Source organism: Emys orbicularis, chromosome 1 (assembly GCF_028017835.1).
Source record: "Emys orbicularis isolate rEmyOrb1 chromosome 1, rEmyOrb1.hap1, whole genome shotgun sequence".
Classification (NCBI taxonomy): domain Eukaryota; kingdom Metazoa; phylum Chordata; order Testudines; family Emydidae; genus Emys; species Emys orbicularis.
Genome location: NC_088683.1, coordinates 311,429,349 through 311,717,706, shown reverse-complemented (window position 1 = coordinate 311,717,706; position 288,358 = coordinate 311,429,349). Strand labels below are relative to the sequence as shown.

Genomic DNA, 288,358 nt, shown 5'->3' with positions numbered 1-288,358 from the left:
TTTGATTCATTTTCTTTTCTATAAACCCCTGAGCGTCTTCCACATTCCTGTGGAAGCTGCAAATATCATCTGATGTTACCCGAGTGAAGGATCCACAATACAAACCACCATTTTTCTGGGCGGCCAGGCTGGATGATTTTCATTATAGCCTGTGGAAGTGACTCCTTGATCAGCTGTAGAAGTCACTGGTGAACAATGGTAGGCACTTGCCCCCATCGGGGCTGCTTGTGTTGTCTTTGCAGCGCTCGCGGCCGCCGGTGGTCTGGCGATTAAGGCACTGATCCTCAAAGGTACTTAAGTCTTGCTTCACTCAGTATTGTAACCCCTAAGCAGTCTGCTGCCTAGTGGTGTCCTCAGCCTCCAGCAAGCTGCCTAGGCACCCATACAATGCATGGGGAGAGCTAGATGCCTAAGAAAGGGATTCTCCGAAGCTGACGAGCTGCCTAAGCTCACCAGAACGGACATCTAGAGGAGACTGGCTTAGGCACCTACGCAGCTGACTTGGCATGTCTGGCTGATGAGCCTCCCTCTGCTCAGGATCCTCAGCTACAAGCCCTCTCCTGGAATTAGGCACCTACGCCAGGTCAGTCACTTACGTAAGCCATGTCCTAGCAGCCGAAACAGACTTTGTCTCTCTCACATGTGATAGCTCTCTCACACTTGCCCTATGTTTCTGTGTGCCCACAATTCTTTTGTGTGCTGTCTTTTGTGCTATGCCTCCCCTAATGGTGGCCTGCATCCAGCCCTCCTGATGCAGGGTCTGACAATTATCAGGTCATATGTTACTCCTGGGGGAATTCTGTGTCACTGACCATGTGCAGAATTAATGGACCCTGCAGACCTTTTTCCTCTGCAGAAAATACATTCTACTGGAGAGGCGCTGCAGTTATGCCTTTCACCCACCAGGGGCTGCTGTGGCACCAGAACAGCTCACTGTAGCAGCCAGCAGAGAGGAGGAGAGGCTGCATTCCTCACAGCACCCTGTCCGTGGGGCCAGGTGAGGAGGCATAGCATATGGGGGGGGGGACAAACTGCAGGGGGCATGGGGCTGCTAAGGGGGGATCACATTGACTGGGGTTCAGAAGGGCTAGTGGGGGGGACAGACTGGGGTGGGAGCTGAATGGGAGTGGCGGTGCAGGGACACTGTGGAGCAGGGGGATGCAGGACCACATGGTGATGGGGCATGGCTGAGGGGGTGCAGGGACACATGGGGACAGAGGCAGATGTGCCTGACTGAATGGAAAAGGCCAGGGGTCAGTCAGAATCTGCATGGGGGAGGTTCTCCTACTCCCTAGCAATTTCTCCCCCTCCCCCCCCCAAAAAAACACCCTATTCCATACTTCTCCCACCCACACCCAACAACCGTCCAGGTTCACTCCCAGGCTCCTTCCCAGCACTTACTTCCCTCTCCCTAAGCTCCTCCATTACCCCTGGCTCCTCCAAGCCTTTGCACTGCTTATGAGGGGTGCGGGAAATATGTTTCTATATTGAAGTTTAAATGAATTATTACTCAGAGTTCTGTATTAACATGCCTAGTAAAGAATCTATTTGTCAAAAACATTTCCTGGATCTTTTTTGTTGTCTGTATTGTTACAGACATACTTGCTGACAGGTATTTTGAAACAAATTACCAAAATAATTGAAACTGGCGTGATTATATTGTGTTATTTCTGACAAATAAAATATGCAGAATTTTAAAATATTGTGCGTGGAATTTTTTGGTGCAGAATTTCCCCAGGAGTATTACATGTGCCCAGAGCACACCTACCAGTTTGGGTGCCACTGGTGAGACTGGCTTTCCCCTGCTTAGTATGAGAATCCTACTGTGGGGCCTCTGGGACTTCAGCTTGAGCAAGGGCTCCAACCTGCTCATTAGCTGTGGGGTGGTGTCAGGGTTTAGGTGGCTTTGCAAATGCTGAGTGGCAGAAATTTAGGCACCTTAGGGATTTAAGCGCCTATGGGATTAGCCAGCAGTCAAGTGGTGGGTTTGAAAATGTCGGTGGCACCTAAATAGGTAGATAGGCCCGGAGTCTAAAAGGCACCTAAGAGAGTAGAGGCTAGGAATGAAACCCAGATTTGATGCAGAGGACTGCAGAGGACTATAAGGCCAATCAATAAATATTTTGTTAAATGCTAATGGATCTGGGAATACAACTCTTGGTACTCACGTGCTCCTATCGTCTTTATTCCTGCACATCTTCTGTGTGGCTTGATGGTACAAGTTCATTCTATCTAGCCAGGTTTATGTAGCATTTTATAAGTTCCTCTAAGGAAGCTGAAATACACATACAGTAAGTGAGGGTGGGGTTTCTACAAATGCATGAATAACTGAGTATTGCAAATATGCTGCAATGGGTCTCTATTGCATCATCATCTGGTATGCTACAGAAATAGGTATCGTCTGAAATATGGGTGAAATAAATCCAGAAGAGCCAACGTCACTGGGATACAGATGTGGGGAAGACACTGTACAAAATGATATTGTATCAGAATCTGCTTAATTATATATCGTCTCTCCCAGCAGCAAAATGCAGAGCATAGGATTTAAACAGTACAGCGATGGGCCTTAGCCACAAAGTTCAGATCTGGATCGAAACACTCCCCAAGTTCAGGGAGTGGAGACATGGATCAGGTGTCATCTCTTGTAGAGTCAGATGCCAGCTGTGCAAGTTTTGAACTGGAGCCAGACTTCCTAAGGTCTGGGGATATTAGTATCTTGGGGCGGGGTGTGATCTGAGAGAAGCTTTCCAGGCTGAACACACAGACAGTATTGTGAACATCATCTCCCCAAGAAGTCTGATGAACAAGAGGAGTAATCAATAGAAAGCAACCAGGTGGAGGGCCTGGCTCTAAATTGCTTGCCCCAATAACATGGTCTCAGATGTCATTTCAACTGGATCATGATATTTTTACTCTCTAAAATTCAGAGTGTATTCCCATTTTTAGGCAGTTTCCGGAAGATAATGGGAAGAAAGTGTCAAAACCAATTTCAAAGTTGCAGCTACCTGCCCTATCTAATGATATGTCCCCTCCCACCCACACATACACAGCTGTCGTATCTGACCAAATGTGGGAGTGTTCATGAAACTCGTGTCTTACATTTGCATGTGCAGCAGCTATTCATGCCGCAAGTACGTGCATTTTCATCCAATCAGGGCACAGAAACATTACCCTGGGATGTGTCTGGTCAGTCACCCCAACCAAGCAGCACAGCTCAAATTTTAAATGTGTCATATTGAACATTCACAGCAAACTGTTCATAATAAAGCCATAAACTAGGAAATCCCACCCCCTAGAAACATCATTGACTAAAGCTGAGTAAATCTCTCTTTGCTGGCAGGTATTCTGCGAGAACACTAGATAATTAATGCAACTCTGCAGCTCCCCTTTCTGCATTTTCTTAGCTCTTCGTCCCTGGGCTGTTGCCTGTTCTATCCTTGCCACTCACGCCAACCACCTGTGCACAAACCCACCTGGCACAGTCTATTCCATCCCCCTTCTCTGCTTTTTTCATACCCTTGTAAGGATCCAGAGGCCTGGAACATGGGTCTGCAGGGCTCCAGCTGACTAACACTTCCATGCTACCATCTGGCAGCCATGGCAAAGCTACAATTCATGCACTATCAACCCTGGAGGGAACTAAGCACCACAGGAAGTGCCACCCACAGAAGACCCAATCAGCAGGCGCACTATTTAAGCATGGAAGGTGTTCCAGGAAGCTCTCTATGTGACCTAGCAATACCTGTCCTGTTGCTACAACAGTCCCTGCTTCGGACTCCAGATATGTTCTTCGGCTCTGATTTCTGGCTTGCGCTCTGCCTCTGAGGCTGATTCCTGATCCCTGACTAGACTCCTGCTGTCTGACCCCTATCTCTGACTCCTGATCCTACCCATTAGGTCAGAGTGCCCACATCCCAGTCACGACACCTTTCTCCCACAGAACACCACACAGAGTCTGTTGTGTGATCCCTCCTCCACCAGTGTTCGGAGTGAATGCACTACTCTTCTAAAAGTCACCTTGCAGGAACAGCAGAGCACTTTGGAGCAGAGTGGCTCAGCATGAGGTAAACAAGTAGTGGAGGAAGGGGGATCTGCAAAGCTTAATTTGTGCCAGGGCTTGCCAGCCCTGAGCCCCAGCACCTCCAGGCTTGTCAGTTCATAGCTCCGGCACCTCTGGGTTTGCTGCATCCGTTATGAATCTAAAAACATTGCTTGAGCCCCGGCACCTCTATCATTACAAATTACGCACTGGGGAGCTGGCCTGTTGGAGTGAGATAGTGGAAACATACAGGGGAATGGAGGACAAGTCCCTAACAGAGAGACACCAGCTCCAGGTGGATACAATCAGAAACAAATACTTTCTATAAATAATATATAGTTACATGTCTGTTAAAAAATAAATAAAAAGCAGATGAGACCAGCTCTTTGTGAGTCTAGACAGACATCTATTACCAGAAAAGAAAAGCTATGCTATAAATAATTCAGAAAGCCCATCATTGTGTCCAGAAGTGAACATTGCTACATTCAACTGCTCCTATGAGGCATTATTTTCCTGTGCTGTGCATCCTAAGGTACATAGGAACAGAAACTGCCGTAGCTAATTTTGATCAAAAACCAAAGGGGGAAAATTCAGATGTTTACATTTGATTTTATTTCAGTTTACAAAAGTGTGCTGATCCAGTGCTCTGGCTCACTGACATTCATTATAAAGAACAACAAGTAAGCCCAATGTCCTACAAACAGAACCCCACCCACCTCCTCCAGATCTCTCTGTAACCCTACCAAAAAAGCCCGAGGAGACAAGTGGGACTTGCAGTATGAAGTATGGGTCAACAAATATACGCTCTGGAGAACTGACAAAGGAGAGCGAATGGGTCAATTGAGGATTCCTCACTGAAAACATCTTGTTTCCTCTTCCCTCAGGGTTAAACCATGAGGCCCTTCGCATGAATGCCTCAGTTGATCTCTGCTACTGTGCTGTCACACAGGGAGAGACAATCTGAGCTAACCAGGACTGCTCCAAGAAAGTCACTGGAAGCCAGTGCTGATTGTGGAGCACAGGTATGATATGTTCCTGTCAAAAGCTTCCCCCCAAAAAATCAAGGCAGAAGCTTCCAAGTTGGTAATGTGTGACCCTTCCAGTTAGTGAGCTAATGTGCACTATAGATAAACAGTTACTACCGCTCCCTCTCTCTTAATTCAAACATGCCATGACTTTTGCATCAGAAAGGAACATTAATGACAGATGAAAGCTTAGTTTTACTGAGACTGAAACCAGCTGATAAATTTTAACTTAAAATGTGAGCAGATTTTCCTCCAACAACTGATTATTTCTTCACAGATGATGGTATTTTGGTTTACATCCAAAGAGTTCTAAGTACTTTACAAAGATTACCCAAGTGATTTTCACAACACCCTTGTGAAGTAGATATGGAGAAATATGATAAAGAGTGATTGCTTTCCCCTTTCACTGTCACCTCAGGTAGACCGCTGCTGATTGCTGTATAGTGTAACGGCTGCAAAGGAGATAATTATCTATGTTGAATTAATTCCTTTTTGAACTAGAACATACTTTTTATTAAGAACATATTTTCATTATAGTCTGTGAATCTATAATTACCTAAACTGTCTGGAATTTGGCCAGGACACTGGTTCTCTCTCTAGACTTGCACATCCAAACTATCCCTCCCATGGGGGAGGGATAGCTCAGTGGTTTGAGCATTGGCCTGCTAAACCCAGGGTTGTGAGTTCTCAATCCTTGAGGGGGCCACTTAGGGATCTGGGGCAAAATCAGTACTTGGTCCTACTAGTGAAGGCAGGGGGCTGCACTTAATGACCTTTCAAGGTCCCTTCCAGTTCTAGGAGATGGGATATCTCCTTTAATTTAATTTTTTTAATGTCCAGATTTTACTGCTCCTTCCTACATAACATATCAAAGCTCCAGTCTTTTCTCTCTGTATCACCAAAATTCTTATCCAGGCCCTATAGTCTCACATCTTGACTACAGCAACCTCTTCCTCTCTTGCGTCTGATGAAGTGGGCATTCACCCACGAAAGCTTATGCTCCAATACTTCTGTTAGTCTTAAAGGTGCCACAGGACCCTCTGTTGCTCTTCCTCTCTGGTCTTGAGTGTCACAACTTTGCCTCCTTCAGGTCCATTCAAAACTCTGCTGCTAAGATGATCTTTCTTGCCCATTCTGACCAAATCAGTCCTTCTCTCTGAGTTCCTCTACTTGCTTTTCCCTGCACAATTTAGCCCTTCTGTGCCTATTTGCTCTGTTATCTTCTCATCAACTCCAGCATATCAGACTTCATCACTTCTTGTCTATTTCTCTTACAAGTACCTTTCTGCTCTTTTCCATGCCACCCATTATACACAGAGTGCCTTCCCTCCAACCTAGTATACCCTTCTTGAAATTCCTTCAGAATCACAGCTATCATGATGCCTACAGCATGTCTCCATTAATAGAACAAACAAATGTTCTACCCCCTACAAATTGTTCACACAAGTAGCCTATGCCAAAATGTGCTCAAATTACCGTCATCCCATCCTCCCTCACCTCTCCCACCAATGGCTCACCCATCTGTTGCATCTTGTCTTAAACTCAGAATGTAATATCTTTGGGGCAGGGATTGTCTTTTGTTATGTCTGTACAACTCCCATTAAAATGAACCCTTGGCCATTTTGGGGGGTCCTCTAGGTGGCATGGTTGTAATACATAGTTGTATGCATAGCCACAGGAGACAGGCGGGGACCTCTTGATTTAATGTCCGAGGCTATCTCAAACAGAAAAGCAATATCACCTAGCCCAAAACTGCTGCCCTGCAAATTCTGCATTGGGTCTGAGTATAACCAATGAAGTTTGCACATGGTGCATACATTTTCTTTCAGCTATAACACTGTTGTTGGTATTCTTATCCACTTTTGTACAACAGGATGCACTCAGCCCTATAGCGTATCAAGGAAGTCTTATTTAATTTAGTTAGTTAGTATTACTACCACTACTGCTTAGTTTGAAATGAGTCTAAACTTAAATCCAATTTCCAATAAACAAAACAGTGGATGATACTTTCATTTTTGATCTTACACCTCAGCCAATATATATATTTATGATTACCATATACATGTTGTACAGTATGGTCCCCAGTATTGAAAGGTGGTCCATTCAAATAATTGGAGTGTAATCCAAAGGCTATAAAAATGTGTGAATTAAAGTGTAATATATGAAATGGCACTTAGGGAAATATTTCCTGTCATTAGTTGATGTTTGATTGGATCAATCGCTTCTACCCATTGTCTGTTCAGCTATCACCAAGTCAAGGAGATCTTGTTACAATGTGGGTAAAATCTGTAGTTTTAATGGGTCTGAACTGTTTCTCTTAGACTAGGCAAAAGTTATCCAACTATAGAGACCCAGTTAGGTCCCATTCATGCTACAATTTTAACCATGCTTCAGCTTGGACAGGGAATGCTCTTACAACTGTAACATAGAATGAGGCCTTTTCATCTCTACTCTACCCAGCCCCCCTCATTTCTTGTATTAAAAGAGAGCTAAAACCAGCTCTTGTTGAGTGAAAAATAATCAGATGACTTTGTTTTCCATAATATGAGAACATGGGATATGACAAAACTGGAGGGCAACAAGATTTAAAATAAATAAAATGAAATCTTTTTAAAAATGTGGCATAGGTACAAACTATGAGAAGTTACTGAGGGAGCAATGGGGTAGATTGAAAAGGCATTTGATATTTATGCTAAGAGGGATAACACTGATGTGCTACCTAGACCAGAAATTTACAAGGATTCAGAATATATGGTGTTAGTCTGTGGGGCCTGGAAAAGAGCCCCCTGAATAAAGCATTGCACAACTAGCTGATGCATAGTTGGAGTTCACCTTTCTCTGAAGGATCAAGTATAGGTAGGACCCTACCAAATTCACAGTCCATTTTGGTCAATTTCATGGTCATAGGATTTTAAAAATCATAAATTTCATGATTTCAGCTATTTAAATCTGAAATTTCATGGTGTTGTAATTATAGGGATCCTGACCCAAAAAGGAGTCGTGGGGGGAGGGGTCACAAGGTTATTGTAGGGGGGGTTGCGGTACTGCTACCCTTACTTTTGCACTGCTGCTGGCGGTGGCGTTGCCTTCAGAGCTGGGCAGCTGGAGAGCGGTGGCTGCTGGCCGGGAGCCCAACTCTGAATGCAGAGCTGCCGCTAGCATCAGCATAGAAGTAACGATGGCATGGTATGGTATTACAACCCTTACTTTTGCACTGCTGCTGGCGTGGCACTGCCTTCAGACCTGGGCACCCGGCCAACAGCTGCTGCTCTCTGTCTGCCCAGCTTTGAAGGCAGCGCAGAAGTAAGAGTGGCAATACTGTGACCCCCTCCCCTAAAATAATTTTGCGACCTCCCTGCAACGCCCTCTTGGGTCAGGACCCCCCAATTTGAGAAAAGCTGGTCTCCCTGTGAAATCTGTATAGTATAGGGTAAAAGCACACAAAAGACCAGATTTCATGGTCTGTGATGCGTTTTTCATGGCCGTGAATTTGGTAGGGTCCTAAGTATAGGCCAGGCCACTATTATTAGATGCAGGATTCTGGACTCAATGGACCAATAGTCTGTTCTTGTCTTGTCTTAAATTAGATGTTGAGATCCACAAGGCAGAATCTGTCCTAATCTGTGCTTGTACTGCACCTAGCAAAGTTACCCAATCTAGGCACTACTATACATATGCACACATCTGCACCACCTAGAATAATAATGATGAGCCAATACAGTAAACTCTTCTGCAGCTGCTAATGCTGTGGAAAGTTGACATTCAAAAGTTGGGGGGTAACTTTATTAATGTACTTTGAATTAGACTTTACTTGCACATACAGAATACCCGGGAGAAAATGCTGTATTTGGCCCTGTTCGAAGGGCATGGGAAGAAACATAAATTACAAAGTGCAAAACAGGCCAGCACATACGAATCTGAAAACTTGGTTCATACAAACAGCCAGAGTTCTGATAAATAGTAGAGTCACAACATTTGGATCCTAATCTGAATGTCCCCAATATTTAGGGATTTTGGATCCAGGGTTTTGGTTTAGGGCCATCCCTTCAGATTATATAATAATTTTATTTTTAGTTTCCTTCTTACTACTTTAGCCTACATGATCAGGATGTTGTACAACAATAAAGGGAAAGGGTCTATGTAGAGCAGGGGTGGGCACACTACAGCCCACGGGCTGGATCCGGCCCGCCAGCTGTTTTAATCTGGCCCTCGAGCTCCCGCTGGGATCTCTGGCGCTCCAGCTGGGGATCAGGGTCAGGGGCCGCTCCATGTGGCTCTCAGAAGCAGCGGCATGGCCCCCCCTACGGCTCCTACGCATAGGGGCAGCCAGGGGCCTCCGCTCGGCACACTGTCCCCACCCCAAGCGCCGCCCCTGCATCTCCCATTGGCTGGGAACTGCAGCCAATGGGAGCTGCAGGGGCGGTGCCTGCAGACGAGGCAGCATTCAGAGCCACCTGACTGTGCCTCGGCTGCTTCCGGGAGCTGCTTGAGGTAAGCGCTGCCCGGAACCTGCACCCCGAGCCTCTCCCCGTGCCCCAACCCCCTCATCCCCAGCCCCACCCCAGAGCCCGCACCCCCAGCCGGAGCCTGCACCCCTTCCCGCACCCCAACCCCCTGCCCCAGCCCCCTCCCACCCTCTGAATCCCTCAATCCCAGCCCAGAGCACCCTCCTGCACCCCAAACCCCTCATCCCCAGCCCCATCCCAGAGCTCACACCCCCAGCCAGAGCCCTCACCCCCCCTGCACCCCACTCCCCCGCCCCAGCTTGGAGCCCCCTCCTGTACCCTGAACTCCTCATTTCTGGCCCCACCCCAGAGCCCGCACCTCCTCCCGCACCCCAACCCCAATTTTGTGAGCTTTCATGGCCCGCCATACAATTTCTATTCCCAGATATGGCCCTCGGGCCAAAAAGTTTGCCCACCCTGATGTAGAGAGTTATTCATAGATAATGGAAATAGCCACTAAAATGAGAACGCCAACTCAATTTTTAATTCCTTCTTGACCAATAAGATAGAAGAAAGCAAACACATGAGACTCAGTGTTAAGAAACTGCATTTCTTCTGTTTTACCACAGAGTGTCACCCTTATTCCACATATTTTTCAATGAGACACAATCTCTAAGGGGTAGGAAAACTGTTCTTTAAAAGGAACCAGTTTCAAATTTCAGTGACTCAGACCTTGTCTACACTACAGGTTACTTTTGTATAACGTACGTCACTCAGAAATGTGAATAAGCCACACCCCTGAGCGACATAAGTTATACCGACCTAAGAGCCGGTGTAGACAGCACTATGTCAACGGGAGAGCTTCTCCCACTGACATAGCTTCTGCCTCTCGCAGAGGCAGGAGTTATTAAGCAGACGGGAGAGCTCTCTCCTGTCATCTTAGAGTGTCTCCACCACAAGCGCTGCAGCTTGTAAGTACTGTAGTGTAGATGTAGCCTCAGAAGAGTGTTCATTCTAGAGATCAGCCTAGACCCAGGGTATCCTTCCTCCTCACCTGAGACATATGGCAGGGGTTAGGGATCACTGTGAGATTACGTCACACATTCCTCTCACATCACACTCAGAGTTCTGATGTGCACCTGCTCCTCCACCGCCAGCGCTTTTTTCTGTGGTTGTCTCACAGGGATACATTCTCTCCCCCATCCTGTTCAATGTCTATATAAAGCAGCTAGTGAAGATTGTGAAATAGGATGGATTAAAATGGTATCAAGATTACCCTCACTTCTACATCATTTTCATATCAGACTCAGATAGCACCATTTTCCAATTATGATTGGGATCTGCAACTGGATGAAGATTAGCTGGTTGAATCCTGGAAAAACTCTGGTGACACTGGCTAGGGAATAGAGAAGCACTTTAAAGAATTTTCCACCTTTATTACATTATCCTCTTAGAGGGTGTCTGCCCGTCCATAGCCTTGATGTTCACTGGGACTCCTCACTGCTTCTGGATACCCAAATAGCCATGGACACAAAACACACCCTTTTCCATCGACAGCCCACAAAAGATTGTGTCCTCTCCTGTTGAATTTGGATCTAGTCATAGTGATTCACACATTCATGATCTCCAGGCTTTATTAGTGCAAAGTTCTGTACTTAGGTGTGAAATGGCTGATTCAAATTGCCTTTGGGCTTCTGGGTGGAATTCACTATGTTGATATTAACCTTTGAAGTCACCAGTGGTTTGAGTCTGGGTACCCGGGAGAGCATCTTTCTTCTAGTACCATATTGCTCCAGCTGTTGTCAGCAGAGTCATAAGCTGGAGCTCTCTCAATACAGGAGCTGAAATATTTGAGCTAAACTTAGTTGAGGTTTTGGCTGCACTTTTCCCCACACCTTCTCATTTATGCCCTCTCTGTGTGTGGCCCCACAAAGTTGCAGGACCTACTTGTCAACCTCCTCCTGGTGCTGGCCAAGATGGCCATCCAGCAATCCAGGAGGAGGAAGCTCAGCAGAGAGGTTCCCTACAACTGTGGGGGTTACTTCTGTTCCTTACTCATCTCACATATCTGGGGACATTTCCCCTGGACTGCATCCAGTCACTCCTCAAACTCTGCAAAGCTCTGGGCACTATCTGGGGTTCTCTGCTCGGTGTCCCCATCTGATTCCCTCATTTTACACCTAGATCCTCACTCCTGTATGTGTTTTTCCATTTCTGTCCCCTGCAATCAGTTGTCTCCTAATTCCTGTGGCCCCTCCCTCATCTGAGGGGGGCAGGCCCTTAGTGCTGGTAGGCTCCATCCACTGCTTGAGGATTCAAACTTGCATTGAAAACAGCCAATCCTCTGCTCACCACTAGTACTGTGTTTCCTAGCCTGCCTTATGATACCTTATCAATAGAGGTAGCGTGGAAGCAATCCCCTTCCTTATTCAAAATGGTTTATTCTAGACTGATCTAATTCCAGATAGCAGCTTCTCCATTACGAAAGAGTTCCTTTGGGATATTTGGTGTGCTCCTTCTTTCTCTGATCCTTCCAGAGAATTTGGGGCTCTAGCACTGGATCTACAGGTATAAATGCAGAGAGAAACGTAAGGGTATGCAACTCTGTATTAACTACCACTTAGCAAACAGACCAGAATGCCTGACGTACTATATATAATGGAGAGAGAATTGTCCTTCTAGTCACTGAGGCAAGAGGGAAGTTCAGACCTCAGGGTCTTGTAACTACAGCCAAGGAAAATGTAAATAGGGGTTTTAAAAATCTCCACCATTTCCCCCTCAAAGACCACAATCTTCCCACTCAGAACTTGTTTTCCCTAGGAAATTTTATCATGCTTCATCATGAACACAGGGAGCTGAATTAGATAATACAATACCAACCATGACTGGTCAGGACAAAAAAGAGAAGCTGTGTTCATATCTCATCTAATTATGCTGTGTGAAGGTATAAGGGATACCATTCCTCTGGGGTCAGAGGCCTGCAGCTGACAGGCTGGCTGATTAGCTCTGCTGCTGCACCTGAGAAAAAGAGCTGGAACTTAATTGGCTGATCTTCATAGAAGAAGGCAGCAGGAAATGGAGAAAGAAACAGCAATTCCCTCCAGAAAGCTAAGGGGCTAGTTGCTGTGCACCTAATGGGCTGCTGCTAGAGCAACTGTATCTCTGGGGCTTGGAGGTAAGGGCCATACAATTTGGGTTGATGAACTTACTGGTGTGAGGGGTGGAGTTGGGGAAGGGACTATTCAGCCTGCACAGACTTTGAAGGAAGAGTTTGCCTTTGCTAGGCAGGCTTGAAATGAGGGGGGAACAATTAACTTTGGAAACTGCTTACCTGGATTCTGTGACAGAGCTTCAGACAGAATTACCCCAGGGAGTGAGCTGGCTCAGTAAGAGCAAAACTTGGTCCAGTAGGAAGAGGTGCTATAAGATAGGCCACAATATTTTACAGCAGGAACTAGGGTTTACCCACAGTTAGCTGATATGATGCTGAACTCAGTATGCCCTGACTTATAAATTAAGCAATCAGCATCATACTTGCTAACTTGACTCTTCGTGGTTGTGTTTTAACATGACAACATTTCCTAATAGAGACCAGCTGTTTGCAAGATTCCATTGTTACCCACCCCTAGATATATTCTGTTGAGGTTAGTGTTGAGTTACATTGATTGGATGACACGAGGAAGCCTGTATCGCCACTGCTTGTGTCTCCTCCGTGGCTAAACAGACAGCCTCATTTTTTCAGAATTGTCAATTTATCACATTTAGTCAGTATGAAATTCAGGCACAAAGGAGATGGGGAAATTTTAACAATATTCTAATATGCACTTCTTATACATCATCAAAGCTTTGCATGGTATTTCATAGCCAGATAAAATTATAGGTACCAGCTGGCCCCTCTGAGTCCCATTTTAAATCCCAATGAACAGTTTGAGTGCCAAGGCTCCTTAGATTTATGTGAGTTATAAACTGAGTGCTGGATCCTCTTGTCCTAAATACAAACCCGACCTAAGCTGAACACAGCGGTGGCTCCAGGCACCAGCGCAGCAAGCGCGTGCCTGGGGCGGCGAGCCACGGGGGGCGGCCTGCCGGTCCCTGTGAGGGCGGCAGTCAGGCTGCCTTTGGCGGCATGCCTGCGGGAGGTCCGCCAGCCCCACGGTTTTGGCGGCAATTCGGCGGCGGGGACGCCGAAGGCGCGACACCGGCAGACCTCCCGCCGAATCCATGTTACCAGCGAACCACCCGCAGGTGCGCCGCCGAAAGCTGCCTGACTGCCGTGCTTGGGGCAGCAAAAAACATAGAGCCGCCCCTGGCTGAACAAAAAACATTCCAACCAGATGGTAGGTGGGTCCTATTTCAATCAGGCTTAGTCCAAACTCGTGTACAGCTCCTAAAAACACAGAGCCTTTCCGACGTGCTCCATGAGACTATGAAAGCTAAACATACTTCTGTCCTATTTCCACTTTGAGGCCCTAGGAAATTGCCAAAGGATCCACAGAGATGCCTTGCCTAGGGCTAGCCTGGAATATATCATAGGCTCTACTATGTGTTGGTACTAAAATCAAATGGTGTGCATTTTTTGGAAAATGATTTCCTGTTGATATAATGGCATGATCAACAGCTTGAGCACATCCCTTTGAATTTTGAGGCCATGTCTACACTACAGAGTTAAGTCGACTTAAGTTATGTCGACGATCATAAACCACTATAATTACATCACTTGTGCATGTTCACACAATGCTCCTTGTGATGGCGGAGCACATCCACAGGTGGTGCTCTAGCACCAACAGAGAGCAGAGCACCATGGGTAGCTATCCCACTGCCAATCGCCACTTTCTCCCATTAGGAGTTCTGGGAATGGATCGCAGTGCATCTTGGGGGTGGGATCACCATCCCATGATGCAATTTTCTCCATCCCATAATTCTAAGGGCTTCCAATTGCGTTTCACACGGTTTTTCAACTGCCCCTGTAAACCTTATACCCACCATCTCTGCCTTAAAGCATGGATCCTGCACAGCTCACCAGTCTTGTGATAAGTGTTATCAGGGCCAGCTCTAACGTTTTTGCCACCCCGGGCAAAAAAGAAGAGCGCCGCCCCGCCGTAACACCCCCCCTCCCGAGTGCCGCGCCGCCGACCCCCCACCCCCAACGCCGCGCCGGGCCGCCCAAACCCCCGCCCCCCCGATTGCTGCGCCGGGCCGCCCAAACCCCCGCCCCCCCCGAGCGCCTTGCCGGGCCGCCCAAACCCTCGGAGCACCGCGCCGGGCCGGCCAACCCCCCCCCCCCCGATTGCCGTGCCGGGCTGCCCAAACCCCCGTCCCCCCGGAGCGCCGGGTTGCCCAAAACCCCCGGAGTGCCAGGCCGGCCAAACCCTCGGAGCACGCCCAAACCCCTGTCCCCCCCCCAGCGCCGCACCGCACCCCCCAAACACCCCCCCTCCAGCGCCGCGCCGGGCCGCACCGCCCAAACCCCCGGAGCGCCGCCCAAACCCCCGGAGCGCTGCGCCGCGCTGCGCCAGCCAAACCTCCGCCTCCCCCAGCGCTGCGTCGGGCCGGGCCGCCCAAACCCCCGAGCGCCGCGCCAGGCCGCCCAAACCCCCGCCCCCCCCCCGGAGCGCCATGCTGGGCCGCCCAAACCCCCGGAGCGCTGCGCCGGGCCGGGCTGCGCCGCCGAAGCCCCCGCCCCCCCCCAGCGCCACGCCACTGAAACAAAAAAAAAACCTCGAGCGCCACCCTAAAAACAAAAACACCGCGAGCACCCCCCGCCACCCTAACATTGGCCGCCTCTTATAAGGTGCCGCCCCAAGCACATGCTTGGTTGGCTGGTGCCTGGAGCCGGCCCTGAGTGTTATGAACAAAATGCGACTGATCCTGCAGTATTTCATGAGCTGAGAATCTGAACAGGAATCTGTGCTGCCTGCCGTGCTGTGTACTATGGAAAGAAACAATTCAAGATTGATGTTGGCATTTATGGAGCAGCAGCTGTACACAGTGGACCGTGGTTACTGGGCTCAGGAAATAAGCACTGAGTGGTGGAATCAGATTGTGATGCAGGTATGGGATGATGAGCAGTGGCTGCAAAATGTTTGTATGCACAAAGCCACCTTCCTGGAACACTCTGCGGAGCTCACCTCTGCCCTGTGTCACAAGGACACCAAAATGAGAGCTGCCCTAACAGTGGGAAAGCATGTGCTGATCGCTGTGTGGAAGCTGGCAACTCCAGACCGCTACCAGTCAGTTGTGAATCAGTTTGGAGTTGGGAAGTCCACCATGGGGGTTGCCGTGATACAAGTTTGTAGGGCTATTAATCGCCTCCTGCTATGAAGGACTGTGACTCTGGGCAATGTGTGGGAAATAGTGGATGGCTTTGTGGCAATGGGATTCCCTAACTGTGGTGGGGAGATAGCACGCATATCCCAATTTTGGCCCAGACCATCTTGTAATGGAGTACATCAACAGAAAGGGCTACTTCTCCATGGTCTTGCAGGCACTGGTGGATCACCAGGGTCATTTCACTGACATCAATGCGAGCTGTCAGGGAAGGTGCATGACACACACATCTTCAGGAACATGAGCTTGTATAGAAAGCTGCATGCAGGGACTTTCTTTGCAGACCAGAAGATTCCAATAGGGGATGTGGCAATCCTAGTGATCCTGGGAGACCCAGCCTACCCCTTACTCCTGTGGCGCATGGAGCCATACACCAGAAACCTTGATAGTAGGCTCAGCAGGTGTAGAATCACTGTAGAATGTGAGTTTGGCAGATTAAAGGGTAGGTGGCGCTACCTTTTTGGCAGACATCAATGAGGAAATTATTCCCATGGTCATAGCAGCCTGCTGTGCTCTGAATAATATTTGTGAAGCCAAGGGGGAAAAGTTTCCGCAGGGGTGGAGCATTGAGGTGGACTACCTGGCAGCTGGTTTTGAGCAGCCAGACACCAGAGCTATTAGAGGGGCTCAATGGGGGGCTAGTCAAATCAAAGGACTTTGAAGCAGCATTTTGACCATGAGCCCCAGTAATGCATTCTTCTGCAATGAATTGAGCCAGGCATTATTTACTTGCCACATTGAATGTCTCCTGTAATGATTCCTGCTGAGTGTTAATTGTAGTCTGCAAATGTGCCGATTGCCACTGTGTATGAATTTCTGTTGCAACCACACTGTGTAGGTGACAAATAATCACTGTCTTTGTAAGACTAAATTTTTATTAAACATCAATACACAGATCATGGACGACAGATGGAGCCCCCCTGTGGGGAGGCTATCCGCTCCTTCCCCCGCCTGAAGAGGCCCCTCACCCCGGCCGCAGGAGCCCCGGGCTGGCTGAAGTCCTGAGCCCCTCCACCTGCCAGGAGGAGCCTTGGGCCACCTGCAGCCTGGAGCGCCCCCCTCCCCGCTGGCTGGCTGAAGCCCCGAGCCTCCTCCCCCCCGACCTCACATGAAGGAGCCCTGGGTTGGCCGAAGCCCTGAGCCTTCCCCCTCCCTGACCTAGAGGAGCCCAGGGCTGGCCAAAGCCGTGTCATGCCTCCCCCTTCCCGGACCCAACTCGCCCAGGGGAAAAGTGTCTGTTAGAAGATACTTTTGATATGCCCCATGCAGGTTCTGGGGCAGTTAAGGAGGTAGTATGTGCCTCCTCTGCCACCCTGGAACCTGCATGAGGCATAATAAAGCAAAAACTTTGCCGCCAAACCCTGCAACCAGAGGTCCAGCAGCTATGACAGCACTAGGGGAAGCAGAGCCTCCCCTGGCCTATTATACCCACTGCCCATGACACAGATTAACATTTCTTACAAGGGACATGACAGTGAGCAGCACTCTCTGAAGTGAGGAACTCACAGCTGTGTGTAAGTCCAGCTGTCGTTATGGAAAATGTCCCTGGGGTGGAGTGCAAGGGGTACTGTGACAGGCTGGGAATGTGAGAGGAATGTGTAAGGGGAGTTTGGGGAGGGCAAGGAAGGCAGTTCTGTATGGGATGCAGGGGGAGTTGAGCATGCATGTGTTCCACCTGCAGCACAAACAGGGACCTCAGCAGCTCTATTTGGTCCTCCATGAGCTTTATTATTCACTCCTGATCCTGTATTATCTGCTCCTGGCCCAGTCTCCTCTCCTGGCTATCCGTTTCTTCTTTATTGCCTCTCTCCATGCTCTGTGCTCACTATCAGCCTGATCTGATGATTGCAGCACTTTGCAAAACATGTCCTCCTTACTTCTCGTTCGCCCCCTTATCTGATGGAGGCACTCTGCTGGTGTGTAGGAGATGGCCTTCAAGGGCACATCTGCAGAATCAAAAGAAACAATACACAGAATCAGTATTGTGTGTGCACTCACAGTCTTGAATCATAAGAGTTATATACACCTCTTTCTCACTTTCCCTTGGCAAGCATGCAGCATGGCCAGAGGACTAAAAATATTGAGTTCTGCCTTGGGGGTGGGGGTGGTGCAAAACGGGAGAAAGGGTCTGAGTAGTTTCAGAAGGGGATCAGTAAAAAGGCTTATGGACACTATGCTGAATACTGGCACAATTTTACATAGGTGGGGGTGATCAAAGCTGAAATCACACTACTGAGGGTAACTGAAAATGCAAGGGTGCATTTCCTGCATGTGAGCAGCTTCAGACCAGGTCCGTATGCTGCTTTGGTTCCTCCAGAAGTAATTGCCGATTGGCGTGGCAACATTTCCTACAACCGGGGAAGAAACAAAGCAACTCTGCTAAGTAGTCTTCAGCAGAGGATTGCAGAGTATCTGCAAGAAAGTTTCCTAGTTATCTCTATAGATAGGATTCCCAGGAGATCTCGGTGTCCATTAACAAACTTTTCCACAGGGCTCTGCTGTGTAGCTGCATATGGGAATGGTTCCCATATGGTTACAGAACTGCAGTAAAGTGAAACAATTTTCAGCTTGTGTGATTGGAGGATAGCTGGATGCATATTATAAGACTGTCCTCCATAAATGAGGAAAAGTTGAGGTGCCTTTATTATTCTTTTGTTCCACTCTTTTTTTCTATGGGGAATTTGCCAATGCAAACTGTCTTCCTTTTAAACAAACAAACAAAAAGGCAATGGCTGTTGAAAATAGCAATTCCAGTCCTAATAACCACTGGGAAGCATTTCTTGCTCAATTTTATCCTACTTTTTCTACAGCAAGTTACAGTGGATCAGTATATTTGATTTGGGAGAAATGAAGTAACAGCTGCCCAAACTGAGCTTGAGTACTCCTGAATTTTGAGGTGTTCAAATCTGGAAGGCAGGTGCTGGGGAGGGTGGGAGGGGGCTGTGGCTCCGCAGGGGAGCATGGCAGCATGTATGCAGCAGCGTGTCTGGCGCTGTGCGAAGCCAGACACGCTGGTCTGAGTGGCACGGTAAGGGGACTGGGGGTTTGGAGAAGGGGTAGGGCGTTGCAGGGGGGCAGTCAAGGGACAGGGAGCAGGGGGGGTTGGATGGGGCGGAGGTTCGGGGGGAAGTCGGGCAGGGAGAAGGGGGGGTAGATGGGTCAGGGGTTTGGGGGGGCACTCGGGACAGGCAGCAGTTGGATAGGCATGGGAGTCCCAGGGGTTTGTCAGGGGACAGGTGGGGGGGTCTCAGGAGGGGGCAGTTGGGGACAAGGAGAGGGGAGGCTTAGATAGGGGGTGGGGTCCCGGAAGGGGGCAATCAGGGGACAAGGACCAGTGGGGCTTAGATAGGGGGTAAGGTCCTGGGGGGCAGTTGGGGCAGGGGTCCCAGGATGGGGTCATCAGGGGACAGGGAGCAGGGGGGTTGGATGGGTTGGGGTTTCTGAGGGGGGCAGTCGGAGGGAGTGGATGGTGGCAGGGTGGGGCTACCCTCCCTCCCCGTGGAGTGTTCTATTTTTTGAATGTTAAAATATGGTATCCCTACCCTTCCCAGTGCAGCTCACCATTCAAAGCAGGCTGTAGCATGAGGTCTCAGCTTCCTCCCTCCCTCCCTCTCTTTCCTGTTGGTAGTGGCCAAGGGAATGCTGGGAAATGTAGTTCTTTCCCTGCTCCAGGGCTGGCTCTATAGGCAGGGAGCTAACCAAGGAATTACAGCTTCCAGGGCCCCCTGTTGGTTCTCAGCTCCCATGCTGGATCCCTGCCGCCCCTGCAAATGGGCTGCCCCAAGCACGTGCTTGCTTTGCTGGTGCCTAGAGCCGCCCCTGCAGCCAGGTGTCAACAAGATCAAGTGGACCATCATCTGATTCAGTGGCCATTCTTCCACAGGAAAGAGGGTGTAGGCAAAAAGTCTACATTTTGACAAAGAAGCACCTTAAGGTTCCTGCCCACACAGACTTTCCCAAGATGATTCTTGTGCAAGACAAAGTGCTCTTAGAGGAGAGGACAGCCACCCCAAATCATCATTCCCTTTCTCTCTACTAATGGCATCAACACTTGAAAGGAAGCAGCACTGGGCTGGGGGTCGATCCTGACTGAAGGATTCAGCCAGTGAAGACTGTTGGAACTTGTGGTGAGAGAGACCTTTGCTTAAAATTCACTTAGCTTGTTAAGTTAGATATTAGTTGCATTTTATCTTTTTATTTCTTAGTTTTTAAGTGATTACAAATAATCTTTCTCTAGTTAATACGTTTGTTTTATCTAAACCGGTGTGTTTGGAAAACTTCATTTGGGATAACAGGATTTGTGTATATCATTTTCTATTAATTAAATGATTAACTTTATATGAGCTTGTAGTGTCCAGAAGGTTGCTAGGCAGTACAAGACATCCATTTCTGGGGGAAAGTCTGGGACTGGGAGTTTGCTGGTGTAATTCAAGAGGCGCTGGCTATAGCACTTCTACAATATAGAAGAGTGATTTACATGTTGGAGGCTGTGTGAGCAGACCAGGAGTGGTTGCTGTCTGTTAAGCAGTGAGAAAGGCACCCCATGTTGGAGAACTGAGCTGTCCATCAGTCCAGATTGTTCCCTGCATAATGTCACCGGGTTTTTGGTTTTAGAAAATGTTAACTTTCTAAGTAAGCAACCACAATGTTGCTGATGCTATATAATGTTGCTGAGCTCTGCTCAAGGTAGAAGGCTGCTAATTTACCTCTGCAGAGGAAGCCAAGCCGCCTTCAGTCTGTTTGCTCTTGCCCAGGCTGTTTGCATAGCAGCCCAGTGTCCAGGAGGAGCTGTTCGGGGAGGGGGACGTGCGTGCAGAAGAGGACAGAGCAGTGCAGCGCGCTTTCCCCACCGCCACTACAGCAGCGGGGCACAGGGCTGGGCACAGCCAAACGCCGGGAGCTGCTCCAGCCCCGCTCTGCTGCCTGACCGGGGCCGGCTGCAGGGAGATGGCTGGCGCCTCTCTGGCCCCGGGGCTGCCCCGCGGAGCGTCTGAAGGGCTCCGTAACCTGTAACCACCGCCTAGTAGGCACAGCACCTTCCCTCCCCCCCCATCCACCGCCCGTCTCCCCCCTGCCTCCGGGTTCACTCCCCAGCCACCGCCCGCCGGGCCCCACCTTCACTCTCTCTGTCCCCCACCTGCAGCCCCGCCCCACGGTTGCGTCCCGCAGCCGCCGCGGCCACCAAGGAAGTGGGGGCGCCCCTCCCTCCCCGCAGAGCGAGCGTCAGGCTAGCGCGGGGGCGGGGCAAGGGTTATTCGCCGGGCACGCGCTGCCCCTGGCCAGCTCGCGGTGCGCAGATCTTGGTTCCGGTCTCCAGACTACATAACAGCGGCGCCTGCGAAGAGTGGGTCCGTTACTCTCCTGCTTTAGGCCTGTCAGAGCCCGACACCGACGGCCAATCAGAGCGCAGCGCCTCAGTCTCGTCAGCTTCTGAGTCCGGGGCAAGCACCCAATGGGCGGTGAGAGCGGGCGGGACCTGTCACTGTCCGCGTGAGGCCTGAGAGGAGGAGTTAAGTTCGTTGCACCCGGATCCCGAACGGGGAAAGGGGCGGAGTTTGGTAGCACGTGACGAATGTTGGGTTTCTCGTTCCCTCCCGTCACATGATCTGGACCGGTCGCGGCAGCGTCCCGCACACTCCTAGCTTCCTGCTCCGCGCGCTGCCGGGGTGGCCGCGTCCAGGTGCCCCGTGGGGGGTTCGGGGCAGCAGCGACCCTGCCCCCCGCCGCGGGCCGGCGCTCGGCCGGGCAGGACGCTCCTAGCTCATCTCCAGGTATTCGGCGGGGCTGCGGGCGGCTCCGGCTTCCTAGTGCCGCTAACGGGACCGGCGCAGTGCCGGTGCTAACCCACGGGCGGCCCTGAGCAGGGATATTTACTGGGGGTCCCCTCTGCACACAACACAAATTAATAGCCCCCCCCCCCCCCAGCTACTCGGGGCCCTAAGCAGCTGCTTGGTTTGCTTCTGCCTAGCGCTGGCTGTGGCCCGGCCGCTGCTCCGGAGGGCAGGGGGCTGGCTCTGCTCTAGCCGGGAGCGGGTGGAATCAGGCTTCACTCCTGGGGGGTTTGGGGTGATGGTGGGGAGAGCGTGGGAATGGGGTGGGGCTAGCTGCTGAGGGCAGAGCCTTTGACCGCGGGGTGCTCTGTGTGGGTGCTGACCCCCACCCCGGCTCTATGTGCGGGGCTGATCGTTGCCTGGTGCCCTGCCTGTAGCTCTCTCCCGGCGTTGGCTGCTGTCCCCAGAGGTGGCTGCATTTCAGCGCTGCTGTGTAGAGAGCCGGTGCAGCGCGCTACGGCTCCCGCGGGCAGGGACCTCGTTATTACAGATGATCCGTGCTCCGGAGTGACTCCCGGGCGGGTTGAATGGCCTATGTCTGGCGGGTCAGCGCTCGAGGCGCGTTCTGTCTACCTGGGGGTTTGGGTGGGTTGCCCCCTCTTCCCAAATTTGTGCGGCACACATGTAAGAGGGGTTGTTTGCTTTGGATCTTTTTGCTGTTTCTTGGATGCTCAAGTAAAACTTAAGAAAAAGGGGAAAGAAAAACATTCCACATATTTTTGTGCTTAAACTCACGGGTGAACAAGCATCTGTTAATGCCCAGGGCTCTTTTCAAGAGACTGTCACAAAAGAAAAGCAAGAACTTGGGTTCGTATGATATAGTTGACCGAACTCAATGAAATTCAAATTGAAATTAAGGCTGACACTCTGCCTAGGGCACTGCAGCTATACTGTATTGTGTAGCCATTTTAGCATATATGGTATAATCAGGCCATGCACTGTTCTGAGATCTCCCCCATAAATAGAGAATTGTACTGCCTTGGAGTGAGTTAAAGATGAAGTGACAGCCTTTACCCTTTCACTGCACTGCAAGACCGAACGTTCTTAGAGTTTGTAATGCTTGTTTGAAGTCCTTGCACTTTTCTGGAATGTGAATGTCTTATGAAATATCTGTTTTTCTGGGGTATCCTCTGCTTCCCTCATTGAACTTTAAGTACTGCCCTTTCTGTTCTCTCCCTCTTCCCACTTTACCTTTCTCTCCATCAAGGACCTCAATTCTTGTACCCTTCTTTCTTCAGAGAACTCCACAGGATTGTTCAGTACTTGCTAATGCATCTTCATAGATGGATGAAATAAATGACTTCTTCACCCTTAAGGGATGAATGTTCTATGACTGCAGTACTCTTAATTTATAAAGAAATAGGCCAGGAATCAAACTGGGATTAGCTGGATGGCACTGCAGAACACTAGTAAGCTAGCTTCTGTCAGAAACCTGAGTAATTCTCCAGTGATTACGTGAAGGAAAGATCAGGAAATACTTAATGTGTCAGAATGTTCTACTAGGGGAATGTTTTCTGAAAGGAGAAGGTACTTCATTCAGTACTGAAGAGAGTAAAGCTGGAAATTAGTCACAGAAAGGTAGTTGACACTAACAACCATGCTATTTTGCTGTGATAGTTACATTATTATTTCCAAATCTGAGTAGTAAAGATAATGAAATATGTCATCATTTAGAGTGCTGCTGTTGTATAAGATAATGAAACCATTATATTTACTGTACAGACTCTGCACTGTATTAGCCAGTATAGAAGCATATAACTTTTCCCCCAAAGAGTCCTATAAGAGTGTAGGGTTACAAAAGTCCTGGGAGGTTGTTCCCTTGTTCCTGGTATGCAAGCGTCTTAGAATCATAGAAGATTAGGGTTGGAAGAGATCTCAGGAGGTCATCTAGTCCAACCCCCTGCTTAAAGCAGGACCAACACCACCTAAATGATCCCAGCCAGGGCTTTGTCAAGCTGGGCCTTAAAAACCTCTAAGGATGGAGATTCCACCATCATAGGATTCTTACTCTAATCCTATGAGCACAGATGCTTTTTAAATTAAATAAGAGTTTGCTTTCTATAGTGCTGGTACTTAGATTGGTAACATGCTCCAACCTTCTTGAATTTTTCATTTATGCTGGAAGTTTCCTTCACAATAGTTCTTCCACCAGTCTTTTCCCTATCTCTGCTAGCTAAATATTTTTGTTCAGCTCATCCTTCTTTGCTAATAATAGCGGGGCTTGCTTTCTTTCCTGCTCCATGGAAATAGAGAACTAATTTCTTAAGAAATTTGGACTTTGGACATTTCTGCGATAACTCTGTGTCTTCAAGTGACATCTCTGATGTAGTGGTTGTTGACCACCACCTTCCATCTCTTGCAGTTGGGACAGAGTTGTAAAACTTTCACTCAAGTGGGTAATTAAGGTTTTTAGATGCTTTCTAATGTAAACCCTTAATCTAAGGAACAGGATTTTTTTTTTCATATAAAAGTTTTTGGGATCTTACTTTTAAAGAATCTTAATATAGAAGTGAATGCAGAGATGACCTGTAACATCTGTATCATTATAGCTTTCATTGCACATGAAAGGATCCTAACAAATTAAATATAAAAAGAGCCTTGTGTCTCCCTCATATTTACACAGCAAAGGCTAGGAGAAGTCTGGGGCACGCAAAAGTTTTTGAAGGAATGTAACATAAAAGTGGGGATATTGCACCCTTCTAAACTACAGGTAACCATAAACAGACACCTGTATATTTTGAGAACCAAATCCATCATTGACCCTCTTGGGAAAACAATCCATAGAAGGGACAAACAATAAGTTTAAAATGACTTCCTCTGTGTTTAGCTAAATTGAAATAGATATTGTCTTAGGAGCTGTTTAGGATAATTGGTCTGCTTCAGAAGTAATGATAATTCAGCTAAACAAAAATCAGCATATTGTAGCCATAATACTATAAAAATGTTTGGCATTCATTGTAGTACTTAAGTACTTTACATAGTTAAAACTGTTTAGAGATAATAACCTAGGATCTAATGATGACCCCATTTTCTCTATCTTTCTGGCAGTTACTCAAGGCAAATAGTTAGAAATGTTTAATCATTGTAAAATTAACAAACTCCTTCCCCAAACTGGTTAGTGGAAGATATTCAAAAATAAAGCAGCAATGTGCAGGGATTTAAACATAAAGGCAGTTACTATAATACAATTGTAAGGCCTATGTTAGGGACACACAAGAAAAGAGCCTTAGACCAAACATGTACACTTGGAAAGAGTATAAATTAGTGGTATAGGAGAAATTGAATGCTTTAAAAAATATCTGATTCAAATGTCTAATGGCAATCTTTGTGTTCTTATTGCTGTTTCTTTGCGTTTATGTTGCTATTATAAAATTGCAAAAGTAAGAAATGCCAAACGTGACACTGACACTCTTTAAGCTTGAATTTTCACATGTTTGTTGGTGCATCCCTAAAAATATTACCTTGAAACTTAATTCTTTTAAAAAATTGGTTAAAAGTTTCAGTTACTGCACTTGCTCTTGAGTCCCCCTGCCAACTCTTATGGTTTTACAACCAGATTTTCCTGTTTTGGTTTTGTTCTGGTTTTTTAAAATGTTTCTTTCCCCTGTTAATTTATGAAAGACCTATACATCTAGAGGAAACTGACTAAAATTCTGATCCTGCAAATTTTTCTCTGCAGATGCAGGGCTTTGCCTGTAGGAACAACTGTTGCAGGATTGGGGTGCAGCTGAGGGAAACAGTGGAAGTGGCTATACCCAACAATACGCTAGCAAATGCTCAAAGTAAATACGTTTTAAGAATAGAAATATTTTTCTCTGAACTTGTTCAGTTTGTCCGCTTGGGTGTTACTTGTAACGATAGTAAGTACACCATTTCATGCAGAAGTGTGTTTAAGTTGATTTTGTCCTTTTAAGCATAATTTAATTAATCTGGATTCTAAAATAATGTTAGGAATAATTTAAAAAAATCAGTTGAAAGCATTTTGTAAATATTTCCTTTTATTGACTTTGTAAAGGGATAGAGAGGGAATCCTAAATGATCTTCTCCACATCCGTGACAATCAGCTTGCAAAATGTTGCTGTGAAAAGCAAACTAATGAGGGGAATTCATGAGCAGTTCAATCTGTTCAGTTTTGTTCAATCTGTACAAATCTGGATCTCCCCCCCGCCCCCCCCCCCCGATGTTAAAGATGCTGGATTTAGCTTTTTTGATGTTTTTTAATTTTTTTATTTTCAGTACGATGTGTAAAAGTTCAGCTTTATTCCCCACCAGTCTCCTCCTTTTGTTTTATAAACACTTTCGTTCATTTTTTATTGTTTCAGTGAAGCTGAAATTAATATGGCTCTTTGTTTTTGTCCTTGTTTGAGCACTAGTACATTGGATCATTTCAAAGATGTCATCACAGCCCTGGGAATGGGGTTAATGGATTTATGCTCCCTCTGCTGGCTAGTTCTGTCATAGTGGAACACAAAGCATTGCAGGTCCTGTGTACTCTTATTTTAAATTGTTTGTCAGTGGATCAGATATCAGGAATGAAAATAGATATTTGGAATCTGGAGGACATTGCTCTGAATTATCATTGCTTGCCATCAATTTGATCTTTTGAGAGGGCCTAGAAATGAAAATACTAACTTGTTCATGTGCTATTTTTCCAGGAATACACCTCTGCCTCGATATAACGCTGTCCTCGGGAGCCAAAAAATCTTACCGCGTTATATTGAACTTGCTTTGATCCGCCAGCGTGCGCAGCCCCGCCCCTCCGGAGCACTGCTTTACCACGTTATATCAGAATTCGTGTTATATCGGGTCGCGTTATATTGGGGTAGAGGTGTATTTTGGTATAATTTTTAAAATGTGCACTTCAGGGATGCTGAATGTGATACACGGATGAAGTTCAGAATCTTCCTAGATCCTCCTTAAAACTGACCTCTTCCATGATGCCTTCAAATCCTGCCCTGTCTGTTTTCACCTGTTTTGTCTTCTCTTATACTTAGAATATAAGCTCCTCCAGGCAAGGACTGTCTTTGTTATGTTTGTATAGCGTTTAGCACAATGGGCTGAGGCCTCTAGGGGTTACCACGATGCAAATAAATAATAATCAAATGTTACCTTTCTGATGAAAGTGGACCTGGAAAAGATAACCAAATAAGGTAGTGTTATCCTGTTCCACAGTTTGTCATAGTATGGATGGATTCTGAAGGATGAACATTCATTCCTACGCTTTCATAGCTGTGTAGTTTCCTCTGGGCTGTTCCTGCAAAAATAATAAATGATTTGCACAGAGAGCCTTGCACAGGAATCTGAGGTTATATTTAGAACATGGTGAGGGGTGGGACAAAAATAATATATTGCAAATTGTATAGTTCCTGGAAGGTTTACTTCACCCACTGTCAGAGAATTCAGAAACTAAGTGGGACATTGCTTTGATAACAGGTGTAACTATAAGCTAACATCTTTCCAAAACAAGTTTTTATTCCCCTGTATGGAAGTTTTCTACTATCTTTAGAGAGGAAAAGGATGGACCTATGATCAGGTTGGGAATTAATTTTCCTTCGACAACAGAAGAACTTGTAGTGTACAACTAGCAGATTCTAAAACAGTTGGGTGCTCTTAAAGCTGACCGCAGTAGGTCAGATATTGTGAAATAATGAGCTTCAAAGGATGTTTGATTAATTTAGACTTAATCAAAAACAAAAAGAGCCCCTGATATTAATGTAAAAAATGCCAATTCATAACAAAATACTGTAGCAAACTACACCATCTACTGGCAATAGCTAACCACTGCAGTGGGGGTGGGAAACCCACCATAATAAAGAATACTGTACTCTCGTAGCACCTAGCAGGCAGAAAGTGGTTAACTAGGACATCTGTGAATTTTTCATTGGTCACTACATTTCAGAGAGATTTGAGTATTGTGAATTGGTAAACACAATTTCATTATAGCAAAAGGTCAAGAAAGAAACTAGAAAATTATAGGCAAAAGACTCATTTGTGATGGGTGGAAAAAATAATTTTTGAAACTATTTTAAGTAGTATAATGGTAAGCCTTGGACAATCACAGCTTTAGAGTAGCCACCATGGCTTCAGGTAGAGGGAAGTCGTATTTGAATAACCTGCTGGAGTTCTTGTTAAATACTACCACTGTGGATGAGAAATACAGTGACTATAATAGAGCTAGATTTTTTTTTTTTTCAAGTATTTGACAAGATCCCATGTCAGAGATCAGTGGGTAAAATCAGATTATATGATGTGGAATAGAAAACTAACCTGAAGATCAAGAGAGAAAAGGGAACCAGTTTTGTTTGTTTGTTTTTGTTCTTTGTTTTTTTAATCCACAAAAGCTTATGCTCAAATAAATCTGTTAGTCTTTAAGGTGCCACCGGACTCCTTGTTGAGTAATGTATGGTATCTTTCTTGCTTGATATGGTCAAGTGGGATACATAAGGAGTCCATTTTAGGACACTGTTTCCAACATATAGTAAAAGTGCTATTAACCATAATTGCCCATCTTAATGGCCAATGAATTTTTAGTCCTCCTGAGAGTGCATGTTAGTCACACTGGTGTCTTCAGTTAATTGCTACAGTAGCCAGAAAAGAAATATCGATGTTAATAGATTTCACTCTAAAATAAGGGTTTTAAAATGAGACTTCCAAATTTACAGTTAATGTTAGGAGTAGTACAGTTAATAAAAAAAAAAAAACAATGTCGCTGTTCTTTAAAATATTTTGATCATATAGGTGGTAGCACCATTAGATGGTAAATAAAGTGGTTACTTGTAAAAATACTAAGTATAGGAGCAAGGAGCTAGACAAAGGCTTAGTCTGCACTTAAAAATTAGAAGAAAAATTTCACCCCATGAGCACCATAGTTAGGTCAACCTAACCCCCAGTGTAGACGCAGCTAGGTCAACAGAAGAATTCTTCTGTTCAACCAGCTACTGCCTCTTGGAAAGGTGGATTAATTATATCCACGGGGAAAAAAACCCTTCCCTCATAGTTGCAGCTGTGCTGCTGTAGTGCTTGTAGTTTAGACGTAGTCTTAGGCCTGGTCTACACTGGGGGGGGGGTGTCGATGTAAGATACGCAACTTCAGCTATGGGAATACCGTAGCTGAAGTTGACATATCTTATTCCAACTTACCTCCCGTCCTCACGGTGCGGGATCGACGGCCGCGGCTCCCCCGTCGACTCTGCTACCGCCACTCGCTCCGATGGAGTTCCAGAGTCGACGGGGAGTGCGTTCGGGGATCGATATATCGCATCTTAACGAGATGCGATATATCGATCCCCGATAAATCGATCGCTCCCCGCCGATACGGCGGGTAGTCTGGACATACCCTTAGAATATAAAGGCTGCTAAGAGGTGTACTGACAAAACAATGGACAATCAATCCTGGGCATGCAAGGTGAATCTGAAGTTTCACTGAGCTCAGATACCTTTCTTAGCTATTATTGTGTAAAAAGTTGATCTCAAGAGATTCCTTCTACTCTTGAAAATAATAGACTCAGGGCCATCCCTAGACATTGTGGTGCCCTATGCACCCCTCTTCCCCCTCCCCCCCCCACATGGGGGGGGCTGGTCCCAGGCCTCCATGGGGGGGGGGGCATCCCCTGGCCTCCGCAGGGGGCGGAGGGGTGGGGCTGTGCCCAAGGTCTGTGGGGGGGGCAAGAGCAGGCTTGGGGGGTAAGGGGGGGACCACCCCCCCAGCACGAGCCGGCGGAGCGGGTTGGGGCCGGGTCGCTCCACTTCCTGCTGCCCAGTAATTGCAGGGCGGGCTCGACTCCGCACTCATAGGGCGGCGGGAGCTCTGCTCCCCTGGCTCCCAGCCTTGGGACTTGGGGGGCCAGAGGGGTGACTGCCCCCCAGCCCTCACCGGCGGCGCAGCTGGGAGCTGGCGGAGCGTGCTGGGGCCAGGTCGCTCCACTTCTTGCCGCTTGGTGAGTGCAGGGCGCGCCCGACCCCTGCTGCAGTCCCCCGGGACGTAGCTCAGGGGAAGGGGTGGAGTGGGGGCAGGACTGGGGCAGAGTGGGGTGGGAAGGGGTGGGGGCAGAGCAGGGGCGGAGGCTTTGGCATGGGGGCTTTAGGGAAGAGGCGGAGCAGGGGCGGGGGCAGCTTTCCTGGCTAGCTTAGCCGGCCGGGGGATTGGGCTGGCTGCTGGAGCAGCGCACAGCTGTGTAGGGCACCAGGAAATTTGGGGCAATTTGGTGCCCCACATTTCCTGATGCCCTTCACAGCTGCATAGTTTGCATATGGGTAAGGACGGCCGTGGGCGGGCTTAGCTTTAATTTCATTCCTTGACAAATCTGTTTGTAATCTCTTTTCCATAGCACTTCATATCTTTGAGTAGGTTCCAGGTCTTGTATTGCTCAAGCTTGTCTGTATTCTTATAGTGTTCACCTCCAGTCTTTTTACTTCTGTGTGCCAAATAGAGTGTGCACAAGAGTCTATCTCTTGAATCATGTGGGTAGTTAGTCTGCAAATATGCCAAGTAAATTCAGAGGTCAGCCATGAATTGCTAGGAATTCTAAGTGTATATTTACACTGCAGAAAAAGACCTGTGGAAATAAGTCTCTGCGTCCGGATCAGCCAACCGGAGCTCGTGCTACTGGGCTTAAAATAGCAGTGTAGACATTTGGGCTTGGGCTGGAGCCTGAGCTCCGAGACCCTCATTTCCTCTCCTCCCCTCCCCCCCCCCCCCCACTTCCCCACTGGGTTTCAGAGCCCATCCCCAGCCCAAACATTTACACTGCTGTTTTTAGCCGGGTAGTGTGAGCTTGAGTTAGTTGACCCGGGTTTAGAGACTTGCTGCCTTGAGTTTTTGTTTTTTGCAGTTTAGGCATACTTTCATAGACCACCATTTCACAGAAAGCAACATGTTCTGGGTTGAAATTATGTTTGTTGCTGTGAGCCTCATAACTCAAATACATTTAAAGGTAGTAACACATTTACTGAAGAAAGATTTTAACCAAAAAAAAAAAAAAAAAGCTTTCCTAATGACTTGTCCATGGAATATACATGATTGCCAAATTTGTGCATATAGGAGGAAATCCTAATAGATTAAGGCCAGAAGGCTCTGTTATGATGATCTAGTCTGACCTCCTGAATAACACTAGTGAACCCAGCATTCCTGACTCAAAATCCTCTGAGCTAACGAGTTCTTCATGTTCCTCTCCCAAAGCATGTTGCTGAACTAACCTTTTTGTCTATCAGTCCTAAAGCACTTGTAGTGTAAAACAGTGGTTTTCAAACTTTTTTTCTGAAGACCCAGTTGAAGAAAATTGTTGATGCCCACAACCCAACGGAATCGGGGATGGGGGTTTGGGGTGTGGGAGGGGCTCAGGGCTGGGGCAGAGGGCTGGGGTGAGGGCTGCGGGGTGGGGCCAGGAATGAGGGGTTCAGGGTGTGGGAGGGGGTTCTGGGCTGGGGTTGGGGTGCGGGAGGGGGTCAGGGCTCTCGGCTGGAGGTGCAGGAAGGGGCTCCAGGTTTGTGGGGGGGCTCAGGACTGGGGCAGGGGATTGGGGTGCGGGCTTAACTTGGGTGGCTCCTGGTCAGTGGTGCAGTTCGGGTTCTAAGGCAGGCTTCCTGCTTGTCCTGGCACTGCAGACTGCGCTGCGCCCCGGAAACGGCCAGCAGCAGGTCCGGCTCCTAGGTGGAGGTGCGTAAGCGGCTCCTCGCAGCTCTCGACTGCAAACACCACCCCCCCCAGCGGCCAATGAGAGTGCGGAGCTGGTTCTCGGGGTAGGGGCAGTGTGCGGAACCCTGTGGCCCTCCCCCTCCCTCCACCTAGGAGCCGGACCTGCTGCTGGCTGCTTCCGGGGTGCAGCGCGGTATCAGAACAGGTAGGGACTAGCCTGCCTTAGCCGGGCAGCATCGCCAACAGGACTTTTAACGGCCTGATCGGCGGTACTTACCAGAGCCGCCGCGACCCAGTCATGACCCGCAGTTTGAAAACCACTGGTGTAAAAGTCCTATATGTAGTTGTTTTTGTTGCCACTTTGTATCTAGCAGGAGCTGATTCTTTAGTTGGGAGCAAATACAAATAGCATATCCTCTCCAGCCGGAGAGGTCTAAGAGCGACATTATCCTCTGAATAGACCTTTGCTCTCTTCACATAGAGTAAACAGGATGTTGGACTGCAATGCTAGAGGAATTCAGTATAAATCAAAGTAGGTGGTGTTCAAAGTCAAGGTGATGGTTTATAAGAAATGGTGTGATTGTAAGTATGGTGCTGTGTGTGCAGTCTAGGTTAAAGATTTGTCAAAGTTGGTAAACATTGTGGGGGTTTTTAGATCTTGGCAACTAACTAGCTTCCAATAGATAATTGTTACTGATTAAGAGAGTCTAAATGCAAGCTCATTGTTTAGCTGTATAAATTACAATAATGTGTAGGTCTTTCTGGTGTTTAGTTTTGAAAGAACTTTGTAAACAAGCTTTTGTGGAATGAGTAATAACTATATAGAGACTATATACCAAGGGTGGCCAATCTGTGGCTCTGGAGCCGCATGTGGCTCTTCAGAGGTTAATATGCGGCTCCTTGACTCTGGGGCTGGAGCTCCAGCCCCAAACTTTCCAACGTGCTGGGGGGTGCTCACTGCTCAACCCCGTGCTCTGCCCCAGGCCCTGCCCCCACTCCATCCCTTCCCCCCAGACCCCTGCCCCTTCCCCCCAGCCTGCCATACCCTTACTCCTCCCCCTCTCCCACACAGTCTCCTGCGCATGTGAAACAGCTGATTGCGGGAGGCGCTGGAGGGCGGGAGCTGATGTGTGGGGGGGGGAGGCTGCTAACGTATTACTGTGGCTTTTTGGCAATGTACAATGGTAAATTCTGGCTCCTTCTCAGGCTCAGGTTGGCCACCCCTGCTATATACACATGAAACCTAGGTCACAGATTTCAAATATAGTGGCCTGAATTTAGGCTCCTAAATCCATATGTGGGCACCTAGGTTATTTTTCCAAGAGTGCTGAGTATGTAGCAGCCTCCTCTTGGGTGCTCAGCGCTCTTGAAAATGAAGTAGGTGCCTTAGTATGAATTTGGGAGCCCAACTTTAGGCTACTATTTTTGAAAAATCTTTGCTGTCGTCAACTTTAAAAAATGAATTAAAAGTAGTTTCAGGTACTAAATTTGCTGCTGAGAGGTCTGCCAACTTCTGCCTTTTTAAAAAAGGTCGGAAAACTGCTAAATGTGTTTATTCCTGTTACTGTGTGAAGATCCAGGAACACAAAAGGAGGAACTGCCTATACTGAAAGTACTGTCACAAAGTAAACAAATAAAATAAACACACAACTTTTTTGCTCTTTTATAATTTTAGGTGGTGGTTGCATTATTAGTCACTTTTCTTTTCTTTTTTTACCTGATGTTGGAGATATCCCTTTAAAACGTGTACATGAATACTCATGATTTTATAGCCTTTCAATATCTTGTCAAAGATTTAGGGATAAGGTTGTCATGGTTTCATAGCTTTTTTTACCTTAAAAAAACAATAACAAAAACAATTTGCAGTAACTGAGTGTTGAAACTTGTCACGTGCATTGCTCTGCAGTTTAGTGTCACAATTTACCGAGGATGGCTACTTATTTAGGACTTGTCTGCATTAAAGAATTCCACCAAAACATTTCCACTGGTTCAGCTGCATTGATGACAGCCCTCCCTATAGGTAAGGTAAGGATGCCAGAAGCTACCATCCGCGCCAAACTAGCTCCTGCAGCTGAACTGATAGTATCATCAATGGAGAACTTGGTGGTAAAATTCTGTATCATAAATGTGGCCTTTGGTTCACTAGAGTTCCTCTGTTTGGTGATTCTTTGCTTCCTCACCCATTGTAGGCTTTCTAATCTTTTTGAGTTAATGCTCTTTAATTATATTGCTCAAGTGTTTTTTATTGGAGATAGAAATGAAAAGAAATGTAAGCCACAATAGCTGCATCAGTTTTAACAATCTAAGTTAACTGTGTGTGGGGAGGAAAATGTGTGAAATATTTTCACTGCAGACTAATGAAGAGTAATCCTACCAATATTCATACACTTCTATGAAAGTCTTCATTATTTGTATTACACTAACATCTAGAGGTCTGACCTAAGTTTGGTGCCACATTGTGCTAAAGACTGTAGTAACATAGCATAAATTCTTTGAGGTGAGGACTGTCTCTCAAGCTAAGTAGACAAAGGGGAAGCAAAGTCTCACAGATTTGAAGTGACAAGCCCAAGGTCACACAGTGCTTCAGTGGCAGAGTGGATCTTATGTTTTTAAAAGTTCTATAAACTGTCTGGTCAGGGTGGTAGATGACACTTGCATTCCTAACTACTGAACTACTGATATGCATCTCCTTTTCATTCATTCTTCCATTTTGAGCCTACAAAAGGTCCTTTGTGGACAAAGCAGGCTCTTACATGTGGGCCTTTTCTCTTGCATCTAAATTAATGTAATCTTTCCTTTCCAGATCTTGAGGATTTTTTGAGGTTTTGTGGTAAACTAGCTCTGATAAGAAGAGTTTGCCTAAGATAACTGTAAACACAGAATGAAGCACAATAGTATAGTCGACTCTGAGCATTCAGATATCGTGTCTGGCCCCAACCAATCATGACATTAAAAAAAGGGGTTCTTTATTTGTTTTTCAAGCATTTAGTCTTGGGTCTCATTTTCAGGCTTTTCTGCACAACTGTGCGGGCTAGAAACTTTCATCTTAAAAAGCTGAGATTCTCATGTAATAGCTTACATTCTCATGTAATAGTTGAATGTGGGGCTTCAAGAAAAACACCCAAGTGTGAGATTTTGCAATATCCAGAATAAACTTTCCAGATTTGTATTTTGGTACTTGACCATGTGCTAATGTCATAAGCAGCCAGTCCAAATAATTTACATGACTTAGCTTATAGTGTTAATCTCACGTGAAAGAGCTAAAAATTACTTATATAGCACTTCATTGTTTAGTGTTTTGAACATTTAACTCATCATTCCCCATGTGGCAGAGGCAAGTGTATTCCCCATTTTACAACCACATAAATTTAATTCTGAGTACCATCAACTTCTGTCACTCTGGCTCCTGATTAGGAGAATAGTCTTCCTGAGTTGGAGTCGGTAGTTGATGTGTTACTCTTGTCAAAGTTAGACTCAGGACTCATAGTTTGTCAGACCACTCTGTTTTATTAGCACAGCGCTCTGCTAATACATTCAGATAATGTGAGCCCCCATGCAAGATTCAAACAGTCTTATTTATACAGATAAAAGGGTGCGAACTAAACAAAGGGACAGAGAGAGCAAAATTGTAAAATTTGCATGGGGCACAATATGCATATCCTGCTTCCTTATTAACTTTTATCGATCTAAGGCTAATGCTTCACCAATTGCCCTTAAGTGGGGCAATTCATTAAGCAGTTAATGTCTGCTTTCCTGCCACATAAATTGCAGCATTTCTCATTTCTACTTAAAGGTACATACAGCATTCTTTAATTCATTCTATTTCTTTAATATAATTCATTTCACTTTCACACTCTGCACAGGCAGACCCTGTGTCCATATAGTCTTCCGTTGACTTCATTGAGGTACCATACAGATACGGGGGTCTGCTCACTCAGAGTGACTTCCTGGATCAGAGCTCTAGTTGATTATAGTCCATCACAAAAGTTTCACAATTGTGCAGCTCTCAGTTATCAACAATACTGCATTTAACAGAGTGCAGCTACGCAGTCTGATTTAGTGTGATTTTTTTTTTTTAAGTGTAATCTCATGTTTTATTGTAGGCTGAGCTTGTAGCACCAGCTATAGTTAAGGTTGCCTGATACTTGACATTATAAGAACTTGATTTCAGTTGCTTGTAACTCTTGCAAACTTTAACTGTTCATTGAATTTTTGAAAAATTTCAGTTAGAGCAGTTAATTCATTTCTAAGTATGAGTTGAGCAAACAAGATATCTCTCCGTAATATTGGAAAAAATGCTTACAACAGTTTCATTGAGAAGCTCTAGCACTTCTTTGCGTTGGAGTAGACACAAAATTTGGCAGTGAGATTGTGTGGTGTCATGGGAGGTGCCTTTTCTTCAAGTGTCCTGTACATATTTACACCCTTGAGATGCACTGACCCATGCAGCTTGGACAGTGCAGTGTTCTGGTTGTAGTACGGGTTAGAATGTTCACAAACCCCTCCCCTGCCCTGAATATTCTAACACGGGTTGGCAACCTGCGGCACGCGAGACGATTTTTACTGTCACGCTGGCCGGGGTCCCAGATGCTGCCCCTGCTCAGCCCGCTGCTGGCCTGAGTGAACGGAACCCCAGTCCGGCAGCTGGCTGAGCGGGACCTGTGGCCGGGACCCACCGCCAGTCTGGAGTTCTGTCCACCGGTGTAGCATATTAAATTTCTCCCCGTAGGAATGTGCTACTTGCGGAGCACCGGGACTGGCAGTCGTAAGTAGTACACCGTAAGTAGCACATTCCTACAGGGAGAAATTTTAATACAGTACACCCAGGTAGGGAAGGAAACAGCCCGCCCCCTAACTGCCCCCCTCATGACACATCCAACCCCCCCCCACACTCCTTGTCCTCTGACCACCCCCTCCCGGGACCTCCTGCCCCCTGATTGCCCCCCTCAGAACCCCTCCACCCAAACCCCCTTGCTCCTTGTCTCCTGACTGCCCCCTCCCAGGACCCCCCACCCCTATCCCTCCCAGGACCCCACCCCTGCATCCAAGCCCCCTTGCTCCCTGTCCCCTGACTGCCCCAACCCCTATCCACACCCCCGACCCCTGACAGGCCCCCTGGGACTCCCACGCCTATCCAACCACCCCTATTTCCTGTCCCCTTACCATGCTGCTCAGAGCATCAGAACTGGCAGCCCTAAGTAGTACACTGTAAGGCCTGGTCTACACTATGACTTTAATTCGGATTTAGCAGCGTTAAATCGAATTAACCCTGCACCCGTCCACACAGCGGAGCCATTTATTTCAAAATAAAGGGCTCTTAAAATCAATTTCTGTACTCCACCCCGACGAGCGGAGTAGCGCCAAAATCGATTTTGTCAATTCGAATTAGGGTTAGTGTGGCCGCAATTCGATGGTATTGGCCTCCGGGAGCTGTCCCAGAGTGCACCATTGTGACCGCTCTGGACAGCAATCTGAACTCATAGACTCATAGACTTTAAGGTCAGAAGGGACCAATATGGTCATCTAGTCTGACCTCCCGCATGATGCAGGCCACAAAAGCTGACCCACCCACTTTCCCTTGAAGTCTTTAAATTAAGTCGCAGAGAATCCTCCAGCCTGCGACCCCTGCCCTATGCTGCGGAGGAAGGCAAAAAACCTCCAGGGCCTCTGCCAATCTACCCTGGAGGAAAATTCCTTCCCGACCCCAAATATGGCGATCAGTAGAACCCCGAGCATACAGGCAAGATTATACAGCCGGACCCTCATTTTACCAGTGCTGGCACGTTAATGCTTAATTGACTAAAATCACGTTATCCCATCAAACCATTCCCTCCATAAACTTATCAAGCCTAATCTTGAAGCCAGAGAGGTCTTTCGCCCCCACCGTTTCCCTCGGAAGGCTGTTCCAAAATTTCACCCCTCTGACGGTTAGAAACCTTCGTCTAATTTCAAGCCTAAACTTCCCCACGGCCAGTTTATATCCATTCGTTCTCGTGTCCACATTAGTACTGAGCTGAAATAATTCCTCTCCCTCCTTGGTATTTATCCCTTTGATATATTTAAAGAGAGCAATCATATCCCCCCTCAGCCTTCTTTTGGTTAGGCTAAACAAACCGAGCTCCTCGAGTCTCCTTTCATAGGAAAGGTTTTCCATTCCTCGGATCATCCTAGTGGCCCTTCTCTGTACCCGCTCCAGTTTGAGTTCATCCTTTTTAAACATAGGAGACCAGAACTGCACACAGTACTCCAAATGAGGTCTCACCAGCGCCTTGTATAACGGAAGCAGCACCTCCTTGTCCCTACTAGAAATACCTCGCCTAATGCATCCCAAGATCGCATTAGCTTTTTTCACAGCCACGTCACATTGCCGACTCATAGTCATCCTGCGATCAACCAGGACTCCTAGGTCCTTCTCCTCCTCCGTCACTTCCAACCGATGCGTCCCCAGCTTATAACTAAAATTCTTGTTAGTCATCCCTAAATGCATCACCTTACACTTCTCACTATTAAATCTCATCCTATTATTACTACTCCAATTTACAAGGTCATCCAAGTCTCCCTGCAGAATATCCCGATCCTTCTCCGAATTGGCAATACCTCCCAACTTTGTGTCATCCGCAAACTTTATCAGCCCACTCCTACATTCGGTTCCGAGGTCAGTAATGAATAGATTAAATAAAATCGGACCCAAAACCGAACCTTGAGGAACCCCACTGGTGACCTCCCTCCAACCTGACAGTTCACCTTTCAGTACTACCCGCTGCAGTCTCCCCTTTAACCAGTTCTTTATCCACCTCTGGATTTTCATATCGATCCCCATCTTTTCCAATTTAACCAATAATTCCTCATGCGGCACAGTATCAAACGCTTTACTAAAATTGAGGTATATTAGATCCACTGCATTTCCTTTATCTAGAAGGTCTGTTACTTTCTCAAAGAAGGAGATCAGGTTGGTTTGGCACGATCTGCCTTTCGTAAACCCATGTTGTAATTTGTCCCAATTGCCATTCACCTCAAGGTCCTTAACTACTTTCTCCTTCAAAATTTTTTCCAAGACCTTGCATACTACAGAAGTTAAACTAACAGGCCTGTAGTTACCCGGGTCACTTTTTTTCCCCTTTTTGAAAATAGGAACCACATTAGCTATTTTCCAGTCCAACGGTACCACCCCCGAGTTTACAGATTCATTAAAAATTATCGCTAAGGGGCTTGCAATTTCTCGCGCCAGTTCCTTCAATATTCTCGGATGAAGATCATCCGGTCCGCCCGATTTAGTCCCATTTAGCTGGTCAAGTTTGGCTTCCACCTCTGATACTGTAATGTCAATCGCCCCTCCTTTATTCCCCTCTGTCCTGCTCCCTCTATTCCTAAGCCCTTCATTAGCCTTATTAAAGACCGACGCAAAATATTCATTTAGATATTGTGCCATGCCTAGATTATCCTTAATCTCCACTCCATCTACATTCTTCAGTGGTCCCACTTCCTCTTTCTTTGTTTTCTTCCTATTTATATGGCTATAAAACCTCTTACTATTGGATTTAATTCCCCTCGCGAGGTCCAACTCTACACGGCTTTTGGCCTTTCTCACTGCATCCCTACATGCTCTGACCTCAATAAGGTAGGTTTCCTTGCTGATCTCTCCCCTCTTCCATTCTTTGTACGCTGTCTGTTTTTTCTTAATCGCCCCTTTGAGACGCCCACTCATCCAGCTAGGTCTAATTCTCCTGCCTACTAACCGTTTTCCCTTTTTCGGGATACAGGCCTCGGACAGCTCGTGCAACTTCAGCTTGAAATGATCCCAGGCGTCATCTGCCTTTCAATCCCTAAGTATGTTAGCCCAATCCACTTCCCTAAGTAGTTGCCTTAATTTATTAAAGTTGGCCTTATTGAAATCGTAAACCTTAGTCACAGTTTTATTTCTGTTAATCCTTCCATTTAGTTTAAACCGAATTAGCTCATGGTCACTGGAGCCAAGGTCGTCCCCTACAACCATTTCCTCAACGAGGTCCTCACTACTCACCAGCACCAAATCTAAAATGGCATCCCCCCTCGTCGGTTCAGTTACTACTTGATGAAGGAATTCATCTGCTAGCACGTCTAGGAACATCTGAGCCCTATTATTGTTACTAGCATTTGTTCCCCAATCTATGTCCGGGAAGTTAGTCCCCCATGATTACACAGCTCTTATTAGTTTTTACTTCCTTAAAAACATTAAATAGTTCTCTGTCCGCATCCAGGCTAAATGCCGGTGGTCTATAGCACACCCCAAGCACTATCCCAGGGGAGGCTCTAGTAGGTCTTTTACCCAGTGTAATTATTGCCCATACAGACTCCGTCTTATCTATTCCATCACTTATTATTTGTTTACATTTTAGCTCATTATTGACATACAATGCCACACCCCCACCTTTACCTTTTTTCCGGTCATTCCTAAACAGCACATACCCTTCTATACCTGTACTCCAGTCATGACTACAGTTCCACCACGTTTCGGTTATTCCTACGATATCAGGTTTCATTTCTTGGACCAGGAACTCCAATTCCTCCATTTTGTTACCTAGGCTTCTCGCATTCGTGTATAAACATCTTACTGTATGCTGTCTATCTTCTCTCCCATTAGTTATGCAATTTGGTACGGACTCCGTACTGTCCATCCGCCCCCTCCTTCTTATGTCCAATTCCCTACCCCTACCTATATCTGTGCTTATCTCTTTGCCCTCTTTTTCAGTGTTGGAATCTGGCGTGGAGATTAACTGGACATCTCCCAACCGTCTCCCCCAAGTTCCTAGTTTAAAGCCCTTTTGATGAGATGAGCCAGCCTCCCTCCCAGAAGTCTATTTCCTTCCCTACTCAGGTGAAGTCCATCCCGTGAGAATAGCTGTCTGTCCCCGAAAGCCTCCCAGTGGCCATACATCCCAAAGCCCTCCTTATAGCACCACTCCCTTAGCCAGCTATTTATCCTCACAATTCTGTCTGCCCTTTGCTGCCCTTCTCTAGGAACAGGCAGAATGCCACTGAAGATAATCTGAGCCTCTACTTCCTGAAGCGTCTTCCCCAGCCTGGCATAATCTCCCTTGATTCTCTCTAGCGAGAACCTAGCCATGTCATTCGTTCCTACGTGAAGGATGATCAAGGGGTTCTTACCTGCTCCTTTTAGGATCCTTTTCAACCGCAGGTCCACATCCCGTATCTTAGCGCCCGGCAGACAGCACACCCTTCTGTTTTCTGGGTCTGCCCTGGTCACAGGCCTGTCTAACCTCCTCAGTAAGGAGTCTCCAATCACATAAACCTGCCTTTGCCTGGTGGCAGTGCGATCTCCTAATCTATCCCCTGTTCCCTGCAGTCGTAACTCCTGTCTGTCTCTATTTTCCCTTATAGTCCCCCTAGTGCCATCCTGTATCCTCCTGGGGCCGAGTATTGATGCTGTTTCCATCAACTCCTCCCCCCTGTCTATTGGACTAGCTGCCCTTCTTTTCTTCCTCTGCCTCCCACCATCAGTTACTGTCTGCTGTGTCCCCTCCTCGTTATCCAAACACCCAAACCTGTTCCTGAGTTCTATTTCCCCCTCACTAGCCCTCCTTTTCCTTGGCCTGCTTCTCACGGTCACATGCTTCCACGGCTCTTGTTCTCCCCCGGACATTCCCCCCTCACAGACCATAGCCCCTGCTTCCACCTGCACCCCTGGGCATTCCCCTTCAGTCACCCCTTGCCTTTGCTCCATTAGCTGCTCGAACCCCCTTCTAAACTCTACCAGGGTCTCTACCCGCATCTCCAACCCTCGGACCTTTTCCTCTAACAGGTCTATTAGGCGGCATTTCATACAGACATACCTCTGGTCAGGAGCTACTGCCAGGACCATATACATACCACAGCTGCCACATGCAATAATCTGCATTGTGTCCCCAGCTGCTAGGCTCATGGCCGCTATGGTCTCTGCCTGCAGCCTCTGGGGAAACAGAGCACACCGACCACCGCGCTCTCCTGCCTCCCCTTCCACCTCCCACTTAAACTCCCCTGTTAGCAGCCCTGTTTGCCGGCTCCTGGGTGCCGCTGCTCGCTGCTTGTGCCGCTGCTTGGCTGGGAGGCCTCTTTTATAGGCCCCCTAATCAGGGCTCTGGGCTCAGCACACTGCCCCTACAGGCCACTACACATACAAGCACTACAAAGACAGACGCAAGTACAGATACCTTCTCCTCCAATGAGACTCACTCCCACTTAAACTCCCCTGTTAGCAGCCCTGTTTGCCGGCTCCTGGGTGCCGCTGCTTGTGCCGCTGCTTGGCTGGGAGGCCTCTTTTATAGGCCCCCTAATCAGCCAAGCTCCGCCCCCTAATCAGGGCTCTGGGCTCAGCACACTCCTGGGTGCCGCTGCTCGCTGCTCGCATGCACTGGCCAGGTAGACAGGAAAAGCCCCAGGAAAATTTGAATTTCATTTCCTGTTTGCCCAGCGTGGAGAGCACAGGTGACCACAGATACCTCAGCTCATCAGCACAGGTAACCATGCAGGCTGATAATCGAAAAAGAGCACCAGCATGGACCGCACGGGAGGTACTGGATCTGATCGCTATATGGGGAGAGGATTCAGTGCTAGCAGAACTTCGTTCGAAAAGACGAAATGCCAAAACTTTTGAAAAAATCTCCAAGGGCATGATGGAGAGAGGCCACAATAGGGACTCAGATCAGTGCCGCGTGAAAGTCAAGGAGCTCAGACAAGCCTATCAAAAAACAAAGGCGGCAAACGGTCGCTCCAGGTCAGAGCCGCGGACATGCCGCTTCTACGCCGAGCTGCATGCAATTCTAGGGGGGGCCGCCACCACTATCCCACCTGTGACCGTGGATTCCGGGTCGGGGATAGTCTCATCAGCTACACCTGAGGATTCTGCGGATGGGGAAGAGGAGGAGGAGGAGGAGGAGGAGGAGGACGAGCTTGCAGAGAGCACCCAGCACTCCGTTCTCCCCAACAGCCAGGATCTTTTTCTCAGCCTGACTGAAGTACCCTCCCAAGCCTCCCAAGCCAGTAGCCAAGACCATGACCCCATGGAAGGGACCTCAGGTGAGTTTACCTTTTAAAATATAAAACATGGTTTAAAAGCAAGCGTTTTTTAATGATTAATTTGCCCTGAGGACTTGGGATGCATTTGCGGCCAGTACAGCTACTGGAAAAGTCTGTTAACGTGTCTGGGGATGGAGCGGAAATCCTCCAGGGACATCTCCATGAAGCTCTCCTGGAGGTACTCCAAAAGCCTTGCCACAAGGTTTCTGGGCAGTGCAGCCTTATTCCGTCCTCCATGGTAGGACACTTGACCACGCCATGCTTGCAGCAAGTAATCTGGTATCATTGCCTGACAAAGCCTGGCAGCGTATGGTCCCGGTGTTTGCTGGCATTCAAGCAACATCCGTTCTTTATCTTGCTGTGTAATCCTCAGGAGAGTGATATCGCTCATGGTAACCTGGTTGAAATACGGGAACTTAATTAAGGGGACAGAGGTGGCCATTCCTACTGGGCTGTTTGCCTGTGGCTGAAAAGAAATCCTTCCCTGCAGTTAGCCAAGCACAGGGGGGGGGGGGGGGGGGAATTGGTCCTGAGCTTTTCGCGTTTGGCTAGCAGGGATCTTCCCTGTTACCAGCCACGCGGTCGGGGGAGGGGTACATTGATCATCCCAGGGAATTCATGGCGGGGGTGGGGGTGGGGGGGTTAGTTTGGTTTCTGCAGGGATCTTCCCTGTTACCTGCCACGCGGTGGGGGGAGGGGTACATTGATCATCCCAGGGAATTCATGGCGGGAGGGGGGGGGGCGGGGGGTTAGTTTGGTTTCTGCAGGGATCTTCCGTGATACCTGCCACGCGGTGGGGAGAGGGATAAAGCGATCATCCCAGAGAATTGGATGGTGGGGGGTTAGTTTTTCTGTTGCTGAAGGTTAACAGGAAAACCGCAGCAGTCAACAGGCTTTGCTTGGTATGTGGGAAAGGAGGGCGCAGAAGCCGAAAGACAATGGCTTACCATGGCTGCCTGCAAGCTGAATTCTGTTGCCCGGACCTGTGTCTGTGATCTCTAACACCAAAGCCACAGGCACTCAATATTAAGATGGAAAATGCGACCTTGTACTGAAATCACATGTGCTATGTAATGTGAATAGTGTTTTTCACCATGAAAGAGTATAAGCATTGTTCTGTAAAATGTATCCGTTTAAAAACTTCTCTCCTTTCTTTCAACCCTCCCTCCAGCAGCTGCAAATTTTTCAAGCCTCCCTCCTCCATCCCGAAGGCTATCTCAGATAAGGCGGCGTAGAAAGAGGACGCGAGACGACATGTTCACAGAAATAATGGAATCCACCCGCAATGAAAGAGCTCATTTGAATGAGTGGAAGGACACTGTATCTAAATTTAGGAAAGATGCCAGTGAACGTGAGGTCTTGAGGGACGCTCGAGATGAGAGGTGGCAGGCTGCAACGCTGGGGCTGCTGCGTGAGCAAACGGACATGCTCCGGCGTCTGGTGGAGCTTCAGGAACGGCAGCAGGAGGATGACAGAGTGCCGCTGCAGCCGCTGTATAACCTCCCTCCCCCCTCACCATGTTCCATATCCCCCTCACCCAGACGTGTAAGAACGCGGGGGGGGGGAGGCTCCGTGCACCCTCCCACTCCACCCCAATGGACAGCCCAACCAAAAGGCTGTCATTATATTGAATTTATTCAGTGGCCTTTTACTTCCCTCCTATCCTCCTCCCAAACCTCACCCAGATTACCTTCTTGGTTCTCTACCTATGTTTATAATCAATTAATAAAGAATACATGATTTTTAAACGATAGTGACTTTATTTCCTTTGAAAGAAAGCTGGGGGAAGGGGGAGGGTGGGTTGCTTACAGAGAATGAATGAGTCAATAAAGGGGGCTGGTTTTCATGAAGGGAGAAACAAACAGAAATTTCACACTGTAGCCTGGCCAGTCATGAAACTGGTTTTCAAATCTTCTCTGATGCACAGCGCTTCCTGGTGTGTTCTTCTAATTGCCCTGGTGTCTGGCTGCGCGTAATCAGCAGCCAGGCGATTTGCCTCAGCCTCCCACCCTGCCATAAAGGTCTCCCCCTTACTTTCACAGAGATTGTGGAGCACACAGCAAGCAGAAATAACAATGGGGAGATTTCTTTGGCTGAGGTCAGAGCGAGTTAGTAGCGATCGCCAGCGACCTTTTAAACGGCCAAATGCACATTCTACCACCATTCTGCACTTGCTCAGCCTGTAGTTAAACAGCTCCTGACTCCTGTCCAGGCTGCCTGTGTATGGCTTCATGAGCCATGGCATTAAGGGGTAGGCTGGGTCTCCAAGAATAACTATTGGCATTTCAACATCCCCAACGGTCATTTTCTGGTCCGGGAAGTAAGTCCCTTGCTGCAGCCCTTTAAACAGAGTAGTGTTCCTGAAGACGCGAGCATCATGAACCCTTCCCGGCCAGCCCGCGTTGATGTTGGTGAAACGTCCCTTGTGATCCACAAGTGCTTGCAGCACCATTGAAAAGTACCCCTTGCGGTTTATGTACTGGGTACCCTGGTGCTCCGGTGCCAAGATAGGGATGTTGGTTCCATCTATTGCCCCACCACAGTTAGGGAATCCCATTGCAGCAAAGCCATCCACTATGACCTGCACATCTCCCAGAGTCACTAGCTTGTGTAGCAGCACCTCAGTGATTGCTTTGGCTACTTGCATCACAGCAGCCCCCACAGTAGATTTGCCCACTCCAAATTGATTCCCGACTGACCGGTAGCTGTCTGGCGTTGCAAGCTTCCACAGGGCTATTGCCACTCGCTTCTCAACTGTGAGGGCTGCTCTCATCCTGGTATTCTGGCGCTTCAGGGCAGGGGAAAGCAAGTCACAAAGTTCCATGAAAGTGCCCTTACGCATGCGAAAGTTCCGCAGCCACTGGGAATCGTCCCACACCTGCAACACTATGCGGTCCCACCAGTCTGTGCTTGTTTCCCGGGCCCAGAATCGGCGTTCCATGCCTATAACCTGCCCCATTAACAGCATGATCTCCAAAGCACCGGGTCCCGCGGTTCGATAGAATTCCATGTCCATATCCTCATCACTCTCGTCGCTGCGCTGCTGTAGCCTGCTCCTCGCCGCCTGGTTTTCCAGGTTCTTGTTCAGCATAAACTGCACGATAAGGTGCGAGGTATTTACAATGTTCATGACTGCTGTCTTGAGCTGAGCGGGCTCCATGCTTGCCGTGGTATGGCGTCTGCACTGTTCACCCAGGAAAAAGGCGCGAAACGGTTGTCTGCCGTTGCTTCCTGGAGAGGGGGGAGGATATACCCAGAACCACCCGTGACAATGTTTTTGGCCCCATCATGCATTGGGATCTCAACCCAGAATTCCAATGGGCGGAGGAGACTGCGGGAACTATGGGATAGCTATGGGATAGCTACCCACAGTGCAACGCTCCAGAAATCGACGCTAGCCCCGGTACATGGACGCATACCGCCGAATTAATGTGCTTAGTGTGGCCGCAAACAATCGAATTTATACAATTTGTTTCCCAAATTCGAATTATATAAATTCGGATTAATCCCGTAGTGTAGACATACCCTAAGTAGCACATTCCTATGGGAAGCAATTTAATACACTACACCCGGCTCCGCTCAGCCAGCTGACGGTCTGGAGTTCTCAAAATATGTTCTGTAGCCCTTATCAAAAATTACACTACAATTAACTTAAAAACTTGAAAACTTAAAAACTTTGTATACTACAGTAATTCTTAAATGTATAATGTTAATAAATACATATGTTTGATGAAACAAAGTAGTTGTACTTACATGCCTGTGCTTAATTTGTGTTTTCGATGATTTACTTTCAAAAATTTTTCGCATGTCTCGCACCCCCAGAAAGGGCATCTTGCACCGCAGGTTAAGAACCACCGCACTAAACTGATAACATCTACATTTTAATTTAATTTTAAAAGAAGCTTCTTCAACATTTTAAAAACCTTGTTTACTTTACATACAACAATAGTTGTTATATAATATAGACTTATAGAAAGAGACCTTCTAAAAATGTTAAAATGTATTATGGCATGCAAAACCTTAAATTAGAGTGAATAAATGAAGACTCGGCACACCACTTCTGAAAGGTTGCTGACCCCTGCTGTAACACATTCTGAGGGTATGGCTATAAAAGGGAGCATGGCGCTGGTTGCTGTCTCACTTCCTTCCAACTGCAACAGTGAATGTACACAGACCTCTCCAGATTGCAGGGATATAAAATCTTTCCATTCTTAGATTAGTTAGTAGTTAATAGTTTTAGAGTAAGCTAGCTTTAGAAATAGATTTAGATTAACTTTCAGTTTAAAGTAAGTTACTTACACAATACCATGGCAGATTTCAAGATCAAGAAACACTGTTTTAAAGGGTGTTTGTCATGCCTGGCTGTCTTTGCGGCATCCAATGTGCATGTTCAGTGCTGAAATGCCTAGGAGAAAGCACAATACGAACAAGAATGCCTATTTGGGGCTCTCCTCAGGCCCACATAGCTAGACAAGACTTCAGGCTCTTCTGTTACAAGAAACGTTGCCGGTCCAGCCTCTTGGATCAGATACTTCTAAATAGATATCCGATACCTCACTTCAGGAAGGAATCTGGGGTAACTTAAGACTTTGATGTAAATCCGTGTATAAATTTACCAGTATTCTTTCCCAAACCATGGGCACATAAAGGCAAATCTAAATTACATTCTTTAGACACAGAGAATGCTTTCTGATCGGAACAGAACTAAAGACTTTAGGTCCTCTGCTACATTGTTTATATCATATGTTGGTCAAGCTGTCTCTGCCCATTCCCCATCAGTGGGTCAGATAGTGTATATAGAGGAGAGTTATAAAAGTTCTTCACTCTCTCCTCCTGCAGTTCTTAGAGTTCATTCTGCCAGTGCAGTTGCTGCATCTGTAGCATGTGGTAGACATGTTCCCATTATTGAAATATGTAAATATGGAGTTCAGGTCACACTTTCTCTAAACAGTGTGCCTTTTTAGATTTGGCAGCCAGATCTGATGCACAGTTTGGCAAAATGATACTTCAGTTGTTGCTGTTGTTTAATTAGGACTCAGTGTTCCTACATCCACCTTTTACGTACTCCTTGCCAAACTATCCCAAGAGTGGGAATATTCAGAGGACTCTTGAAGAAAATGGAGGTTCCTTGTAACTGTAGTTCTTAGAGATGGACTCTACATATTTCCACTCCCTGCCCACCTTCCCTTCTTCTGTGGAGTCCCAATTAAGGTTATCACTGGATTCTGTAATAGGGGTGGAAGAAACTGAGCTGCTTGTGTCACCAAGCCCCTTTGACAGCCATGCCCTCAGAATGGGCTAGAATGTTTAGGGAAGTGGGGAGAAGGGTATGTGAGCATTCCAAGAGTGTGAATATGCAGATTTCAGAGTAGCAGCCGTGTTAGTCTGTATCCGCAAAAAGAACAGGAGTACTTGTAACAAATTTATTAGAGCATAAGCTTTCGTGGGCTACAGCCCACTTCTTCGGATGCATATAGAATGGGACATATATTGAGGATATCTATATCTATATCTATCTATCTATATATACACACACATACAGAGAGCATGAACAGGTGGGAGTTGTCTTACCAACTCTGAGAGGCCAATTAAGTAAGTGGGGAAAAAAAACTTTTGAAGTGATAATCAAGATAGCCCAGTACAGACAGTTTGATAAGAAGTGTGAGAATACTTACAAGGGGAGATAGATTCAATGTTTGTAATGGCTCAGCCATTCCCAGTCCTTATTCAATCCTAAATTGATTGTATCTAGTTTGCATATCAATTCCAGCTCAGCAGTCTCTCGTTGGAGTCTGTTTTTGAAGTTTTTCTGTTGTAAAATAGCCACCCGCAGGTCTGTCATTGAATGACCAGACAGGTTAAAGTGTTCTCCCACTGGTTTTTGAGTATTATGATTCCTGATGTCAGATTTGTGTCCATTAATTCTTTTGCGTAGAGACTGTCCGGTTTGGCCAATGTACATGGCAGAGGGGCATTGCTGGCACATGATGGCATATATCACATTGGTAGATGTGCAGGTGAATATGTGAATATGCAGAGTCAATCACCAAGAACTATAGTTGCAAGTAACTAACCTTCATTTACTCTGTGTGGAAAATGGTTAAAACTTGGCCAAGTTATACATTTTTGAAAAAACTCAGACTTGTAAGAGTTTGGAAGCTAAGTTTTCTGAAGATTCTTTATGCACTAAGCATGCTCCTGCTAAGGGCTGCAGGGACTGAGCAGGACTTTTCATGCAATTGCTCCTCTTGGTATGGTGACCAGATGTCCCGATTTTATAGGGACAGTCCCGATTTTTGGGTCTTTTTCTTATATAGGCTCCTATTACCCTCCCACCCCCGTCCTGATTTTTCACACTTGTTGTCTGGTCACCCTTCCTCTTGGTGTCCTGAAACACTATGGTATCAGGAACTGGGAGTAGGGGGATTCTCTTCCCTGCTCTCATTGCTTCTACTTCTGGTGCCCAGGAATCATGGGCGGGAGGGGGAGAAGCCTGTCTTGAATTCAGAGGGATGAGAAATGGGAGGGGCGGGAGAAAGTGGGGTTGCAGGGTGGGAGGTTGCAGGAGCCAGAAAGTGAGGGAGGGAGAAAGGGAGGAGCTGGAGGGGGTTGGATAGGAGCTGAGTGGGACAGGATATAGGTTGCACTTCTTAACTGAGTGCTTGACTCTGCAACTTTAACTATCTTTTAACATAGTCTTTTAGATATAATAGATATTATGTTAACAGTATATTATTTCTACGTGACTGTACCCAGGGTCGTGAGGCACCTCCCCACCATCTGCCCATAGTGTGAGGAAGTGTTGTCTGTTCCTTCTGTGGGTCAGCTCCTTGAAATCACCAGCCTCTGGCAATGCAACCACTGCCTTCCAGACCTCTTCAGGCCTTGCTGTCTCTGTACAGGGTAGTTATAGGCATACATCAATCCCTGAATCTTCTGAGCATTCCCTGTAGTGCCCAGCCCCTTATCCACTGAGCACTCAAAATTACCAGGCCTGCTGTTCCCAAAGGAACAGTAAACACCAACTTACTACTTATACCTTGCTAAACACTTAATCTTTTTCACTATAAATACATCTATGTTTATTGTTAAAGAACTGACATTCAAGTGAATAAGAATATTGGAAACAAATGGTTACATATCAAACAAAATCATAAAACGCTTTCTTGAGACTAAACATAACTAACAGATTAACATCTTGTTTAAAGAAGCTGGTCGCATCCAAGGTTCTTTCCAGTGTTTTCAGCCAAGTGTGGTTGAGATCCCTCTTTCATGAAGCAAACTCATTGTCCATTTGCTTCCATAGGGAAAGATGCTAGGGTGTCTTCTTTGTCCCCCAAATTACTAGAGCAGCCCTTTGGTGTGCGGGTCAGAATAGGGTTGTCTCCCCGGCTCTCCCGCTGCTTGCTTCCTCCTGTTACTTTTGTCTTTTGAATTTTTCACAATCCTTCATTAGCATTCAGTTTAGACTGGTGAGAAGAGGCCCTTTGTTTACATGTAAATTAAGCATTGTATAGTTCAGACCGCTAGATAACAATTTCTCTTCTGACAGAACCTGTATTTCATCTTTGCTGGTGATCAGTTCCTAAATACAGACCTTAACATAATTGTGTGTGTGCGTGCGCGCACACACACACACACGTATGTAACTCCTTAACAACACCCATATATGTTTAGAATGTATATTCCGGACCCAGGAGGTCCCTGTAACATCTAGGCACCCCTCTGTGTCCCTTTCTAGTTGGCACTAAGAGGTTCCTGGGGCTTTGTCTTCACTACCCGCCGATCCGGCGGGTAGCAATCGGTTTATCGGGGATCGGCTTACCGCGTCTAGTGAAGACGCGGTAAAATCGATCCCTGATCGCTCTGCCGTCGACTCCGGAAATCCACCTCGGCAGGAGGCGGCAGCGGAGTCGGCGGCAGCGCGGCAGCGGTCGACTTTCCCGCGTCCTCACCGCTAGGTAAGCCGACCTAAAATACGCAACTTCAGCTACGGTATTCACGTAGCTGAAGTTGCGTATCTTAGGTCGGACCCCCGCTGTAGTGTAGACCTAGCCTTAGTCATACATGACCAATGCATACCATAGTGTTGTCATTTTATGGAATGCTCTGGTGAGAGCACAGATCCATGCCAATGAAGGACCAGCCTATCACATAAATGTGGACAAGTACTAACAGCAGAATATCTTTGGAGCATCAGTGCTAACATGACTTTTCTTGTGTCAGGCCTAAAAAATCTTACATAGTTGCTCTTTTTTTGAGTCTTTTTATCTCCTCCTTGAATCCATTCAGTTTCCATGCGCAAGCTAGAGGTGATGAGGATGGCAGAAATTTGTAAATTATACACAGTGATATTGTTTCTCTGGCAGATTTGATGATACTTTTATCTTTTGCTCATCGTCCAATGTTCTAACACAATCCAAAGTGTTTCCCAATTAACCAATAATGACTAGTTGCTCTGCACTGAGTTCGCCAACAGTTTTCATTAAGTAATCTGAAGCAAACAGATCATGGTTTTGTGCTATAATTCTCTCATGCTCAAAAATAGTTATTTTTGTCCACAAGGAAAGTTTTAAATCAGCCCCTGCCCCCTGGACATCCCCAATACTTTAACAAAAAACCCTAACAAGCTGGCATCATGTGCTACTTACATATATTGGGATTTCACTCTGTCCAAAATTAAACTGGGATTGCACACTAGTTGGAGGAGACAGATATTTTATTTTAAGACCGGGGTGGGCAAACTTTTTGGCCTGAGGGCCACATCGGCGTTCCGAAACTGTATGGAGGGCTGGGTAGGGAAGGCTGTGCCTCCCGAAACAGCCTGGCCCCCACCCCCCTCCCACTTTCCACCCCCTGACTGTCCCCCTCAGAACCCCCCCCTGCTCCTTGTCCCCTGACACCCCCCCGGGATCCCTCACCCCTAACTGCCCCCCCAGGACCCCACCCCCATCCAACCCCCCATGTCTTTCCCCCCTCCCCCCCAGAACCTCTGCCCCATCCAACCGCCCCCTGTCCCCTGATGGCCCCCCGGAACCCCCTGCCCCTTATCCAACCCCCCCGCTCCCCGCCCCTTTACCATGCCTCTCAGAGAAGCAGGACTGGCAGCTGCGCCGCCCGGCTGGAGCCAGCCACACCACCATGCTGCCCGGCAGGAATTCGCAGCCCTGCCACCCAGAGTGCTGGTGGCAAGTGAGCTGAAGCTGCGGGGGAGGGGGCTAGCCTCCCCAGCCCGGAGCTCAAGGGCCAGGCAGGACGGTCCCACGGGCCCTAGTTTGCCCACCTCTGCTTTAAGATCTGCTTGTCTTTATTTAAATGGAATATAGGCTTGGAATACTGTTTCACATTTACAAGAGAATTGAATGTAATACAAAAGAAAATAAGATCCAAAATATAGCTCAGAAATCTACTGCCACTGAAAGGCAACATTTGCTAGGTAACAGGTTGCATATTTATTAACAAATGGATTTTTTTCAAGTAGAACAGTGTCTTTATCTGTTTTTTTTCAGTAGTTATTAATTCAAAGTAGCCCAGCAGATACTTGTTTTTAATGACATTTCTCTAATATCCTGTCTAGGACTAGCTATTTTTGTTCTTCCTTGGTATGGTGTATGATTACACATCTTGTATAGGAATAGAATATTCATTCATCAGAGAGACTAATGTCCCTGTAGTTAAGTTTTGAGTGCTTTTCTTTTCTAAAGAAGAATATCTTGTGCCTTTTGTTGAAAACAAAAAATAAGCCTTTTTAACAGTGGTTTTTTTTCCCTTATTACCGCAGAAATGTCAACTTACTTATAGGAATTATATGAAACCCAACATAGTCATGGTGGATGTAGGAAAGTGGCCAATATTTACCTTGCTTTCACCTCAAGAAATAGCATCTATTCGGAAAGCATGTGTATTTGGCACATCAGCCAATGAAGCTATATACATAACCCATAATGATGAGGTAAGTGTATAAGGAAATGAAATACCTGATCTGTTTTGGGATGTAATTCTAACCCCTTTGAATGCCTGTAAATAAGCAGCCTACAAAAGACACTATGCATGAAACTGTGTCCCAGTCTGTGAATGAATGTGGTGGGAATGAATTGCAAATATTTGAAATCTTGCATCAGGACATAACTGGGAAGAGAGTAAAAGGATTCACAATAAAACACTCTTAACAAAAATTATTTTCATTACTATTAATGTCATAGATTAGTAAAGATGAAAAAATAAAAACTTGCTACATAAACGGAGTCGCTTTACATTTCATTTCACTTGGACAACTGAACTAGACTGGTCAGTTTCACTTCTTGGATCTCTTACACTAGCAAATATTTAAATATAACCGGACAATTATTATGACAAATGTTAGAACTTATTATACCCAATAGTGATATAAAGGATAGCAGCTGTAATAAAAATGAATCTCCAGTCCAGGATATGCCCCCTTTAGAGGTATCCGTTTAAATTTAAGTAACTTTTTTCTGAATCAAAATAGAATTGTCACAGCTTTTTTATGGAAAGAGAAGTAGTGCATTGCCCTAAATAAGCCTAGGCACCCAAAAGGAGGAGATATTTGGATGCCTGCCTTTAAAGCGTACAAAACACACAATAAAAAACTTCCGTAAACTTTTAAAGACCTATGATTTCAGTAGAATTATTTCCATTAGGGTTCGTAAACCTTCCTTCTGTGTGTATTAAACAAAAATCTAAATTTTGAATCTAGAACTAGTTGTAGAACCCTTTGAACCAGCAATAAAGTCCCATGGATGAAATCTTTGCCCCATTGAAGTTGATGGCAAAACTCCCATTCACTTCACTAGGGCCAGTTTTCACCCTATATATCTATATTTCTGTCTATCTCCCTCTCCATAAATATGAATCTAAATAGTTTAAAATGCAAACTGTTTTGTTTTTTTTCCCCCCAGGTGTTTGTGTTTGGACTAAACTGTAGTAATTGTTTGGGGACTGGAGATAATCAAAGCACAATAGTACCAAAGAAATTAGAAGCCTTATGTGGAAAGAAGATTAACAATCTCAGTTATGGAAGTGGACCACATGTTATACTTAGCACTGAAGGTAGAAAACATTTAGTATGTGAAATAATCAGTTACATATTCTATCAGGGTTAACCAAGAATGGAAGTGGAGATATGTTGGTAGATTGCTACTTGGCCAATGTGCTGGGTTTGTGTTGCTCTTCTGGAAATTCTGATCCTGGGTCAACAAAGTTCAAAGGCCAGATCTCTCAATTTACATAGGTCATAGCTTTGCTGAAGTCACTTTACACTAGCTGAGGAATTGGCCCAAAGCATACCATGATGGTAACATGCTTAGTCTTCCCTCTGGGATGGAGGAGCTATGTGAATTACCAACTATCAGAACTTAATGATCAGATAACATTTTCCAAACCTGGTGGCCATCAGAATCAAATAGTATGTTCTAGTTTAGTGGCCTTCTAACCAACCAACTTTTACAAAAGGAAGAACGCAGGTTATTTCTCAACACTGGGTGGGTAGTAAACAGTGGCAAGGGAATGAATGCATTTTACTTTTTGAACATAAAATTGGAAACCAGACTCCAACATGAAGTAGTAAAGTTCATTGGCTGACTAGCGAGGCAGTGCTGGTTAAAAGGGTCTGGACTTAATGGCTTCAAACCCTAACATTAAACTTTTCTTTGTTTTTAAATAGTTGTTTTGAGTTAAATTTGTCATAGTCTATTCTTATGTGCTTGTAGCATGTGGCTTCAAGCTTCTGAAATATTAGGAATAAAATGACAGACTGCTCACTTTCTCCTCTAAATTGTTTGCCTGGTTCCTTTCTTTAATGTTGGATTATGAGCACATTGAAACACCTTGCTCAGTTTTTTTTCCTGGGAAGGGGATATTAAAAAATAATTAACATCAAAATTAGTTAATATGGACTCACTGGACAAAGCCTTCTTTGCCTTGAATTGACAAGAGGCAAGATAGAATCTGTTTAAAGGAAGTCTGGGGAAGGCAGAAAGTCAGAAGAGCAGAGAGGTTGCTTGAGAAATTCTCAAGGTTGAAGAATGCTGAGTCCAAGGAAGGGAAGGAAACTAAATGGAGTTCAGGAAATGTCCACTCAAAGTTGCTTCCTAAATGGCTTCCCTTATAGAATAGTGAATTCATATAGAAAGCTGGTTTGGTTTGGGGAAAATAGCTTTTGTCTGTATTGTCTGATCAGACAGCTGACATCAGTTTTAAATAGTTAATGATATTTACTGCCAATTATAGTTGGGTGCGGGGGGGAAGCATTTTAATTCTGCAATAAGGTTAGTGAAACCATTTGTTAATGTCCTCCATTATATTCATGTGCCACCATTTATCTCTCTCAAATAACCCAGAGCTCATGCTATGGTATAGTTAGACTTGAGAAGGAAGGCTAAAAACTGTACAAAGAATAAACTGTAGAACAATTACTACACTAGTCTCACCACTTAGTTATTCTACTCTCACTTTCACTTATAGCTCTGTACTTATGCTTTTATAGAAGTTAAAGATAATACAGTGTTTGAATCAATTAACATCTCAATTAGTTTGGAATTGGTGGGGGTGGTATCATAAAAATGCATATTTTGTGCAGATGGTGAAGTTTATGCTTGGGGACATAATGGATACAGCCAGCTTGGGAATGGAACAACCAATCAGGGCATTACTCCTATTCAAGTCTGTACCAACCTGCTAATTAAGAGGGTGATTGAAGTAGCTTGTGGCTCTCATCATTCTATGGCCCTATCATCTGATGGAGACGTAAGTCTTATATTTTCTTATTTAACTTTTTCAATAAACTTGGAATTCCTGAAAGGAATCAGATTGATAACTTTGGAGACTGAAGTCCTTTCTATCCACAGTACAGGTACAAAGTAACCTTACCCATGCTGTCCTACCAATGTGCTTCAAACCCAAGGCACCTTCTCTCTAGGGGTGGGAGGGATAGTTCATTCTCCAGGCCAATTTTAATTCTTCTTCCCTACTGCGATTTGAAAATTGTGGCCAGTGAGTATTCTTGTGGGTTTTTTGTGCATTGGACACCTATCAATAAGTCTGAAACTGGAAAGAACACTGCATCTAAAAAGCAATGTAATTTTGAAAGACTTTTTTTCACTAGTATTCCCTATCTGTATAATAGAGAATTGTACCAGAAATGGTAGAATCTTCCAAAAGATACAAATTTAAAGTTGCCCTCTGTGTGCGCTGTCCTAGCACTGACACGGATGGGTCAGTCTGTGGAAGTGTTTTGGTTCTCTTTAATACTGTATCTGATTGATTGCTGCATTATTCATTATTGTGGAAGTATTCTGCTCTATCCACCTTCACATACATTGAGAGGGATTGGGCATAGTTGGTTTTATATCAAAGTTCTGCTTTATGCTACATATGTTGTAGAAAATATATCCCTGCAGAAATGAGTGGAGTCAGGCTTGATTTGTCCATGTCTAGTTACCTGGAAAGTGTAAATCACAAATTTCTTTATGTACTGCTGACTAGTCAATGTTTCCTTTTTAATGAGCGTAAAAATGGTATTTTTAGACTGTGAGTAATCAGCCTGATCTAATGCTGTTTTAAGGCTTCATCTGAATTGTTTGATTCTAAAATCAGCTTAAAATAGTTACGATGAGGAATTAAAAATAGGCATAATTCTGTCTATGTACTGGGCCCCCAGAACCATAATATCTGAGCACCTCCATATCCTGTTCTAATACAAAATCATACTACTGCCATTATGACACACAGTAGCACATCAATGTCTGTAATGAGGGGGAGGGAAAGTAGATTCAGAAGCTAGTTTTTTGCTGATAATGTGCTGCTTTTGAGAGGAGCTTGTGCTTAGGAAAGATCTTGAGATTTTTCATTTCTTTGCCTTGCATAGGGTATGAAATTTGGAAGTGTAGTGCACCTCGTTAAGCAGCAGTGATATGGTCCAAACAAGATAAGATGAGAAATAGGAGAAAGGGTGTTCTACAGGTGCGAAGAATGAGACCTATAATGCATATTTTGAATATAATGTATATTTAAACTGTACTTAATTACAGTGCTAACCTCCTGAAATTTAAACATTTAGTTTGACCTATATTATTATGCATTCTCTTAGTGTTTGACTGAGGCTTTGTAGTTACAAGATATATAACCCTAATTGTACAAAACATAAGGGAATGTGTTATGGAATAATATTTACAGAAAAAATTGGCTGCAAAAGTAAATGACTTTAATCTCTGGAATTTCAGAAGGTCTTTGAAGTGTCACATGACACTGTTCTTGTGGCATTAAATGATGAGCTCTAGAGTAGATAAAGGTAGGTGAAGGGCAAACAAACCATCAGCAATTGCCAAATTGAGAGAACTGTTGAACAGATGAATAGAGGCAGCTAGTTCATTTCATGGTTTAAAGAGCAGAAGCTGTAATCACAGGTGGCTGTCTTATATGAGGAAACAGTGGCTTAAATTTCACATTCCTGTGGTGGTTTGCTAGGAGGAGAGAAAATATGCTTAAGTTTACTTGCAATTTAACCTCTAGGAACCTTTAAATTTAGAGGCTCACTCTTCCATTATAATTCTGAAAAATAAAGCTGGTAAATCTTCTTTGAAAACGTCTTCATTATAGCTTAACACATAGAGGATGTTAGTTATACAAAGGATACATTTAATACAGTAGAATCTCAGAGTTACGAACACCAGAGTTGTGAACTGATTGGTAACCACACACCTCATTTGGAACTGGAAGTATGCAATCAGGCAGCAGCAAAGACCCCCCCCAAAAAAAGCAAATACAGTACTGTGTTAAACATAAACTAGTAGAAAAATAAAAGGAAAGTTTAAACAAAAAGATTGGACAAGGTAAGGAAACTTTCTGTGCTTGTTTCATTTAAATTAGAATCATAGAAGATTAGGGTTGGAAGAGACCTCAGGAGGTCATCTAGTCCAACCCCCTGCTCAAAGCAGGACCAACACCAACTAAATCATCCCAGCCAGGGCTTTGTCAAGCTGGGCCTTAAAAACCTCTAAGGATGGAGATTCCACCACCTCCCTAGGTAACCCATTCCAGTGCTTCACCACCCTCCTAGTGAAATAGTGTTTCCTAATATCCAACCTAGACCTCCCCCACTGCAATTTGAGGCTATTGCTCCTTATTCTGTCATCTTCCACTACTGAGAACAGCCGAGCTCTATCCTCTTTGGAACCCTCCCTTCAGGTAGTTGAAGGCTGCTATCAGATCCTCCCTCACTCTTCTGCAGACTAAACAAGCCCAGTTCCCTCAGCCTCTCCTTGTAAGTCATGTGCCCCAGCCCCCTGATCATTTTAGTTGCCCTCCGCTGGACTTTCTTCTTCAATTTGTCCACATCCTTTCTGTAGTGTGGGGCCCAAAACTGGATGCAATACTCCAGATGTGACCTCACCAGTGCCGAATAGAGGGGAATAATCACTTCCCTCAATCTGCTGGCAGTGCTCCTACTAAAGCAGCCCAATATGCCGTTAGCCTTCTTGGCAACCAGGGCACACTGCTGACTCATATCCAGCTTCTCATCCACTGTAATTCCCAGGTCCTTTTCTGCAGAACTGCTGCTTAGCCGGTCGGTCCCCAGCCTGTAGCAGTGCATGGGATTCTTCAATCCTAAGTGCAGGACTCTGCACTTGTCCTTGTTGAACCTCATCAGATTTCTATTGGCCCAATCCTCCAATTTGTCTAGGTCACTCTGGACCCTATCCCTACTCTCCAGCGTACCTACCTCTCCTCCCAGCTTAGTGTTGTCAGCCAACTTTCTGTGGGTGCAATCTATCCCATCATCCAGATCATTAATAAAGATGTTTGGGCACTCCGCTCGATACCAGCTGCCAACTAGACATCGAGCCGTTGATCACTACCCGTTGAACCCGACAATCTAGCCAATTTTCTATCCAATTAAATTAAGATGGTTAAAGGCAGCATTTTTCTTTTGCATAGTAAAGTTTCACAGCTGTATTGAGTCAAAGTTCAGTTGTAAATTTTAGAAAGAACCATAATGTTTTGTTCAGAGTTACAAATGTTTCAGAGTTACGAACAACCTCCATTCCCGAGTTGTTTGTAACTCTGAGGTTCTACTGTACCTTGAAATACACCCCCCCACCTTCCATATATTCAGTAGGTGTTTAGTTTTAGATGAATTAGAATAGTTAATAAAAGCAAAGGATGTAATATAGTTATGGACAAAGAACCTCATGCTTTTTATTTTTTTTCATGGTGGTAATGTTATAATGTGTGTGGCTGGTGCTTTTGCACAGTTTTTCTCCATTTATCTTCTATCAATAAATATTAAAGTAAAGCGATCAATTAGCACCAAAAAGGATATGTAGAATTTATGCAAAGGCAACCTCAGTCTTGCAGTTGCAGTCAGCAGCATGTCTGGTAACATCTTTTCCATAGGGGTAAATTTAAAGCAGGACAAAACACTGGATAGTAAACTGTAGGAAATATTCCTACATTTGCCTCTGGGGATGGACTAGATAACCAAATATGAAATAACATATATTAGAAACTTTAGAGGCGGGAAAAAAGTCTCCTGAGGGAGTATATATTTCAAGATCTTTTAGGATTTTATGAACACAGACATCTTGCTTTCTTAATTTGTGACATTTTCAATAGCAAAAAATTCTTGTACAAAACAACTACCAAAACCAGTACTTCCCTTCATGCAATTTCTATCAAGTATCATAGCTGCTGAAACTTGTACGGTGAACCAAAACTTCCCCATTCACAAGCTCCAACGGCAGGTTGGGGGAAATAAGGAACCCCAAGGACACTTTTTAGACCCTTATCCACGTGAAACAGACTGCTAAGAAAAGTGAGAAGGGGGGAAGTCTGTAAAGCTGGAAAATAAATGACATCCTTCACTGTATTCCCTGTTATGCTTAACTGTCTTGAAATATATTGGAAGGGGTGTGTTCAAATTCAGCCCACAAAGTTGTATATGTCCTACTGCCACCTTTATCTTTTATACTGGAAATATGTCCCTTACTTTTGACAAAATTTGGATGCTCCTGTTTTGAAATAAGTAATTGAAAAAAGTGCCATGTTTATACAGTACCAGATCTAGCTCATAATATTTAAATTAAAAGAAAAAGTCAGTGATTTGGATTTAACTAGGGTTGGGCGAGTCCTATTTCTTCAGAATAACCTAGTAGCAAAACTAAACATTTTAGCTCTAAACTATTCAGATATGTATCTCTCTTTTCATGGGCAGGTATATGCATGGGGCTATAACAACTGTGGTCAGGTTGGATCTGGATCTACAGCAAATCAGCCAACTCCTCGCAAAGTCTCAAATTGTTTACAGACTAAAATGGTGGTCAGTATTGCTTGTGGTCAGACCTCCTCTATGGCTGTAATAGACAATGGTGAGGTAAGCTTTCTCCACTAACCTAATATTATAATACATTGTTGTCTGCTTATGACTGAATAGAGATGAGAAATGCTGACATGGAGAACACTTCAGTTACGGAAGATACATCAGTAACTACTATGGAATTTTATGGTCCACAAGAAATACCTTAGTATAACGGTTCAACGGTCACAGCTTGAGCATGAACAGTAGGAAGTATCTGCTAAGGGAGAGTTAATTGCATACTTGTCCAAGCTGTTAACAGGGTTTTTCACTTAACAAAATTCACAGAATGGATTACTTTTTTATAGAAGTTATTTTAAGTCTCCACCTCCTAGTTACCATTCAGGTGCCTTCTTTGCAATAAGAAATAACTTCCAGATGTGGCTCAAAGGTTGAGTAACCAGTTTCCAGTCTCTAAAAGATATATTGATCTGTTTGTATTGTAAAGTATCTTCTGTATTTTTGTAACCTGAGAAAACAGAAAGTCACAGGGTGTGAAAGTCTGCAAATTTATAATACCTAGTTCTATGAGACTGGCCATACAAGGTCAAAGCAATGGTCCATCTAGCCCAGTATCCTGGCTTCTGACAGTGACTGGTGCCAGATGATCTAGAGGGCATGAACAGAACAGGGCAATTTATCGAATGACCCATCCCATATCATCCAGTCCCCGCCTCTGGCAGTTGGAGGTTTAGCGACACCCAGAGCATAGGGTTGTGTCTCTGACCATCTTGGCTAAGAGCCATTGATGGGCCTATCCTCCGTGAACGTATTTAATTCTTTTTGAGCCCATTTATACTTTTGGTTTTCACAACATCCCCTGGCAACTTAGTCCCACGGGTTAACTGTGTATTGTGTGAAGTAGTACTTCCTTATGGTTCTTGAGTTATATGTTACTATCATATACTCTCCTTAGTCATCTCTTTTCTAAGCTAAACAGTCCCAGTCTTAATCTCTCCTCATCTGGAAGCTGTTCCAGACCCTAATCGTTTTGGTTGCCCTTCTTTGCACCTTTTCCAAAATAATCTTTTCTGAGATGCGGTGACCAGAGTTGCATGCAGTATTCAAGATGTGGGCGGACCATGGATTTATATAGTGGCATTATGATATTTTCTGTTGTCTTATCTATCCCTTTCCTAATGGTTCCTAACATTGTGGGTTTTTTTTTTTTTTTTTTTTGGGGCAGGAGAGAATTATCGCTCTTTCTTGAATGGTAACAGCTAATTTAGACCCCATCATTTTGTATGCATAGTTGGGATTATGTTTTCCACTGTACATTACTTTTCATTTATCAGCATTTAATTTCATCTGCCATTTTGTTGTCCAGTCAACCCAGTTTTGCGAGATCCCTTTGTAACTCTTTGCAGTCAGCTTTGGACTGAACTATCTTGAGTAGTTTTGTTTCACATGCAAATTTTGCCATCTCACTTTTTAACTCCTTTTTTCAGTTAATTTATTAATATGTTGCACAGCATTGTTCCCAGTACAGATCTTTGGGGGACCCTGCTATTTACTGGTCTCCATTGTGAAAAGTGACCATTTATACCTACCCTTTGTTTCCTATCTTTTAACCAGTTACTGATCCATGAGAGGACCTTCCCTTTTATCCCATGACTGCTGCCTTTGGTGAGGGACCTTGTCCAAGGCTTTCTGAAAGTCCAAGTCCACTATATCCATTGGATCACCCTTGTCCACATGCTTGTTGACCCCCTCAGAGAAGTCTAATAGATTGGTGAGGCATGATTTCCCTTTACAAAAGCAATGTTGACTCTTCCCCAAGAAATCGTGTTTATCTCTGTCTGATAATTCTGTTCTTTCCTATAGTTTCAACCAGTTTGTCTGATACTGAAGTTAGGCTTCCCGGCCTGTAATTGCCAGGATCACCTCTGGAGTCTTTTTTTAAAACTTGGTGTTACATTAGTTATTCTCTGGTCATCTGGTACAGTAGCTGATTTAAAGGATAGCTTACATACCACAGTTAGTAGTTCTGCAGTTTCATATTTGAATTCCTTCAGAACTCTTGGGTGAATACCATCTGGTCCTGGTGGCTTATTACTGTTAAATTTATCAATTTGTTTCAGAACCTCCTCTATTGACACCTCAATCTGGGACAGTTCCTCAGATTTGTCACCTAAAAAGAACATTTCAGGTGTGGGAATCTCCCTCACATCCTTTGCAGTAAAGACCGATGCAGAGAATTTATTTAGCTTCTCAACAATGGCCTTGTCTTCCTTGAGTGCTACTTTAGCACCTTGATCGTCCAGTGGCCTCCCTGATTGTTTGGCAGGCTTCTCTCTCTTGATGTTATTAAAATATATAGTTTTTGTCTTTTGTTAGTTGCTCTTCAAATTCTCTTTTGGCCTGCCTAATTATACTTTTAAACTTACCTTGCCAGAGTTCATGCTCTTTTCTGTTTTTCTCAGTTGGATTTGACTCTCAGTTTTTAAGGTGTCTGTCTCTAACCACATATTTTATTGTTGGTTAGCCATGGTGGCAGTTTTTGGCCCTCTTGCAGTTTTTTGGTTTTGTTTTTTATTTGGGATATATGTATAGTTTGAGCTTCTATGACGGTGTTCTTAAAAAGTTTCCATGCAGCTTGCAGGCATTTCACTCTTGTGATTGTTCCTTTTAATTTCCATTTAATAGTTACCTCATTTTTGTGTAGCTCTCCTTTTTGAAATTAAATGCTCCCCCTCCCCTCCCCCCCCAAGAATGTTTAAATTTAACTACATTGTAGTTGCTATTACTGTTGGTTTAGCTATATTCACCTCTTGGACCAGATCCTGTGTGCCACTTAAGACTAAATCAAGAATTGCCTCTCCCCTTGTGGGTTCCAGGACTAGCTGCTCCAAGAAGCAGTCATTAATGTCTATAAATTTCATCTCTGCACTCCATCCTGAGGTGATGTATACCCAGTTAATATGGGGATAGTTGAAATCCTTCATTATTACAGTGTGTTCTGTTTCTGTCGCCTCTCTAATCTCCCTGAGCTTTTCACAATCACCGTCACCACCCTGGTCAGATAGTCAGTAGTATATTTCTACTATTATAATCTTATTGTTCAAGCATGGAATTTCTATCCATAGAGATTCTATGGAACAGTCTACTTCATTTTAGATTTTTGCTATATTAGACTTTATGCTTTCTTTCACATATCGTGCCACTCTCAACCACATAACGTACTGTCATTCCTGTATATTTTATACCGTGTGCCATTGATTATTATCATTCCAACAAGTTCATATGATGTCTATTAATCAATATCCTCATTTAATACCAGGTGCTCACGTTCACCCATCATAGTATTTAGACTTCTTGCATTTATATACAAGCACTTCGTCGATTTAGTTGTGTGCCTTCATGTGATATAATTGAATGGGACTCTTTCATTTGACTGTTTCACTACAGTTTCTACCTATATTTTATCAACTTTTCCAGTTTGACATCGAACCATTGATAAATACTCTTTAAGTAGTCTTTCAACCAGTTGTGCATCCACCTTATAGCTTCCCATATTTCCCTAGTTTCATTATGAAAATGTCATGTGCAACTGTCAAAATCAATACATTACACCTACTACTTTCCTCCCCTATCCATCAGGCTAGTAACCCTTTCAAAGAAGGAAACTAAGTTTATTTGGCATGATTTGTTCTTGAGAAATCCATGCTGGCTATTCCTTATATCCCTGTTATGCTCCAGGTGCTTCCAAATTGGTTGTGTAACAACTTGTTTTAGTAACTTTCCAGATATGGAATATGATTTTTTTCAGTGTAACTTGTAGTTTTTCTGGTTGCAAAGATTGCATTGATACATATGTTTTCCTGAGTCTGTAGAGGGATTGAAACAACCACACCAAGTATAAATTTATTTATTCATCTCAATAGGGTATTAAATGTGAAGCTTAACTATGATAATCTAAAAGCTAGCATAGTTAAACTTCCATTTAATACAGTGGTCCTGTGTACTTCAATACACCATGCAATCCCATTAGCTGAAAGTGAATTATGTTTCCTGAGAGTTGTTCTAGTGTTATCTAACTGCACTTAGTGTTCCCCAAAAAGTTTATAATGCAGCCTCGCTGCTGGAAGCAGCCAATTGGATATCTGTTTCACTTTGCTTCAGATACCCCAGTCCCAGAGCAAAGCATCACCAACTGACGGATGGGGCTGTGAGGACCCTCAGTCTTTCCAAGGTTTTAGTTTTCCCAAGAGACCTGTGGATAATTGGGTTGCACTGTACCTGTGGTGTTCTGATGTTTTCATTAGAATGGACACTAGGAGTAAAGTAACAAGTTCTGAACAGGGAAGTAATGGACTACTCTGCTGTTGGACATACCTTAAGTTGATCAAGATGATTGCTTTACAGTTCTGTCCGCTGAAAAATCTTAGACCAGCACGGTAAGACTTGCAGGAGTTTGTGGTATTGTGTCTCTTCTGGGAAACTAGCTCAGTACAGTAAAGGCAGGCATCTTTTAAAAAGCCAACTTTCTTTTAAAACCTGGAGAATAGAGAAGTTGGAGAAATTGATCAAATTAATATAATATGCCCTCATCTCCATTGCCCCTCCTCTTGTTAGATTTGTGAAGATTTGACATTGTCAAGGGACTTTCTCCACAGACTTCTATTGTCTCTGGTTACAACTCATATTTTCTGTATTCCTACGAACAGAACAGGTAGCTTAATCTTTGTTTTTCTTAAACTAGGTATATGGCTGGGGTTACAATGGCAATGGTCAGCTGGGTCTGGGAAACAATGGTAATCAACTCACACCTTGTAGAGTGGCAGCATTACATGGTGTATGTGTACTTCAGGTAAGTCCAAAGTAGAAGTAAACAGTGCATTAATATTGTATACGTCTTCAAAAATTTCACCCAATCTGAGTCATAAGCACGTTTCTAAATTCAGGATTTTAGTGTTCTAGTTCTTGTAAAATCTATTAAAACTGAAAGATTGTGGACAATCTTTGTAATGCTTGCTTTTGTATAACCTTGTGAATGTGTCAAAATGCTTCATTGCTGAATAACGTAAATAAACTATGCATACAATGTCATGCAGGTACCATCTCTGTATATTGTGGGGCATGATGAAGTGAGATATAGTGGGCAAGCTTGTAAGGAATGATCAAGAACAGGGAAACTAAGAGGTTCAAAGGATTTGTCTTAATATCCTATCTAGACAGTGTGTTAGGAGTGAAAGGCTAGCGAGAAGTGTCTTACGGTGAAAGCATAGGGCTAGGATTCAAGAGATCTGGGTTCTAGTTAGGACTGTCAGACTTGTATAACTTAGGTTAAGTGATTGTGTGACCCACCCAATTTTTTTCTCCATCTCTACAATAGATAAAAAAAAACCCTTACAGGGCTGTTCAAGCCTCAGTTCATTGGTTTGTAAAGCACTTTGGGATCTTGGGATTAAAAGTTGTATGTAGTTGTCTAGTGTGAAAGATTTAACTGTTTCCGGAGGAATTACTGAAGTTTGTAATTTAGAGGTCAGAGAGACTACAAAGGGATTATACAAAGTAGTCTAAGATTAAAAACCTAAGACAAATTGTTTAGCTATTGTGGACAAAGAATGTTACTAGATTTTTTTTTTTATATAATTCTATTTATTAAATGAAGAATTGCAGCAAACAGTGAGGAATAACCAATGAACACTAAATTACCAGTGCTTGAGGTTGTCTAGTACTTATTGCCAATGTATTTCATGTTAGCTTTAAGTATCAGGAAATAGCAGTTTCTGGTCCTATATGGAGAATGATGGAGGTATTGAACGTACTTCAGACAGATTAATGTAATGAGTGTAATAATTAGTCTTCCACTTGTTTCTATTTCTGTTTAGTAGTAATCCTTGTAAATTTACTTACAGATTACCTGTGGCTATGCGCACACACTAGCACTAACAGATGAGGGTTTGCTCTATTCCTGGGGAGCTAACACTTATGGGCAGCTGGGAACTGGCAATAAAAGTAACCAGCTAAGCCCGGCGCAGATCATGATGGAAAAGGAAAGGTAATGTTGCTGCAGCTAACATATTTTTAGATTGGGTTGTGGGAGCATGAATTATGGAGTCTGTAGCTCTAGAAAGGTGTGTCTTGCTTTATGGATACTTGTTCCTGTTGTTTGTTAATCTTGTACTATACCATACTCTTATCCTACCTTTTTTCCTCTAAATTCTAGACAGGGTATTTGTAGTGGCTCCTATGCTAACGTTTGAAAGTATGTATATTCTATACATATCTGGTGCAGAGATGTAACGGACAAGGAGGCCAAATGTTAATTTCAACAAGCCATTCCACCGATGACCTCTCTAATCAAAACATTTGGATTATATGTGCCAAGTTGTTATACTATATTGATGGCTATATTTGAAAAAAAATGCCTGGTATGTGATGATTCACTAGGAAAGTCAGCTATCTGAGATTCTATAGTCAAAAGCCAACAATGTGTTTTGTAAGTGCCTCTTAACTCTGAAACACTTGGACTTCTATGTCAATTTTTAATAAGTGATTTGCTCTCATTCTACCTAGTTCTGTTTGTGTAGTTATCTAATGGGCAAACAGTCAGCTTCTGGCTGCCTTTTCTTTATACAGCTAAATTTTCCATTTGGGAAACCAAGGCCATTCGTAAGATGTCTTTGCATCTTTATAAAAGTGAGGTGACAAAGCTTTTCAGTACTGAGCCTGCTAAAAGTTCAACAAAACTAAAGATGGTAGAAAATAGTGTGTTTTTTGTGAAGGACTTCTTGAAGTGATAAAGAATCAGAAACGAAATTGGATGATGGAGAACACTGTTGGAAGGAAAGATAATACAGAATAGGGTTTTATTTTCTCTTAAATAGTCATTGAAGTGAGGTGCATGCAGAACTTAAATTCAGAACTGATCATGTCTTCAGACTTTTTTTTTTTTTTTTTTTTTAAGTCTTCATTTCAGAAATATGAAGTGGATAATGCCTTGCTAATGATAAAATTGAAAAAATGTTCCAGAAAAAGCAATTTGTGGTGCTAAATTTCGATGAATCTACCCTCCCCTACTGAACTTATCTGACTAGTCTTTCTTGGAGTCAGTGCCTATGTGACAGCGTTTTCTGGTGGGATACATTTTAATTCTTGCTGCTCCTGTTGTCTATACATACTACCCAATCTGCCATCTATGTTAAATGCTACTAATAGAGGCTACTAGCAGATCCTGTTGAAGCAGAGTGCCATGCTGTCCCAAGGAATAAGTATGGTGTATCATTGAATTTGAGTTTTACATTCAGGGTGAAGCCTAATAGCTTAAAAGGAAATCTGAGTTAACCTGGAGATGCAACCTTGAAGGAAAGAATTTGAGTGCAGATGCCCAGCAGGTAAAGGACCTCTATTTATCAAAGAAAGAAAAGGTCATGTGCTTGGTGCTCTACAAGACACATGCCACCTTTGACCATAGGAGCTTACATTCTAGAACAGGGTGGAGATAAGGCAAGACAAAAAATAGGGTAGTGTCAGTGTTGGGGAGTCCAGTTGGGGAAACACGGGTAATTGAGGGCACAGTGGAGTCGTGCATGGATTTGAAGGCAAGGAGTGGTTGTGGCCTCAGAAGGAGAGGAAGAGTTATTAACAGAACTTTCTTTTTAATTATTTTAATGTTGAGAGAGTTTGCTGTTGCTGGCTGGGATGGGCAGTCTTGGTAGAGGTGAGGTTATAGTAGTGGTATTGTGGGGGGTGAATTGAGAGTAGTAATTCCTGAGTGAGAAGAGGCAGCATGCTAAATTGCTGGAGTTACCAGCTGTGGATCCTATGGAATGCTCCAAAATCTTGGTGTCTGATGGGTCTTAATACTATTTTAAAGTGAAACAATGATTGTGTGTAAAATACTTAACTTGTTTTCTTTGTAAATTAGGATTTACTCAATGCTTAATTTGTGCCAGGGCTGAGCCCCGGCCCCTCTGGGCTTGGCAGTTCATTGCCCCGGCCCCTCTGGGCTTGCTTCATCAGTTATGAATGTAAAAAAAATTGCTTGAGCACCAGCACCACTTTCATTACAAATTTAAACACTGGATTTACCAATGAAAGTATCAAATTTCAGGATTTACCACCTGATACTCTATGCTGAAAGACAATTTTTGATCTATAATCTGATATTTGTGCTACTCCTAGATTGTCATATTGGGATACTGACTTTCGATATACAGAAGAAAAACTGCCAGGAAATATGATAAATTAGGTTTTATTGGAAGTTTTTTGTCTGATGTCCTCCACTGACTTTTTTTTTTTTTTTTTTTTTTTTAATGTGGACAAAACCTGAAACCCTGGCATGCATATTTTTAACATGGGAAAACAAGAAGACCCAGCTTACTTTAAAACTAACTCTAGAACTTCCCTCCCAATTTTTCATTTCTGTGGCATTGTTCACCAGCTGAACAGAGATTCTGGATACATCCTTGCAATTCTTTTAATGGGAATGTGATTCTTCTCTGTTCGTATATAATCACTTCAGATAACAGTTTAGGGATTATTTGAGTAAATGGAGAACAGAATAGGTAAGTGTACAGCAGCAGCTGCAGTTCTTTAAAACACTGTGGACGTAGTTTTTTAAAAAACTGTAAAACAATAGGTTTTTTTTAAAGAATGTGATTATTGAATAATGTGAATATTTAAAATGATGATCTTGTCAATTTATTTTCCAAACAGGCTTTAAACACTTGGGGGAAAAAACCTGAATACAACACGTGAGGCCAAAAATAAAGGCATGTTTTACAGCAGGCTATATCTCTGTCTAAATATCAGAGCCCATCCAAAGAGGGACTGTGAGATTATTTAGTGAAGTATTTTAAGTGCTTGTTTCAAAAGGCATTTTCACTGCACTGGTACTAATAATTTAAAATGAGAGAACTATCTCATAAAAGTGCTGTTTGAAGACAGAAGGCCTGGAACATGCACCATTAATTTGGGAATAGCTTTCCAGGCTACTTCTCAAATCTTGTTTTGTTACAAAATATAGATGTAGTAATTTCTTCATGCTTATCCTTAGGCTTTGCTTACGTGTATTGCAATATCTGGTGATGTCTCTTTGTTTTAGAAATCTCTGCCTGTTAAGTGCCTATTGTGGGTGAGGTATGAAGAATGTTGGTTGAAAGACTTGTGAATATCATTTTCTGTAAATGTCATTGTAATCTGATATTGTATTGTTTTATATCTCTAATTTAATACTCAATCTGATTATGTGAAGGTTGTTCAGTTCGAATCAATACCCAGTCAAAAGAAAATACAGGGCTACAGATAGCATATTCTCTACTTTTCCCACTAATACAATTAGGTTGTCTTATATTTAAAATCACAGAAGCATAAAATTAATGTTGTAGACAAACTCTGCATTTTCTTTTGATTTTTCTATTCACAGGGTGGTAGAGATTGCAGCCTGCCACTCTTCTCACACTTCTGCTGCCAAGACCCAAGGTGGCCAGGTGTATATGTGGGGCCAGTGCCGTGGCCAGTCTGTTGTTCTTCCTCACCTCACTCACTTCACTTGCACTGATGATGTGTTTGCTTGCTTTTCTACTCCTGCTGTGATGTGGCGCCTCCTCTCAGTAGGTGAGAGCAAATTGGGACATGTTATGCAGTGCTACAGCCAAAAAATCTACTGCTTGTATGGAACAGATTTCCCATTTAATTATAAATATTTGCACCTTCAGAAAATGTGCTTTCTTATTAGAATCTGTATATTATAGTGGGGTGGGAGCTCTGCGATAGCTAAGGGTGAAAGCAGCTTACTGTTTAGCAATCAATGTTTAAGTGCTCTAAAATTCACATCATGTGCACTTGCCAATGTCATGTACACTACTGGACTGCTAGAAATCCACCATGGGAAAAATAGAATAGACCACTGTGCTTCTCTGCTTGCATGACTCACAACTCAGCATAGAAATGAAGGGTCTGTGTTGCCTTTGGTTGCAGATGCACTTCTCATATCACACCATGAGCAGCGGCAATTTGCTGACAGTAATCCCTGCACCAATCAGCATAGCTGTCACTAACACAGTGGCGGGCAGTTGGAGCGCACTCAGATAAATAAAAGAATAGTATTGTGGGGCACAGCACACCACATGAAATGACACTCTTACTTAATCTTCCTTCATGCCTTCTTATTGTAGGGCAGCCTTGGCTGAAACATACTTGCAATATATTCCAAGGGGCTCTTGCCAGTTCATGCAGGGTGGGCAGAATTAAGGTTGCTAAGCTCATAGTTAGGTTTCCTGCAATGCCACAAATCTCTGAAAGCTTGTGCTACTACTGACTATTGTACATTTTTATAGGTAAGTGGAGGACTTCAATCCCCAGTGCTATTAATCAGGCACCTTTCACAAATGCTAACATAAGTTTTTTGCGGTTGTTTTAAAAAGTAAATCTGAGTTGTTGGTTTTTTTTTTTATATATATATATATATAATTATTTTTTAGAGAGCAATGTCAGCTTGGGCACCACAAGTTCATAATACACGAGGACACTTTTTTCATAGCTGGGTCTGATGTACTGCACTTCCTCGCAGGAAGGTTAATCTACATTTTCCAGACCTGCATAGGATCTGTCCAAATGCTGAGGAAACTCCGTTTGGGAGTTTGCTCAAGTAGGTAATTTTAATAGTTTTCCAGTTTGAATAGTTTCCTTGGTAACAATTGCAAGGCTGTTGTACCAACCTCACTTTTCATGACATGCTTATCGGATGTTATGCTCTCATAATTGGCTCATAAAATGAGTGCTGACAACACTGAACCCCAGTCAGGACTACCAACATAGATCTGCCAGACATTTACTTCCTAAACATCGCGTAGTTACCCAGTGACCATCTTTTCTTGACTAGCCTGTTTAATTAAGCCACTCTGCAAATGTATGTATGTATTAGACAGAATGTATTTTGTTTTCAAAACCTTTGGTTTTTTTAGAGCATGAAGACTCCTTAACAGTAGCTGAGTCTCTGAAGAAAGAGTTTGACAGTCCAGAAACCTCAGACCTAAAATTCCGCGTAGATGGAAAATACATCCATGTTCATAAAGCTGTTCTAAAAATCAGGTAGTGTTCATGTTTCATGGCTTCTTGGTCAGCAATCCCTCTACTGCATAGAGAGCAACCCGTTAACTTGTCCTCTCAGAGAGAGCCATCTGCAGTGCTGTCAAAAGCGAAGGTGTACTTAGACTTTTTAAGACTGTTCACTATTATTGAAATTGTTTAAGCTTGTATTTTGGACTGCTGGGAAGGATGAGGGTGACACAAGAAGATCTTTAGAAATGAGGGGATTTGTCTGAATTAGTGTTTTGATGTCTTTTTTTATTTTTCGTGGGCCAGTAGCTGTCTTGGAAATTTCTCAGGTAATATAACCACATAGTTAACCAGATCTTTTAAAAACAAAGATAAGTAACTAAATAGTTAATTGCACTGACTGAATACACATGAACGAGACATGCTGTTTTTACATTTTATTTCTCTTAAGTGTAACTTACTAGAATGAGATTGTTAAATACTAAATTTGAGAAGGGGCTGAACCAAAATACCAGTTCTTAACATTTTCTGAATGTGGATCAATATCCAGACTTCACAGCAAGGGCCTATTTCTTTATTTAAAAATTACTAAAGCCCTTTATTAAATTCCATGTGTACAAAACTTAATTCTTTATTTCAAATTCTCATCTGTTGTATCACACACAAAATAATTGCTTTATTCTCTTGATGCACAAATATTACTTGCATTTGTTGTACCCCAGTATTGAGAAGAGAACATACCCTTTTGGTATTTAATGACATTTATATTTAGAGATCTTAATTCATTGTAGAGAAAATGAAGGGAAGCTTTATTTCAAATGGTCTCTAATATAGTATACATGTATCCTATCACAGTATGCCAGATAAATGTTCTGCCTTCCTGTTCTAGATGTGAACACTTCAGAACCATGTTCCAGTCATATTGGAATGAGGACATGAAGGAGGTGATAGAAATAGACCAATTTTCTTACCCAGTGTATCGTGCCTTTCTGGAGTACCTATATACAGACAGCGTTGATCTGCCACCTGAAGATGCTATAGGTAGCACAGCCTTCTTTGGCCAAATTACATGATAAATCCAGAGACCTGATAAATGGACGAAAAAGTGGGGGAATAAATGTTGCATGTATGGTCCTAAGACCAACATATGATCAGTTTCATGGTGATTACATTTAAAGCACAACTAAAGTAAACTCTGTTAACAACTTGCTACAGAAATAGTGCTGTGTAACTCTGAATAAATTGAGCAGCAAGTATCGGAGAGTAAAAGGTAGAGGAGGTGTTTAAATTACTCTTCTGAAATAAGCATTCGTACCTTTTGCTAAATTGAATCAATTATGCTTTGAAATGACTTCAAGAAAAAAATTCAGTCACTATAATGGGGTAATTTTTACCCAGCACAGTGGACAAGCTCTGAGTTAAATTCTAGCTTTGATAGCAACAGTTGTGCACTTGGTACTTTCCCTGTTCTATAACCATGTACTTAACTTTTATGCACATGTGTAGTCCTGTTGATGTCAGTGGAACCACTTGTGCTTAGGGATAAGCTCCTGTGTAAGTGTTAGCAGGATGGGGCTTAAAGTAGTGAAAAGGCCTCTTTCTTCTTGAATGTCAGTAAAGCTGATTTTCTGAATAACGCCCAATGTAATTGATATATGGTGTTGTGTGTTGGGGAATGTCTATGCTGCAGCTGGGAGTGTGCTTCCCAGCCTGGGGAGGTACAGACATGCACCAGCTCCACTCAAGCGTAGACTCTAAGAATAGCAGTATTGACGTTGTGGCCCGGGCGGCAACTTGGGCTTGCTCAACCCCTTGGTCCTCATGTGAGTGATTAGCCTGATTCACCACACACTCCGCAATGTCCATGCTGCTATTTTTAGTGTGCCACTTCAAGCACAGCTAGCACGTGTCTGCCCAGGCTGGGAGGTAGGCTCTCAGCTGCAGTATAGATATACCATACTTCACACAGAGAGTGAAGACCGTTTGGAGCTTGCCTTGATACTGTAAAAGCAGAGATTGAAAGTGGCTAATATAATGGCATTTTAATTTCAGGACTTCTGGATTTGGCTACATCTTATTGTGAAAACAGATTGAAAAAACTGTGTCAACACATTATCAAGAGAGGAATTACTGTGGAAAATGCATTTTCATTGCTCTCTGCTGCAGTGAGATATGATGCAGAGGTAAACTGCTAAAGATTAAACTCACTAAATAGACTACCTCTTTTTGACCAGAACCATGGAGCATAGCACACAGCTTTTTATCTCCGTTTTGATTGAGGGAAAATTGCTCGTTGCATTGAGAATTTGAGCAGTAGGGTTCTGGTGCTGTTCCTTGGACTCTGTAGTCATTCTGTTCAGAGCAAAAGCCATATCTTTGTATTAAACTTGTAGTAGACAAATTAACTAGCACTTTATATTAAAAAAAAAAGACTTATTTTAATCAAGCCACTGAATGAAGCACAATATAAGTAACTTTCATATTGTCTAGTTCATGGTAGCCATTTTATGCTGTTTTGCCTACCTTCATAATGCATCGCTCCATGTTATCTGGAAAAAAATTCCGTGCTGAAAACTTTCTATCTAGAGGCTGAAAATATTACTTTGCAAATAAAGGGCAGGCTTTAAAAAGAAAGCAAAACCTGGAGATTCTAAAAGTTCTGCCGATTGGTTTTATAACACTAATCTTTGCTTAATACGTTTAAATATGTACACAGTACAAGTTGCAGCTTTTTAAATCCTCTTCATGTGTTTGGGATTTTTCTTGTAATATTATTGATGGCAGGGTACTGACAGCTGCGTCTGAACTTTTGTTAACAAAGTTGTTTAGAAGTAGGTGACATAATAGGCACCAGATGGACCTATTTGCTCCCTCTTGATTTACACTTGGATATAGACATAGACATCAGCATTTTGGTGCCAGGAAAACTTCCGTTATCTTGTACACAGGGTAGATTGATTTAAATCAAAGCAATTTTAATCACCAGTTTAAATCAGCAAGCAGGAAACTTTGATTAAATCATTGATTTTAATCTTGTTTTGCATTTGTACTTTTATTTCCTAAAAAAAATTGAGTCTCACTGGTTGGTAACTATTAAATGTTGATTTGCAACTAAATATAGCCTTTACACTAAATGTGGTGGTACTTTTATCCACATTTATTTAAGAAACTATGTAGCTTAAAATAACTGTATTCTGTCTTAATTTTTGCATTTTTATTAAGTTAGTAAATGGTGAATGATGCCTTACATATTTAGTAGATTTTTTTACTCAACAGATTAATTTTTTTAGTCATGATTTGTGTCAAGCTGCATTTGGTTGGAAGTGGGAATGCAATTAAAAATGCACAAAAACTGTAATTTAAAATTGCTTTTCATTAGTTAAATGAAACTACCTTAAATGTGCTAGATGCGTAAGAAAAAATAAGTTTCTGTCCATACCTGTTTTGCATTTAAAACATTGATTTATTCAACAAAGGAAGTATTATCTGTAGTTAGTAAAATAAACTGTTCTTCTGGTGACCATCTCCATCAAGATTTTAGAATTAGTAGAACTCATCCTCTCACCTGGTTTTTATTCTTCTGGCGTATGGCTTCTGAGGGCACAAACGATGAATTAGATGTTGAGTAAGTGGTGGAGCCATTCTCATGGCAGTTCTTATTCGTAGATTGGAAGAGGAAAACAATATTTCCTGGTTTTTTTCCAACTCCCAATCAGTGTCTCAGTTTTGAAATAACTAGGCATTGAGCTGAAGAAGTTGAACAAACTAAAATGAAGAAAAATGTTCTCTGTACCTGTAATTCTCTACTGCTGTCAAAGCTGGTTTAGCGCTTCAACAAACTGCTTACAGATTGTTTAGCCAGTGATTTCTACCAGCTCACTGGTTTGGCTTTCTTTAAAACTTTGGCAGCAAACATGTACTGCTTTAATATTTGTATTCAATTTACAATCATTTTAATAGACTATATTAAGCTTAGGCTTTTAATATAGGTTGTCATAAATTTATATATAATTTTAATTTTAAATATACTTTTCTTTTTAAAAATAAGCCTATTTAATTTAAATCTGGTTTAAATGAAAAATAGTTATCTTGACTTCTTTAATTTATTTTTATCCTCACTGAATTTAAATTGCATTTTCCTTTTATGTAGTGTGTAGTTCCTTTAAATATGTGGGAACCAGAGACTACAATTCTGGGAATAGAAGACAATTATGTCTGGGTATTCAGGCATCAAACGCTGTACACATCTAGAATGACATATCCAAATTCTTTAATTACTGAACTGATAATGGAAATAAGTTTATTTCATTATATTTAACTTAACAATAAAAATCAGATTACAATCAAAGTAGAATACCTTAAGTGTAATATCTGTTCCTACAATGGAATAAAATGGCAGAAAGTAAAGCTCATCATGGAGCTAGCTAACTGAACTATGAAGTCAGACAAATGGTATATGAAGGGGAGATGCAAATGACATTTTTCGCATTATGAAGTAATATTTAACTATTTTGCTGTTTAATCAGATCAGCTGGCAGACTCCTCTCCTAGGGTCTGCAGGTCCTGAAGGTATTTACTTCTTGATTTCCTTTGGCATTTGTTACTCAGACTAGCTTTTGTTACTAAATGTGCGACTCTGCTGCAGCTAGATACTTTTCTATAGGCTGTTCACTCTTACGAAAGATTGTGTTGCTTCATAGATCACACATCATGTGCTTTGTAGTGACCAAAATGCACATACATATACATGTGCAGTTGTGCTTACCTCAAAGCTTAACTTCATCTGTTAAAAGAATTGCAGTCATCTCAACCCTTTTTTGTTTTGGAGATAACAGACACAATACAAAGCTTTTTATTTGAAATGGAAGGTTATCGATTTTAATTTCACAAAGCCAGGTGTGACATCCATGGATGTGGTTTGGGAGGTGGAGGTGAAATAGTCCTGCAGAATGCGTTTCCCGTGTGCCTTCATGATTCTCCCTTTTAAAGAGTGGGAAAAGAAACAGTTACTCTGCTGCAGGATGTACATTCTGCCTTTTGCTGATTGAGGTTTGTGTACAGTCTGCCTTACTGATTGCCAGGTGTAAAAGCTAAACCAAAGCAAAATGGAAGGCTCTGCACTGTGGTTCTGAGCTTCTCTTGGGCATCTACAACATTCAGAAGACTGACTTTAAGTGTCTCTAGAATCTATAATTACATGTGCAGTAAGCTAAATGGCAAGTTCAGATGACTTTAGTAATGTAGTTAGTTCATGGGATGTCCTTTCTCTAGAAAGCATCAGTTAAAACTGCATCATCTATTTAAAATACTTCCATATCGTGAAATTGTATACTTTTCCAGTACTGAGATGCAGTATGTTTCTCTGGGATTAATGATTGGCTGAATTGTAATGGCCAGCGTTACACTGTAGGTCCAGTTTCTCCCTGCAGCTAACTAATCACTGAAAGTATCTTGTGCCTCTATCATTTATCACTATATACACTGAGGTTTTACTTTGTGATCCAGTGTGCAAATATGACTTACCTAATTCTTCTGCAGAATTCTAAACTTTCCAAAGTGTCTTCCTGTAATGATAATACTGCTTGTATTTTTGTTACTCTGACTTGGAGCATGGGAATCTTATTAATAAAGTACTGTTATACAGTAAATGTGTACGTGATGTAGTTTTATTTAAAATCGGTTTAGTCCATTTGTTATAAAAATTCACAGCTATGTTCGGCCTTTCATAAACCTGTTACTTATTACATAGACGCAACACAAGCCAAGACATGCATGCAGCTCCAGAGATCCTGATCTTAAACCAGGGCATTTTCTGTATTGCTGTGTCAAGAAAGGTTGACTTGGTGTCAATGAGCTTACTTTCCATCCTGGCCTAAAGTGCAGAAATGCAAATATGGCTTTACCTAATCACACTTGCAAGTGGCTTGACTCTCTTTAAAACTATTATATATTCTGTAGGCTGGATATTGAAGTAAGACTAGACTAGATGGGGTCTGTCACATTAACATTCTACTCCATGGGGAGGCGGGATGGAGGGGGAGATACTTAAATAGGATGCAGTAGTCCTTACTATAACAGATTGTCCGAACCTAGAATTGTAGCATGAAAGAGAAGATTCCTCTCTAAATGGAACAGTTGGCTACTTTAATCATCTGATCATCTGGGGTTTATGGCTGACTTTGCTGTGGGCTGCAGAATTAGTAACTCTGTGTAATATTAATACCATGTGAGTGCAGTGTGAGAATTGTTTGAGGCACTTTTTGATCTTTAGATGGAAGGCATTCTATAAATATTTAGGCTGTGGGTCAGACTTTAGTGTGGTGTAGAATTAAAGTATGGGACTTGGGCTGCCTTGTGCCCAATACTTTCCTGCTAAATATCCCCATGAGAAACAAATAGAGCCATTTCAGTACTGGTTTATTCCTAGTGGACATAAAGGTGTCCTGCATGAACTTTATAGATTTCTTTAAAGACATCTCCATCTAAATCAGGGGTGGCCAACCTGAGCCTGAGAAGGAGCCAGAATTTACCAATGTACATTGCCAAGGTGCCACAGTAATACGTCGTCAGCCCCACATCAGCTCCCGCTCCCAGCGCCTCCCACCCACTCGCAGCCCCGCCAATCAGCGCCTCCCCCTTCCTTCCCGCACCTCCCAATCAGCTGTTTTGTGGAGTGCAGCAGGCTCTGGGGGGGAGGAGGGAGGAGCGAGGGCACTGCAGGCTCAGGGGAGGGGGTGGAGTGGGGGCAGGGCCTGTGGCAGAGCCAGGGGTTGAGCAGTGAGCACCCCCCGGCACATTGGAATGTTGGCACCGGTAGCTCCAGCCCCGGAGTCAGTGCCTATACAAGGAGCCGCATATTAACTTCTGAAGAGCTGCATGTGGCTTCGGAGCCACAGGTTGGCCACTCCTGATCTAGATATACTATGCTGTAATTAGCTTTTTCTCTAAACCAGTGCAACATCACTCCATTAGGTAAACCAGTGCAACTTTGTATTTAGACCAGGCTTTAATGTGGAAATGGAAGAACTGAATTTTCTCAATCCAGTCTTGGGTATCATTTTTCAAAGATGGCTTTTACTCATCTTTCCATTAGCTGTCAGTGGAATGTAGACATAATTTCCACCCTGGATGCTTCCTCTGAAATAGCTAAAACCAATCCAGTCTACGAACACTCTTGATCCCAGGGTAGGGGAAACTTTTGAGGTGAGATGAGGCAGTTCAATCTGTTTTAAGTAAAATATGCTGTTGTGAATAGTACCTGGGCTCTCAAAGTGAGAGTTGTGAACATGTTTGAAACGGTCATGAGCACCTTCTGTTCTTTATGGCTACTTTGGAGGATCTATTTTTTGTTGCAATGTGGGGCACGGTGTGGAAAAGGTTGACAACAGCTGGGATAATGTATTTACGTAGCTCTTTAATCTGTTTATAATTCTACTGTAATTACACAAGAGATGTGAAAGCATTTGAGCCTGGTTCTAAATAGTCTCTTATGGTGTAACCAAAGCTAATAAAAAGGCTTTTTGTTTTGTTTTGTGTCTAGGATTTAGAAGAATTCTGCTTTAAGTTTTGTGTCAATCATTTGACGGAAGTGACACAGACTGCAGCGTTTTGGCAAATGGATGGCCCCCTGCTAAAGGAATTCATTGCTAAAGCCAGTAAATGTGGAGCCTTTAAGAACTGAAACACATGGCTGTAAGTTTTGGATGACGTAGGGTTGTACCAGTCATAGCTGGTTTGCTGTATTCATGAATAACAGGCTTGTGTAACCCTGCAGGTGAAGAAAAACAAAACCAAACCTAATTGATTGCATTATTTTGGGGTTATAAAACTCTATACAGTAACTGCAGCAAATGTTCTGTGTGCTGTATCCATGCTTTTAAAAAAGTGAACTGTTGCAAGAGATGCAAGTCAGAAGGTTAACATTAACTTACATTTGGAGAGCTGGAAATCTTCACGTTGCTGTTTTTGAGTTTACTGTACTTCTGAGGTGGGAAAAATTGAAGCAGGAGGATGGTTTTGAGTGCTGATGAGAGGATTAATCATTTGGTGCCTGGAACTGGGATTTCTTAACTTGATCTGTTGGGACCTCCAGGGAGTTGCAGCATAGGCTGAACTGAGCCATTGAAACATTTCATGTAAATGTTAGCTCTGTAGAATTACCCTGAAGGAACAAACAGGACTGATTTCTTTGTATTGTGGTTGCATGATTATGAATTTGTGACAATTTTGCCATGTATAAATAATCAAATGTATTCAAGGCTTAGAGGAAACTGCAGAAAAGATAATGTTGCTATAAAATATACTCAGAGAAAATTTACTAATCGAATTGGAAGTAAAGCTGCTCATCGGGGATACCTTAACATGCAAAGGGCAACATATAACCTAGATGTTCAAACATTATTTATAATAGTAATTGAAAGACTTATTGCCCTGTTTTGAGGGCCAAATCAAGTTAATTAGGCTATTCTAAATAAAAGGGGAGAGAACTGTTGGAAAGCTATTGTTTTTTGCATTGGAGTATTGTATAAAAACTTTAAAATTACATGTAATAAAATTACACTTTTTTCAAATTGTCCACTGTAAACTCTTCTGACTTGAAGGAAATGTCATATCTTTTATTGCATCTACCACAGAATAAAGTTACAAATAGTGTGGCAAATGTGTATTGACAGACTCCAGTCCCAATCCAACTCTATATGCCAAACAAGCGGTGTTACACTTGCAATCCGTACGTCAGGAAATAGAAGAGAATTTATCCACGTACGTACTTGGCCTCCATCAATGTAATATCGGTCTCTCTCAAATGTCAATGAATTTATCATGACACTCCTATGAGGTATAGGCTTCCCTTAAGTGTTTGGGAAGTGCCTAGCACATAGTGGATGCTACTGTAAATAATTAACAATTGTAGGAAAATATGCCCATTTCTCAGAAGAACTTAGGCACAGTAACCACCTGCCCATGGTCACACAAGAAGAATGTGGCAAAGCAGTGACCCCAGAGCTCCAAAATCAGAGTTTCAGTGCTTTAACCACAGAACCATCCTTCCTCTCTGATTTACGACAACTCTCTTGCATAGCGTGGCAGAGATCAGTATGCCTGGTTTTTATCATTATTGCTATTCCAAAGATTCTTTGGAATGTGATATTTTGCATTGTGGATTCTTCTTCTAAAGTAATGCATTTAAGTGCCTCAAAGAATTTATTTTGCAAGCCAAAAGCAAAACAAACAGTTCAGAGAAACAATGTGAATTATAGTACTATAAAAAGTTGGTTTGGGAGGGGCAGAGATGGAATGAAAGCAGTTTCCTTTAGAGGACAATCCATTCAAGTGTTAGTCAATAGTGTAGATTTTTCTATTGCTGTAAGACAGGAAAGAGAGTTGTAATTGGACTTAGCCCGGGTCTACACTACAAAATTACTTCAGTATAACAGCGTCACTCAGGCGTATGAATAATCCACACCCATAAGCAACGTTGTTATACTGACCTAAGCACCAGTGTAGACAGCACTATATTAGCAGGAAGAGCTCTCCCGCCAACGTAGCTGCCGCCTCTCGTGGAGGTGGAATTACTAAACTAACAGAAGAGCTTTCTCCCGGCAGCTTAGAGAGTCTACATCAAAATCACAATAGCACCACAGCTGTGCCGCTGTACATTTGTAGTGCAGACCTGCCCAGAGATTCCAGTTTATTTAGATCACTTGTGGCTTTGTCTTAGTTTTATTCCCTATCGGACAAATGTGTACCCCATTAACAGTTTGGGTCTTTCTTCCCACTCTAGTGGCTATTCTGCACAGAAAGTTTGAATCTGTTTCTGCCAAAAGTGTGCAAGTCCTTTAGTTCAAGCAATAGAGGCTCATGCTTTTAGATCTAGTGGGTCCTGGGTTCAAGCCCTGCTGATAACCCACCTCTGGGTTTTGTGATTCTCCTATGGATCGATGGGGAAAACCAATCAGTCTTTGGGGGAGAGGGGTAATTGGCTTGTCTTTGCTGCCTCCTGAATAAAGGCAGCCAGTCAGAGCTGCCCCATCTTTAGTTTTAACTGCTTTTAGTTTGGGGGGGGGGGGTTGAATATAATGGCATCAATATACGTTGTGGATGATACCAAGCTGGGAGGTATTTTAAGCGCATTGGAGTACAGGATTAGAATTCTAAATGATTTTGACAAACTGGAGAAATGGTCTGGAGTAAATAGGATGAAGTTCAATAAGGACAAATGCAAAGTACTATACTTGGGAAGGGATAATCAATTGCACTCATACAAAATGGGAAATGACTGCCTAGGATGGAGTACTGCAGAAAAGGATCTGGGGGCCATAGTGGATCACAAACTAATTATGAGTCAACAATGTAATACTATTGCACAAAAAGTGAACATCATTCTGAGATGTATTAGCAGGAACATTGTAAGTAAGACATAAGTAGTAATTCTTCCACTCTATTGAGCACTAATAAGGCCTCTGGTGGAGTATTGTGTCCAGTTCTGGGCACTACACTTCAGGAAAAATGTGGACAAATTGGAGAAAGTCCAGAGGAGAGCAACAAAAAATGATTTATGGTCTAGAAAACATAATTTATGAGAAGAGATTTAAAAAAAACTTGGGTTTGTTTAGTCTGGAGAAGAGACTGAGGGGCGACATAATAGTCTTTGAGTACATGAAAAGTGGTTAATAAGAGGAGGGTGATAAATTCTCCTTATCCACTGAGGACAGGACAAGAAGTAATGGGTTTATTTTGCAGCAAGGGATATTTAGGTTAGACATGAGGGGAAACTTCCTAACTGTCAGGGTAGTTAAGCACTGGAACAAACTAGGAAAGTTGAGGAATCTCTGTTGTTGAAGGGTTTTATGAACAGGTTAAACAAACACCTGTCAGGGATGATTTAGATAATATTTAATCCTGCCTCATTGCAGAGGACTGGACCAGATGACCTATTGAGGTCCCTTCCAGTCCTAGAGTCCTGGCTCTCTATGTCCCTTAAGCAAAATTTATGCCAGTATTGTCTTGCTTAAGCAAGAGCCATTCACATTCATGATAATTCATGTAGGTTGCTGGGAGCTGACTCAGTTCAACACATTCCACTTGGTTGCAGTATTGTACCTGGGGATTCTCTATTCTACTAAAGAATCTCTAATCTACTAGACCGCCCAACAGAAACTGAGCATTAGGATTAGCTATAGAAATGGTAGATGATGCATCATAGACAAAGGAAATGCAAGGACTGTACAAGATTATCACTAGCTCAAACTAACCTGATCCCATTTCATTCTTCCTTCCTAGCACTTCTGATTGCAAAAAAACAATGAATACATTAACATGAAATTGAGCTAAAGGATATTAAGATTAAAATGGTAATACACCTGTTGGAACAATTTGAGTTTGTTCTCTATGGTCTGAATTGCATCTGTTTGGCTGGTAGGGACTCCCTACTCCCATATTCAGTGGATTCTCACCATGCTTTCAAACTTCAGTACTTCACTTGATATAAAGAGCCACAAAGAAATGTCTTAAAAGTGAATGTAATAACCCCGTTCACCCCATGTGCCCCTTTCACACCATGATCTCAGAAGTGCTTTACAACCCATGAACTACTCTATGTATTACAGCATAAGGGAGGTAAACTAAAAATTATTATTTTTCAGATAGGAAAACTGAGACGCAATGATGTTTAGTGACTTGTCCAAGGTCAACTGCCCAGTCAGGAAGAGAGGAGGCTAGGCTATCTGGGATGTGCTGTAATCACTTGGAAATGCCCCTACTTAGCCTGTAAAAGAAACAGGAGAAAAGGTGGGTTTCTAGACTGAAATGGTGAGACCAAAATTCTAAATTTAAGGGAAACTCTAGCCATGAAAGTCAATGTTTGTATGAGGGGTGATTTCAGTTCAATTATTGTGCCCAGGTTTAGGCACCAATAGATGTTTGAGGGTGAGGCGTTGGCAAAGAAGACTTCTTCTCCACCAAATTTTGTATATACTTTGATTAGTTGAAGCTCTCATTAACTTCCTCTTTTCCCTGTGAGGTCAGAGCCCATCTTACTGCCACTGAAGTGTTGCCATCATCTTCAATGGGAGCAGAAATTGCTAACGCGCTAGAAAACCTCTACTCAAGCCAGGTGCCACGTCACTTGGGATGCTTCCTCTGATCTCTACATGAACACAGAACAAAGACATTCTTCTTCGAGGACGTGCTTATGTCCATTCCAGGGTAGGGGTGTGCTCACCCCGAGCACCGCCACCGGAAAGTTTTCCCCTCAGTGGTCTCCATTGTGCCGGCTCTGGTGTCCCCTTGAGTCATGCGCTCATAGCACCAGTATAAAAGACTCTGCCGACCCGCTGACACCTCAGTTCCTTCTTGGGTTGCTGGAACTATGACTCATTCTTGCTGTTGGAAGTACTCCACAGTCAATTTTTCTCTACTCTTATTGTATGTAGTTGATTGTACTTAACAACAGAAACTTAATTACTAACAAGGTTCCTAACTAAATAAATAACTAAATGGGGTTAACCTCCAGCACGGAGGCATTCCTCAGTCTGTGGGTTTCAAGCCTTGGGAATCTTGTTACAAGCCTATGCCTGTGCATCACCCCCATTCCAGCTGTCTCAAGTGTCTGGGGGAAGCTCGTGTGGGAGCGGTGCAAGATCTGTAGGGATTTGATTTGATGCACCAAGAAGAATAGAGATGCTAGACTCTGCTCTATACTCCTGGAGGCAGCACTCCGACCTCCATCTGAGCCGGGCCGCTCGGATTTGGCATCGAGTACCTCAGCCTAGGTAAGAAGTGCCCCGGCTTCACTTCAGGATGCCCGGTGCCATTCATCATCTCCAGCCCCAAGGCGAGACGCTCCAAACGCACCTAAGGAACCTCAGCACTGTCAGTCATCCCCGGTGCTGAAGAAGGATGTGCAGGTGAAAGAATCTAGGCACCATTCACCATCGCCTGTGCCTAGAAAGAAGCAAAGGAAGACCTACAGAGGCTGATCACCTACACTGAGGTTGGCGGGACAGAGAAACACTACCAATGTGTGACCCACGTCTGGCCACCCTGTGGCATTGACAACCTGTGCCGCACCATTGACTCCAGTCCTGGAACAGGAGCCGTTGAGTCCAGCGCCGAAAGACTCTCTGCCACGAGGGAGGCACCAGGCCCTACAACTCTGCCGGTACTTTCAATGCCAGAGGCATTTGTGGTGGCGAGGGACTTGTGCTACTGGTGCCAATGTCCCTGGTCATATGGGAGCTGTCAATAGTGGCACTGATGGGAAAGACTTCTGCAGGTACAAGGCCTCAGATAATGTTGAAGGGGAAACCAGCCATGATGGCACAACCCCAGTCCGCTCCCTCCTGGCACCGCTCACCAGCACTGGTTGGCACTGCTCCCCCTCAGTCCACACTTTCGAATTTCACTACACCATCATTTAACAGGCTAGAGACGATGCTGGGTTTTGCAGAGCAGTGCTACAATCTGCTTGTCAGTGAACTCTGAACCCTCCTGCTACATCTGCTTGTGAGTTACCGACATGGGAATGGACATGAGCAAGCACTCGAAGAAGAAAAAATGGTTACTAACCTCCCATAACTGTTGTTCTTAGAGATGATGTGTTCATGTCCATTCCAAACCCCCTCTTCCCCCATCCCTCTGTCAGAGTTAGCCGGCAAGAAGGAACAGAGGGATCGGCAGGCCCTACATACCAGTGTGACTCCAGTGGCCACCAGAGCTGACCTGACAGATACTACTGAGGGAAAAACTTTCCAGCAGTGGTGCTCTGGGAGAGCACACACCTACATTGGAATGGAAAGGAGCAACACATCTCGAGAACAAGAGTTACGGGTTAGTAACCATTTTTTCTGCCAGTGTTATGAGCCAGGTCCTCTGTATATTGCAGCCAGAAACTGGGCTCCAGAATCTCAGCTTCCCTTTAAAGTGTGTCTGTCTGTCTTATTCTGGCCTTATGGTTGTCCAGTACTCCTACCAGAAAGAAGATTCTGAGCTGGGCTGCGTGGACAATATTGCAGGAGCCAAGGCCTGGGGAACAGGCAGGCCCACCTGGAGAGCATAGACACTGAAAAACCTGTTCTTAAAAAAAAATCACATATTTACACCTGACTATTCAAATACGAGCTAGTTGTTAGTGTCAATAAGGAATATTTGATGGTGGTAGAATATTAGGAAGGGACAGGTATTAGTAATGGGTGATTCGATCATTATAAACATAGATAGCTGGGTTTGCAATGAGTGGGAGAACCGCATGGTGACTTGCCTGCCTGGTGTGAAGGTTGTGGATTTCTCCAGGCATTTAGATAGACTTATCTGAAGTGCTGGGGAGAAGCCGGTGGTCGTGGTACATGTAGGTACCAATGACATAGGGAAGGGTAGGAGAGATGTCCTGGAGGCCAGATTTCGGCTGCGAGGTAAGAGACTGAAGTGCAGAACCTCCATGGTAACATTCTCCGAAATGCTTCCAGTTCCACGCGCAGGGCCAGTTAGACAGGCAGAACTGCGGGGTCTCAATGCGTGCATGAGATGATGGTGTAGGGAGGAGGGATTTCGATTTATTAGGAACTGGGGAAACTTTTGGGAAAGGGAGAGCCTATACAGGAAAGGATGGGCTCCACCTAAACCAAAATGGAACCAGATTGCTGGCACTTAAAATTAAAAAGGTCGTAGAGCGTTTTTAAACTAAAGGCTGGGGGAAAGCCGACAGGTGCAGAGAAGCATGTGGTTCGGACAGAGACATCCCTTAGGGGAGGATCTATTAATAGAGATTCTCTATGTCCTAAGAAGGAGGAGAGGATGGAAGATGATAAAATACAGATAGGATCTGATGAGAAACAGTCAAATGAAAAAAAGTCCCATTCAATTACATCATGTAATGGCAGACAGCTAAAAAGTGACAAATTTTTAAATTGCTTATATGCCAATGCTAGAAGTCTAAATAATAAGATGGGTGAACTAGAGTACCTCGTATTAAATGAGGATATTGATATAATAGGCATCACAGAAACTTGTTGGAATGAGGATAATCAGTGGGACACAGTAATACTAAGGTACAAAATATATCGGAAGGACAGAACAGGTCGTGCTGGTGGGGGAGTGGCACTATATGTGAAAGAAAGTGTAGAATCAAATGAAGTAAAAATCTTAAATGAACCAAACTGTACCATAGAATCTCTATGGGTAATAATTCCATGCTCTAATAATAAGAATATAGCAGTAGGGATATATTACGGACCAGCATGGTGATAGTGACTGTGAAGCGGCAGTCACCCAACATTCTGTTTGCTTTTTTATCATTAAAAAAGGGATAGATAGTAAGGCAGAAAATATCATATTGCCTCTCTATAAATTCATGGTATGCCCATGTCTTGAATACTGTGTGTGCCCCATCTCAAAAAAGATATATTGGAATTGGAAAAGGTTCAGAAAAGGGCAACAAAAATGATTAGGGGTATGGAACGGCTTCCATATGAGGAGAGATTAATAAAACTGGGACTTTTCAGCTTGGAAAAGAGACGATTAAGGGGGTATGTGATAGAGGTCTATGAAATCATGACTGGTGTGGAGAAAGTAAATAAGGAAGTGTTATTTACTTCTCATAACACAAGAACTAGGGGTCACCAAATGAAATTAATAGGCAGCAGGTTTAAAACAAACAAAAGGAAGTATTTTTTCACACAACGCACAGTCAACCTGTGGAACTCCTTGCCAGAGGATGTTGTGAAAGCCCAGACTATAACAGGGTTCAAAAAAGAACTAGATAAATTCATGGAGGATAGGTCCATCAACGGCTATTAGCCAGGATGGGCAGGGATGGTGTCCTTAGCCTCTGTTTGCCAGAAGCTGGGAATGGGTGACAGGAGGTGGATCACTTGATGATTACCTGTTCTGTTCATTCCCTCTGGGGCACCTGGTATTGGCCCCTGTCCAGGATACTCGGCTAGATGGACCTTTGGTCTGATCCAGTATGGCCGTTCTTATGTAATAAACTGTGATTATGGCTAGTTACTCTCCATTGTTGGAATCAGGAGTAATTGACTGTTTCCTTAAGGGTTGCCTACAGTAAAAAAATCATTTTATTCCTGAGACAGAGGGTCTGGGCCCTCTGTCCACAATTTGTAGTTCATGATGACAAACCCTGCTTAGGGGTGTTTATTAATTGTACGTCTACACTTATAGAGGCATGTAGAGACACTGCATGCCCAGCTAGCATGGCTATAAATAGGGCCCTACCAAATTCATAGTCCATTTTGGTCAATTTCGTGGTCATAGGATTTTTAAAATTGTAAAATTCATGATTTCAGCTATTTAAATCTGAAATTTCAGTGTTGTAATTATAGGGTCCTGACCCAAAAAGGAGTTGTGGGGGGGAGTCACAAGGTTATTGTAGGGGGAGGGTGTGGTATTGCCACCCTTACTTCTATGCTGCTGCTGTCTGGGCGCTGCCTTCAGAGCTGGGCACCTGGCCAACAGCTGTCGCTCTCCATCAGCCCAGCTCTGAAGGCAGCGCAGAAGGGTACCAATACTGCGACCTCCCTAAAATAACCTTGCGACCCCTCCCCCCCCTGAAACTCCCTTTTGGGTCAGGACCTCCAATTTAAGAAATGTTGGCCTCCCCCGTGAAATCTGTGTAGTATAGGGTAGAAACACACAAAAGACCAGATGTCACAGTCTGTGACACGTTTTTCATGGCTGTGAATTTGGTCGGGTCCTAGGTATAAATAGCAGTGTAGATGGTGAGGCACAGCTTAGGTGAATAGAGTGCCCTACACGCCTGAACCCTAGGGTATAAACCCTACGTGCCTCTCTCTACCCAGCAGTGCTGCTCCCATCTACATTGCTACTTTTAGTAGAGTAGTGTGCTGCTACTGGAGCCATTCCCACTGCAGCAAAAGGCTCTGGCAGCGGGGAAATTAATTAAGCCTTTGAAAGGCCGCCATTAATCATTGTTCTTGGGTTTTCTGCCACCCAAATGGAAATCCTGACTAAAGTTAATTGTAGTTAATAAAACCTTGCCTTGCTGCATACGGACACATGAGGGACACTGAGGGAGAGGCATGTCTGAACATACAAGCTGACCCTGTGATAGGGACTTGAAAAGCAAGCCCTAGGGACAGCACAAGGGTGGCTGCTATCTGGACAGCAACTGTCACTGACAGGCAGACCAGAGTGGTCAGAAAGAGGGGTTGGAAAAGTCATATTTTGGCTGTCTACAGGCAACAAGTAGAGCTATGCAATAGAACTATTGATTTACACTAATGACAGAGTGCATTGTTAACTTTGTAAAATAGTAAGTGAAGTGTTAAATGCACTAAAATATACTTAGTTTAAGTGTAGTTTAATTTCATTTATTTCATAGTACAGCAGGAAAGGTTCTTTAGTATATTTAAGAATAATAAAATCTTAATATGAATCTCCTATTGTACTGTCTCTTCTGTTAGAGCTGAGCTATGAAGTATGACGAAACCAGGGGTTTTGTGAGAATCAGCAAGGCTGTGGATTAGCAGTGAGAACCTACAAAGCTGTACTGTAAACAGTATTTTGGTGCATAAACTGATTTTGTCACTAGTTTTCTTCAATACACAACTTTCTTTATAAAAACATTTTATTGTCAAGTTTTTCATTAACTTGCAATTTTGTAACTAAATGTACTGCTTTTCTGTATTCAAACAATTTTAATATAATAAGACAAAATAACACATGGAAGCCATAAATGTTCTTACTGCAGTATTTGACTCCCTAACTATTTTACATAGAATGATTTTTCAGAGGATGAGCACCAGCCAGCCTCAGGTGTTTGCAAGCAACTAATGGACACCACCTCTCACCATTGCAGTTAAAACAGAACTACTTAAACATTAACACACCGTAAATTGAGAAAATTTCATTTAAAAAAAAACCTTCTGCTTCTTCAAGTGCAAGTCTTGTTAAATTCCTCTTTGGAAAGCCTTAACAATTTTTAATAATGATTTTGTCTGCTATGATGAGCAGACATTGAATCACAGACATCACATGATAGGGGGCTGCCGCAACTGAAGTGATTTTAAAAAGTGGCTTGTGGAGTATTTAAAAAAAGCTTGTACGGAAGGTATTTAAATTTAAGTGTTTATCACTCCTTGAGACACAGTAAAAATTAAAAAGGAAAAGGACAAATAAAGTTATTGCAAAAGTGAGGTATAAAATATGAGTAAAACACCCAATTGTTTTTCTGTGCACCCCTATCTCTGAAAGTCACTTTTATACACTGACCAGATGCCGTTTCTGTCAGTAGAAAATCTTTAATATGGAAGTTGATATCAAGAGAAGTATTGGTTATTCAGACACTGAACTAGATGCACTAGCTATATTTTCCTGGAAAGGAATTACTTCTTTTAAATCTTGCAGTAGCTCAATCTGAGTATCCAGTCTTTTCCGGGTTTCCAGAAGCTCCTGAAGTTTTTCCTCTGTTCCTATAATAATAAATAAAAAAAAACATTTTTCACAGTAAAGAACATAAATATATGCACATTCAAATTATTAAAGCCACAGCTATCACTCTATTGCTAGAGTAAGAATTGTGACTTCACATTAAATCTCCATACCTTTCTCAAATAAAATTCCTTAGGCTAACTACTACTATGCTTGGTCTCTACCAAAAGGTGGAATTTTACTTCATTTGAGCAAAATTAGTTTAAGCACTGGAGTTATAGAATTGTGGAGGAGGGTGCGGGGGAATAATTTGTGCATCTGTTCCATCAGAAATTATTCTGTCATATCTGAAATTATAGTAACATATTGAGAGATTTAAATCAAGCCAGGTTTAAAAACGTGTTTTTTAGGTTATGAATATTTCAAGTTGCTAACACTGTACATGAGAATAATTGTTATATTTTCAGGATCCATTTGTTAGGGACTCAACTGCTGAGGCCACACATGCCATCTTTAAATATGTTAAATGCTTAAAACAGCTTCCTTTAAAACTTGGATTGTTTTGTAGATCTGAGGTTTTAAAAAACTGACATGTTTGAGGAAAGTCAGTTCAGTAACTTTGAATGTTTGAAGTTAGCAAATATATCTGTACCTCACAATACAACTGATACCTCTATTGTATAAAGTCCACTGCATCATTAAAAATACACTTTTTTTCAAAGGAACATGTACAAGGTGAAGGTACAATTGCAAATTCAACTTTAAAATGTCTGGAATGTAACTTCATTTTTCACTTGACACTGCTGTCATGTTATCTTTTGCATTTACATTTCCTTGACTAAAAGGGAAGGAAATACAGCAAATAAGTCACAGTGCACTCAGATTCATATTGATCTTTAATGGTAATAAATAAGTCAAGACTGGGTAGTCTTTCATGCATTTAAGGAAGCTGCTAAAGAAAGAGTCTCTAAGGGAAGTGCCCTGCATTAATAATGAACAGAAAAGTTCTTAGGAACATGCAAAGTGCCATGGTTAAGTGTTCACAACCTTAAAGTTACTGACCAGATTTTGTTCAGAACTTGAATTGATTTCCCCACCCCCATCAATGAGATCTACAAAAAGATAAACTTGAAGTTCCTAGCTTCAACCAAGTCAATTATGTCACACACAATAATTTCAATTTTAAGAAAGAGGTAGAGTGTTTTCTTATGCTTCCAAACCTCAAAAGTGGGAAAGTCATTTAGCTCAATTGGGGAAAAAATGTTTATGGCTGCTGGTTTTGAATTACTGGGTCTGACCAATTAGTTATGGGTAAAGATACCTGGTTAATTTAAAAGTCCTAAACTTTTTTTTTAAAAGGCACAAAATTTTTATTTATAGTCAGTGGTAGCCTAATATATATGACACTTGCAGTTTCCATTTACCTCAATGGGATTTATAGATACTCAGCCAGTAGCGTAGCCAGGGTTGCAGCCGAGGAGGAGGGGTGGAGAAAAAAGGCGCTGGTCCTTCAGTGGCATTTCGGCGGCCCTGCGCGTGCGCCGAAATGCCGCCGAAAGATGGAGCGGCGCATGTGCAGGGCCGCCCCGCTTCCCCATCCACACTGTTCCACCGGCCGCCCGGAGCCAGCCCACGGCCCCGTTCCGCCCGCCGCCTGGAGCGGCGGGAGGCGGGAGCCAGCCCGCGGTCCTGTTCCACTGGAGCGCTGGGAGCCAGCCCACGGCCCCGTTCCGCCGGCCGCCCGGAGCGCCGGGAGCCAGCCCGCGGCCCCGTTCCGCAGGTGCCACTTTTGGAGAATGTGATCAGGGGAAGTGGCCGCTTCCCCTGAACCCCGCTAGCTACGCTACTGTACTCAACCCTTCTGCAAATCAGGCCATCAAATTATTAAAGAGAGACTTGGCTGCTGCCCTAGGTCCGAGCTATGACTGAAAAATACTCCCTTCTGTGCAGTCAGATGTAGCTTGTATATTCTCATGACTTCCATGGCTGTTTCAGAATGCCATAAAGTCAACACTGAAGGACAAGCAGGGGAAAGGGCCAAATTTTCAAAGAGCAGCCTTCATTTGGATGCACATGCTCCAGCTCTAATTTCCAAAGCATCTATCATCTTGTTATCAAAGCACACTGGTATCAGTGCTCAGAAAGTTTGCAAGCAGGCATTTGCAAAGTTGTGCATGCACAAACAGAGACTTAGCAGAGACTCCTTTGAAAAATTTGGCCCAAAATCCACAACAGTGTATTCTCCCTTCTCCTTGATATGCTGTTTTCAAAACTGGTTGTTTCTGTAAACACATTAACAAATACACAACAGAAGGGGAACATATTCCTTCCAATACACTTCAGCTGCCTTCTCAACTATCTTCCTCTTAATTTCCCCCATTTTCATTCCTTTCCTTTCCCTCTGCTTTTTAGACTTCTTTCAAAGCATCTTACTGTTTGCACGACTTCTGAATAAGTACCATTTAAAGTGGGTGGAGCTCCCTGAACTACCTATTGCAATCACGGAAGGAGAAGAGCCTGTTTAAACTGTAAATCTGAAAGATATGAGTTCTGTCTAAAACGATTGGCTGAGTGGGGGCTCTTGGAGATATATAGGAGAAGAAACAATGCATTGGGAAATCCTGTGATATCAGCGCATCATGTAGGAGAGAGGCAGGGTCCGCTGAGTCAAGAAGTCATATGAGGTTCTTGATACTCAAATAGTTAAAACCATAGAAAACCCTCTTGTCCTGATTCAAATAAGACAGACAAACCTGTGCAATATTATGTTTCTAAGGATAGTGATGCCAATGATTTCACCTGGGCGTTCATACAACATTAAGAAAGCTTTGATTTTAAACTGATACTATACCATAACCATCAGAAGAATAACCTTAATTCTAATAACTACTCCTTTGGGAGGGTTACTTTATATAGTAGCATATATATATTTACATACCTGAATGAACATTTGTAAGTATATTTTCAAACAGGCTACAGTCAAAAAGTGATATTACTGTTTCCTCGTATTCTAGGGGTTGAAAAAAAAGTTGATTTACTGTTACATGTTAACATAGAACTTAAAAATTGCCCAATGGTAACTACCCATCTGTACACTACACCAGTTGTTTCAGTTATGAGGCTTTTAAGCTCAGAAAGCTAGAATGCTGGGAAAAATACTAATTTCCCTTCTGCCATTTTATACCAAGGAAGAAGTGTCAATTTCACAATTTTACTTCACTAATTTCCTATGGAAAATAAAATATAAATGGGATCCTCATTATGTTTTACATACAGTCTACACCCCTTTAATAGGGATCCATTTAAATGGGAGCTGTTTGTCTGGTAACCAAGTTCATGTAATGTATTTAATAAATTTTAAAATCTAGTTATTGGTCACCTCTGGGACCATGTGCCAGATGATAGAAGTGGCTGGAAGCCACTTTAATTGCTATTTGCAAATCATATGACATGAAAGTGCCCAGTCGAAGACGCTAATAAATTGTTTACATTTCTAAATGCATGAAGTGACTTTGTAGCATCCTTAAATAGTGTTTATTAACATAATATCATTAAATTAAGCTTTAGTGCCAGGTTTTCTCTCAGTAAAACACAGATAATGCTTACACACCTCACATGGGTGTTCACAGGATTATTTAATTCATGTTTACAAGGTGCTGTGAGATTCTAAGATGTGAATAAGTATTTTTTTTTATTACTTCTGGCAACTTTTGCTATGCAAAAACCTCTTCTCTTATTTGGGAGATTTAGTTAATTGGGTTATTTCTCTTTCCTTAACAGTGTTGACTACATTAATATCCTTCATCCCCAAAAGGATATAGCAGTAGACTATTTTGAAAACTGAGAAGGCTAATCCCACAGAGTGAAATTTGAAATTCTCTTTAATGTTGCTTTGTCCATAAGATTATTAAGCTGGGTTGACTGCTTCAAGAACAGTGTTTTGTACAAGTACTGTAGCTATATCAGAACCCCCAATATATTTTAAATTAATGTTAATCTAAATAATCTATTACAAGACTCAATGCATTCTTATGCAGTTTTTTTCATATACTGTATAGATTGCTCATCCCTCTGTGATGAACTAAAACACAACCCCAGTCCAGATAAAATCTTCACAACCCTTCAAACACTCTTTTCTTAAAATGCTTGGTACATCTTGCAGCATCCCTGGGATCTGGCAGACTAAGCTGTGTGTATATGTTGGGGGAAGGGGCTTGTTTAACAAAGTCCCGACTTGAGGCGCTTTCACAGAGAATGACTTGTTAACAGCTCCTTGCCCCCAACACCCTACTGAAGTAGTATAGCAAAGGAAGCCAGAGATGGTCTCTTAGGTAACCAACACCCAAACCATTTAGGGCTCTAAAAAGGTGAAAATGACCCCGAGTTAAAGGTACCAAGAATTAAATGGCTCAGCTCAGGCCTGGTCTACACTACGACTTTAATTCGGATTTAGCTGCTTTAATTCGAATTAACGCTTGACCCGTCCACACAACAAAGCCATTTAATTTGAATTAAAGAGCCCTTTAATTCGATTTCTGTACTCCTCCTCGACGAGAGGAGTAGCGTCAAAATCGGTATTGTTAATCCGAATTAAGGTTAGTGTGGCCGCAATTCGATGTTATTGGCAATTAGAGGTTATTGGCTACCCACAATGCAACGCTCTGGAAATCGATGTTACTACGGTAGCTTGGACGCACACCACCGAATTAATGGTGCCTAGTGTGGCCGAATACATTCGAATTTATAAAATCGGTTTCCTAAATTCGAATTATATAAATTCGGATTAATCCTGTAGTGTAGACATACCCTCAGAATCTGTCCGAAGCAGAGTTCCTATTTGTTCACAGTACCTGTTTCTGAAGTGTTGTCATCCATCAGTTTTTCCTTTGCAAGGTGAAGTGTGTCTAGCATTTCTTTAAATATGCCATCCAGAAGTCCAGCCTGCTTGCACTTCCTAAGAAAGTCTATTCTTGCTGTTAAAATATAGAACACACACTTCTACTGAAATTGTGTCTCAGCACAGATACTGTAGTTCATTGTATCTCAAAGTCCTTTACACTAATTGTAGCAGCTCCTATTCGCGCTCTCCTAAATGTGACTGAACATGGCTAAACTAGTGGTTCTAATTCTACCTCCTCAACCCTTTCAGATGAGGCACTGAAAGGGTCAGAAGCCAATAGGCACAGTGCCAGTAATAAACCCCTCTCAATTCCAGGCAGGCAAAGTGTGTCACCACAATCCTTCATTAGATTCATATTCCTTCATGAATCTCTCAGTCTGGTAAATCAGATAGCTTTCACTACCTCCTCTCTTAATGCTGCTGCATGGTTTGATCAGGAAGGGGGAGAAATCGTTCTAATAAGGAACAATTTGAACAGGATTTGGCTGAAGAATAGTATCCGTTCCTGAACATGGATCTCCCAAATGACACAGCAATTCACTTGCCTTATTGCAGCTCCACTTTATATGGCAACTTTGCGGCTGTTGGAAAACTAGGAAAATATATGTACCCATTTTTTTCTCCCAGTCTGTCTCAGGACAGTCTTCAATTATGCTAAAATAAATGGGCTGTTTGAAAGGAGGGACATGTGTACACTTTGTATTAAAGTGTGAACCTCCTTTGTGTTGAAAAAAGATAAACTGTCTCTTTATTTGAAGGGTTTGAGTAAAGACCTCAGGAGAAGGTATAACAAATCCCATTATTAAAGCATGGGTCCTCGATTAAAAGGGCTGCTGAGCACACCTGGGCAACTTTGGGGAACACACCAAAACCAAAAAATTACTCTTCACTCTGGGTTTGTTTCTTTCGCAGGACATTTTCATGAAAACAGGCTGTTTTTACAGGATTATTAGTTCCTGCAGTTTCCCCCCCCGACTTCAAATCAGGATCTTAGGTTTTGACATCAGTTAGTTATTGTGAAGAGGATTATGAGGATGCAGCTCTAAGAATTAGGACTGCAGGTGAAGAATAAATTACAGGAGCAAGTGTCAGAGTTAAAAAACTAATTTATATATAATTTTGTTATTGATGGGACATTGCGAGAAAGAAAGTACAGCTCTGTTTATACCAGATATCCTATAATATATAAATAAAATGTTCCAGCATTTTCTATGAGGGTCTTCTGCTCGTTGAAGTACAGTTGTAGCAGTAATACAGAGTGGTATAATTTTTTTAAAAAATACATGGTAATGTATTTCAAGCACACTGAATTTAGCCACCATACACTGTAGGTAAATGCCACTTTTGCCTCTTTAATACAAACTCTCTCATTATTTGGAAGAGTAATCCCAATGGGTAATTACAACAATGCTTTTTGTGCAGTATAAAACATTGGAAAGGAACGCTACCTACTAAGCAGGCTGCTCGACAACTTGCTTTACTACAGAAAGATGCAATTACAACAGATAAATCAAATAAAACACACACGTTACAATGCATTTTATAATACATTCACTATTCAAAGACTGTGCTTCCCTTTGAGGTAATAACTGCATGGTGGCCTAAAACATTTTGAGGGGCAGGTTATCAATCAGCAGTAACTAGAAACATCTTTGAATAGTTTTTGTACTGAAATGGGCTTGACAGCCTCTCACCTGTACTCTTAACTGGCTACTGGCCTCGTCTCCACATCTTCCTAGCCACAACTAAGGGGATGTTCATAAATTAGGTAACACATTTTTTTGGTGACTTTCAAGACCCACCTACCCCTTTGTAACACTCTAACAAATGCAGAATTAAGCATGTGTTCTATAACTTATGAATATCCTCTACAATGGTTACCTCAACTTCTGGCCCCACTAACCCATGTCACACCAGCCTTCTCAATAACTCTGCTGCCTGTTCCTCCTTCCCCTTTAAAGGAGGCTAATGTTAATTTTCCAGCTAAGAGTAAATTTCCTTTCTAAATGTAATCTCATTTCATATCTGGAGGGAGGGGAGGGGGCAGAAGCTTAGCCATCCATGTTTGCTGTGGGCCTACGGATGAGGAGTTCTGAGACCAGCAGCCACTCAGGGTAAAGGGATTATATAACCACTGGGGAATAATTGACTCTTATTGGATAATAATGGCCCTCAGCCTTAGCAGTGGGATTTGCTTCCTGCACAATTATTTTGAAATCACACAGCTGTTCTGCAAATCAGAACCCCACTCTCTTGCCAGCGCACAGAGAATTGGCCGACTGAGAAAAAAAGGAAAAGTAAAGCTGTGATTCAGCTGCTAGGAAGTGACCTGACCTCACACTGGCCATTTCAGTACAATTTATTATAGCATCAAATCGTGGTGGTAATATTAATTATTTGTCAAACCTTTGTGTTTGTTATGTTTTTTCCTTAAAAGTCGTAAACTATTTTCTGCTGCTGTCTCTTCTGTGCTCTGTTGAAAACAAAACAAAACATGGTACGTTTATACCAGTAGGGACGTTTACTGCTTAGAGGAAAGAAAACAACTATTTCCACATTTACTGAGGTTATGTCTACACAACCGACCTTACAGCGGCACAGCTGTATCGCTGCGCTACGCCGGCAGGAGAGAGCGCTCCCCAAACCACCCCCAACAAGCAGCGGTAGCTATGCTGGCAGGAGCGTGTCTCCCGCCAACATAGCGCTGTCCACACCGCCACTTTTATTGGTGAAAGTTATGTTGGTCAGGGTGGTTTTTTTCCACACCCCTGGCCGACGAAAGGTTTGCCAACAACAGTGCTAGGGTACACAAAGCCTGAGAGAGAAAAACAGCCAGTATTAAAATAGTTATACCCAGTTTTTCAAAAAGTCATTCATTCTGTTTGTTTACAGTCAATTAAAAAGTAAACAACTAAAGAAAGACAAGAAAAATAATCTGACTAAAAAAACCCCCCTCTAAACTGAACACCACCCTTTTCTATTGTTAGTGTTCTGTTCTCTCTGAATAACCAAAATAAACCCATACCGATATGATCTGTATGTGAATTTATAACGCGCTGTGCTGGTATAATAGACGTGCCATTCTAACATTTAATCCACACATCCATAGAAGTGGATAAGTTGTTAGAAAGGCACGAAGCTGTTGGAAAAATTTTTTACACTTTGGACTATTCCAGATCATGGAGGTGTTTCTGGTTAGTCCTGTGACAAGTGATTTACGTTGAATTAACTAAATGCATATGGAGCCCTTCTACGTCTTATCTCCTGTGTCTGTATTCATTTCGGAAGTACTCTAACGTGGGAGAACTGCGGAAGCAGCGCTGCATGCATATTGGGCCAAATTCATCCCTGGAGTAATTCCACTGTTTTGTAGCCCAGCATCGCCTACATTTCTGAACGTCTGGGCTGCTGCCCTCCTCTGTGCAGCTCATGGAGGGAGATCAAAGTCTTGGTGCAGCGTGCATTGGCCACACCCCCTCTGTTCCTGCTTGCTGCCACATTCTCTTAGGGTGACCAGACAGCAAGTGTGAAAAATTGGGACGAGGGAGAGGGGGTAATAGGAGCCTATATAAGAAACATATATATAAAATCGGGACATCTGGTCACTCTACATTCTCTGCCTCCATGGCAGTGTGTGGATGGTGGTTCTGTTCCTCCCGCCTATTTTCTTCTTTTCAGGGTTCTGTTTGGCTATTTTTAGGGCAGTGGTGAGCAGTGTTCTCCCTCTCTAGCCTTTCCCTCCTCCCTGGGCCTGTTCCCAGTTGGGTGACATAACCCATCCTGAGCCTCCGCTGTGGTGCCTCCCTGCTGGCTCCTCTGCTCCTCTCAGGCATGGTAGAGCAGCCTAAAAAGCACCAAATCAAATCTAAATGGTGCTCCACCTGTGAGACAGCCTTCCTGGGCTTGGCCGATGGTAAGTTGTACCCAGCCTTCTGTTCCTAACTCGGTCAGGTCCCAGGGTTATGAGTCAGACAGGTATGCAGGGTACCGCACGCACCAGAGCAGCTGCAACTCCGATGTGGGGAAAACGGACCAGGAGTCTCTGGGCACAGCAGCAAGAGGCTCTGAAGATGAGGAGGACCCTAACCAGCCAATTCGGGGGTAAGTCCCAAAGGGCCCCTTTGTGGGGCCACAAATTCCCCCCCCCTTCTCCTCCAAATCTTAAAGTGGGTCCTGAGTGCCCAGGGAAAAGAAGCAGGGCTCATAAACAGCCATCTTCTTTCCTAATTCAACTAGTAGGACTCTGGCATTGTATCCCCTCCTCCCCTCCCTAGGGGAATCGGACCAATCGGGGGAGGACTCAAAGAGAGCTCTCTTGAGAGGGCTTCAGTCCCTTAGGAAGGCTAGCCACAAAAGGACCAGCAAAGCCTCAACAGAGCTCATACGCTCTCAAAGTGTGCAAAAAAAGTTAAGAAATCAAAGAAAGGAAAAGAGAGGAAGAAAAAGCACAAAAGATCCAGGAGCTACAAATCCTGACTCATCTTCCTCCTTCGCTGAGGATGGTGAATTGTTGGACTCCGACACCAAATGGGACCAGGGAAACCAAAGATCTCCCCCCCCCCCCCCTCCCCCCCCCCCCGCCCTGCAAAATTTGAGGCCATATGCAGCAAGGTTGTCTCCACTATTCAGATTCAACCCGAACAGACTCCCACAAGTAAGCCTCAGAATAAATTTCTCCCCTCAAAATCGTCCCTGGAGCTGCGATTCCCCTACACTCCTCCTTTGAGGAAGTGATCAGGGATGAATGGGATAAACCCAATGAGGGCATTCACATTAACAAAAATGACCTCAGGTTCTATAAGATTCAGGAACCAAAGGACCCTATTCAGAAATACCAAAGGTTGACACCTCTGTAGCATCCCAAGTAAAATATATGGTCACCCCCTCAGAAGGGGAGTCCGATCGTAAGAACCCCACGGATAGAAAGATGAGGCCACTCTCAAAAAAGACTTTGAGGCCTCAGCCCCCTCAAGGCTTCCCTACCAGCCACCAGCTTTGCAAGGACATCTCTCTCCTGGCTGGAAGATCTCAGGACCCGTAAGGGTAGAGATCACCCTGACTTTGGCTCTATTTTAAAGAGTTTTCCCAGCAACAACATTTGTAGGTGACGCCTCAATGGATGCAATGAGATTCTCAGCCAGAGCCATGTTCAGTAACCAGGTGCCACCTATGGCTCTGACCTGGAAGGCTGATACCCACTCAAAGCAGGTTTCTATGACCTGCCAAGTTTACAGACTTCCTTCTTTTTTGGGAAAAGCTAGATGAAGTAGTGTCAGACAGCGTGGCAAAATCCAAACAGTCTCTCCCGATGCCACGTAATGGCTTCAGGAGAGAGTATAGACTGGCCCTCAGACAGAGATGCTCCTTTTAGCCTTCATCCTCACAGAAATACTAACGAAGGGAAAGCAGGTTCTCCAAAGGAAAGCCACAGAACCGAGGTTTGAGGTGAAAGTTCAGAGGGAATCCCACCCCTCCCAAAGCTTCTTTACATAGGCCTCTGTCCAGAGCTGAAACTAGGGGGTAGAATTTCCCATTTCCTGGAGGAATGGGTTGTATCAATCACAGACAAGTGAGTTAGGGATATTCCCTCGAGCTATGGGCTCTACCTCATCTGTTCCCCATCCAGTCCCCCATCTCCAACAACCCTGGAAAGCACAGTCTGATCCAGAATGAGATATCTCATCTTTTAGATATAGGCATGATAGAGAGCATCTCCTCAGAAGAAAGATTCTCAGGGTTCTATTATTCCATCTTCTTCATTGTTCGACAGCGCACAGGGGCAATCCAAGCCATTCTCAACCTCAAAAGGCAACAAGTGGATGAAGAAAATGAAGTTTTGGATGGAGACCCTGGCCTCTACTTTGTCATCCCTGTTCCAGAGGGATCTTCTGACTTCAATGGATCTGGTGGATGCATACCTCCATATTCCTATCAGACTGTGTCACCACAGATTTCTAAGGTTTGCTTATGGCAGGTAGCATTATCAATACTGGCCGTTCCCGTTCGGCCTGTCCTTGACCCCCAGGGTCCTTACAAAGATGGTGGTGGTAATCGTACCCAGACTCAGGTCACAGAGTGTCTACACGTATCCTCTCCTGGACCACATCTTGAGCAAAGCTCCATCCCTGGCAACAGAGCATGGGGCCACGTCCCTGATGCTGAATCCCCTGCAAGCATACCGCTTTGTTATCAATGTCAAGAAAAGCTCCTTGACTCTGTCCACAAAAATAAGTCACCTGGGCGTGTACATAGAGAGTTTAACAACAAAGATCTACCCATCACTAGAGACAGTGCTTTCCACATTGTTCTGGAGCTGCAAGAGGCCCACCAGAGCACTGGGCCTTCAACTGTGAGGCCTCCTAGTGTCATGCACAGAGGTCACTCCATGGGAACAATCACACATCAGGCGCCATCACAGCTTCATCTTAAAGGTGTGTGACCGCTTCCCATAACACTGGAAGGATCAAGTAAAGATCCCGACGCTGGTACTCAGCTCCTGAAAATCGTTGTCTGCCCAGGGCAATGTCCACAAAGGTATGCCCATACGCTTTCCAGATCCTCTGGTTCTCACAACTGACACCAGCCTGGAGTGCTGGGAAGCACACATGAGAACCCAAACAGCTCAAGGCATCTGGAGCCTGGAGGAAAGAGCTCACAGAATAAACCTGGTGGATCTAAGAGTAGTAGTAGACTACACAAGAAGATCAGACTCCCTATTCATATCTTCCCAACTGAAATGCTAAGGACTCAGAGCTTCCAAGTCCTCCATTGCTAGATGGATTATGCTATGCATTGTGGAGGCTAAAAAGACATCAGAGATTCCGGTCTTGGAAGGGGTCAGGGCACACTTCACAAGATCTCTGCGTGGGCAGAAAGAGAAAATACATCCACATTGGCTATTTGCAAGGCAGCCACCTGGTCAATAGCTACTACCTTTATCAAGCACTATCAGCTTGCCATCCTGTCATCTGCAGAGGCTTCCTTTGGCAGGAAGGTTCTGCAGGCAGTGGCCCAGAAATTTTTCCCTTTCAGCAAAGCTGATGAACGAGGAAGGATACCTTTTTTCCTTTCTTCTTTCTGACCTTTTCTAGAACCCTCCTGACATCTGTTCACTGTCTCCTGCTTCTCAGACATCCAGAATTGTGGGCTGCAGAACGGAAAATGTCTTATTGATACTTTCATTTCTGCGAGCAGTGTCTTTCACAACTCTTATGAGCCAAACGATCAGATGCTGAGTGGGACAGCTTTGGAATAACTCATTTGCCAGCAAGTATGAGCAGAGGGAGTGTGGCCAAAGCAAATGGTTCCAAAACTTTGATCTGTCTCTGTTAGCTACAGACGAAGGGAGCAGCCCAGGCGTTCAGAATTGTGGGAGACTCGCTAGCAGAAAGGAAATTATGGGTAAGAAATTTTCCAATTTAAGTGGATTTACAGACAGAGATTAATTTGTCCCAATAGGCTCATCTACCAATCAAAGTAGTACTTTGAAAGCTGTGGATTCTCCATACACCCTCTTTTGGTCTGCCTTTAACCTCAAGATCTTGGAGTTGTAGCAACTATTCGTCTGCTGAGGAAAGCTTGATATGGCTTCCCTGGAAACAGTTAGTAACTCTCCTCCTGTCTGCTAGAGGGGATGTCACCATGCACAGAGCATCCTGCTCTCTAGAAGTCAGCGTGCTGCTCTTCAGCTGAGAACCAGAAGACTGAGCTATGATTTTGTCCTGAACGCTGATCTCGGTGTGGCAGTGCACTGCATCCAATGAGACTCCTGTGCCAGCACCACATTTTTCATGTTTCGAATGTATCAAGACATGAGTCTGCATGGCCTGTCATTTTAAATATCTTCATAATCATGGGTGCAACTCAGGATGCTGGATGCTCCATTTAGCTTTTTATATCCATAGACCATATATATGTATATTTGACGTGCACTCGGGTGGAATCTTGGCCCCACTGAAGTCAATGGGAGTTTTGATGTGGACTTTAATGGAGCCAGGATATCACCTTGAGAGTCTAAATAAACTGGAGTTAGAAGTCTGCTTTACAAGAGGTACAAAAAATGCAGGCACGTTTTGGCCTATGGCCTTCATGAGAGTCCAGACGCAGTCTTAATGTCCAAAGTTGAGAGAACCTTCATGTTAAGAATTAAAATCTGCACATATAGTTGTAGTTTCTCAAATGAAGCCGTGCTAGTTGAAATCAATGTGACTTATTAAAAATAAAGAGATGCAACTGTGCCCGATACTGGCCTGGTGGTAATGCGCTATTTGGCCATGCAAGACCTCTGTGTTTAAGGAAAAATCACTTTTCCCCATGCCTCAGAATCCTAGAGCTCTGGTATGGCCGACTGTCATATCAGCCGATGATGTCATGGCATCTTGTGTGTTCTCTTGTATCCTGGTACTTTACAGAAGAAATACAACTCAGGAGAAAAAAAACTTTCTGTATAAGCCAAGATCACAGTCATGGGGCCAAAATCACCCTTGGTTTAAGTGGCCACAATTCCAGTGCAGTTGCATCAGATGACACCGGGGTGGTGGAATTAGCTCCACCCAAAGTAACTGTGAATGTGAAACGTATTGCTTCAAGGGAATTATAAGACTGAAGTAAGGAATGAGAAACCACTGTTTAGGAAATGCGGCTGCTCCTGTGCGCAAGGCCAGGGCCGGCTCCCACATTTCTGCCGCCCCAAGCAAAAAAAAAAAAAAAAGCCGCGATCGCAATCGGTGGCAGCAATTGGGGGGGAAAAAAAAAAGCCGCGATCGGCGGCGGCAGTTCGGCGGCAGGTCCTTTGCTCCTAGAGGGAGTGAGGGACCTGCCGCCGAATTGCCGCACATGCCGCCCCTCTCCCTTGGCCGCCCCAAGCACCTGCTTGTTAAGCTGGTGCCTGGAGCCGGCCCTGCGCAAGGCACAAGTCGTTGCCTGACTTCCCATTTTTCGAATATGCTAACACAATCTCTTGCAGAAGTCTAGCTAAACTTGTAACAACACAAAGTGGATTCCTCCATGTCTTTAGCTACAGTGGTGGTTTAGGTTTTAAATAAAACTGCTTGGATTCAAATTACCCTTTTTTCCATGAAGGTGGAAGATTTCATTCCATGCCTGTTCCTCTTATTGTCTGCATCTAGAAATCAAGAGACAATTCTGTAAGAATGTAACATTCTTAGACAAAAGATAGATCATTTCACACTTAATTTTGACATCTCTATTTCTGAGGACTATAAAGACAGACACTCTGGATAATAGTCACAGTATATTTTAGCTTCCCTGACTTTCTGACATTTCAGCTGGATGTACATTATTTCCATGAAATCTAAAATATTGCCTAATCACTAGAGCTGCCTAAAAAGACATGTAAATCTTTGTACATTTCCTCCTAATTTGATTATAAAGCAAACTTCAGACTTTTAACTCTGCACTGCAGAGTAAATTACCCCTCCCAAGCTAGGGCTAACAGACGGAAGTAAAAGATTTATTTTAAAAAAAGAAAAAATTCAAATAAGAGTTGTTATAAATAGTTCAGAAAGCAGTTTTAATCTACAAATGAACCCATGTTTATTTTAATACAACTCATGACTAGAACTATTTTGTGCATGTAAATTTACTCTGAGAAATTTAGCATATATCACCTCATATACAGTGGTCTTTCAAACTTTAACCAAGCAACTTCCTGAAAAACTCAGAAAAAAATCCTATACAGAAACCATTTTACTTGTGTGGCAGATTTTTGTTTGTTTGTAAAGTGTTTAATAACGTTTACATGAAAACAAGATCTTTGGTCTTGAAAGTTCACCTGCTCCCACTTCGTATTTGCTGCCAAAATGTGTCAGACTTTCTTAGATATCATGCTAGCTCCCATGGAAGTGATTCCACCATCGAAAACAGAGAATAATGACTTCTGGCAAGGAATAAGCAGCAAGAGCAGGTGAAGTATTGAGAAACAAAGATCCTGTTTTCATGTAAATGTCCCTAGTAACTAAAAACAAACAAACCAAACCAACCCACCAACTGGAAAGAGAAATGAAAAAGAGGCTATACAGTCCCTCTTTATTTTTAGAATCAACTGCCTCCTGTGTGGTCAAATCTGTGAAGGTATTACTAGTATACACCATTCTTTAGGGAGGAACTAATTGGTCCATTCTTGATACAGTGGGGCCAAATCTTCAAACTTGAGAGCCTAAAGTTAGGTATATAATTAAGTGACCCAATTTTCATTGGTGCTGAGCACCCACAGCTTCCATTGACTCAAAAGGAGTTGTGGGCACTCAGAACTGTTTAAAAATAATTGTATCATTTATTTAGGCACTTAACTTTAGTCATCCAAGTTTGAAAATGTTCACTCATGCACATAAAGTACTGTTCACTAAGAGTGCTCCACTGTCTAAGAGTGCGCCTCATTGACCTGTAGCCATACCATCTTGTGGTATGATCCCATCAGATCTCACAAATTAAGCAAGATTAGTACTTGGTGAATATTCATTTGAGTTTAGTACACAATATAAAAGCACCTGTGGCATCAATTAAAAACAAAATGTACACAAATCAGCAGAGCCACCCCCAACAAAAAAACAAAAGCACTTCCCCTTTTCCAGAAACATGACTCTCACTGCATTCTCCAAATGAAAATAGATAGAATTTTCAGCATTCTTTGCAGGTCAATTGCTCCAAACTATCTAAGACCAAGGTGAAGGAAGAAATATGTTTCAAAGACTCCCTCATGGACAACACTCCGCCTCCCTCCCCTTTTAAATTGAAGGCCTCCAGCTTAAGCACCTCTGCTGATATCAGTTACAGCAGTGTTGCATTGGGAAAGAGGCTGTTCTCAGGCAAACAAATGGTACTATTGCACTTTTTTGACCTGAGCGGCTAGTAAAATTTTGGGGCCCTGAGGATGTTCCCATTGGAAGTAGGAATTGATGGAGTTTGGTATGGTCTTCGATGCAATCTTGTTTACTTGCAAGGAATGTACAAAATCCTTCTCTAAATGCAGGAGGAACCAAGAAAAAAAAGGAGCAGTTTCTTAGGGTTGGTCTACACTCTATGAAGTTAACTTGACCTAAGTCATCTTGCATCAACCTATTTGTGCATGTGTCTATGCTCAAATTTGTGTCCTACCAACATAAGTGCCCCCTTACGCGGATGCAGTAACACCATCTCCCCAAACAACATTGAGTCATGGTTGACCTACTGTGGTCAATGCAATGCAAGTGTAAACACCATGTAACCTATGTCCACCCTTAACAGCCCTCCAGCAGCTGTCCCACAATGCCTGACACTGACCACTCTGGTCACAGTTGTGAACTCCAGTCTCCAGGGGTCATAGAGACCAGAAGTCACTACCCCCTTTAAGACTCTACATATTTTTTAAATTACTTTTCTTTATTGCCCAGCGTGGTGAGCACACCTTGCAGCTCTCCTTTGTTGTGTGCAGCTGCTCAACTGATCGTGCCGGATACATGCCCCAGATGTGATCCTGCCTGGAGCAGACAGGAGGCATTGGCTCTCTTGGGCCCGTGGGAAGAAGAGGTTATGGAGCAATCGTACAAACATGGACCTCTACGAGCAGATTGCACGGGGGATGCTGGTGAAAGGGTACAACAGGGCTCAGCAGCGGTGCTGTGTGAAAGTGAAGGATCTGTGGCAGGCGTTCCGGAAGGCCAGGGAGGCCAACATAAATCTGGTGCTGAGCTGCAGACCTGCTGCTTTTTTAACGAGTTGCATGCCATATTTGGCAGAGACACCCCCACTCCCACCACACACACAGAGCACTTTGGATACCTCCAAGGAGCCCCAGACACAGACCCCTGCTGTGTTCCCCCAGCAAGGAGAATGGGGGACATGCAACCTGGGGGTTCAGCTATGCCACAAGAGAGGATCTTTCCGAGACTCCACTGCAGTCTAGTCAATCCCAGCAGCTGAGCATGGGTGAGCCCGATGTCGGGGAAGGAACCTCAGGTAAGTGTGTGAACGCATGTCCCATTACAATGTTTAAATGAGCAGATGCTACCCAACCCCAGTGTAGCAGGACACAGGTGTTGACTTTTCAGTAATTTGCTCACACTAGAAGAGGTAGCGGTACAACAAACAGAGGTAGAGTTGTTATCTGCTTTTCATTCCCCTGTAGACTTAGTTGGGGAGGAGGGGAGAGGGGCACATACAGAGCAGTTTGTGTGTGTACACAGGGATGTCCCTTGAATCCTGCTGAGAGGTCGCAATGAAACTTTCATGGAAGAACTCTGCAATCCTCTCCCAAAGGCTTCTAGGGATGGCTGCCTTATTTCTTCCTCCATAGTAGGACTCTTCCCCACGCCACTCCACAATGACTTTGGCAGGCACCATTGCAGTAAACAGGCTAGCAGTGTATGGGCCTGGATAGCTTAGGGGCAGCAGCTGTGCTCTCTGTGTCTTTGTTGCCCTCAGGAGCAAGATATCAGCTAGAATCACCACCGCCTATGGAAAGTAGCACCAGTGCTCAGTGCCATTACCCTGCATCATACTCATAGAAATATGGGCTGAAATTTTATTGTTTCATGCAACAGAACGATTCCTTCCTCGTTGCCAGCCCTTCCCTCACTGGGCCACACAGCACCATCGCTCAGGCTGGAGGGGCGGTGCTGTGCAGAGGCGCATTAAGGCTGAAGTGTCAATAAGCATGTCTTGTTTAAAACTTTAGTGGAGCAAGGGAAAAGAGTTCTGAAACTTAACTTTCACTTCCCATTGTGGCTCTAAATACAATGATACCTCTGGGTGTTCCATCTGTAACTGCTGCTGCTATGGCCAAGAGGGGTCCCCCTCCACCCACACAGAATGCCTGACCATAATAAGGAGAAAGAAGAGGACACAGGCGGATCTATTCTAGTGAGGTCCTGCAAGCCAGTGCTGCACTGGGACTGAAGGGTGAATGTTGCAGACAGTATGGCGAGAGGCCCTGGAGTGGAATAAGATGCATCTCTGACAACAAACACGAATGCTGCACACTCTTACTGACTTACAGATCCAACAGTCACAGTCTCTCCCACTTTATAGTCAGTGGAGAACTCTATTCTAGCACCTGCTCCACACCTCTCAACATTCCACATGGCATCAAGGGCTTCATCCCTAAGCCTACCTCTACACGCTGGGGGACAATAAGGGGAACGACAGCTTCACATACGTTCACCGGTGAGAGCTATGATTGCTGTATATGTAGCCAAAATGAATGAAAATGGCCATGAACGTTCTTTCCCCTATTATGTTCATTTATTTCAGACATAATAATAATATATGGAGATATACCTATCTCATAGAACTGGAAGGGACCTTGAAAGGTCATCAAGTCCAGTCCCCTGCCTTCACTAGCAGGACCAAGTACTGTCCCTGATAGGCGCACACACACACCCCTAAATGGCCCCCTCAAGGACTGAACTCACAACCCTGGGTTTAGCAGGCCAATGCTCAAACCACTAAGCTATCTCTCCCTCCCCCCCACCATTTTTATTCTGTTTTTTAATTGCACATTGGTTTTTTGCACCACTTTTGGTATGCAAGAAAGATGTATTTTTTGGTAAATAATTCATCTTTATTACTTAACAACACATGCTGCAGAATGCCTATTGCTTCTCAAAGCACCCACTACTAGTTCTTGTACAGAGTGACAGAACTCAGGATCAGTGACAAACAGGGTACTAATTATAATTGTACAGCGAGTACTGCAGAATTATTAGGTGCATTAACAGACAGTGTTATATTTATAAATGTACACCAAGCACCACACAATTCCTAATAGCCACCAAAAGTTCAGGGCCAGGTACAGCACAACAGTCCGCCACGCCACATTACTGTGCCTGACTGTTAAGTGCTCTTTCAAGGCTTCCCTCAGCCGCATAGCTCTGCATTGAGGTCTTCTACTAGCCCTTGTGTTTGGCTATTCCAACTCAGCAGATAGCCACTCCACCACTTCCCTCCTGGCAGCAACTTCCCCACTTTGCCTCACAGATATTATGCAGAACAGAACAGGCAGCTATACCCATTGGGATATTTTTCTCACTGAGATTCAATCTATTGCATAAACACCTCCAGCATCCCTTCAATCTACCAAAAGCACATTCAACTCTCATTCTGCACCTCCTAAGCTGGTAATTGACTCTTTCCTTAGCATTGTCGAGGTGGCTAGTGTACGGCTTCATGAGCCAGTGGAAAAAGGGATAGGATGGGGTCTCTAGGATCTTTACTGGCATTTCAACATCACCAATGGTAATCCGCTGGTTGGGGAAAAATGTCCCTGCTTGTAGCTTTCTGAACAGTCCTGTGATTTTAAAGATGTAAATGTCATGCACCTTCCCTGACCAGCCAACATTGATATCGGTGAAGCATCCCTGGTGATCTACCAATGCTTGCGTAACCACAGAAAAGTAGCCATTTCTGTTGATGTACTCTGGTGCCAAAATAGGGATATGCGTGCCATCTATTGCCCCACTGCAGTTCTGGAACCCCATTGCTGCAAATTCATCTAATATGTCTTGCTCATCACCAAGAGTCACAGTCCTATGCAGCACGAGACAATTAATGGTCCTATACAGCTGCATGACACAGTGGCATTTCCCAACTCCAGAATGATTTCCCACTGAATGGTAGCAATCCTGCATGATGAGCTATCACAGAGCGAACGCCACTTGCTTCTCAACTGTCAGTGTAGCTCTCATTCTGGTGTCCCTGCACTGAAGGGCTGGTGCAAGCTCAGCCCACAGATCCAGAAATGTGGCCTTCAGCAGCCAAAAGTTCTGCACCCACTTCTCATCATCCCAATCCTGCATTACGATGTGATCCCACCAGTCGGTGTTTGTTTCTCGGGCCCAGAAGCAGCACGGCACCATCTGCAGCTGCTCCGTGAATGTCTCCAACAACCTTGAACTGGTTTTCACTATGTCCCACAGCAATCTGTCTTCCACAAAATCGTCATGTCCCCCATGGTTGCGGTTCTTCCTGCGGCTCTGCAAATACTGAAGGATTCTTCATCCTGTGTTTGCAACGCTCATGACAATAGTGCAGAGCTGTGAGGGCTCCATGCTTCTGTCAGAGAAGGCGGACAGTGAGAAGTGCTATGCAGTTTTGTGGGGGTTTTAAAAAAGGTGCAAAAATTATGGGATATGGATGGCATTATGGGATGGAGAAAGTTGCATGATGGGAACTTAACCCCTTGCTTCCAGTCATTGCTGCACGACTAGTTTCTGCCGCATCGTGCATCGCCAAAGTTTCCCAACAGACAGCACGCCAGATGATGGCGAGTTGCCCAATAGAATTCCTACCCTGATGCAACAGAGAGTGCATCCACACAAGCACTCCTGGTGAGTATGCACAGTGCAAGGAGCCATGTATACACACCTATCAATCTGAATAGGGTTTTAACTCAACCCACCTACCTCACAACATCTCTTCCTACCTCAGCTTTGTCCATCATCCCGATAAGGCCTAAAATGGTGACGCTCACCAATCAGACCAAAGAGAAATCAATAATTTAACAAATTAAAAATTATACAAGTTAACTATTCACATATGTACAGTGTCTTTCTATCAAGATGTTTTTCATGTTACCAGCCCAAAATAATTTTATTCCCACCCAAACCTCTTTAGGGCTTTTCTCTCCCTGGATTTCCTTTCAGCCTCTGAGGGACATCTACTGTTTCTGTGGAATTTGCTGGCTGAGGCAGACCCTGCTCATTGTATTATAATGGTGAATTCACTTTTGTAACAACTTTTCAAGACTCAACTTCCACAGCTACATTCTCAGATTCAGAGGGCAGCCAAAGTGAAATTCTGTCCCTCTGATATCTTCTCAAATGGTCCTTATGGAAAACTTTTGGTTTAGTTCTGGCCCCCAACTGTGTTCTTGTACACCACTTCATTGATTTGGGTCAGTACTGTAGAGGGTCCTTGTCAAGGTTCATCCAACTTAGGGCTCCTACTCTTCTTTCTTCTAGGACTGTAGAACCAGACAGGGTGCCCTCTTTTAAAAATTTCCTCTTACATCATACGGCCTTTCCATTTTGTCAGAGGCTAACTTCTAAAGGTATGAACTTTTTCAGTTTTGGAGTGTAGGGTTTCTACGTAGTTTAACTCCCTTTGTTACTCTTCAGGAACTCCACACAAGAGGTTTGCTGGGGTCCTTAGTTCATGTCCAAACATGAGTGCTGCAGTACATTTTGTACTCTCTTTGACTGCTGCTCTATAAGCCATTAGAAGAAATGGGATATGCTAGTCCCAGTCCTTTTGGTACTGTTCTACAAATGTAGCCAGCTGAAGCCCCAGATTCCTATTGAACCTCCCCACCAACCCATCAGATTGTGGGTGTACTGGGGTTGATCCTTGTAATTCTGAGCTTTGCCCCTTCAGCTTGTGTCCCCCCCCATTTCTCCTACTAGGAGAAAGGCTTTCACTAGACACTTGTGCCAGTCTGTGCTGGCCCATCTTAAATTTATAACAATCATTTTTGTGGCCAGTTTTGTCACAGTACCAGCATTTAACTGAACTGTTTCCTTTAATTTTTGCATTGTTGCCAATTTCCTTTGTTTTACAAACCAAATTTATCATTTGTTCTAATTGTTCAATATACACCTCTACCTCGATATAACGCTGTCCTTGGGAGCCAAAAAATCTTACCGCGTTATAAGTGAAACTGCGTTATATCGAACTTGCTTTAATCCACCGGAGTGCGCAGCCCCGCCCCCCGGAGCACTGCTTTACCGCGTTATATCCGAATTCGTGTTATATCGGGGTAGAGGTGTAGTCATGAACCAGATTAAAATCCCCTCTTTCATCATACATGTTAGACACAGAGCCATACTTACAGGGCTTATGACATTGAGTTTCCATCTTCCTCACTGGCAGCTACTTCCTTTTCTGATGAACTGCTACAAGAAAAGATTTACGGTAAGTTCTGTGGCAAATTCCACAGCCTCTCAGAATGTGGCTTTGGCTTGTTTTCACTGATCTTGATCTGCAAGTCCAAGTCAGCTGAGCATCTATAAATTGATCCATTGCTAATCTATGCCTCGGTGGCACCAGGATATGCCAGGAACACAAGCCTCTTGCAGGTCCTCTTCCAGTTCAGGTGGGGTCTCTTCTTTCCCTCTCCTTCTAAGTCTTAGCTGTACACTGGCCAGCTCAGATTGATGGCTAGCTCCAAACTACAGGTCAAAGGCTTGTACCAGGTCTAGATACCCCCAGAAAAGAGATGGAGTTAAGTTCTGCAGCACCATTAGTGCTGGGCTACCCAAATTGACTACTAGTAACCCCCCTTTCTGACCATCTTCCCCATAAGCTATGTTGTTGGACTGAGCCAAATAAACCTCCCAGGGAGTTTTCCCCTCAAAGATATAATAGGATTTTGCATCACTGGAGCTGGGACAGCCCAACCGCTCCCTTCTGGGCCTCTGTAGGTTACAAATGAGATAGAAAACTTGTCTTCTGGCAGCTCAATTCCTCATTCAGGTGGCTGTGTTCCATTGTGATCTGTTGATTTCCTTCTGGAGCTTAATTTTCCGATGCTTGAGTCATTGCAGCAGCTCATCTCTGTTAGCAAGTTCCAAGCAGGCTAACACTTGCCTGGTCTCCACTATTTCATGGGAAAAAACTTCTGGTTTGTGGCAGTCAGGTTACTGGTCACCTGTTTGATCACCTTCCCATTCCATTCTGGGAACTTTGCAACTGGGCTTCCCAACCTGTCTGGACTCTTTGTAGTTGCTGGGCTCTTTGTAGAGACTTGACCTCTGCCTGCATGTCAACCCGCAGTCCTTTCTGGGAATCCTCCAGATGATGGTTTAGTTCCTTTTGTGAAGCCTTCATCTCTTGTTTTAAATTATTTTGTGAAGCCTTCAACTCCTGTTTCAGGACTTGTTTTAAATCCCACTGGCCAGTTTTGATTTATGGGAGCTAACCATCTCTCTCCTTGGACACTGGATCTTGCTCCTGAAATCAATGTTGCCACTTCTCAATCAGAGCGGCTAGTCACATTTTAGGGCCTTGAGAACGTTCCAGCTGGAAGCAGAAACTGATGGAGTTTGGTATTCCTTTTGATGCATGTGCAAAGTCCTTGTTCCCCAAATGCAGGAGGAATCAAGAACAAAAGGATCAATTTCTTATCTTATAACCTCAAGCCTCTTTAGCCAACCAACCCCAAAGTGCTCTCTAGTTTTTTCCAGGGTCACACTGTGATCAGGCTATTGCTTGGCTTTCTTGTTTTTTGCCTCTGCCTCTCTCTCTGTTCTTGTCTTTTTCAGTCTTTTGTCTCTTCTGCCTTCACACAAACACACATACTCCCTACCCAAAATAATACTCCACCAAAAGCTTCTGAGTGGGCTCACCCTCCTTTTATTTTAGGTGAGGGTTTATGCTTACAGTTATGTTAATTGAAGGGTGAGGTCACACCTACCACTCTGAATGGGGTTTTAACTCAAACCACAACAAGGTTTCACCCAGCTCATAAAAGTACTTAAACAGCATTTTACAAACATTAATGAAGCTTGTCCTAACTCTGAGGTTTATTAAATCTTCCGTATGGCAGAAATTTGTGTTGCCAATTCAGCGAGCAGTACTCAGCTGTATGAGTGGTCATTATATTACTGTCCTAGAATGATATTAGATGACACTATGGTGCTGAAGAGGCCACGTTTTTGGATGAGATATGAAATTGGCCCTGCCTTCTTGTGGTCATTACAAAACCCATGGCACTTCTCCCCAGTTCTTATTACAGGTTCTTCACTTTCTATTCTGAATGGCTGTAATGTGTTAGAAAGCTGAGGTGTTTCACGCTCAAACTGGCTGCGTTTCAGTGGTAGAGGAAGTGATCCTTATATGTAGTTTATATATCGGTGTTACATTGATAAAGCTCTTTGGGATCCTGCAGAATGAAAGGCACTACTATAAAGTATTTTGAATGTGAAAAATGCTAATTTGAGAAGGTTTAATATAACTACAGATAAGAATCCCAAGTGACTAGTATTGTAACAGCTCTCTTTTGGCAAATCAAGTGTTAATTTGTGCATCTTTAGTACTGTGCTCATGTTTTACAAGTCATTTTGCTCAGCCCAGCAATCTCAGAGTGCAAACGGTAAGAAGCACTTGTGAAACTGTGGAATGTATTTTAAAACAAAATACTTAAGTCAAATGTTGGTGCCAGCCAACTTTCTAGAATGTGACCCTGTCAGTATAGGAGTATAGAAAGGAGCTATAATGTTCAATACAGGGCCAGATTCTCAGCTCGTGCAAATCAATGTAGTTCTATTGAGAATCTGGTCCACAGTGTTTCTATTTTATGGTTTTAACGTTTATCTGGAAAACCTCAGGGCAACTCTTACATACAAAATACTTCTTACGTAAAATGCTTTGAGTTTTCTGTGCAAATACATGGATCTCAGCCGAACCATTACTGCAAGATTAGAAACATGGTTGTAACTTTTTACGAAACCCACAATTCTACAGGGGAGGGGAGTGACACTAACTTTATTCATATGAATTGGTGACCCACTGCAAATAATGTAGAATGCAGATTTAAAAAATAAATGAAATCAACCAAACCATTAAAGAAACTCACCATAATGATTGCTCCTTTTGCCTGGGTCATGTTTTGGACAGAACACTCTAAAACATTGGTTCAATTTTAAAAGAGAGAGAAACAGTATTAATTAATATGTAAACAATGATATACTAACTTTGTTTTTCAAGATATCTTCCCTCTTTTCACCAGCACCTATACTAATGATACAAAAAAATCTGAACACAAAACTGAACCTGTTTAAAACTGAAATTTGAGCATTATCTTCCTCAGCTATGAAATCTGACCATGTTGAGCCTTACCACAGGCACTTTTATAATACAAGCTCCTGTAACTTTATTTGCAAAGCTTGACTAGATTCAAATGCTGTTATGGTACAGTTTTGAACTAACTGTTAAACCAGCATGTTCTCTTGTGACATACCCCTACCCATTGCTTAGGCAGAGTGGCCAACAACTGCTTATTCCATTAATTCCTTTTTACCTGATTTAGAGAGTTCAGTAAAGAGGGGGGGAAATCCCCCTGCTGCCACCAGTTGTTGCAGATTTTTGGAGGGCAACATGGATCTACTATAAGAGACTAAGGACAGGTATAGTAAATAATAATTGTGTTTACCAGAGGGTGAAGAATATATAACAGTTGCTTTCCTGAAGAACACAAAACAACTGCCCACCATTTATAGAACACCTTTCTTCCAGAAGGATCCCAATGCACTTTTCAAACTGTATTACAATGCTGGCGTTATGGCCGAGATGGCCTATTTTCAGAAACTAGCACTGAAATGTTTTGAAGAAAATGTTGTCAAAAACAAAGGTGCAATAATGTACTGTGCATTTTCTAATTTTTTTTAACACAGCCCTAATCTTAAAGGTCCACATTTTGTTCTTTTGTAAAAATGAGGCCTACTTTTGTATGTGCAGCTACTGTGACTGTTCATTTTCTCACACAAATACCAGATGTGTGCACTCTCAATAATTAAATCCAGAAAGCTAGGTATGGAATTGCACATTAAAAATAATTTGCCCTATTTATACCACAACATTTTTATTTTTTTTAATAGCTCACAGCCCTATCTGGTTCTTTCCTAATTAACATGTTTTAAAATACAATTAACACATTTAACACATTTTTACTAATTCACATATTTATAATCCCTCCACCTTTTATCATCCTGGTTACCCTCTTCTGGAGCATTTCCAACGCTCCAGTACTGTTTTTACAAATGAGCTCCCCAAGTTATGCTAAATTCTGCAGCTGTTTTCTTTATATAGTGCCATAATGACCACTTTTCATTTTTGCTCTATTCCATTTGCTTTCCTAATCACACTAGTCATCATGCTGATGGTTTTAAGTTCTAAATCCCCATCCGAGTCATATCCATTTAAGACGTTATCCATTTTGACACAATACTCATTACTTTACGTTTTTTCCATGCACAATTGCATGTGTCGTCAATCCATGCCCACAGTTTTTCATGTCTCTAATTTCTCCACTCTTGGGCAGTGGCTGGCCCTCCTAGGTTTGCTAGCTTAGCTTCAAACTTGTGCATGCTGCTGCATGTCCCTTTATGTGCATCACTGATGTATAATTAGGACCCTGCCAAATTCACAGTCCATTTTGGTCAATTTCACAGCCAGGGGGTTTTAAATTAGTCAAGTTGACGTTTTCAGACTTTTACATCTGAAATTTCATGGTGGTGTAACCGTGGGGGTCCCGACCCAAAAGGGGGTCAGGGTGGGAGGGTTGCAAGGCTATTGTAGGGGAGTTGTGGGATTGCCTCCCTTACTTCTGCGCTGCTGCTGGCAGGGGCGCTGCATTCAGAGCTGGGCAGCCAGAGAGGAAAGCTGCTGGCCAGGCGCCCATCTCTAAAGCCAGCACCACCGCCAGCAGTGCAGAAGTGAGGGTCACAGGGTATGGTGTGTGTGTTACCATAGCAGTTATGGTTTTCTCAGCAGTCTCCTGCCTGAGTGGGGCACTGACAGCTGGACCCGCAGCCTCTCCGCATCTGGGGCCGCCAGCTTCTTGTAGCCAGGGGAGATCCTGGAGGTAAGTCTGACCCTCCCCAGGAGTGGCCTCAAAGGGGAAGAGGAAGTCTCGTCCCTCCCCATCCCCAGCGGGGACTAGCAGCTGGAGCCCTGTGCAGGGTAGGAGCTCCAGGCTGCATGCCAGATTCACGGTAGAGATCAGGTTTCATGGTCCGTGATTCATTTTTCACAGCCATGAATTTGATAAGGCCCTATGTATAATGCAAAAAAAAAAAAAAAAGTTTGGGTCTAATCCTCACATTTTCCCCCTCACCGTGCTCCAATCTAATCTGTATCAATGTATCATTCTTCAGCCACCGATTTAGAAATTTGGTACCAATGCTATGCTCCTCAACTTAATGAGCGTTTAATCTGATAACTTACTAAAAGTCTTAAGTCCTCATCAGTTATGCTTCACGTTTAATAGTTTTCACTGTCACACCTCCTGGCAGAAATTAATCAAATTCTAAGCACAACCACCTCTTTATAAATCTGAAGCTATTTGATTCATTTCTTAACGGCTGTTCAATGATAGGCTTTCAGGATGCAGAAATTGAATCCTGGAGTCTATTTTGGGCCAACATATTTTTTCCACACTTTCTAAAGCCATCCTACATCAGCCATGCTTTGTCTTCTGCTCCCAGAAAGTTTCTCTTTTAGGCTACTCTCCTTCGTCAGCCTCAGAGATTCTGAACTGAGGTCTGTAGAGTGCTTTACAAACATTAGTAAGTTAACAAGTTAAATGTCACATCATCCCCATTTTACAGTTGGGGAAACTAAGACTCACAGAGCTTGTCACTTGTTTAGCATCACATACCAAGCCAGTGGCAGAGCTGGGACAGTTAAACTGCTACTGGAATCAGTGGGAAAGGACTATTTTTGTGCTTGTGAAACATGCCAGATTGACAGCCCTACCAAATAACCCAATGGTGCATGTATTTTGTCATGTGAAAACCCATACTGGTTGTAGTGCCTTGCCTCTTCCTGGAAGAGGTAACAATAATAAAGTCCACACCCTCAATGACAGAGTAAGCTTCAACTGTCATCATTCCATAGCACAGAAACAGACGTTGTGGATTCTGAGCACTCCAAACTTTACCAAAATATATCGGCCACCTCCACAGTCAGCTGCAATCCCAACATTTAGAACAATGAGGGAGAACCTCTTTTCTTTGAGCAACCAGCACCATCTCTGGCTGAAATGTTACAAAATTCTAGTATATGCATATACCACCATTACAGTGGGTTTGGAAGGCATTTAGAAGACTTGCTCAAAGCTAGTTCAATTCTGCTGGTATTGGGAACACATATGAAACATGAGAAGTTCTTTTGTATGGGGACACAAAGTTTTCCACTAGCATTCCAGGTGCTGAACCAGAGGGGAAACTACCAAACTCTCTAAGGTAGATGGTCTTAGAGAGCGCGGCAGTGTCCTTGTACTGAGACTATTCACTGAAGCATGTGAACCCGGAGTAAACCTGAATTTGGGTGGAAGCAATATTCTACCTTGTGGGGCAGACATGTTTACTGACCAGATGGCTAATGAAAACTGCGTCTCAATTTTAGCTCCATGCTCTTTCGGGATTCTGTCAGACTGATGGATATTGTCACAGGGAAGACCCAGGAAAGAGAAGCAGGGGGAATTTTCTCTTTCTGGGAAGGGCCTCGTGGAGGCAGGCTGGAGAGAACACCAGGGAGCTGGTTAGCTCCCGTGGGAGGTCCTGAGATAGGGCCTGTAAGAAGCAGGGAGGTCCCTGAGAGAAGCTGCCAGAGTCCCTGGAGGGGGAAGGCAGTGGGGAAACCTGCTAAGAAGTGCCTCCAGAGAATAAGCCCTGGGAGGCAGTGCTCAGCCTAAGATGCAAAGAAGGAACTCCGCAGTGCTCAGGAGTAAGGGGTGCAGAGCAGGAAACTTCAACGTAGCGTGAAGGGGCAGAAAGATCATTTGTCTGGAGGTTTATTTGCATTCTTTAGCTGGACTTTTGTTACCCTAGATGGAGACAGAACTTAAATATGACCTGGCCGGAAGGCTGGGCTGTGGAAGACAAATAGAGACAAAACATCAACGGGGCCAAAAACGTTATGGTCAATGGTGCACCACAACCTGACACTAGCGTGCGCTACTGCAGTGAATGGAACCATCTATATATTCCTGTCATTAAATGGAGTTTTTTTCCATTGCAGTGCTAGATAGAAACATTTTTTTCTACTGCTCTCAAACACACAGAGTTTCAAACACGGCTGGGTTGCAAAGGACCTTTTAGGGGGACATACACATCAATGTTTTCTGCATTTAAAAAAAAAAACAACTCTTTTTTGACAATGCCACTACAACCTATAAAAAATTAGAAAATGGTTTGTTAAATACCGGTAAATTCCTTGCCCTCCATCAGTTTCTAACGCTGCATCATCACACAGTGCACAAAAGTAGTGATAACTCCTCCGGCAGGTTTTTATCTCACATCCCACAGTGGCTCCTTTCTTGCGACAGAAGTTGCACATCTACAGCAGAAGGAGTTAAGTTGTTAGCAGATATAGACATTTTATAATTAGTAACTAAAATCTTATACTTGAGAGTAAATAGCTTCATCAGTGAACGTGCTTAAATCTTTAACTCTCAGCCTCCCTCTTCCTGTTCGTCATGCAAAGTCACTCCTCCAAACCCCAGCTCAGCTCATTTTTCAACCAACTTTCTATTATTCTCTCTGCTCTTACACAATTATATTAAAATCAGTTAATATTCTTAGAAGGGACTCAATGATAGTGACAGTGTTGGGCTTTACATCTGTAAATATTTCACATTAAATGTGCTCAGTTTACAAGTATGGAGATGTTGGGAACAATTTTCAAAAACGCCCAAGCTCCACTTTCAAAAGTGACTTCAAAAGCAAAAGGACTAGAAACTTAGCTCTCATTTAATAAGAAATCTTTTCCTTTTCTAGGTCCCACAAATCAGGAGGTTACTTATGTGTAAGCTTAGCAGGACCCAAAATCTGCCCTCTGCCAAAAAGTGCCTTTTCTTAGAAAGGAACCAAAACAGCCTTAATTTCTACTGCCAGACAAAAGTGGCTATATACTTCAGGTTCCACTAAGTACAGAATCAGACTCATGTTTCTGATCTTTAATTACTCTGATCTTTGGTAAGTCAGAATGACTGGGTTCTTGTATGCATTTTATTCAAGCTTCTATGTCACAAGGTCATAAAAATGTCACAAACAGACTTCATGATCTAACGTGCTGCTGTTCTTACTATAAATTATAAACAAGGAAATATTTGAAAGAAGCTGCCTTACCAGCCGCTTTCCTCTCCTGATTTCACTCTGAACTGAGGCCACATCAAACCTTGTATCCTGATTCTCTGGGTTATGCTCTTCGGATTCTACAAATCCCGAGGAATATAACTACAAACAAAACAAAAGACAGCAGTAATTAACAGAGTGACTCAGCCAGTGAGAAACTCTGATGTGTATCAGTAAGGAATGATAGAAAGTAGATGGGTCTTCAGTTCAGTGTCAGACATGAGAACTGTGCACTTTAAAAAAAAATCTGCATTTTTATTCACCCCACAAAGCCCCCTAAAGGGGTAAATTTTTATTTCTTTGTTTTTAACAAACATTGTCCCATATTGAGTGGGGGAGCACTGCTTAGCTTTTCCACCCGCCTACAAGACAGGACCAACGATACTAGACTCCACCAACTGTTAAAGGAGGTTTCATATGAAGGGAACATGGCATTTTTACAGGGCTCACCAAGGAGGCCATCATCCTATCCATGTCCTCTTTTGCCAGTTAGCCCAGCAGGTTTGACAGAGCTCAGGATCTTTCGGGAGGGACTCAGTTGGAAGTGACAACAGAATTAACACTGGCAATGTGATACCAGGCAAAGACTGGCAGTGAATTGTTGGAGAAGCAACTTAAACAGGTTGAACAGTGGCTGGAAAAATATAGCAGAAATGTATGCATGAATACCTACTGATGTACTGGACTATGACAACAAATTAGAAGGGATAATTAATTAATAACTACATTTGATTATAAGAAAACAAATGATCATACTTAAACAAAACCTAGCACCAAAACTGTTACTTAAAATACATGATAAATTTACAAGAAGACACAAAGCTTGGTCAGCTAAAGGAATAAGAACATAAACTCAGGCCTTGGCTACACTGGCGGTGTACAGCGCTGCAACTTGCTGCGCTCAGGGGTGTGAAAACGCCCCCCCCCCAGCGCAGCGAGTACAGCGCTGTAAAGCACCAGTGTAATCAGAGCCTGCAGCGCTGCAAGCTATTCCCCCCTCGGAGAGGTGGAGTACTTACAGCACTGCGAGAAAGCTCTCGCAGCACTGGCGGCGCGACTACACTCGCGCTTCACAGCGCTGCCGCGGCAGCGCTGCCGAGTGTAGCCAAGGCCTTAGAGATAAGAAGCCACTTAGCACATGTTACTATGGGTTCAGAGCGACTAGTAAAGCTGTAACAATGTTGCTAAACCAACACTGGTTTGCTTTCAAGAATCTGAATGTTTGTTTGAAACATATAACACTGTAAAATGAAAAATAAAAGTAATCAAATTAATAAAGATATAAACACAATTTAGTAAGAACAATAGATAGCTGATCTATAAGGGGAAGAAATAAAAGTGGAGCAAAGGATTTGTGATGTATGATATCAAAAAAAGAAAAGCTCCAGTTTAATGTAATAGGTATCCTACACACTAAAATATCAAGGTATAGGTGTGGTTATAGCAAGGAAAGTGACTGCAAAGATGGCACCTTTTAACTTAAAAGATCTGCTCTCTGTGAGTTTAAAAACATACCTGCATATTTAATGACAATTTTTTCATATTACTTTTCTCCTGATACTATAGCAAAACAAATAAATTTAGGAAGAGGGCTCTCATAAAAGTATACAGAATAGTTAACTAAGTTCCAATGGCGGAGCCAAATTCTGCCCTTAGTTACGCCTAGCTGAGGTCAGAATATGATGTCCAGAATCTTTATTACTGGTGCTGATGTGAAAGAAGGAAATATCCAAGGGTAAGATTACAGGGCTAGCAGATAGTTTGCAAATAAAATCTGTCTTCTGAGTAAATTTGTTCTAGAACCACAATAAACCTAGAACCTCACAAGGACATTTTTTCATAGCCAATTCTTAAATTAAAACCCCACTTAATTATTCCTTATATTTAAGACACACACAAGAAGCTGCCATCTTGCCACTTTGATCATGCAAATTATGGCCTTGATCCTGCAAAGACTAGGGACATGTTTACCTGTTCGCACTGTAAGGAGTCTGATTCAATTACTTCAGTTGAGACTACTCACATTATATCCAATTTAGCACATGCATAAGTCTTTGTAGGATTGGTCCAGGGACTGAAAGACTGCTTTGCCATTCAAAATCATTGGAAGTCAAAGGGTTTCAAAGTTGTTGCGAAACAAGTTCATTTTTGTTCTGAATTCTTACCTAAGGCACTTTCTATAGTTTCTAAATTTAACAACGGCTAACCAAAATATTGAACTTGTCTTGAACTCTGAAATCCTTTGACTGCCAGGGTTTTCTTTTAAGTGACAAAACAGATATTTTCAGTCCTGCTTTTTTGTTGTCCTTCCTTCTACTGCCTACCCAGACCCCTGGGCCCTATTCAGCATTGTCCTGTAACTTATGTAGCTAGTTATACCAGTGAAAATTTGATGTAAAATGCTACTATTCTGATTTAGTAACACTTTACAGTCACTTTGCACTGGTGTAAAGTGACTATACAAAGAGCAAGGCAATGATGACTTGGGCTAGTTTTTACTCTTTCTACATTCCATCCCGACTCCTGTATTACTCTTCTTATTCCCCTCTACCTCAATGCACCAACCATTTGGGCAAGTAAAAAAAATATATATATATAACAGTCTGAAGCTCTAATCATTGGAGCACCAGAAGACCATGAAATTGTAGATCATTCACTGCCTTCTGAAACAGAGAGGGAAAGAGTTCTCTTTTCTTCTAGAGCACTGGCTCTCAACCTTTCCAGACTACTGTACCCCTTTCAGGAGTCTGATTTGTCTTGTATACCCCAAAGTTCCACCTCACTTAAAAACTACTTGCTTTCAAAATCAGATGTAGTGTCACAGCACACTGTTACTGAAAAAGTGCTTACTTTCTCATTTTTACCAGATAATTATAAAGTAAATCGATCGGAATACAAATGAAATACATTTCAGTGTATAGTATATAGAGCAGTATAAACAAGTCATTGTATGAAATTGTAGTTTGCACTGACTTCGCTAGTGCTTTTTATGCAGCCTGTTGTAAATCTAGGCAAATATCTAGATCAGGAATGGGCAAACTATGGCCCGCGGGCCGGATCCGGCCCATCAGGGCTTTAGATCCGGCCCACGGGATTGCCACCCTCATGGCGCCGCGGGTCCTGTGCCACTCCCGGAAGCAGCTGGCACCACTCCCATTGGCTGGGAACGGGGAACCGCGGCCAATGGGAGCTTCGGGGGAGGTACCCGCAGGCAAGGGCAGCGAGCAGAGCCCTCTGCCCCTCCCTCCCCCAGGGGCCACAGGGACGTGGTGCTGGCAACTTCCGGGAGCGGTGTGGGGCCAGGGCAGGCAGGGAGCCTGCCTTAGCCCCGCTGCGTGCTGCTGCCACCCCGGAGCCGCTCCAGGTAAGCAACGCCGGGCCGGAGCCCGCACCTTGAACCCCTCCTGCACCCCGCACCCCAACCCCCTGCCCCGAGCCCCTTCCTGCACACCACACCCCCTCCCACACCCCGCACTCCCTCCTGCACCCCAACCCCCTGCCCCAGCCCTACATTCATGGCCCTGCATGCAATTTCCACACCCAGATGTGGCCTTCGGGCCAAAAAGTTTGCCCACCCCTGATCTAGATGAGTTGATGTAACCCCTGAAGACCTCTGCGTACCCCCTGCGTACACATACTCCCGATTAAGAACCACTGTTCTAGAGTAGACAATTATGTACAATGTCCATATTGTCTTTGAAATTTTTCCTTTTGGTCCTTCTTGATTCCTTTAATATTATTCATATGTTAAGAAAAACTCTCACCAAACAATCCTGATGAACTGCAAGATTTTGCTTTTCTGCAATGTACATTATAGCACACTCTTCATCTGCTGGACAAAATGCACACTTCCTTTTCACCATCTTCTCCATTATCTGGAAGTCACCTGGAGAGAGACTGTGGAACAAAACATAAAACCGTTAATGCAACCACCCTATACCAGCTGGGAGGAATACGGAGAGTGTAGCTGGTGAGGGCCCACAGCATTTCCAGATCTAGCTTCTATTCCACTTGCATCCCAGTAGACTTTGTGCCCAGCCACTCTAGCAGTGATTGACTGGCATGAATAAAACATGACTTGCTGAGATAAAAACAGAATAGAAGTTGTCACGTTATTGACTTGAACTGGGATCGTATAGAACATGGTTGCAACCAAAGTCCTGTTGTGGCACCAAATCTTGTATAAAGGGGGTCAAATGAGGTGTCTAAGACAAGGTTATGGTTTACTGGTTATGATTATGCTGTCTATATGTGTGTATCAATTTTAGTTGAAGTTATGAATATTGGCTCTATACTGTCTGTATTTCAAACTTATGCTATGCTTCTGGGAGACATCCCAGACAAGTTGGTGTTAGCTCTGCCTAGCCTGCTTGATGGCCCATTAAGGACCATCAGCTATACAATTGACCCATTGAGAGAAGGCAGATACGCCTTGTAACTCAGCAAAGTATGCAGGAACTTGCCCATGTGACTCCAGACTCCATTTTGCTGTAATTTTCCACAGTAAGAACAAGGAGGTGTTCTTATACCTGGAAAAGACTATAAAAGGCTGATGCCTCATCTCCATCTTGTCTTCAATCCTGCTTCTTACCTCTGGAGGGACTTTGCTACAAACTGAAGCTCTCAACAATGGACTGATGACCCATCCCAGCTGTGGATGTACTCCAGAGACTTGATTTGAACCTGCAGTTTATTCTATCACTGCTACAAGCCTGAGCCAAGACTTTGACATTACTGTATGGAATTGATTCCATCTAACCAATTCTAGCTCTCATCTAAATCTTTTTCCTTTTATGAATAAACCTTTAGATTTTAGATTCGAAAGGATTGGCAACTGCGTGATTTGTGGGTAAGATCTGATTTGTATATTGACTTGGGTCTGGGGCTTGGTCCTTTTGGATCGAGAGAGCCTTTTTTCTTTTACTGGGGTATTGGTTTTCATAACCATTTGTCCCCCTAACGAGTGGCACTGGTGGTGATACTGGGAAACTGGAGTGTCTAAGGGAATTGCTTGTGTGACTTGTGGTTAGCTAGTGGGGTGAGACCAAAGTCCTCTTTGTCTGGCTGGTTTGGTTTGCCTTCGAGGTGGAAAAACCCAGCCTTGGGCTGTAACTGTCCTGTTTTAAGCAATTTGTCCTGAAATGGCACTCTCAGTTGGATGCCACCAGAACCAGCATCGTTACAGAAGTTAGCTGCTAGGGGCTCTAGCAACTGGCATTGGAGGAATGAGAACTAGAATTTTTTCTTGGAAAGCCACTGGTGGGGGCAGGGATCAATATGAAAACTTCCAAACTTGCTCAGCAATACATGGCTCAGTGAAGAACATTTCATGCAGATACCAACAACCTTGCATGGGCTTGTGAGTCACTTCATACGATGTGTAGCAGCTTTAGTTTAGAAGATATTAGTCTGCTGCCATCAGCACCTCAAGCTTGTTCTTTCACACATCTAACTGCAGCTGCATTAAAGTATCTGTCACAGTTTAAATAAGCAAAGTAGTACCGCCAACTCCCACAAATCTCCTCCCTGAGTTCACAGGAAAGAAGGAGAGAATGTTGTTTCTTTAACATAATGGGATTATAGAAAAGAGATTTGCAAGTAAAAAGGGGAAAGGAAAAGACAGGAAGGTGAAATTAGATGGTTCCTCAATAACAGAAGGAAGTTAGAGGTCTGCAACCACTGCCACTAAAACATTGTCAAGGCCAGCACCACCCTGGGCAATACCCATTTTCTGTACACCAGAAATATTTTAACCCCCTAGCCTTGTTATAGTGAATCTCTATTCTCCTTTTCTGTCCTTATCCTTCCAGTGTTTTCCTTCTCATCCTCTTTTGCCTTACCACATTATCTCATTTTTCTTATCTGGCAGCTGCAATAATTTTTTAAGGCCATCTGCAAATAAAAGTCATAATTCAAACTCTTTCAGTACAATGTGTCCAGTGTCCCCAAGGACCCAGGTAAGATGTTCATTCAACACACCAGTAATATAAACTTCACTTTTTCTGTTGTCATGCAAATCCCCAACACTCAGAGCCTCAGCAACTGCTAGCTCCCACTAGGTGTGATGTTTCAAGATGCTCTCTGCTGGTGATGTCACATCAGAGAGTGCTGGAGCCTATTACCTGTAAGGATAAAGAAAATCTTGTTTAATTTCTCCAGGACTGTGGGGCTTTAAATGTTTATTTTTAATACATGAGTGAGAGAGAGGCAGCATGGTCAAATACAGCACCAAGAACCAGGAACTCCTAAATTCTAATCCCAGCTGTTGACTCACATTCCATTTGTGACCTTGGGCAAGCTCAGTCTTCCCATCTGTAAAACAGAAGCAGCACTGTTCACTCGATAGAGCACTGGACTGAATCAGGAGACTGAGGGTCTATTCCTGGCTCTGCCACTGACCAGCTATGTGACCTTGGGCAAGTTACTTCACACCTCTGTGCCTCTGGTTCCCCTCCCACCCGTTTCTGACTTGTCTATTTAGATTGTAAGCTCTTTAGGATAGGGACTGTTTCTCACTATCTGTCTGCACACTAGGGCCTGATCTCAGCTGGGGACTCTAGGCGCTATCTTAACACAAATAATTAATAAAAAGTAGGAAAGGGTTAAAAAGACAACTAGGCAGAGATTAAAATACAAAGAGAAGTCACACAAAGGCTAACCACAGTCAAAAATGCAAAAGGGCCTGGATAAAAACAAATGCCACACACAGAAGGGATAACAGGAAAAGTGAGAAAAGGGTTTGTGCTGCATCCCTCCTGTTCCTGAATGTTGTCCATTTAGGGCTAGATCCTGGAACTGGATCTGTGTGGGTACATGGGTCTACCTGTGTGGGTCCAGTTGTAGGATCTAGCTCTTAGACCGTAAGGCAGTGGTGGGCAACCTGCGGCCCTTGGGCTGCAGTAAGGTCTTTGGGGAGGGTTCATCTTCTCACAGATCTATGGAGTACACAGATCACTGTTGGGCATTATGTAAATAACAGCACTACCTCCACCTTGCTAAGACTTATGAAGATGAAAATTCCGACATAAATGCTAAATATTATTTGCTAATCTACAGACTGAAAAGCACTTCGCAATAATGTAAAACGATGCTGCAGAGTAATAATGAGGATGGCTTTCTCGTAATTGTTCATGCTTGGCACTGGAAGTCAGGAGATCTGGGTTCTTTTCCTGGCTGTGACACAGACTTGCGCATGTCACTTAACCTTTCTGTGCTTCAGTTCCCCCTGTGTAAAACGGTGATAATTATACTTCACAGGGGTACAGTCAGGGTCAATTCATTAAGGGATATCATCAAACTGAAATTGGTCAATTTCAGCAAAAGGAAGTAAAGCAGCTTTGTACTATCCCCAAGTTCCTTTGCAAAAATATTTCTTTACTTGTTTAAACCAGTTGTTCATATTTTTGATGTTTTTTTTCTGTTACTATCAAAAAACCCCAAACAGGAGTGTGCATGCAGGTACACAAGTTGGGGTCAGAATACATGAATGGGAGGAACACACATGTAATGGAAGCACTAGAGCAGGGGTCGGCAACCTTTCAGAAGTGGTGTGCCAGGTCTTCATTTATTCACTCTAATTGAAGGTTTTGCGTGCCGGTCATATATTTTAACGTTTTTAGAAGGTCTCTTTCTATAAGTATATAATAAATAACGAAACTATTGTTGTATGTAAAGTAAATAAGGTTTTTAAAATGTTTAAGAAGCTTCATTTAAAATTAAATTAAAATGCAGAGCCCCCCGGACCAGTGGCCAGGACCTGGGCAGTGTGAGTGCCACTGAAAATCAGCTCGTGTGCCGCCTTTGGCATGCATGCCATAGCTTGCCTACCCCTGTTCTAGAGGCAAGTGATAATTCTTGGCTCTGGCTGTTTCTCCTCTACCTTGTGGAGGGGAACTCCAGCTGCTGCTCCCCTTGTGTGTGGCTTTTGAAGGGCAGAGGGGGCGGAGGCAGCACATGGAGCTAGGAGCTGAAGGAGGGGAGTTCCTGTTGCCCTTCCAGGGAGGCCCCCCCAGGTAAGCACTGCCCCATAACCCAATCCCCAGCCCTGAGCCCCGCCCCCCCATGCCCAAACTCCTGCTGCTGGGGGGTGGGCCCAAGACTGCCCCAGCAGCGGCTGGTGCGCCTGGCCTGGGCTGCCCAAGCTGCTCAGGCAGCTCCGCAGCCACCCACGTGGGCCGCTGCAGAAGTCACGGAGGTCATGCAAAGTCATGGAATCCATGACTTCTGTGACCTCCATGACAAACACGGAGCCTTACTCATGTTCAGCTGATTATCCACCACAACCTCCAATTCTTTTTCAGAGGCGCTGTTTCCCTGGATAGAGTCCCCCAATCTGTAAGTAGGGCCTCTGTTCTTTGTAAGTGTATACATCTAGGAACATTTAGCCATATTAAAACACAGTTTACTTGCACCCAGCTTAACAAGTGATCCAGTTCAGGGGTTCTCCACCTTTTTCTTGCTGAGGCCCCCCTCAACATGCTATAAAAGCTCCAGGACCCAGCAAGGGGTGGGGGTGGGGAGGGACTCAGGGCTGGGGGGGGGGGGGGGGGGGCCTTGGGCATAGGCATAGTTTTACTTCTATTTTGGGGCGGGGCAAGGGCTGATGGGGCTCGAGCCAGCTCCACACAGCAGGGTCCAGAGAGGGAGCGCCACCTCCACCCCAACTCACTCAGGAGGTCTCCCAGCCTATCTGGGCTGTGGGGGGATGCAACCAAAAAATATAACTCAAAGGGGAGATTCAGTTTTAAAAGTTTGAAAACCGCTCAAGGTGCAGGGAGAGGGGTACTAGGGACTGTGTGCGGGCAGGGGGTAGCTAGGGGCTGTGTGAAGTGAGGGGTATAGCTCAGGGTGCAGGGAGGGGGTAGCTAAAGGCTGTGTACGGGCGGGGGGGGGGCTCCCAGTGAGGCTCCCAGCTTCAGCAGGGGGCGGGGCACTGGAGCGCCCAGCTTCAGCCCCCTGCTGCTCCTGGCTTGGGGGTGGGGGGAAGGTTTGCTGGCTTCATCCCCACGCCTCTCCTGGCTTTTGGGGGTGCCGGTGTAGTGCCGGGGCTTGGGGCTCCAGGTTTCAGCCGCGAGGCCCTGCAGCCCCCCTGAAAGGACTTGCGGACCCCTGGTTGAGAACCGCTGATCCAGATCACTCTGAATCAGTGACCTGTCCTATTCATTATTTAGCGATCCCCTAATTTTTGTGTCAACCACAAATTTTATGATTTTGTATTTTCTTCCAGGTCATCAATAAAAATGTTAAACAGTATAGGACCAAGAACTGATCCCTGCAGGACCCCACTGGAAACAAACCCACTTGGTGATGATTTCCCATTAAATAATTTTGAGATCTATCAGTTACTCAGTTTTTAATCTATTTAATGTGTACCATGTTAATTTTATATCATTATAGCTTTTTAAACAAAATGCTGTGTGGTGCCAAGTCAAAAGCCTTACAGAAACCTAAGTGTATTATGTCAGCACTATTACCTTTATCAACCACACTTGTAATCTCATCCTAAAGAGATATCAAGTTATTTTGACAGGATCTGTTTTCCATATACCCATGTTGATTTGAATTAAATATGTTACCCTTCTTTAATTCTTTATTAATCAAGTCCCATATCAGCCACTCCATTACCTTGCCAAAGACTGATGTCAGGCTGACAGATTTATAATATCTAGTTTACCCGTTTTAAAAATTGTCACATTAGCTTTCTTCCAGTCTTCTAGACCAGTGCTTCTCAAAGTCGGGCTGCCGGTTGTTCAGGGAAAGCCCCTGGCGGTCCGGGCCGGTTTGTTTACCTGCCACGTCCGCAGGTTCGGCCGATCGCGGCTCCCACTGGCCGCGGTTCGCCGCTCCAGGGCAATGGGGGCTACGGGAAGTGGCGCGGGCCGAGGGATGTGCTGGCCACCCTTCCTGCAGCCCCCATTGGCCTGGAGCAGCAAACCGCGGCCAGTGGGAGCCGCGATCGGCCGAACCTGCGGACGCGGCAGGTAAACCGGCCCGGAGCGCCAGGGGCTTTCCCTGAACAAGCGGCGGACCGGCTTTGAGAAGCACTGTTCTAGACCTTCCCCAGTGCTGCAAAACTTACTGAAAATCAACATTAACAGTCCAGCGAGCTCCTCAGTTGGCTCTTTTAAAACTCTTGGATGCAAATTATTTGGACATGCTGATTTTAAAATATCAAACTCTATATAACATTCTACAGAGATACTAGTGGAATGGAAAGAGTATTATCATCACAATATGATGAGTCTATATCGTTTTTTCCCCCAAATACAGAACAAAAATATTTATTGGACACTTCTTCCTTTTCTGCATTATTATTGAAAACTCTACTATTTCCATCTAGTAATAGACCAATACCATGTCAGGATTCTTTTTGTTCCTAATATATTTTTAAAACTGCTTGTTATTGTCCTTATCTTTGCTGGCCCTAGATTTCTCTTTGTGTCCCTTTGGTTCCCATATCGATTTTCTACAATTCCTAACTTCTGATTTATATTCATAAGTATCAACTTTCCCTGTCTTTTATTTGTTTATATAGGTTATAGCTGCCTTCACTTCTCCTCTAAACCAAGTTGGTTTTTTAACCAGCACAACCTTCTTGCTCAGTTGTGGGATTGTGGCTTTTGGGGCATCTAGTAAGGTGTTCTTAAATGATTCCCAATTATCATTCACATTTTTCTGATTAAATTCTTCCTCCCAACTGATTTGGCTTCTAATTATTTTAGCTTTGTAAAACTGGCCTTATAAAAGGACCAAGTCTATATATGACTGGTCTGGACTTTATTCTGCTTGCACAAGCTACCATTAATTTTTAGTTCTGTGATCAGTTCCTCTTTAATTGTTAGGACAAGTTCTAATAAAGAATTCCCCCATGTAGCTCCAGCACTTTTTGTATTAGGAAATTGTCATATATAATGTTCAGAAATTCTAAGGATACCCCACATAGGTGCCGACTCCGTGGGTGCTCTGGGGCTGGAGCACCCATGGGGAAAAATTAGCGGGTGCTCCGCACCCACCTGCAACCAAGCTCCCCCCTCCTCGCCTCCTTCTCCCCCCACCAAGCGCACCGTGTCCCTGCTCCTCCCTCGCCCTCCCAGCGCTTCCCACCCCCCGCCGCCTAACAGTTGTTTGGCGGCGCTTAGGACTTTCTGGGAGGGAGCGGGGATGCGGCGCAATCAGGGGAGGAGGCGGAGAAGGGGCAGGGACTTGGGGGAAGGGAGTGGAATGGGGGCGGGGCAAGGGAGGTACAGGGGCAGGAAGAGGAGGGGCAGGGGCGGGGCCAGGGGCAGTCAAGCACCCACCGGGCAGAGGGGAAGTCGGCGCCTATGATACCCCATGATCATGCATTTTTCCCCCTACATGTTATAGATAGGTGTGTAAAGAGGTGATCGTCCTGTTCCTTATTGTGACTTAGTGGTCTTTAGCAGACACCAACTAATACCCCATCTTGTGCTTTGTGTTAGGACTTCACTTTCTTCTGAGTTAACAGTGACTCAGAAAAAGGGAATACCATTTTTTATATAGATTGTCATTCCCCTTCCCCTTTTGCCCACTCAATCCTTCCAAAACAGATTATAAACATTGATTTTAACATTCCAATCATGCGACTCATCCCACCAAGTCTCAGTAGTACCAAATGAATTGGAATTGCTCACAAATGAGCAATTCCAATTCCTCGTTCGGTACTCAGGCTCCTAGCATTGGTGGATATGCAATTCAAGAATTTCTTCTCTTTGTGTCCTTTGATTAATCTTGTTCTCAGCATCTAAATTTTTGTGCTGAGAGCTCATATATCTCCTCTTTTTACTCTCCCCTTTTGCTATTAGTTTAACCCCCACCTGGCTACTCTAGCCAGTCTGTACCTGAGTCTGGTTCCTCTTCTAGCAAGGAGAGGACCAAAAACCTATTCTGTTAGCTCTGAAATTCCTCAGTTCAATACCATGTGTTGGCCAAGATTCTGGTTGTCACACTAACACAGCCTCCTCTATTTATTTACTACTTCAATTTTCTGAAATACTGCTATGTAGACACCAAAACACCAGCAGCTCCCTGTTGTTGTGGGACTGTTAAATGCCATATTTCAGAGCCTTGGGGAAAAGGATGCATATGAACTCCACTCAGAGCATGAAGATAACGTCATCACTTGCTAGTCGAAAAGAGGAAATGAAACTGATAATCAACAAAAGTGAAACAGTCTCTGCCCACCTGCAGTTGACTGCACAAAACAAACAAATGGGGAGGAAAACAAAAAATAGAAAGTTGTTTTTTTCTGATCTCTTCCAGTTCTGGTTAATTTCTGTGTCATTTGTAATCACAGTGAGTCAGTATCTTCTAGACTTTGCTGTGGTTTTGAATTGACTGAGTTTCCATGCTGCAGATGTGAAAATTCCAGATTTGTTTTAAACAGGAGTGTAAAATATCAGCCCCATCATCGCAGTAAGAGAGTGGGGGAGTGCATTTGATACCTAGGTCCATGGCAGGATTTCCAAGCTGCTGCATGCCAAGCGCTTTGACACCCCAACGTGACAGGCGTCATGAAAATCGTGGCAGCCAGCGAAGGGTGCGAGGGGCATTATAGAGCACAGCAAGAGGTGCTAGGGGTGTGTTATGGTGCCCAGTGAGCAGGGCGCTTTGTGGCACTCCGTGAGGGGTGGCATGAAGCATGGCAGGGGGTGCATTATGGTGCACGGCGAGGGCTGCATCATGGCACATGGCAGGGGTTAGAGGTGCGAAGGGCGTGTTGTGGCGCGGGCACCACCCTGGCAAGCTCCCTCCACGCTGAGTCCCCGCCAGGCTGGGTGGAAGGGCACTGTGGTGGGTATAACGGCCGGTGGGAGGAGGCCTGCTTGGCCCAGGCTCCCCTGGGGGCAGGTGAGAGTCGGTCAGCACATCCCCGCCCCGCCTGAGGGACAGCACGCCCAGCCTGCCCCATGCTAAGGGTCCCTCCCCTGACAGCCCCACCGCTTGCCGGGAGGCAGGGGCGGAACGGCCCATTCGCTGCAGCCGTGGGGGGGATGGGAATCAGTCATTACCGAGGGTGCACAAAGCGGGGCGCAAGAGGGGACAGCCCGGATCCCGCCCCCCACCCCAATGGTACTTACCACCGGGGGTGGGGAGGGGAGAATCATCCGCCGCCTGAGCTGCTGCTTCTGCCTCAACACAAGGCAGGATCCTAGAAACTCCCGAAGGGGTGGGGGGAAGGAGGAGGGGCCAGAAAATGGGCGTGCCCGGCTGGGAGAGTGTTGGAAGGACCCGGCTCGCTCCCTGGGACTGAGCATGTGCCAGCTATCTGCGCAAGTGCGCATGCTCACTAGCTGCTGCCGAAGCTGCTGAACCTAACGGTGCCCTCGCTCCCCACACGAAATGGGGCCGCGGAGGGGCGGGGTGCGGCGCGGCTGCGCTGGCTTCCAATCCTCGCGGGCTGGGACGGTCCTGAGAGCCCGGTTCGAATCCCGGGTGGTGCCCGCTGCGATGGGGGTAGCCCGGCAAACGCCGCCGCCCAGGCTGTAGGCTGAGGTGTGGCGCGCTGTTGCCGGGCTTCGGCAAGCTTGCCAGGGGCTGGATCCGAAGGCGCTGCAGAGCGGGCGCTGCCTCTGGCCCCCGCAGGGCTGGGAGTGCACGGGAAATCCTCGCCTTAGTGGGATGAAGGAGGCGGATCTTGCCAATCTCTCGCCTTCACCGTGCCAGTGAAATCACGTGCCGGGGGTCCCCGCTCACCTGATGAGGGAGTCACCTGACAGCAGACGGGAAGATTGCGCTGTGCTCGGGGCCTTTGGCCATTTTCAACAGCTCAAGCTGGTGGAAGCCGATAGGAAAACCTCAGGCTCAGACAATCACGAGGGGATTTTTTTAAATATATGTATTTGGGTTCTATTTTGGTTGCCATCTGGGCGCTGAGCTGGTAGGCTGCCCTTGTTCACGTTTTCAAGCTATTCTCTGTAGCCATGAATGACTGGAACATACTTTTTTGTTTTCTAACTGAGAGCAGAGAGTCTCATTCAATCTCTTGATTTCAGGACCTGCGGCTTTAAAGAAACACACCAAAAATCACAAGATATGTAATAAAATTGTGAGAGTGGCACATTAGGGTGGTCAATTGGCTCCAGTGCATTACAGCCTGGCTACAAGAATAAGGAGAACGTGGCTTTTCAGTGGCAGAATGGTTGGCTGGTGTTTGAGTCTTTGCATTGCAGGCATCCATGGACCCTGCCTGGGGAGGGGCTGGAGCTGCTGAGGTGCAAGAGCTGGAGCTGACGCTGCTTGATGCCCAAGAAAAGCCCATCCACCCCCAGCCAAGACTATGGCTCATATTCAGTAATAATCCTGACAAAAATTAGCAGGAACTTCAAACTTAAATTAGACAAATTAAGGAGTCAGACCATTAACGTAGTTCAGCCGTGCACACTGGAATGTATGAAGGCGACGTTGTGACAACTTGGGAACCGCTATACGATCTGTGAATTCTGTGTGTACCTGTACCAAGCAGCAAACTCATTTTGAATGTGCTGCCCCGTTGCTGCCTCTGTTGTCTGTTTGCCTCCATGGTAGACTAAGGCCTTGTCTACACTACATAGTTTTGTCAACAAAAGTCAAATTTTGTCCACAAAACAGTGGAGGTGTACACACTGAAATGCTCCTCCTACCGATGTAACTACTCTGTTATGCCGACATAATAAAACCACCTTGACCAGCGGCATAGAGCTCAGTTAAAGCGACACAGTGTCAGTGTAGACACCTCACTAGGTTGTGTCGCCTTAATTGGCCTCCTGGAGGTGTCCCACAATGTCCATCGTGACCACTTTGGTCAGCAGTTTGAACTCCGCTGCCCTGAAGGTACACAGGTACACGCCTCCCCTCTGTTTAAAGGCCTCGGGATTTTTAAAATTCTTCTTCCGTGAATGCCAGCAGCAATCTTGAATGGCAGACCGCAGAGCAGGCATCACTCTCTGTTTTGCAGCTCATGAAATACTGCAGGACTAGCCTTGTTCGCATAGGCGGTGGGTGAACCCCCACTTTGGGAAGACTAGCCTGTTGGCCCTGCCCCTTCTGCCCAAGGCCCCCCACGCACACACTCCAGAGCCCTGAAACCCCACCCCCCAAACAGGAGGAGCCCTAAGGGGTCCCCCGTGACTGGAGGAGCCCCGGCCTGCCCACCCGCCCCAGCCACACCGGTCCAAGGTGCTGGCTCCCCTGACACCTCCACCCGGAGTGCCAGGCCAAGCTGCCAGCACCCTCTCACCCCCCAAGTGCTAGGCCGGCCCCAGTGCCAGGCTGAGTTGCTGCCTCCCCTTCCCCTGCCAGACCCAGGCTGAGCCCCCAGCCCTGATGGCCCCCCCAGGCGAGGCGCTGCCCCCCCCTGCCAAGCCGCCAATCCCCCCAAGTGCGGGCCCAGCACCAGGCCGAGCTGCCAGCCCCCCCCCCAGCGCCCCCCTAACCAAGCTGCTGGCCCCCCCAATGCCAGGCCGAGCCACCAGCCCCACCGCCCTTGAAGGCCCTCCCCTGGCCGAGCCACTGGCCCTCAGTGCCAGGCCGGCCCCCCGAGCGACGGGCCCTCCCTGCCCCTTAAGGCCCCCGACCCAGCCAAGCCGTCAGCCCCAGTGCCCTGCTGAGCTTCTTCACTCCCCCGCCTGCCGCTGGCTCTCCGCGTCCCTCCTCATTCCCCCGTCCCCAAGGAGGAGAGACACAGCGAGCAGTAGGGACCTCCAGAGGTGGGGGTGGAGTGCAGGAGACCTGGCAGGCACAGGCAGCAGCAGCAGGTGATGGGGTCGGGCCAGCAGCAGCTCCTGGCCTATTATAACCGCCACCCATGGGCGTTGGGCTGGAACTGTTGTTGTTACTCTTGTTAAAGTCCAATCCCATTTCATGCCAAGTGGTGTCTGGGGTTCAGCTAGAGCTGATAGAGGTTGCGATGTCATCTGGGTCCCTCTCTGGTCCAGTCTAGTCAGGACATCTCTCAGGAGTAGAATGACAAAGGCCTGGGGTCCCAGGAGATGGTGAGGCTTCCTTCAATAGCCTCTGTCTGTTCTTATTTTCCCTCCCGCCCCAAGTCTCTTTCTTTAAGGACCCAAAAAGGGAGTGGCGGGCGGTATAGTCCATCGCCTCATTCATTTGTCTACAATTAGGCCTAGTTTCCAACACACCACTTCATTAATTTCTAGACCCACATTTTGTTTACCAAGGATGATCTCAGCACAGTCCTTGGGTTATAGCAGTAGGCTTCTTTGTTTGGACTAATTCAGTTTTTCAGTCTGGTTTTCTTGCACCTGTTCCCATTAATATTTTTATTATAGGTTCCTGTGACATCTTATGATCTTATACTCACTTATTACCATTGAACTCACAGTTAGGGTAAATTTGTAGGCCCAATTATCAGAACAGGTCAAACAAATTCCTGTAATTCCTCTCCTGTCATCCCATAATTCATCTGTTTTTTGCAAGCCAGTGCCGTTTTCAAACTGCTGTCAGGCAGTGTGGAGGGAATAATGCTGAGCACCATTATCCTGATGGTTATAAATACACATAGCAGTTGTGCAGCCAGATGGCTTTGGATGACTTGGGAAATAGCTGTGGCAGTGCCACATTGATATAGGATGAGGAAGACAAAATCTAGTAGTTACTTTTGCATGAACTTTTCCTGGAGGGCTTTACTCAGTGGACTGCCCCTTCTGGGCTTGGACAACTAGCACTGATTGTTGGAATAGGATAGCGATGTACAACCGGGATGACAAGCATTGGCAGCAGAAGTTCAGGCTGACAAAGGCCACTTTCCTTGAAATCAGTGCAGCACTCATGCTGGAGCTGCAGGGGTGGTACACCAATATGAAAGCTCCCCCCATCAGTATGGAGAAGCGTGTGGTCATTGCTGTCTGGAAGCTCACCATTCCTGATTACTACTGGTCAGTAGCTAACCAGTTTGGTGTTGGCAGGTCAGCTATCGAGGATGTTGTCATGGAGGTGTGTTCTTCTAATCCCGGTCATAAAGCTTGGCAATGTACAGAAGGATATTGATGGATTTGCGTGGCTGGGGTTCCTGAATTGTATTGAGGCCAATGATGAGATCCAAGTGCCTATTCTTTGACCCTTAAGACAGGCCTTGGAATTCATCAACAGAAAGATGTATTTTTCCATGGTGCTACAAGGTCTGGTTGATAACAGTGGAAGTTTCAGCAATATTAGTGTGGAGTGGTCTGGAAAGGTCCATGTTTCTGGGATCTTTAGAAATTCAGGCTTATTTTCTGCACTGAGAAGTGGAAATTTTGCTCCCATAAGATCGCTATGAACCTAATGGTCTTGTGTTTCCTACTGTCCTTCTGGGAGACCCAGCTTAGCATTGCTTCCCTGGCTTGTGAAGGCTTTTCCTGGACACTTGGGTAGGAGAAAGGAGCTCTTTATATATACTGTAAGTAGCTGCAGGATGTCAGTGGAATGTGCATTTGGAAGACTGAAGGGAAAGTGGAGCTGCCGCATGATGAGGTTGGGAGTTGCTGAACACTATCTGCCTTGTGTGATAGCTGCTTGCTGTGTTTTGTACAACATCTGAGAGAGCAACGGAGAGAGCGTCACTGATGGGTGGAGCTGGAGAGGCTTTATGGACATTATGAACAGCCAGCAAAGTCTCTGCTAAATGCTGCATCTGGTCAGGGATATAGGGCCAGAGATACATTGTGCTCCTGCTTTGAGGCTAGGATTTAGTGGTGAAAATATATACACCTTGATGTAAGGATTTTATTATAGAATCACAGAAATGTAGGGCTGAAAGAGACCTTGAGAAGTCATGTAGTCCATCCCCCCTGCGCTGAGGCAGGAACATGTAGACCTAGACCATCTCTGACAGGTGTTTGCATAACCTGTTCTTAAAAGCCTCCAATAATGGGGATTCCACAGCCTCCCCTGATACGCTATTCCAGAGCTTAACTATCTTTATAGGTAGAAAGCTTTTCCTAATATGTAACCTAAATCTCCCTTGCTGCAGATTAAGCCAATGACTTATTGTCCTATCTTCAGTGGACATGGAGAACAATTGGTTGCTGTTCTCTTTATAGTAGCCGTTAACATATTTGAAGACTATCTGGTCAGCCCTCAGTCTTTTCTCAAAACTAAACATGCCCAGTTTTTTAAACTTTCCTCATTGGTCAGATTTTCTAAACCTTTCATAATTGTTTGTTGCTCGCCTCTGGATTCTCTCCAATTTGTCCACACCTTTCTTAAAGTGTGGTGGCAAAACTGGATACAGTACTCCAGTTGAGACTGGCCAGTGCTGAATAGAGTAGAACAATTATGTCCCATGTCTTTCGTATAACACTCCTGTTATAGAATATTAGGGTTGGAAGAGACCTCAGGAGGTCATCTAGTCCAATCCCCTGCCCAAAGCGGGACCAATCCCCAACTAAATCATCCCAGCCAGGGCTCTGTCAAGCCGGGCCTTAAAAACCAATAAGGATGGAGATTTCACCACCTCCCTAGGTAACCCATTCCAGTGCTTCACCACCCTCCTAGTGAAATAGTGTTTCCTAATATCCAACCTAGACCTCCCCCACTGCAACTTGAGACCATTGCTCCGTGTTCTGTCATCTGCCACCACTGAGAACAGCCGAGCTCCATCCTCTTTGGAACCCTCCTTCAGGTAGTTGAAGTCTGCTATCAAATCCCCCCTCATTCGTCTCTTCTGCAGACTAAATAACCCCCGTTCCCTCAGTCTCTCCTCGTAAGTCATGTGCCCCAACCCCCTAATCATTTTCATTGCCCTCCGCTGGACTCTCTCTCATTCTGTTAACTTTTTGGACTGCTGCTGCACATTGAGCAGATGTGTTCAGAGAACTATCCACAATGACTCCAAGATCTTTCTTGATTTTAGACACCACCATTTTGTATGCACAGTTGGTATTATGTTTTCCAGTGTGCATTACTTTGCATTTATCAATACTGAATTTCATCTGCCCTTTTGTTGCCAGTCATCCAGTTTTGTGAGACCCCTTTGTAGCTCTTCACAGTCTGCCTGGGACTTAACTATCTTGAGTAATTTTGTATCATCTGCAAATTTTGCCACCTCACTCTTGACTCCTTTTTCCAGGTCATTTATGAATATGTTGAATAGGACTGGTCCCAGTACAGACCCCTGGGGACACCACTATTTACCTCTCTCCATTCTGAAAACTCACCATTTATTCCTACTCTTTGTTTCCTGTCTTATAACCAGTTTCCGATCCATGGGAGGACCTTCCCTCTTATCCCATGACCGCTTACTTTGCTTAAGAGCCTTTGGTGAGTGACCTTGTCAAAGGCTTTCTGAAAGTCTAAGTACACTATATCCACTGGATCACTATTGTCCACATGCTTGTTGTCCCCCTTAAAGAATTCTAGTAGATTGGTGAGGCATGGTTTCCCTTTACAAAAACCATGTTGACTCTTCCCCCACCAAATTGTGTTCATCCAGATCATTCTGTTCTTTACTAGAGTTTCAACCTATTTACCTTGTACTGAAGTTAGGCTTACCGGCCTGTAATTAACGAGATCGCCCTGGAGCCTTTTTTTAAAAATTGGTGTCAGCTGGGATTACATGCTTCTGAAAAACCTAGTCACATTTGTGTGAAGAAACAAAACTCACTAAACCCTCCACTAGTGTTCCATACTCTCCCAGTGCCCCACAGAATTCTCAGCCAGAGCAGCTTCAAATCCAGAGGGTTTCCCATTCTATCTAGAGCAAGCCTGAAGCTGTTTGAAACACATTGTTCTGTGGCAAGCAGCAAAAGATATATTTGTCTGTATGTGCCCCCTGGAATGGGCCTGTCCCTTTCCCCAGAAGGGTATCTGTGGCACACCTTTACAATGCCTAGTCTTTTACAGATGCAGAGTCACAGAAGACTGCAGTGCTACTATATGTAGTACTGTTTATTTAGTTATATCCTCTGATCTCTAAGGCTATGTCTACACCAGCAATTGAATGACAAAACTTTTGTCTTTCAGAGGTGTTAACCACCCCCCCCGAAAGACAAAAGCTTTGCCGCAACAAGTGCCAGTATGAACAGCACATTGTTGGCAGAAGCGTTCTACTGCCGACAACGCAAATGCCGCTCGTTGGGGGGTAGAAGTCTTTTGTCGGCAGGAGAGCTGACAAACAGCCAGGGCCGGCTCTGGCTTTTTGGCCGCCCCAAGCAAAAAAAACCAACGGGGCGGCCAGAACGGCAAAGCAAAACAAAAAAAAACCACCTGCGGCGCAGCCGGAGCGCGGGTGCAGGGGGACCGGCTGGGCGGGGGAAGAGGGGGAGGGAGTGGACGGGAGAGAGAGAGAAGGGAGCGGCCAGGGCTACAGCAGGGGCGCTGCCACGCGGCCCCTCCCGCTGCGCCGCCTCCTGCCGCCTGCCGCGAGGGCTCCGCTCCGGTCGGCGGGGAGGGAAGGAAGAGGACTGCCCTGCAGGGCGCTCTGGTTCTCTGCGCCGCCGCCCCCTACAGGGCGGCCAGAGCGGAACAAGGGGAAAAAAAAAAAAAAAAAGCGGCCGTGCCACCCTAGGATTGGGCAGAATGCTGCCTCCAACAATCTGCCGCCCCAAGCACCAGCTTGCTCAGCTGGTGCCTGGAGCCGGCCCTGCAAACAGCGGCTACACTGCGTGACTTTTACCGGCACGGCTGTGGTGACACAGCCATGTCGCTAAAAGCTGTGTAATGTAGACATAGCCTAAGATTCTAAAGAATATACAAACTTTTTTAAACATCCCCATAGCTGTTTCATACTCTAGGGCAGGGGTCGGCAACCTATGGCACACGTGCCAAAGGTGGCACGCAAGCCGATTTTTGATGGGGTTCCCGCTGCTCTGGGGTTCCCGCTGCTGGCCCCTTGCCAGATGGGGTCCCGCCACCAGTCCCACTCAGCGCCCGCTGCTGGCCTGGGTGAAGGAACCCCAGGCTGGCAGCGGGCTGAGACCCCGCCTGGCAGGAGCCAGCGGCCGAAACCCCAGAGCGGCAGCGGGCTGAGCTGCTCAGTCGCTGCTCTGGGGTTCCTGCTGCTGGCCCCTTGCCAGCCGGGGTCCCCCCGGCCGCAGCCCCACTCACCTTCTTCCGGTTGGAGTTCCAGCGCAGGCCCCCTGCCAGACAGGGTCCAGGCCTCCAGCCCTGCTCAGCCCTACCAGCCACTTGCTCCACTCACCTCAGCTGCCGATCTGGGTTCCAGCCGGTTAACAACTGATCACTCAGAAGCCTGTGTGCAGCTTAAAGTATCCAAATACGTGCCAGACATTGGAAAACTCAGCAAGGAAAAGCAAGGGCAAGGATCACACTAAACTGATAAGATCTGCATTTTAATTTAATTTTAAAGAAAGCTTCTGAAACATTTTGAAAACCTTGTTTACTTTACATATAACAGTAGTTTGGTTATATATTATAGACTTATAGAGAGATCTTCTAAAAAACGTTAAAATGTATTACCGGCACGCGAAGCCTTAAATTAGAGTGTATAAATGAAGACTCGGCACACCGCTGCTGAAAGGTTGCTGACCCCTGCTCTAGGGCCTTGTCTACACTTGCAACAGTGTGTAGGATACACGCAGTGATATGCTACAGTGAAAAGTAGGCTGTGTCCACACAGCTGCATGTGAAAGGCTCTGGCGGGGGAGGAAGCAGGGAAAGTCTGCTGGAACCCTTCCCTTCTACCTCCCCCCTACCCAAGCCTTTCACACTGCTGGAGCTTTTCATGGTGGCTGGGAAAGGTTCCGGCAGCAGGGTGGCAGTGAGACACTACACTGCTAAAAAGAGCAGTGTAGACGTGGGAGGCACTGCTTGGGCATATTCAGAGCTGCACAGGATATATACCTTAAGGTTCTGGTGTGTCTGTATTCTATTCACCTAAGCTGTGTCTCATCATTTACATTGCTATTTATACTCAGCTAGCTATTTGCGCAGTGTCTATTCAACAAGCCACCTAGCCTAGTTGTGAACAGGACTACTGTCTCAAATGGATATTTGTTGTTGGGCAGACAGACCCTGGAAATGCATCTCTCCATTGAAAAACCAAGAGACTTTTATAAACTCAATGTCAAATTAGACACCAGTTAAAATTTAAAGGGACAAGATGGGTGAGGTAATCTCTTTTATTGGACCAACTTCTGTTGGTGAAAGGCAAGATTCCGAGCTGCACAGAGCTCTTCTTCAGGCTGCAAGATTACAGATTAAAATGTAAGGCATTTCTAATGGACTGCGACTCCAATTTCTGGAGGACTAGGTAACTGAAGTCAAGCACTGATAATTCAGGCATTCGCAACTCCCTATCTCAGGCTCACTCCTCTGGAAAAACTTTCCTGCTAGTGTAAAAAGACACCTCTAGCTGCTCCTTTGCCCAACTATTTTTGCCCAAGTATCTGCTTATGCCATTTACAAATCAAGATGAGACCACAATAGCTGGAATTATCTGTGCAAATGGGTGATTGTATGTGTTGCAGGAGTTAACAAAATCCCTGGGCATTTTGTTGTCTACAGTTATCAAAACGCGTGCAAGAGCCAAACACAGTCTCCTCGCACCTGACCTGGGGCAACCAACTTCTTCGAGGCAGAACTTAGAGGCTGTTCATTCTTTCCTTTACATTTTAACCCTCTGAATGCAGTGTTCTATATGCTTGTCACAAAACTCAGTGTGATCATACTAGGATGCATAACCTCAATAAAGACCTGCCCAAAACATTTAATTTTCCTTTCCGATACAGAAGTGAACATATTAATTTCTAGATCTAACACAATCATGGTGGTCCCAAAAACCATTATAGGTTTAGCCCATCAGTCCTCCTTCACCCTAAATGCCTGAGAGAAGAGAGCTTCTGCTTTTGCATGTACTTAGACAGCCATCAGGTTATATCCAGTTCTCTCCCTTTATTTTAAATATGGGAAGGTTCTTTCCCCATCCCTGCCATCAGAAAGCAGGATTAAGGTGAGTCTCTAAAATTTAGTTTTCAAGAAAGAATTAATTTGAAAGTGAGGTGCTATGCACATAACTTTGATGGGAATTTAACAAGTTGGAGTTCAGCCAGAGCTAAGGAGGGAAGTTTCAAAATATATGCAGCTGTGAAACAACCAAGGAAGTTTTGATGCAATCTGAGGTGGTAAAGGGGACAGCAATACTATTTACTGGATCACACAGGCCTGCAGGCTTATTTAGCAACAGACTGAAACAACATTATTCTAAAATAAATTCACAACCTACTAGTTTACAAAATCCTGAGGAATGTGGCAGCTGCCTTCTCCCTCAGCTTCTGCCACACACAGAACAGCTCTGGGAGAAGTCCAGGATGCTTACCTGGTCTGTCTGGAAGAGCATGCAGACAGCACAGTGAGGGGGCTGCTGAGCCATGGTCTGATTCTATTCTTTTTCTGCCTCAAAATTCTGAGGGCAATTCTGCCACAGCTGGCTAAGTGGTTTGGCCCAAGCCTCTGTCTCCTCAGCCTCTTCTTCAGGAGTCAGTTGCTCTGACATCTCATCATCACTGATGTGGTACCACCCAGAATGATCTTAGCCTTTTTTGCAACTGCATCACATAATTGGTTCAGATATATTCAGTTTGTGATCCACTATAACCCCCAGGTCCCTCAGCACCTAGCCAGTTATTCCCATCTTGTATTTGTGCATTTGATTTTTCTTTCTTAAGTGTAGCACTTTGCACTTGTCTCTATTGAATTTCATCTTGTTGATTTCAGACCAATTCTCCAATTGATCAAGGGCCTTTCGAATTCTAACCCTGTCCTCCAACATGTTTGCAACCCCTCCCAGTTGGTTTCACCTGCAAATGTTATAAGTATACATGCTTATCCAAGTCATTAATTAAAATATTGAATAGTACTGGACCCAGGACAGATCCCTATGTGACCGCTCTAGGTACACAATTTGATAGTGAACTATTGATATATACTCACTAAGTATGGTTTTTCAACCAGTTTTGTACCCACTTTATAGTAATTTCATTTAGACCATATTTCACCAGTTTGTTTACACGAATGTCATGTGGGACTGGGTCAAAAGCTTTACTAAAATCTAGATAAATCATATCTGCTTTCCCTCTATCCACTAGGTCAGTAACCCTGTCAAAAGAAGGAAATTAGGTTGGTTTGGCATGATTTGTTCTTGAAAAATCCATGTTGGCTATTATTTATCAGCCTATTCTCCTCTAGGTACTTACAAATTGATTATTTAATCATTTGTTCCAGGTATGGAAAGTAGGTTGTGACTGGTCTATAATTCCCTGGGTCCTCTTTGTTCCCCTGTTTAAATATAGGTACCATGTTTGCCCTTCTCCGGTCCTCTGGGACCTCACCTGTCCTCCTTGAGTGCATTCCTCAATTATGCTTTGTGCAATGCTTTTATGCAATTTTTCAGCCAAGTTACGAATAAATAATAAACTGAGTTGTAAATAATAAAAAACTTAATTGAACATAGAGTACATACTTAAAGCCAGTGGAACTGTGGCAGACATGCCTAAAGTACTGAGTGCAACCATGTTTGTGCTGATAGGGTCACAAACGTGTAGGTGGGGAGGTTGTGACTGTTCTTAATGTCATGTAGCATGATGAAGGACGGGCTTGCGTGTAGTAGTTGAGGAAGTGGAGGGGTGCTCCCAGTATGCAGTGTTCTTAAAGGGCTGCAGGATGTGGCTAAGTAGGTTGGAATGTTGGCCACAGTGTTCTCCAGCAGAGCTGTCTGTATCATTTCCAATAGCTATGCCTGCATGTCCTTTCCTTTGTGGATGTGCTTTAGCCTGTTCCTTGTCTGCCTCTTTCTCCTATGTATCATGCTGAAGGAAATCTTCCCTTTCACTCTTTAGTCTTCTCCCTCTGCTGGCATGCAGCTCCGGGGCACTAAACTTGTCCTCCTTTGTCCCCTTTCTGCACCCCCAGAGATTTTCCAGACATTCAGACAATGATAACGTTCCTGTTTGTGTAGTGTATTGAATGCTAGGAGAGCAGAGAAAGAGCACAAGTCGTTCTAGTCTATCAGTGCCAACAATGATAAAATGTTGTTTTTTTCTTTATTTTGGGATGCTGTTCCCTTGGCCTTTTCCCAGTCTGGGTGAGCTTGGAGATGGTAAGACATTTTCCAATTTAGTTCTCCTTTGTTTGGAACCCCTGTACAGGTGCTGGATTGATGGTGGGCAAGAAGCAGCAGGAGGGGCCACACTAGTAATTGCATGTGCATCTCTACGGGCTATCCTTACGATGGAGGATGTTATCCTGAGGTATGTCCCTAAAAGGCAGAGAAGGATCTTGTTCACAATGGTAAGGGGCAAACCGGAAAGTTATGTTGTGCTGCTATATACCGGCATGGTTCCCCCACACAGACCAGATGGTGCAGGAGTGGAAGGGCAGCCCCAAGAAAGCTGCATTGCCTGGCAGGGTGCCTTTCAATATAGAGCACTATTTCTGCCTTAAGTTCTCTGTGATAACACTAGCAGATCAGCACAATGTGCACTGCAAAATAAACAGACTTTTGGAATAACTGTCCTGAACCCAAATGGTTAACAATGCTGAGGTTGTGATTAAAAATAGCTGTGAATGCTTTATAATCGCTGTGCACTTTGAACTATCTCTAGCTTAATTTGGGCAATTTACCTCCTAAAATGTAAAGATAGGTAAACGCACAGGGCATTGATAAACTGTCTGCTAAAGTGCTCCTTCTCTAACTGTTGCTTCAGTAAACATACCCGCCATGCAGTGGGGAAGGGGCATTAAGCAGAATGGGAAAGGAGAGGTGTGGGAGGGGGCTGGCACATTTGGCCAATGATTATGGGATTCAGTATTTCACAGAAATAAATGCATTAGAACTTGAATTCTCCAGCACAGGCACTGTTTTGAGCACGCTAGGGGGATGGGAGGAGGGGAATGGGATACAATAAAAGCAGAGTAGGCAGAGAGGGACTCCTAACTTTCATCTGTGTAACATTCCCCAGAGCTGAAGAGCTCTGTGTAGCTCAAAAGTTTCTCTCTCTCACCAACAGAAGTTGGGTCACTAAAAGATATTATCTCACTGTCACACACCTTATCTGCATAACATGGCAGTGACCAGAAAAAAGCTGTTGTTTAAATCCCCCTATACCATTGGTTCTCAAACTTTTTTACTGGTGACCCCTTTCACATAGCCCACCTCTGAGTGCAACCCCCCTTATAAATTAAAAACACTTTTAAATATATTTAACACCATTATAAATGCTGAAGGCAAAGCGGGGTTGGGGTGGAGGTTGACAGCTTGCGACCCCCCCATGTAATAACCTCATGACCCCCTGAGGGGTCCCAACCCCCCGTTTGAGAACCCCTGCCCTATATGGTTGTATTGTAGAATAGCACAGATTACTTACTGGAAGAGGCTCTCTTCCAAGCACTGTCAGGCTGGGTCTTGGCTTGGGATATGGGGGCCATCTCTGGCCCTGGCTTGGGGTTTTGTGTGCTGAAGAGATCCTGGCTGTCCAGGGCAATTTATTTTTGCTTGGGGTCCTGGTGCTGTCCAACGTATGCCAGAGTTTGGTGGTGGGGAGGGGGTCTCCTTGACAAAAATGCAATCCAGTGCCTCATAGAAGGCACAGGTAGTGCGACTGTTGCTGGAGGCCTTGTTGATGTGTCTGGCATGTTTATAATCCTACCAGAGCTCTTTTGCTTTGTTGTGGCAATGGGGTGTGTCCAAGGAGTGCCATCTCTCCATTTGCTTTGCTAGCTGCTCAGATGTCTTGACATTCCGATGACTGTTGGAAGATGGGACTGGACATGTTCCCCTCCCCAGAGGCCAGCAAAGTACAGTACCTCCCTATAGGTCCCTGTGGAAGCACAGGGCCTGGCTACTATAATATCTGACTGAAAGTGTGTGAACTGATCATGAGCTGGAATCACAAAGAGCCACACCAGGCTGTGTGCCAGTATTTAAACAGGGAGGTGAGAGCTGGTCACCATAACCCTGGAACAGTCTATGGCACAAAGGTAAACAGACAGGCCAACCCAGGTGTGCAGTGTGGGATGGCAGTGGGAGGATTGCTAGAAGCAGAACAATTAATTAGAAATGAGGCTGCATCCACATAGAACCTTATTCTGGGGTAAATCATTCCAATATATATTTAATCTGTTTCTAAAGTAGATTAATGTAAAAAGATACCAGATACTTTGAAAAAAGCACTTGTGTGTGTAGACATAGAGCAGCTTATCCTGAAAATACTTTCCTGCATATATGAGCCCTAATTATTTTGGAATAAAAACACTTTTATTCTGGAATAGAAGGTCCTCATGGGAAGCTGTTGGGGATTAGTTATTCTGGAATAACTGCTGGTCAATTTCTCCATATAGGCAAACCCTTAGCTTGTATTTGAAATTGAGAGCAATGTGTGGGAAATCTTGTTTCCAGATCCTGCTTATATAAGCTCCTAAAAGGTCAGAACTTGATGTAATAAACTTATCTTTCCAGAAATCTAGTTGTAACTTGAGTATTAATGGGGATTTGATGCCTCAGGGCATTGCTAATGAGTTATAGCAGGGCTTCCCAAACATTCTCCCCCGCAAAAGACCACTTGGCATTTAAGAGTTTGGACACTTTTCATTTCCAGTGCTACTGGAATGCCACCACCAGCATGAGAACAGCCCAATCAGCATGACCTCTCATGCACAGTGCGAGAGGTCACACTGTACGGAAGATGCCATTTTGAGAACTGGCTTCAGTTCTGCCCAGCTTCAGGAGGGATTAAGAAGTTATTTCCATCTAATGGATGTTAGCTAGCTTCTGTATGAGTTTGGTTAGTCCCAATTCCAGATCCCAAGTCAAACTGACCGCTATGCTTTGCACTAGACTGTAAACCCTTCAGAGCAGGGACCATCTCTTACTATGCATTTGTACAGTGCCTAGCACAATGGGGCCCAGATCTGGGTTGGGCTCCCTGGTGTGAACGCTCCTTTAGCTGGGGCCAAAATCACCTTACTCACTATAAACTTGGAACGTTGGCAACAATTCTCACGTGCATGTTGGTGGTTGGCAGGGGAAATTCAAAAATCAAAGAACATTTTAAAAGAAAATATTATTTTGGGGCCAATCCTCTGATTTTTGAACTTTTGGAGTTGACAATCCAGTTAGCTCTCCAGCCAGAGAAAGAGATTCCTTCCCAAAAACCCCTAGAGAGCCAGGCTCCATCTGCCCACCCACACCTGAAACCTATCTAGGAAGGCCCTGGCCCCATTCAGTGGCATGGCTACCCTACCATTGTCATGAGAGCTCCATATAGTAAATGCTCCCACACCCTAATCCTCATTCCTGAGGGAATATTTGGCAGAAATTCTACAAGGTGAACCACTGAAGTAGCTTTGGCTCAGTCAATATCCATCAGGTTTTATCACAGGAGGGCAGAATTTGGCCCTAAATCTATTTTGTAAAAATTAATTTGTAAACAAGTAATTAATAAACATTTCCTTTTTGCCCCAGGAAAAATAAATAGAAAGCTGGCATTTCTCCTACAATAATTTTATCATTTGTATTTCCAGGGCAGTTCCATTTGCAGTTTCACTTGCACACATATCAGTGAACTTTTCAGTCGTGGCATAGAGACTAATCAGTGATTTGTGTTCTCCTGTCTGTGTATGCAAGACTCATAGCTGAAAGTTGTTTGGCATTCTGGAGTTAAGTAGGCCATAGTTTATTCTAACATATGCAGCCTTATGTAAATGAAGCCCCCTCAATGGGTTGAGGGAGAGGACAACAAGCCCAGCCTCCCTCCTGTATAGCTTGGTGAATATCACAAAAGCACTCACTAAAAAACTGTCCATGACATGTACTGTCCATTACACATACTGTCCAAACATACCCATTCCCAACCATTTTAATTTAAATGACTTCTCTCCACATTCATTAATCTAATATGTGTCATATAGTCTACTCCTGTGCCAGCCTTCTGCATTCTTCACACCATAGGCAGGAAATCAAACAGCATTTTTTTTTATCAGAGGGGTAGCCGTGTTAGTCTGTATCCACAAAAACAATGAGGAGTCCGGTGGCACCTTAAAGACTAACAGATTTATTTGGGCATAAGCTTTCGTGGGTAAAAAAAGTGGGTTTTTTACTCCTCGTAGCATTTTTTTTGTATAGTGGACTGGCTGTGAGGCATCATCTTGTTCTACCACCTGCTAGCAGAAACGGGGGAATCTTTATTCTCCACTTGTAACTGCCTCGTGATGTTCTAGCTGCTTTATTAGTCACAGCTGTCTTTACCTAAATACTGTCCACTTTGGCTTAGTATTAGCAACATCTTGCGACTGGTGTTAAAGTTGTCCCTTTCAACTTGAAAGGAGCTTTTTTACAAGTCTATAGGCAAATATCCCTCTTAGGAAGGTTATCTTTGAAGATGCCTTTTTCATTACAGGATTTTCTGTTAGACTCTTCCTCATAGGATAGCTGTAATTAGGAGATTTATTTTATTCTCATCTTCTGAAACTATGCAGGTCTTGATACCTCACTGAGTTTTACTTTACGTACTATAGTAAAGAGTCTCACTGCTGTAACTCACTCACTGTAGAAAAACATTCTGTTTCAAATTTAGGCACAATGGTTTCCAACAGAACCTCTCTCCCCTTCTTGAGCAGCACAGCCAATGCCCGATTGGTTTGTAGTGTTATGGAATGGCACCTAGCCACACAATAATTAAAGTTGCAATGGAGTTTCTGTTTACAGCTGCATTTTCAATTTGCTGTAAAATCTAGATGGCTTAGGCAGGCTACCTTGAAAAAGTATGTATAGTATCAGGAGCAGGGGTACAGTGTGTGATGCAAATTTGGGGTCATTCAGTCAAGGTACTACTGAGATAGAGCAGGTCCCACAAATGACCCATTTTTAAATCACCAGATTCTTATAACATTTTTTGTGCACAGTTTAAGAGCAAACTGTGACAAGAATTCACACAACACTGAAATCCCTGAACTTCCCCTGGACCAGAAACAGCTTCCTGCAAGTCATTAGTTGAAAATTATTACATATATTGTTTAGCTCTACAGCAAAAAGCAATTTTGGCTCAAAGGCATACGGTGCTGAGAGCTGATTCAGAGCTAAAGTGCTCAGACCATAAGTTATTCACTCACAAAATACCTTGATGCCTAAGGGAAGGTGCATAGACCCAGCTTGTTTCATACTTATGAATCATAATAGACTATAACTTGTACTAAATAAGCTGTAGAAGATGCTACAAGCAGTCAAACACAGCAGATCTTTCCATATTTTCTCCGGAAGTTCCAATCAATTAAAAATAAAAAAACAAATGACTGAGGCTGCTGTATAAACATTGCTTTATGTCTTATTAGATACAATGCCACTCACTTCCATTTTTGAATGAGAAAAAACAAGCCCAGAGCAAAGAAATAGCCTAGGTACAGTTTTATGCATTTGCTTATGACAAACACGTTTCTTCTGCTACATACGAAAAAGCAAGCAGTGGCACATTTAAAAATAATCAGATTCACACATCTCATCAGCACAGGCCCTTTACTTGAAAGGGATTAAATTAGTCTAGGGCACAGGCTTGTATGAGTCCACTGGAGAATTGTAATTCTGTGCACACAGTCTAGTCCTGTCTTGCAAGTGAATTTCAAATTTACATGGACATGGTGGTAATTGTAAACATTTGTCTATAATATTTTTTTCCTACACTTCTGAACCCCACACTGACAGGAGATCTCTGTCTCTGGCATGCTTCCAGCTTCATAACCATAATCCCACGTGAGTTCGGTTCCACCTTTCACATGCCTAGGAAACAAAACCACTGTCAGTTAATATATTAGTTAACTGAATCTACCTCTGTACTGTGTTTGCAATTTGCCACCAACTACTTGTAGGGAGTTCCTGAAATAGTGGGGTGAAGGGAGGGTGGCACAGAGAGAGCTGTGAGGGGTGCAGGTGGGAAATGAAGGAATGCAACCAGGAGCCCCTGCTGTGTGCAATGTGCTCTGCCTTAGAAGCAACAATGTGTGCAACCCCCTTGTGAATGTTCTATTAGAAAAACCTAGGATGTGCTAAGACTTATCAGGTCCTGGGATCTGGGTTGCAGAGGTCAAACACCACTTTCTCTGATGTCTACATAAATTCAGTTAAAAATCAGTATAAGTGTCTGAATGGCAGTAGACGTAGTCTAGTCTCACTAACTATAGCGTATCATCAATCAAACCCTGGAATACCATACACTGGATATGGAGATCATCATGTCTACACGGCAAAGAAAAATCCACGGCTGGCCCATGCCAGCTGACTCAGGCTTGCAGGGCTGTTTCATTGCTGTGTAGATTTCCAGGCTCGGGTGGAAACCTGAGCCCTGGGACCCTCCCACCCCATGCCCGTTAGTATACACAGCAATGAAACAGCCGCACAGCCCGAGCCCCACCAGCCCGAGTTGGCTGGCACGGGTCTGCCGTGGATTTTTCTTTGCTGTGTAAACATAGCCTTTGTGGCCTGCAAGAACTCCTGGAGGATAGGTTTTAATGGAACCACATTAGCTCTTTGGAATGATTCTGTCTAAGGACTGCAAGACCTAGGGTAATGGCAAGTTCCTCATGCTGTCTCTCTGAGCCAACCACTAGGAGAATATATTAAAAGGAACAATTATTTTTTGTGCAGTGAATAGAATGCTTATAAATGGTTGCCAATTGACAGTTCTGAAGACAAGTCCCATATTTCCACAGAACAGGTACAGCACTGGAAGCTTTCCCCACACAGCACTAGAGAAAATCTCTCTTGTGGTGATAATGTAGTTTAGTTCCCTTACCCATTCAGGCCTTGGTCTCTGATGAGATCACCAATAAGAATGTGGTTTTTGTCATCGGGACATTTGTCTACTGGAAAATAATGCAATACTTTTCTAACCGTTTTGCTTTGAATGAACATAAAAAAAAAGATAGTTCCAACCTGTTTGTGAAGAATGCCACCCAAGGGAAATTTCTGTTGTGCGTCTCTACAAAGACACTCTGTACAAAGAGATTTGGGCAGCAGCTATGCTGTGAAACAAAATAATTGATTTAAAATTAATCAGTAGGATGCTCAGTCTCTGGCTGTAGAATGTTTATATGTTTTTTCCCCCAAAACATTTGTAACATGCTTAAAAAAAGAGAAGAGACATCCCCACTGCCACTCTTTCATCACCCACGTTTAACATGCAGCAGTTTTTGCTATAATTAGGTCACTTCGAGGGAAAGAATATCTCCAGCATTTCTAAAATAACAATTTTGTCTCGAAAAATCACGTTCTTTTGTCAATCTGCACTTAAATAGTTTATGGTGAGATTTTTCTCTCTTCATTTGACACAGGAACAAAAGTCATCACCATCAATAATAAATTAAAGATGCTGCGCTGCCAGATGAGAGAGCAATCTTTGGGAGCACATGCATGAATAAAACAATTCCAAGCGTGTGGAAATTGCCAGGCAGAGGTGAGGCGTGCATACAGTTAGGGAGGGTTGGCAGGATTCTATTTACATAGGTACCAGTAAACATTGATTTCACCTAACACACAGAAATGGACGAAAAAACATCCGTCAATGGCTGCCTCTCTCAATCCGAGTGCCTGCAGGGATCCAGTGTCACTGGCCCCGCGGCCATGCAGGGAGCCGTTTGCAGCTCTGCTGTCACGGCCCGGAGTACAGGAGCTGTTCAGCAGCAGGGAGGCCTCCTTGCAGCCCAGGCCAGGGGTCTTTGCTCTGCCCCAGCAGGACCGCAGCCTGCACCTGTAGGGATCAGGTGTCACTAGCTTTCAGCTGTGCTGGGAGCCCTCTGCAGCTTCGCTGCCATGGTCCCATTCACTCACTCATCCTGCTCCTCGCAGCCCTGACCTGGGGCTGGGCCAGAACCCCAGCATCCCTTGTGCCTGGGCGTCTCAGGCCCTTCACCTGCACAGGAGCCCCCTACAGCCCTGCTATCAGCACTGCACTAACCCCAACCCCCCTTCATTTCTCACAACTGAAAATTAAAATGGTTAAAAATTGAAAAAATGCTTAAATAAAAATTGATAATCAATCATCAAAATTACAAAAAAATAAAGTTCAAATTCTGCCAAGCCCAGTTAGACACACATACAGGTGTGTGCACATGGACGGTCATGTGACAGGTTATCATTGTCTCTGTTCTATATTAAGGAGCATAATTTCAATGTTTGTGCAGATTTTGGCTTGACATACCTATAAATGCCCATGGGAAAAACAAGGCCAGTGCTATGCGTGTGCAGATGAAAGTTTGTAGTACTTATATTGCTGGGAGCATTTTGAAAATTCAATCAATTGAATTAAATCAATTGGCAGAGTTATTGGGTATATACCTGGACAATGTGGATATCTACACAGCACTGCCTAGAACAGCCAGGTCCCCTCTCAGCATGCACTAGGTTGAGTGTGAAACCTGGGAAGGATTCTTTAGTAGACAGTTTTTACATCTGTACAGATCAGGAGTAAGGATGGAAATTTCACACAGCATTATGTAACATATCCCTGAATTGACATAAACGACAGTTTACAACAGCCTCGGAACATGGATGGGGCTGAAAGGAGACCCACAATCTAGTCAAGCATCCAGCCCATGCTCTGATCCAGTGTAGCACCCAGTGGCAAGGCCATTCAACATGCAGCAAGGAAACAGAGAATCCTCATCATCTAGGGCTATTTGATTTCCTGCCCCAAAATAAAAACACACACTGCCCATCCTGGGAAAAGAGAAGAGTAGAATTTTGCAAAACTCATTAATACCTATCATTTGTGCAAATAAGCAATTAAAAAAAAATTTAAGTGATTTAACAGCACACACATTCACCATTTTTACTTACATTAACAAATCGGCCCACATTTCCTTCTTTTGTGGCATCCAATAAATAAATATTGTCTTTATTAGAATTCTTCAGAGGTGTCTCATCACCTTCTGCCTCCTCATTACAAAGAGGATCTTGTTTGGACCTCCTATTTTTTTCCTCTTTGAAGTCATCTCTTTGGAGTAGGCCCATGGACTGTTTCATAACATGTGCATCATCTAGCCTGGCTGATTTACCACCTCTAGCATCTTCTGGGGATGGCCTTTTTTCTTTAGATTTTGCAGTATCTGTGGTGCTTGGCTCAGACTGCATGGCCTCCTCATGTTCTCCTAGCTTTTGCTGCAGGTTGGGTTCTGTCAACAGAAATTTCAAGAGATCAAAAGAACACGTTATTTGTTTGCATCAACTGAAAATGACTCAGCAATGATACTAAGGGTAACATTGCAAACTTAAATGCGTTTGGCTTACTTGACCCTAAATACCCACCCGCTCAATTTCTTGCTTCCCATGTCATTTCCCATAAATGCCTATGCTTCCCCCTCAGTGCCTGGAACAGCCCCCCAAACCTTGTGCATGATCCAGTCTCTCCCCGCACCCCTGTTTCAAATCCTTTCTCAGAACTCACTTCTTCCAGCTGGTATTTTATTGCCAACCTCCACCTGCATGCTGCACAGCATCCCATATTTTAATAAGATGCTAACAAGATGCATATTCAACAGCAAATGTTTCCCAGGATCTTTTACAGCTGTGCCCTGCTTTCTCCCATATCTCCCTGCCCCTCTTTGCTTATTGCTAACCATTGCTGTGTCATGCCTAATAAATAACCCAATTCTGCCCTTCGCCCCCCAAACTTCCACTGGAGGCAGCAAAAGTACAGGATGCTTACCACCTTTCCAGGAGTGCTCAGATCTTACAGGATCAGGCCATTACACTGTAGACTACTCAGGGCAGGGAACTTGTATTTATCTTTAAATTCTGAGTCTTTAAGCACTATCCACATCTATGTGTAATAAGTAATAACCTGAGTGGCTGCTAAGGCTTATTGGTAGGGCACACTAAGTGCTATACAGATAATGCCATTATAGTCAGAGATATGGCATTTGAAGAGGTTTGCACACATTCAAAGATTGTTTTCTACAGTGCAACGGTTTCACCTGACTGGGCACAAGTGTGCTAACCAGTGTAATATTTATAACTCTGCAAACCTACTTTCCTTTCCTTTCTTGGTTCCAGTGGTTAGTTTTGTTTTGGTTGACTGCTGGGGCTGAGAACTATCATCTTCATCTGAGCTGGCATCGTGCACCAGTGTAGCAACTCCCTTAAAAGAAATAAGGTTGTGAGGTACTGTGTTCTATGCATCAAGAGCCAAAGACAACTGGGCTTTAAGGCCCTGGAGTTCAAGTTTCAAATCTACTGTAATCTGTTGTTTTGACTGAGTGAGTTTTAGCAGGCTAAATTCCAAGCCTAGACTTCATAATTCAGAATTATTCAGACAAGCCTCCCAGAACATAGGCCCCAATTCAGCAAAACACTTAAGCATGGGTTTCACTTTAACGCCCACTGATTTCAATAGGATTTAAACACATGCTTAAATACATGCTTAAGTGTTTTGCTGAATCAGGGCCTAAGCTAGCTCTGTATGCGGAGCTAACTGAAATGGACTGGGTCAGCAAAATTCCTCCCCTTTCACTACAAACCAGTGACTAATCATGGGACTTCCAATACTGTCTGTTCCTGGTATGAAGCTCTCATACATGTTGTTTGAATCAGCTGTGAAGCTATCACTCACTGATACTAGCACGGCCAACTCAAGTGCGACCAGCACCTCCTCTTGTGCACATGTCCTGAGCAGATACTTCCTGCCTCTCCGTGTTCGATCATGTGGCAGATCAAATTCTCCAGTCTGTGCCGTAGCAGCAGAGCATAAGACCCTGACCACTAGTGAAGCAAGGGATGCTGCAGCTTTGAGTTTGGCTCCCAACAGTGTTTATCTTTTCCTCTCCTATTTCATTAGTTAGGAGGCACATGGAAGATGTTGCAGTTGCAGGGAGGAGAGATTACAGTTCGAGGGAGGGTTGTTTCCTGGAGACAGTCCTGGGGGCTGCGTACATGTACAAGGAAGAAAAGTGAGGAGGCTGTGGGAGTATTTAGTGCTAGTCTCAGAGACAGCTCAAGGAGCACATACTGTGCACATGTTGGCAGGGAGATGGGGAAAGGGATGAGGCCAGTGCCAGCAGCAGGCAGGGCAGTATTGCAGAAGTCCCATGATAGATGCAAGTAAGAAAGGCTGTTTAAAAAAAAATCTTGCCGTATGTACTGATATAAAGTCATAAATAACTGCCTTCCCACTTCACTGAATATGTATAATTCTGAATACAATCTGTTATTCTGCATTTTTACCAGTTTTAGCCGACGAGTCTGAAGAATAGCAGTTCTGGTTTTAGGCCTAATGGCTGGGCTTCTCAGATTCCTTGGATTATATCCATAGTTCTGAACCCTGCACAGAGATGGGAAAAGGATTTTATGCAAAACTAAAGACCGATAAAAGAACTCTTGCAACACCTATTTCGCTAATATTTTCCAGTTTGTAAAGAACAGACTGCAAAGCCTGCAGTCGATACTCAGTAGAAATCTTGTGGCAGTTTTGCCCCAGCAGAGACTGCAGGTTTTGGCCTCACTGATATTCTTAAAAGGCAGCCCATCATACACTGCTCATGCTTTATTGTTAAAGGAGACCGAGAGTTGCTTGTATATCCCACAGACATTTTAAAAACAAACTGAAGCAGTTCTTCCTTAATGTTCCTGTCAAGAGCCAAATTCTATCTATTCATCCATCTAGGTTCTTGTACCATGCTCATCACTGAACTAAGAGTATCTACATTCAGGGTTCTGGGTTTTCCCTGTTACAGCTGTTAATACCTCAAACTGGAAGGCACAATTTGCAAGGAGAGAGACTGTAAACATACCACTGAAACAAAATCCTACAAAGCCTAAAAGAACCGTAACTCCTTGTGATGGGGTGTTCACCCCACACTTGCCCTGAAAGGGTTAATGCAGACTAAGAAGGGGGCTAATTAACCCAACGGGCCATGGCTGAGAGGAGTCAGGTGGCCAAGTAATCCCCTAACTGAGTGAGGGAGCCCAGCTGAGGAGGAAGGAGCTGGGTTGGGGCTATAAAGGCAGGCTGGAAATTGGCAGCAGAAAGGGGACTGCTGGGAAAGTCTGCAGTCACTCCCTGGGAGAAGGGGAGGTGCGTTTGGGCTGGCCAACCCACAGAGGGAGGAGGCCAGGAAGTTAGAACAGGGCTCAGGGAAAGGCAGTAAGGTCTAGAAGGGAACAGACCTTGGCTGCTGGCTAGAGGGTCCCTGAACTGGAACCCAGAGTAGAAGGTGGGCCCGGGTTCCCCTGCTAGCCACTGAGGGAGAAGCACTACGAGGCAGTGAATGGGACGACTGCCTAGGACTGCTGGCAAGGAAAGACTTTCCAACCCCAGAAGGGGAAACCATTCGTTGACCTGGCCGGAGGGTCAAGTCACGAAGAGGTGGCGCGAGAGAGGGGCCGCAGACTGGCAGACAGAGACAGAGGGATGGCTAGCAACTGCGGGAAGGGGCGCTGACCTGATCAGCTATTCCCCAGAGTAACCAGGAGGAGACGCCATACTAGCAGTGAGTGGAGCAGCCCAGCACGCTCCCTTAACAGGAGGGAAAGGTAGGGAGACAGGATATGACCCTTAGAAATTAAACTTTTTATTCAAAGTCAGCTTTGGTTTAATATTATGAGCCATTTACGTTGCAGTAGCATCTACAGGCATCAGCCAGGATGGAGTTGTATAGTGCTAGTCACCTGTAGGATCATACAGTAAGTGACAGTCCCTGCTCCAGAAATCTTATAATTTAAAAAATTAATATAACCCTATTCCTCATACAGAGGTCATGATTTTTCCTGTGCTACAGATGGAAGCAAACAAATTTTATCCTTTTAGATTTCTTTAAGATTGCGAGACCTATGTTAAGTTCAGAAGCTGAAGAGATACAACATATGCAGCGACACTGGTATGTGGATTACAGTCTATTTGTCCTGTACAACATAACCTGTATTCATGACCCCTATGCCAATCATGTTAACAGTCTCTTGTGATCCCTGGTCTGATGGTTTATTTTTTATTTTTGAAAGATTAAAAAAAAAAAAAAAGGGAGTTTGAATCTTTCTTATTCTAAATACTGGAAATAATCAAGTAAAATCTAGTATAGTGGTGCAGTAAATGTAGCTTAAAAATGGTGTTTCCTGTACCTTTTAATATGTATAATATTAGTAAAATTTGGCTAATCACTGATAACAGTGATTCATTCCAAATTGGATTAGGTTTCAGTGGTGTTGAAAATGCAAGTCTGAATATGGACAATTGGCTTGGTTTATGGAAACAATCGTGTGTCAGCTTTGCTATCAATTTAATAGTTATAGTTTGTGAATACAAATACTATGCATCTGAATCACTTGTGATTTGCTCCAGCCTACCTCACAGACCTTCTCTCTCTACTCCCCTCTCTGACTCTCCACACAGTCTTGACCATGTTACTGCAAAAGCTGCGGGGGTGGAGGGGTGAGGAGGGACATGGTGAGCGGGGTGGTGGAGGAAAGTGACAGGTGGGGTGGTTCTCGCAGCGGGCGGGCGAGGAGGTGAGCGGTAGGAGGGGTGAGGAGGTATGCAGTGGGTGGGTGACCTGGCGAGGGACTGGGTGGGAGGGTGAGGAGGGACAGGGTTTTGTGGGGGGTGTCTCACAACAGGACACCACAAGCGGGGAGAGGGCAGGGCCGGGGTGGAGCAGGGATGGAATGTGTGTGGGGCCGCGGGCAGAAGAGGCAGGGCAAGGAGCTAGCCTCCCTCAGGGGAAGCTTCACCCGCCACCCATGCTGCCAAAGTAACAAATTTACTTTTCAGACAAGCCATTGTTTGTTTTTGGAAATTCTCATTGGCTACTAAGGCTCCCAAGATGAGCTCCCCTCACTGAACACGCTATTGCATCTCCATGAAACTGATTGCAAGATTGGGGACTTATGCCATGGCTACACTACAAAATTAAGTCAACCTAACTTACATCGGCAGTGCGCATCCTCACCGGGAGCACTTGTATCGATTGTACTGTCAGTGTGGGGCATTGTGGGACAGCTCTTGAGAGCCAGTAACAGTTGATGTAAGCAAGGCAGTGTCTACACTGTGTTATGTTGACCTAACTACATTGACCCGGACTCTACACCACTCATGGATGTGGAGTTATTACTTTGGTGGGAGTGAAATTTAAGCACAGACACTTCCATAGTTAGGTCGACGTAAGCTGCCTTGCACTGAACTAACCCTGTAGTGTAGACCAGACCTTAGTCTCTTGCTACAATAATTCAAAATGGTGAGAAGTGAAGGATTGGGGGAAAAGGAGGAGGACAGAACAATTAGTGATTAATTTAAAATACTGCACGGTTGGAGAAAAATATGAAAGTCATTGCTCCCTTTTCAAATTAACATAATGAGCTATAACCATGAAAGCTCAAGTACAAACATGTATTCATTCAGAAGACTAATGCAATTCCTGGAAAATGCCAAGGAAGTTCCAGATGGGTTGGGAATAAAGTTAATTCATAGAAACAATTGTGTCCTGCCTGAAGAAATATCAGAAAAAATAAGTTAAAAAAAATATGAAAAGGGCTGCTCAGTTGAACACACTGAAGCTCCACTGTGGGTATTGCTATGGGATAAGAACGGCCATACTGGGTCAGACCAAAGGCCCATCTAGCCCAGTATCCTGTCTTCTGACAGTGGCCAATGCCAGGTGCCCCAGAGGGAATGAACAAAACAAGTAATCATCCAGTGATGCATCCCCTGGTGTCCACTCCCAGCTTCTGGCAAACAGACTAGGGACACTGTCCCTGCCCATCCTGGCTAATAGCCATTGATGGACCTATCCTCCATGAACTTATCTAGTTCTTTTTTGAATAGTCTATAATAGTAGCATACAGTCTATCTTTACCTTAAATCTGCTACTACAACTTACACAACTGGTTTATATTCATCCTCCGCAGGCTGAGATGAAGTTTCACTGCTCCTGCTAATGCTGTCTTTACCTGTCTGGACAAGTTCTATCTCAGAATCTGAACAAGCAGTGTCCAGTTTTCTCTTTACTGAAAGTGAGCTGGGACTTGTGTCATTCACAGCATCCTTCTTTTCAGCCTCACAATTGACATCTCTCGTTTCCTGAGGCTTGGCTCTGCTCATTAACCTGCCTAGAAGAAAAGCAGAAGGTTTTTAGTTTAGTCCATGTTCACTCTGACCCACCTTGCAGTTATATTTAGCAGGGGCAAGACCACTATTTGTGAGTGTGAAATGCAAACACCATTCATTCAGCGAGGGAGCTGTCCTTGTGGAATCTAGCACAGAACAGACAAGCTTGTGGGGTAAGGGGTAGTACCTTTGAGACAGTAGTCTCAGAAATCTAGCCTTGGAATGGTCCGAGTGCTTGGCTAGCACCACTAAATTACAGTTGTTTTCTAAGCTTTTTTCTATTCTTTGGTGCACACTGAAAAGCAGATTTTATGGACATAGCTGGCCTCTCAACCCAGCATATCCCGCTCACTGCTTGGTTCTTAAAATGCTGCAGTTTGCAGACCTCTAGGAAGGGCTCCACAAAGTGCAGTTTGAGAATGACAGTGCTAGAATCTTTCAGGCATTGTTTTATGTTACCTGAATAAGTGCAAACAAAGGTTCCTTTGTCAATATCGTCTAGACAGCGGACGCCCCAGCCCTTCCGGTCTGTGTTGAACACCTGCAACCGAACTTGGATGCCATGCTGTGCTACTCTGTTCTGACACCTCATTCTGTCACACTTGCACGATAAGTTGCATTCGTAAATTCTGCCAGAAAAAATGAAAAATGAAATAAAAAATATCACTTGTTCATATCTGGCAAAAGCAAATAAAAGAACAGCTCACTGAAAAGACAAAGACACCTGGTTAGAAAAGAATGGGCAAATCACTGCACTTCTAGAGTTTAGCCTTCCCCATCAGAAGGACAAGAGTCCATCAGATTTTCAGGGATGACAGAATTACCAGATAGCAACTGTGAAAAAACGGGACGGGGGTGAGGGGTAATAGGGGCCTATATAAGAAAAAGTCCCAAAAAACGGGACTGTCCCTTTAAAAATGGGACATCTGGTCACCCTAAGGGATGAGTGAGAAATATGTACCATAGTTATATTACCTAAGTGAGCTATGCAGCATAGATTCTGCAGCCTTGACAAGTGATTTAATGAAGCGCCCCCTTTTACCCTTGGAACATATTTAAAAGCGTAAAAAAGCAATCAATCAACCTGGATGGACTTTGTCATGGCAGTCAGGGACTATTGGATTTTTCTGATTTTTAAAATATCCCCAGCTTGTAACATTTTGGGGTGGAGCTGATTGTCAAAACGTTGGAACAACTTCAGTGAGGGCTTTCATTCCATAAGGCCAGCTGTGATCTGGCAACTCCCAGGTTCAATGCCATGTTACCACAGTACATGCACTATGGGTATGCCTACACTGCAATTAAAAACCTGCAGGTAGCCCATGCCATCTGACTCAGGCTCGCAGGACTCAGGCTAAGAGGCTAACTGCAGTGTACATGCTTGAGTTGGAGCCTAGGCTCCAGGCCCCTATGACGTGGGTGGGTCCCAGAGTCCAGGCTCCAGCCTGAACATCTACACTGCAATTGAACAGTCCCTTAGCCCGAGTCAGCTGGCACAAGCCAGCCACAGGTGTCTAACTGCAGTTGTAGACATACCCTAAGTGGGGAGTATGCCTTGTGGACAGAGCACTGGACTGGAACCCAAGAGACCTGGGCTTTATTCCTAGCACTGACACTGGCCTGCTGGTGATGTTGGACAATTCACTTCACCCGTCTGTACCTCAGCTTCTCTGTCTGTAAGGAGATAGTGATCTCCTTTGTAAAGTGCTTTGAGATCTACCATGCTAGTCTTGCAAGCTGAACTGAGTATAAAAAAATAGTTCCTGTAATACAAAACCCATGCTGTGGCTTTCAAAACAAAAGTACTTTTCCCATTTCACCATGATCATTCAATACAATCACTATAACGCCCCCTCCCCATCCCTCCTCAAGATGCTGGCTAACCAAAAGCTGTTTAAGCGTGGCCTGAATACTATAACTGTATGTGGATAAAATACCAGTGTAAACTCTAGGTGTCTTACCCACTGGGGACAGGTCCATCCAGTCTTTTATACCTGTAACCACAAGATGCTCTGTTACTTGGTGAGGCAGAATTTTCACTGCAGCCTTTTGCAGTCAGCTGTAGGCATGCACATTTTGACCTAGAAGGGCAACAGTAAAATGTCATGTGAAAATAAGGATGTGATTAAAGGGACAAAGCGAACTTTAAATCTAGTCAATTTGAAACCTATGTTTTTCTAAGTACTTTCAGCCCCCCCACCCCCTCAAATGTTTTTGGTCTACAATCACATTTTCCTACTTCTTTAAGAATTTTTCTTTTGCCTGTGTCCTGTAGAAGGCCCAAACAACGGGGGAGGGTGGGAACTAACTACACCGGGGGATACAGCGAAACTGACTACACAAAATACTATCTAATACACAAAATAAACAAACTGAACAAAATCTGTACTATCATGGCATCCGTGCCTGCCACTGCTTCGCCATCTCCCTCCCCCCACCAGAAAATGACTAGAGTTCACAACACAGATTGGGGAGCGACAGAAGATAACACTGACTCTGTCACTATTATCTTACACTCTTATAGCCGCAAAGGTTTGTTGTGAACAACGCCTGGCCTGGCTCAGGCCCCACTCCCTACATAACCAGAGAGACTCAACTCCTGTGGAAAAAGAGCCTGCAAGTGGATGAGAGGAGCATGCAATGGATCTCTCCTCCCCACTCTTCTGCACATACAGTAGAGCTAGAGCTTTTCATTTGGACCATCGAAGGCTTTTGTTACCCTGTGTATTATTAGACAAAGTGACTATATCACTAAATGCACACAGTAAATTTGACAGTCTCCCTTCATGTTATTCAGGGCACCTGTACGACTTGGCTTTAGTTACAGGTCAACTTTTTCTACTTACCTATCTGTGCAGCCATCTGTACAGTCACATGAGTCAAGAAACATGCTGGAGAAGTTGTTCAGATAGTACCCACGTGGCCACGAGGCCTTCCTATATTTAAAATAAGGTAATCTTGCACTGTCAACTTCATTACAGAAGGAAATGGGCACAGACTCAGCTCCATTGCTGATATCAAAATCAAATACAAGTGCTTCTCGGTTCAGAGTGTTTCTGCCCAGCTGTACGTATGTGTTGAAAGAAAAGTGATCGACAAATAAGAAGTTGCACTCTGTTTCAAACAGGTAACTCTGCACATCTTGAAAGTTTCTCAGACTCCTCCCACAGGGGGCCTTATAATTCACATCAAGTGACTTTGAAAGTGAGTCTGCTTTTGCATGTCGTCTCTGGAAATGACACAGGATTGGTATTTTAAGAGGGTTTTCCCCCTTGTATGAGTTCAGTGGTCTGTTGGCAAGACATACATTAGAGCAGTCATGATTCTGGTAACATAGCTTTAAAGGTAACTCCCTTGTTTCACTACATACGTCTTCATTCCCCAAGTGTGATTTTTCTTTTGCCTCCATTCTGTTAGAATCACAAAAAAATAAATAATAATTTGAACCGTGCCTTGTGTTACCAATCAAAGATTCAGTTTTTAATTGTTAAAACTTCTTCAGTAGGGGGAGAAAATAACTCTTGGTCCCAATCACGAAGTCCACAGTTTCAATGGATCATTATTTGTATTAAGCTAGTGCCATGAGCTTTCAATGGCAATCAAGGCCTCTTTGCTGGGCACTGTATGAGCCATCTGTTACAGCGTGCTTCTGTCCCAAAAAACTTACACTTTAAATAGACAAGATAGACAAAGGAAATATGATAAACCCCACTTTACAGAACAGCAGCTGAACCATACAGAGTTTAAGTGACTTGCCCAAGGTCCTGCACAGTCTGTGGCAGAGCTGGGAACTGAACTCAAATCTCCTGAGTCCCAGACCAGTACCTTAATTATCCATGGCTTTAACTGCACACCTTCATATACAGCGAAATTGTATCACTCTATCCCTTCTCTAGCTACAGGCAAACACACACCCGCCTGTTGTAACTTGGAGGACATTCAAGTCTTCCACACAGGTCAGATTGAGGCTTCGTTCATAACCACGATTCAAAATTGTGTTTAAACAGTTAATTTTATAGCGTTAATGCCAAAGTCTATTGTGCAAGACAAAGAATATTTAAAAGAACTGGCTATAGTAAACTGAAATGAAATGTAACCTGTATACTCACAAAGGAGAACCTGTTGTATTTTCATTTGATATAGAAGGCTGTAACCTAGGTTTGCTTTTCTGCATCCCATCTTCAGAAGTCACATCGTTTACTTTAAAAATTAAAATACAAAGACTTCAGCAATCCACATTACATTTTTACAATTAAACTTACAAGTCACCACTTTATCAGATACCAAAATACATTAAAGACACTTCACTTTTGTGAATTACACTAGCCCAAAAGAAAGAAACAGAGAGCGTGTGCTAATGAAACAGTTTAACAAAAACAAAGTACAATGGAGAACTTAGATAAACCTTACTAAAGAGAGAATCTCCAGTGGAACAGATTTCAGTGTGCCACCTACAGGACTTTGATAAATTTGAAGAGAAATGGGCTACCATCTCCCCCTTTCCCTCAAGGATCAGAATATTGAACTGCATCTGCCCTAAATCTTCTAAGTTTGATCAAGCTGCAACACTGGAAGTTCATATAGATACTATGCATAAAAAATATACATACACAGAGCGACAGTAGAGATATTGATTTATTAAAAAAACTGACATAAAATATAACCCAGAGATTGCATAGTTTGAGCCACATTGTGAACTGACTCGCATATAATGCAATCCCAGTGTAGCATGTAGAGTTTTATAGGGTACAAATCAGGACACAGTTTGGCCCTTTATTTTTATGTTGGGAGACTGATTGCCTCATCTCAGTAAATGCTTTACTGAAATACTCTTCGGAGCATTTATTCACATACACAAGCTTCTCAATTTATCATCTCCTCTACACCACATGATGCAATACTATATTTTTAAATAGAACTAACTAATGACAGATGAAAAGTATAATGAAATAAAACATCAAATTTAAAGGGATCTTACAAAAGTTTTACTCAAAGGCAAAAAATAAATAACTTCTCTTAATATGCAGTAATTTTAAACCCTGCACACCTGCATCGCCCTCAATTAATACAATAATTTAAACCCTACGAACCTGTGTCATTGATATTGTCAGCACTGGGAATAGGATTGGTTAACTAATGCTTCCTCTTCTAAGGCAAATCACTACATTTTTCTTGAGGCCTTACAGAAATAGTAAAGTATGGGGCAGAGGGTGGGGCGAGGGAGAAGTCTGATATTTATAATTTCTGTTTGACAAATGGTGGGTTTCGACAGGTTGCAGACAGGAAGAGAGAATATTCATCACTTCTACAGAGGTTTAGATTCACCAGTTCATGAACAGACATTCCCCCCAGATCATTAGACTAAAGAGAATTCACATTTTGGACCTAAACCAGGTGAACAACATTCTTTTAATTTAGGTGCTAATACAAGACTGAGGCGATGTCTACACTAGCACTTTTGTTGGTCAGAGGAGTGTTTTTTTCACACCCCTGACCGACAAAAGTTTCACTGACAAAAGCGCCAGTGTGGACAAGCTATGTTGGCATGAGACGCTCTCCCACTGACCTAGTTATCGCTGCTCGTTGGGGGTAGTTTAATTATGCCGACGGGAGAGCAGCTACACGGGAGACTTTACAGTGGCTGTGCTGCTGTAAGGTCTGTCATGTATACATAGCCTGAGATTTGATGCCTCTTGCAGTTTAACATCCTGATCCTGCAACCCTCACTTAACATCAATGGGAAACTTGAGCAACTAGGACAGCGGTTCTCAAACTGTGGGTCGGGACCCCAAAGTGGGTCACGACCCTGATTTAATGGCGTTGCCAGGGTTGGCGTTAGACTTGCTGGGGCCTGGGGCTGAAGCCAAAAGTCCGAGCCCCACCGCCCAGAGCTGAAGCCGAAGCTTGAGGGCTTCAGCCCTGGTTGGTGGTGCTCAGGTTACAGCCCCCACCCACCCGGGGCAGAAGCCCTCAAGTTTCGGCTTCACCCTCCCGCCCCTGGGGGGGTCGGGGCTCAGGCTTCAGCTTTGACCCCCCCCCGCCCAGGGCAGAGGGGCTCAATCTTCGGTTCCCCTTTCCGGGGTCGCGTAGTAAATTTTGTGTCAGAAGCGGGTCGTGGTGCAATGAAGTTTGAGAAACCCTGAAGTAGGATCAGGCCATGAATGAGCTGCTTGTCAGTGCATTAATGTCTGCAGCAAGCTTTTCCCCTTCCTCCTTCCTCTTCTGCTCTTTTAGGAATTACTAACGTGATAAGCCAAAAAAATGTAGTCATTTCCATTATGAATTCCCTGCCCCATTTCCAAAACCCGTTGTTTACTTCCGAAAGAAATAAGCTACTCACATCTATCCCCACATGTTTTATGGCTTGACAAGGAAATACATCAAGAGCTCAACCTTTCTTCTCTCCCTAATTGCTATACCAGAAAACATGATGCTTCTCATTTAAGGTGTCACAGCTTCACTTGAAGGGAACTATACATACATACTACAATTGTGAAAACCAAGGAAAAGAAAAGAAAACACAGTAGGGCCTGATTAGACTAACACTACAGTTGGTCTACGTGCAATAGTAGTTGATTTTTCAGGCTTATTTTATTCAACTTTATGCTCCTGCTGATTAAATCAAGATGATAAAATATTGGAGAGTGTAGAATAAATGGAGTTGAGATGCACACATACCATTTGTCAATGCTAAGAGATTGCTTCCATCAGCTCTATCCACCAGTATCAAAGCTTGGAAGCATTCTGTTTACAAAACAAAAACAGATATATTGTTTCTAAATAACAATGTGTAATTAAAACGAACGATTGACAAATAACAGGAAATTCAGAGCATAAGCCTCCCACAGTAACTTCTATCCCTGCTACACTAGAATCTAAGCACTGCAACACATCCCCTGATAGAGGCCTACATTTGCTACAATAATGTTACAGCTGGTCCTGATAGTTGTAACTCAGAACTGAAAATTCCCTGGACTTTGGGGAATTTGTGGAGGTTTTTTTTTCTGATGGGTATTTCAGAAATCTCCATCCCCATAATACATTTTAGTATAGTTTAATGTCTTTACACCCTCTCTCCTAACCATCTTCTTGCTGAGAAGGGCTGGATGCTGTTTCTGCCAAAGCCAATTAACACCATTTTCAAATTAGCTAGAATGTTTATTAAAGAGCAAGGACAATGCAAGGAAGCAAGAGAGAAAGTCAGTCTCAAACTCCAGTTTGCCATATAGTAACTTATTGTACTACCACTACACCAGTAGTTAAATGGCAGTAAAAGCTTGCATTGATATTTCATGATGATACCATAACAGGGACTTTATAGATCAGCAGCGTGAGAATTAAAGTCTTATCTCACATTTTTATTGCATCAGCACAGGAGTTTAAGTTTACTTGTACAACACTGTGCTGCTGTAATATTGCATAATACCGATGCTGAGGGCTTGTATACATGAAAGTTGCACCACTTTAGCAATACTAGTATCATTTAAGCAGAACAATCCTCCTAGCATGGAACACAGTTATACCAGTATAAAGGCGCTTTCTGTTAGTACAGCTATTCTCATAGAAGGGGAATAAGCTATACTAGTAGTATAACTGCCATCTACACTAGGAGTTGTACTGGTATAACTATTTTGGTAAAAAACGTACACTCCTAACCAAAATGTTAAACCCATACAAACACTGTGCGTAGACCAGGCCTAAGGAATCTCTGAAGATTTGCATCGAAATTAGTTTCACCTCTTAATGCCATCAAAGCGATCTTGTAATGGACTCCCCAAGTTCTTCCATTATAAAGTTTTTCCTAGTGAAATCTAAAGTTAAAATGGAGTCTCCAAAGTTAACAAAGACTCTCAGGAGATCATAATTACAATGTGAACCCATTCAATTAACTGGGGAATTCAGCTTCTAGTGCAAAACATGCTGAAGAGAAATGAATACACAAGGCTCCGGAGTTATTTCTCATGCATGAACATCTCAGCTCCGGATACATAAAAAGCCATGCTGAGGATTAGTTGTTGGCAAATTACATTAATAAAAGCAGAAAAACAGGTTTTCAAGCGAGCTTGTCAAAACGCATATTAATCAAACTAAGCACTCTGGAGGCAGCAAGGAATTTTTTGCTGATCATGCCTCCCTTCTCATTTACTCGTTCAGGTCTGGATTTAGGTCTGGGGCTCTCCACCTAATGGGGATGCTTTTGCACGCAGACTCAAGTACTGGACCATGTACATGCTCATGCATGCTCCCCACACCATGCCGAAATGTCCACATTATGCTGTGCTGGACATGGGTGAAACGCAGTGTAAACGTATACACCCATGTCCACACGGCTGCTGCTGTTAGGCGACGTTAGCGCTACCACTTCAGGGATGGTGTCCCAGGGTTCTGTGCAGACAGGGAAACGCTCTAGGAACCAGTTTGCTGTGTGTTGTCTATACCATCTCCCACACAGTTGCCAATGGCAGTTCCTGATCACGTCGCTCCTCATTGTTATTCCTGATGAGTTGGGTGGAAGACTTGGAGCAACGGAATGGTGATCTGGTTCTGCTCCTGCTCCTTATTGCGAGACAAACATTTATGCAGTGGAGTAGGTGATCAGTGAAATGCTCAATGGAATTTGAGCAGAACTTTGACATGTTGAAGGTGACTGACCCTGAGGGTCAATGACAATTCATTCAGCTCACATGATACAGATATGGTAAATGCCAGTATTGCCACCGTATGCCCTTGGGTGGACTGTCGCTTCTGGTGAAGAAGAACCAGCAAAGTGTGGTGGGATCACATCGTTTCGGAAAACAGAGATGGCCAGCAGTGGCTTCAGAACTTCCCAACGAGGAAACAGACCTTCATGGAGCCATTTGAGGAGCATGCACCAAACCTCCAATGCCAGAACACTTGATTCAGGGAAGCCATTCTGGTGTAGAAGAGGGTGGCTTTTACCCTGTGGAAGCTGGCAACACCAGATAGCCATAGGTCCATTGCAAATCACTTTGGGGTTGGAAAGTCCACTGTCAGGGTTGTGGTTGTGCAGGTCTGTGAGGCAAGTAACACTGTGAGCTACCCATGGGTGGGTGCCATAAGAAAAGTTCCAGAAATAACAAGATTTCCAAGGATGGAGTTTCCAAACTGTGCAGGGGCCATCAATGACACCCATATCCCAATACTTTGCCCACCACAAGGGGTGAGTATGTGAAGCAAAAAGGTTACTATTAACTCATTCTGCAAAGCTTCGTGAACCTCAGAGACAGATTCATGAATACAAACTTGGGGAACACAGGAAGAAGGGCATGTATTTGGTAGACTCAAATCCTATGGGTATAGCCTACGCACCCATCTGGATGTCAATGTGGCAAATGCCGTTGCGTGCCACCCACTGTATAGCTTTTGTGAGGGTGAAGGGGATTGCTTCCGTCCCGAGTGGGCACAGGACAAGTCTGGTTTACAAGCTCTGCACAGGCAGCTGGATCCCATGCATGAGCACACTGGCCCTGGTTCCCAGCAGTCAAAGGAAATCAGGGGATGCCATATTTGCACATATCTTGCACAGGGGAAGATGAAGAACTGGCACAGTGTGGTGGGATCACACGGGGAGGCAGAGGATGACATCTGTTTCTTTGAAAGGACACCCTCATACCCTATGCAGCTGTGGGACAAACACGTGAGGTAACACTGGTAACATACTTGTAGGGCTACATAACTTTGTGAGCTTTTTCCCCCTAGTGCCTGTCATTTGTTTCTCTCAAACAGCCACCAGGGGCTTTTCTTGCAGCCACAGCCTCCTGGGTGGTGATAGGGGGAGAGCAGCAACCCCTCCTACGGGGCCACCAGCAGTGGTTGGGCCCTGCCTTCCTCTGAAGCCACAAACGCCCAAGGAGCAGGCAGCTGGTGTGAGTTCCCCACATTCCCCAGGGCGGTGGGGCTCTGGCTTCTGGCTGGGGTGGTGAGCGGCAGGTTCCGGCCATGGGGCTTCGGGCTCCGGCCCCAGCCATGCTGCAGCGGGTGCCAGCCCTGGGCTCACCACCCCTGGCCCTTGCTGTATCCCTACCCACCTCCCCATCCAGGGCTTAATTTGTCCCCTAGCTTGCAGGGGACGAGTAAATTTGCTGTGAAAAGTGATATTTGTATGTTTGTTAATATCACTTTTCACTGCCTCCTAGCTAGCTAGAATGTCTGCTTCTGTGAAAAGTGATATTAACAAATGTACAAATATTACTTTTCACAGCAGCAGACTTACCAGCTAGCAAGTCTAAAAAAAGGCAACCTAAAAGCAAAGGAAACAAACAACAAAAGACAAGAACATGCAAAGCACCTTATTTGTGTTTCTATTCTGTGTAGGTCCAGTAAAGAACACAGACAACTGTACATTATTTTTATTATTGAGTTTGCAAAAAAAAAAAAAAAAAAAACCCTTTATAAATAAATTACAATGATTTGGACATGGATATGTGCATATTTATTTGTTTTTCCTAAAGTTAAATAAGTATTTTAGGAAAAATTGTCAGAGCAGCCACCAGCAAGAGTTGGTGGCCACACTCTGAGGCCACCAAAATATTTGTGAGAACCCCATTTTAGCCGCTCATTCCTGTGACACTGCACACATTAATGATAATTATAACAGGGCACCTCCACCTCACCTTAGGGTTGGGTCTGTGCTGTGCTATGGCCAAGTTGTAATGCAGTCATTGTAAAATGTTTTTCACTAGTCACACTTGTTTACAAATTTCTGTTATCCAGAGCACTCAATCTCTGTTAATGACCCTATCAATATTTGCAAGGCATGGGGGGAGGAGGAGTGGAGTATGCAGCCATTCTCTTAATAATAAATAATTAATGGAGATCTCCCATCTCCTAGAACTGGAAGGGACCTTGAAAGGTCATCGAGTCCAGCCCCCTGCCTTCACTAGCAGGACCAAGTACTGATTTTGCCCCAGATCCCCAAGTGGCCCCCTCAAGGATTGAACTCACAACCCTGGGTTTAGCAGGCCAATGCTCAAACCACTGAGCTATCCCTCCCCCTCTTCTTTTAATTGTTTGCTATTAGTGGTGCCAATGAGGGCAACTGGTCAAGGTTTTGGGGGAGAAGGGAGGGGCCATTTATGGACAGGGTAGTGGCAGATACTGTCATTGCTGTATTGTTACTGGAATTTTGATTTCTGCATGTGAACTAAGCCATATGTTGTTTATCTAGAGTTCTACTGTGTTGTAAACCACTAGTGCTTTCTGTAAGCACATAACACTCACTGCACTTTCCCCATCCCTCCTGAGTATCCTTGGGACTTGGGATATTTCTGAACCTCGGTAGGTCGTGTGGTTTGGGACAGACCGAAAAGTATTTGCAATATCATGGCAACAGAGAGTAATACGTCATTCAATTTCATGTGCTGTGAATTGTGGGGCCCAATCCCGAACCTGAAAACATCTTCTGTTGATTATATTTAAGAGAGAGGGGCCACATGCAAGCCAAGGAAACGATAACAGTTATTAAAAAGTACTATGTGGAACGTGTAATTAAAATATTTAAAAAAAGAAAGGTCAGCTAACAATCTTTAAAACATTAAAGGAATGAATTTGTGAGCACTGACTAAACGTTGCAATCTCTGCACCCTTCTCCTTGCTCTCCTCCCAACAAGGGGGAAATGATGGGAAAATCTCTCTTGGGGAAAACAGGAGAGGTCTCCTGCATGGGCTTTGGAGTGGGCACTTGGTGGGGCTCTACGACTCCCATAGGCTCACCGTCCAGGAGAACAAGAGGTCTCCCTAAAAAGGGTTTTGAGCGAGGGTGAGGTCCCAGGAGTCCTGCAGGCTCTCTACCCAATCACTCAGGGGGGTCCTTAAAAGAGGATCCTCCAGCTGCAACCAGAGGAAGAGGTGGTGGCGATAGCTGGAGGTTCAGTGGCTCCAGCAGCAGGCAATCCCAAACTCATTTGGCCACCAGTTCAAAGAGCCTCTCCATTAGGGAATGCTCCCATTCCCTATGAAGTGCCTCCAGTTGTAGGAACTGGCTCATCAATGTCTCTTCCTGCTGAAGAGCCCAATACTCCTGTGCTCTGAGGAATTCAAACTGTTCCTGGTTCCTCCTGTCCATCTCTATGAGTAGCTCTTCCCCCGGTCCTTCTCTGTCTGCCTCTACCATCTCTGGCTTACTGCTCCTACACTCCTGATGGTATGGCTTACCTCTTGGGAGCCAAAGGTCCTGCCAAGTAGAAGAAAAGGGCAGCATTATAAATTGTTTCTTCTTTTGGAAGAAGCCAAGAAATCCCACCCCATAACACAACTTTGCTGTAAAAGGCTACAATTTTGATACTTTTCAGGGTTTCAGAAATGCAACTGTTAGACTATCCAGGATTGTCAGACGACTTTTGCAGCCCATGAGGAAGGAACAGAGGCTAACAATGCTAAGAAAAATGTACTAATGTTTTATATACAAAATGTTCACAGTGGCTCATGGGGCTGGAGGGATGAGGAGGGGGCAGTTCCTTCCAGGGGCTATGTTATCAGTTTGCAATTTCTTCTTTAAAGGATGGCTAACATCTGGAGAACACAGCAGTTTTCAAGGTACCAAAATTGAAAACAGAAATGGCTTTCCAGTCCTCTGGAGGAGATCGGGCAACCAGTGCCATAGAGATCTTTCTGCTACTGATCCCCCCCGACCCCCCACATAATGGAGGGAGTTGGTCAGCTATGAAGGTGGACCAAGCAGATTTGCAATGCCATTGAACCTCAAGACCCAGCTGGAGCTGCATCAGAAATTTGCTGAAATACGCTTTCAGGACTGGGAAGCAATTCATCTGGGAATTGACGCTAGTCTCAGCTAGCGTACAGGATTTCTGTGCAGAGAGGCAAACCACAAACATCCCCCACCTGCCTCAGCCTTACCAGATAATCCTGCCCTGTGTCTGTCAGGAACCAGGGCCTGCAGCAGAGCCAATCTCCAGGCAACCTAATGAACACAGCTGGCCTGTAGTTAGGCTGCCTGACTGGCCTGATTGGTTGGAAAAATCAGCAGACTGGCTCTTAAGCAGCAGCAGTTTGGTAGCTGCCAAAAGCATTTGCCCACAGCTGTGATAGTTCCTATGCCTACTTGTTTCCAGCCCTGATCCTGCCTTGGACCCAGCCATGCCTCACTCTAGATAACCAGGTCCTGACCCTCAGCTCTGATTCCTGACCTCTGACCTTCGGCTTCTGGCTCCAGCTCAGACCCTGAGCTCAAATCCCTGACCACCAACTCCTGCTCTAACCACTAGGCCTGACTCCTGTCACCACTAGGCATGACCACCCACGTCCCAGCCATTGACAGTTTCAGCAGCCCCAGCACAAACACTAAGGGAACTAGAGTTGATATGGTGAGCATGGATTCTACAAAGGCCAATCTCTCGCCAACAAACAGCAGGAGCCCTACAGACCTTGCAGGCCAAAGCTGTCACCCTCCAGGTGCAGAATGCAGTCCTGCAAGCCCAAGCTGCACCACTGTCAGCTCCACCCCGCCCCATCCCTCAACAAGCCCAAGCTCCTACTTCTGCTACTCTCACAGTTGTACCCCACTGACCAAGCCTGAGTGGTACTGATTGTTAGCCTGGTAACTGGGGAGGCCCTGCCTTGGGCGTCTCTACTGCTGGAAAAAAATCAAGCTTGCTTCTGGGACAATTTAAGGACTTCATTCAAGTTATGGCAGTGATCTTCGCTGACCCAAATTCCAAGCGTACGGCCAAAACCGTGCTTCAAGTGCTATGAGAGGGGTGCTGGCCAGTTGCTATATATACACACAGCAGAGTTCTAGAACTGGATAGTAGACCTCAAGTGGAAAAAGGCTATTACCTCTCGGCCTAAATGACAATATTAATGTCGTGTTATCATTTCTGGCTTGGCCTAAAGGATGAACTGGCATATGTAGACTCCCCCTCTGGCCTAGATGCCTTAGTCAACCTATGCATCAAGATCAACAACTGCCTGACTGAACTCCACCAAGAAAAAAGGTAGTCCTCCTGGCTCCCACCAGTCCTGCCCCGTCCCCCCCATCACTAGTCCTCGCTCCACTGCCCGAACCCATGCAAGTCAATCAGGCCTGGCTACAGAATTGATGCCAGGCCTCAGGCCTATACTGCACACTTTGCATCAGGGTCCAATCTACACCTTGGTTGAGAAACACCAAACCCCAACCTTGACAGGAGGCCCCAGGCTGGGTAGGTGCCCTTCCCATCTCCCAGCAGCCTACATCAACTTTCATACGCCGGTACCCTGGTGATGGCCAATCCAACTCCCTCTCCAGCTCCAGCACCCCGAGATGCCTGGTATCAACCAAGAGGCACTGGTGGACTTGGGTGCCTCAGGCAATTTCACAGACCTGGAGTTCACCTGACCACACAGTATCCTCACCCAGTACAAAGACCTGAGTTAGTGGAGTCCACAGACGGGTCACCCCTTTCATCTGAACTAATCACCCACCAGACAGCTCCCTTAGAGGTAACTACCCTTTGAGGCCACCAAGAAATTCTCCGGTTTGGACGGATTTGTGCACCACATTCATCAGCTGTCCTTGACATCCCCTGTCCCATCACCCACGACCTTCGCGTCCACTGGCAGTCAGGCACAGTATGCTTTGATTTTCCATCTTGCCGACAAACTTGTTTCACGAGAGACGATCTGGGACCAGCAACCCTTTGTGGCACACTTGGTCGTCCAAGGAATTCAGAGATGCAAAGGGAGGATTCAGAAGCAACCCCAGCAACCCCCACCACGTCCCAAATGACTCCATGGATTCCTGTTAAATATCCACACTTTGCCAACACGTTTGACAAAAAGAAATCTGACATCTTACCCCTCCCTTGGAGTCACGACTGCCCAGCTGGGAGCAGAGTATCCCTTCAGATGCATTTACGTGCACTACGAACCCAAACTACAGGCACTCTGGGCCTATCTTGAGGAAAACCTGCAGAAGAGGTTCATTTGTATCTCCACATCCCTGGAGCTTCTGTGTGGCAAAGAAAGATGGCTCCCTCCAGCCTTGTGTGCACTGCTGAGCTCTGAACAAGATTACAGTCTGAAACCAGTATCCCTTTACCACTTATTAACAAGCTGCTCAAAAGACTCTGCTTCACCAAGGGGTCTTCACAAAGTTGGACCTCTGTGGAACTTAGAACTTGGTGAGGATCCTGGAAGGAGACAAATGGAAGAGCGCCTTCTGTATCAGGGATGGCTACTTGGAATATTTGGTCATACCATTTGGGTAATGCAAAGCCCCTGTGACCTTCCACCATTTCATACATGACATCTTTACAGATTGCTGGACCAATTTATTGTCAATTACTTGAATGACATCCTCATTTTCTCTGAAAGTCAGGACCTCCACAATCATCATGCACACACTGTCTTGGAGAGATTCTGCCAAAAACACCTCTATACAAAGCTTGAGAAATGTGAGTTCGATAAGGACACAGTGGAATTCTTGGGATATATCATCTCACCATGGACCCACAGACGGGGCAGCAATATCTGACCGGGCTGTGCCCAAGGATATATGCAGGATCCAGTGATCTCTGGGGTTCGCCAATTTCGACAGACCATCTATTAAAGGATTCTCTAGCCTGACTGCACCTTTAAGAGTCCTCCTACAAGTAGCAGCCTTGTTCGCCTGGTCCACGAAGGCTCAGTAGGAGCCTTTTGATCGACTGAAGACGGCATTCACCTCAATACCAATCATGATTCACCCAGATCTCACTAAATCATTTAGGATTGAGGCCGACACCGTAGTTGCAGTATTAACTCAACATGCAGGCCCCCGCAATCTACTCTATCCCTGTGCCTTTTACTCTCAGAAACTAATGCTGTTGGGGGAAAATTACCATCTTTGGGACACGGAGCTACTGGCTATTAAGGCAGCTTTCAAGGAGTGGCACCACCTCTAGAAGGAGCCCGATTCCCATGGACCACAAAAACCTGGAGTATCTATGGACTGCTAGACACCTTAACCAACACCAAATCCACTGGTCCCTCTTTTTCACTCACTTCAGCTTTGCTGTGACCTATCGCCCAGGGAAGAGAAAAGGGAAGGCTGTTGCCCTATCCCATAAAGATGAATATCTCAAACGTTGTGAAGAGCCCTCTGCCACCATGCTCAAGGTGTCCAACTTCGTTAATGGGACAATCAACAACAGTCCAATGTCTTCCATCCGCTCCCTTCTCCTTGATGACCTGTTCATAATCCAGATCCGCCAGGCTCTGAACAATGTGGATACGCGACGCAACTCAGGGATCAGACTACAGAATAGCCTCCTTTGTCGCAAGGGTTGTATCTGTGTTCCGGCGGAACAACCTAGGCTTCAGTTATTGAAACTATGCCATGATTCCCTGAGGGAGGGTGAATTTTGGCCAGTTCAAGACCTGGAATCTGGTCTTGAGGAGCTTCTGGTGGCCAGGCCTACAAGATTACATCAAGGACTATCTAAAGTCCTGCGATCTCTGTGCCCATACCAAAACCCCACAATCAACCCCCCTAGGTCTCCTCCAGCCTCTTCCCTTACCTCTACAGCCATGGTCTACTATATATCAATGGACTTCATCATAGAACTGTCATGCTCCTAGGGACACTAAGCAATCCTGGTTGTCGTCAACCTCCTAACAAAGATGGGATGCTTCATCAGCTCTTCCTGGGAGATGGCTTCCGCTATCATGGGGTACTGATGGGCATTGTATTGGGCTGGGGTCCCCAGTTCATTTCCTGATTCTGGTGGGAATTTCTCAGACTCTTTGGCATCGAGCCCATCACATCCTCCGCCTATCACTCGCAGACTAATGGGCAGAGAGTCAATCAAATCCTGGAGCAATATCTTTGCTGCTTTTGAGTTGCCACCAAGATGTCTGGCTTTCCCTGCTACGCTGTGCCGACTCTGCATATAACAATGCAGTCCACACCTCAATCCAAAGTAGCCCACTTTGCAAACTATGGCTTTCACCCTCACTTCCACGCAGACTGACCTGTGAGCTCCCCAGTACCAGCCGCTGCAGATTTAGCTTCCCACCTACACCAGGTGCACCAGGAGCTCAAGGAATACTTGCAGTCCCTCCAAGGAAGTTTATAAACATCATGCACACCAAGACTACCAGGCTGCCCCCCAATCTGGCCACAGGCGCCCACATGTGGCTCTCTGCCCAGAACCTTAAATTGAGCTGCCCATCCACCAAACTAAACTACCAATACCTGGGCCCCTTCAAGATTATAGAACAGGTAAAGCCAGTGGCTTTCAGGTTACAGCATCCCAAGTCCTTGAGATCAATCCCATCTTTCGTATCTCACTTTTAAAGCCCTGCACTGATGACCCATACCCAAACTGCTCCAACATGCCAGCGCCACGCATAACAGTCTGCGGACAGGAGGAGTGCTTGATTCATAAAATCCTCAACTCTTGGCGAGTTAGGGAAAGGCTCCAGTACCTGGTGGACTAGGAATGCCACTGTCTGGAGGAGCCATACTGGGAACTGGTAGAGAACATCCACACTCCAGACCTATTGCAAGAGTTCCATCAGAAGTTCCCCAAGAAACCAGGCCCCAAGCAGGCACCCTGGGGGTGGGGGTCAGGGGATACTGTCAGGAAGCAGGACCTGCAGGAGAGCCAGTCTCTGGATAACCTAATGAGCCCAGCAGGCCTGTAGTAGGCTACCTGATTGGCTACATCACCTGACTGGTGGGACGAGTCAGCAGACTGGCTCTTAAACCCAGAAGCAGCAGCTCAATGGCTGCTCAAAGTATTCACCCACAGTTGCAACAGCTCCTGTGCATACCTGTTCCCAGCCTGCTCCTGCCTGGATCCAGCCCTGCTTCAGCCTTCGATGCAGCCTTAGCTCACTCCAGGAAACCTGGTCCTGACTCTCAGCTCCGATTCCTGACTTCAGCTCTGACCCTTGGCTCTGATTTCTGACTACAAACTCCTGCTCTAACCACGAGGCATGACTGCCAATGTTGAAGTCACTGACAATGATGAACTGGACATGGGGGGAAAAAAGAGCCACACTGCAACTTTGTTTCCCTGTGGTTTCAGGTAACCACCACAAGGTCTCCACTGCAAAGGAACACCGCACCGTGTTTATCCCAAACCAGACTTGATTCTTCTTTCCCCCATTTCCCCTGGCTTGTGCACCACGGCTCAAAGCAGGGAGTGGTCAGACACCAGGAACGTGGGTGGTAAAAATGTTGTAATCTTCCACGGGAAAAAGGACTCCTGTGAGTAACTTTTCCCCAAATAACCAAAGCATTCTATAACTGTGTTCTGTTCTCTTCCCTAGCCCAGACCTAACCCCGCTGTCCCTCAACATCACCCACACCATCCCCGTTCTGTGCCAGTCCCATTTGTAAGGGGACGGTAAGATGGGGGGGGGGGGTGGGGGGGCAGGGAAGTGTGTAATCTTCTAAGCGACGAAAGACAGCTGTCACTAACTTTAGACAAACAACTAAGTTTTCTACAACTGTCCCATCTCCAACTGGGAGCTTTCTAACTTGCCCCTTCCTTTCCCCTGCACCAGGTGTCTCTGGGACCACTGCTGCCAGACTGCTGGCTGAGAAATGCACAATGATTTTTCGTTAATAATCTGTTTGTAAGACACTGCTTTAGCTAAATGCATAATTGTTGATTGGAAATCAATAAAAGCATTGACTTATAGCAGTGTCTTTCGGGGCGGGGGCATTTTGAGGTGGAGCAGAGCAGGGGCTGGATGGAGGTCGGCGGAGTTGAAGGAATCTGGTAAGAGGACAGGGTGTTTGAAGAGCACTGCAGTTCAAATTCAGAGACACAGCAATGCATGGCATATTATCCAGGGAGGAAACGTCAGTGCACAAGTACTGCAAATGCCCTGAATTTTAAAATCAGGAGTACAGCACCAGAGCAAGAGGGGATATTGGCGAGGAGGGAGTGTATGGGGGTCCACTATAACTTACCGGCCTTCAGTTCTGGTTCCTGCCACAGCTTGGGGTCCTCCTCAGTTTCGTCAGGGGAGAGGCTTTCCTTAACCAGCTCCTCTAGGTAGCGGTGGAGAATCACATACTCCTTGTCCTCTGGGGCTTCCAGGTATCCTCTACAGTCCCTGCTGCCTCCTCACCCTGGCCCGCATTGGCCTCCTGTCGGACATTGAGGCTGGGGGACTTGAGGAAGGGAGCATGAGCCACTTCAGACTTTGTACTGGGAGCCCTCAACAGCACCCTGTTCTGACCATCATAGAAGGGGCATGTACGACGAGCCTTCCTAGAGCGACTGTTGGAGTCTTTTGCTTTTCTGTCCAGGACCCTCAAGTGCTTGATGTGTTCCCAGTACGAGGACAGAGTCCCCTGAACTCCAGCCTACATGAAATTTCTTGGTACAGATATTTGTTCCTGCCACTCCAGGCAAATAGTAGAGGACATTGTACTCCAAGCACACATTGATTGGCACATGAATGTGGCTGGTGGGTCAGGCGGCTGCTCTTGGAGCAGGATTCACATTCACCTATATTGAGCTAAAGAGTGCAGGGGAAAGTTGTTTTGATGTAGTCAGTGCAGCTTGCTACTACTCGTGAAAATGGGGAGAGGGGGAGAGACGGGGGGGAGGACAGACAGACGACACAGAGACCTTTATAGATTCGGTAAGGAGGGTGAGGAAGAAACAAGTTCAGTGCATTGTGGGAATGGGGATGGAGGACTAGTGAAACTCGAGACCTGATACATGCCCCTTTATGCCCGTCAACACTGCAAACAGGTACGGGTGTGGGGCCATACAGGTACTTGCTCATATTCCTCAGGCATGTCAGCTTACACACCCTCTACTCACCTTCAGACATGTGCTTCTGGAGTTTAGGTGTGGACAGTAGGGGGGTTTGGGACATGCTCTGACGTGTACAGTCGCTAGTGCAGCTGTACCCATAGACTGCAAGTTCTCTGGGCCAGGGTCTATCTTTTTTTGTTCCATGTTTGTACAGCATCTAGCACAATGGGGTCCTGGTCCATAGACTGGGGCTCCTGGGTGCTATGATAATATGAATAATAAGTAATATCACCACCATCTTTGGGCACAATATATATATATTTTTTTAACTTACAGCTAAGGTCTGGCAAGTTAACAAACAGCTTCAGGTAAGGTGGCCCAAGATTTGATTCTAGTCATGCATAACTATTATAAGGGTTTCAAACCTTCATTTGTTGCAGTTCCATCCTTGATCTTTTGTTTCAGAGACAGCAATACGTTTTGCACTCGCTCAAATATGAAGTCCACTCTTTCATCTTCCATTTGCCTCCAAAACATCTGTGCATCACCTGAAATGCACATTTCTGTTTACAACAAGAGCATACAGTTTCTAGTGCCCAGATTTTAGGCACCTAGATGCTTTTTAAACATGCAGATAGGGACACAGTGAGATTTTCAAAGGCTCCTGGACACTTTTAAAAATCCCACCAAACCCCTCTTTACATTTTTAGCCACCTAAATACTTTTAAAAATCTGGCCCTAAATATAAACTGAAAATGAAAGTGTAATCTAGTGATGTGCTTGAGGGGCTTTCTGGAGACTCAGAGGCATAGGCGCTGACTTTTGGTTTTGCACACCGGCTTCCCCCTCCCTCCCCCAGGGCCTCACCCCTGCTCCGCTCCCTCCCCTGAGCGCCTTCTGCTGTCTCCTTTCTGCCCCCTACTGCCTTAACAGGGAAGTGGGGGGTGGGGCAGAGAGGAGTGAGTGGCGGGGCAGCCCCCACTCAACAGCAGATGGTTGGGGCAGCCCCAAGGCCGCTAGAGCAGCAGCCTCAGCCAGTCCCATGGGTGCTGAGCACCCCCTATTTTTTCTCTGTGGGTGCTTCAGCCCCTGAGCACCCACAGAGTCAGCACCTATGCTCAGAAGTGTCCTTTGTTAAAATTCTAGTACCATCAAACAGGAAGGAAGTTTAGAATCTTCTTCCTCTTTCTGGGTGCTGTTATTTCTGCTAGAGATGAATTATCACTGAGGCTCATAAAAATAATTAAGAAGAACAAAATTTTTAGTTGACTAGATTGCATCAAATAGGTATTTTTACCAAGCTTTTACATGTTCTTCACATCCCCACAAGTTGATAACTGTGCTATCCTAAGAATATACTCAGTATATTTACCAGAAAAAAAACGTAAACATTTTCAGGCAAGTGCAGCTTAACAAGTTTGTTTGCCAAGTGGTGTTAGTTTTATTAACTTATACCACACCAAGAAGCATACCTCCCTCCTTGGGTATGGTCATAAAAAGCGTTCTTTTTAAAATGGAAAAACCAATTAATAAGAGTCCCTGGCCTCACACTCCTCCTCTCTCTTGCAAAGCACGAGCCCGCAGTCTACAGTCTAAATGGGGAAGCCTTTTGTGGGAACGCCTAGAGCTGCCAATATTTTAACTGGAAAGGTCTCTAATAAAAAGTGTATTGCTTCAATGTGTCACAAAATCAGTCAGGACAAGGAAATGTATTATTGGTATTAAGATGCTCCTTCTTTGCCTATTATCAGGGGGTAGCCGTGTTAGTCTGTATCTACAAAAACAACAAGGAGTCTATTTTATCACTTAACTAATTTCTAAATAACTTTATCATATTTAGAGAGGAATCTCTATGTTCTTGTCTCAGACTGCTAATTTGGATGGGTAAATATCCTCAGACATCAAATGGCTATGCATATTATCTTCTAGCTAAGAAGTCACAGGATAACATGTTTGGGTATTCGCAAGGACATGAATAAATATTTCCACAGCTGGTATAGTTTCCTTAGGCAGGATGGTTTCTGTTTACCAAAGATGGCAACTGTTGAGTAATGTAAAGGAAGCTGGTTTCTGGAGGGGGAAGGGGAACACAAAGCTCTCTTATGAGTGCAAGATCAGCAACCGTATGGGTGGCAGCAATGGGCTCACCTTTAATATTAAGAGGCAAGATTTGGAGAGTGCTTTTTCCATTAAGCTGATTGGATGGGGAGGGCACCTGCCATCTGCTAATACCTTCTCCCTAACCCTTGTATTCACAGAGATAGCTAACACAAGGAAGACCAATGTCCACCCCTGAAAACACACAAACTGGTCAGGTGGAATCCCATGTCAGAGCTCCAACAACCAACAAATCCTGAGAGACATCCCTGCACTACTAGAAGTGCTTTTATTCTTTGAGGGATTTTTGTTTAAAAAAAAAAAAAAATGGAAAAAAGGTTATTTAAAAAAAAGTTATGTTAAGTATTAGCAAATTCAATAGCAGGTTTCACCACAGCAAGATTACAACCCTGTACTGTTGCTTCCGTGATGTATCTCTTTTCAGCTGTTTCAACAATTGTTATGGCTGGATACTAATGATGAACTAGATACCTCAAAAGGATTGGCAATGGTACACAGAGCCTTTCATCTCTGGGTCTGCAGTTCAAATCCAACCCAGGGTCAACAGTGAATTAAAATTACTGATATTACAGTTAGTGCTTTTTCTCTTCAAAGCACTTCACATATTTTACCTATTGTGCTAACATCCCAGGACAATAAGTTTGGTATAATTATTTAGAAAGAATCATGGCTGCTTGATGCCCCTATGTGAAACAAGTTCACATTCTCAATCCAATTCTCAGTGGACAGGTGTCCACATTACTAATGTCACCTCACATTTGGCACCTTTCTTGGCAGTCCCAGCAGAGAGGCCCAGGACTGAATGGCCATGGAGATGTAATCACTCTCTTAGCTTTCAAGGTGGTCTTTCTCCAGCTAAGGATAGGGAACTTGCACTGCAGCTGCCTGCTATATTTATCCTGTGGTAGACATTATTTCAGCCTTCAGGTTGTCATTCCCACCATAATTTCCACAAGCACTACTCATTTATCACCACGTCCCCTCTGCCCCCCATAATGAAAAAAAATAGATGACATCACCTTCACCTCTCTCGCCACTGACATTGCTAAGGGTCTCTACATCCAGACATTCAGATGTGACAGGCACAGTATAAACAGCTAGATAAAAAGATCAGAGAGAGATTATATGCTGGCAGCCTCTTGCTTCTTACCAAGTTTCTCCAAACAGCTTTCATTCAGCTAGCTTTACCTACAGTAGACATTTGAGAGAGCACTGCCTGAGAACATACTTACAGGGGAAAAAGAAAACCATCCCACTGTTATGGCTACACACGTTAGGATGTGACCTTGGCAAGCTGCCACTAAAAGCAGCAAGTTGAAATGGAGTCTGTGAGGTTGTACTCATTTTTATACAAGAATCATCTCCTACCAGCCCAAAAGTGACCAAGTGTTGCCAGACCAGCAATACTTTCTGTAGTATTCAGCGAGGCATGTCCATTTTCTGCTTCCTTTTAGTGTATGATTCTCTTTTTTCTGTTAAAGTTGCCAAACACCAATTGCATTGAAAGTAAACTTCTCCAGAAACAGTGGCAGACTTATAGGCTTCGGAAAAAACTCTGAATTTTGACCCCAAGAGATGCACGGCAAATTAAAGTTCTTCTTCTTGAGTAACAGATTATAGGCACACATAAGATGGCACTCTTTCTCCATAGGAAGGATATAGTATTTCTGGCAAGTGCTATTGTGGACATAAGAGAGTGCTGAATAATCTAAAGAATACAAGGTGTGTACTACAAATATAGAACCAGAAGTGCCAAAGAAAAGTAAATTGCTTCCAGTCCACTATGATATATACATTCTTTTAAAAAAAGTCAGCACACACTCGGTGGCTTTAGTCAAACTGTGTCACGTTAGCAGCTTTAATCACGCTAACTTAGTTAAGTTGGGGTCTTGTTTTCAAATGAAGGCAGGCCAATCCTACCCAGATTAGTTACAAAAAAATTCCCTCAAAAGATCTGCCTGATTATAAAAAATGCTTTATTTTTAATAAACTTACTTTTTTCTTCTTCCATTCTTTGAAGTAGTTGAATGCATGTATGTTATGCTTCAAAAAACAATTAGAACATTAATTGCACTAAATTGAGGCTAGAATAGAACATTATGAACTTGCTGTCCTAGAACTGAATTCCCCAATTTATTACGTTGCTCTTGGGGGAAGTGCCAGATTCCATGCTGAATTAGGGGCACAATTAAATTTCCAACGACAACCAAGATTTAAGAAACATGAAACGAATCTTCAGTTGCCAGCAACTCTTTATTGTTACAATGTGATCTCTCCAAAATCCTTAGTACTTCTTTTGGTCTCATAAAACCACTTTTCATTCTCCTTTGGGCCAAGAAAATTCCATTCCTCTGTAAATTAAAGAAAAAGAATGTCTGAAGTAATTTACAGTGATTGTTTTCAAGATCAGGCATTACTTTCCACTACAGATAGACCAGAAATATGAAAGTAATATTAGTAAACTGCTGCTAAAATTGAACAGTTTTACAGTTTACTTAAAAGTGATATTATCAAAGATCCGCTTCCTTCTTCCTTTTGTACCGGCAACCAAGGAAAGAGAGTGATGACAGAAGAGCAACAACCCCCTCTCTGCATTGTACAGCCAAATTCCCCAGAATAGAACCTTGATGAGATTATGTAATAATCTAACATATAATTGATGACATTTTATGTACTCAATTTAAAAATCTAGTCAGCATCTAAAAAAGTATTTACAGTAGCTTCAAGAACTACATCTGTCCTGGAGTCCTACATATTTCCCCCCTACCAGTCACATTTTTTAAAAAGAATGTTCTTCATTCCCTTGCTGGAAAGGGTCAGACTATACAGGGAAAACAGTGAAGCTGGTTTATTTCCTCTAAATCTCTTAGCTTTAGTGATATGGGAGTTACTTATAATAACAGTAGATGCAACACACAGAAATCTGATTTTTTTTTAAAGTTGATTGTGTACGTTTTTATTTCACTGTGTAAATTTTTCAAGGTGCACATTTGTGGATGCATTCTTGCCATCAAACCAGAATATCCAGCAACATCTGAGGACCCAATCCTGCAACCAATAGTATACATGCTTAACTGTATGCACGCTGACTTGATTGTATGCATGTGAGAAGTCTCACTTAGGCATGTGTACTATTGATTGCAGGTTCAGGACCTAAATAGGAACACTGACATGTTGGAGTGGTTGGTTAACATTCATCTGTAAACTTCTGGGGAAAGGTTCTTTAATAAGAACTGCTCCAAAAGATCTGACAGAGAGAGGTTTTTAACTATTTGCAACCTAGGCAATGAAAAAAGGAGACGAGAACTTCAAGAATTACAGCTAGATCTGATCCCTCCCCTCAACTGAGATCTGATCCCCCCCCTCAAGTGCATTTTCCCGTGGGGGGGGGGGGTTGACAAGAAGTTACATTAGGAAAACACAGCAGCTGTTAACTGGGGAGACAGGAACTTCCCTGCCACTAGCAGGGTCCTTCCAACAGCAGCCCGATATCAGCAGCCTCTGTTTCCCGGGGCAGGCCAGACCCCGCTGCCTTATTAACGAGACCCCGCAGCGGCGAACACCCCCCACCACTCGCCTTTCCGTGAGCGGGGACCATTGAAACGCATCGGTTACCAAACCACACAGGCTCGGCAGGGGCCTGGCAGCGGAGCGAATGCAGCATCCCCACCGCCGGGCACGGTACCTTTGCGGGCGAGGCCGTGCTGATGCGCGCGCCTGCAATAGCGGGCTCGGGACGGCCCCAGCGGGAGGACCCTCCCAGGGCAGCAGGGAGACACCTTCTGTGGGCGTGGCCAGGCTCACCCCGAGCTAACGGCACTTCTCCATCCCGGCGTTCGACCCCTCAGTTCCGCTGGGCGCACGTGCCCGCCCGGCGTAAACTCCTCAGTTAGCGCAAAAGCCACCAACCACACCCCGCCGGGCAGGAGGCGGGGTTTGAACCCGGTGTTGGTCGAAAGCCGTGAGCGGATTGGACACAACCAGCTGGCTGCGCATGCGCAGAGTAGCCGACGCGCGCGCGCAACGGGGCGGAGCAAAGTGAGCCAATGGCTATCGGGAAGGGCTGCCGGACGGGTCCCCCGGTTCGTGCGCCGTCCTCGCCTTTCATTGGCTGCGACTGACTTCTCGTGTTGCCATACGGTGGCCAATGAAATCGGGCCATCAGGACTAGAGTTGGAGGAGCGGCGGTGGCTAAGGTAGGTTCGTCCGCCATGTTGGGTGAGGTAAAGGGGTGGAGCTAACTCGGGCGGAGTTTGTTCAGGCGGGCGTTGGGGCTGGGGGCTTTTTTTCGGTGGGTAGATGGGTTAACATGCGGGGGGGGGGGCAGCATTTGGGGCCGAGGCGGGTTAACCCCGAAGATGGGGGGCGGTGTTTTGAGGGTATGGGGAGGGCTAAGGGGGGGATTTGGGGCATGGAGGGTTAACTGGGGAGGATTTGGGACAGAGGCGGGTTAACCCCAACAATGGCGAAGGGGGGGGGGGCGTTTTGAGGGCGAGGGGGGTTAATCCGGGAGAAGGAGGATTTGGGGCCGAGGCGGGTTCACCCCGGGCACGGGGCGGATTTTTTTATTCAAGGGGTTTGTTTGTTTTCTTTCAAAGATTCGAATTATTCCGTTATCTTAGTTCCCATCGGGTGGAATGTCCGCCGTATAGAGAGGGAATATGGGTTTCTGCTGTTCCCGCTATTGCTCTAACATGCCCCAGGAGATGGGGAGTGCCCTAAGCCTACCACCCCTCTAGTCCGTTTTATATAGTTGTTTGTACCGTGCCCATTGTTGCGCTGCCTGGGCTCCTTTTACCCTGAACTCCCATATACGTGACGCTGGCCTTCCTATTGTGTTTGATGCTAATTGTGATACACAAAGATTACAGCAGGATTAGTTTGAGAGTTGTGTTTTTTTCCCTTTAATCTGTGTAGTGTTTTCAGTTATCCTGGCTTCTAGATCTTAAAGTTCTGATTTCTGTTACTGTAGTAAAATAAAGAGTGAAATAACACTGGCTTGTTGTAGGTTGGAAACAATGGGAGGGGATGAATCTCCTAAAGAGTTGCAGTGGAGAGAGATAGCATTGCAGTTGGTGGTTACTCAGAAGACCCATTTCCAGGGTTGGCAGCTGAGCTGTGCTTCAGGCTGAGGTGGAATTCAGATTTCACCCTCACCTTCTTATGTTTTATACTTTAGACCAGTTTTGTTTTACAGTTGTGTTTTGGCCTGTTTTAGTCTTGTAGTCTGCAGGGTAAGATTGCAAGCAGTACTTAACGTGTATTAGAATTGCAGATGGGGTCTAATTAGCTTACCACTCAAGAAAGATCTTGGAGTCATTGTGGATAGTTCTCTAAAAACATCCACGCAATGTGCAGCGGCAGTCAAAAAGCGAACAGAATGTTGTGAGTCATTAAGAAAGGGATAGATAATAAGACAGGAAAATATCATAATGCCTCTACATAAATCCATGGTATGCCCACATCTTGAATACTGCATGCAGATGTGGTTGCCCCATCTCAAAAAAGCTATATTGGAATTGGAAAAGATTCAGAAAAGGGCAACAAAAATGATTAAGGGTATGGAATGGCTTCTGTATGAGGAGAGATTAATAAGACAGGGACTTTTCAGCTCGGAAAAGAGATGACTAAGGGGGGGATATGATAGAGGTCTATAAAATCATGACTGGTGTGGAGAAAGTAAATAAGGAAGTGAACACAAGAACTAGGGGTCACCAAATGAAATTAATAGGCAGCAGGTTTAAAACAAACAAGGAAGTATTTTTTCACACAACACACAGTCAACCTGTGGAACTCTTTGCCAGGGGATGTTGTGAAGACCAAGACTAGAACAGGGTTCAAAAAAGAGCTAGATAAATTCATGGAGGATAGGTCCATCAATGGCTATTAGCCAGGATGGGTAGGGTGGAGTGCCTAGCCTCTGTTTGCCAGAAGCTGGGAATGGGTGGCGGGATGGATCACTTGATTACCTGTTCTATTCATTCCATCTGGGGAACCTGGCATTGGCCACTGTCGGAAGACAGGATACTGGGCTAGATGGACCTTTGGTCTGACCCAGTATGGCCGTTCTTATGTTCAGATACAGGGAAGCTTTTCCATGTTTGTGATCACTTGGGGTCAGATACCTAGACGTGCTACTTAATGCAAGTAGTCTCATTTGCAGAATTGAACCTATGAAGGTCTAGAAAGTTTCTTAAACTTAACATATTTAAAAATAAACTACTATCAAGTAAGTTTCAGAACTCAGGTGTCATCCACTGAGAGACTTATTTGTTTGCATGCTCACCCTGTCAACTACCAAATGTAAATAAGCAACAGGCACTTATAAATATTAGCTGTCAGACAAATAAATGAACTCAGAAAATGAATTACCGTATATACTCGTTCATAAGCCGAATATTTTTGGTAAAAAAGTAATGCATCAAAGAGAGGGGGTCGGCTTATAAACGGGTCTACAACAAAATTTGATTATTTTAAACTCTATGGAATCATTGAATTGACTGTCTAATACATTGTTGTTTTGTTTACCTGAAGCGTTCACAGGCACAGAGCCTGTGAACGCTCCAGGTAAACAAAACGTCCCAACCGGCCAGCGCCTTACCCTGATGGGCCGGGAGCCAAAGTTTTCCAACCCCTGAATATAGGGTCAGCTTATGAAAGGGTCATACAGTTTTTGCTATTTTTACCTATCCATTTTGGGGGTCAGTTTATAAACTAATGGGCTAATAAACGAGTATATACGACACTTCAATTCTCCTCTCAGGCTGTCACCTGTGACTTCTCTTTAGTACCACTTAACAGTTAGAGATTCTAGTTGTGTGCAAATACAAATTCTTACAATAACTTAGATTATTTAAAAAGTTAATTTATTGTTACTATAGATTTTATACCAGCTTTAAAATCTGACATTTAAAAAAAAACTTTAAAAAGCATATACAAAGTTTACAAGATACTTTTTGGGAAAAAATTAATACTTTTCACAAATAGATTTTTTTTCCCCAGCACCTATATTATACTTTAATGCAGTGGTTCCCAAACTTTAACAACCTGTGAACCCCTTTCGCTAAAATGTTGTCTCGCGAACCCCCTCCTAAAAATGAATATTTCCAGGGATTTTCTCCTTTACCTGAGTATAAATTATAAAAGCGGTGATCTTGGAAATATAAAATTTGTTTTTATGACATGCTTATTACACACTTTATTATTAATTATTATTTATCATTACAGTATTTTTATTACATTATGAAAACGGCAACACTCTTCCAAGATCTCACTTTCGTAGCTCGTATCATTTTGAATAGGCCTGTTATAAGACAAGGCTCCTGTGTTTCATCAAGGAGTATCAGATGTAAAACAGCATGAAGGTATTTAAGAAGCCAACTCAAAGAGTTCCTCCTACACAAGCATTCAAGTCTTGAGCAGTCCAGGCAAACAACACACGTTACAACAAAGCTTAGCTGCCTATTTAATTTTAAAAACAGCAAAATATATCCACCTCCCTTTCCATTTCTTATAAGGAGTCCTTGAAGTTTAAATCTCCACAGTGTGATAGATTATGCTTGCTTTGATCTGCTTAGCTTTTGGAAGTCCAGGGGCTCTGGGCTGCTGGCCTCGAGCTTCCCAGGGTCCCTAGGAACAGCTCTGTCTGCCGTTAGGGAATTTTTCCCCGAGAACCCCCTGTAACATTTTGGGAACCACTGCTTTAATGGAACATAACAGTTCGTGTGTTGTTTCAGAACCATTTTATATTCTAGAGAGAAATCTAACATAAATAATAGCCTGGGTGCTCCCAGTCTTGTGAATATTAAGAGAGTATCAACTTTTTTGGGAGGGAGGGAGAGGGGGAAATAGCAATTTAATTCATACTCAAGAAAACATAACAGCATTCTGTTGAACACCTATCAAAACCAGGATACTTCGGAAGAATGTGATGTCATGTATCTGCCACTTCATATTGATTGTTTAAAATTTATATAACTTGTTTGAAGTTCACTGATTAGTTCATGAGTAGTGGATGGTTTTAAGTAATTGACATGTACAGGGAGAAGTGGGGCTATTAATATTGATGTTATCAGAAGCAGGACTGGGCCAAATATTGTGATGCCAAATCTCTAAGTTAAAAATAGTAGCTTACATTAAAAAAAAAAAACCCTTTCATCACAGTATTGATTATATTCTCAGGAGCAGGAAAATAATGTTGTGAGCTGATGATAGTGAAATGAGACAAAGTATTTCATTTTAACATAAACCACTGTATGTACAAGCAAATACAAATTCTAAGGAACAGTTATTGGATGCTATGAAACGCATTTGCAGAAAGTCTAATGTGAAAGGACTATGTTAATGCTAGGTTTTGGGTGTTTATTACATAAAAATACATGACTTCTTTGTAAAACAGCTTTATTATAGAAATGTCTCCCTAAATTTTATATCATTTATTTTATAAATTGTATGTGTACTTGGAAGCTAAGTAATCATCATTACCAGGCTTGAGTATTTTAACAAGGTATAAAACTAACCACATTAACTATATTCGTTGGTTATACTTTTTATATCATGCTGTGCCATAAAAATCTGCATGCTGGGAATATTGTGGTTATTTCATGAAAATCCAAGCATTGTCTAAACATATTTTCTTAATTTTGATTTTAAGTATTTTTGTATTCTGTATGATGCTACCTAGAATATTTTTGATTTGTTATAAGAAAAAAGGTTGAGAAATAAATAATTCTCATGTTCCTACGTACCAGCATGATATTTTCATTGTCTGCGCATCTGATTAGGTTAAGAAGAGTTTGTGTCTGTATTATGGTGTAGTGGCTGTTATCTATTTCATGGCTGTAAACAGCAAAATGGGCCTGAGCTTCTCTTCAGCAGCGCAAAGTTTGCTGAAACATATTAGGAATCCAAATATGATTCATAGATTCCAAGGCCAGATGAGACCATTGTTATCATCTAGTCTGACGTCCTGTATAACAGGCCATAGAACTTCCCCCAATATAATTCCTAGAGCATATCTTTTTGACAATTTTTAAATCAAGATTGATATTTGTCTGTGATGGAGAATCCACCTCCATCCTGTGTAAGTTTCAATGGCTGATTACTCTATGGAAAATTTATGCTTTATTTCCAGTCTGAATTTGTCTACTTTCTTCAACTTCCAGTTATTGGATTGTGTGATACTTTTCTCTAATAATGGTTTCTTCAATCCAGCAAATACTTGTTCCCCATGTAGGTACTTATAGATTGTAATCAAGTCACTCCTTAACTGTCTTTGTTAAACTAAATAGTTTGATCTGTTTTAGTCTGTCACTATAAGACATGATTTCTGATATTCCAAATATTCTCATGGTTCTTCTCTGAACCCTCTGCAATTTATCAACATTTTTGTTGAGTTTTGGGCACCAGAACTGGACACAGTATTCCAGCAGCAGTTACACCATTGCCAAATACAGAAATAAAATCTTTTTACTGCTACCTGAGACTCCCCTGCTTATGCATCGAAGGATTGCATTAGCCCTTTTGGCCTCAGCATTGTGATGGGAGCTCATCTGTAGCTGATTATCCACCACAACCTCTAAATCTTTTTCAGAGTCACTGCTTCCCAGGGTAGAATCCCCCATCCTTTAAGTATGGCCTACATTCTTAGTTCCTAGGTGTATATGTTTACATGTAGCCATATTAAAACACATTCACTTGCATCCAGCTTATCAAGCAATCCAGATCGCTTTGTATCAGTGAGCTGTCTTGTTCATTATTTACCACTCCCACAATTTTTATGTCATCTGCAAACTTTATTAGTGATTATTTTATGTTTTCTTCCAGGTCATTAATAAAAATGTTAAATTCCATAGGGCTAAGAACATCCCTGCAGGACCCCATTAGAGATGCACCTGTTCAATGACGATTCCCCATTTACAATTATATATCGAGACCTATCAGCCAGCTTTTAATCTGTTTAATGTGCCATGTTAATTTTATATATTTCAATTTTTAATCAAAAAGTCATGTGTTACCAAGTCTAATACCTTACAGAAGTATCTTATATCAATATTGTTGCCTTTATCAACCACACTTGTAATCTCATTTGAAAATAAAAGTTAGTTTGACAGGATCTGTTTTCCGTAAACCTATGTTGATCTGCATTAATTACCATATCCTCTTTTAATTCTTTATTAAGCGAGTCCCATATCAGCGCTCCATTATCTTGTCCAGGATCAGTGTCAGACAGGCAGACCTATAATTACCTGGGTCATCCCCTTTTAAAATAGTTTCACAAAATTAGCTTTCTTTTAGTCTCTTGAAAATTTCCTAGTATTCTAAGACTTATTGAAAATTCAGTCCAATGAGCTTCTCTACCAGCTCTTTTAAAACTCTTGGATGCAAGTTATTTAAACCTGATTTTAAAATGTCTCACTTTAGTAGCTGCTGTTTAACATCCTCCTGAAATACTAGTGGAATGGAAGGAGAGTTATCATATGCCATGACATCATATTTTTTCCTAGATACAGAACAGAAATTTCTATTGAACATGTCTTCCTTTTCCGCATTATAATTGATCATTCTACCATTTCCATCTAGTAATGGCAAATATTTATTAGGATGCTTTTTGTTCCTAATATATTTTAAAAACTGCTCCTTATTATCCTTAACTCTGCAGGCCATAGATTTCTCTTTGTGTCCCTTTGCTTCCCTTATCAGTTTTCTACAATTTCTAGTGTCTGATTTATGTTCACTGCTATCAACTTCCTCCTTCCATTTGGCATATTTTATTTTTTATAGCTGCCTTCACTTCCCCTCTAAATCAGGTCAGATTTTTAACGAATATGACTTTTCCCCTCAATTCTACAATTGTGGCATTTTGGGCATCTAGTTAAATGTTCTTCAACAATTCTCAATTAACATCCACATTTTTCTGATGATCACTTCACGTAAGGGGAGTTAATGGAGTTTTCATACAACAATAAGTACAGTGTTCCATTTGTTCATCAATGCCTGAGCCAGCCACCCTGAGCTTCTTCCATCTGCCAAAACTGTCTAGTCTGCTTTGTCTGACACAGTAACCCTGACTTGGTTAACTTTGTTGTGGAGTATAACTATACTGCATGAGTAGTCTAATTGATTCAGACACGTGAGAGTTGATTACAAAAAGCAACACTGACTGGTTACCTCACCGGGTAAATCAGCATTACTGGATGTAAAATTCGATAATCACAGTCAGCACTAGCTCCTAAAGAGGGAATAGGGAGGTGAATAGGTTAGTAGGATTGGCAACAGCAATAACTTCATTTAAAAAGACTTAAAATTATTTTAAAAGTCATCTTAAAGTTGTCACTGAGAAAACAACCAGTTTATGGAGGACTTTGAACCAGCTTCTACTCTTACAGTAGTGTAAAATCTGGATTATGCCTATGTAATTGAGAACAGACTCGTTCTTGGTATTTTAATAATAAAGATGGGATGGATACAGGAAATGCACAACTGTGATACTGCAGTATTCTGTGCCAGGCATAACACCCGAGGGCTTTTGTCAGCAAGACAATGGAAGTAAATGGCTGAAGATGCATGACTGAATGCCTGTCTGAAACTAATGAAGGGTTGGTAATAAGATTTGGCTCTCGTATTGAAATGGAGGGCAAAAACTTTTCTAATCAAAAATGAAGATTAGAGCACAGGAGGAGGAAATGTGGGAATATATAGGAACTTCTGTCTTACATAGTACCAAGATAAGTACACTCTACATCAGCATTTTTACTGCTGATCATATAAACATTTTCTTTTAAAATTTGTGATTAATGCTCATGATAGATGTTGGACAGACATCCCAGGGCAAGTCTACACTCAAGTATTACATCAGCGCCACTGTAGCACGTCTGGTGAAGATGCGCTATGCCAATAGGAGAGTGTCTCCTGCCAACATAGTGCCGGTGTAGACAGCACTTAGGTCGATGTAACTTAAGTCACTCAGGGGTGTCTTTTTCACATCCCTGAGCGATGTAAATTTTATATTGGCTTAAACGGTAATGTAGACTAGCCCCCACTAAACTGAATTCCTCTATTCACAGAACTAAGCTAACAGCAAAGCAAACTTCCTAGCAGTATCCCAGCAATGTCCCACCACCCTTACAGGGAGGAACCAATTCTAGAATAGAATGAACTATCCTCACACCTTTACATTCTTTAGCACCTCTTCTGAGAGTGATGACAAAAGGGCTAGTTGTGGTGATGGATTTTCTTATTCAAGCATCTGTTCACTGAGACTTAGGCTGAGTTCTTCTATTCTGTAGTAGAAATGTAAAAAAATCATATGTTAAGGAATCTGCAAAGTCCATTCTTATAGTACTGACTTAGTAGACACTCCTAGGCTCTCAAGGGCTACCCTATTATTTTGTTTAGATTTTGGACGTTCATTTTGCTAGTTCTTTTTAATCTAAGAAAGGGGGAGGGGAAGACTGATGTAGGCTCATGATACTTCTACGAAGTTACTTTTAGATTGTAAAGTATTTGCAGAGAACACAAACAGCTTGCTTTTCTTTTTTGAGAAGTGGAGCCTCTGATAATTGTGGGATGTCAAGATTCTTAGAAGAACATGAAAGCAAAAAAAACCTAAATCTTTTTCTCCAAAGGAAAAGAACAATTTTTGTCCCTGTGTAAACAACAAACTTCTTTCACATGGAGGACCTAGATATCTGTTAATTACCAACTATCTTGGATGCCAAATGTGCTGGAACTCTTTTAATCCTCCAGTAGCCAGAATATCTTTCTAGCTCTGAAATTGGCAATTGATAATATGGGGTTTTTACACACATGTTGCCCTTGCAGATCTCCTTTTTAGTCCTCTTTCTGTCATAAAGCCTAAGCAACCCTTCATCCACCATTGTTTCTAGATAGTCCTTTTACACCTCTACCCCGATATAACACAAATTCAGATATAACGCGGTAAAGCAGTGCTCCGGCGGGGCGGGGCTGCGCACTCCGGCGGATCAAAGCAAGTTCGATATAACGCGGTAAGACTTTTTGGCTCCCAAGGACAGCGTTATATTGGGGTAGATTATACAATCACATTAAGTTGTTTAGCACTGAGTCAGGAGACCTGAGTTGTTTGATATAAGATACTGAGTGACTGGAACTGAAGAGAGCATGTCTGGAAATTATCCATTGAGAGACAGCAACTGAGCAGCAGTGTGTGTATGAGAAGAACTAAGGGCTGCAGATTTAGGTTTATTCATATGTGAGAAGTCCCACCAGTTTTCCAGAAGGGTGCTGGTCACTTGCATTGATTTCAGGTAAAATTGACGTAAAAGATCAAAGGTCTGTACCTGTTTTACAAAAAAAAGCTACATATGTTACTTAATATGTTTAATTACAGAGTGTGCTCAAAATGTTAGCAGAATTTAAATTAGTGTAAATGTGATTGGGTAGGATTGAGTGGTGCTAGATCTGAGAGGACAGTTTTATGGTTCTCTGGCTTAAATCAGTATTATTTGGATATGTTTTGTCTGCTGTGCAGATGGATTATCAACCTTACAATCAAGCAACTGAACTCCAGTATGATGCTTGAGCAACAATTGGCGATATAAACTTTATTAATACATTTTCCATTCAGAGTTTACATTTCTGGGGGAGAACATGAGAAACAAATCTTATAAGAAACATTAAACAAGCCAGCAAAAAGTTTCTTGAACAAGGAGGAGTTAATATTGTTTTGAAGTAGAGAAGAATTTCTTTTTCCAGTTATCAGCTGTCCTATGAGGTTTCCGAGTGAGCCTCCTTTTGTACTTAACACCTATAGATAGTGAATTCGTAGAAAACCTCCTATCCTGAACATAGCAGCGAGCCTAAAGCATTAAGCCTGGTGCGAGACGTGAAGCCTAAACCAAAGGCTGTAAACCAAATTCAGGCCATGTATTAAAGCAAATGCCTATATGTTCAGTATCCAGTACATAAACTTGGCACAGGTACCACTAACATTAATATTACACAGTGAATATGTAAACACATTCCAGCAGGCTAGCACAAGTACATCCTAACCTAGCACAAAATAAAATAATTTAACAAAAATAATAAATGTCTATGTGTACTTCTGATGTTTTAGACAAAACAAGTGGTAAATAAAAATGTTTTATCTAAAACATCAAAAAGATACAAAAAAGCAATAAACATTATAAAACAAGTAAGGTAGTACATAAATTGTTTATCCCAAATTGTTTGTCTGTCTATAAATGTTAAAATACCTCACCTTAACCCTTTGTCCTAGAGGGCAGGAAAAAGTCCCATTGCTGACTAAGGTGCTCCATTGTAATGGGCATTCATGTGTTCATGTACCTGTAAGCATTGAGCCCGGGGTGCTAGCATCTCGTTTCGTCAACAATAAATCTGGCCAAGCGCCTTTGCCACCAAATTGAGTCTGTGGTCTTTCCAGGCAGTTCTGTCAAGGTCTGCTAACATAGCTACTGCACATAACTGAAACAGCACACAAAAGAACACACACACGCCCCTTAAACTGACAACACTGTAAGGTTTCTTTCAAAAGTCCCAAAGAAACCAAATAAATTCTGTGGCTCTAACTGAAATGACTGACAACAAATTAAAGTAGTGATACTGTAAATATGTTAGCTTTAAATAATTTAAGAAGTAGTACAATTCTTGATACTATTTTCAGTTGTACTGTACAAAAAATAATTTCAAAAGCCCTATGTGATATTAAACAATAGACCTGGTAGATTCTGGCAAAACAACTTCCAGCACATTTGACAAAAAAAGCTAAGTTTAATGTTAAATATGTTGAAAGTCATTTACCGGCACTTTTGAGTTGTTCTTATTGACTTTTCCATAAATTAGACTGTACAAGAAAGCTTTTATTTTGTATCAATTTAATAATGATTTTTTTCAACTTTTTTAAAGAGATGGCTTCAATGAGTTTTAAACTCATTTTAAAAAAATGACATTTTCTGGTCTGCTTCTCAACTCCTTAAACCTTTGCAGATCTTTTTTTCTTTCTGCTATTAAAGTCCCACTTCTTGTCAGAACTGTTTTCATAGCTCCTGCGTGAAAGTTGTAGTTATACAGGCTTGTGATAGTAGTTTTCTGACAGTAATTCTTGCTATAGTGCAGTTCTGTAGTAATGGTAAGAATGTAGGAGTTTGCAGATGCAAGAAAATTGTTGTTATATAATTAAGTATGAATCAATAGTGCTCGATGATGTGGAAGTTTTTCTGGTATTAGAAAAACCGTATCCTCTCTAGCTGACTCAGAAGCAGCACTTAATAAATATATAGGTATACGTAGAGAAAATTCATCCAACATGTGATTCTGGATACGTTGGTAACTGGAATAAATTTTTAGACTTTGTTTCAAGGTTTTGGTTGAAAAATGATATTTCAGATAAATTTGTCTCTTGGTCTTCCAGTTCCTAGAGATAATGAATTAGAATGAAGAAACGTAGTGGATGAGTAGGAGTGTTAAATTAAGGGATAAGACATTGCATTTCTCAAACTACAGCTAAGACACAATGCTTCCTAACTGGAATTTGGAGTGTTAAGCTTGGTGTGTGAAATACCCTTCTTGACAGTCTTCAAAGGCAGACTTTGCTTTTGTTGCTATTGCAACAAAAGTTGCTATTGTACTAAACTGGCATATGTGGATAAAGAGATGGACGCCTGGCAACCCTAATGATGGAGTCAAGTTTTTCATCGGAAGGCCTGGTCGAAAAGGGACCCTGGTGGCTCCGGTTGGTGGGAGCCCGGGGCTAAGGCAGGCTCCCTACCTGCCCTGTTTCCGTGCAGCTCCTGGAAGCTGCCGCCAGGTCCCTGCAGCCCTTATGCGCACAGGCGGCCAGCGAGGCTCTGTGCACTGTGATGGCTCCGCAGGTCCCATTAGCCGGAAACTGCAACTAATGGGAGCTGCATGAGCAGTGCCTGCCGCTTCCTGGGAGCCTGAAACCCGCCCCCATTCCCCAACCCCCCGCCACAACCCAGAGTCCCCTCCTGCACCCAAACTCCCACCCAGAGCCTGCACTGCACACACACCCCAACCCCCTGCAGCAGCCTGGAGTCCCCTCCCACACCGCAAACCCCTCATCCCTGGCCCTACCCCAGAGCCCGCATCCCCAGCTGGAGCCCTCATCCCTGGCCCCACCCCAGAGCCTGCATCCCCAGCTGGAGCCCTCACCCCCTCCTGCACCCCAACCCCCTGCCCCAGCCTGGAGTCCCCTCCCGCACCCCAAACCCCTCATTCTTGGCCCCACCCCAGAGCCCGCACCCCCAGCTGGAGCCCTTGCCCCTCTCATACCCCAAACACCTGCTCCAACTCGGTGAAAGTGAGTGAGGGTGGGGGAGAGTGAGCGAAAGAGGGAGGGGGGATGGAGCAAGCAGGGTCGAGGTCTTGGTGAAGGGGCGGGGTAGGGGTGTTCGGTTTTGTGCAATTAGAAAGTTGGCAACCCTATCCATCATGCAACATTAAAAACAATTCAGTACCCTTGATGTGGAGGCTAAGTCTTTTAAACAAATAAAAGTGTATTTTTTTTCCTTAAAGTTCAAGATTATTGAAGACAGAAAGATTACAGATGGGGAGTTCACTATGTTTTCAGCAGCCCCGGTATCGCGAATGCCATGTAACATGCTATTTTCTAGCCCCTACTTCTGAATTGTTCTTATTATCTTTTGGCAGTAAGCATAGCTGTGCTGCTTTGATCTGCTGCCACACACCTAATCATCACATACTTTCTTTTTCTATAGTTCTGGTGTCAAAGTCAAGCCTCTATCGCTATTCTTCTGCAAGTAAGAAAAAGCAAGATGGTAACCAACAATGTCAATCATTAACTGGCTGATTATTATTGTTTTGGGGTGCAGGGGAGGTCCTCTGCGATATCTGGTGTTTGCTGTATTTGTAGTGGTAACTAGGCACTAAATTGTATTTAGTGGGTGATGATTGTGGTCATGTAATAATGTATACAGATTATTTTGATGTTCAAATAGCAAATGGTAGATGTATACTTCATATATTGTGTAATATCTTTCTCTGGTCAGTGTCAACTTTCTAGCAAATGAGTTAAGTAAGATTCAGGTCTGTGAATGAAAATCACAAATTGTGTGTTAAATTTGACACCCCACACCCCAAGCCGTTAAAAATAGGTCATGACTCTAAATGCAATTGCAGATGTGGCCAACTGAGAGACTTGCACTATTCTAGGACAGAGCAGCTCACACAGTCCAGGGTAAAATGTGTGAGACAAGGGGTCAAAGGGGTTAGGCTACAGAATGATTTCCTAGAAGTCAGACTAACCCAGAATGAGATCACTTTTAGGGCATGCTCTCTGAAAAGCTTTCCTTCTAAAACTAGAATGCTTGGTGAAAGAGGGAAGAGATGATTAATAAAAGCATGCATATGGTAACAAAATCTCCTTTACCAGGGCAGGGAGAAGAGCAGAGAGAACTATTAAGTCCATTGGGAACATCTGTGGGCAGATCTAATTTACCTGGGAAACAGTTAAATACTATGAGGTTATATGAAGAGTCTCTTAGGTGGTGATAGATTCTTTCCCATTTTTACTTATTCTGTTGCCCCTTATTGGGGTTGGTTGTCCTCTAAGCTAAAGAGGGCTGGTTACGGTACCCTCCAGAGTCCATTGGCACAACTCTTAGGATGTCTGGAAAAGATTTAATGAGAGTGACATGTTTTTTCCCCTCTTCTGATGGCTGAAAGCACAAAGAACTGAATAAATCCTTAACTTCTGCACAACGCATTGTCATATCACCACTAGACTTTTGGTGGAACTCATCAGTGCCTGATGTGTTTTTTAAAGGAGTAAATGCCTGCATAAAACAGTATGAAGCTGAATACTACCAAAAGCTTCTTAAGCAAAACAAAATAATTCCATTCTGATTAAGAAGGGACTTGAAAGTAGCCATCAATATATGGCAATGAATATACATCAGAACCCACAAAAAAAGCATACAATTGATAAGGAAGGATAAAGGTACCAATGAAATTTTATTTTCAGTAGGAGTAAGGCCAATAAGGAATTTTAAAATCTCAAGAACAAAAGAAACCCTACCAATAGTATAGATTCATTACTAGATGAAGACACTAAAATTGTCAATGATGCATTAAAGGCAGAAGTGTTTTATTAAATATTTCTATCAAAGAATTAAGGGATGGAAATATAAGTGTCATTCAACGTGATTTCATAGACTATAGGTCTCATCAAATGTCTTTGGTTAATAAAGCCAACTGCGATGTCCTATAAAGGTTCTGACTACTTAGTGCAGGGCATTGTGATTAAAAAATAAAAACACTAATTAAATGAATGAAAAGCTTGCTGATAGTTCTGAAAATGTAATTGTCAATGGAGAACCATCAATGAGTGGGATTCTGCAGAGGTTGGGTCTCAGCCCAATAATGTTGTCATTGGATGTGTAAACTGGAATATCTAGTAGAAGCAGGGAGGGTTACTATCTTTGTTTAAAACATTGGTGAGTCTACTACTGGAACACGGTGTCTTGTTTTGGTGGACATGCTTTAAAAATTGAAGCGGTTTCTGATTTGAGATCTGGAAAATGCATCTGGCAATGAGAGATTTAAGGAAGTCGATGTATTTAGCTTCTTGAAGAGATGATTGAGGTGACTTGATCACGATCTAGAAGTATCTATGCAAGGATAAGATGTCTGATATTTTAGGGCTCTCCAGTTTAGCTGGCAAAGGTATAATAAGATCCAGTGTCTGGAAGTTGAAGCTTGAAAAATTCAAACTGGAAGTAAGGCACAAATGTTTAATAGGGTAATTAACTGTTGGAATAGTTTATCAAGGGATAATGTAGCTTCTTCATCACTTGAAGTCTTTAAGTCTGGATTGGATGTCTTTTTAAAAGAGATGCTCTAGTTCAACAAGTTGTTGGGCTCGATGAATTTCTGGCTGGATGGCTTGTGATCTGCATGGGTCAGACTAGAGAATTATAATTTTTTTATGGCCTTCTATTAATTCTACTAATGGTAATGAATACATTAATTTTTTTTCTGTTTAGGAAAAAATTAACAATAATTGGTTTTAAAACCACCTATGTATTTTACCTCAATTTTCAGATAAGATATGACTATTAGAAAGTGTTGCTACTATATCTAAAGATGGCCAAACACTGATATTTCATTCAAATTATGCATAGGTGCACTATGGGTCAAGTTATGCCATTGTTCCTTTCCGGGTGGATTTGATTTAAATCAAATTGATTTAAATCACTAGTCAGGAAGACTCTATTTAATCATGGATTTCTACATAAAAGTGCATTCTTGTTGGTTGTTATAACCTTAATACATATTCTTCACAACTCAGAGATGTAGGTTTCATTTTTAGAAGGTACACGCTATACATTTTAAGTGATTTATTTTGAAAACTTTTCTGATTAGTTTTACAGCTATATCAGAAAATGAATGATTGTTTGGTTATTTAATTTACCAAAGGTAATTGAAGCAGATATTTATGAAGTCATTGGGAGGTGAACTATCTCCAATTCAACAGGTTAATCATTAATATTTGGAGAATTTTCTTGCTATTCTGTATTAGGAGGAGAACATCACCAGACAAACATTTAAATTGTTTTATTTAACTAAAACAACATCATTATTTATACTGGATTTTTTTTTTCTTCAACAGCAAACATATAATAATTTAACAAAACAGGCATATGAATTTTTGAACTTAGTTAAACATTCACGTTTTTTAAAATCAGGTTTGTTTTTGTTAAAATTGTTTTTAACTAAAATAGTTAAATTAAATATTTAAAAAAAAACAACAAAAATTAAATTGACTCTGTCAGCCAGGTCAACATGAGAAACTTAAAAGATTGGCTTCTGCAGCTAACTCAGTCGTCTTCACCTTCATTTTCCTGTTTGTTCATAATCTGGAAAAGAAAAACAAGCTTTCCTGCTTTTTCAGGTCCCAAATGATTTCTCAATTTGGAATGAATTAGTCCAAAGGAAGAAAATATTCTTTCTACACTGGCAGAAGAAGCTACTGCTGCTAAAAGTGAGATTATCACTTCAACAGTTTCTGAATCCAAGTGCGTAGGTGACTTTCTTTAAAACGTCATCAGCAAACATATATTTCTTGAATGGCTCACCCTTAGCTCTGAAGTTTATTATAGTTGGCATTATGGAGGGATGATTGCTGGATGTCCATGTCATAGCCAACTCCCCTTCAGCAGTTAAGCTTTGACCCTGGTACCGAGTATTGAGAATATTTGCAAGAAAATGAGCTGGAGATAGTGCTTGTCCCATTCGTTTTTTTAATGCTTGTAATTTAACTCTGTCATTGCATATTTCTCTTTTTAAGATCTCACTCAGTTCCTTCCAAATTTCAACAGCGTCAGCAATAAAACAGCTATTTCCCTGCATTTTGTTCAAGGCTACAGAAATAGGCTTCAGGGTACTCAGCGTGTGTTCAACATTTCTCTTAAGTCCAGTGTTGAGAACTTGGCTGTGACAGTGCCATCTATTTCTTTCACGACTTTGTTCACAAACTGTCATCAGATTAGGCCAGTTCTTGATATAGTGCTCAAAACAGTCCACTACTAAGTTCCATTGCACATCTTGTGGGAGAGTTAGCTTGGTTCCTCCCACTTTTTTCAGAGCAGTCGCTGCAAAGTGGTTGTTACGGAAGTATTTTGCAATTTCAACAACATTCGCCTTTATTTCTGGAACACTGAAGTCTTTGGCTAGGAGGTGCATCAAATGAGCACTGCAACTGTATGTTATTAGCTTGGGATTCTCTTCGCTCTCTTCTAAATTTTTTCTCATCTTGGATACATTTGCACCATTATCTGTGACCAAGCTGCGTACTAGACATTTGAATTTTTCACAGTTTGTTATAGCTTTTACTGCTACTTCTTGTAAGTATTCTGCTATGTGTGCATTTCCTGATGTATCAAATGTTTCTGTAAGGAAGACATTCCCTTCTTCTGTTGTCACACAAGTACATACAAGACGATCATTTTGGACATTGCTCCACCCATCAAGACTCAAGTTAACAATTTCACCCTCTAGACCTTTTGCACGCTGCTCAATTTCTCTTTCATACACTTTATCCAGCAATTTGCCTGCGACATCTGCTCTGTTGGGTGGACTGTATCCTGGTCTTAATGACAGAACCATGTTAATGAAGTGTGGGTGCTCAGTCATACAGAGAGTTTGTTGCATAAACAAACAGGGCAATTTTGTCATCAATTACCTCTTTTTGTAATCTGGTTCTAATGCAGTTATTTAATTATTATTACCATACTGCTCATTTAGTATTACTCATTGCATTCACTGACACTGAATACTACTTTAAAGGTGAAATTGTAAAAGGAAGATCTGCCTATTTCAGATATTTATTTTTTATCACAACTGCATCTAAAATGATAGTACCATAGAGTAACAACTGTATTTTTTGCTCAAACATGAGAATTCAAGAATAGTCCAGAAGGAAGACAGGCAGTCCTTAAGAAAGAAGTATGAACCTGAAGTTCCTGCATGTTCAGACATGTTCCTTTCATCATCTTCAAGGCAGCTGCCTCCTGAGAAGGAATACTTCTCATGATGTTGTTTCATTTGGGGCAACCAGGCCTTGCATTTCTTTGTTGCACTGTTTGCATTTTGCATGCATGCCTGTCTTACCCATAGGTAGAGGAACTTCATTAAAATATTCCCAAACTGGGTCTCCTTTATGTCCTGCTGCTATTATAGGTTTTCCCTTCTAGTGAGAGAATGGTATGGCAGATCTCAAATCAATGAAGGCTACACTCAGAAAGACATCAAGACTTCTGGATATGCTGCTCAAACAGTTTCACTTTTGTTTCTACTGCCTGTCCCTCCCTTCTCACATTTATCTCCAGACTTCTTCTCCTTGTCCAGATCTATTCTGCCCCAACAATCATTGAACTTTTTGAAACTTTACACTTTTAGAGAGAGCTAAGGGATTGACTCTGTGTACACAAATTTGCAGAGGGACAGTAGGTTTTAGGTCTGTTATTTCTCACCTCTATTTATTTATGTAAAAACTTTTTTGCCGTTAACAAGCATGTTATCTCTGGAGACTCAAATCCACAGTTTGAGAACTGCAAAGCTAAGCATTTCTGATGGTATTTTCTAGACTGAGCACTGAGTCCCATTGGGTAGATAGAAAGATTAACCTAAATAATCTATACAGAAGTCCCTGGAGCCCCATAAGTTTGGGTCCCTAATCCATGAACTTTTCTTAAACATTACATGAATATCATAGAATCATAGAATATCAGGGTTGGAAGGGACCTCAGGAGGTCATCTAGTCCAACCCCCTGCTCAAAGCAGGACCCATTCCCAACTAAATCATCCCAGCCAGGGCTTTGTCAAGCCTGACCTTAAAAACCTCTAAGGAAGGAGATTCCACCACCTCCCTAGGTAACTCATTCCAGTGCTTCACCACCCTCCTAGTGAAAAAGTTTTTCCTAATATCCAACCTAAACCTCCCCCACTGCAACTTGAGACCATTACTCCTTGTTCTGTCATCCGGTATCACTGAGAATAGTCTAGATCCATCCTCTTTGGAACCCCCTTTCAGGTAGTTGAAAGCAGCTATCAAATCCCCCCTCATTCTTCTCTTCTGCAGACTAAAGAATCCCAGTTCCCTCAGCCTCTCCTCATAAGTCATGTGCTCCAGCCCCCTAATCATTTTTGTTGCCCTCCACTGGACTCTTTCCAATTTTTCCACATCCTTCTTGTAGTGTGGGGCCCAAAACTGGACACAGTACTCCAGATGAGGCCTCACCAATGTCGAATAGAGGGGAATGATCACGTCCCTCGATCTGCTGGCATATCATATATTGTCTCATACTATAGAATTAGACTTTATAATCCCTATTCCATGATGAGATATCTTTGAGCTATAATGTATCTTAATTAAAACTATTTTTAGATAGGTTTTTTCCTCTCTAAAAGCATTTTATCAAAAAATCCAATTTAAATTTAAAAAAATCTGTTTTTTTTTTTTTTTTAAATCATTGATTTTTATCCACCCTGGTTCCTTTCTGCATCCCTGTCTTTCTGTTTTGCTTTGGTAAGTTACAAGGAGGAGTGTCTGGCAGTAGTCTTGCTCTCATGTTGTGATCTAGCCAGATTCTGCCAGCTTTCAAACCACTGTTCTTCTGTCAGAAGTTGTGTTGCCTATGTTTGTGATATCACAGCTACAAAAATGTTTTGGTTATAATTACCAGAACACACACACGTGACCAATTGACAGCAGGGAGGGGACTTGATGTTTTGGAGGCTTGATAATGGAATACAAATCTTTTTGCCTTAAGGTCCCAAGTTGAATCTGAATTAATTTAGTAGTGATTTCCAGTAGTTTTTAGTAGTAGTGATTTAATAGTTGTTTCCATCTGTTGGCTCAGGGGCCTATGTGAAATGGATTGATGATCTTAGTCTAGTTCCTAATGGCAAATGTCCACATCAAGAAAAACACTGTAAGTAGTGGGACTGTAAGCAGAGAGGTGAATCTTCTGAAATGATCCTCTCATAACAAGACTGAGGCACATAGATAGGTAAGCTTGTATTGCCATTACCTGTGCTGTAAATAAAGCACTGTACTCTGTGACTAAATCAAGAATTATGTAGTCTTTATGAAAGTAAATCCAGATATACACAAGTAGGGGTTAATGCTCTTTTATTAGCAGAGCTCTTGCACTGTGCTTCACACAGAACAGGTTATGCACCAGGCTTACTGCCAGCAGTAATGGGGGTGTAAGATTACAATGTAATGACTTGCCATTCCTTCTGGTATTTCTGCATAATTGTCTATAAGAACCACGATCCATGCCTGGATGCTGCTGGTAAAATGATTTGACATCACCATTGAAAAGCACTGGTAGGTACCATGCTGCTTTCTCATCAGTCCGTTCATTCGTAGAGAGCAGTAGCTTAGTCTTTCAAGTTCTCACAGAATTCCAGTCTCATCTGCATGACCAGTAAATTCCTTCTCAGGCAAAAGTGCTTTTGCAATCTTGAAGCTGCTGCCACCCATTGTAATACTCTTGTAGAATCATGGGATTTATTGGAACACTGCAGCACACACAGTCAGGACTGAAGTTCCTGCTAACCCCTCTCCCGCAAGTCAGATTCAACAATGTAACATACAAGATGAGAACAATTTAACACTGAAATAAACTTACAGTACCATCTATTGGTCAAGGTCCTATCTACATTAATCATTACAATAAGACCATGTTCCTGGGGAAATTTTGACACTACTTGCAAATTTTGAGGTTCTTCGAACACTGTACAGATTACATAGCTTAATTTAGTTCTTTGTGATCATAAGACTCTAGTGAGTAAAGGACAGGACTCAGAATCAGCAGATCTAGGTTCTGTTTTGTCACAGGTTTTCTGTTTGACTTTGAGTAAGTCAGTTTAAAACAGTGCTTTAAAAAATGGCCACTGTTTTTTAGGTGGGCAACTTGAGATACTAGGGCTTCATTTTTACAGATATTGAAGTACCCATATTTCCTGTTATCAGGCCTTGGCGGGAGGGGGTGTGTGTGTGTGTGTGTGTGCGTTGCTCTCTCTGTCTCAGTTTCCTTGTAAAATGGATGTAATAATATTTATCTCACATGAATTTTGTGAGACGTAATTTTGTTCTGTTTGTAAAATATCTTGATCATGTGATGGAAGGCACAGTAGAAACACAGGGCATTATTTTCTGTGAAAGAGTCTTGATTCTGTGGGGGGGTTTTATTCTCCATTTTCCACAACTTTTTTTTTTTTAAAGCACTGTGTAAAGACTCTTAGAATGGAAATTGCTCAGAGAGAATATTGCATTTGGGGCTCAAAACAGTCATAACTGGATGAAAACAAATATTCATATACTTCTGGTGATATAATTTTTAGCTTCAAGAATTGTTAGGGGTATGTGCGTCCTATTCAATTATGCTTTGTTGCAGTTCAGTCTTTTACATGGTTTTTCAAGAATAATAAAATGTTATACCTTTCAAATATCAGATGAAAGGAGAAATAGTCACCTGTGGTAGCCCAAAGCACTTTACTGTTGTGTCTGATATTAATAAAAGAATCATCAATGTTCTGCTGAAACTAGGGACAAACAGCTAATTTTGAAGAAACCAGACACTATTTACGTTCTTTGCCTGTTTCCAAATATGGGATATTGGAGAATAATGGCACTATGCACTGTATAATCATCATTGTTAATACTGTTACCTAGGATTATCTTTCAGCACACTGGGCAATGCTTCGTCTTTATATTTTTTTTCATTGTTGAAATACAGTAAGCTCTGATCTGTGTTAGAGGGCATCTGTCAAGATAGCTTACATTTTAGATCTTCAACAAAGCCCCTTTTAAACTGCTCCTTTCTTTCACTTTTTGGCCTCCCTCTTCACATATTCTTCTAGATTTCTTTTTGAATGTTCTGAGTAGTATGGCAAGATATTTTTAGGAAACTGGTGTTCAATTAGTGGTTCAATTAGTATGGACTTGGGTCAGGTGTAGTTTGAACAGGTCGGGATGCTGAAATGTAAAAATATACCTATTCATCTCTTTGGCATGTTGCTGATTTTACCACCATTCTTTTAAAATAAGTCTCCAGATAAAAGTTCACATTGTAGAATTGTGTTCGTGTATCCCTCAATCTAATCTCTTTCTCTCCACTCATAAAATGGGAAGTAGAGTTATGATTATAATGGTATTGAGAAGCCAAGGAGAAGTTATTACATTCTCTCTGTGTCCCAGTGTATCTTGTAAGTGAATTTTTTCAGAGCAGATATGATTAAGTTTAATCTGTATTTCTATTTCACGTGCTGGACTTAGTTTTGAAGTACAAGATATTATTAAAATATTTGTATTAGAGGAAAAAGTTCTGCTTGCTTTACCTCTAATTTTTACTGTGGGGATGGGGGAGGTGGGGAAGGAGTTATTTAATTGATTTTTTTAGAAGTTTTTCTCATTTTATATACAGTATGATAGTACTGCACTTATGTAGAGAAAAAGCCCAGTGCAGGTGAGTGAGTGTTGGGACTGAAGTCAGTATGGATGATGTGCTCCAAGAAGACTACTGGTGGTTGGATACAGGACTCCATATCACCTCTGGCCCTTTCCCCAGCACTGTTTAAAGCCCTGAGACAAGGCTGTTGATCATGTCTCCAGCTACTGCTGCCTAGACCAGATTCTGTTGTATTCTATATGGCTTCTTATACCATATTAATCTCTATAGTATCTGAGCGCTCTCCGGTAGTGCATTAAGCAACATGACTATCATCTGTCGTGTATGTTCTCTCCAGGGGGAGAGATGTGCGCAACAAATGTCTTGTTTTGGTACAGTGTTTCTGATTGTGGGGTTTTTTTTTTTTAGTTTTCTGTGAGCCAGTGGGGCTCACACTGCTCTTGTAAGTATGGGACTGCTGCAGAAATGAAGAGAAACCCAACTGGTGGAGCAAGCTCTGGATTCATACCAGGAATTGGAACGCTTTAGAAAGATTAACGTTGCCTTTCTTCTCCTCTGCAGTTATATTTAATGCAAACTGAATAGAACAGGAAAGAATGCAGTCCATGCTGGGGAACACTAGAGGGAGCTGAGGGGAGGGAGAAGGAATAACATGATCATGATGATCTGTTTACATTTTTTGAAATAGTTTATATGAAGAAACTATTTCAATCCTGCTCTCAGCTTTAGCCAAAATACCATAGCAGCAACTCCTCTACAGCAATCACAGAGGCAACATCACTGACTTGAGCACTGGGAGCCAGTAAAGATGGATACCAGTTTTCTGTTCTTCAGAGAGATGGGAAGCTCTGCTCCTTCCTCTTTTCCTTCCAGTTGGGTGCAGGCGAGGATGGAGCCTCTCTCTCTACAAAAACAACGAGGAGACTAACTGATACAGCTGATATAGACTAACACGGCTACTGCTCTGAAATCTCTCTCTACGGAAACCCACAGTGCCTAGTCTGAGAGGCAGGGTCAATTGACTCGGGCTTGCAAGGCTTGGGCTGCCGGGCTAAAAATAGTAGTGTTGATGTTCCCTCTCAGGCTGGAGCCTGGGCTCTGAGACCCCCAGATTTCAGAACCCGGGCTCCAGCCCAAGTGTGAATGTCTACACTGATATTTTTAGCCCCGCAGCATGAGGCTAAGGCAGTTGACCTGGGCTCTGAATCTTGGTGCGGTGGGTGGTTGTTTGCTGTGTAGATTTATCCGTAGGGTCCGTCTTCACCTTGTTCTGTACCTTGGTGAGCAGCAGACCACTAGTTTGGCTTTCACTCTAGGTTGTGTTTTCACAGGATTTGTGTCTGTACACAATTTACATAATGTACGTATCCACACTCCCCCTCGGGGGGTTATATATAAAAATAAAAATTATAGGGTCAGAAAGAATGTGATGAGGGGGTAGAAAGGTTTTATAGACCTGAATTTGGAATGGCCATATTGAGTGGTGGGTTGTTGGTTTTGTTTTGTTTTGGTTTTTTTAGGCCATCCCTAATAATGCTGATTAGTCCTCCCAAGTCTAGATATAAGGTTTTTAGTTTTTTATCAGTAAATGATGGTAAACATCAGTTTCACCGTAGAGACACAAATGGATGAAAAAAATATTTCTATAAATGATTATCAAAATTTACAGATAGACAAAGTAAGAAATACTGTTTGAGAACTTAATTTAGTTTAAGGATATTTACTTTGTATATTTTGACATGTGGTATTGACAGTTGTGTTTTAATGGTTATAAAGCTTTAACTCTTTGAATTTCAACATCTACTGTCATTATATAATTGTCTGACTGTGGCCATAATTTCGCACATTGTGAAAATCTAAATCAATAAAAATTCTTAATAAGCATTGATATTATCCATCAAAATTATAAAAAAAAAATCAGATTCTGCCAAGCCTACTTATACCACATCATGCTGTGTTCGGTCTACCCCACACATTTTAACAAAGAAATAATTTTAGTAATAGTTTCTAGAAATATTTTATTGGAACTACTTTGCATGTGGATGATTAGATGTTGAACATGAATGTAATTTAGATTTATAAATTTATTTCCTGACTCCGCAATTTATCACTACCACATATGGTTCAAAGCTTTTTAGATTTCCTTTTATCATTGTAGAAAATAAAAGGCAAATGTAGCAATGTGTGTTTTATTTCTTTGCGCTAATAGATGGAGGGATTTTTAAGTTAAGAAAATAAGGTCATTTCTTTCAAAAAAGAACTTTACCCATACCTTCAGCCTGAGATCTGCATTAATAAAGAAGGAAAAAATGTAATGGGACTCAAATATGTAGAAGTCAGGGTTCGTTAGCATGTGCAAACAAGTTGTTCAGTATATTTTGACAAGACTTTAAAAATTGTTGGCTATTCAGGAGTTGAGATGAGCACAAATTATATACTGAAACAAAACTAAATTATCGAAGGAAGCCCTTGTCAAAGGAAATAGTTAACTACTTAGCAGCAGCCAGAGGTTCAGGTAACAGCAGCTGGATAAATATGCCATGTTGGGGTACATTGACTCAGGGCCTTAGCTGTTATCTGAAGATCAACTACTGTAAAGGCCTCAACTCTCTACACAAGCTATTCCAGACAAAATTCCACATTAGAAAGGTGGTACATAGATTAAAAAAAAAATCTGCAATATTTCTCTTCACCGAGTGTACTAATCAGGGGTGAGGTTTGAGCAACTTCATGCAGCCCTTCAGAATAAAGACTCATTTCTGCATGATGTACATGCACAGAATTCCTGTTAAAGGGAATTTCTATAGGCAGAAGACTTGCAGTAGGGTGCCCGACTTGACTGCACACACAATCACAGCCTGTAGTGCCTATAATTACAAGTCCCCAAAACAAATCTAAATTCTGAATGAAAATAACCAGACCATATAATTCAACAGAGCTCAATATATCACTCACTCCCTAAATATACCTTTTTAACTATAAGGGTATGTCTACACTACGAAATTAGGTCGATTTTATAGAAGTCGATCTTTAGAAAGCGATTTTATACAGTTGATTGTGTATGTCCCCACTAAGCGCATTAAGTCGGTGGAGTGTGTCCTCAATCCAGGGCTTTGGAGCTGTGCTCCAGCTCCGCTGCAGCTCCACTGCTCCGGAGCTGCTCTGCGCTCCAGCTCTGGGCTCCGCTCCAAAGCCCTGCTCAATACCGTAGCTAGCATCGACTCACGGAGCAGTGCACTGTGGGTAGCTATCCCACAGTCTCCGCTGCCCATTCGAATTCTGGGTTAAGCTCCCAATACCTGATGGGGCAAAAACATTGTCGTGGGTAGTTTTGGGTACGTCATCAGTCTCCCCTCTCTCCCGCCCTCCCTCTGTGAAAGCAACGGCAGACAATCGTTTTGCGTCTTTTTTTTCCTGGGTTACCCATGCAGACGCCATAGCATGGCAAGCATGGAGCCCGCTCAGCGCTGCTGTTGTGAGCATTGTAAACACCTGGCTAAGAGATGACCGCACAAGGACAATTGTGAGGAGGACATGGACACAGACGTTTGTGAAAGCACGGGATGTGGCAATTTGGGACATCATGGCGGCAGTGGGGCAGGTTGATACAGTGGAACACCGATTCTGGGCCTGGCAAACAAGCACAGACTGGTGGGACTGCATAGTGTTGCAGGTATGGGATGATTCCCAGTGGCTGCGAAACTTTCGCATGCCTAAGGCCGCTTTCCTGGAACTTTGTGACTTGCTTTCCCCCCGCTCTGAAGCGCAGGAATACCAAGATGAGAACTGCCCTGACAGTTGAGAAGCGAGTGGCGATAGCCCTGTGGAAGTTTGCAACGCCTGACTTCTACCGGTCAGTCGGGAATCAATTTGGAGTGGGCAAATCTACTGTGGGGGATGCTGTGATCCAAGTAGCCAATGCAATCGCTGACCTTCTGCTAACAAGGGTAGTGACTCTGGTAAATGTGCAGGTCCTAGTGGATGGCTTTGCTGCAATGGGGTTCCCTAACTGTGGTGGGGCGATAGACGGAACGCATATCCTTATTTTGGCACCGGACCACCTTGCCAACCAGTACGTAAACCGCAAGGGGTACTTCTCAATGGTGCTGCAAGCACTGGTGGATCACAATGGACGTTTTAGCGATATCAACGTGCATGACACTCGCATCTTTAGGAACTCTGGGCTGTTCAAGCAGCTGCAAGAAGGGACTTACTTCCCAGACCAGAAAATTACTGTTGGGGATGTTGAAATGCAATAGTTATCCTGGGGACCGCAGCCTGGATGGTAGTAAGGAGCAGTTCAACTGTAGGCTGAGCAAGTGCAGAATGGTGGTAGAATGTTCCTTTGGGCATTTAAAAGCTCACTGGCGCTGTTTGCTGACTAGGTTAGACCTCAGCTCAACCAATATTCCCATTGTTATTGCTGCTTGCTGTGTGCTCCATAATATCTGAGAGAGTAAGGGGGAGACATTTATGGCGGGGTGGGAGGTTGAGGCAAATCGCCTGGCAGCCGATTTTGAGCAGCCAGACACCAGGGCAATTAGAAGAGCACAGCTAGGCATGCTGCGCATCAGAGAGGCTTTGAAAACCAGTTTAATGACTGGCCAGGCTACGGTGTGACAGTTGTGTGTGTTTCTCCTTGATGCAAACCCACCCCCTTTGTTGATTTTAATTCCCTGTAAGCCAATCCCCCTCCCGCCTTTGATCACAGCTGGCAAAGGAAATAGTCACTATTGTTTTGAAACCGTGCACTCTTTATTTATTAAAGTGAGATAACTGACAAGGTAGCCCGGGTGGGGTGGGGGAGGAGGGAAGGACAAGGCCACATTGCTTATTGTAGCCACGCTACAAATCAAAACTGTTTGACAGCCTTCTGTTGCTTGGGCCATCCTCTGGAGTGGAGTGGCTGGGAGCCCGGAGCCTCCACCCCCCACCCCCGGTGTTCTTGGGCGTCTGGGTGAGGAGGATATGGAACTTGGGGGAGGAGGGCAGGTGGTTATACAGTGGATGCAGCGGCGGTCTGTGCTCTTGTTGCCTTTCCTGCAGCTTCACCAAACGCCTGATCATGTCCGTTTGCTCCCCCATTAGCCTCAGCATCGCCTCCTGCGTCTTCTGATTGCGCTCACTTAATGCTTTCCTGGCCTCTGTCACTGAATGTCTCCATGCATTCAGCTGTGCCCTATCAGTGTGGGAGGACTGCATGAGCTCAGAAAACATGTCATCACAAGTGCGTTTTTTTCGCCTTCTAATCTGTAATAACCTCAGGGATGGAGATGATAGGGGGAGCATAGAAACATTTGCACCTGCAGGGGGATAAAAAGGAAGAGTAAAATTTAAGATGATACATTTCTGAGAACAAAAGGGAGACTTTTTCACAGTGAATCAAGCAATTCACAGCAGACAGCACATGTGCTTTAGGTACAAGGTCACATTTTGCCTTTTATATTGAGTGCTTGCCGGTATGGTGACACATCACACACGGCTGGGCAACAGAATTTGGTTTCCAGGCAGCCATGGTAAGCCAAAGGGTACGCGGGGTTGGCTTCTTCCACCTTTTATAACATGTGGGAATGGTTTCAAACTGCAGCGCCCTCCTTTCCCATAGCAAGCAATGCTGGTTGGGTTTGCCATTTAAAAGGAGGGGCTGCGGTTTTGGGGTGGATGTGCAGCACACCCCTCCCTCCACCCCACCGCGTAGCTATTCTCTGGGATGATCCTTCACCCCTCCCCCCACTGCATGGCTATTCTCAGGATGATCCCTTTTAGCCAAGCGCAAACAGCCCAGCATGAACGGGGTCCTTTTACTGTTCCCTTACAAAAATTCCCCTATTTCAACCAGGTGACCATGAATGATATCACTCTCCTGAGGCTAACACAGAAAGATAAAGACCCAATGTTGCTTGAATGTGACCAAAACCCAGGACCATTTGCTGCCATGCTTTGTGCTGCAATGATTCCAGACTACTTGCTACTGGCTTGGTGTGGTAAAGTGTCCTACTGTGGAGGACGAAATAAGGCTGCCCTCCCCAGAAACCTTCTGCAAAGGCTTTCAGAGTACCTCCAGGAGAGCTTCATGGAGATGTCCCTGGAGGATTCCCGCTCCATCCCCAGACACGTTTCCAGTAGCTGTACTGGCCGCGAATGCGTCCCAATTCTTCAGGGCAAATCAAACATTAAACACAATTGCTTTTAAACCCTGTAGTGTAGTTACAAATGTGCACTCACCAGAGGTGCCTTCTCCGGCTTCAGGGTCTGGGATCCTACCTTGGGAGGGTATTGGCTCCAGGGTGATGAAAAGGTCCTGGCTGCCAGGGAGAACAGATTCTCCGCTTGCCTGCTGTGCATTTTCCTCATCATCATCAACCGCAAAATCCTCCTCCCTGTTGCGTGAGACTCCCCCCTTGCAGGTGTCCAAGGACAGTGGTGGGTAGTGGTAGGGTCCCCCCCTAGAATGCCATGCAGCTGATCATAGAAGCGGCTTGTATGGGGCTCTTACCCGGAGCGACCGTTTGCCTCCTTTGTCTTTTGGTAGGCTTGACTGAGCTCCTTAACTTTCACGTGGCACTGCTGTGTGTCCCTGTTGTAGCCTCTCTCCACCATGCCCTGTGCGATTTTGGCATATATAGCATTTCTTCTTTTTGATCGGAGTTCTACCTGCACAGATTTTTCTCCCCATACAGCAATCAGATCCAGTGTCTCCCGTTCGGTCCATGCTGGAGTTTGTTTGCGATTCTGGGACTGCATGGTCACCTGTGCTGCTGAGCTCGCCACGCTGACCAAACAGGAAATGAAATTCAAAATTTCCCAGGGCATTTCCTGTGTACCTGCCTAGTGCATCGGAGTTGAAAGTGCTGTCCAGAGCAGTCACATTGGAGCACTCTGGGATAGCTCCCGGGGGCCAATTCTGTCTAATTGCGTCTGCGCTACCCCAAATTCGACCCAGCAAGGTCAATTTTAGTGCTACTCCCTTCGCTGGGGAGGAGTACAGCAGTCAATTTTAAGAGCCTTTTAGGTCGGCGGAACGGTGTTGGTTGTGTAGACTCATTGCTTATAAAATCGACCTAACGCAGCTAAATTTGACCTAACCTCGTAGTGTAGACTGGGGCTAAGGGTAGTTAAGGTCTGGAATAGGCTTTCAGTGGAGGTTGTGGAGTCCCTATCATAGGAGATTTTTAAGAACAGGTTGGACGAATCCCTGTCAGAAGTGGTCTAGGCTTACTTGGTCCTGTTTCAGCTCAGGGGACTGGACTAGATGATTCTATGATAATCTTATGTTTATATAGCATTTCTTATTCGGTATGTACCACAAATGCTTCTACAAATGTAATGATATACAAACCATCCAATGGGCTTACTTAACCTACCACTGAAATGTGGCTTTTTCTCTGTGGTGAAACTCAGCAAACATTCTATAGTGCACACCACCGTTGTATTTCAGTTTAGGACCGGAATGAAGGAGCACCTTTTTCCATCTGAAACATCAATGGAAGTGATGTGGGGAGGACGTAATTATGCTAGATGGCGTTTGACTGGGAAATAACAATTAATGCCTCTACCCTTACAAAAAGTGCAATTGCATCTTTTACTACATGTTGTTTAGATTTGTTTTAGGTCCTATTCGAAAGATGGAACCTCCAGTAGCAAAGCGCCCCCATAACATGTGCTGGGGGACTATGTCAGAACTGACTTGGAGCTAAGAGTGCCACCTGCTGAATCACCAGTGCCTCTTCCTGAAGCTCCTTTTTGGGTGTGGGTGAACCAGGACTAAGACATTTCACTTCAGAAGCTGGCTTTAACCATGGTTTCAGCACCATCTCAACATATGGTTCTAAAACCCTGGGTCCTAGGTGCCTCAGTGATGCTTTATTATTTTAAGCATAAATGTGTGTGCTGCTTTACAAGCAAGTAAAAGAAGATCTTTCTGAGGACAAAGTAGTGCCTCCTGTGTGGTTGCATAAGGATGGGAGATGGTGCCAGGAGCAGGGTCATATATATTTTAGTCCTTGTTCTCCTTTGAGTACAAAGACTAAAGATTGTTGATTCTAGGTTCTTCCAAATTGAGTCTCTCTCCCAACCCTGTCTCTGCCCTGGCCAGCTGAGCTTGGTGACTGCAAACGGAAGCTGCACTCTTTAAAAGGGTGCTGTTGCACCTGCGTTCCTCAGATTTCTAGGCTCCGTGCCTCCCAGAGTTCCCAGTGGGGTGGTACACCTCTGCACTGCCTCCGCTATAAGGCTGTGGTTAACTACCACGACTGAGTCCTAAATTGAGACATGACAGGACATGGGAAGGTAGCACTAACATGTGGTGGACACAGAGAGAGGTTTCTAAAATCTGCTATGTGCACACACACTTTTTAAATAATGTGAGGTGATAACAATGAACTTGTCAAAACGCTGAGATACAGAATTCAGCCCCAAGCTACACCCTGAACTGTTGATTTCAGCACATGTATATATCATCGCTCATCATAATGCTAAAACGGAGCAGAAATAAGATGAGGAAGGAATTTAAAACACAGCATTGGTAGCAATCGTTAGTAAAACAATTTTCTTTCCATGGTCTTTAATGTACGTTAGACATTAGCTGTAGGGAAAAAGCATATGTAATTCCCTCTGGACATATGTGAAACAGCCTGAAGAATCACTGGTGTTAGAGAAAAATGAAGCTTTAAAATAACACACAGAAGCGTGCGCACACACACATTCTCTTTCCATTTCCCCCACCTATCCAAGAAGATCCTTTAAGTTAATTGCAGTTTGCTATATTTTCCCATGATTGTTAATAGTTGGTAGTATATGTTGTTTCAGTAGATTTTTATTATGTGAATTTCTCCTTCCTGTCTTATACTGACATTGTCATAAAATTAAAATACACTTGGATTGAGAAACACCTTTTATGTCTATTGGATTTTATTTTGCTCAGAATAAACTCTGAGTTTTGCACTGAAATATTGAGTAAAGAAAATATTTTTTTTCAAGCAGGAACCAGCAGCCTAGGGGTAGATCCCTTCTGCCCAAAGAGCTCTTGTGGTAGCATGTTGATTTACTGTCTTGTAACCATAAACCATTGACTGTTAGAAGCCCTTATTTACTTTCTAAACAGAAGGGTACGGTGAATAATGTAATTATAGCAACCTCTACCACACTATGGGTGTGAAAGAGGCATCTGTGGTGGGCTTTTGTACTAAAAGACTGATGAGGGAAAACTTATGTGAGTGATGTAGATTTGTTGCATTTGTAACTTTAACCCTAGAAAATTCTGTTGGCAGAGACATTACTTTGTCTTTCGCTTTACACACATTCCTCTGACGTGGAGCTCAGTTTACAGAGGGAGGGTGTGTGTGGCGTATGTGAGAGAGAAAGCTGGGAAGGGAGGGAAGACATACATACACAGAGCTAGTCTGACCAGAAACAGAACTGCCCCTGGCAGATTAGAGAGACAAATGAGGTTTGGAATCTGAATCCAGGAAAAGGAGAGTGGAAATTTACAGCTGCTCTAAGTGAGTGTGCGTGTTTTAGTGATCATCTCTGTTAACATTTTTTCCAAAAGGTAACAGTTACTCTGTCTTCAGCAAGCAAGTTGAGACTGAATTCTGGAATTTGTTTTCTCTGCCACGTGTCAATAATAAGGAAGAACTTATATTAAATGGAAGATAAGTAAAGGGTCCTCCAACTGGCCTGCTGGTTTGGGTCTGGCAGAGAGCTGTCTTCAGCACCTCATCATGTATCTGCTTTTTGTTGTTTAGACAAGCCTGGACATTTCTGTACACAGTGAGTATCAGCTAAGATTACCTAGTCTGAATTAAATAAAATTAGGTAATGAATTAAAACTTCCTTTTTTGGTTTATCAATAGCTTTTTGGTAATGAAATTCTCACTTACTTCTTGTTACCTTTTTGTAGCATTGTAAACTAGTGTGGTGTTTGTATTTTGTATGTTAAAAGCAGTCCTAAACAGTACTACTTCTATTGCATAAGGCATTGGCTCTGCTAACAAATATTCTGTACCCATGGCATATCTTTGGAAATGGGTTTTATTTACAGTGGGGATTCCAAAAATAAAATAGCTGCAATATATCACTTCTCTTGCTTCTCTCTAGTGAGGTGCTTGCAGATGCAGCTTTGCTCTTGAGATACAGAGAAATGAGAGCATAGTCACTTGCGTAAGAAATTCAGAAACTGTTGTTAAGTATATAAAATTCGAGTATATATTCAAATTGTCACATGTAACTGCATACATCATTATAAATAAAGAGATGGAGGGTGATCTAATAGGTCTCTTCCATCTCTAGCTTCTAGGTTTCTCTGAAGTAATGGGCCAGTCTGAAAGTCCTTTTTCAGGCAAAATGTTCATTTAAGTCTCTGGGGAGTTTTGCCTGAGTAAGGACTTTAGAACTTGGCCCATTTTTAGTGGTGGTAAACCCATTGCAGTGCCAAATTATTTAATGCATCATGGTGTCATAGGAAGTGATATGACTCTTTTCAAAGATATGACCAAGTGAATGGAGGTGGTATGGGTCACTTTCCAATAATGGCTAATATAAAGCAAAGAAGAATAAATACTTGTTTGAACTGCTGGATCAAGAGTGTTATTTTTCTCCTCTTGGCTGCTGTCTTAAGTTTTTTTTTTTTTTTTTTTAATTTGGGTTCTATTACCAGTTTCTCTTGCTTCCATAATTATTACTACTAATCTAAATGGAAATTAGGCTAAAATTCCCCTTGTATATAAGTAAATAATAATAGCACCTAAATAATGGCTTTAATTTTCCAAACATTAATTTGTTAAGGGACCTGATCCTGTATGATTGGAGACTTTGAATTTTGCTGTGAACTTCAATGGGCAGGATTGGGCTCTGCTTATGTTTCACAAACATCACTGTTGCCATGCTATAGGTAGAGATTCCAAAAACTCCTGAGTGTTACCCTTCTTCTGCTGTCAGCAAGTATCTGCAAAACCTACTTGCAAGTTGCATTTCTCATCACCTTCTAGCACTAGTCCCTAAAGAAGATAAAGTACTACTGTTGTCAGTAACTACATTAGCTCAAATATAACAGGAGTACTTGTGGCACCTTAGAGACTAACAAATTTATTAGAGCATAAGCTTTCGTGGGCTACAACCCACTTCTTCGGATGCATGCATCCGAAGAAGTGGGTTGTAGCCCACGAAAGCTTATGCTCTAATAAATTTGTTAGTCTCTAAGGTGCCACAAGTACTCCTGTTATTTTTGCGGATACAGACTAACACGGCTGCTACTCTGAAACCTACATTAGCTCAAGTGGCAGAGGTCTATGTGGTGGATCTAAAGATTCCAATCCTGCTGATGATCTATGTGAGTGTCAGGATAGTTCCATGTGATAGAATTTTTCTCTGTTTTCTTTTTTTAAAAGCCTAGGAAATTACAACAACAAAAAACTATATTAAAAGAGCATTGTTAAGGTTGCAAAGTCAAGCACTCAAAAGTTAGGAAATGCCAGAATTAAGGTACCTGTGCAAGCTTAATTCACTCCCCCTTCCGCTTTTTGTGTTTGCATTATGAGATAGACTACGTACTATTTTTTTCCGCAGGACCCCATACCCATTAAGTGAATGGGAATTATTCTATATTTCTTTTTTTATTCTCCTCATTGCTCACAGGCCTTATTTAATGCACACAATCCAAAGCCTACATTGAATACAAAATTATTAATTTTCTTGTGTGTTTCTATAGTATTCTCACCATAGTACCTGGGTGCTTCACAAACATTAATGCATTTATCTTCAGACTATTTCTGGGAGATTAAGCAGTACTATTATCTCAATTTTCCAGGTGGGGAATTGAGGCACAGAGAGATCAAGGTCAAAAGTGCCCATTAGTTCTGGGTGCCCTATTTGAGATGCCTGGAGCCTGTTCTTTTGTTTTTTGTTTTTTTAAAGAGTGCCATTGTGAGTGCTCCAGCACACCTGCATACCTGCACACCTCCAGCACACCCATGTATCTTACTCTGAGTACCCAGAAAATTGGAACACACAGTTAGTAAGCAAATGTGAAAATTTTGGTTTGTGGTTTGTCCAACATAATATAGGAACTCTGTGGCAGAGGCAGGATAGAATCCAGTTCTCCAGGGCATCATACAACTGCTTTTAACTATGGGACAGTCCCTAGTTTTCCTGTAATCCCTTGCTTCGTTCACCACGTAACTTCCCAATTCTGATCCAAATAACAGCCTCATTTGGTGCACACCCCTGATTCATCTCTAGAACACTGTCCATTCAGTGCCTTTTCCTGTTGAAAAATAGTATGTAATCATGTAATTAAAGAGTATAAATGTAACGCATATACACAAAAGGGCTGAATTAACATTGCATGGGCAGCCTGAATTCTGGCATTTCCTAATCTGAGTGATTGAGTTTATAACCTTAATTGTCCTTTTAAACATTTTTTTTTGGGGGGGGATGCAATAATACATAATTAGCCTGCAAAATTATAGTGAAAATTTACCAGCCCCGGCACACAATCTACAAGTCATCAATGCTTTTTAATACAGTGATGGGGTGGGAGGAAATGAAGATATTTTATTTACATATTAAAAAATAACTCATCCCAGGGTAAATACGTTAATAGAATGTTGTGATTCTGGTACACAGGGAGATACTGTATACCTAAACGGATAAGAAAACATACAAAGTTTTCTTGCCTGAATTTGTGTAAAATGTTATACAATTATTCACTTTCAGTACCAAACTGCTTATCTCAAGTAACATGTAAGAAGAATGGATTGAATGAATCACATGCTGTCATTCTTGTGTTTGTGGGAAGGAGGAGGAAGTATTTGTTACTGAACTGCTTAGCTGAGTTACTGTATAATGATGGGATCTGCTGATGACTGAAATAATATTGCTGTCTGCATGCCTCCTTCTTTGTTTGCAGTGTTATTGTAGCCATGTTGGTCCCAGGATATTAGAGAGACTAGGAGTGTGAGGTAATAACTTTTATTGGACCAACTTCTATTTCTGAAAGAGTCAAGCTTTCAAGATAAACAGAGCTCTTCTTCAAGCTTGTCACTTTCACCAATAGTGAAGTTGGTCCACTAAAAGATATTACCCCACCCACGTTGTTTCTCCCTCCTTTATTGTCTTTATAAGCTTTGATATACTGGGGTCTTTTAAGGAAGACTGTGATCAAGAAATAAAGGAGAGCTCAGGGAGGGAGCCTATAAAGTGTATGAAAAGAAATCTGATTAAGTTTATATTTGTATTAAAGAGTTCTAGTCACACTAAACATTTCCGTATGTCACGCTGGTGAACATGTAAGCTGGCTGAACAGGTTTCTGTACCTGCCAATCTAGTCACTGGAAACTCAGCTGGGCTGAGAGCGTTTGTTTTGGCCCATTATAATAGTATCGTCAAGCAAGAACTGAAAAGGGCTGGTGGCCTATCAGTATTTTTTCTTTACCTCATTTTAGCATTCCCACCTGACAAGCTGACTCCAAGCTTCCCATTGAAGCTGTTAGGTTTTGCTATTTGGTGGATGTGGGTTGGTTGTTTTTTATTAAATGCTGTTTTAGATTAATTGGATTAGCAATGGCACATCATCTATTCTGAGCTGTAGGAACATAAACTCAGATCTGTGTAAATAGTCAGATCTTCTTCCCCCCCCCCCCCCCCCCCCAGCCTTCAGATTCACATGAAAATCAGTCTGTTAAACTTTATCCCACAGATTTGCTGAGACAAAAAACAGATTTTACCATCTTGCATGTTCCCAAAATTACCAGAGGTCTAGTTGTCTAGGTCTCAGAATCCTGGATGGGGCCGGGGGGGAGGGGAAGAGGAACCTTTAGTTTAGGCTCTTGTTCCTATTGAATGGCATTCTACACCACCCCCAAGTCTTGGTTGATAAATGTTTGCTGATAGGCCTGTGGTAATCTACAAAACTAATAGATTTGGTTTTGTGGTTAATAAAGCACAGAATTGGAAGCCAAGAAATCTTGGTTTTATTCCTGACTTTCCCAATAGATTCTTATGTGACCTTTGACAAGTCATTTAATCTTTCTGTGCCTCAGTTCCCCCATTGTAAAAGTGGAGATAGTTGTACTTACATGCCTCACTGGTATGATGTCAGGCTTCATTAATGTTTGTAAAAGTCTTTAAGATCTCAGGGAAGGCCTGCACTGTGAGTGCATAATATCACTTTGCAATCTCAGCCATTCCTTCGACTATTCCTAGTACCTGCACACTGCTGATCTCATTAGTCTCTGGACTTCATGAATGCTTGAGCTTGAGTATTAAGTTTTTGCCTTTTGTGCATGTATGATCATGAGGATGTCAAGGGAATGACAAAATAACCTGGTAAAATATAAGAGAGCAGAAGAATTTCTCACCAAGAATGAAACACACCTGCCCTGCCCATGCCTACTGCCCATCATAAAGAAGCTCTTCTTTCTAATTTTAACAGGCCCAGCCAAACATCTGGGAAAGGTTGCTTTAAAAACTGCTTTTCACTATTTTTGTCACTTTCCCCCCTAAAATAAAACACAAGCAAGCATGTTCTTTCACCAAACCCTAGCTGAATACTTGTCACTGAAATATTGTTGTGAATTTAGAGAACATGAAAGGTGTTGGACTTTCTAGCTGTGGAGACTGAGATGTTCTGTTTATCTACAGATCACAACCTCAGGAAGTGGAAGTACATTATTTCCCACACAACCGTGCAATGTGACACATTCCTATACTGGAGGAACCAACTCCAAGGCTGAAAGAGTTATTTGAGCGGCAAGATGGAGTTTTGGAGTCAAATGGGCAAGTCACATGTCCATGCATGACTCAGAACTTTACAGGCCGACGCCACATTCCCAGGAAAGCTCAGATGTGGATTGGCGTCTCTCAGAGTTCATTGTCAGCTTAAGTGTTTCTTGATTGGGCACTTACTGAGAATAGTCTTTTCTCAAGAAGCTGACCAAATGCTTCACTGAGGCTACTTAAAATCAAACAAGTACATAGCCAATATTCATAACTTCGAATACAAAAATGATACATACATACAAATAGGATGAATATATTCAGTAGATCATAACCTTTGCAGAGATATGTTACATGGCATATCTAGCATAAAACATATTCCAGTTGTCATACTTACACTCATAAGCATATTTATATAAAACATTATGGGGTGCAGCGTCACACCAGTACTTTGGGGTACCTCAGATTGGGCATTTGGAAATCAAGGTAACCAAAATACCTCCCATTGTTGTAAATATTGGCCTTTACTTTTAGAATTCAATGGACTCCATCTAGGATGGGGGAAAAGGCTTACCTGTCTAGTGATACAAAATCCTGTTGGAATTGTAGTGAAAATAGTGACTATGTAGTACAGAGGCTATGTTCAGAAGATGTATGTAGATTAATTCCTTTTGGGAAAAGGTAGCTAATAAGCCTTGTGATCCTTGAAGCTAACATAAAAAATTACTACTTCTTCCCCTTTCTCCCCCCAAAAAGAGGAAACCTACTAGCCAAAAGTGGTTAATTTATTTAAAAATCGGAATAATCAAAAGTTACCCTGACCCACCTGAATGTGATGTTTGTTTTTTAAAATGTCCTTTGTTGTGTGTGTGTTTTTTTTTTTTTTTTAAAGAATTCAAAGGCTGACAACCCAACTCCCACCCCTCATGTCTTGTCTTCAGGGGTTAATAAGCTTGCAGGTCCTGACCCTGTTCTATTTCCAGTTTTTTAATTTTTAAAAATGTTCTTTCCCTGTAATATCGAGTCGTTAACCATGTGGTTGTGGAGTCCCAAGTGCTTATTAGCAGCATGCAGACAGACCTGTTATTGCATTACCCTTTCAATTTAGCAAAATTGTGGGGATGATGCAAGTCAGCCAGTGAGAGGCCCCTTCGTTCCCGGTATGTGAATATCGCTGAACATTCCTAGATGAGTTAGTCAGTATACCCCCATCTTCAGTGTAGTGTATTGGCAAATTGAGAGGTCTGACTCTGCTCTGTGCTAGTCAGAGGGTGTTGCCAAACTGTGGCCTGAGTTCCATGGGAGCAGTGCTGAGCACTGTTTTTGGCTTCCTAGTCGAGATCTGAGCCAAGTATTTAGGCTTACACAGCCAAAACCGCAGAAATAAAAATGTAGTTTGAACAGTGTCCTAAGGAGCTTGAATATTGAAGAGACACAGTGACTTGAATTTCCAGAATTTGAATGTGAAAATATTTCTGTAGAACTAGCCTAGCAACAAATCGTTAATGAAAAACTATATACAAATTCATCTACTTTTCATGCTATTTCCTACTCTAGGAACTTTTAATTGAAATATGACACTCTTCAAATAATCTTTCCTTTATGTCACAGATAAATTACACAACATCTCTCTCTCTAAGTGCTTTAAGATGTTTCACTTAAAAGCTTTGTAGCATAGAATTTGTCTTGTTTTATAAAACATCACATACATTTTCAAATAATTCTCTCAAATATCCATAAGGGTGTATAAGTAAAAACTGTAGCTATTATTTTTATTAATCATATATGTAATAATTAATATCATGTGTACATGGAGGAAAAATGTGTTCTATAAGACCATTAGATTTTGAGGTAAGGGTGAGTGTTATACAGAGTATTTTACATATGTATATTTTAATCTGTTCCTCCCCTCTCAATCTCTGTTATAACATTTCTTATTTGTATGAGACCATAGTGTATATGAAAATTGGAGCGATTTCTCTCCCCCCCCCCCCCCCGATCTAATTTACTTCTTACCAGTGTGTTTTTACTGTTTGCATGTTCTTCAGCTTGGTGACCTATCCTGCAAAGTGCTGTGCGCCCTCTTTAAAGTGACATGGGCGTGATCCAAAGTCCATACAAGTCAATGGGAGTCTTTCCATTGACTTCATTAGGCTTTGTATTGGGCCCTAAGGGCTGGTCTACACTGCGGGGAGATTGATCAAGATACGCAGCTTCAGCTACGCGAATAGCATAGCTGAAGTCGAAGTATCTTGGATCGAATTACCTGGGGTCCAGATGGCGCGGGATCGATGGCTGCGGCTCCCCCATCGACTGCGCTACCGCCGCTCGCTCTGGTGGAGTTCCGGAGTCGACGGTGAGCGCGTTCGGGGATCGATATATCGCGTCTTAACGAGACGTGATATATCGATCCCGGATAAATCAATTGCTACCCGCCGATACGGCGGGTAGTGAAGACGTACCCTTAGAGTCTTCAACTCCCATTAAAGCTAATGGGAGTTGAGGACACGCAGCACCTTCCAGGCTCAGGTCCTGCTGACACATTAAAACTAAACTGGTCGCTTTCTCTTTCTGGTTCTCATGCAGTAGTACACTGATGGGTATTTGGGTTTCCAACAGAATAGGGAGGAGAATGTATAAGTTAAAGTGTTTTTGTTTAAATGTTTTAATTTAATGTAAGCATTTGTATTTATATTAGGACTCATTTTATATTCCTTTCTCATCTAAACTCCCCCAGACTTAAATGAGTCGGAAGTGAGTCACAAGGAGTGCAGGCCTCTCAAGGTTTGGCAAGCTCCCTTTTTGGGGAGGCTTAAACTATTCAATATTGACATCCTCTTAACTAAAAAGTTAAATAGAGAGAAACGAAATAAAATGTAAGCAATGACTGAAAAGTTGAGGCCCAATCCTGCAATGATCCAAGCAACGGATATATTTGTCTGCTGGTTCTTGGAGCTACTGGTTTTCCAATCAAAACTTAAAAGGCCTGTAGAAACCAACCGAGACCAGTTGAAGGATCTAGTGGAGTCTACTGGAATTTTCAGTAGACGTGAGCAACTGGAGCTCGGAGTGCTCTTACAGTCTGAGCTTGCAGTATAATTTATACATAAAGCATACTGTATTTGACTCATAGCTGCAAACAAAACCTTAAAAGCTAATTTTTGCTTTTTGTTTTTTGTCCTTTTTGATTTAAAGCAATCCTCAGCTATATCAGAAGAAGAAATTCAGGTGAAGAAAATCATGCCTTTGTTCAGTAAATCGCACAAAAATCCTGCTGAGATTGTAAAAACTCTGAAAGAAAACATGGCCATATTGGAAAAGCAAGATAAAAAAACAGACAAGGTATGAGATCATGTTTTTAAAAGACTAGTGATAAGGCATTTATTTGTACTCGGGGGAACAACAGTTTGAAGAGATTGAAATTACTCTGTTCACCAAGGCTGTGATTTTGCAAGCACTTATGCATGTGAGTTACTTTATGTACAATGAGCAGTCAATGAGACTACTTCATCTGAGTAAAGTTAACCAGAATTGGTTAACAAATAACTTAATATTTCTATATCCAACAGGCTAATCCAAAAAATAAGTGATTTGTTTTGTTTTTTTTAATTACTCAAGCATGTAACAAAATAAGATGAGACCATTTAAAAAGTACTCTAGGCTTTACTGCTTTACTGTTTTTGTAGGCTGACAAACTAACTTGACAAACAAGTGTGTGTGTGCACATGCAACAACGTTATATAAAAATACAGCAGTGTTCATATGTACTATATACACCCTATATATAATTGTTATATGTATTTGTATCTATCACCGTATTAGAGTGAGTGTCTGTGTGTGCACTTATGTATAATCACAAACCTGTTTAAGTACATTTAATTGCACCAGAGACTTTCAAATTCTCTAAAAGAATCGTCATGGGTACAGTCCAATAGTAGAAATGTGGATGAGACTAAAAATAAAATTAAAACAGAAATAATTGTTAGGTAATATTAAAACACTTCTTACGCAATTCTGTCATTTGACTGCAAATGTTGTACTTTTCCTCAATACGATTACATATTGGAAGTGAACCAAAAATAAAAAGGTAAGCACATTTTCCTTCTCAGTGGAATCCTCTTGGTACTTTGGGTTCACAGACAATACCTCCAAATGTGTTTATTTCTGTAACATGGATCTCAGTGAGACTTCTGGTATTTGATGTCTCATTTTGGGATACCTTCAGTTAATTGTGAAGGATCAAAATAATTTCAGGAAGGGGAAAGAAAGAATATATAAAAGATTAATTTTGTGCTAAATGTGTCCCCATAGCCTAATTAATGGGGACATTCAATGCAGAAATCTGGGTTTAAATCAATTTTTGTTTTTGCTTTGCAGTTCAACTTTAAATTCTCCACTGGTTGAGCTGTGCTTTTGGGGTGGGGTGGGGCGTACCCTGGAGATGGAGAATTAAAAGGAATTCTAACCTTTTATGAGAACTTTGACAATTTTTCTACTTTCTAAAAAGTCTGAACTGTTGGTACACTTTTTTTTCTCACAAGATAAAAGGGTTATAGATGTGGAAGATTTAATCCAGTTTGTCAGTATGGAAATAATTTACAAATTTGAAAATGACATTTTATTTTAATTGAATATTAAATCGTTTAGCTATCTATGATATTAAATATCTATGATCCCAATCCTCCAGACTTACTCACATGTCTAGTTTCAATTAAACCACTCTACAAGAGAAAGTGGTTTGTTCCTAGTTCTGTTCTTTCAGGCACAATTCAAGAAGGCAGCACTATTCAGGACAGTACTTAAGCACATGACTAAGTGCTTTGTTGAACTGGGGCCTAACTCTCTGATCTGGATTGCCGAGCAGGGAGAGTCCTCATTCCCCTTGGGTCAGAGGAAAATACCTCATGTCACACAATAGATGTCCCCTTTAGTTAAGAGTTGCTCTGAAGTGACTGAAGAGAGTCACCCCCAGTAAGGAAAATGTTCTGAGTAGTCAATGTTGGGGGAGTAAATAATAGCGGGGAAATTCTTAGGGCTAAAACAAAGCTGGATAGGAAATCTGGAGGAAAAAAGTCTCTCAAAAACTAAAAAAATAAAAATAAAAAATACCCTGATGTCTGCTACTGCACATTCAAAACTTTGGGGGTCCTCGTCGATCTGCATTTATTCAGTATCTTTGCCATTCATGTGGTTTTGAGCATTCATTGGGGGAGGGGGGGAAGGAGATCTGTGTGCAACTTTCAGCTGTTCTGCTGGGCTGAGAAAGTTTGAAAACTAATTATTACTCTAGTGAGAAATTCAGTGCAAGAACATCACATCTTTCACTTTCATGAAGCTAATTAAAACATTGTCTTGTCATAACTTTCACTTTCAATACCCATTTTTCATGTGGCTAAAAGCCTTTTCTTTTCAGGGCTAAACATACAGTATTGCTTGCTAGCAAAATAGATTCCAGCTAGATAGAACTAACTTCAAAGTCTAAAGCCTTAAAGATTTATCCTGCAGTTATTTAGACGGCTATAACTGTAGTGTGGATATGTCGTTGGAAATGCATGTTTGGACAGTTGAAAGTGGCTGATATAGCACCAGTGCCTAGAGCAGGGGTGGGGAACCTTCTTTCTATTGGGGGCCACTGACCCACAGAAAAAGTCAGTCGCAGGCCACACACAGCCCCGCGGGGGTGGGGGGCTGTGGAGGCTCGGGGCTTCCCCTAGGCTCCGGGGTGGGGCCAGAAATGAGGGGTTCAGGGAGCGGGCTTGGGGCTGGAGCAGGGGGTTGGGGTGGAGGAGCAGGGGGGTTCTGACCTTGGGCAGAGGGCTCGGGGGGTGGGAGGGCAGGCTCTGGGAGGGTGTTGAGATGCAGGAGAGTGCTCAGGACTGGAGCAGGGGGTTGGGTTGCGGGAGAGGGTGAGGGCTGCGGGCTCTGGCCGGGCACTGCTTACCTCAGGTAGCTCCTGGTCAGCAGCAGGGCTAAGACAAGCTCCATCCACCCCGCCCTGGCCGTGGTTCCTGGCCAATGGGAGCTGCGGGGGCAGTGCCTGAGGGTGGGGGTAGGCATACACAGACTCAGAGCTTTCTTGATCGCCCCTGCACCTAAAATCAGCTGACTGACCGGCCTGGCACCCTAACTTCCCCCTGCAGCGGGGCAAGACGGTGCTCATGGCTCCAGCCCTGTAGTGGGGGGGAGGGGCACCGAGGCTTAGGGCTTCCGGCCCGCGGCATGGAGACTTGCCACGGGCTGGATGAAATTAAGCAGGGGGCTGGATTCCCTGGCCTAGAGGCTACCAACCCAGAGAAGAATTTCTTTTCCAGCTCTGTAGCAGTTCTGAAAGATACAAAACTACAAGGAAGTGGTGTTAAGCAGCCCTCAAATGATACGAGGTCAGATGGAAGAGAATTTGAAAAATGTGAAATTTTATTAGCACACTTGAAGTGCATGATCTGTATTGCATGCGTGCTATTGTTAAATAATGCAAAAATTATTAGTACTACAGAGCTAACCATACCCCCATAGCATTTCTAGATTCCAAGGTCAGCAAGGAACACTGTGATCATCTAGTCTGACCTCCTGTATAACGGAGGCCATGGAACTTCCCAAAAATAATTCCTAGAGCAGATCTTTGAGGAAAATATCCAATCTTGATTTAAAAGTTGCTAGTCATGGAGAATGCATCTCGATCTTTGGCACACTGTTCCAATGGTTAACTATTCCCACCATTAAAAATGTAACCTCATTTCCAGGCTGAATTTGTCTAGTTTCAACTTCCCCCAGCTATTGGAGTGTGTTATAGTTATACCTTTCTTGGCTAGATTGACGAGCCCATTATTAAAGATTTGTTCCCCATGTAGATACTTATAGACTATAATCAAGACACCTTTTAATCTTCTCTTTAAGATAAATAGATTGAGCTCCTTGAGTCTTTCTAATATTTTCTAATCCTTTAATCGTTCTCGTAGCTCTTCTCTGAACCCTTTCCAATTTATAAACATTCTTTTTGAATTGTGGATGCCAGAACTAGACACAGTATTCCAGCAGCAGCTGCATCAGTGCCAAATACAGTGTTTAAAAAAAAAAAAAAAAAATTCTACTGTTACTTGAGATTCCCCTATTTATGCATCCAAAGATTACTTTAGCTCTTTTGGCCACAGTGTCACACTGGGAGCTCATGTTCAACTGATTATCCACCATGACCCCCAAATCTTTTTCAGAGTCACTGCTTACCAGAATAAAACCCTTCTCACCCCCATCCTGTAAGCATGGCCTACATCACTTATAGACAGTTTTTTGTGAAAATGCTAATAGAAACTAGAAATGCTGATTGTAAGTTAAAAAGCAGTTGCAAATCTTTTCAAGAAGTGTCTCTGGAATACACACACAAATATATTATTTATACACCCTCTCTCACTTAGTGTTAATTATCGTTGTTATTCATATAATGGGTTATGTTGACACTCTTAGTGAGCACAGGTGCATTGACCTTAATGTTGTTGCATCCACTTACATAAAATTTGGTCCAATTAATCCATATACCAAAACCAGTTCCTACTGTTCTAAAGTCCTCTTTGAATCAATCAGATGTGAAACGGAATGAAGATTCTTTAATAATGGGAAGATTAGCATAACATTGGGAGGATTAAGAAGGGTAATTCTCTAGATCTGGAAAAGTTGAATAAAGCCTCTCTTCTACCCCATCCACTTCTCATCCAACATTTGAATTGAACAGGGGCTCCTTAGAAAGTGTGTATTTGTCCTGATGGGTTCCCGTTCATGGATCTTCATATAGTGAGGAGCCAGTGCGTGTGTGCATGTGTAATATAATCCCAGTCATATGGGACCAAATTCATCCCTGATTTAACTCCAGCATTGGCACTCCACATTAGCCAGGAGTGATAAGCATGCAATCAAACAAATCATTAAGAATTGTACTTGATGTAATTATACATCAGGTAAAATTGGACTAGCTTATTTTTTCAAGATGCCTGTGGATGGATACATCAGATAGTTTGGAGTTGTGTAGACTTGGCACTTACCTTGTGGTTTTGGTTTGGTGGGTGTTTTTTGGTATGATTCACACCACTTGAGTTTTGCTTTGAATTTCAATGCGAAATTAATCCGAAACTGCCAGTTTTTGCCTGGGTTAGGGGTAAAACTCAACCAGTCTAGAGCCTCCTGCAAAGCCATTTGCCTGGACCACCTCACTGGAAGACCCAAAATCCCTGCATGTCCTTATATTCCCACCACCACCCCCTTCCACCCACCACAAGTTCCTGTGCCAAGCCAGACAGGTAGGGTAAGTTTAGTCTTATAGTGGTGATACCGTATGTCTTTGGAAGAAGTTAGAGGAATAGTGGGTGGGAGGTTTGTTAAACAAAATGAACAGGAACTTCTCAATCCAGCCCACAATATAAAGGGTGACATCCTGACTCCCTAAAGGTCTCAAGATCACAACCACAAAGCACTGTCCAGAGGACATATTGCATGCCATACAGCACTGAAGCATGAACAGTAAACATTCCACCTGTATTTTTCACCCATCCTTGGTGGGTTGGGGCTCTGATGACTCAGGCTCCCTGCAGCTACGGGTTTGGTAACATTTCTGAACCAGCCCTGCAAGGAAATCCATCAAGTTTTACAAGGTTTTCATCCAAAATTATAAACTGATCCATAGTAACTTGAAAGTTGGCCCAAGTTCCCTCTGCATTTGGCTTGGGTGTGCAAAGCTGACCAAAGTTTTAGATTTGTAAAGGAATCTGAAATTAGGCAAGTTGTAAATAAGTGGTTTTATTGTGAATAGTTATGGTTCTGCCAGCCAGCAAGACAACTTGAGGTTACAGTAACCTCACCCTTTTTGTTTTCCCCTCAGGGATCCATTCACTGTTCAAAAACACTGTATCAACTAGGTAAAAATTCATTTTAAACTTTTTTCTCTGTCCTTCCCCTTTACATTTAAACTTACTTAATTAGGCAAATTCATGTAGGTAGGTCAGTGTGGCACGTCTTCACATTTCACTTCCGTGTGCTGTAGTAGAGGTTCACAACTGTTCATAAGAATCTGTAGTGCTAGATTTTTAGCAGCATTTCAATTGTAGTCTTAAGGATTTTTCCTGATGAGGCATTTATATTTAAAAAACAAAACCCAATCCTGCTGTGATGGGGTTTTCGAATCCTACCCTAGACTGAGGCAGGGGAAGAGGATTGGAGCAGTACTGGGTTCCATCCCTTGGCCACTGCCAAGCATGATGCTGGGGCAAAGATCAATATAAAGGAAGCTCAGTTCAGCAACTCTAAGCAAAAAGGGGAAAGAGAGGCCATTTCATGGAGGAGCACTACTCGGCGGCAGCAGCAGGAGAAGAAGCGTCTTCTGAGGGGATCCAACTGTGAGTCCCTGCCCTCTCCCTGACACTCCCCAAAAGAGAGGGAGAACCACGAGCAAGGGGCACAAAAGGGTTGCAGGTATCGGCCTTTGGCTGAAGTAAAAACGTTGTCAAATATGGCCACATCTGAAACTGAGATGCAGGATGTGGTAGGAAGTGGCCTTGGGGAATGTTGAACCTAGGCCATCTCCCACTGCTGCAACCTTCAGGGTCGTGGGCTAGGACCTGGTGGAGAGAGGGAGGGCCTGGGTCCCCCTACCCACCCAAGAGCTATGGCTCCTGTCCCCCTTGAGGGCAGGCCAAGGGGTTACGAGCAAAGAAGCCAGTCTAGCTAAGACCAGATCCAGAGAGCTACGATGCCCTGAACTGATAAAAAGATTGGAATCAGAAGCTAGGCAACTAAGCCTAATGACTGACCAAACCACCCAGCTACACCTGCTCTTTTATGCAGTGCTAAAGAAACAGTGCCTAAATCCTGTTCATCTCACTCACATCTGGTCCTAATAAAGACAGAGGGACTCCTTGTGTAAGTAAGATGAGCAAGGTGTGAAGAATGAAACATACACTTGCATATTGGAATCGTTATGAGATTATCATTGACTCTAATAGGACTGTCTGTGGGCACGGTCCTGCAACAATTGAAGTCAGTTGCAAAATTCCCTTTGACTTCAGTGGTGTATAATCTGGTCCTGTGTAAGTAAGGTAAGGACTTGGCCCGTCGTCATGTCTGCTGCTGCAAAAGCTCTCGGGTGTACTGGATTTTGTGGGAAGTTTCACATTTCAGTCTCTTCTGCTGCCAAGTGAGGCAGTTGCACTGAAGATGAGTGAGACTTCAAGTATCCTTTAGTGTAGGGGGTTGTAACTGAGTTGGAAGCCAGGAGACTAGGAGTTCTAGTCTCCCCTCTTTTGACTGCTTTTTAAAATTTCTGTATGCTTCACAATTCTTATTATTGATCAAGACATTGCACGCCTAGGAGACAGTTAAATATAATTCCCTTCATTTTACAAGTAAGTTCCCTAACAGGTTGCACAAGGACACTTGTGGTAGAAATGGGAATCAAATTCAGGTCTTTGTATGGCAGACCCAAGTCTCTTCCACTTAGTCATGCTGCCTTTCAGAATGGGTGTTCCAAATCTGTGTGCTTGGCTATCCTGTTGCTAACTACTGCTCTAAGAACTAGGCCACATTCTTCGCCCAAAGCCAGGAACAGAACTCACGAATCCTGACCTTAAACATTCTACTGCTGTCTAGCAAAGAGCTGTGTAACCTACTGGCAGAGTGTGTATCATATCCCCCACCAGGGATTGATTCACATACTCCTTCATGAGCACAGGGCAGTGCTAGGGTTCTGAAAATCCTAATTGAAAATCCTTGCTGGTGGCTCGTGGAGGTCGTTGTGACTGCACATGATGGAATATGTTTTTTGAGTTTTCTTCTTGAAAAAAATTGGTTGATTTAACTCCCCCAGTGAGAGAATGCCCTTAAAAATAGGTTCTATAGTTAAAACCATTATACTCCATCAATTCTGCCATGATGTGCAACAAACACCAGTGTTCCATACTTTGGTCACTGGCCACATTTCAGTGGTTTGTGTCAAGCAGTGGGTAGGTTTCAAGGTTGAGAAGCAGTAACTTAAAAAAAAAAAAAAAAAAAAAACCCATATTTATATAGACCATACTGGAAATATTCCAGAGGTTCAGATTGAAACTGGCTATCAAATCCTCTTTTCCAGATTTTTGTGCACAGTTGAGAATGTCTAATTTGCTATGTGTAAGGCCCTGGATAGATCATAATTTCACAGACTGCATGGAAATCATGACATTAGCCCAGTACCATGAGGCTGTGGCTTTGTGGGAGGTTAGCGAGCTGGATCCATCCCAGAGAGGAGCAGGGAGGTGGCAGGCCAGTTCTATCCTGGGGAGGGAGTGTGACCACATAGTGCCGGCCATGGTGCTGGCTTGCTCCAGCCTATGCAGTGTTGTTACTTCCTGTCCAGCTGGTGAGGATTGGGGGTGGAGCTGACAATGCAATGATTTGGAGCCCAGGCCTGCTCCACGGTGGCTCCTGGCAGGTTTGGCGGGAGATTGAGATTGGGATCTGCCCCCACTCTAGTCAGCACAGTAGCCTGTGCTGCTGCTGCTTAGAACACAAGCGGGTGTGAAGGGGCCCTGCCCCAGCGGAGGGATCAGGTGGGGGAATGGATCCTGGTCTCAGTTCCTCACCAGCTGGCACTGTGGTATCTCCTGCGGACTGCTGGGGGGTAAAATGAGAGCAGGTCCTCCCAACCTTGAGTATAATTATATGTCTTCCTGCTAGTGATACTGTCAGCTGGGACAGAGGTAAACTGGAGTCAACTCATTAAAGAGGTAGGAAAGTTGAAGTTTAGGCCTAGGAGTTCTCATGGGTGTCAGTTTCTCAAGGTCTGACATTTTGTCCTAATGATTTTGTATGTTTATAGTTAACATCAAAAAGGAAAATCCAGATGCACTTGAAGTAGTGGAGATCCATTTGCTTGTACTGTAAATACTATCAGCAGTATAAGGGTGATAATGGGTCCTTGTCGTTGCTATCTGAGATTGCACATAAGGATCATTGTGAAATGAGCACAAGGCTGCTGAAGCCAGGAACTCAATTTACGCCATTTCACTGATTGTAATAAACACATCACTGATATTCCATGGGACGCTACAAAAGCTGTCTGTACTTGGTTATGTTTCTGAATCAGACGGGCTGTTTTTGTTGTGGGTGGTTTTTTTCTCCCACTGCAGACAGGCAGGTGATGTTGCAGAGGAGGCAGCTTGGCTTCTGTGGGTGTACAAAAGTGTATCTAGTGTATTTATGGGAAAAAATCAATCGTCTGAGTGAACAACAGATTAGACAGGTGTTGTTTTTAACCTTTTACATGTTGCTTCCTGAAATGTCTCCATATGAAATGAGAATACATTTACAAGAACAGAAAACTTCCCTTTAATTTAGTTCATAGGATCATAGTAGTTAATGATCAAAAGACCTGTTGGATCAATGAGTTCATTTCCCTACAAGTGCAAGATACAGTCCCTTGATATAGGATGTATCTAATATTAAGTATCAGGGGGTAGCCGTGTTAGTCTTTATTTACAAAAACAACGAGGAGTCCGGTGGCAGCTTAAAGACTAACAGATTTATTTGGGCATAAGCTTTCGTGGGTAAAAAAACCCCACTTCACGATAATACTTCCAAAAGGCCAAGATGATGTAAAAATAACCTGATTTTGGCCGTGTCTATAGTGTGTTTAAAAAAAAAAAAAAAAAAAAAAAAGGCCCTGACAAAGTTATAGGCCTGGTCTACACTAGGAATTTACGTCCGTATAGCTACATCTCTCAAGGGTGTAAAAAATTCACACATCTGATAGATGCTACTATACCAACCTAACCCCCGGTGTAGACAGCGCTAGGTCAACAGAAGAATTGTTCCCTTCACCTAGCTAACTCCTCTTAGGGAGGTGGATTATCTACCCCAGTAGGAGAAGCCCACCCATTAGCATAGGTAGTGTATACACTGAAGCGGTGCAGCTGTGCTACTGTACGTCTTAAGCTCTTAAGCAGAGGCAATGGGGGGGAGGGTTATTTGGGATTATGTGCCCCCCAGATTTCTGTGAATGCTGAACTGCCCTTGAAGGGCTTGCTCTGCTTGGCCTGCCGGCATGAGAAGGAGGCTTTGTCCTTCTGCTGTGCCTCTCCCTCGGCACTTTCAGCTCTCTCGGCCCCTATCCCCAAGCAGCCAGGCCCAGGTGGGGAGCGGAAGGAGCGGGCTGCTTCGGCCTCCTCAGCTGGGCTCCAGCTCTCTGGGCAGTCACCCTCAGCCAACATGAGAAGTGGCTCTCTCCTGCTCCCTGCCAGGGACAGAGACTGAGCCAGCTGGAAATTCTGGCGGGCAGAGTGTGGCGCCGCTGGGCGCAGGGTGTGTGTAGGGGGTCACTGGGGAAGGCGCTGGGAGCAGGGTCCCTCTGCTCAGCCGGAGGTAGGGGCACTGCCCACGCCCCTCCCCCCTACTGAGGTGTCCGTGAGGGCGCAGGTGCTCTGGGGAGACGTTGGTGCTGTGAGTCTCCCCAGCCCGGCCGAGAGGCACGTGCTCCTCACTAAGAGCTAGCAGGATTGGCTGCCCTGGCCCAGGGAGGTGGGACTGGAAGGTTCCTCCCAGAGGCGACACATGGGGTGGTCATGTGGCCCCCCTTTACATTGTCATCCCCCTTCCCTCCCGTCATCAGACATGAATCATCTCTGGTTTTAAGTGTAGACACATTCGTAGTGCTCAACCATTGCCTGATTAGTGCCCCAACAGTGTTAAAGCACACCTTTTTGTTGTCTGTACAGACAGGACCAAGCCATATTATCATGCCCTAGTTTGGCAGAACACTCTGATCTTGAGCATCATTTGTTAGAATTGATGTAGCACTTTGTCTCATGCCACAGGCATGACCAAACAGTGTTTTATAACACAGTAGGGGCACCAATATATTTACGAAGCCAGCTTAAACACTGTCAAAGCTATAATATGGACAGGGCCTTTGTGTCGCAGCAACCAGGTCTGCAATTATAATTATGTTCCTGTGTGGGTCGGGAGCAAGGCTAGGACTGGATCCTGAAGCATTTCAGCAAAGAGCTTCTTCAAATAGCTGGTTGTCAGAAGCAAAGGAGACTATTTTTAAAACTCTGCCCCACCTCTTAGCAATACAAGGTCATAAGCATTCCAAGCCACTTTAAGTATACTAAAGGGAAACTAGGAGGAGAACAGAAAAATAGTGCATATTTCCCAATCATAGAGTTACTTCCCCCATCCCAAGACTGATAAATTCTTATTTATTATTTGTTAAATTAAATAGAAACAGTGTGCTGCTTGTCCAGGAACAAAACTCAGAGGAAGTCTCTTTCTCATATTGCTTTGAGTCTAAATGGCCTTTTAATATTATTTGTATTGCAGTAGCACTTAAAGGCCCTAATCAAAGATTGTGGCCCAATTGCACTGCACTCTGCAAACACACAATAATAATAATAATTAATAATTTAATAAAAAATCCTTTTCTCAAAGAGTTTACAGTCTAGCTAAGATCAAGTATAATATTAATTTTGTGTCTAATACATCCTCTGGTGACTATATTTTGCACTTGCAAAGACATTATAATCGAAAAGGTCTTTTCTGTTTCTGTTATGATCCTATCAAGTAAATTACAATAATTTGATTTTTACTTGTGAGGGAACCAAATCCGGGTGGTTGTTTTTTATAAGTTACACAAAGTATTAGTCTCAACTCACATTGTTTAATTTGTCAAAATATATGAAGACATGTTACTACCAGAAAACAACTTTTTTCTAAGCAGAGGCGTGTCAATGCATGCATAACTTTCCTTAAATCAGAGGAGTTATGTCACTTTATTCACAGAGTAGATAGTAGACTTGTGTACATGCTATAACCACAAAGGGACATCTTACACTAGTTAGGTGATCTGGTCCATTTGGTAGCCTGCTTCAAAGATTGTTGTAATTCTGCATTTGCAACAGAGAATTTAGTACTCTATAATCAGCAGAAGTAAAGCTGCTATACATGCTGTGTATGAATTATGAATTACACTCTCGTGGACCAGCAGGTGTTGTTTGTTATGTCAGAACAATGCAGAAAATAAACCTCTGAAGTTATGATAAAAATACCTTATTTAGTTTTCATTTGAGACTATACTGTGGTAATTTCTAGTGACTAAATTGTGTGCCGTAAATTGCAGAGGAGGTAAAGAAGCTGCTGTAAAGACTGTAAAAGGAGGGAGTTAAAATTAGGGCTGTCGATTAATCGCAGTTAACTCACGTGATTAACTCAAAAAAATTAATTGTGATTAATCGCACTGTTAAACAATAGAATACCAATTGAAATTTATTAAATATTTTGGATGTTTTTCTACATTTTCAAATATGTTGATTTCTATTACAACACAGAATATAAAGTGTACAGTGCTCACTTTGTATTAGTTTTATTACCAATATTTGCACTGTAAAAAATTTTTTACAATTTAATTTTTAAAAATTATTTCAGTTCACCTCATACAAGTACTGTAGTACAATCTCTTTATTGTGAAAGTGTAACTTACAAATGTCGGTTTTTTTGTTACATAATTGCACTCAAAAACAAAACAATGTAAAACTTTAGAGCCTACAAGTCCACTCAGTCCTACTTCTTGTTCAGCCAATTGCTAAGACAAACAAGTTTGTTTGCATTTACGGGAGATACTATTGACTGCTTCTTATTTACAGTGTCACCTGAAAGTGAGAACAGGCATTCACATGGCACTTTTGTAGCCGGTGTTACAAGGTATTTACGTGCCAGATATGCTAAACATTAATATGCCCCTTCATGCTTTGGCCATCATTCCAGAGGACATGCTTCCATGCTGATGATGCTCATTTAAAAAAAAAAAAGCATTAATTAAATTTGTGACTGAACTCCTTGGGGGAGAATTGTATGTCTTCTGTTCTGTTTTACCTGGATTTTGCCATATATTTCATGTTATAGCAGTCTCGGATGATGACCCAGCACATGTTCGTTTTAAGAACACTTTCACAGCAGATTTGACAAAATGCAAAGTAAGTACCAATGTGAGATTACTAAGGATAGATACAGCACTCAACCCAAGGTTTAAGAATCTGAAGTGCCTTCCAAAATCTGAGAGAGACGAGGTGTGGAGAATGCTTTCAGAAGTCTTAAAAGAGCAACACTCTGATGCGGAAACTACAGAACTTGAACCACCAAAAAAGAAAATCAACCTTCACATGGTGGCATCTGACTCAGATGATGAAAATGAACATGCATCAGTCCGCTCTGCTTTGGATCGTTATCGAGCAGAACCTGTCATCAGCATGGCCACATGTCTTCTGGAATTGTGGTTGAAGCATGAAGGGACATATGCATCTTTAGCGCATGTGGCACATAAATATCTTGCGATGCTGGCTACAACAGTGCCATGCGAACGCCTGTTCTCACTTTCAGGTGACATTGTAAACAAGACGTGGGCAGCATTATCTCCTGCAAATTGTAACCAAACTTGTTTGTCTGAGTGATTGGCTGAAGAAGGACTGAGTGGACTTGTAGGTTCTAAAGTTTTACATTGTTTTATTTTTGAATGCAGTTATTTTTTGTACATAATTCTACATTTGTAAGTTCAACTTTCATTATAAAGAGATTGCACTACAGTACTTGTATTAGGTGAATTGAAATATACTATTTCTTCTGTTTTCTTACAGTGCAAATATGTATTTTTATTACAAAAAGTGAGCACTGTACACTTTGTATTCTGTGTTGTAATTGAAATCAATATATTTGAAAATGTAGAAAACATTCAAAAATATTTAAATAAATGGTATTCTATTATTGTTTAACAGTGCGATTTAATCACGCGATTAATTTTTTTAATCGCTTGACAGCCCTAGTTAAAATCAACATAACCCAGTTCTGAATATACCCACATATCAATATTGTGTTCTACATGATCTTCCATGGCAAAGGCTGAGTCTGTGTCATGGGTGAGAGCTGCACAACTCTGTGCAGTCAGTGGCCTGTGCTCCCCATTGCCATGCTAGAGTCTCCACATTTATTTGACAAATAAAATTTGCAGAATTTTAAAATATTGTGCACAGAACTTTTAATTTTTTGGCACAGAATTTTTTAGTTTTGAGCGCAGAATGCCCTAAGGAGTAAAGTTTTATACTACCATCCAGCACCATAGTATCTGGTCACATTGCACGTAAAATCAACAGCAGCAATAACAAAGTCCCTAGTGGACTTCCTGGGGTCTCTGGTTTTGCTTTGAAAGCAAATTGCTTTGCAAATTAGGACCGCGGCCTTATATTGGCTTTGGAAGTTGACTAGGAGCCTGTGGTCTGATTTTAACATAGGTCTGATGTGCTTGTGGCTGCCTCAGGCATGGTGAAATTGGGCAGCCACATTCTGTACCAACTAGAGCCTGTGCATCATCTTCACATTCAACTTCAGATACAATGAGTTACAGTAATCCAGCCTGGGTGGTGACAAATGTAGGGATTACTGTGTCCAGGTTGTTGTCCAGGAGGGAAGGACAAAGTTTCCGAATAAGCTGGAAGTGAAAGAATCAGTTTCCAACAATGCTTTCTATCTTGTCATCCAAGCTTAGTGAGGGGTCAAACAGGACCCAGAGGCTTTTCACAACTTTGACAAAGGGTGGCTGTGTGCCTTTAATGGAAGGTGGTGGAGACAACATCTTGGCCATCTTTTCAAAGCATTTCCCCTTTGAAGTGGTGCTGATCAGAATCTGGCTTGGATTTAGTTTGAGCCAGCTGATGTTTAACCAGGGGCTAATTTCCTGTAAACATTCTGACATGATGGTGATGGTTGCATTAGTAGAGAATGAGATATATAGTTGAGTGTTAAAGGTGTTCTGTTGGCCGCACACCTTATGGCGTCTCACTGTCTCTCCTGGGTGTCTCATCTAGATATTGAAGAGAAGTAGGTATAGTATGGATTCCTGTGGGACCTCACACGTGAGGCCTTTGAAGAGGAGGAGCAGTTACCCATCACCACTCACTGAGTTCTGCTGAAGAGGAACAACTGAAACCTCTGTAGTTCTGGGCCATATACTCCTTTTATGTCCCGTAGGTGGATTAGCAAATAATTGTGGGGTGTTGGTTTTTTTTGGTTTGGTGCCAAAGCAAAAAATTGATTAATTAATTAAAAAATTAGTTTTGAACCAAAACTGATTTTTTGTTTGTTTGTTTTTCCTTGCTGAAATGAAAAACCAAAACTTTTTTTTGGGGGGGGGGGGGGGTTGAACAAAATTTTTTGAACATCATTTTGAAATGACATTTAATAACAAAATGGTTCATTTTGACTTTTTGAAAAATATTCCCTTAATATTTTATTCAGCCAAAATTTACCAAATTTAGTAAATTAGTTCTGGTCATTCTGAAATTGTATTTTTTAGCAAATTTGCTATTTGATTGAAAAATTTGGCCCAGCTTTAGTGAGCAGTACCCTGTTTTCCATTGTGGTAAAGGCTGCAGAGAAGTTTCCATGCTCACACTGCTGGATCTTACTTGTGTCCCTGGCCATAAAATGTTGGCACATTTAGTGTCACTAGAGCTGTTTTTGTGCTGTGCTCTAGTTTGAACCCTGATTGTGAAGCATTCCCAATGTTGGCTGATGTCATGTTGAAGCTTGAGGGCTATTACTTTCTCAGTTATTTCCTCGAGGAACAGGAAGTTGAAGAGATCTTCAGGGTCAAATGTTGACTTTTTGAGGATTGGGCAGACTATTGCATTTTTCAAGGAGTTTGGTAGGTGTGCTTCTCTAAAGAACAAAGGTTTTATCTGCTCATTTTTCCACTCAGATTATTTTCTCTCATTTCTATTTATTCCTGGTACAACATAGAATCATAAAAATGTAGGGCTGGAAGGGATTTAGAGAAGTCATCGAGTCCAGCCCCCTGTGCTGTGGCAGGACCAAATAAACCTTGACCATCCCTGACAAGTGTTTGTCCAACTTGTTTTTAAAAGCTTCCAATAATGGGGACTCCACAATCTCCCTTGGAAGCCTATTCCAGAGCTTAACTACCCTTACTACTACTACTACTATCCTAATATCTAATATCTCCCTTACTGCAGATTAAGCCTGTTAGTGCCTTCAGTGGACATGGAGAACAACTGATCATGGTCCTCTTTATAACAGCCCTTCACATATTGGAAGACTATTATCAGGTGTCCCCTGCCCCCAAAATCTTCTTCTCTCAAGACTAAACATGCCCAGTTTTTTTAACCTTTCCTCATAGGTCACGTTTTCTAAAAACCTTTTATCATTTTTGTAGCTCTCCTCTTGACTCTTTCCAGTTCTCCACATCTTTCCTAAATTGTGGTGCCCAGAATTGGACACAGTACTCCAGCTGGGGCCTCACCAGTGCTTTGTCCAATGGGACAATTGCCTTCTGTGTCTTTCATACAACATTCCTGTTAATACACCCCAGAATCATATCAGCTTTCTGTTCAGCTGCATCACATTGATGACTCATATTCAGTTTCTGGTCAACTATCTGGCCAGATCCTTTTCAGCAGTACTACCACATTTTGTAGTTGTGCTTTTGATTTTTCCTTCCTAAGTGAAGTACTTTGCACTTGTCTTTATTGAATTTCATCTTGATATTCAATAATCAGTTTAGGCCCAAGATGCTTGAAAGAGAGCCTCTTTGTTCAGTGACACAGTCCCCCAACTGTCTCTGCATCACAGAACTTGGGAATCTGCTGCACCTCTACCCCAGACTTCCGGTTTGGGAAGCTAAACAATTTAAAGGCACAATTCCAAAATCCACAGTCTGTAGCTACTAGGTTTTGTAGGTTTCTCTTGTCCTTTGCTTCTTGGATCATATGGATGTACTCAGATACTTTTTGTTCCTGGAATGGAATGTCTTCTGCATATAAGGCTGGAGTGGGATTCCCTCCAAGGAACAAAGTGCTTGTGTACTTCAGCAATGGGAGCTATTATAAAGAACTATGAAGCTTAAATACAAGTGGCAAAATAGAGGCTAGAAGTGATCTTTAAATTAAGGACCTGCATTTGAGGCTTCAGGGTCTCTCTGCACATAGATTATGAGGGTTAAGTCTAGAGAACAGGCCCTTAAACTTGGCCAGGAATGGGCTATTGTAGGGTGACCACATAAATATTGTAGGGTGACCCTATTTTATAGGGACAGTCCTGATATTTGGGGCTTTTTCTTATATAGGCGCCTATTACAGCCCCCACCCCCTGTCCCGATTTTTCACACTTGCTGTCTGGTCACCCTAGGCTATTGTTGACCATGATAAGAACACTTATCCTTTTGCAGGAGGATAGTATGTGAAAGCCAAATTGCAGTGTATCCAAGAGGGAATAAAAGAAGATGTTGAAGTCGTCAGTGTAGACCACATGTACAAGGAGTTTAGAGGTGAAGGAGAGGAGGGATATGAGACAGATGAAGACAGAATTTGAGTCAAGATGCTGTGTAACTCCCAGTTTTTTTGTTTGTTTTTCCTTTAAATTATTTATTTTCCTATCTATAGCTCTATGAGGCTACAACTGAAGTCTGAATCTTGCAAAGATTTTCTGCCTGGCAGAAAGGACTATTTGTGTTTAGAGAGAAAAGCTGGGTGGTGATTTGTTTTTTTTTATTTTGTTTTTTTTTGTTTTGTGTTTTACTGCAAAATGCCAGAAATTTTCACACCCAGCCAACCAGAACTGGTGAAAAGCCAAAAATGTACAGGTTTTGCTTTGGATATGAAAATATATGCACAGTTTTCATAAAGACAGGTTTTCAATTCACAAGATAACATCCCTGTTGCTAAGTCCTTTTGTACTCTGTTTGATAGCTCTAGTGATGTGCCATTAACATCTGATGGTTAGAAATAGGCATGTTTTTAGAGTGAGCTGTCTTAATCAAAGACAGTGACCATGAGAAATGTTTGAGAAAAGAAAGCCTTCTATTGTGGCTAAATAAAACTTTCATTGGGAAGGGAATGTAGATTAATCTCATCACACATTGACCTATCCAAATTAGTGGGCAACTGCAAACCTGGTATAATTAGGAGGTAAATAGTATTTATTTTATATAGTGCGAAGTGCATGCTGGAAGCTTTGCAGTTGGGTATGAAATCAGGGAGGGGGGGCTGATTCCAGTGTCTCTCTCCTGTAAATTTGGATTAATTCCATTGGAGTTAATAGAGTTGTATCAGTATAATTGTGGTGTGAGGTCAGACCCATCTCAAAGTCTCTACCTTGAAGTGCTTACAATCTATATATCATGTGGTTTTTCTCTAGCATGCGGTGGGGATTATTTATGTGGCTTTATCATCTTGTTCTTTCAAACACTGAAAGACTTTTCATTCAGTAGAAACTATACTCCAGGGGGAAATCTGTACCACTGCGCATGCGCAGAATTTATGTCCCCGGCAGATATCTTTGCTTCCACACAGAACAATGATTTTCTGATGGGGGAGCAAAGGGAAGCCATAAGAGCAGTCGTGCAACCCTCCCCAGCAGTATGTTTTGGGTGCCCAGAGCATCCGGCAGAGAGGTAAATCACTATGGGGCAGAGGGCGGGACTAGGGAAGACCGGGCTGGTGGCTCCTACCCTGCGCTGACTCTTCCCCTGCACAGCATCCAGGGCTGTGTCAGACCCACCCCCAGATTTCTCCCTCATCTGTAGGAAGCTCTGCAAACTCCACCCCCCATGCTTCCTGCACCCATCGCTCCTCAGCTGCAGGGACTGGGATCCCTGTACAGGGAGCTGCTCCCCCATCTGCCCAACATGCATGCATCCAGACCCCCTCATACCCAGACCCTCCTGTCGAGCCTCACCCATCCCCGCACCCAGAACCCCCTCCGAGCCCCATTCCCCCTGCACCTGGATCACTCCAATGAGCCACCCACACCCAAATCCCCACCCTACCAAGCCCCAACCAGCTGCACATGGATCACTGCCCCACTGAGCTCCCCATACCCAGATCCCCCTGCTGAGCTCTATCACCCCCACACCCAGACCTCTCCCTGATGAGCACCAACTACCTTCACCTGGACCCCCTGCAGAGTCCCATTACAGTTGCACCCACAACCCCCAACAAGCCCCCGTGCATCCAGATTCTCCCCCCCACACACACACACGGATTTCCTCCCTGAGCCGCCCACACCCAGATTGCCCGACACAGAACCCTCTCAACCCACACCTGGATCCCCCACACTAAGCCCCTCCACCCTTGAATCCTGTCTTGCTGAGCCTGCCTGCCCACACCTGGTGCACCTGGCACGGAGGGGCAGGGCCGGTCCTTGTGCTGTGTCAGGGTTGGGTACAGCCTCACCACTGAGTCCATGTTCGGGGGGGGGAGGGCAGGATGCACAGTGATCTCCCACCTCCGTGCCGCCAGTGGCCTCTGCTCCCCAATGTCATGCTTGGAGCCTCCGCGTTTATTTGACAAATAAATAAAATTTGCAGAATTTTAAAATATTGTGTGCAGAAATTTAAATTTTTTGGCGCAGAGTACCCTCAGGAGTAAAACTAGAGAGAGGCTCAGACCAGAAGCCTGGATCTGAATGTTTGAAGACTGGATGTTCTTCTAAAAGATATGCTCTAGAAATTATTTTGGGGAAGGTCTGTGGCCTGTGTTATACAGGAGGTCAGACTAGATGATCACAGTGGTCTGTTCTGGCCTTGGATTCTATGAATATCCACCAAAATTTGAGATGATCAAAATCTTAACCTGGTTTGGAATCAGACTTTACAAATGGCTCCTGTCTTTCTCCTTGGCCAAACCAAAACCCTGGATTCAAATCCTTCTAGTGGATCTGAAGCATCATCCAGATTTTGTATCTTGCACTCATGGTTGATGCACCTGAAAAGTTTGCTCATCAAAAGTATTTTAAAATAAACTGTGAAGGCATGGAGGATGAAGGATATTTGGCTTTGGTTTTGCTTAGTGACAATTGTTTTGTTTTAATGGAAGCAGGTTAGGTTGTTTACCTTAACCTGCAATCTAGATAGCTGTACACTCCATCGATAAGTTCCTAGTTAAAGGTAATGGGCCAGGCTTGCTGGTTGGTTTTAGGGTCTAAGTGGCAAAAACACTGTTATGGGAAGAGTAGGTTGCAGTGGTGCAAAGCTGACCCTGTCTGTAAGGAGTTACTTGGTCAACTGTAGTGGGGCCACTGCAGCCCCAAAAGTAGGGGGCTTTGGATGGAAAAGGTATATATCCAAGGCAGCTGGGGAGTGTGCTGATTCAGTGTGTCCCTCAACACCACCTTCTTGCGGAGTTCTTGTGGAGTCCTTTGCTGGAAACTTGAGGGAGGGTGGCAGCTGAAACATCCCCTGCCTTAATTTGGAGTGAATGCCTCCTGAAACATAAAGGGGCCTTGCTAACACAGGGAGGTGTATCTTACACCTTTACCCCAGAATCTGACCCCATTTTATGCATATTACACATATGAATATATGGTATGTTGCATTTAAGTTTACCGACAGCTGAATTAGTATGTGGTTTTGCCTGAGTAAGGGCTGCAGGATCCAGCGTGAATGTTCCAGCCCCAGTGTATGCAAAAATCTAGTAAACCATTTAATAACATTAACCATTTTTTGTACTGGAATCTGTTTGAAGTTTTGTTTGAACAGTTTTTCTCTGTTACCAATTTTATTTACACTGAGGTTGGTTTGTTCTTTAACTGTTAATGTCCTGTTTGATTACCAGGCATCAGAAGAAGTGTCAAAATCACTGCAAGCAATGAAGGAAATTCTGTGTGGTACTAGTGACAAGGAGCCGCCTACGGAAACAGTGGCTCAACTGGCACAAGAATTATACAACAGTGGCCTGCTAGTGACACTTATAGCCAACTTGCAGCTGATAGATTTCGAGGTAGGTCAATATTAGTTCTCTGAAAAGAAGAATTCCATCTTTTTGATCCTGATATTGTCATTTAGCTTAGTTATAGTTTCCTAAAGTTTAACTGATTTGTGTAACTAGGTCTTCCCAACACTCACTTTCACTATAAACTTTTAGACATGCTGAAAGATGGGGGCTTTTTTCAATAGAGCATTGCTCTGTTGTTGTGTAGTGATCAATATGCTGATACACAGGTGCCCTCTCTGTCTTAATTACACATGATGCATTAGATTCTTTCTTGGCATAACTCTATGGAGTATCAGAATGACCAAACGATAGACTATTTAGATGCGTAAGGCAATGGGATGCAAAATACTATTGAAAATATTCTAATGCTCTTATATACTTCAGTGGTGCACCCTCACCCTGAGTGGGTTAAATTCTGGTCTCACTGTCTCTGAAAAGATACAGGGGATTTGGAGACAGAATGAAAATGACTGGAGCCATAGAAACATTTCTTTATGAAAAGAGACTGAGGGGATTGAGACAGCTTAGTTGATAGAGGTATACAAAATAACGAATGGCTTGATAGATTGGATCAATCCTGTTTTCATTTCTCAGAGTAAAAGAATAAGGGGACATTAAATAAAATGGCAAGGCAGCAAACTGAATATTGGTAAAATAAGGGAATACGTAACTCGTAATTAGCCTTGGGAATTCATTGCCACAATATAACATTAAGGCAAAGAACTGGGAATAATTCAGAAAAGGATTAGTTTTTCATAGGACAATGAGAATATCTCCATTTACATTAGAAATTATTAAAAATAATTTAGGATAGATATAAACCCTCATAACCAATCTCTGACTGATGCAGGTTGGGAAGACACTTCCCCATAGGGAGATTATTCTAGAACTTCACTACAGCATTTCTTGCAGTACCTATAAAGATGCTGTCTCTAGAGAGGCTACTGTTCAGATCCAATATGGAAATTCCTGTGTTCCCACTTGCTCGGATGAATCATCACAAATAATTCAGCATGTTGGTGCAGGGTTAGAACTCAGGAATTCCGTACTTCCAGTCCTACAGGATGCTCACACAATGCCTCCCGTTAGCCACAGTTTGAAGTAGGGGCACTAACTGAATGTGTTGTATGGGGAACCTCAGAAATTAAAACCAGGTTCCAGGGAGCATCATCCTTTTAGCTTGTTTCCCAGGGGTGATTCTGTGCAATCCTGTGGGAGTCACCTTTTGTGAGAGTTCCTGTGGGGAACTGTCCCCCATTTAATGGAAAGAACCATTTGTTGTGCTGTTACTTTCCGCATCCTTTGAAAATGAATCAAGAGGAGGAACATTTTCCTCTGTGTGAAACCTGAAGTCCGTTAGAGCTGTAACGGTGGCTTTCACTGAAATGCTGTAAGAAAAAAATACTTGTGGTATTTCACTGGAAAATATGAAAAATATGCTCCTTCTCATGGCATTTCAGTGAGACTTAATGTTCATTTTGCAGTATTAAATGGCATAGCCTTGGGAGATTTATGTTCTAGGGATAGATTATTTTCATTTACTTTTTAATATAAAAATTCCATTGTTAACACAAGTTCCTTCCTTCCTCTCCCTCTATTCTTGAGCTGAGAGGTTTCTTGATCATAGAATTTCTTCAGTTGTTGTTCTCTTGCTATTGCTAAATGTGTCAGTCTCTAAATGTTTTCTTTAAAATCAGAAAAATAATCCCATAGTTTGCAAACTGTAAAAAATTAAAGGCACCATCAGCATACAACTTCTCAAATCATGGGATAACTACTGCTTTAAAAGCGTGGCATTCTGTATAGTTTATATCAAATGGGAAATATTCCTTGGCTTATTTCTCCAGAGTACAGTCTTCCAAGCCAGGACTCTGTCTGATGTGTCAACTGTGAACCAGCAACTATGTGGTATTTATTATTACTGTGAACAGAACTCTAAATACTTCACTTGTGAAATTAGCCTCATCCATGACAAAGTTATATAATCACACAGCAAACTCTCTGCTTTGCCACTGGTGTTACTGTTAGACAAATCAAGCGGATGAAATGTATACTGCATCAGTAAAATGTAATTGAAAAGGAGTTTAGTAACAGTATATGCCCACTGTGTCTTCAGGTTCCCATAATTTTTGAGCTTTTAAACTTTCCTGGCCACATTTGAGCCTTATTTTGCTGTCTTCCAATTGTTACCCACATATAACTGATTGATTGTGCAATTCATTACTTGTCAGCATGCAAATGTGTTTTCTGTATTTAATCCCCATTTGTACCATTATAAATCATGTTAAAATCTGGCTTTTTTGAATATTGATGCCCTTATAAAACAGTGGAGATGGCCGTGAGCAGGAATCATGAACCCAAACACAACTGAACTTTGGGAAGTTCTAATTCGAATTCAGATCTGAACTTTATAACTTGGGCCAGTAGCTACAAAAAACTCTCTTAGTTGGCTAATAAAGGGGGTGAGAAATAGCCAGTAGCCCAGGACAAATGATAACATAAAACTGCTACATTACAGAGATCCTACATTCATTTTCTTGTCAATGATTCTTTTAAAATATCATATTGGCTTGGGTTGTTTTATGTTTTATATTATCCACAGGATGAGTTTATTATCCCTTTCTCATATCTAGTCACTGAGCTTTGGCTCCAATTTTGGCCCTCCTGTACTCTGCTTCTATTGTATCTTGCGTTTTTCATTGTAAAGAGAACTTGCGTTGCAAATTCCACATAAAGGAAGCATTGCAAAATCACACAATTCTTGCATACATTTTTTGATGGGTGCCTGCCTTTAGCCTCTAGGGGATGTGCCATTTTAAAACACATAATTGTAGTACACCTAGTGTTTAAAACTTAATATAATGTTTTTGGCACTCCTTCTTCTTTCTTGGCCAGAGGTGGTGGTGATTCCAAAATTTAAATTGAGAGTTATGGTGAACTATGTGGCTGATATTTGTAAAGCCCTTCATGATTTAGGCCTAAGGAACCTGAATGATTATATTCCTGTGCTGTGAGCCTGTAAAGCAGTTGTGATTGACCAGCCTGTCCTTGCTGACTTTCCTGAAGTTCAGACTGGATAGTGCCATTGCTTTGTCTGTTCAGGGCCCCCCACTCTATGGACATTCTTCGCTAAATGAGTCTTCCAGAGTCCCTCTGAGGCTGACTTCAGGACTTTGTATAAGGCCTTTTTGTTTTGGCACTTACCTACCTACAATGGGAAATTTGTTTTTTCTTTCAGGCGACCTCCCCCACTACCACCAACATACATGGGTTTCTGTCTGACATTTGAACATAATACATTTATTTTAAATCAAGAAAATAATATCCCCCACTTAGCAGGAATCTGGATGCTGGTGGAGCTCAGGATCTGTCGTCTTTGGGACAAGCCTCATATCTGTTTTCTTCTCTAGTCTATTCAGTGTTCACTGATGTCACTGGGAGTCCAGACACTCGAGAGGCAGTCCCAATGGTCTGAGAAATCTCTCCCCAAATCCTGTGCTTATGCAGCTAGGATCATTTACATTTCTGGCCAATGTTGTCTCCCCTTTTCAACAGCTCTTCTTTTCTGGATTATTTTCATTGTGTACTAACTTTTGCAACTCCTGGGAACAGGTCTCATGACTTGCAGATTTAATTGTGCAGCATTCCGTATTTATGTGGAGAGTGTTACAGTTTAAAAGGGAACAATTTAAAAAAGAAATTGGCTTAATTACAGGAATGTCCAAGTGTCAAGAATATCTCAAACAGCAGCAGATGGGCCATCCTACTGATTTGATTCCCTTTCTTAGTCTCTTACTCTCCAGGCCAGCTGGGCTGGAACAACTAGGAAGGCAGAATATTCAGTCCTTCTCAAGAGTGATTTATTTGCAAGGATGAAGCTAGGAAAATTCTCCTCTGTGTGAAACTATCTGCCCTTTGCCTTGAGACCTTCATTAATTTCCCAGCCAAGGAATGTGTTTGTCTTCTTGTAATGCATCTATGAATATTATACAGATTATAAATAACACTTTCCTATGGTTTGCATTGTCCATTATGACCCAATATTTATCCACTACAAGACTTTTAATGTGGCTCTCTCCACTTTTGCAACAGCAACTTCTCTGGGTGATTACAAAATGGCTCAGAAGGGCGTTCTCAGAAGTCTTTAACCGGAATGATGATGACTAATGTGGTACAAGATTCAGAAGATGTATATGTGGAGAGTAATAGCAGGAGAAAATGGGAGGGTTCCTCGGAGCTTCAGAGAAGTTATGGACCAATCTCATCCAGTTTGGGGGGAATAAAGTAGAGTCAACAACAACAAAAAACCAGAGCACAGATAATGACAATAACATTTGTCTTATACTTAACCTTAACATAAAGATTATAAGAGGAATGCTAGTCCTGTCCTTCAGTACACCAGGCACGTTGCTGTATATTAGGGGTTGGAATTAAGTTATAAAAATAGTTTTTTTTTAAGAGTAAGAGTTAGCTAAATTTGACTATCATTTTGATTGTGATAGTAATAAAAGGGGAAAAAGTCTAGTCTGACCAAGTGGGTCAAAACCATGCATTGCACTGCCCCATTGGGAACTCGGTTTGAGTGCTGCTGTGAGGACTCAGAATTTGGGGGCTAAGGGAGCAGATGTGCATCACTGGTGAGACGTTGTTAATTAACAGAACAAAGGATTTGGTTTTTGTCTGCATTTTTGGCAAAAGAAAAATGCAAATGTTGTCCAGAACAAATAGATGGGGGAACCAAAGGATCCTGTTGAGCCATTGAAGATGCACCCATCTTTCGAGCAATAAGATGTGGGGGTCAACAGCAAAGAAAGACAGCTAGGGCAAGCTGGTGTTGACTTGTTCTGTTTTGGGTCTCTTTTCCTATTGTAAATAAAGACTCTAATGAATAATCAAATTCTTTCATGTTTTCACACTTGCAACTATGTTTTGTTTCTTTAATAGGGCAAAAAGGATGTGTCCCAGATATTTAATAACATCTTGAGAAGACAAATTGGCACTCGAAGCCCTACTGTGGAATACATTAGTGCCCATCCACATATCCTATTTATGCTTCTAAAAGGGTGGGTGTTCATTTTAATCTGAGTTTGATTTCCATTAAGCAGGATTGTCTGGAGCATGCTTGTATGGCATTTGATCTACCTTATACGATGGTTTAAAAAAAAAAAAGGTGCATGAAATTTCAGCCTTAATTTCAGATTTCTTGGCTTCTGTTGACTTGCTACTACTTAAGTGGACACTTGTACACATTTCAGTACCTGCATTATTTATTTGGCCATGATTTCTTGGCCAAACTCCATATTGGGGTAATTACATTCTGACTGCTTTCCGCCTCTGTTTTCCATGAGATACTCTCTTCCATTCCTGCCCTAAACTGTTGTGTAGGATTGATGGGTGCAGCTAAGTAACTGCTGGGTTCCCTTCACAGGTGGCTGCATTTCAGTAGTGAGCAAAATGATTCCTATAAATATTTGGCCAAATTCTGGACTATTGCATGTTGTGTAGAGAAGACTACAAGAAAGGTAGTGGTGTCTGAAAGACATGCTCTACAACCCCTCGCCTCGTGACCACATGGAAGTTCTTCCTCGTGGACTTTGCACGGTTGGGGTTCTGTGAGTTTTGGACTGACATTAGAGAGGGGGATGGAATCAGGGAACATGTTCCCCTCAACAACCAGCAGATTTCCAAGTGCAGATCAATGCAGAAGTTAACGCTGCTCTTTTTAGCGTTAATTCTCCCTCTGGTTTCTGTCTCACAGAAGGAGTTAGTGCTCAGCTCAGAGGCCTCCAAGGTGAGCTATGCTGCCATGAAAGGGGACTAGGCAGCAGCACAGAGGGGATGTTAACTGCATTGATGCATGGGAATGCATGAGTGAGACCAAACTTCTCTGAGGTTTCTGTTCTCTCTGCTAGGCCACAAATCTCCCTGCCCTTATATTGAGAATCTTAGCTTTTCCGTGGTTTGAAAGCTGCTATTTTCTGATCACCCTTTCATTTTTTTTTTCCTGGGGGAGGGTGATTATAGGCCTTTGTTTATAAAGAGCTTTAGGATTGTTTTGAATGAAAGTTACTATGTAAAAATAAGATGTTATATTGGTCAGTTAATAAATATAACCAGTTTAATCTCTTGGTTAACCATATAATAGCAGTACTGTTAAACTCAGGCATTCAAAAATCAGGAGATGGGCCCCCAAAATTGAGATTAAAAAAAATACATTTGGGGGTCTTTAATTACCTTTTTTGAGCCTTTAGGGTTTTAATTTTCAAGCTTTTCTCTGCAACCATGGATAGCAATTTACTGTTTACAAAAAATGCACTCTGGGATTTTCATATAACAACATAGCTCCATGAGCTGGGACTTTAAGAAAAATCCCAAATATTGCAAGACTCACAATGAAATCACAAGAGCTGGCAACATGCTCACAGCTCTGGTAATGATTTAAAAAAAAAAAAAAAAAAAAGAATTGGACTTTAACTGTATTACTAGTTGGGATTTCCCCCCCCAGATTTTCCAAATTAGGAGCCTGCTCCTGTTGAAATTGGTGGCAAAATTCTGGTTGACTTCAATGGGAGCAGGATTGGGCCCACTATTTTTGATAAAGTTGCGGGATAAATACAGAAACTGAGCTACTCATTGGTCTTAACATATCATTGGATTTAATAGTTTAACTTTATCCTTAACCTTGAAACTCAGATTTGTTTTATATCTGTTAATCTGAGTCACAGAGGCAGCAGATTTCTCAAAAGGATGCCAGCCAGCTATATGGATTTTTGTTGTTGCTGAATTTTAATTAATTAATGTCAAGCTACAGATTATGTATTGGGTGAATACTCTATTTCAGAAAACTAGTCTTAATGATTATGCCAATTTGTTTCTCTATAAAATATTGGCATTTTGTTAAATTTAATGGTATTAAAATACATATAGCAGATTTTAATAAAGCAAGGCATGAAGTCCATTCACTTACTTGTATCAATAATGCATTTGCACAAATTTGGCATTTGCATGTGACTTTTATGTCCAGTTGTAATGATTGCATATACAAAAGATGATGTGCAAAAATGCACACAGATTTTGGGCGTCAACTACGAAGTGAGTTGGTTGATAATAAGTAAAACAAAATTCCCAAAGGAAATACTTTACAGCTCACTTATATAGTTGCTTCGTTTTGATACATTCAAAGTACTGCCTATTTAATGTTTATGTGGTCAAATCCTGAAGTACCCTGCCTGCGAATACATTGCTCAAATGAAAAGCTACATTTTTGTTGCATTGAGACTAGTCTGCAGAGATTTGTGTGAGGGATTTCTGTTCTTCTCTGCTGGCTGTAGATGTGACTTCCCTGGCAGGTCTCCACAGGAGAACATAGGCAGTAAGAAAGTGAGTATCTCCTACAAATGTGATTTGTGCTCAGCATGGAACTGCATGGGTCAAATCCTACAGAAAGGGGCATTTGAAGACCATCTCTGCTTCTCCCCAATCCCAAATACTTCAGGCTGGTCTACACTGAAAAGGTACATTGGCATAGGTACGTCTCAAGAGACGTAGCTATGCTGACCTAACCACTGGTGTAAACAGCACTAGGTTAATGGAAGTATTCTTCCATCAACCTAGCTACCGCCTCTCAGGGAGATGTATTAATTACCGCAATAAGAGAACCCCACCTGTTGCTGTAGTGAATGTCTACACTGAAGTGCTACAGCAACACAGCTGCAGCAGCGTTTTTAAGTGTAGATATAGCATCAGTAGTAGTTGTCTATAAACAGCTTGTGGGGCTAAGGATTTCTTCAATCTACCGTTTTGCAGCCCAGCTTCAAATGGCTATGAAGATATGTACGCTGTTCCTTTAAATTTCTAGCAGGAATCCAGGTAGGAGGGGCAAAGCAAGGTTCTATGCAGAAATTTGACAGTGAAGTAGAGAGAGGCAGAATAGCTGAAGAAATAATGTTTTTCTCCTGCTGATTAAGTTTCTTGTTCAGAGTTAGAGGAAAGCAACTCTCTGTGACCCTTTTGCCTTGTCACGTGACAGTGATAATAGCTCCTTTAATCACTGCTTAGGTAAATTTCATAAATTTTTCTGTTGATTAAGTAAAAAATAAATATTTGTCTAATCTTTAAATCAGTTTTTTAAACCATTTTTTCACCCCCTTTTGCTAGCTTTATCCTTTGGATTCTTCTTTCCTTCCTCCTCCCATTTTCTTTGGCACATTGCCTGGTTTTATACAGTGTGGCGCAATTCTGTAAAATATTTTTGGATCGTGTCCCAAGTACTCTTTGGATTCTCTGTAAATAAATAGGGGAAAAAAAGATAATATGGAAGCTTATAATGTATATTGTAACATCAATGGGAATAGCACTATTAACTGTGCCAAAATATTAATGTATGCCAGTCCTGGAGAACCTTGTAAGAAAGAACTAAAGAATTCTACTGGAATGGTCCAAAACTCTCACTTTTACAATATTACAGCAATATTTGGGGATTGCTGCTGAATGCTGTAACTTTTATATACTCCTCATCATTGTGGCAAATCCCAAAGGTACATGGCCTCCTTGTAAATCAAGCACCACCTGAATTGATCTCTGTCAAGGTGCTTAATGTGGTCTAGCTGCACATTCAGCTTATGGCCCTCACTAGCAATCTTCTTGCACCACTGAAGTTTGTGGCACCTATGTGATCACTGGCCGTGTAGTGACATTCCTTAGTATACACGCTTCGGAATTCATTGGTCTTCAATTCTTATAACATGTCCATACCAAGAAAACAGCTGAAACTGAACCGTTGCTGATGGAGGTGGCTGCTGGGTTTATTGGCTTTGAAGATCCTCATTTCTGAACTTGTCCTGCCACTTGATATGGAACAACTGACAAAGATGATGACGGTCGAAAACATCAATCTGATGTTCTTCAGCCTTTCTCAGCACCGCTTCCATACGATGGAGTTGCTATAACCATGGTTCCATAGATCCGTAGCTTCATAGCAACCTTGATGTCTCCTCAGAGGCTGCTGAACGGCACTAAACATGACAGCAGCTGCTGCCATACAAGCATCCACAGGCGCTGGCATCTAATTTTCCCCGGGGGTGCTCAACTCCCGCTCAGCCCCAGGCCTCACCCCCACTCCACCCATCCTCTTCCTCCACCCCCACTCCACCCCTGGTCATGCCTCCATTCCACCCATTCCCCCAAGGCCTCACCCCACCGGCCTCTTCCCCACCTCTTTCCGCCCCCTCCCCCAAGCGTGCAAGCCACGGTGTGCAAGAGGTGCTGGGAGGGGGAGGAGATGATCAGCACGGGCCGCCAGTGGGCGGGAGTGAAGGGGGGGGAGCTTGGTTCCTGCTGGGTGCTAAGCACCTGCTAATTTTTCTCTATGGAGACTCCACGGAGTCGGCACCTATCCAAGCATCTACATCTTTTGAGCATTCTCCAGTGCTGTCTGACACTGCCCAAGTATTTGACAGTTGCTACCTGCTACCTGGACAGATTTTTACTGAGCTGGTTGTAATCTGGATCTGAGGGCTGCTTGATGGGAATGGCCAGGGGCTTAGTTTTATCCAGATTAATTACCAGATCAACATGCACTGCTTCTTTCCTGACCAGATCGGCCATCAGCTGCAGCAATTCACCACACTGATCCAACAAGACAATGTTATTGGTGTATTCAAGATCTCGAAGCAGAATAGTGTTCAGTTCAATGCCACCGATGGCTGCCTCCTGAAGATTATCTATCAACCAATCAATACCAGTATTGAACAAAGATGGTGACAGAATGCAGCCTTGCTGAACTCCCATGGAGATAGGAAACCATGCCATGTATCTGCCTTTGACTCAAACACAGCTTTCTGTTCCTTTATAGAACTCTTTGTGCTCTCTCTTGATTGATAAAACTTTTTTATACAAGGGATCTTAATAAGATGCCTTGAGCCTGTAATACATTTGAGCGAACACAGAGGCACCTATCTGCATGGATCCAACTTTGGGGTTGAGTTCCAACTTCCACAACTTATAGTAAGTGCCTAACGTAGGGGTAGGGCCCCAAGCCTGCAATTTGTTGCATGTGACCAGTCTTCTGTGCTCATGTGCCATGAATTGCAAGATTGGGTCTATGTGCTTAACTTAGCCCTGTATTTCCTTTGTTCACTTTTTTTATTGATTATGTATTTTCTTGTGAATATAATATAATATTTCTTTAAAAAAGGAAGAAAAACTGAAACAAACCCAAAGTAATGCCACAAGTATTCTCTCCCTGTTATCTCCCTGAATTTGGCCATCTCTGTTATAAAATTATAGGATGCTATCTCTGACATATATTTTATTTAAAAAATAAGTCAATCAGGATGTATGTTTTACACACAATTGTAGAAAAAACAGCACAGAACTATCATGAAGGCAAGTCATTGTTTGCGCAGTATTGAATGAAAAATTTCCATTGCCACTTGACAGTCAGTTCCCAGCAGCAACAACAAAAGGTCACTTTTTTCACTGCATAATGTGAGCTCTGTTGTTAAGTGGGAAGATTCCTGAATAAGCTCTCCTTCCCAGCATTTCCTGTGTAATACTGCAGTGGCACTGCCAGCTTGAGATAACTATTACCACCTCCGGTCTTCATTTTACTTCTCAGTTAATCCCTCCCAAATTGTTAGCTTCACAAAAAGACTCAGCAAACGGTTGGTTGGTTGTTTTTGTGTGTGTGTGTGTGTGTGTGTGTGTGTGTGTGTATAATATAAAAAGAATAGGATAATTGACTTACCTGCTGCCAAGGGGACTAACTTTAATGGTTTTGTATTTTCCCTTTATGGAGGCTCAGTATGATTTGCAGAGTGCAAATAGGACTTCAAATGAATGTAGCTTTTGGTATATAAATTAGCAAATGTCTTTGGGCCAAATTAATCCCCGATGTCCATTGGAATCCATTGCATTCAGTGGTGTTAGACCAGGGATGAATTCAGTCCCCTGTGATGTAAAATAATGTATAACTTTGTACCAGAGAAAATTACAGCAGACTTCAGTTCAGGTGCTAGGATGGCATTCTGTACATGAAAGAAATCAGAGTTCAAAATCTCCATGGGCCACCTTGCCATGCTGTGTTTCTGTGCTGTACTCCATTGCTGCCTCCTTTCTGAATAGGGATAATATCTGTACTATTACAGCATCACTAAAGGCTTGATCGTGTGCTCATTAAAGTCGATAGCAAAACTCTCATTGACTTCAGTGGTGTAAGGTCAGGCCTAAGAAGCTGAGGGGGATGTGGCAATTTGTCAAGAAGTCTCTTCTTGTGCCCCTCCAGTCTTGATGCCCTGCTTGTCTCCTTCTTCCACCCTTATCTCCGTGCTTTCTTCTATCCTGCCCCTACTGTGCCAACTGACTTCTATTCTCCTTCAAGTCTCTCTTTGACTTGCTGATTTCACAGTGTCCACAAAAATGAGTTGTAAATATTAAAAAGGTGATTTCTTCTTCTGGGTTTCCCAGTGCATCCCGTGTTCAGTGTCTAACTTTTAGGTTGTAAGTTCTTCAGAGCAGGTAGGATCTTCATTTTGTGTCTTTATACTATTGAGCACATTTCAGCTAATAATAACTAATCATCATCACTAAAAATGCTGTATTAACATCTGGTAATGGATTACTTTCCCTCCTGGTTCTCTGTTAAATTCCACAGTGGCTCTGAATGGAACTGCTGGTGCAGACAAAGTGCTAATTATGGCCAGACAGCTGGTAATCTTCTTTCAGGTATATTCCAGGAGCCAAGTACAACTTGCCTTACTTATGTAGCCCCAGTGACATACCAAATGACATAAGGGTTCTACTGCATTTACTTACAATACCACCTGTGTTTTTGGAAGTGTATTGTGTTGGCAAAAATATAATGTATTTATATTCCTCCTAAAATGTTCCCCAGCCCAGCCATTAAACATTTCCTGGCCACACTCCTAGAAGTGACTCTGCCTCTTCTGTTTGAAAATGTGCATTTGTACTAATGTGACCTGATGCAGTAGAGAAGAGGAAACTCTTAACAGAAAACATCAGTGGACATTTACTATATAAAGAGTCATATGTTTAGTGTGCAAATGGCCCCCCAAATGATAGAGACATGCTTGTCATCAGCTGCTTGGGATTTATTTTCGTTTGAGGCAAGAGGAGCTTCATTTGACTTTTGAATCAGTGGTTCATTTTTCACTAGGCCAGCTATTGTAGTCATCACATGGAAATATGCAGCCTTAGTATGCTCTGGAAACACTACCATTCTTTTTAACGTGGAAGCTGGTGGTGAATTTGAAAGGCCCACTCACTCACAGCACAGATGGCAGTCTGTCTTATTTTTTAGCCTGACAGTAGAAATTAATTGTGCAGAGAAACAATAAGGTAAATAAGCTTTGGCTAACAGTCAACCTATTGAAGCAGAGTTTCCTCTCTGTTCATTTGGGCCCTGTCATTTTCAGCTAAATGAACATTGTTAAAACATATTCATTGTGTAGTAATTTAAATGTTGCAGGGGGAGGAGGTTTGGGGGTTTTTTGGTTGGCTAAATCACATCCATTTTTTTCTTGAAACCTTGCATGCTTTATTTCAGTGTGCACTTTGACTTAAAGGAGATACAGTGTGTTACATAGGAATTAGAGAGAGATGACTCTTCTCCCTCCCCCCCCCCCCCACCCGGGGTTTACAAGTGTGCTTGCTGCTGTACAATACAGTGTCTTCGCCATAAGGTGGTTACAACCTGAGGGCCAAATGCTGGTCTTCATCTCAGTCTCTGTGGAGATTTGTTCAGAACAAAATTCTGCCCAAACTCCCAGGCTACAGAATAGGTCATCAGAACTGCAGAGAGACAGACACTGAAGAGGCTGCATGGATAAACTCTTCCTCTCTTGCTTGTTAGAGATTAGTGTTCCAGTGGAGTCTTTTCTTATTGCGGAGTGGAGAGGGGCAAAAACATGGTCTATGAGGCGGCATATATTTTACTTATAAAAGTTAAGGGTCTCCCGAGTTATTTAAAAAGGGGGTTGGAATATACTGTATTTGGTTTACCCTCTCAATTCCAAAATGGTGAAGGAATTCTGTTCAAAATTTTCAAACACACCCCAAAATCACCTTTCAGCAGAGGCCAAGCATAAAAATTTCAATGGAAATGTAAGTATTTCAAAAATTTTAGTTTTCATTCCAACCCCTCCCCCCCATTTTTTTGTACTATTAGCAACCTTAATTATATAGCTCAGGGGTTCTCAAACTGGGGGTCGGGACCCCTCAGGGGGTTGCGAGGCCATTACATGGGGGTCCTGAGCTATCAACCTCTGCCCCAAACCCCACTTGCCTCCAGCATTTTTAATGATGTTAAATATATTAAAAAGTATGTTTAATTTATTAGGGGGGTCGCACTCAGAGGCTTGCGATGTGAAAGGGGTCGCCAGTAAAAAAAAATTTGAGACCCACTGATATAGCTGATGTTTCTCAAGTATGGGTCCAAGCCATGAAGGTTGGATCCAGTGTTCTGTATTAGGGCCTTCTAGTATGTGTTTCTGTTGGTAGATGCATCTTATATGTGGTAGGCAATTGCCCATTTATGCTTAAAATAACCCTCTTTGTCTGGTGCTTTTTCATACTCTAGGTACGAAGCACCACATATTGCCTTACGCTGTGGAATTATGCTGAGAGAATGTATCCGGCATGAGCCACTTGCCAAAATCATCCTTTTCTCAGAACAGTTCAGAGACTTTTTCAAATATGTGGAAATGTCAACGTTTGACATCGCTTCTGATGCCTTTGCTACATTTAAGGTAAATTATTTGATGTCTATGGGAACTTTACAATGTTGGGTTTAAAACAGCACTCCTCCCTCACTGGCTTTAGACTGTTGGATGCGGTATAGTACACAGGGATTGGGTTTTTCTTTCTAGTAGACTGCTTTTTTTACTGTTAGATAGAGAGGACTAAATTCATCCCTGGTCTGATTGTGACTGGATTTACAGCAGGGATAGAGTCAGTCCAGAGTCTTTAATTTAATCCAGATTTCTATTTCTTTGATGTCCTTCATCCTGATGTTCCAAGGCATTTTGTATAACCATTTGAAACTAAAATTAGCCATGTATCACATATAATCCCTTAAAAAATAATATATGGGATGAATCATTTTAGTCATTCACTATGTTCCTTACTTCATCTTACTGCTCTGAGTTTGGTCCTTACACACCACACTGCTTAGCCATAGTTATAGATAGGACAAGCTTTTCTCATAGATTCATCTTAAAATATTGGCAGTTCTACAATCCAGTCCTACATGGTACTCATTGCCTTCTCCCTGGGGATCTGTGGGCTTGGAGCACCAAGCAGGTTCAGATTTTAAGGCCTTGATCACTGCAATTTCTTGCATGCAGACAGGCTACTACACTCACGCAGAACCCTAATGAAGTCACTGGGACTTTGCATGGGTGCAGCAGTCTGGAAAATACAATGAATTTCAGGATTATGGCCTAAGAGAGTAATTGCTATGCAGACTCAGGTGACTTGTTCTTAGATAATTTAAAACAAAGAGAATGATTTCTTTAAAGTTCAGGAACCTGAGGCTGCAGCAGCCTTTGGGTTTTTATTCTTCAGAAGCAGAGTTAGGCAAATAAATTCCATGAATATTTGCGTGAATAGTTCAATGAAGTACCTTTCACAGTATTCACAATCCTTTATTTTGTTTGTATCCAGATTTAAGTACAACTTAAAAGAAATCCTGTCTGGGCTCTAGGTGCCCTTATTGTTAAAGTTAAAATAATTACAAAACCAAAACATCAGCATGCTTTTTGGAGTACGTTTGCAAATTGGTTGTTACATTGATCCGATCACAAAACAGATGTAAATCATATGATTAATGTGATCAGTCACAATGCAACAACACAATTCAAATAGCAAGCTACAGAGTCCACAAAATTAATGAAAGTTTTGTTGAATAATTTTGATGAATGAATAAAATATGTGACTTTCTTAATCTGTGCACAGACATTCTACAAACTGAGAAGGGGCAAGGACCTTCCCCACCTTGGGAGGCCCATGTAAGGGCCAGATGTAACTGCTGTATCTGCACTGCTTCCATATTCTTGGAGGAGCAGGGAGGTGGAATCAAGACTCTGTTCCCCTCCTCTGCACCATTCCATGGAGTGGGCCTGGCACACACAGAAGAAAAAACTGGCAAGGCACACCACCGAAAGGAGTGTAGTAGTGGTTTTGAGTCCCCTATGTACTGCATCGTTCAAGGAGGTATTCTGCCTCCATGACACAGAATATCTCCCAGTGGTCTCCATGGGGAGGTGTGGCCACATACCACTTTTTACCATAGGCTGTGTTTAAATGGCACAGTTCAGTTCATTATTGTTTCAGGGAACTGAGTGCTGACATTGTATGTGGAAGTTTATCCTCACTAAGTCCTTGTGGACTGATGCTTCTGCTGAGATGAATAATGTAAATCTTAATCAATAGAAAAGACATCACCACATATTTGAAACAGCAGTAAAAACAGACTGAAAGAATGACTGCTAGACACCTTCAAACCCGGCTCTGTGACTGCAACAGGATAACAGATGCTTGTGCAGAAAAATAATACCAATCCCATAATAAAGCAGATTTTGCCAGCTTCGGCCCAAACAAAATGCACTCATTCCATGACTGAAGTGAGTGACATGCTAAACACATAATTAAAAAAAAAAAAGCTCTTTTTTTGCTTAACCATCCTGGACAAAAGGCTGACATAATTATTAATACCACTTCCAAAGATGTGCTAGGAGATTGGTAGCATGGGTAGTTGAACAAGGTCCATGCCCTAAGGACTTTAAATTGTCAATTTTTAGACACTGCACAAGTGAGAATAAGAACAAACAAGAGGGAGGACTTGAAACATCTCCCCTCTGATTGACATCTCTGCCACTTGGTTTAATATCAGCTTTTCATCAGATCAGTATGGTACCATGTACTAATAATTTCCAATCAGTCAGCTATTTCATCCGACCAACTTTGCCTAAATCTTTCTTCTAAGCAATTCTGGGGTGTTGCCTCCCACAGCTTGTCTTGGTTTTGCAATGTCATTTGTGAACTCTGATAGCAGCATTAGGAAGACTCACTGGAAAGCAATGCCTTCTCAACTAGGTATTTTTTGGGACCTTCCTAAACAAGGTTGTTGCTGGCTTTGACAGGCCTGGCATCTGGGACCTCCATGTCCATGGAATGGTTGTGAAGTAGGAAATGCTGTGTTATTTTACCATGCTGCCTGTTACTCAGTTTAGAGAGACAAAGCCTGTGAGGTAATGTCTTTTATTGGACCAACTTCTGTTGGTGAGAGGGACAAGCTTTCAAGCTACACAGAGCTCCACTTCAGGTCTGGCTTTGTACTGGCCACTAATAGATAATGTAAGAATTTTGGCTGACAAGTAATTCAGAGATTAGTCTTAATGTATGTTGCCATCTCAAAAGGATGGAGAACGTGCATAAGTTGCTATAATGTGCACTATGGACAAGAGAGTACTTGGGTCAGTGTAGTCCTTTTTAAACAAACAAAAAAACAACAACAACTGGTAGATCCAGTAATACCATGTAGGAGTCTGCAAACTTATAGCCAATGCCCATTTAGTATATTGTTAGAAGAAATATAAGAATCCCTGAAGAGGGCACCAACTTTGATCACATGTCTCCCAACCCATAATAGAGGGTTCCACATGCTCATTTCCTCCACTGCTTTGTCCACAAAAGGTTCCCTTTGTTCCTACCTCTTCAATAGTATTCCAATCATTTAAAAAGAAGAATGACTAATTGCATTACTGCTGTTCCCAGCCCCAGCACTGTGGTCATGGAGTTGGGCCAGGCTATGCAACAAAGCACCTTTGAGCTGTATTAGGGACTGCAGACTGCTTTGCCTCCTGTGTGTAACCAACAGATCCATGTAACTTGAAAACATTTCCAATACAGCCTGACTGGATCAAAGGTGCCACATGCACCTGTATTGGTCACACGGTCCTAGGACTGCAGTACAGCGATGCGGCAAATTTTAACTGATGGCTCTGTAAACTTGTAGTTCATGAGACTAGTTTAGAATAAAGAAATAAACTGGTGAAAATAATTACCCTGTGATTACACAGTACTTACCATGTAGGTCTATATTTACTTTGTATGTTAGGTGAGGGTTGTAAAATAGAGGAATTCATGCAAAATCGTAGGTGTCATTTCAGTCTCATTTTACCTCAGTATTTTTTCTTCCCTTTTCCTCAATGTTTAATGATACTTCACAATGCACATTTGTAGCAGTGCATAAAAAAATCTCTTCCCATAATTCTGGAAATGGGAATAGTGCTGCATCTTACATTACATGAAGTTTTTAGGATAAAGGTCAAGTTGGCAAATGAACTTAGTAGGGAAGTAACAGTAAGTCTGTAGATTTGGATTTAGATGGGGAGGGGGGGAAGCAGAGCCACAGTGAGTATGGATGTGGGAATAGAGCAGTGACAGGCAAGGTTAGATGGTAATCATAGAACTGGAAGGGACCTTGAGAGGTCATCTAGTCCAGTCCCCTGCACTCAAGGCAGGACTAAGTATTATCTAGACCATCCCTGACAAGTGTTTATCCAACTTGCTCTTAAAAATCCCCAATGATGGAGATTCCACAACTCCTAGGCAATTTATTCCAGTGCTTAACCACTCTGACAGTTAGGAAGTTTTTCCTGATGTCCAACCTAAACTGCCCTTGCTGCAATTTAAGCCCATTGCTTCTTGTCCTATCCTCAGAGGATAAGAACAACAATTTTTCTCCCTCCTCCTTGTAACAACCTTTTATGTACTTGAAAACTGTTATCATGTCCCCTCTCAGTCTTCTCTTCTCCAGACTGAACAAACCCCATTTTTTTCAGTCTTCCCTCATATGTCATGTTTTCTAGACCTTTAATCATTTATGTTGCTCTTCTCTGGACTTTCTCCAATTTGTCCACATCTTTCCTGAAATGTGGCACCCAGAACTGGACACAATACTCCATTGAGGCCTAATCAGCACGGAGTAGAGTAGAAGAATTACTTCTCGTGTCTTGCTTACAATACTCCTGCTAATACATCCCAGAATGATGTTTGCTTTTTTTTGCAACAGTGTTACACCGTTGACTCATATTTAGCTTGTGATCCACTATGACCCCCGGATCCCTTTCCGCAGTACTCCTTCCTAGGCAGTCATTTCCCATTTTCTGTGTGTGCAACTGATCGTTCCTAATGGCACTTGGGTCAGGAGAAGGGTGATGTGGAGCTGGAGAGGCAACATGAGGGTCAGCTGTAGCAACCACTTTGACAAGCGGAAACCAGTGTTGCTAACTCTCACAATATTATTGAGAGTCCTGTGATATTTGTAGTTTTTTTAAGTCTCAGCTCCTGATTTCATGTGATTGTTAGAATTTCTGCTTTCATTTTTTTAAAGCATCTAGCCATTGTGGTTGCAGGAAAAAGCTTGAAAACATGACTTGATCGCACCTTAAGGGTTCAAAAGGCAACTAAAAAGAACCCCGAATCTATTGTTTTTAGAAAATTTCATGACCTTTTATGCCAATTTCATTATTTTGGGAACTTGGGGGATAGCAATACTGAGAAATTGGAGAGGTCGGCCAAGAGGAGAGAGACGGGAGAGCAACAGGTTAGATCAAACCATTTCAGCACTGACTGAAACACTGCGACCTTTTTATTTACATGTCCCTCAAAGCAAGAAGAGGGGCATGACTGGGGTTTGCTCCGCTATCCCCCTGTTAAATCCCCCTCTAATGGGGGGCTGAGGTGGACCAAATGCAAGATGCAGAATTAAATTCTATGGTCTGTGATTGCTGCTCAGGTCCAGATGCGGCATTGCATGTTGGGACCTGCAGTCTCCACAGGCCATATCTCCCTGTTAAAGAGGATGTTGGCTGCAATGTGCTTTACTTTATGCAATGTATATGTGACTGTGATGTATATGTGACTTGCAATAGCCAGTGTAGTCCTTGAGCAAAATTTGTTTGCCCATTAGGTTTAATGCGTAGGAACAGTTTGGTTATTCTCTGTAAAAACCACCTAAAAAAGCTGGGGGGAAATCTTTGCAATGAGAGATTCTTCTAAATATAGATATGGCTCTTTTTTTCCTTCTCCTATCAGTAGATTTTTTGCTGTCATAGAAACAAGTTATTTCTTTCCTCTCGAAAAGCTAATTAGAAACATGATGAGAGAAACCTCGGATATAATTAGAAAAAAGTCTAATAGCGAATTCAACTCACCAATGCAAGGCACATCCCGAAACCTGGTCTTAATTTTTACTGTCATCCTTGAAATATTGAGTGGAGTAAAGATTTGCTTAATGGGAGTAACCTTGTTCCTAAGTGGTCAGTGAAGCCAGATTTCCAATACAAACCAGCTCTGTTAAGCAATAAAGAAGACTTGAAGTTGCTATCCATCTTTGTTATCTCCAGCTGAATATCATGATACTTGAACTAATGCATAAATATAGAGAATTCCAAGTTAAAATATGTACAGCAGTATTATTTTACAAAGATGTACACATGACTCAAGTTTTTGATGGTCAATGACCCTCTTTGTATTCAAAGAGGAAGTGTTGTCTTTTGGTCAGGCATGGGGATGGGAGTAAGATTTCCTGGATTCTATTTCCAGCTCTGCCATTAATTTACTGTGGAAGAAATTCATATCCTTTGCACGATATCAGAGTAATCAGGCTTTAAGCAAGGGAAAAATATGGGTGGGGGTGGGTAACAGAATCTCCTTTTCCCCCAGCCACAAGGCAGGGCATGGGACAAAGCACTTTTGAGCTGTATTAAGGACTATAGACTGCTGGACCCTGCCATGTATAACCAATGGACCTATATAGTCATGGACCCACCAGCTGAAAGCATGGTAGGATTTAAAAATAGAATTGTATGTCTGTATGAATAGTAACATCCATAGATACATTAAATAGATGAAAAAATTATAAACATAAACCCTCATGGCTCAGGGCATAAGGCAGCTACTAACTTCCTGAAGTTAAGAGAAACTTTTCCTCTGTGAGCAGGGTACTCCATAATTGTCCATTATGGGTTGTTGGGTTTTTTGTTTGTTTGTTTGTTTTGGCCCCTTTTTCTGAAGCACCTGGTATTGGCTAGTGTCAGAGACGTGGCACTGGTCTAGATAAACATTGGTTGATCCTGGTATCACCGTTATGTTGGAATAGCAATAAGTGATGTGAAAGTAACAGGAATTATAAAACATATAGCTATATCTTGACTACTAAGACTGTAAAAACAAGCATTACAGTTTTTCATTCGGTGGATTACTGTTGATCTGGGTTTTGCTACCCCCTTGTTGGGTTGTATAATGTAATCACATGGGTGTTTGGTGCAGAGAAGAAAGACTTGTCTGTTGCAGGGGCCAGAGAAGGGTTTAATTAAATTTGCATTAATATCTAAGGATATTTATAGTAGGGAAATATTGGAATTTTTGATGATATTAAGATATACTTTTTAATTAAATTCAGCCAGGTGCACGACAGAGGGTGATTGAGCTGCCGAGCAATGCAGGGGGAACGGGAAAAATGGACTTGTATTTAGAGACATAATCTGCTATGGAGGTACCAGGAGCAGCTGGGAGGTGGGAAGAATGCTGGTCAAATGTTGCTGCACCACTCTGTCCTGTGATTTTCTATGAATAAAAACAAAACTAATTTTTGGACTATATGCAGTTTGTTGGACACAATGAAAAATGCTGTGCTTGGTTGCTAAGTGCCCTGCATATGAAGCAGGCTGAAGTCCACTCAGCTAATTAACCTAAATTCATCACATCCATGCTGAATAAAAGAATATACTAACTATATAGTATACTAGTTTTTATAGCAACCATGTTTATGAGGACCTCTTCTTCCCCCTTCTCAATAGCTGCTAAATACAAATCCTTTAAATACTAATCCTTTCAATATAATTCATTATAAATCAAATTAAAAACTGAAGAACCATCAGATTAAATATATTTTTGGAGCTATTGAGAATACTTCTGTGTAAAGACAATTGCATATGCCTCAACTTCTGACAGTGAGTAGCAAAGCTGTTAAAAGAAGACAGAGATCTTTTAAAGAAAAAGATACAGGGCCTGATTCAAAGCCCTTTCTGTTCATGTCCACAGAAAGACTCTCATTGACTTGAATGGGCTTTAGATCTAGGCTTTTATTGCATTTCAGTGCAATTTAGTGAAGAGAGCAGTAGGACAAAAATTTTCAAATTTGGATGCCTCAAATTAGCCACATAAATCCATATTTAGACTCCTACATAAGTGGCCTGATTTTCAGAGGTGCCAAGTACCTGCAGCTCCCATACACTTCAATAGGGAAGGTGGGTGCTCAGCCTGTATGGAAATCAGGCCTTTTTTTTTTTTTTTTTTTCTTTAGGTATCTAAATATGGATTTAGGTGGCTAACTTTTAGGCACCCAAATTTGAAAAAAATGGCTTGGGTCAATTTACTAGATGAGGAGCTTGATTCTCTTTTCACTCCTATTATACGCCTATGGAAAGTAACACTTTTGAAGGCAATGGAGTTACGCTATTTAAAACGGCCAAAGAGGAGAGTCAGGTCCCAGGGGGCCCAAACTCTGTGATGCCAAGGGCCACACTAGCATTTGCCAGGAGCCAGAGGGCTACACAGAGGGCTACTCTTGAGCCAAAGAGATGTTTAGCAACATAAACTTTCAGTGAAATCTATGGTCCTGGTCTTCTCTTAACTCCAAATAGGAATTGTGGTGCTTAAAACCTCTCAGGTTCAAACTCCTTCTTCATATAGAAATTTATTTTTAAATAAATAAATGTAGACAATATTTATTAGAACATAAGAATGGCCCTACTGGGTCAGACCAAAGGTCCATCTAGACCAGTATCCTGTCTTCCGACAGTGGCCAGTGCCAGGTGCCCCAGAGGGAATGAACAGAACAGGTAATCATCCAGTGATCCATCCCCTGTCGCTCATTCCCAGCTTCTGGCAAACAGAGGCTAGGGACACCATTCCTGCCCATCCTGGCTAATAGCCATTGAGGGACCTATCCTCCAGGAATTTATCTAGTTCTTTTTTGACCCCTATTATGGTCTTGGCCTTCACAATATCCTCTGGCAAGGAGTTCCACAGGTTGACTGTGCGTTGTGTGAAAAAAATACTTCCTTTTGTTTGTTTTAAACCTGCTGCCTATTAATTTCATTTGGTGACCCCTAGTTCTTGTGTTATGAAAAGTAGTAAACAACACTTCCTTATCTACTTTCTCTACACCGGTCATGATTTTATAGACCTCAATCATATCTCCCCTTAGTCATCTCTTTTTCCAAGCTGAAAAGTCCCAGTCTTATTAATCTCGCCTCATACGGAAGCCATTCCATACCCCCTAATCATTTGTGTTGCCCCTTTCTGAACCTTTTCCAATTCCAATATATCTTTTTTGAGATGGGGCGATTGGTAATTGGTAATTGTTTTTGCTGTGATCAGTTAATTTAAATTGCTTATTTGCCTCCATAAACCATAAAAATCTGGAGTTGATTAGCTTTGTCATCACTTTGCAGCTACAGAAAGAGAGTGACAGTGAGCATCTGTGGGGCATGTTTTAGGTTTCATGGGTCACATTTGGACTTCAGGCCACAGTCTGGCTGTCCCTGTGCTATACACTGTATTCTGAAAGGTAGATTCTATAAAGGTAAAATAGCTCCAACTTACAATTGGCATTTTAAAAATTAATATATGCACATGTGCCCACAGACCATATGATAGGCGCAAAAATCTATAAATATACATATTTTCTAAATATAGTGTTTGTTTTGTTTTTATTCACTGAACTAGTAAACATGAATCAGCAACTGATATTAAATGGTGCACTGTCACTCCTTTTACCTATTCTTTCATTGAGATAATGCTGGAAATTATTGTAAAGGAGAAGAGCTGCTTTAAAATGTTCCCCGAGCCATTACAACTGAAGATTAAAGGGATGATCAAACTAGTGGGGGGGAAAAAGCTGGTTGAGTTTGAAAATGCTTCAGATAGTGATTTTTTCCCTGGTTGTTTCTTTTCCAGGACCTGCTAACAAGACACAAATTGTTGGTAGCAGATTTCCTAGAACAAAATTATGACACAGTAAGTACAAATAATTTCCAGCCTTAATGGTTTCATATATGTTCCTGCAAACATTACTGTGAGGAGTCCACCCTCACTTGGATCTGAACTGGAAACCTTTTGTAGGGGCATTTCGGCTCCACTCAGAAAAAAACATTAAAAATAAGTGGATCTTCTTGATTCTTTGTGTCAATCAGAACTGTTCATTTAACAGCACAGTTCCTCCATTTCCCAGGCGAGGGATCCAATTGGGACAGCAGCAGTGGGACTTCAGGGAAGATGCCTGTACTTCAGCAGCTATTTGAATCCTACTTTCTAATCTGCTCATAAACAGAGCATGTGCAGCTGAGGGCTACATGCCCCACCTAAAACTTTTACTTAGAACCAAGCATTGCACCCTATGAGCCAAAATAATTAGTTTTACCAAGGGAGAATCCTCCTTAGCCATCTGTAGAAATAATGCTTATATCCTGTTTACAGGCTTCCCGATTTCTAGTACAACTCCATGTCAAAAGCAAATCTTGTTTAGGATGTGGAACAGTAGAGGGGAAGAATCTATTCTTGCTTCATTGCACACAACATAACTACATTAACACTAGTGGGAGCTACACGTGTGTACAGATATTAGACCAATTTTATTTTTAAAATATTTACCTTTTGCTACAGTTCGGTTCCACTTGGTCAGTGTTAGGGAATAGCTAGTGGTCATTCATGTCCCAGTAATGCTTCAGGATAGAGGACAAGAGTTACTAGAATTTATTTTAGTGTTACTGGAAATTGTCTCTGTAAATCCCAAGGGATTTTGAGATGTGAATATACCTGTTATCATCCTAAGTAAGTTAGTCTATTGGAATATTGCCATTTCTCTTTGGTTTAAAATATCTCTGAAAATCAAGTGTAGGTCAGAAAAATTCTGTTGGAATCAACTGAAATTGGGCTGACATGGGTGGTGGAATTCGACAGAAGATTAAGTTGTCATGTTACCTTCAAGCTTGCATGCTGCTGAGTCACAAATGCAGTGTGACTCAGGCAATTTGTATATCTTCACTTATTCTCTATATCTCTGTACTAAAGCACTGTGATAAAATGACTGTCTTGAGTTTGTGTAGCACTGATGCTCAAAGTACATGTAATGGAGAATAATGTTCTTCAAAGGACTCCCAGTCAACAAACAGAAATCTGTTTTATCAGCTAGACAGACTGCTACATGTTCAAAACTATCACTGGTACCTCTTTGAATCATAGAATCATAGAAGATTAAGCTTGGAAGAGAACCTTAGGAGGTCATCTAGTCCAACCCCCTGCTCAAAGCAGGACCAACCCCAACTAAATCATCCTAGCCAGAGCTTTGTCAAGCCGGGCCTTAAAAACCTTTAGGGATGGAGATTCTACCACCTCCAGGTAACTCATTCCAGTGCTTCACTACCGTCCTAGTGAAATAGTTTTTCCTAATATCCAACCTAGACCTCCCCTACTGCAACTTGAGACCATTACTCCTGTTCTGTCATCTGCCATCACTGACAACAGCCTAGCTCCATCCTCTTTGGAACTCCCCTTCAGGTACTTGAAGGCTGCTATCAAATCCCCCCTCACTCTTCTCTTCTGCAGACTAAATAAGTCAAGTTCCCTCAGCCTCTCCTCATAAGTCATGTGCCCTAGCCCCCTAATAATTTTCGTTGCCCTCTGCTGGACTCTCTCCAATTTGTCCACATCCTTTCTGTAGTGGAGGGGTCCAAAACTGGACACAATACTCCAGATGTGGCCTCACCAGTGTCGAATAGAGAGGAATAATCACTTCCCTCGATCTGCTGGCAATTCTCCTACTAATGCAGCCCAGTATGCCGTTAGCCTTCTTGGTAACAAGGGCACACTGTTGACTCATATCCAGCTTCTCGCCCACTGTAATCCCCAGGTCCTTTTCTGCAGAACTGCCGCTTAGCCAGTCGGTCCCCAGCCTGTAGCAGTGCATGGGATTGATCAAGCACTTGTCCTTGTTGAGCCTCATCTGATTTCTTTTGGCCCAATCTTCCAATTTGTCTAGGTCACTCTGGACTCTATTGCTACCTTCAAGCGTATCTACCTCTCCCCCCAGCTTAGTGTCATCCACGAATTTGCTGAGGGTGCAATCCATCCCATCATCCAGATAATTAATGATGATGTTGAACAAAACCAGCCCCAGGACTGACCCCTGGGGCACTCCGCTTGATACCAGCTGCCAACTAGACATTGAGCCGTTGATTACTACCCATTGAACCCGACGATCTAGCCAGCTTTCTATCCATCTTATAGTCCATTTGTGCAATCCATACTTTTTTAACTTGTTGTCAAGAGTACTGTGGGAGACGGTATCAAAAGCTTTGCTAAAGTCAAGATGTATCACGTCCACTGCTTTCCCCATATTCAAAGAGCAAGTTATCTCATCATAGAAGGCAATCATAGGTTGGTCAGGCATGCCTTGCCCTTGGTGAATCCATGTTGACTGTTGCTGATCACCTTCCTCTCCTCCAAGTGCTTTAAAATGGATTTCTTGAGGATCTGCTTCAAGATTTTTCCAGGGACTGAGGTGAGGCTGATTGGTCTCTAGTTCCCCGGATTCTCCTTTTTTAAAGATGAGCACTATATTTGCCTTTTTCCAATCCTCCGGGACCTCCCCCGATCGCCACAAGTTTTCAAAGATAATGGCCAATGGCTTTGCAGTCACATCAGCCAACTCCCTCAGTACCCTCAGATGCATTAGATCAGGACCCATGGACTTGTGCATGTCCAGCTTTTCTAAATAGTCCTTAAACTATTTCACCACTGAGGGCTGCTCATCTCCTCCCCATACTGTGCTGACCAGTGCAGCAGTCTAGGAATGGACTTTGTCTGTGAAGACCGAGGCAAAAAAAGCATTGAGTGCTTCAGCTTTTTCCACATCATCTATCACTAGGTTGCCTCCCACACTTTCCCAGACCACCTTCTTGTTGCTAACGTACCTGTAGAAACCCTTCTTGTTACCTTCACATCCCTTGCTAGCTGCAACTCCAGTTGTGCTTTGGCCTTCCTGATTACACCCCTGCATGCTTGATCAATAATTTTATACTCCTCCCTAGTCATCTGTCCAAGTTTCCACTTCTTGTAAGCTTCCTTTTTGTGTTTAAGCTCACCGAAGATTTCTCTGTTAAGCCAAGCTGGTCACCTGCTATATTTGCTATTCTTTCTGCATATCGGGATGGTTTGTTCCTGCGCCCTCAATAAGGCTTCTTTAAAATACAGCCAGATCTCCTGGACTACTTTCCCCCGCATGTTAGCCTCCCAGGGTATCCTGCCCATCAGTTCCCTGAGGGAGTCAAAGTCTGCTTTTCTGCCATCCAGGATCCGTATTCTGCTGCTCTCCTTTCTTCCTTTTGTCAGGATCCTGAACTCGACCATCTCATGGTCACTGCTGCCCAGGTTGCCACTTCTACTGCCCCTACCAATTCTTCCCTGTTTTGTGAGCAGCAGGTCAAGAGGAGCATGGCCCCTAGTTGGTTCCTCCAGTACTTGCCCCAGCAAGTTGTCCCCAACACTCTCCAAAAACTTCCTGGATTGTCTGTGCACCGCTGTATTGCTCTCCCAGCAGATGTCGGGGTGATTGAAGTCCCCCATGAGAATAAGATACCTGGAGACCCAAAGCATAATCTGTTCCTGTTTGGCCTGAGCCTGTGAGGTGTGTTGAAGCCAGTTGAGGGCAGGCAGCACCTTGCAGGAGGCACCCACACCACCTTGCAAGATTGGGCTCGCTCTTTTTTCAACAAATGGAGACATTGGGTATGTCTACACCACAAGGAAAAAAAACCCTCACAGCAGTGAGTCTGAGCCTGGGTCAACTGACTCAGGTTTGCTGTGGCTAAAATAGCAGTGTAGATATTCTGGCTTGTGCTGGAGCCTTGGTTCTGTTACCCTTCCCAGGTTTCAGAGCCCAGGATCCAGCCCAAGCTGGAACATCTATATTTACTCCTCGGGGAATACTGTGCATGCTTCCCTGCAGAAAAATGACTTTCTGACAGGGAAGCAAAGGGAAGCAACAGCAGCCAGACACCACTCTCTAGCTGCGCAGTTACATCATTTCAGGCACTTGGAGCAGCTGGCAGAGAGGTAAATCACCACAGGGCTGTGGACACCCCAGCCAGTGGCTCCTACCCTGAGCTGGGATCAGCTGCTAGTCCTGGCTGGGCTGGAGGCAGGAGAGAACAGGATTTCCTCTTCCCCTGCAAGGAGTGGCTGGGGCTGTGTCAGACCCACCCCCAGAAACCTCCCCAGCTGCAGGAAGCTCAGCATCCTCCCCTGCTTCCTGCCCCCATCACTCCCCAGCTGCAGGGGGAGGGGTCACTGTACAGGGACCTGCTCCCCCATCCTCCCAAACCCCGTGCATCTGGACCTCCCATAGCCAGATACCTCCACCAAGCCTCACCCCCTGCATGCAGACCCCTTGCCTCCGGACCCCTGCACCCAGACCACCCCCCCACTGAGCTCCCTGCACTCAAACCCGCACCCTGATGAGCCCCATCCCCTGCACTCCCCTGAGCCCCCACATCCAGACCCCCATGCCACCGGCCCCCAACTAGCTGCACCAGACTCCCACTGACCCCCAACTAGCTGCACCCAGACCCCCACCCCAACAAGCCCCATTCTCCCAGCACCCAGACCCCCCAGCTGAGACCCCCACACCAAGACACCACCTCTGAGCCCCAACCACTTTCACCTGGAAGCCCCTGCAGAGTCCCATTGCCCCTGTACCTGGAACCCCCCCCAACGAGCCTCTGTGCATCCAGATCCCCTCACACTTAGACCCCCCACTGAGCTGCCTGCACCCAGATTGTCCCACACAGAATCCTGTCACCCCATACCTGGAACTCCCCACACTGAGCCCCTCCACACTTGGATCCTGCCTGGTTGAGCCTGCCTGCCCCACACGTGGTGCGCCTGGCGTAAAGGGGCAGGGCCCTAGGGTATTTCTAGGGCAGGCCCAGGCCTTGTGCTGTTTCAGGGTCAGGTGCAGCCTCACCACTGAGTCTGTGTCCTGGGGGTGGGGAGTGGGGAAGCTGCAGGGTGATCTCTCACCTTCATGCAGCCAGTGGCCTGTGCTCCCCACTTCCATGCTGGAGCCTCTGCATTTATTTATTGACAAATAAAACTTCCAGAATTTTTAATTTTTTGGCACAGAATTCCCTCAGGAGTATATACTGCCATTTTTAGCCCTATAGCACAAGCCCAAGTTAGTGGACCTGGATTCTGAGACTCACTGCCACAGGGTTTTCTTTGCTGTATAGACGTTCCCATTATATCCTAAACAATAAAGGACAAATTGTGCCCTGAGATACAAATGAACAACTCCCACTGAAATCAGGGTGTGTTAAACACATACATCTGAGGGCAGATTTGGCTCTGAGAATGAAGTTTGTGGCAATGCAGACAAATGCCCACCATTGGCATGTAGCGAGATAGGAGGTATCATTCCATGTTCACTCCTTGAGTGATGAGACAGCCAGGGACGGGGTTCTTTGACACAGCACCCTTTCATTTTAACAAACATATTTTTGCTTATTTTTTTTTAATTGCAACAGCATGAACAAGCTAAAGTTAGCTTCAAATAAGACATGCATTAAATTTGTTTGCATATATAACCTCATTGTTCAAATATACAGCCATACCAACCAGGCAAAAACAGTGAATGATATTTCAACATGAGAAAGATCAACCAGGTCAAGAAGAAATTGTGACCATCAAATTGTCACCATCACCATTTAAGTCTGGTTAACAATAATAAACATTTTGTTAACCAAATTTTCCAAGGTGCTGTTCATTTTAATGGCCAAAGTGTAATGTGCAGGTAAGGCATTTGAGTGCCACGTTGAACTTGCATCACATGGTGTGATCTAGTGGTTAAAGTGGGGACTGCAGGTCATGGCTCTTGTATATTATTTTCCTAACTGCTGTTAATGCTGGATGAACTTGAACAAGTCACTTAAAACCTCTGCATTATGAATCATGTGAGCTGATCCCTGCATGGAGCCCTGACTCCCCAGGGCTCTGTGCAAACACAAAGCTCCACCCATCTGGTACTCAGTGCAGGATTGGAGCCTGAGGGTACATCTACATCGCAGCTGAGCGTCTGCGTCTCACCACAGGCAGGCTTACACACACTAGCTCTGTGTGAGCTAGTTTGCTAAAAATAGCAGTGTGGCCCTGGCAGCATAGACAGCGGCACAGTCTAGCCGTCTGAGTGATTGGCTCTTGCTTCCCACAATCATTAATTAAAACCCTTGGCCTGAGGTTTCATGGCCCTGAGGCTTGCCCCATGTTTAGCAGATCTTTGGGTCATATGCCAATGGAGCTACACTTATGAATAAACGGAGCTACGTTGATTTTAGTTTCATTAAGATTTGGCCCATTACATTTTTTATAAAATAAAATGAAACTATGCAAGCACTACACAAAGTAGTAGTCTCATTACCTTTTCCTCCCATTCTAACCACTTGGTATAACATGTTGAGTCTCTCTCCAAATTCATATTTTTTTTCAGCGCTGATTATCTGTTTGTAAATCACTATGCCCGCCTATGGCTCTGTCTACATTTAATGAACAAGAACTGCAAAATGTCTTAGCACAAGAGATCTGATCCTGGATGGTGCTGAGCAACCCTCAACTCCCACTAACTCAATGGGACTTTGAAAGTCCTCAGAACCTAGTGAGGCCCAGAAACTGTAACATTAAGAGGAGGCATTATAAACATTGCATGACTCCATTACATTTCTCTGTGTCTCAGTTATACTGCCCCATGCTGTGTTTGCAGTGCCTTCATTTTGATCTTTAAGCCTCCAAGGTATAGCGAATAGTAATGACAATGAGGACAACTGAAGTGAAGCAAAAAGGAAAATTGGCAAGTTAGATGCGAGCATAGACACCCACTAAAAATAGCAATGTCACTCTAACAAGCCAGACTTCCACCATTCTTCTCTGTCTGTCTTTCCAGGGACATAGATGGCACTCTACTTATATAACCCTGTGTTGGTATAACAGTTACCGCAGATGGTCTCTGGTTACTAATGTTATATTTGTGTGTTCTATTTTGGCAGCAAATTCATAATCTTGTATAAGATGATGGCATAAGGTGTGAATCACAAGGGCACTAAGTTCCTGATTCTCTGGTGGATTCACATGTGCAAGCAAACACTGATTGGATGATGCTAATCAGTGGTCAATATGGGCTGGGCTCTGGCATCATAAAGAAGTGCCAGAGCTATGCTGCTGCCATCGCAAAGCTTAGTGCAGGAAGGACCAGTACAGGGGGATGGGGAGAAGGAAGAATATGGCTACCCTGGTTTTTTCTTGTTCCCTTAGATCTTTGAGGACTATGAAAAACTGCTTCATTCTGAGAATTATGTCACAAAGAGACAATCTTTAAAGGTAATGTAAAATTCCTGAACACTTTTCTTTTAATAGCCATAACATGCTCAGACTATTACACAGACTGTCACAGAGTGGCCTTATATACTTCTTTTTTTGGTTACAAAAGAGATTCTTTTAAATTAATCTACTGCTTGTGCAAATCAGGAGGTATCTTTATGTCACTGCATTGGGGTTAGCATTGAGAAGTCGTAGTTCCTGAACTCCTATGGCAAAGCTTGGAGTCCTTTCTCTGAAATGAGGGTGTCATCCTCTTTTCTCAGAGTCACCCGAGTTCACAGCCTAGTTCAGAACACATGTGGGAGTGAGTTTGGTAGGTTCGTTGTAGTCCCCATTTGTCCGTGCACCAAGCAATTTGGTAAAATCTGCAGTCTCCTCATGACTAGAACAGGAAAGTATGGGGCATGTAAGGATTGAGGTGAATTAGCAGAACAATGTGGGGTGGTTGTACCTGCTTTTATTTTATCTGGCTCAATCCAACTGTTACTCTATGCATTAATATGGTATCTAGCTCTGCACAATTTGCATGATCAGTGCTATTGGACAGTTATCTCACTTGCATGTACTGCAAATTCACCTCAGTCTTTTTAAAGGCCCTCCATTTTTTAAGCCACCATGGCCTAAGATAAGACTCTATTGAAACCTCTGGGGGTGAAGACAAAAATGTGGTGCTTTCATCTGAATCATAAATTCTGTGGTGAGTCACAAAGCCTTTGTTTTTGTAAATGTTCCCATAGCTGCTGGGTGAACTGATTCTGGACCGACACAACTTTGCCATCATGACAAAATACATCAGCAAACCAGAGAACCTGAAGCTAATGATGAACCTGCTGCGAGATAAAAGCCCCAACATTCAGTTTGAGGCATTCCATGTGTTCAAGGTAACTCAGCATAGCCTTCAGAGAGGAAGGAACCTCTCTTTCACTATGGGAGGGAGGAGAACCCAGAAAAATGTGGGGTTTTACAAACCATTTCAAACATTTGAAAATATTTTAATAAGAAATTTCTCCCTGACAGTTCTCTCTCACGCTTGCTTGCCCTCTCTAGGTGATGTCTAAGGCAGGGTCATTTGGATCTGGGCCTAGTGATCTGAGGGGGCCCTTGTTACAGCAATGCATTATTAGAAAGGGGTGACAAGTTGCCTGGCTGATTGCTGCAGGTAACCACTTGCTGTGGTCGATGGTGCTCTCCTCAACCTCCTTAGGTCATGTCACAGTGACTCTGGGTAAGAATTGGGGGAGTCATGTGATTCCAAAATATTTGATATGGATGGCACCCAGCAATCAGATATTACAGTGCTGGGTAAGAACCTAGATAGACAGACAGTGTTGGCTCTCTGGGTGAGGCAGAAGCAAGTGGGAATTTTTATATTATTTCAAGAGATTTGCCTTTGATAAGTTTGAGCCCAGGCATATGCTTAATCCTCCTCTTTCTGGTTCTGTTTTGCACTGATCACTAATGCAGCCTTACAAAATTGTCATAAAAATATTATCAGCCCAGGCACATACACTACTTTCTTTTATCATCATGATTTGATTAAATGTTTTAAATTTTATTTACCCATCAAAAAAGTTTTTTGCCCTGAGCAAGAAGATGAGTAGAATTATTATTATGCAGAGCTACTATAATGCAAAATTAACTCATAAATATGTATGGCTGTATTTTCATAGTTTGAACAGATTAATTTGCAGAGAAGAGGGATAAAACCTATGGGAGGGGGGAGAATGTCCTTCTCTGGGAGATGTTTATAAAACAGACCACATTGCACCAAATGGCAAGTATTTTCAAAAATTACATCACCCTCAGAATGTTCAAAAAGGCTTTTTGAGGCCTTTGATTCTGCCATTTCTATTGTGCAAAAGATCTTTCAGCAGGCATTTACATCTCCAGCATGCGGCTTGAAGGATGGTATGGCTGCTCCATACAATCTTTCATCTACGTAAAGTAATCACAGGGATTCCCAACATATTTCAATATTTTGCTTCCTGCATAATAAGCCTCAGTGATGCACTTAATTACTTGTGTAAGCCTTTGACTTATTCTTGACAACCAAACTGCTGTGAGTAGCTTCTGCTCTTACCTCTTATCAGGAGGTATGCAGCTCAAACATAAGTTGGGGAGAGCAAATCCCAAATACTTGCAGTCTTTACGAGCTCAAATGTCAGGGGAGGGAAGAGAAGAGAGAGATTTGGTCTCTGTTAGCTACTTTTTCATATTTACTAATAGTCACGTACTTATGCATGGAACTTCTATGCATGAAGTGCAGTCCCTGAATTAATCCATAAGGCCACTACCATCTATTGTTTCAGATTCCTCTTAAGCACCCAGTTCTGCTGGGCTGTTCCAAGAAATCAGACAGTGATGAATAGATGATTTTATTTATTTATTTTGTTTAAAATAGAAATTTGAGGATTTGGAGTGATCTGTAATCATAGCTATCTATGTAACCATATGATATAATTACTGTCACCCTCATCCTTCCTCCCAGTGTCCACCGTCCTTTTGTTTCTCGTGCTCGGAGCATCCAGTTCGTAGGCTCTTCAGTGCAGGGATAGTGCCTACCCATGTATTTTGTGCAGTGCCTAATGCAATGGGGCCCTGATCCTGACTGGGACTTTTGGCACTATGTGAAACAAATAGTGAATGATATTGCAACCCTCGTTGATGTCAAATTCTTCAGTGCTCCATGAATCCAACTTCCATGAAACTCAATAATATTTTTACAATAATATCGGATGGCAGCAGTTAGACATGAATGTAATAGGTACAGTATTCATCTTACAGTTTTCTATGGGAGTTGTACCATGTAATTCAGAGCAGAATCTCATCCAATGGAAGTTGCACATTTCTAACTGAGAGCACAATGTAGCCCATAGTTGCAGCAGAATCCCCCTCTCCAGTCTGCAGCATAGCTCTCTCTCTCTTGTATATTCAATTCTTGTTCCACATGTGCAGAATAAGTATAGAATACGCACGAGAGAAGGGCACTGAGCATTTTGTCCTGAGTTTTCCTTTATTAATAAATTCTATGCTGATGATGGGAAACAATCCAGGAAATCCCTAAATATGAAAGAGGATGTACGCTTCATGGAAAAACTACTGCCCTGTCCCGACGCCCTTTCTGGCAGGTGAAAGGCAGTGATGTGCCTTGTTGCTCTGGGTGCAGAGTCCTTGGGCCTGATTCTCCCCCTGGTTACTCTAGCTGTATGCTGGTGTAACCGAGGGTGGGGGAGGAAGTCGGGCTCTCTGTCTTTATTTTCACATAACTTTAAAACTATGCTGAAAGTATCCAGTTAGTCCTGTTTTAAATTACCACAGAGTGCCAATACCGATATGAAATCAAAGATTTGCCAAGCAGCTGATACTTGCTACTTACTGCGAGCTGCCAAAAGATTTGGGTTTAAATTACCTGACTTGGATGTTTTTGCAGCTAGGCACATTTGAAATGAAAAAAGTGCTTGTTATGTAAGTATCCAAATTCCAGCTCTCCCAGGCCCCAGTTGACCCTGAAGAAGGCATCTGACTCTCAGCTCCTTGAGCCAGGATCTGATTATTGAGGGTTTGAAGCTGCAATATTTTAACTAGAACCATGAGCATCTATAATTCTAAATATTTTACAGTTAAGTTTGATGGTAATTAAAAATGCAATTAACTCTTCAAACCCAGAGGACAGTCGTACTCATCCAGAGCACTCTGCCCAGAGGTACAGAAGATAAGTAATGAGGTCTCATTTTCAGTACTTCCTCCCATCTAACTGTTCCCTCACCAGCATGACCTCTACCTCCCTCATCATTCCTGCTCCCTCCCTTACCCTTGCTCGAACAAAATGAGACCTCTTCAACCCTTAGCCTCCACCCCACACAACCAGTCACCCACTTATGGCCACCTAAAAGCCTGGGGAATATAGGTAGACCACAAGTAACAAAAACAAGGGGATTAGTGATTATCTTAAGTGTTAATAAAACCTCTTTCCCCCCCCCCCCCCCCCCACACACACACCTACCTTTTCTCCCTCTCCATTCCAGCAGGAGAATCAATATCTGGTTTGGAAGTTGAACAATAAAAGGGTCTTTCTGAATACTCATGTGTTTTCTTTTGACAAATATGTGTGTTACTATTATTGGTCCATCCAAGTATGTGATTTTTGCTTCTTTGTTCTCTTGCAGGCAATCAAAAGTAAAGTACACTGCAGTATATTGCACACAATGCACATACAAATATAGAATAGTATCAGCCTCTTTTGACTATCATGTTAAACAATTCAATTATTTTGTGAACTCACCCCACAGTGGTGGTTCAGGATAATATAACATTTTTCTTAAGCAGAGATGTAGCAAGATAGGTTTTAGTGTTTAAATCTAAAAATAAATTGACCTTAGCTTCATTTTTCCATTCTCTTTCATGCACACCACAAAGCTACCTCCTGTCGCTCACTCTGCAAACGGTTCTGCATAACTTGACAATACTGACCGTTTCTGCTCAGCATGGGGCAGAAGCCGAGTTTGTGTTATTTCTGAGCTATAGACTTGATAATTCTTTGGTCTGTGGGGGATGTTGTAGGTGCAGCTACGTGAGCTTTCATGCACTTCTAGCGAGGTGGTAATCCCCCTGCGATGCATATGAGAAAATCATGGGACCAGTTTCAGCCCTGGTGGGTCAATTGGCCTGTTAATGTATAGAGTTATGCATGCTAGATTTGGACCATAATCTCTAACCATTTGAAAGTAGGTCAGAGGTTGCAGTGAACTATTCTCATCAAGATCCTGTGACATTCAGTAGCCTTGGCCTCCGTGCTTAAAAAAACAAAGATTATCAGTGACCACACAATGACGCATCGAGCATCAGACCATTTTAGTATCTTTATCCCTGTTGTGTTCCCTTGGGATGATGATGACGCGTTGTCATTAATTGTGAGAACCAAGGTCAGACTCCAGAACTCTCTGATCAAATACTTTATGGAGTGGATATGGAGTGTACAGTTTATCAATTTTGATGGACAATACTGATTTAAAGCCAGCTAGAGGACAACAGTTCTATTTCATGGCAACTTTTGAGTTTTGACATTTGTTTTCATTCCGTGTTGGAATGAAAAAAAAACAACCTTTCAAACATTTTTCACAAAGTGGAGTTGTGTCAAAACTCCTCAGAAGTGACCAGAGAACTCTCAATCACAAAACCCTTCCTGACAGATATGTTGTTGAAACTAATATATCTCCACAAAATTATTTTTTCAGAAATATTCCAACTAGCTGGAATACTAATGTTGTTTCCAGGGATATACCTTTTTTTTTTTTTTTTTTTTTTTTAAATTGTCTTCAAGTGAAGCATTAGCAGGAGACTTTAAAAATAAAACCTCATACTGGATCTGGCCTCAAGGTATAAAGATTCTTTGTTGTAGATATGTGTAAAGTTTCTTTATTTCAATACTGTGACATTGTGGTACTGTAGTTGATTGAGGGAGCCGGTCATTCAGTTTTACAATCCTTTTATGATCCCAGGGTTTGAAAAAAGTATTTGTGAGTTGAAATTGAGTCCTGCAGTAGGTCTAGTAGTCAAAAGATGATTTACATTTGAGTTTTCTATCTTTTATGCCAGTTTTTCAGGGGGAGGATTATAACCTATAAGCAATCAGACAAGAAGCTAAAGAATTCAGTCTAATAGGAGACATCTCACGTTTAATCATTTGCTATGCTAATACATATTTTAGGCTACAGCCAGTGTTAAAATTAAATCCTTTCAAGCATGTTCACAGGCTGTTCCTTTCACACTGTGTAGATACAGTGGTGGTCTAAATGTTCAAATTGACTAATCATTTTTGGTGCTTTAATTTTTGTGTGGCCTACTTGAGACATCTTAAAGGGGCCTGATTTTCTGTGGATAGGTGCTTTTTGCATGTCAGGCTCCTTTAAGGTGTCTCAGATGGGGCACCCAAATCATTAGATACTTCTGAAAATGCAAGACATTGCAAATACATTTGCATTGTGTTCTCTCAAACAATTCTTTTATTTATCTGAACTGTGGGAAACAACATGCAATTTGTATAATAGGGTTATTTGTAATGGAAGGAATGTTTTTAAATGGCCAAAGCAGTGGCTGAACAAACTCTATCTGTACCTCTCAGTGCACTCAAAGGGGCCATGAGCTGACTACCTCTCAGAACAAGGAACGTGCCCCTAATAACAGACACTACTTTTTGAGAACTTGAAGCATCTGGCAAGGAGGTTGCTCTAAAGGGGTTGTGGTGAAGTCTTGCACTGCTGAGTCAGGTGCCATTGCTTGTGAACATCTAGAGGTCATCAGGAATTAAAAGAAGTCCATGACTTTAAAAGTTCCGAACAAAGGGCCGGATTGTTGAAAAGAGGACTCTTGTGGGTGCAAATCTGCACCTTGTGGTATGGTGGGGGAGCTGCTTCAGTGGCCTTGTCCTTCCTGGGATGTGGGAATCTGCACAGGGGCTGGGATCTAGGCTGGGGAGACATATGCTTAGGCATCAATACAGGCTACAGCTTCTTGCTGTGGAACCTCCCTTTGAAGGAGGCTGCAGATGTAAGCAGGAGAAGCCCTCAGAGCCAGACTAACGAGGAGCCAAAAGAGAGTTACAGGGAGGACAAAAGGCAAGTGCCTCCCAAGTACGGGATTGCTACAAAGGGAAGATCCCAGCTTCTCACCTGGGTGACCCACAGACAGCATCTCCAAGGCACTGGGCTGGCAGTGAGCTGCGTATGTAAGCGTGTTACACTATCCTTCTGCTCTGCCTCACTGCTGTGTCCTTGTGAGCTTAGCAAACAGATTGAAATGTACGTGGATCCTGCTCTTGTAAATTTCCATTCACAGACTGCTTGCTAAAATGGACTAGGGTGAAGTGGAGGATGTGACCTAAGTTCACAAACCAAAACAAATCTGCTTGGTCTAATTTTAGGTCATTTCAGTTTAATATGGAAATTCTATCACCAACACAAGACTCGTCTCTTCTCCCAGTAAATATGGTTCTAAGACATTTCATGTTGGAGGGCTGTATATGTGGAAGTGATCAGGGATTTATAGCCAACTTTCAACAGCTGGCATTACAATCAAACCATTTGTCAATAAAAGGAACAGAATAAGGGAGAGTGATAACAAGGTCAAGTGTAACTTCACTTCCAGCTGCTAATGAGCAAGATCATGGGAAACTTTAACGTATGTTTAAGATACAGGGTTAGATTTTCTTTCCTGTTTTGGCCGCTTTGTGCTACTAAAGGGCCAAGGAAGCTGTTGGAGCTCCCCAGCTAATATGTGGCTAGCACAATCTGTTCCTATGCCCTCCCTGCAGCTCCGGAGGCATAGATGCTTGTCAGAAATGGAAGGGTCATGATCAGAGTGCAACTGCACTAATCCCCAGCTGGCAGACAACCTCTTGGGAGCCATAGCCAGCTGTCCTACTTTAGACTAAAGTATCTTGGAGGCTACTATAAAGTATGCTGGGCCTGAGGTCAGTATAGAACTGGCCACAGGGTCAGGTAGCTGCAAACAACAAATATGCAGCCCCTTCCCTCTCCCCCTCACTGGGTACTGCGCTCAGTGGATACACAGTAGGCACCAGAGAATCTGGCCACCAGCATTCAGTTGACTCAACAGAGAATGATGTAGGGCAGTGTCATGACTCTGATTGTTCATCTCTCTCTTTCTGTCTCTCTCTGTGTGTGGTTTTGTTTGCATATTAGGTATTTGTGGCCAGTCCAAACAAAACGCAGCCTATCGTGGAGATTCTATTGAAAAACCAACCCAAGCTAATTGAGTTTCTGAGCAATTTCCAGAAAGAGAGGACAGATGATGAACAGTTCACCGATGAGAAGAACTACTTGATTAAACAGATCCGAGACTTGAAAAAGCCAACACCATGAAGATCTCCCCTAATTTCCCATCATAGGCATTAAATCATATTTGTTCAGTTCCTCCCACGTGTCATTTAACAACACAATAGCGCTTGAGAAGTGCCTGTTTTAGTTTGATTCTTTGTTCACATAGATGTCAAGAGTATAAAGGTCTTACATGAAAACTTAAAAAAAAAAAAAAAGTCTAGAATAATATATTATTTCTAATCAAGTCTGTGATTATTTATGTCAGTTTAGACACCCTCTGTATTAGAAGCTGGTAAGACAGATTTTCATCTGTGCACTCCAGAAGAATGAACCTCTTTGCTTTTGCTTTTATCAGCAAACTTGAGCTCTCCATAAATGCACAAAGTAGGAGCTCAGAAGATTGTAACTATCTTTTTCTTTGCACTTGTAGTTGTGAATTTGTTTTAGTTCTGCGTGCACATGAGGACTGTGAAAGAGGGTGTTGGGCGACTGACTTATCTGCACTTATGTAGTAGATTTGTTAGCTAAAGCAGTGGGAGATAGATTTGAAAAAATAAGGTTCACATTTTCACTTTATTTTTATGTTCACTCATTCCTTCAGTCTTTTTGATTTCACTCAAGCTCAGAGCTTTCCCACCAGTTTGACCAACTGAACCTGGGAATTAGGCTAATACTTTGGGTGGGGCAGCCAGTGCCCACTGTCTCCCATCCCTCTGTATCTGATCTAACCCTACAATGCAGCCTAGGCTGCCCCAAACCCCAGTCTTGTAATAAGACTGATCAGGAGAAGTCCTAGCTCCACTGGGAATTAGAACATGCACTTTGAATGGGAGCCAGGCAATACATCAGGGCTAAGGGCAGAGGTGCATTGCTAAGGGCAGAGGTGCATTGCTAAGGACCTGCTCCTGCTCCCATTGAAATAAGTGGAAATTTTATCATTGACTTCAGTGGAAACAGAATTGGGCCTTATTCACCACTTCGTATTCTGGGCACAGTCCTGAAGCGTGCATCTCCCATTGGCTTCAGTGTCAGTGGGGGCACTCAGCACTTCACAGGAGTGAACCCTAAGCTGAGTCCTAAGGGAAGCCCAGGTAGAGTATCAATGATACAATCCTAAAGTACCAATACCTGTGCCAATACAGTACCTGTGCCATGGTTGGGAACCCTCTGATGTGGATTCTGTAGTGGTTCAGTTACTGCTGGGAACATCATGCCCAAAACATTCAAACCTGGGGACCTAAATCAGACTCTGAAATTCTTATTTAGACATCTAAATAGAAATGGCCTAACTCTGAGCAGCTGAGCAACCCCAGCTCCCATAGAGTCAATGGAAGCTGCAGAGGCTCAGCCCCTCTGAAAATCAAGCCACTTCTCATAGAAGCTTGAACATGGTTCTAGCAGTGTAACTTTGGGCTCGCAGGGTTGCCCTATGTGGTTAGCATGTTCCATTTGATTTGTTCAGGTGTGAATGCAGTTTCTTTGCTAGAGGCTGAACATTGTGGAAGGGGAAATCATTGCACTGTGATGTTTGAGATAAATAAAGCCTTGGGTCCAAAAAGAGTTGCCTAGATATTCTTGCCATTTTTCTTCTTCTTCTTCTTCTAGGAAATGGGCGCTGTGATTCTGGGTGTTTTGTTTGGTGGAGGAGGTTGAGAGTGGGGAGAGAACCTCTTGAAGTATTTCTTCTATTAGCTTAAATCTGGGTTTTTCTGTTTGTTGAATGAAACATTACGTTCTCCAGCTATAATTGCATAGCAAACACTTCAGTGAAAGGATAGAAATCAGGTGAGATTTTTGTCCATAAAACTGTTGTATATTAAGGTGATTGAGAATTTAATTTGTATGCTTTAGAAAAGGGGTGAAACCAAACAAATAGGTCATCAACACATGGTTTACTTTGAAGATGTCAGGCATAGACAACAAATGTATATCTTAGCTGCTTGAAATTTTAAAATTATATTTACAAGTTATTAAAGGCATGGTTACTAATCTACACTTTTTAATCACTGTTTATTTCCTTCCCTCACTCCCCCCCACCTTCTCAAAAAACGCCTTCACTTACAATCTTTTCATTGCTAAATTCTCTCTCCCCCCTCCGTAAGCCACAACTTCCACAGATGGAGGAGGACAGATGATCACTTCCTTCAGAGCCAACGTGCTTTGCAAATATCACATTTGCAGCCTTCGCTGGCCCGGGGCCTGACAGTCCCAGGCTACAATCCAATTTGGCCTTCCTGCGACCTTCAGTGCCATGCCACATGGCTGGCACTGACACACTGCGCTTCACTGCTGATAAGGGAGCCTCTCTAGAGTAGTGAGGGGGGTTTTGTGTGGAAAAGCTTCAGAGCTATTCACTAAAGGGTCTGATCCTCTGAGCTGTGGAGAGTCTCCTGCAAGGTGCTGAAACCAATGGGAATTGGGGCATTCAGTGTCTCAGGATGTGCTCAGGACCTCCTAGGAGGGGCCCATATCAGGGACTGCATTAACACATAGGCAGCATAGGGCCTCAGCTCCTTGAGTCATGTGATAACATCAGAATCTCAGCCTTCATCTACAAAAAATGTTCTAGCTCATGTTTGCGAAGCGAGCCAGGTATAACTGATGCAGTGACGCCTGCCTTAGGTTGCAGGCAGCCTGAAACAGTAGCTCTGAAAGGTGTGAACGGCCTCATCCATCTTAGTGGGTTGTTAACTCTGAAACCCACTGCTCTGAGGGGCCCCAGCAGAAGATTCGGTGTGGGCAGATGGTCTGGCTGTTCTCCCCCATTGTGGCTCCAGTAGGGGAAGAGGGACCCATACAGAGAGTCCCATGCCTACAGCGGAGTAAGTGGAGCTGTGTCATCTGTTGTCCTGAACATACCCCAGCCTGCCCACAGTGGTCCAAAGAGCGGCGAGGCCCCAGTCTGCCCCAAAAAATGACACTGGGCACTCCAGAAGCCAGCTCTTGTAAGGGTGGCCACTGCCACCACAAGCAGAAGTGGGACCACAGCATGGGGCTGGGATAGGGGCTAAGGGGGCCCATGCACTGGTGTGCCAAGAATTCCAGATTAATGTGGCCCTGTACAGAGCCAGACCCCTCCACCTCCTTCCAGTTTATTGCACATAGGGCTGGCTCCGTGTTTTCAGTCTAGTATGAAGTTATTTCCAGCACACTCAGGGCAATTCAAAAATCTTTCCCAAACTCAACTTGTTTAGCATTTGTAAAAGGAGAGAGCACCAGAAATGATGGTGATTAAATTAAGCTTGAGGAGCCCATTAGGCTCCATAATAATATTTCACAGCAGGCTGGGACACACATTTCTAATTAGTTGAAAGATGAGGTCTTCTCTGATTCATCTTGGAGTAAAGATAGACTTTTCAATTTCCTTTTGTGCGTCAATCAGGGCTCCTGTTTTGTCTCAGAAACAGCTCCTGACAGGAAATCGCAATTTCTCCCAGGGACTAAAATTAATATCGGTGGGAGCTGGGTGATTCCAAGACACAATTTATCAATGAGAGAGGTGAAAAGAACACTTGTAGGGAGGAGGAAAAAATAAACCAGAGAGGCTTGAGCTGCAGAATCCAGATTCCAAATCCCACCCAAAGGTCAAGGGATGTTTGGATCTGGAGACTTGGTTTGTGGCAACTTGCAGAATGCTGTTACATCTGTACATAGAAACCTTCTTTGATACAGATGAGTGCCTGGAAACTACAAACCAACCCATTTAACTGAGTTTTTAGACAGTTTGTTCAAATATGAAGAATTTGACTAAAACAGGCATCACAGTCCTTCCTCTGTAATGAAAAATGATAAGCTATCCATTCTCAATCTACTTCAACAAATGGGGAAAGAGTTGTCTGATAGGGAACTTGGGCCTTCACTAATTATGGAATTTGGCACTCTGTTTCCATCTGAGTGTTACAGTAAATAGTTCCGCTCAGTTGTGTTTGCCCTACACCCATCTAGTATATTTGGAAAGCACTCTTCTCCATAGTATCTAGATGCTTCATACAGTAATTAAAACTATGAGAGAGAGAGAGACTGGCATCATGATTCCACGTGCCTTAAGTAATTTCAACAGTAAGCCACAAGTCTTCGCTACCCATCAGAATGACATTCGTCTAGGGTGACATCCTGGCTCCACTGAAGTAAATGGCAAAACTCGCATAGAATTAGTGGGGCCAGGATTCCACCCCAATCTATTGCTGATAGCACTTAAATGATAGATCAATATTTATTACTGAACATTTATATTACAGTAGCACCGAGTGACACCAGTTGAGCTCCAGGCCACGTACTCTGTACAAACACATGACAGCCCTGCCCCCATGGGCTCACAAGACGGACAAAGTGGGAGAAGACACTGGCAGAGAAAGGTGAAGTGTCTTGTTCACGGTCACACAGCAGACCAGTAGAACCCAGGATCTAGAAGCCAGAGCCCCTGATTTGCAGTCAAGGATCTGGTCTGCTAGACTGTACCGCCTCTGAAATATTCAGGCTGGCAATTGAACCCAAGTCAAACCGTTTGGAAGGCTGCTGTGCGCACCACTGACTTAGCCACTCTACCTTGGAGTCCATGATGAGTAGCTAGTAGGGGTGTATTTTGAAATAGCTGATGACTTATGCTTGTGTATCTATTTTTTATATACAAGGTTGGTGTGCCCTGGGGAATGTTACTGGCCCATTACTTGTCATACACATCTGAATACACTTCAGTGAGGCAGGATTTCAAATCTCTGCCTTCCTTTTGGAGTTGAAAGGGGGTGTGGGTGAGTCACCCCAGACCCTTCCCACTTCACAAATCATGTAGGAAGG

The 288,358-nt window shown here is 43.3% G+C and overlaps 3 protein-coding genes across 5 annotated transcripts; 2 read left to right on the top strand and 1 right to left on the bottom strand.

The window, feature by feature from the left end:
• The first annotated feature begins 52,164 nt into the window (after positions 1-52,164).
• On the top strand, positions 52,165-79,350 carry RCBTB1 (RCC1 and BTB domain containing protein 1). Of its 2 annotated transcripts, XM_065402338.1 has the most exons (11): positions 52,165-52,305; positions 53,273-53,423; positions 54,952-55,118; positions 59,584-59,742; positions 64,427-64,534; positions 65,586-65,728; positions 69,098-69,288; positions 70,638-70,764; positions 71,621-71,772; positions 72,784-72,914; positions 78,272-79,350. In XM_065402338.1, the coding sequence occupies exons 1-11, from the start codon at positions 52,180-52,182 to the stop codon at positions 78,410-78,412; spliced, it is 1,596 nt and encodes a 531-aa protein (XP_065258410.1). In that variant the 5' UTR covers positions 52,165-52,179; the 3' UTR covers positions 78,413-79,350. The 2 variants fall into 2 exon arrangements, with proteins under 2 accessions (XP_065258410.1, XP_065258401.1); XM_065402329.1 differs by lacking the exon at positions 65,586-65,728 and having other exon boundaries at positions 52,180-52,305; positions 64,427-64,538; positions 69,115-69,288.
• Positions 79,351-88,364: 9,014 nt separating this feature from the next.
• LOC135873002 (histone-lysine N-methyltransferase SETDB2-like) lies at positions 88,365-184,663 on the bottom strand. The gene is made up of 24 exons (XM_065397461.1): positions 184,437-184,663; positions 182,747-183,102; positions 181,771-181,848; positions 179,059-179,181; positions 165,588-165,653; positions 163,019-163,109; positions 161,756-162,319; positions 160,871-160,990; positions 159,369-159,538; positions 158,683-158,911; positions 155,039-155,135; positions 153,848-153,956; positions 152,657-152,991; positions 127,137-127,251; positions 124,722-124,773; positions 122,646-122,778; positions 118,876-118,983; positions 117,951-118,084; positions 113,601-113,647; positions 103,099-103,157; positions 96,440-96,506; positions 93,984-94,106; positions 92,072-92,143; positions 88,365-89,174 (listed from the first exon to the last, which is right to left on the bottom strand). Exons 2-24 carry the CDS (start codon positions 182,760-182,762, stop codon positions 89,038-89,040), a joined length of 3,045 nt encoding a protein of 1,014 aa, XP_065253533.1. The 5' UTR covers positions 182,763-183,102; positions 184,437-184,663; the 3' UTR covers positions 88,365-89,037.
• A 227-nt stretch (positions 184,664-184,890) lies between these two features.
• CAB39L (calcium binding protein 39 like) lies at positions 184,891-283,751 on the top strand. 2 transcript variants are annotated; one of them, XM_065417190.1, is made up of 10 exons: positions 184,891-184,947; positions 216,260-216,480; positions 224,620-224,766; positions 245,052-245,216; positions 250,155-250,273; positions 258,808-258,976; positions 268,260-268,319; positions 275,661-275,726; positions 276,464-276,607; positions 283,427-283,751. In XM_065417190.1, exons 3-10 carry the CDS (start codon positions 224,665-224,667, stop codon positions 283,604-283,606), a joined length of 1,005 nt encoding a protein of 334 aa, XP_065273262.1. In that variant the 5' UTR covers positions 184,891-184,947; positions 216,260-216,480; positions 224,620-224,664; the 3' UTR covers positions 283,607-283,751. The 2 variants fall into 2 exon arrangements, with proteins under 2 accessions (XP_065273262.1, XP_065273270.1); XM_065417198.1 differs by lacking the exon at positions 268,260-268,319.
• The last annotated feature ends 4,607 nt before the right edge of the window (positions 283,752-288,358 follow it).

Bases quoted from the DNA above. Each gene is read 5' to 3' on its own strand.
- CAB39L (XM_065417190.1), top strand. From the start codon at position 224,665: ATGCCTTTGTTCAGTAAATCGCACAAAAATCCTGCTGAGATTGTAAAA. The intron at 268,320-275,660 runs GTAAGTACAAAT...TTGTTCCCTTAG, and splicing joins TAGAACAAAATTATGACACA to ATCTTTGAGGACTATGAAAA. The intron at 276,608-283,426 runs GTAACTCAGCAT...TTTGCATATTAG, and splicing joins AGGCATTCCATGTGTTCAAG to GTATTTGTGGCCAGTCCAAA.
- RCBTB1 (XM_065402338.1), top strand. From the start codon at position 52,180: ATGGTGGATGTAGGAAAGTGGCCAATATTTACCTTGCTTTCACCTCAA. The intron at 52,306-53,272 runs GTAAGTGTATAA...TTTTCCCCCCAG, and splicing joins ACATAACCCATAATGATGAG to GTGTTTGTGTTTGGACTAAA. The intron at 59,743-64,426 runs GTAAGCTTTCTC...TTCTTAAACTAG, and splicing joins CTGTAATAGACAATGGTGAG to GTATATGGCTGGGGTTACAA.
- LOC135873002 (XM_065397461.1), bottom strand. The intron at 160,991-161,755 runs GTAAGTAGAAAA...TTGCCCTTCTAG, and splicing joins ACAGATGGCTGCACAGATAG to GTCAAAATGTGCATGCCTAC. The intron at 89,175-92,071 runs GTATGTAAATAT...TTATTATTATAG, and splicing joins ACTTACAAATGTTCATTCAG to GAACAGAGGAAAAACTTCAG.